Source organism: Maylandia zebra, linkage group LG19, assembly GCF_041146795.1.
Source record: "Maylandia zebra isolate NMK-2024a linkage group LG19, Mzebra_GT3a, whole genome shotgun sequence".
Classification (NCBI taxonomy): domain Eukaryota; kingdom Metazoa; phylum Chordata; class Actinopteri; order Cichliformes; family Cichlidae; genus Maylandia; species Maylandia zebra.
In genome coordinates this window covers 25,348,605-25,586,734 of record NC_135185.1, presented here as the reverse complement: position 1 = coordinate 25,586,734, position 238,130 = coordinate 25,348,605, and the positions used below count along the sequence as shown (strand labels likewise).

At 41.3% G+C, this 238,130-nt stretch overlaps 13 protein-coding genes, 1 long non-coding RNA gene and 1 pseudogene across 24 annotated transcripts; 11 read left to right on the top strand and 4 right to left on the bottom strand.

The window, feature by feature from the left end:
• Positions 1–289: 289 nt before the first annotated feature.
• On the bottom strand, positions 290–2,306 carry id3 (inhibitor of DNA binding 3). The gene is made up of 3 exons (XM_004540423.2): positions 1,902–2,306; positions 1,498–1,571; positions 290–1,064 (listed from the first exon to the last, which is right to left on the bottom strand). Exons 1-2 carry the CDS (start codon positions 2,199–2,201, stop codon positions 1,518–1,520), a joined length of 354 nt encoding a protein of 117 aa, XP_004540480.1. The 5' UTR covers positions 2,202–2,306; the 3' UTR covers positions 290–1,064; positions 1,498–1,517.
• Positions 2,307–23,092: 20,786 nt separating this feature from the next.
• Positions 23,093–71,403, bottom strand: msrab (methionine sulfoxide reductase Ab). Of its 2 annotated transcripts, XR_190918.2 has the most exons (7): positions 71,176–71,403; positions 63,606–63,674; positions 63,330–63,449; positions 57,336–57,440; positions 46,154–46,260; positions 33,582–33,726; positions 23,889–24,022 (listed from the first exon to the last, which is right to left on the bottom strand). XR_190918.2 is itself a non-coding variant. In XM_004540422.2 (6 exons), exons 1-6 carry the CDS (start codon positions 71,366–71,368, stop codon positions 23,849–23,851), a joined length of 768 nt encoding a protein of 255 aa, XP_004540479.2. In that variant the 5' UTR covers positions 71,369–71,399; the 3' UTR covers positions 23,093–23,848. The 2 variants fall into 2 exon arrangements, 1 of the variants encoding a protein (XP_004540479.2); XM_004540422.2 differs by lacking the exon at positions 33,582–33,726 and having other exon boundaries at positions 23,093–24,022; positions 71,176–71,399.
• Positions 28,518–31,131, top strand: LOC143413913 (uncharacterized). The gene is made up of 3 exons (XM_076877332.1): positions 28,518–29,105; positions 29,362–29,644; positions 29,826–31,131. The coding sequence occupies exons 1-3, from the start codon at positions 28,900–28,902 to the stop codon at positions 30,366–30,368; spliced, it is 1,032 nt and encodes a 343-aa protein (XP_076733447.1). The 5' UTR covers positions 28,518–28,899; the 3' UTR covers positions 30,369–31,131.
• Positions 71,404–89,968: 18,565 nt separating the features above from the next.
• ythdf2 (YTH N6-methyladenosine RNA binding protein F2) lies at positions 89,969–98,778 on the bottom strand. The gene is made up of 6 exons (XM_004540420.6): positions 98,562–98,778; positions 98,316–98,340; positions 97,025–97,104; positions 94,371–96,068; positions 91,771–91,836; positions 89,969–91,450 (listed from the first exon to the last, which is right to left on the bottom strand). The coding sequence occupies exons 1-6, from the start codon at positions 98,586–98,588 to the stop codon at positions 91,427–91,429; spliced, it is 1,920 nt and encodes a 639-aa protein (XP_004540477.1). The 5' UTR covers positions 98,589–98,778; the 3' UTR covers positions 89,969–91,426.
• Positions 98,779–106,487: 7,709 nt separating this feature from the next.
• Positions 106,488–111,564, top strand: vgll2b (vestigial-like family member 2b). Its single transcript, XM_004540419.5, has 4 exons — positions 106,488–106,894; positions 107,309–107,651; positions 109,566–110,012; positions 110,478–111,564. The coding sequence occupies exons 1-4, from the start codon at positions 106,808–106,810 to the stop codon at positions 110,519–110,521; spliced, it is 921 nt and encodes a 306-aa protein (XP_004540476.3). The 5' UTR covers positions 106,488–106,807; the 3' UTR covers positions 110,522–111,564.
• A 4,122-nt stretch (positions 111,565–115,686) lies between these two features.
• Positions 115,687–118,467, top strand: LOC106676860 (procathepsin L). Of its 2 annotated transcripts, none has more exons than XM_076877630.1 (9): positions 115,687–115,821; positions 116,067–116,200; positions 116,439–116,581; positions 116,717–116,914; positions 117,005–117,196; positions 117,517–117,682; positions 117,793–117,898; positions 118,024–118,127; positions 118,299–118,467. In XM_076877630.1, exons 2-8 carry the CDS (start codon positions 116,101–116,103, stop codon positions 118,121–118,123), a joined length of 1,005 nt encoding a protein of 334 aa, XP_076733745.1. In that variant the 5' UTR covers positions 115,687–115,821; positions 116,067–116,100; the 3' UTR covers positions 118,124–118,127; positions 118,299–118,467. The 2 variants fall into 2 exon arrangements, with proteins under 2 accessions (XP_076733745.1, XP_014269796.3); XM_014414310.3 differs by having other exon boundaries at positions 115,688–115,821; positions 116,096–116,200.
• Positions 118,468–121,079: 2,612 nt separating this feature from the next.
• On the top strand, positions 121,080–124,603 carry LOC112436562 (procathepsin L). Of its 3 annotated transcripts, none has more exons than XM_076877333.1 (9): positions 121,080–121,177; positions 121,452–121,556; positions 121,795–121,937; positions 122,073–122,270; positions 122,361–122,552; positions 122,887–123,052; positions 123,163–123,268; positions 123,444–123,547; positions 124,415–124,603. In XM_076877333.1, the coding sequence occupies exons 2-8, from the start codon at positions 121,457–121,459 to the stop codon at positions 123,541–123,543; spliced, it is 1,005 nt and encodes a 334-aa protein (XP_076733448.1). In that variant the 5' UTR covers positions 121,080–121,177; positions 121,452–121,456; the 3' UTR covers positions 123,544–123,547; positions 124,415–124,603. The 3 variants fall into 3 exon arrangements, with proteins under 3 accessions (XP_076733448.1, XP_024662005.2, XP_076733450.1); XM_024806237.2 differs by lacking the exon at positions 124,415–124,603 and adding an exon at positions 123,719–123,894; XM_076877335.1 differs by lacking the exon at positions 124,415–124,603 and adding an exon at positions 123,719–123,894 and having other exon boundaries at positions 121,090–121,177; positions 121,423–121,556.
• A 2,897-nt stretch (positions 124,604–127,500) lies between these two features.
• Positions 127,501–131,384, top strand: LOC101472000 (cathepsin L-like peptidase). The gene is made up of 8 exons (XM_004540415.3): positions 127,501–127,626; positions 127,864–127,968; positions 128,159–128,301; positions 128,450–128,647; positions 128,744–128,935; positions 130,332–130,497; positions 130,612–130,717; positions 130,893–131,384. Exons 2-8 carry the CDS (start codon positions 127,869–127,871, stop codon positions 130,990–130,992), a joined length of 1,005 nt encoding a protein of 334 aa, XP_004540472.2. The 5' UTR covers positions 127,501–127,626; positions 127,864–127,868; the 3' UTR covers positions 130,993–131,384.
• Positions 127,511–136,291, top strand: LOC101472279 (cathepsin L-like peptidase). 2 transcript variants are annotated; one of them, XM_076877336.1, is made up of 8 exons: positions 127,511–127,626; positions 134,048–134,152; positions 134,403–134,545; positions 134,665–134,862; positions 134,956–135,147; positions 135,420–135,582; positions 135,675–135,780; positions 136,008–136,291. In XM_076877336.1, the coding sequence occupies exons 2-8, from the start codon at positions 134,053–134,055 to the stop codon at positions 136,105–136,107; spliced, it is 1,002 nt and encodes a 333-aa protein (XP_076733451.1). In that variant the 5' UTR covers positions 127,511–127,626; positions 134,048–134,052; the 3' UTR covers positions 136,108–136,291. The 2 variants fall into 2 exon arrangements, with proteins under 2 accessions (XP_076733451.1, XP_004540473.2); XM_004540416.4 differs by lacking the exon at positions 127,511–127,626 and adding an exon at positions 133,639–133,772.
• A 6,498-nt stretch (positions 136,292–142,789) lies between these two features.
• LOC112436571 (cathepsin L-like peptidase) lies at positions 142,790–145,524 on the top strand. Its single transcript, XM_024806261.2, has 8 exons — positions 142,790–142,856; positions 143,166–143,270; positions 143,523–143,665; positions 143,818–144,015; positions 144,099–144,290; positions 144,655–144,820; positions 144,935–145,040; positions 145,247–145,524. Exons 2-8 carry the CDS (start codon positions 143,171–143,173, stop codon positions 145,344–145,346), a joined length of 1,005 nt encoding a protein of 334 aa, XP_024662029.2. The 5' UTR covers positions 142,790–142,856; positions 143,166–143,170; the 3' UTR covers positions 145,347–145,524.
• A 4,862-nt stretch (positions 145,525–150,386) lies between these two features.
• Positions 150,387–153,154, top strand: LOC101471712 (cathepsin L-like peptidase). Its single transcript, XM_004540414.2, has 8 exons — positions 150,387–150,682; positions 150,925–151,029; positions 151,237–151,379; positions 151,533–151,730; positions 151,818–152,009; positions 152,439–152,604; positions 152,719–152,824; positions 152,908–153,154. The coding sequence occupies exons 2-8, from the start codon at positions 150,930–150,932 to the stop codon at positions 153,005–153,007; spliced, it is 1,005 nt and encodes a 334-aa protein (XP_004540471.2). The 5' UTR covers positions 150,387–150,682; positions 150,925–150,929; the 3' UTR covers positions 153,008–153,154.
• Positions 153,155–155,741: 2,587 nt separating this feature from the next.
• On the top strand, positions 155,742–161,445 carry LOC101471220 (cathepsin L-like peptidase; annotated as a pseudogene). Its single transcript, XR_013094463.1, has 7 exons — positions 155,742–156,050; positions 156,301–156,443; positions 156,656–156,853; positions 156,973–157,158; positions 157,442–157,607; positions 157,728–157,833; positions 159,588–161,445. The product of XR_013094463.1 is annotated as a cathepsin L-like peptidase (transcript).
• Positions 161,446–170,084: 8,639 nt separating this feature from the next.
• On the bottom strand, positions 170,085–175,794 carry LOC143413904 (uncharacterized). The gene is made up of 3 exons (XR_013094464.1): positions 175,411–175,794; positions 170,617–170,736; positions 170,085–170,533 (listed from the first exon to the last, which is right to left on the bottom strand). It is a non-coding gene; the product is annotated as an uncharacterized LOC143413904 (long non-coding RNA).
• On the top strand, positions 171,361–182,764 carry LOC112429720 (cathepsin L-like peptidase). Of its 5 annotated transcripts, none has more exons than XM_024806239.2 (8): positions 171,362–171,613; positions 171,881–171,985; positions 172,183–172,325; positions 173,639–173,836; positions 173,933–174,124; positions 174,197–174,359; positions 175,871–175,976; positions 177,878–178,803. In XM_024806239.2, exons 2-8 carry the CDS (start codon positions 171,886–171,888, stop codon positions 177,975–177,977), a joined length of 1,002 nt encoding a protein of 333 aa, XP_024662007.1. In that variant the 5' UTR covers positions 171,362–171,613; positions 171,881–171,885; the 3' UTR covers positions 177,978–178,803. The 5 variants fall into 5 exon arrangements, with proteins under 5 accessions (XP_024662008.1, XP_024662007.1, XP_076733395.1 ...); XM_076877280.1 differs by lacking the exons at positions 173,639–173,836; positions 173,933–174,124; positions 174,197–174,359; positions 175,871–175,976; positions 177,878–178,803 and adding exons at positions 181,342–181,539; positions 181,633–181,824; positions 181,897–182,062; positions 182,172–182,277; positions 182,457–182,764 and having other exon boundaries at positions 171,456–171,613; XM_004540410.2 differs by lacking the exons at positions 171,362–171,613; positions 171,881–171,985; positions 172,183–172,325; ... (3 more) ...; positions 175,871–175,976; positions 177,878–178,803 and adding exons at positions 180,320–180,478; positions 180,748–180,852; positions 181,050–181,192; ... (3 more) ...; positions 182,172–182,277; positions 182,457–182,764.
• A 22,998-nt stretch (positions 182,765–205,762) lies between these two features.
• LOC143413930 (serine/threonine-protein kinase pim-1-like) lies at positions 205,763–207,335 on the top strand. The gene is made up of 7 exons (XM_076877384.1): positions 205,763–205,775; positions 205,976–206,070; positions 206,212–206,259; positions 206,363–206,581; positions 206,689–206,869; positions 206,956–207,126; positions 207,224–207,335. The coding sequence occupies exons 1-7, from the start codon at positions 205,763–205,765 to the stop codon at positions 207,313–207,315; spliced, it is 819 nt and encodes a 272-aa protein (XP_076733499.1). The 3' UTR covers positions 207,316–207,335.
• The last annotated feature ends 30,795 nt before the right edge of the window (positions 207,336–238,130 follow it).

The window sequence follows — 238,130 nt, the reverse complement described above, 5'->3', positions numbered from 1 at the left end:
TCAGATGCACAGTTTTACAATCACATAACATCCTCTCTCTTTTACACCATTTAGGAAATTCAATCGCTATGAACTGGTTTCTTTGGAAAAATAGAAACACTGAGAGGAAACTCCCTTTGTTTGATTTCCAACCACTCAACCTCAAGATTCATCTAAATACATCCTGTTGTATCAGCATTTCACTGTCATCCAAAGCCAGAAAGTCACGTCAGCATCCCCATCGTCTTCAGAAGAATACGACTAGTTCAAACTCATTCATTTTTCTAGACCAAACACACCACACCAGGAAAACGGTTTCACATTCTTTTTTTTTATTTCATTACATAAAAACATACATGTACATACAAAGCAAACTTTATAATAAAGAGTTTATGAAACTCACAGCACATTGTCTGTAGAAATAACACAATCCCTGCAAACATTTACAATTGACTCTAGTATAGAGTTCTGATTATACCTAAGACACGCGAACTCCCAATCCCCCCAAAAAAACAAAAGAAAAAGAAACATCCATATTGATTCACATTTCACACCCCCAGCAGATATGTACACCTTCTTAAGAAGTTTGATTAGTTCTCAAGATTATTAGAAAACATGTGTTTTGCTTTTGGGGAAGGGGGAAAGGGGGGGTGATAATTGTGTGAGGTGATATGAGACTTGGATACAAAGTTCAGGTTGTGTGTCCACAAAAACTTTTGTTTGGAATGCAATACAAAAAGAAAAGAAAAGAAAAGAAGAACAATTCCTCCGACTATCTATAAGGAATCCCAGGTTGTTTTTTTTAAGAGGAAGGCATACAAAGCTGGTAGCTTTCACTTTCCAATCCTGGCTTCTACTTTGGTGTGTTGATTTGTCTGTCCACGGGCCAAAGAATGAGTCTCTGTTTTCTTGCTCATGCAATACTGTTGATCCCCACTCATCTAGGAAACAGTCCACTTTTTCCTCTTTCTTTCTTCAAGCCCTCCTCCTCCTTCTTCTCCTTCTCTCCCAAATACCTATCCCACCCGTTCTGCCCCTCTTGTCCTCTTGCCCGGAGTGAAGTGGAGACATGTGTTTCCCTGCACCTGCGTGGAGAGAAAGGAAGAAAAGTGAAGTCAGATCTCTCACCCTCCCTCTCTCCCTCCCTGCAGAGGGGAGCAGACAGACTGGCGCCTAGCATGGAACTTTCATTAACCCCAGGCAGATAGCAATGAATCCACTACACAATCACTGGCCTGTCTAATTGGCGAGCATAATGAAAGTGGAGGAGTGAAGACTTTCACTTTTAAGCATATCAGTACTTACATTATTCTCTCTGGCATTTATAGATTTATTTGAACTTAAGTAAAAAGGAGTAATTCAAGATATGATGATTTGCTTCAGGGCACATTTGCCTCATATATATATATATATATATATATATATATATATATATATATATATATATATATATATATATATATATATATATATATATATATATATATATATATATATCAATTAGGAATATATACGTACCATAACATGCCATCTCCATCTTAATGGCACAACCGCCCTTCTTCTTTGGAGAAATTGCGACTAATGTCCGCAGTCTGAATGGAGAGGACAGAGAAGAGAAGCAAGTTTCAGAAGCTGGCAATAACAGAAGTATATAATAAATGCCTGAGCAGAGGTGTGACATCGCAGAGCACCATCTGCTGCTGTGTGACTGCGGTCTACAGCAGAACAGCAGCGCGATGCGCGCACGTACGCATGCGAACAAACTTTGGAAAATTCACAGCGCACGGCCTTGAACTTTAAATGACTCTGCAGTCCAGATTCATGCAGTGCAAATAACCAGCAGGCAAATTCCTGCCAGTGATCGTGACGAGTGACTGAGGATGTCGGAAAGCGACCCAGCATCAGCCCGCATCTCCCCTCACCTTTATTGACAAAACCATCTCCGGCGTGGCCGTGTCCTCTGCTTCCAGCGCGATCTGCAGGTCGAAGATGTAGTCAATAACGTGTTGCAGGATCTCCACCTGGCTGACCGACTTGTTCTGCGGGATGCTCGGAACCAGCTCCTTCAGCTTGGAGTAGCAGTCGTTCATGTCGCACAGGGCGCTCACCGGCTCATCCAGACAGGAGTGTTTATTCCGGCTGATGGCGAGGTTCTGCTCCGAAATGCAGCACACGGCCTTGTAGCAGCTCCTCACCGAGCGGACGGGACTGATGGCTTTCATGGTGAAAACGCAGGTGAAACTAGAGCGATTCACTCGGCTTGTAAGATTTCCTGCTGAGGTCTTTTCGATCAGTGTCCTGAACAGCTACAGTGCAGTGACAGCGGCGTACACTTTGGTTTTTATAAGGCACACGCTTGCAGACGCCCCCTTTCTCGTGATTGGCCAATGTAAAGAATAAACCTAATCCCATTGGCTGATACGGAATTGGGGAAGCGTTTGGAAGGTATGAGGAAATAAGGTAGGGATGCCTGAAGGGAATTGTCAATCGATTTTTTAAGCTATCGTTTTCTGATATTGCTCTTTATTTTAAACAGATGAAAGGTTTTAAAGTAGGTCACTTTGAAGAATACCGTGTAAATGAGGGCTTCTATTACCTATGGGGTTCTGCCTTGTGAATAATAGCAAGGAACGTGGTTTAGAGTTGGACTTTTACTTCTTTCATCACACTTTGTTATCCGTGATCACTGGCCCTTCAGGAAATGTGTCTATGTCCAGCCCCTGGAAACACCTCTCTCACAGGCTTCTGAATCGCTTCAGCACATCAGTACGGCCCTACAAAAAAGCTCTATATTAAATCTTATGAACTTCCACATTTTTAGATACACACTCCCTAACAAAGATACAAATATATTGGAAATTTATATCCGATTACAGGCAAAAGGTCAGAGGAAATTAGTTTCCAAGAATCACAGGCTCATCCACTTATTCCCCGGCTGTCCATTTAGGGTACAGTGATAGTTCACAGCCTACTGTTTAGTCTCACTGTGTTCCATGAATAACGAAAAATCACTCCTATTATTGAAGCCTTGTGTGCTTAAGATGTCCTTTAATGTAAAAATCGGGCTTCTTTTGGGCGAGACTCTTTATAAAAGTTATATTTTAACCATGTAGAATGTCGCTCCATTTTGGTTTACATCAAAGCACGCCCCGTTCTGCTCCTATTTGGGTCTTATTTTCCTCTTTTCTCACAATCCTGTTTTGTGGAGGAATGCAGGCCTGAGCCAGCTGTGTGTCCTATCCCGGCCCAGCTGTGTTGATCTAACGCGCCAGTCCCAGACATGCTGGCGCCAGCCTCCCGACGTCATCCATTCACCCCGACGCGCACTCCCCTCTTTGGCAGACGGCCCGCCCTCCCCCGTGAACCATGGGGAGGGAGGGAAGCAGAGGCGCTCGGAGATCGGATTGGCTGAGCGCTTCTATCACTCATTAACCGGACTCTGTGCGTCCACGCTTCTCTGCTTGGGTCTACAGATGGACTCGAGACAGAAGTCGAAGGGAAAGTATTTCTAAATATCCACAGCTTTTGCAATGCTGGATATACGCAACTGTAGCTAGAGATGAATCATGAAAAGTTACAGCACAGCACTGTAGATTCTCTATTTCTGTTCCTAATGAAGAAGTCCAAATGTAACATTTCAGTGTGAAGAGAAAAAAATGATTTGAACAATAGTGTTGCCCAGTGGTCTGTGGGTGCCACAAAAGTAGCCTGTATGCGATATTTTGCAACCACTCTGAAAGTCTCCACCACAGAGAACTAAAACTTATCATAGGCTCTTTTTAACTGTAGCGAAGGTGGCAACAATTTGAAAAAAAAACAAAACCCAAAAACATCGCTCCGCATGCTACAGGAGTAGCTGATTAAAATAGCTGGGTAATACAAAAACTTCATAATCTTATAAATCTGTGCACAAACATGCTCCCAGAGATGTCCCATCTGCCCAGAGGTTCAACAGATGTTCCACTCGCTGCTTTCCTTGTGGCACCCCCCTCCTCCTCACGGCAGTTGACCCTGTATTAGGAGTCATTCAGAGACCTCACTTTAGCGCAAACCACATTGAACCGTGAGACGGGACTTCGATCCAGACTATTTTAAAATCATATTGTGTGAGCAGCGCTGAGTATCTAAACAAGACTTTGACCTAAAGTATCTTTCTTAAATTTGCTGAAGGGAAGGACAAATATTGCTTTGAAATTCCCAGGCTTGGTGGGAAAATAATTGTTTGCGTTTGCTGACCGAGCCAGCTGTCATGACAGGGTCTGGGTAAAGATTTGGCGTTTGTTAATCTGACAGAAATGACTTTCTTAGTCATTTTAGAGAGCAAGAAGCCATTTCTGTCTTGTTAAAAATTGTTGTATAGCATTTTCCTGTGGTACTCATTGCCAGGGGCCTGTAGATTCCAGAGTTCCTAGTGCGTAAATCTGTGAAAACGCACACACACGCACTAGTGTGTCTGGGCAGGGATCAGGTGCTTGTCGGAAAGGCCCCGGACACAATCGGGTCTCTCTTTCAATGGATGGGAGAATTCCGAGCCCGGCGTCAGTGAGTCTGCCTCTCTCACCGCCCTCCCTCTCCCTGCTCCTCCATGCAGCTGGACGCAGACAATCAAGCCATCAACAATCGCCACGCATAATTAGCAGCACCCCCTTCTTCTCTCTTCTCTCTTTCTCTTCTCTCTGGTATTTGAATTCACTTAAAAAAAAAAAAATTCAATTACTATCAAGGAAGCAAAAATACAGTCTGATATTAACATCAGTTCTTCTTCTATGAAAAAAAAAACCCAGTTTTCACATGCAGGATCTCACTCCCACTCGTCTTTATCTCTCAAAGCACCTTGTGTTAACATAAACAAAGTGCCTCCTTTTGCACGAAAACAGGGTGTAGGGTAATGAGATGAAACAGAACAAGACTGCAAAGATAAACCTCTATACTGTCCCGTGGAGAGGTAGCTCTGTATACAGAAGGGTATCTTTTTCATCTGCAAGTGCAGACTCATCTTGAGAGGATAATTAAGTGGCAAGAAACTCAGTGAAACTTAATTCTTTATATCCCAAGTGTGTCTGTGTGTGTGTGTGCAAGTACACGCCATGCACTGTTGGTGTGTTTTCACTCTGTCCTTCATCAAAGACGCCTCAGTCTTCTCCATCAGCTTTGAGCAGCCTACAGATCCCAAGCTTTTCGCCTTAGTGACCCAGGCAGTGACATGACATTTTATGCACATTGTTGTTTTGTATTGGCCACTTGTTATCTATGTTAGAGTCTCTTGTTCAAGCTTGCGCATAATGATCCTGCTGGATTTGTAGATGAGAGGGTACATAATATGTCAGAAGATAAACTTACCCATACGTCATTCACTGAGTCACACACTCGCCCACTATGTGCCTTTTTCTGTTGTTTTGCTGAATATCCGAATGGAGTGTGTGAACAGGGGTTCTGGGTCTTTGTTGCTACTGAATAGAGAATTAATCTCCGTTGTCCAGCACTGAGGGCGCCAAATGATTAAGCAGCATGTGTCCCATTAAACATACATCAGAAGTACAGCATGTAGAGCTGCTGTTTATGTTTAAAAAAAAATCCAGAAGTCGGTAATGTAAGGAAATATTGTGCTGCTCGCTGCGGGAACAGGGTAGTTGTCATAACTATGTTGACAGGTGGCCCTGTTGATGTCCTTGGGTATGAATAATGCTCTCTAGATGCAAGAACCCATCCAGGCAGTGGAACTGTATAGAAGGTGGGAGACAAGCCACAGAAGGCCATTTAAATCCATGATCACCACACTGGTCCAAAACAAGCTGAGTATAATGTTGAGTGCGGCTTGGCGGGTGGAGACCAGGTGTTGGTCACACTACTGTTTTGTCATTTTCATCAACAGACTGGAACAGTTGGTTTATTCTCTAGCCATTCAATGAGGATAAACATCTGGCTTTCCGCGCACAACTCAGACCTGGTGATTGTGGCTAGGATCTACACCAACTCCACCTGGTGTCTGACTTGGTCTGATTAGTCACAACACCTTCCACTGGTCTTCAACTGTAAACAAAAAAGGGCTTGGACTTGAATTCTGTAGGTTTATTCTTTTTCTTTAATCAAGAAATTCATCAACAGTCACTCTTCCATCAGACACTGAGCTTACTGTACAGCTGGTTGGCCATTAATGGAAGGTCTTTGGGCCCAAATCTCTGCTTTCAATGTTGCAAAATATGCACTTCTGTAGACAGCACAAATTGGCTGTGTCTGCTAGTTGTCTCCACAATGCTAGGAAAGAATGAGTCTGATCCACAGTTTTCATTTGGTCTCACCATTGTGGAGCTACAATCTTAACATTTAACCAGAATCAATCCAGGCAACTATTTGCTGATTACTACCAGATGATGACTATATAATTATTTTTGATACAAATGCTCTCGTGTAATAGCTGTTCCTCTCGCAGTTTTTGCAAAGGGGGTATTTGTGGTGCACTATAAACTCACTTGAACTAGAGTTCTGACCTTGCATTTAAAGATTGTCTTGATCCACGCTTGTGACATACCCACACAGTGTGGCCAGTACCACGAGGAGAGTTTAAGAGTCGGGGTCCAAGTCTGTTATACTGATCTATCTTGCTGTAGTGCTAGCCGGCATGTTGCGGTTGCAAGCTACCATCGAGATGGAAATAAACTAATTCCAACATTTGTGACCAATTACATGATGTAATGGTATTGGTACGAAGTTTTAAGACAAAAGAGTTTGGTTGAAAATTCTGACATCTACTTGTATCTACTAGCTGAGGCGTTCAGGGTCAAATATGGCTGTCCAACTTCCTCACAGACCCCACGGAAGTTAATACATGTGGTTTTGTATGAAGAACACATGGACCGGGAAACATAATAGAGAAATACAAACAGGAAATTTTCTTGGGTGATGAGAAAGCAGTCCAATGAAGGGAGCGAGCTGAGAGGGGCAGAGAAAATTGGTGTGGAAAATGTCTGAGGAACACACTTGAGGGCGAGTGACAGAAAGGAGAAAGAGACACTCAGACTGTGAAAGAAAGAGAGGAATTGAGAGAAAGAAAGCTGTAGAGGGGTCTGACGCTGTGGCGGATGCTGCAGGGGTTCAGCTGGTCAGGCTTCACAGAGACACACATACAGAGGCCATTAGGTCCCTGGTGGGTATCTCTGCACCTGTGTGTCATGTGTTTCTAGGTCAAGTGGGTGCCTGATAATCTAAGATGAACCGCAGCAGTGACTTTCTCCTTCTGTCACTGACATTGTATTCTTCCTTTCTCTGCCCCCCCACCCACTCCACATGCATGCATATACAAATACACGCACACAATCCACCCCTCCTCATTTCTCTTGTCTGCTCCTTGTGATGCTAATGAATTGGAACGGTGCAGACTGAGACATGATGCACAGCTGATTCCCCCACTCTTACACACACACACACACACACACACACACACACACACACACACACACACACACACTTACCCTTTCCTAATCTGGGTCAGCGGTGCCCCTCTTGGTCACCCCTGGCGGAGCCCTCCAGACGGAGGGCGTAGAGTGGGAGCAGAGAGGCCTGGGCTCTCAGTGACCTGATTAAAGGCTCTTACACAAACTAGTGATCTCCACAAGCAAGCAAATGACACACGTCCTGGGCAAGCTACTGGACTTTTTCTAATACTTTCTGGTTGTTTTATACTTGTCCACTTATGTGTACAGTGATCAGAAATATTTCATAGGTTTTTGTGAATTTTCTGCTCAGATCTAATCAGTCCAAAAAGACATGTTTTTTATCCCGAGTGGTTTTAATTGGGGTGCTGTGATGTGAACGCCACCACGGGATGGACATAAAGACTTGGGGAAAATGGATACTGCACCAGCTGGTTATCATTGCATTGCCATGTTCAGGCACCATCGCTGAAAGGTCACCTCTCTCAGCTCATATAATGGTCCAGTGTGTTTTGTTATTCGTGTTCTGTCTGTGAATCATTTTAGGCCCCGTGAGTCCATCCTGGCTCTGTGACCCGTTGTTTTTTTACCGCTTACAAACAGCACCCCCCCCCCCCCCCCCGAGAAAAGCTTAGAAATCTGTACAAAGTATTACTTCTGAGTAAAAGGTGAAGTAATAGAAGCATGACTCACTCCAGAGGAGACATACACTACCAGGAAACTGCTATATCTGTTTAGCCGTGCCTGGTCTGTGTGTGTATTGTATTATGGACATTTCCTGCTGAGCATTCCCTGGTTACTCTGTAATTACTGAAAATATCCTCACACCACTAAGTTAAGAGTCTGGCCAAAAGTGGAGGGTCAACGCCACTGAAGATTTCTAAAAATGTTGCTTCCTCCAAACCCCTAGGATGGCCAAAAGAGGAATATGGCCTTTGCGAGAAAGTTCTCATAAACTTGAAGCACTTAAAAAAAGACTTTGAAATTCATAATAAAATTGACACATGTAATATATATGTGTTAATTTGAATACAATAAATATCAATGCATAATATGAGATACATAAAAGGATTATTTCACTCAACTCCTGTATGGGATTCAGCATTTGTGATCGGTGATGATTTATTTGCTCAGATTTTGAGATCTTTTTCTTTTTTAGTCAAATATTTGAAAAGACAGAAGTGAGAGATGTATATTAACTACATTGATAAAGACCACTGCCTAAGAAAGATGAGCTCAACACACATATGCTACTTTCACCACATTGGGCAGCTTGCTATGTCTAAATTGGCATATTTTCATACCAGAAGCCCTTCGTGACACAACCTCTGAACTGAACCAGGGATCTTTCACTTGTTAGATTACATTGCATGACTTGAAACACGTGATCTCACATAAATACGACACTTCAAATACTTTATAGGACACAAAGCAACATCTCAGTTTCAAGAAAGAAACAGTTTCTAAGAGGTTAGCGTTAAGTTTTGCAGCTCTGCATTGTTTTCATAAAATCCAAGGGGTGCAACATGTTCGGTTTCCTGTGGGTTATATTTTAAAGGTTAGCAGAGGATGGAGGTGTGGAGCTTATCTAATCGGTGTTACTACAGTCAGCAGTGGCATTTTGTAGCTGATTAGGCCAAAGTCTGACGTGACAGACAAGCTAAGACAAAGTTAGCTGATCAGAGTGTGTGAGTGTGCATATGTGTTCATTCACGTAACAACAACCTCATAATGAGTGTTTAACCACTCGAGCAGTGCTCACCTGTGTCAACGTGTTGAGGGACTGAGTTAATTATTGTCCTCCAGACGTCTGCAGGGCCTCAGAGGCCGAGAGATTACAAGCCGAGGATTAGATAAACAGGAGAAGCTACCTTTCTTTTCAAATCAATCCCGAGATTACTGATCCATTGTGCTGGTTAAATAATGAAGATAAACCAGAGCATCAGTGCAGTTATTCACGCTTGTTTAAGATAATGCTCATAAATTACTTTGCTTCACGCCAGATGTGCGCCCCTCTTGTTAAGGAGGCTGATGATTCCACCCTCCCGACCAACAACAACACTCCAGTGTTAGGCTAACCTCCTGGTGACTTAATCGCAGCATCTGGCAAACGTTAGGCTTCACCTGAACCCACCGTTTATGCTGTAATCTGAGCAGCGCTCTTACAGATGTGGCTTCAATAGGCAAAGCTGGCTGTGAGTGTGTGTGAGAGCGTGTGATCATATATGAACTCTCACATCTGCGCACTCTCTGGGCTCAGCTCTGCTCGCATGGTTTTAAAAGACAATCGCTCAGTTCAGGATGGGAATCCAAGAAGCCGGAGCAGGCACAGCAGGAATGCCCTTTTCACAGAGTGCACAATAACCACCCAGCCCCAGAGAACACAGTGCCTGGCTTGCCTAGTGAACGCACAACAGTGACAGTGTGCCGCGCACGTGGTCGAGATGAGTCTATGTGCCCTTTTGTTAGCAGTGACTGATGAACGAAAAAAAAAAGGGGGGGGGGGAAAAGAAAGCGAAAACAGACAAGACCTATAAGACAATAATACCACACTCCCTGCACAGCTGGCATATTTTCTGAGAAGCTATTTCCTGTAAAAATTCTGACACGGGAATAATGATGGCTTTGATTGGGCCCCATTTAACGGGAGGCACTTCCTGTTCCTTTGTATTGGTCTCATTGTGAGAAGATGGGGTGGGAGGGGGGTGGAGTGGGCGAGGCAGGGTTTGAGGGAAACAGCTGCTGGAGATGACACAGTCAAGAACATCCCTGTGACCTCCCACCCTTGCACACAACGCACACACATTCGCACATATCACCACCTCTCACATTGGTAGACCTGTAAATGTGGGTGCATGCAGATTTTTCTGCTGGTGACCCAGTTAAATCTCTTTTTAACTTCCACGCTGAATCGAGAGTTATTCAAAGCTGGAACACGACCATGGGACGCTTACTTTCAATTCTCAGGGCAAGCGCCACTCAAAGAGCAACTTTCAGGTCATTGTTAGTAGTTAAAGTTCAAAAGCATGACACTCAGATCAGTCACTGAGCAGTGCCATCTGAGGTCTTTAGTCCAGGGGAATATCTAGATTAGCAGATTACTGTGCCTCTATTCAAACAACTCAGGGATAATACCTTTAGCAACCTGTTTACAGGAAAACAGGGCCAAGTGTTTTCATAAAATTATCATATATAAATTGTCACCAATATACCTAAATGCCATTAGTAATCACAGTATAAGACAGATTAATGAGCAGAGAATGAAAAAGAGCACACTTTCAACAGATAAGAGTTTTTTAAAAACTCTTATCTAAAATTAGTTATTAAACTAAGCTGCAGCTTAAATGTCAAAAACAAGTCAGTATCTTTGAAATCTTTGTTGTTAAAAAAAGCTTTCGTTAAATGTTATTTAAAGGTTAGGGTTTGTGATCGCGTCTGTTTTGTTTGTACAAAGTGAGGGAAGTCTCACTTGTTATCTGTAAAGGAAGGTCTGTGGTTCTCAAGTTAATTGCTGCAAGCGCAGCTGTATGTTGCACTTCTTCTTCTTCTGGAGAGCCTGACATAACCTTTGGTTTGCTTAGTTTTGAGAATAATTGTGAAATTAGAAAACTTTGCAAGACGTTCTGTGCTCAGAGGTGGAATGCACACACGCGAACGCACACTTAGTCTTTATGGACACACGCTGACGTTTTCTGAGTGAGGTTTTCCATTAGCGTTTTTGCAGAGATCACAGGTTCTTCTGTTTCCTGCCACACTCAGTGTTTCGCCACACAAGCTAACCAGTGTTCATGCACTCTCTGCTGTGCATTGAACATGATCACTGGAAAATCATCAGCACACATACACTCACACACTCACACCTGCCACAAACACAGATGCAAGAGCACAAACAGAGTTATGGTTAAGCTTGATTATGCATCTGTGTTTCTCACACTCTCTCTCTCTCTCTCTCTCTCTCTCTCTCACACACACACACACACACACACACACACACACACACGCACGCACGCACGCACGCACACACACACACACACACACACATAGATAGATGGATAGATATACATATAATATTGTGTATATAATATGCAAAAGCAAAGCAGATTTAAAGAACTCCAGTGGTGAAGATAAGCTTGGCAACCCTTTGATAGAGTCATCTGCTCCATTCAGCTACAAACCATATATTTTTAACCAATCAGTTTCCAAGGCTGGATAAAGTGCCCTAATGTCTCGTTACATGAGGGCAGTGGAAGTTATCGCACTTAGCGATATAATAGAATTTCCATCATTATTCCTCTCAGCACATTTTACACACCGGTTGAGTTACTGTTAGTCATTACTGCTGCTCTTTGACACCATTCGTGTTTTGAATAGAAAAAAACACTTTGCGCCTCTTTTCAGGGATCTTCTCAGATTTGATATAGGTGATCTCTTGGCAGGCAGCATTGTCTGATTATGGGAACCCTTACAGTTGAATTTGTGCAAACTGCAAAGGGCGTCCAAGAAGACTCAGTACTGAGGTTTGTTCTTTTTACTTTTCATGTAAATGACACGTTCTTCAGTAACTGAGAGTAATAAACATAAACCTGATGATGAGATTATCTTGAACTGTCAACAATCTATGGGCCGACTTTTAAATCGCTTCAGTCCTTCTTTTCCAATTTAGAGGTTGTGCTCATTAATCATAAACTGATTGTTAATAAAGATAGAAATTAACTTCATCATTTTGACCAGCAATGATCATTTTGTAATCTCTATTAAAAATGCTTAAAATATTAAGAGTTGCAGGTATAAATAACATGTAATTTGGTTCAGTTACTCAATTAGTAAAAAATGATTTTAACAGAAAGAAAAATGTGTTTGTTACATTTACATTTTTGAGTTATTAACTGCTGCATAGTTTTACTTATATACCTTTTATTCATTTTTTTATGTACAATTTATTATTAAAATAATCTCTCTTACTTGTGATTCTTTATCCCTTTCTTCATTTTCTGTTGGTCTTTTATTCTGTTATAAAGTGAATGAGACCTAAATGTTAAAATGAATATTGGAGGGATGGCTATGATGTTTTGGCTTTTCTGGAAAATAATTTAATCATCTTATTTTTCCCCTTCAGTCTATATTTCTAATTTACATTATATTTCTTTTGTCACCATCATATCTTACTGTTCTTTTTCTTCTTTTCTTAAATCGCCTGCTCTTATCCATTTTTCCAGCTGTGCTGTACCAACAGTCCAGATGTTGAGAGACTGGCTCTCATAACCTCTTCTACTGTCATTCACCTCACTATAAGCCAGATCTTATTTGATATTTAAAATGTTAGCTTTTTTTTTTAGGGAGGACTTTTGTGTGTGTCTTTTGTCCTTTGTGTGCAATTTTATGATCATGAAGAAATTTGACTTCTGCACAGTTTTAATTCTCATTATAAAAACACTACAACAACAAAAAATTCCGTCTTTCAAAAAAACATTTGCATTAGCAATTTTCTTTGTCCTCATTTGCTGTTTTTTCTTCAGTTTTGTCTATTTTTATTTTACGTTTCATTGCTGCATTGATTTGCTAAAACAACATTTAACAGATTAAAAACTAGATATTTTTGACTAAAACTTCACAAAGTTGTACATAACAGTTTGCTGTAGTTCTGATACACCTTATAACCAAACAAAAGTACGCAATTTATTGTCTGACATTATTCATGACAGGTTTTATTTAGTACAACCTAATAAAGTATCAGTGCCCATTGACACATCTTTATAGTTTAGGACTACAGCTTGCTACATGTAGTATTTACAATAATTAAGTATAAGCAACATTTTTGGCCAGTAGGTGCAGAAATAAAAGATTTTTTTTCTTTTTAAAAGGCAAGTTTCATAGGATTATATGTGAAAAGTAAAAGAGCATTGTAAGGAAAAGACTGATGGAAGTTCAGTGCATTGGACGATGTTACAACCTAGCGTCCTTTACACCCCCCCCCCCCCCCCCCCCCCCACACACACACACACACACACAGACACACACACACACACACACACACACACCTCAGACACACAATCCCTCCCTCTCTCTTAGCTTTAAAACAAATGCTAAAACTGTTATCTTCACGTAACACTTTACTGGCTGGGTCAAAGGACACTTAGCCTCTAAAGTTACTATCTCTGCATGCGAATGGCCATTCATCAAAGTGGACCCAATGTCACCTTCCTCACCTCTTGTCCCATAATGCACCTCTCCTCCTCCTCCTCAACACTGTCATCCATGGTTCCTGCAACTGCTCACCCCTCCTTCGTTCCCCCGCTCCAGTGCTTCCTTCAAAGCGCACATTGATCATCAGTGGATAGACAGTTTAAGAGAGTCGTACTGGTTTCGCTGAGCGAGTGTGTCTGTGCATCGGCAGGGGTCACACTGTGAAATTAGGCTGCATGCCAAGGCTAATTGAACTCAGGGTCACTAACGCGCATCACTGACCGTGTTACTTAGCATATCTACTGATAAGATTGTGTGCATGTGTGTGTGTGTGTGTGCACGCGTGGTTGTGTGTATTGCAGGTAATTTAAAGTAAAACAGCAAACAGAACCCAAGGTAGCCATAATAAGGAATGACTACAGTTAAGTGGTTTAAGGTGTCACGGGAAATGACATTCACAGACCATCAAAGGCATTTTTCACACGCTGCTGTGATAATAACCACAATTGTTTCACTGCTGTTTATAGAACAAGAGGTTTTAAATTGGAAGTAGCTTGCAATTAAACAAACCATGCAAACACAAAGTATATACATTCATGCATGTAACTGGACAATAACAATCACAACCAGCGTTTGTTCCCATCTCAGGAAATTTTCCCCCCTGATGTTTTGGATGTTGTACGCATATAAGAGGCCACAAATGCTCTCTAATTTAATTTTGCATCCTTCTCAAAATAGATGGCCAGCATTAACCGCCCACATGAAGAAACGCCAAAAAGTAACTCACACATACATACAAAAGTCTAACTACTGAAAGGTCAAATTAGGTAGCAATTAGGCAAATTGAAATAGCTGCTAAATCCATTTTGCTCTAATTAGAACACTTAGTAGTACCACAATTTGTAATGCATTAGTCCAGTCACCTCTATGTAATTACGACATTTCATTTCACCTGCTGTGACCCGACATCTCCTGAATATCATTAAAAAGCAGCTTTTTCGAGGTTGTGTGAGAATGTAAAAAAAGGTCACAGTTAATAGTTTGCAAATACTTGCACACTAGTTAAAAGGAGACAGTTTAGGTTCTGCTCAACAGTAGTAACTATAGCTACAAGTAACATTAAGGGACATTAAGGAAAGAGTAAATGGTAAAACATGGTGTACCAGGGGCACAAGTGTAAGTCCTGCAGCAATGTTAAAATGGGTTAGATCAGATGTTGTGAGTAAGGTAGCATTTGGTTGTTTTTCTGCTGTTATAAGTGACAATATGTCTGGAAGTGAAGGAAAGCTGGTAGTTTTGAGTTAGAAAGAGCTCACCAGATATCTGCAACCTTCTTCTCATAAAGCCTAACATTTCCCCGTATGTTCCATATTTTATTGCACGAGTTTGACTGTAACAATCTAATCTCCAGAGAATGAAGTTAACTTTATTTGCATCTGTTCTGCTGAGATGCTGCTTTGATGTTGACCCATGTCATCCCGGTGGCTTCTAATCAAATGACCTAATGAAGGGGGTGGTGATGTGTGTGTGTGTGTGTGTGTGTGTGTCTGCCGTCAGAATGCAGACTGAGACTATCCGCTTTCTCTACCCATGTGGAGCAAAGGGTCAAGAGTTGCAACAGTTTTAATGATGGCTTGAGTGAATGTGTGCGAGAGGGTGTGAGTGTGTATTGTGCACTAGATTCCTTTGTGCTCATCTTTCCTGAGTTGCGGTTCTCTGTAGCGTGACCTCCGGCCTGGTCACTTGACCTTTCCAGTGTTGACCCGTCCTTGGTCATCCAGCTGTAAAACAGACTGTGCACATCTGCGCTTTGGTTACATCCTGAAGAAGTTCTGTGCTCTTTAAATGAAAAAGCCTCATAAACACATCTGTTTGTTTTCTCACAGTGTGGGTTCCTACGTGGTTTCCTCCTGCGATTGGCCTATTTGCTCACTCTAAATCTGCATGCTAGAATCTTTACTATTATCGTTGTTCTTCCATAGGTTTTTTCCCCCTAGATTCCTTGCCCCCTCTGCAGAGGACCAGAGGAACTGCATTTGCGCAGACTGACACAACTTACAGTAAGGCATTTGGGAGCAGGCAAACGAAAGAGGAGCTGCATTTACTTCCTAATATTGTTAAGTTTTACATGTTAACCAAATAGATGACACACTACCTAGTATTTAATATTTGCTTTTTCCTTTCCTTTCCTTTCCTTTCCTTTCCTCGTGGAGATATGCATAATGCCATTTGGACGGGTCTCACTTAAATGACTCTCAAATACACACAGGAACAATTTATTAGAAAAAGTGGGGTGTTTGGGATGATTGTCAAACCATTCCAGGAGAGAAGAAACAGAGCGTACAGATTTCCGTCGCAGTTGCATCTGGCTGATCACAGTTGCATCTGGCTGACGGAGAAACTTTGACACACAAATCTGTCTTCAACAGCCCGAAAACCTCAATCTAAGAGGGCAGTTTCACAAAGTTCGAAGCTTGTGGAATGAATACGGTGTAAGACCTGCGCGACAAGCCACGGCAACAGACTGAAAAAAAAAAACCTCCCCTTTTTCTACCCGCATCTTTCTTTCTTTCTATTTGAACTTGTTGGGTCCCCGATAAAGCACACAGGGCCCCCTTTTCGTCTCCTCCCATCCATCTCTCTTTCTCTCCTTCCTCTATATCTCTCTTTCTCTCTCTCCCCCCTGCTAGGATCCCCACAGCTGCGCGGACCAGGTGCGTTCCGCCCCGACACACACACACGCGCGCGCTGACACACACACACACACACACACACACACACCCTTACACCCGCCAACGGACGCAGCAGGAAATGCCTAATACCAGTTTTAGAATGATGCCACTATGCCAGCTTGACAGGGAGGCTGCAGGATCTGTCACAAGAGACGGCAACGGAGACCGAGAGAGAAAGCAAGCCCAACTGAGTGAGCAGTATCTCGCACAAAACGAGGAAACCGAAAGAATGAAATAATTGCTTTATTTCCAAATGGTACCTTCTAATATTAAGTCGAGACAGCCGAAAAGACTTTCCGCTGCTCTACCAAACAGTGTCACCTCACGGGGGTTCATTTCCAATACTTGCATCTCCACTGACAGAGCCAAACATACATCCAGTGACACCCCTCTCCAGGGATCCTAAAGTAAAAGGGACCTCTTTGTGACTGTGCTTATGCGTGGGACAGCGCACGCATGTGTGACTTTACGTGTGGGTGGATGCACATGTGTTTTTATAACAAAAAAAAGAAAAGAAAAAAGTACCAGTTATTTTGGTCTGTGGCTCACCACAGCTCACACTCTCCTCTGTCTTGTACTCATCTCACATGGCCCCAACAGAAGAAGGGGAAAAAGTGTGTGACAGACTGAGAAGCCAGTGAACAAGAGAAAGACAGATCAGAAAATACAGATAAGATAAAGAACGAGTTGATGAGGTGGAGGAAAATAAATTTGTCATCAAAAGGTTTGCACACTACAGGAGATTTTAGAAAATACCCGACAAATCAGTATGCACCGCTGGCCTAATTCGTATTTGATGGCCTCCATTTGTACTGGTGCTGGTGTGTTTCTTCTCAAAAGTACTGCACTTCTCATAAAATGTCTCACAGAACGAGGTCTTGGGAAGGGAGCCAATACATGTTGTTTCATACAACAGTGAAGAAGATTACTTCTTAAGCAAAAAAAGCATATATAGTCCCACCAGTCATGATTTCCTAAAACCTAAGCGTCTTCTAGGCTACCATATACGGGTGGCCTGGTGATACAGGGGTTAGTGCTATCGTCTCACAGCAAGAAGGTTCCTGAATTGAACCCCAGCTGGGGCCTTTCTGCGTGGAGCTTGCACTTTCTTCCTGTGCCAGTTAGGGCTTCCTCCTACAGTCCAAACACATGCACATCTATTGGCCACGGAGGTGAGGTAAGCAGACAAAGTCCTTTAGGTGTATAAAATGCATGGTTAAATGACTAAAGAAGCAGGTTTAGTCATAGTTTTTTATTTAAAACGTCAGTTTTATTCAACCGTAATTTAGTCATCTAAATTCTTTTTACTCTGCTTTAGTCGACTGCATATCGTGAGATTATATTAGACTAAATTTAGATCTAAACTTGAGTCATTTGAATAAAATATAAAGTGTAACAGTTTACACAGTTTAAAAAGCATTTTACCAGAATAAACAAAGCTCTACCCTTTCCCCGGGGCAGCTCAAATGTGCGCATCTAATCTTACTGCACACTTCCAAACTCGTCCCATGTTTCTACGCAATTAAGTAGTTCTGATTGGATCTCATCTCTGCAGAGATGTTTTTATTCATGCACAGTGAGCGTCAGTTCATTTCCTCACACTTTTTGTCCTCATGCATTAGTTTTTATTTCCTTATAGCCAATTTCGTAGACATTGGTTAAAACTAGTCTAAACTAAATGACAATTTTTTGTTGCCCCTGTAAGCATTTTTAGCCTTGGACTAGGCTAAGTCCACTTCTCGTATCTGAGGCTGCTACACAATGTTTTTGGAGCATGGTTACAGTCAGTCTTAGGGATCGAAAATAAAAACATATGTATGTTAAATTGTGGCATACATATTATGCTATTAATTGATTAAAATCTGATTCTCTTCAATAAGAACCACACACCAACTTGCAGTACTGTGTAATAGTCTACTATAGACTATTACACAGTACTCGGATCATCATGAACAATTAAGGAGATTTGCAAAAAAAAAAAGCAATAAAACAACAAAAATCAGTAGCACAAGTCTCTAATCATCCGACTGACCCAGTCCAATTTAATAGCACGTTATAGGACAATATTTGATCAGCTGACACAATAGGACATTATGGCTGCATCTAAAGTAACAGCCCTGATGGTGTCTCACTGATAAATACGCATTAAGTTGCATAAATTTAACCTTTTTTGCCTTTTCTTTTTTCGTCAGTCTTTGTGAAGCAGCTTTGCTACTTTTAATATTCAGTTAAATGAGAAAAATGCAAAGCCATTAATAGTCTAATATGTCATAGTTACTTATCATGTATATGCTGAACGTTCTGAGGTATTGATATTTTTTTTTCTCCCACAGAGGTCTATAAATAGGAAATGATGCACATGGTGCATGTTACTATGTATATGTCAGAGGTCAGTGTGATCAGAGACAAATGTGCAGTGTAAAGCACAAGTGCAATGTGGCTAACGAAAACTCTTTGCATTTTATTGTATTGGAAACTTAGAGAGACCGCCAAACTCATATATTGACACATACACAATTGCACACCCTGACACCTCAATGTGGCCACATTCTCACCTCAAACTTTTCCATTCACTGACTGACAGGCCAGCGTTTCCACCAGCGGATGTTTTTTGAGGCCAGTATTTCTTTGAAAAGACACAGAGGGCCTCAGCCGCACAGGAGAAAATTATGTCTTCAGTAGGATACCAAGAGTCTTCGTGCCTCGCTGCTGAACCCTTTCTCTTTCATACACCATGGAGGTTATAATTTTCTTTTTGCGTGCATCAACTGAAATGTTTCACAGAATGACATAATTCTGTGTTGGAACCTGTTGGAAGTAAATTTCTATACAAAGAAACTAAACATAGACGCACACACACACACACACATATGCACACACTCCAACAGGAAGAGTGTGGGTGTTTGGGAGCAGCTGCATGGAGTGGCATCAGACCCAGCTTCCTCCTGGTGCAGCGAGCACCATCTCTCCTCCCTTTTCTTTTTCTCTCCCACCATCTACTCATTTCCTACACATTTATTTCTAATCTTCCTTTGTTGTCGCCACTTCCTAGACAGAAACATATATTTAGTTGCAAATAGGCAACATCATCATGCCACCATCTTTATGATGAGTCTCATCAGGAAACTGAACCCAAGATTCAATCTGCACCGTTGACAGAAATTAGTTGGCTGTGGCAAGCACACGGAAAACAGTTTGCGCATGTTGCAATGCAAAGACTGTGTGTGTGTGTGTCCTGTTTCTGCCCTCTTTCCTTAGAATGGTTACACATCAGCACATTGCCACCTGAAAGCCCAAACGTTACTCAATACTTTCCTGCACTGAGCTCTAATTGAGAGCTTGCTAGCAATTTTAAGAGTTTACTTAACTTGCGCACCTGCGCGATGTGAAGCTGCAATGACTCAAGCAGTTGATGGACAGAGCAGATAAAGCTATAAAAAACACACACACACACACACACACACTACATAAAAGAGAGATGGTTTGGAAATGTATCTGTTATATGGGCGCCCCAGCTGCAAAATGTCAATCTTTTGATTGTTACACAATCATCTCTGTAGTGGCTTGATTATAAAAATGACATGATAAACAGGATGCATTGCATGTGTCAGAGAAATGTTCAGCAGTGTTTGAATCAAGGCCAGTGGAATCTTCTTCTAACACAAAGAGGCACAGGTGCAAGAGCCTAAGCATCTTGGTGTTTCAATTTTCTTTTCACTTTTCTCTCTTCTTGCTCCATACTGCTATTACTCAGTCCAATTCCAGCCATTACTCCTACATCTTTCTGCTTTCTTTTAAGAGCTCCTCTCAACCATTTTCTGTCAGCAGCACACTCCCAGTACGTGATAACTGTGCTGAAGACACTCAGCAGTTATTTCTGTGTTTCCTGTGTGTCATGTGGTGGTAGCTTGAGCTAGCTAGCATGGCTGACAACACACAGGCTCCCAGGTGCAGAGTGTCACGGAGTGGGCTGTCAGCCAGAAAGCCTGTGGGCCAGTTAGCAGCCAACAGGGCCCTGCAGCACGTGCTGGCCTCCACCCCCCCAGTGCTATTCCCAGTGGCAAAGAAGAACAAAGTTATAACATTCTGTCTTTTTTGGGAAAACACATGTGTATGTGAACATGTGTGAGCCTGCGTTTCTGCTGCACCAAAGTAACCTGTTTGAGAGTACATTTTTTAAACACAACATCACTGCTTTGTCAATGACTGGCATGCTGTAGCTGATCTGCCGTATTTGGTAATATGCTCGTGTTTCTCTCTCAGAGTTAAAGGGTCAGGCTGCACTAACAGAGCCGACCTCGAGTGAAACCGGCATGCAGGGGCACCAGGGTTTGCCCTCTTCCCCCAGCTCGCCCCCAGGCCACAGATGCATCGACCCAGACAAGGCTGCACTTCTCTGGGCAGCACAGAGAGACTGCTGTGCTCTGGTTCCTGGAGCCCTGATGCTCTGATTGAGACCCTGCGCCCATGCAGGAACCAGAGGGAGGGGAAGAGAGAGCAACAGAGGGGATGCAAACACATCTGGCATCTGCAAAACCCGCACACAACTTCTCATATCATCACGGAGTAATGTACAGGCCCTATAGAAAAGCAAAGCGCTCCCGTCCCTTCGCTATCACACGTGCGGAAGACGATACGCACCCCCACACAACCAAATAGTTGCCTCGCTCCAAATTCTCATAATTATGTGAGGAGCAGGACAAGAAGGCACAACAATCCTCCAGCTGGTAGGACAGCACCAGTATACACCGCTCTGTGCTATTGTTCTTTATATATAGCTCTCCAAGAAAAGCTGTGTTGGTGTCTAAAACAATAGATTATGTCACCACATGGTATCTAAAACAGGAAATGGTATAAAACAATGCTCTCTCCAATGGTGTATGCACATAGGGTATGGTATATAAATAAAGTTAGCTCGATTGAAGCTCTTAAAGGGAAGATACATGAAAAGCTATGAAAGGAGGACACCTTAGAGAGCATATCAGAGTGCAAGAATTTGTGTGGGTGCACGTCTCTGCAAGGTGTCTTTTTGGTGTGTTTGCTTCTTTTGCGTGGGCGCTGCCTTTTGCATTAGGCGGCAGTACAGGACGGAGTTCGAGGTAGCGGTTGGGACTTGTGTTTGTGAGGGTTGAGTGTACACGTGTGGGTAAGAGTGCAGAGTACCTCTCATAAACAACCAGCACCAGCTTCAGCCCACTGTTCCACAGTGCCACAGGTCTTTGCAAAAGCTTTCTTCAAATCATCTGGCAACGATTTTCATGAGCACAGTTGTTTAAAAACGGATGGGTAATACACAAAAAAGATTTCTTGTGACAGAAAAAAAGAATATATCAAATGCGTGATGCTGGTATGGATGCGAGCTGCCCCCTCTCTTGGAGTATAGGCCAGTGAGAGGCAAAGCAGCACGCTGGAGCGGTGAGCCCTTTGTGGCCAGCTGTGGGGCCATTAAAGGCCCATCTGCAGACAATAGGCTCTGTCTGAAGGGCGCACACAGCCTGGTTCCTGTCCTGTTCTGCCTCACTGTGTTTGTGTATGGATGCGTACATGAGAGTACCAAGCATTTCCAAGCCCCATTTTAATCTATTACAAAGGAATACAGAGAAAACACATTTACTCACGCAGCTACACTCTAAATGGCACTCGTTTTTACATGTCTGTGTTAAAGCCGGTAATTTTCCACACAAAAATCTCTCCCTACGTATTATCAACTCATAACCTGAGTTAGTGATAACGGCGTCTCTGCTTTGTGGGAGAATCATACCGTGGCTCACTCAGGCATCTCTTGTTTCAGTCAGAAATCATCACAAATGGCGGAAAACCTGATGTCACAGCGCGATTAAGGCTTTAATGCCACCCTCTTCGTCAAAGACGGGGGAAATGAAGCTCGCTTCATTAAAAGGTTATCTCCTCTCACACACTTGAGACGCAAAGCAGAATGCAAAAATATAAGCAGGCACTGGAAAACAGCAAGCTGGCCCAACCACACACCACTCAGCGCGGTTCGATCAAGCAAGCCACAGCTTCACATGCCTCGACACACACGCACACACATACAGAGCTGCTGCATGCAGACACATGCAAAAATATCTGTCCCAATACTAAAATAGGCCCACAGAGGTTGCACCTGCACCTGTGCCCTGGTCCACACCTACACACAGGTGTCAGGATGTGACACATACACACAGACAGAGAGAGATAGCAGAGAGGGAGGGGGAAGAACAAGAGCGGGGTGAATCACACTACTGCGGTCGACCAGAAAGCTTTTTCTAGATATCATCTCTGTATTTTGGAGTGTAACCATGTGTGTGATTTTCATTTTTAAACAGACTTTCATGTTGATGTGTTTAATTATAAAAAACACACAAGAAATTCTGCACACAAGGCAGAATCGGAAATTCAATTCTTTTAAGTATGTCAAATAATGAGCCTTTCATTCCTAATTATGGGCTACGTAGCGTAGAGTGAAAGTTTAAGCAAACCGTGTATCATATTGAATGCACGGGTATTCAAGTGTGTCATTGTGTGATTCAGAATGAATGGCCTTTGAATGTGCATCTGTTTATCACAGTGAGTCACCCATTTGTCCCCCCAGTGGTACGTCCCTTCTCAAATGGGGCTGAAAAGGGGACAAAATACTTTACGCAGTGGTTTTTCTTTATTTTATAAATATAGATATCTGTGTGTGTATATATACAGAGCTTTGTGGGCAGACATATGCATAAATTAACACATACTGATATATATACACAAACACCTGCACACTAAACATAAGGTAGGAGGAGAAACATTTTTATTTCCAGTGTAATAATAAGAAAGGCAACAAGTAATAAAAGTAATTAAATTGCAGTGTTTAGAAAAGTTAAAAACTAAAGAAAAACAGCATTAAAATCAAGCTAGTATTGGTGTCTTTGCTTGCTAAGAAGTATAAGAAACTGAGCTTTGTCACAGTGCTGTGGCAGTGTTGGAGGTGAGACGGATTACACGGATCAGGTTAGAAAACCGTTTCATCTTCCAGTTTACCAAGACAATGTTTATACACTCATCCCACATTATATGTATATTTATACATAACGTATGGATTTCTTTTGTGAAATCTCGCCACCCTCTGGAAGCTGTTAGTTACTGCAGTCAAAAAGAGCACTGCAATACAAAATTCAATCATGTTTCAAATTAATTTTTATGCAGCTTTTAAACATTTATTTTGTGTCATTGCTCTCCAAGTTTTTCAAGGTTTTTTTTTGTTTTGTTTTATTTAGAAAATCTCTCAAAAATGTTTTACACATGTTTGTGTTCTCCATAGCTGGAAGGCAGCCAGGAATTACTGAAGCTTATAACAGATATGAGGCTCAGTAATGATGTTGACTAATGTGTTATTATCTTACAAATACGGACAGATGCATTGTAGATACAGTCCATTTATAAGAAAAAGAAAATAAATTAGATGCATGGACTGCGAACAATGAAATTAGTGCCTTGAAGCATATTCTGCGAGCTGAGTATTTTCCCTCTCTCACCACACGTGGCTCACAGTTCATCCTTTCTGGCGCCGATGGGACAGGAAATCCCGGTGCCTTTGAGGCCACAGTAGCCTTTAGGTACCTTCTTCAGGTACTGCTGGTGATAGTCCTCAGCGTAGTAAAACTGCTGCCCAACCAGAATCTCAGTTGTAATGGGACCATATCCTTTTTTCTCCAGCTCCTAGAGACAAAACACAAACATTCACCACTTTAGTTAAAACTGAATGCAAACTGAGAAATAAAAAGAAAAGAAAAAAAAGCACCTGTTCATAGTGTACACTGTTTGTTATTCAGCTGATGCTCAGCACAGTGATGCCATTGACTGAGGTTAGTCATTGTCATTACGTTGTGGGTTTGTATCCTCCACACTGCTTTCATTACCACACTCATGAAATATATTCAGCATTGCTTTCTCCAACTCCCTTAGCTTCCTCAAATGAACACACCTCTTAAATGTTTTTTTTTTTCAAATTCTGTAGTGTATTGCGTGTGAACTTCCAATACATCTCCCTCATACAGTAAAGGGTTTCTGCTCCTCAACTAGAAAGCAGGGTGATTGAGTGACAGAAGAAAGGAACATCTTTTGTTTTGTAGTGCAGCGTGCTTCTGTGGCTCTCTCTGTGGGACAAAGCATCAAAGAGTATCCGCTCTCTTTGAGGCCTCTTTAAGACATTTTCACACTTAGCCTTTTCTAAACACCTTTAGAGAAGGCTTCAAACCCACTAAAGCAGCACGCTCGTTCACATAGACACTCATAACGCCTTGAAAAACACCTCTGACAGATATATCAAAGGTTTACCTGCTGTGCTGAGTGGTTTTCTCTATCTAATAATACAAGCACTCAGGCCTCTCTAGATCAGTGCTCCTGAGAGCTGACAAACAACAAGTCTGAGCTGCACTGGGACTGTCTGTGGGCAACAAGTAGCTTGTGTGTACAACAGATTGCTACACCTCAGAGAGAGCAGTTTGCAGCACTGAGGTGCTTTGCTTTGTGGGGGCGTCAGATGGGCTCAGAAAGTACAACAAAACAAGAGCTGAATGTGCTCAAGAAGGATGAGCATGTTCTTACCTTCTGCATGTAAGTCATTAAGTATGTTGTTTATATCCGATAAGAGTATTGTGTAGAAGGTTGTGATTGTACAAACCTCAAAGATCTATCCCTAAACTTTACACTCCTTCTGAGCAGGTTTTGGCTCATCACTTTGGTTTTATGAGAGCTCTTCTGCTTCATTTTTATTAACCAGCACCGCTGGTAATCAGGGTTGGGGTTAATTACAGTTTTTTCTGATTGCTTAAGCACATTTTTTGTAACTATTGGCTAATTTTGCAAAACTCTTCACACAAATAAGAAAACCTGTCACCCAATAATCAAAACATTGTAGTTCTCTTGCAAAAGCGAACACAGCTAGATTACAGTTTTTTCTGAATGCTTAAACCCTAACTGTGATTCCTGTAGCACAATCTCTAAAACTATTCAGACTTATAGCAAAACCACTCACTGAGTTTGCAAAACTAAAAGCACAAAAACTGCTTTGCACTCAGTTTGCAATTTTGTAACACACACTTTGCAAAACTGTAGGCACAATTCACTGCACAACACTCAATTACCAAATTTCCAACACACTCCTAGCAAAAGTATACACATGTATGGCTATCATTAACACTAACTTGCCAACTGTCTGGCACACTTTCACATGTGAAAACTTTTTTAGATAATTAGTTCACTTTGCAATCAGCCTAAGCACTATAATACAGGTAAGCTGTGTGTGCGGAGTACAATGGAGGGAGCAGAAAGAGTGAGAAGTAGAGGAGGCCGAGGAAGAGGACGTAGAGGTGAAGAAGTAGGATGAAGAGGACGACAAGGACAAGGAGGAGCAAGAGGAAGACGAGGAGGGGGGAGAGGAAGGGTAGGAAGAGTAAGAAATAGAATTGCTGATGACATCAGAGCTACAATAGTGGACCATGTAATCAACCGTGGAATGACCCTGAGGGAAGCTGGCCAACGGGTCCAGCCTAACTCGAGCCGCTACACTGTAGCAAGTATCATAAGGACATTTTGAGAATCGGTTAGTACAGTCACTTCGCACAAAGATTTGTAGCACTGCCGTATGCCAATGAGAAACACACCAATACCATTGATGTAAAAATACTGAAATTGTTACTTTACAGAATTGCTAGATGACCAGATGCTCGGGGCAGAGGAAGCATGTTCACTGCAGACCAAGTAACCCATATAGTCATTATGGCGATTGCAAATAATCCTATACTTGGAAATAAACACTTGTGTTTGTTTTGATGTGTTTGAATAAACACCAGTACTTGAAGTTTGGATCCCTCTATGCTTATGGATCTATGACAGAAGTATGAGCTCAAACTGACATAGCCTACCTTGTGCACAGAGAAAGCAAAAGCCAGATGTGTTTTGTATTCATACCATCAGTGTGCAGTTGGCGCATTGTGTGCTTAGTAGATGATGGCTTGTGTGTACTGTTTGATACGGAAACACCATTTTTACGAAGGTGTGAAGAGTTAATCTAGCTGTGTTTGCTTTTGCAAGAGAACTACAATGTTTTGATTATTGGGTGACAGGTTTTCTTATTTGTGTGAAGAGTTTTGCAAAATTAGCCAATAGTTACAAAAAATGTGCTTAAGCATTCAGAAAAAACTGTAATCCATATTTTGTTTGTTGAAAATTGATTAGTTACTGTTACAGTTTTTTCTGAATGCTTAAACCCTAACTGTGATTCCTGTAGCACAATCTCTAAAACTATTCAGACTTATAGCAAAACCACTCACTGAGTTTGCAAAACTAAAAGCACAAAAACTGCTTTGCACTCAGTTTGCAATTTTGTAACACACACTTTGCAAAACTGTAGGCACAATTCACTGCACAACACTCAATTACCAAATTTCCAACACACTCCTAGCAAAAGTATACACATGTATGGCTATCATTAACACTAATTTGCCAACTGTCTGGCACACTTTCACATGTGAAAACTTTTTTAGATAATTAGTTCACTTTGCAATCAGCCTAAGCACTATAATACAGGTAAGCTGTGTGTGCGGAGTACAATGGAGGGAGCAGAAAGAGTGAGAAGTAGAGGAGGCCGAGGAAGAGGACGTGGAGGTGAAGAAGTAGGATGAAGAGGACGACAAGGACAAGGAGGAGCAAGAGGAAGACGAGGAGGGGGGAGAGGAAGATGAGGAGGGGGGAGAGGAAGGGTAGGAAGAGTAAGAAATAGAATTGCTGATGACATCAGAGCTACAATAGTGGACCATGTAATCAACCGTGGAATGACCCTGAGGGTAGCTGGCCAACGGGTCCAGCCTAACTCGAGCCGCTACACTGTAGCAAGTATCATAAGGACATCTTGAAATGAGAATCGGTTAGTACAGTCACTTCGCACAAAGATTTGTAGCACTGCCATATGCCAATGAGAAACACACCAATACCATTGATGTAAAAATACTGAAATTGTTACTTTACAGAATTGCTAGATGACCAGATGCTCGGGGCAGAGGAAGCATGTTCACTGCAGACCAAGTAACCCATATAGTCATTATGGCGATTGCAAATAATCCTATACTTGGAAATAAACACTTGTGTTTGTTTTGATGTGTTTGAATAAACACCAGTACTTGAAGTTTGGATCCCTCTATGCTTATGGATCTATGACAGAAGTATGAGCTCAAACTGACATAGCCTACCTTGTGCGCAGAGAAAGCAAAAGCCAGATGTGTTTTGTATTCATACCATCAGTGTGCAGTTGGCGCATTGTGTGCTTAGTAGATGATGGCTTGTGTGTACTGTTTGATACGGAAACACCATTTTTACGAAGGTGTGAAGAGTTAATCTAGCTGTGTTTGCTTTTGCAAGAGAACTACAATGTTTTGATTATTGGGTGACAGGTTTTCTTATTTGTGTGAAGAGTTTTGCAAAATTAGCCAATAGTTACAAAAAATGTGCTTAAGCAATCAGAAAAAACTGTAAGTTGACATTTTTATACACTCGCCGGTCACTTTAGGGTTAGGGATAGGGTACATATTGCCAGCACTAGGCTGGATCCCTTTTTCCTTAATTCTTCACGCCAATGGAAACATAATCAGGGATTTTGCTCCATATTGACTGCAGTCATAAACGGATGTACATGGTTAGCAACCATGTACAAATGGTCCTAAGGGACCTAAAGTGTGCCACGAAACACCATTAAACATCCACCAGCGGTAAGGATTTGTGTTTTCAGGAATTTATGGCAAATTTTGATGTCTCAGCAGAAATCGAGACTCATCAGACCAGGTAGCATTTTCCAATTTTCTATGTTGTCAGATTTTGTGAACTGTAGCCTCACGTTACTGTTCTAAGCTGACAGAAGTGGCGCTGGGTGTGGTCTGCATACCTTGGTTGTGTCAAGTTGTTATAGTGTTACTGTTGCCCTCCTGTCAGCTCGAAGAAATCTGGCCATTCTCCTTTGACCTCTGGCATCAACAAGGCATTGTCATTCAGAGAACTGCTGCTAAACCCAAGGGACGGCTGTGCAGCTTAAACCACTTTTCTTCCCCATTCTGATATTCAGTTTTATCTTCAGCACATCATCTTGACCATGTCTATATGCCTAAATACATACAGTTGCTGTCATGTGATTGGCTGATTAGATATTTGTATTACAGTTTTTGCTCGTTGCTTGAACACTATAAACCCATGCTTAGACTAAAGTAACACAACTTGAAGCTTTTGTTACCATACCTCAAACACATGTACCCATACCTTAAACAAAAGTGCTGCTTTGCACTCTGGTTGCAATTATGCAACACACTTACTCCTTTATGCAACACACATGGTCCTGCATACTACACTCTATTTCATACATAAGACACTTCGTTCAAAAATGAAATTTCAGGGTGCCATTTGGAAAACACATGTATCCAAAATACAAAACACATCGGGTAATTGCAACCACTCAAATATACACCTGAAGGCACTTACTTGCAAAACTGAACACCAATTAGCCAACCACAAAAAGCCCTCAGTTTAGCCAATTCAAGAACTTTGCAAGCATGGATGGAGGGAGAGCAAGAGGAAGAGGAGGAGGAGGTCAAAGAGGCCATGCACGGACCCATATTTCTGATGATATAAGAGCAACTTTGGTGGACCATGTCATCAACCACGGCCTGACTATGAGGGAAGCTGGGCAGAGAGTCCACCCACATCTAAGCCGCTTCACAGTGGCATCTGTAATAAGAAAATTCCGACTAGAAAACAGGTCTGTCTTCATCTCACTGCCTTCTACTCTACTCAGATGGTTTTCATAGTACTGTTCTACAGTTACCATATCAAGTGTACAGGGTATTGCAGGGTGCTAATGCTCCTTTTGCAGCCAAAGTGGTAGTTTCTGTGAAACATACCATGATTACTTATATTGAAGTACAGTGTTGTACAGTGGATGATACAGTATATACACTGAAGTACTGTAAGAAAAATAAGCAAACCGATGACAATATGTGGTTGTATTTCTCTAGAATGACTCGAAGACCTTCTGGGGGAGGACGCCAACGCCTGTTCACACAACGGCAGGAACTTGCTGTTGTGGACCTAGTGAGGGCAGACAATGCCATCCGTCTCCACCAGCTACGACGGAAAATACTTGCAGACAGGCGAGTGTTCAGCAACATAGACCATGTGAGCATCACCACCATCAGACGCATCTTGGGTAAACACAGCATCACCATGAAGCAGCTCTACAGAGTCCCATTCGAGAGGAACAGTGACAGGGTCAAAGGACTTCGAGCTGAATATGTACGGGTACGTGTAACTGTCCCTTACATTTACAATAGAGTATTGGTGAAGTCCAGTAGCAGCTGAATATGTACCATATCAGTACCACATGGATCCATTCTGAGAGCTACACAGGTACCTGTGTGATGGGGTGAGGGTGCTGTATGTGTAGCACTGTAGTACAGTGATATGTTCCCCTTTTTTTCAGAGAATCTTGGCCATGGATGGAGCTGCACAGCCTCATGAATACATTTTCATTGATGAAGCTGGATTCGACCTGAGCAAAACAAGACGACGGGGTCGTAATGTAATTGGCCAAAGGGCAATTGTGCACGTCCCAGGGCAGCGCGGGGGAAACATCACATTATGTGCCGCCATATGCCTTCGAGGGCTTCTGCACCATCATGCAATACTAGGTCCATACAATAGCCAACACATACTCACATTTCTAGATGCTCTCCATGATATAGTTGTACAGAACAGACCAGATCAGCCCAGGTTTGTGGTGATATGGGATAATGTCAGTTTCCATCGGGCTGCTCTGGTCCAGGCCTGGTTCTCCAACCAAAGTCAACTTGAAGTGGTATGCTTGCCCCCTTACTCACCATTTTTAAACCCTATAGAGGAATTTTTTTCGGCTTGGAGATGGCGTGTATATGACCGCCAACTACATGCCTGCATGCCTCTTCTGCAGGCAATGGAACAGGCCTGCGGCGACATTCAGGTGACAGCAATCCATGGATGGTTTTGACATGGAAGAGGATATTTTCCCCGGTGCCCAGCGGGAGAAGACATTGCTTGCGATGTTGATGAGGTCCTGTGGCCAGACCCCAACAGACGGCGGGATCCATGAGCCCACGTATGCACAATTGTCATGATTTTTTGTTTACAGTATAGTGTTTTTTCTATTACTGTATTATGGGGTTTTTTTTGTTTTGGTTTTTTTTGCTTTATCTGAATTCATGGTACTGCAATGTACAATATTGAGTAGGTCTATTTGCTTTTTTGGTTGTTTGCAAATGTGTCTCCTGAAAATATGCCTTCTGAATGAACAATGGAAATCAAAGACTGCAGTGCTTTATATAAAGTAGACTAGTGTGTTCCTCCTGCTCTGTAAGTGTTTGCATATGATGCAAGTATGTGTCATTTTGTCAACAGAGTTACATTTTGACAAAGGAATGTTAGGTTTTGATAGCAGAGTTTAGGTTTTGAGAGTAGAGTTTCAATTTGGTGCAGATGTGAATGGTATATTTCCCAGTGTTGTGTCATGTTTACTTGTGTTTAGGGTTTTGGCACAATGAGCAAAGTTTTGCAAAATGTGTTCAGGCAACGGGCAAAAACTGTAACAAACACTTGAATAGCTCCAGCCAATGAAGTAGACAGTGACTATACTTAGTAAAAAACCCACATGACCAGATTTTGCTTGTTAAATCAGTCAGTCCATCATCAAAACTGTTACAATTTCTTTGATTAAATTACTAATTATAACTGAGCTGATGAGTCTGTTGGAAAAGAGAAACAATAAAAACTCACAATGAAGCAGCGGTATGCTGTTTTTCACTGCCTAGAGCTATTTAGCTGTGAGAGTTCAACAAGCTAACCTCATACCTTTGGTCATCAGTAATTGTGTGATGAGAGAGTGAGACAATATCAGAAAAAATATCATTTCTAACTGAGACTAATGTCAGTGAAAAGCAGCAGGGTAGTGTGTGATGTTGCCCACATGGAGGCAGTGTGGTACTAACCGTGTGTGCTCGGGTTTGCTGGAGGTGATGCAGTGGAGTCAGTAAATCAAAGCTCTGCACCCCACAGAGAGGCTGAGGCAGCAGCTGACCTCTAACTCCTCAGTGGTTGCCGCTACAATGTGAGGGCTCTAATCTCCCTGCAGGAAGGACCCAGTGTCCACAATCCAAACTACAACACAATGCAGTCCTTAACACAGAGCCCGAGCCTCACGAGCACAGACGTATTTACCTTTTAAAAAGGCAAACTGTGAGCAGTCTGCTAAAGAAGAACCAATTTTCCTGCTTGTATCCACCAGCACTGTGGTTAGCCAGCCGGCACAAGCAAAGAGCTTTGTACATCATGGCCTAATTAATCCGCCATCACCACCAAACCACAGTAGCAGAGAACCCTCCGGGGCAGAGGATGCTCCGTGTGAAGGGAGCGCCACGTCCAAGCAAAGGTCTGCTATTCTGAGTATACATACACCTCCACCCTGACACCCCCACACCACTCCCTCGCTCTCCATCCAGCCTTGTACAGCAGTCACAACACGGCGGCCATTTTAGATCTATAAATCAAAATGCATGGCGTCATGCCACTGTGTATAACCTTATGTGGCTTTGCTTTCTCTCTCTCTCACTGCAGCAGCGGCGGCAGCAGCAAAGGCATGGAAGGAAGAATATGGAGGGTAGGAAAGGATGTAAAGATGAGGGGGAGAAAATTCTAGATAGGAAAAAGTTGATGACGTTCAAATGATGGTTACCGAGAGACAGGCAGAAGCGTGTTTGCATGTGCAAATATGTATATGAGTGTGAGACGGCTGATGCAAAAGGTGTGTGTGCTGTTAGTCAATTTGTGGAGTCAGATATCTTGTCACAAATCCACATCATGGGGACCTGATCCCCAAAAAGCGAAGCCTTTTAGGGTTAATATGTTTTTATTTAGCAAAGATCATAGTTAGCATTGCGGCTAGTCATGGCTCGCAGTTAACGCTGGATTAAATTTGAAGCTAATGAACGCAAGTCAATGCAATGTCCTCTTAAGTGACAAAAACATGTTTGTGTGTGTGTCCAGGGCTGAGCTCACTCAGCCCAGTCAGCCCTTCCTTTCTTCACGCCTGTCGGAAAGACTCCCATGTCAAAGACATGGCTGAATGGGTGCATGTCTGTTTCTCTCTCTCTCTCTGCATCTCCCTCCATTGCCGATTCTCTCGCTCTTTCTCCCATGTGAGCACAGAGGACTTTGCTTCGTGCTACCAAGTCCTCCCCGTTCGCCATCCAAGCGAGAGAGCCCCTCGCACCATCGCCATCGCTAGAGAGGCGGCCCCGGGACACAAATAGGACGTGACACCCCGAGAGAGGGTTGAGGTGGAGGAGGAAAAATGTACTCTCTCCCTCTCTCTCTTCCTTACCCCACTGCCTTGTCTCTCTGTGTCGTCTTCCCTCGGAAGGCCTACGGCTGCAGAGTGGTGGGGAAGAGTCAGGCACTGACATAGAGTTTGTGACACTCAGTGACTCATGGTGAAGACATTTGAAAGAGGGATATGACCTCAATTCGGTGATTTATGTAATCATGACTTAGTCTGCTATACTTTCACCGGTGTGTCACTGCTGCTATTTGGGTCTCTCCATTTTTCTTTTGAGCTCTCACCTCCGTCTTGGTCGCTAATTCCAATTAGCTTTATTGCCATTATCATAATTAAGTACAGTGTTGCCATAAATTTCAGTATATTTACAATGTAAATCTGATAGTTTAACTGTGGATGAAAAAGTACTGAGACCTTAAGCAAAATTGCAGCCCTGCAGAAAACACTCTTCGTATGGGTTAATTATTCATCGTGCTTTGCCTGTCTGTGTTGATGACTTACTGTGTAATCAGACTTTAAAGTTGCGTAATTAGGCGAGTTTTGACTCTTTTACGAAGCGTTGGGTAGTATATATTCTATAATACTGAATTAATGTTTTATCGTGTAAATGTACTGAATGTAACAGCTAAAAGGCAAAAGAAGTGGAAATATAAAGAAGCATAAAATGTTAATACTCGAGCAAAGCAGTTGTTCGCATGTTTGCGCAAAGACAAAATAAGATTTGCGCGTTCCTACCCGCTATCCATCTCCTTTCGCTCAGATCTAAAAGCCAGCACGGCACTGACTGCAGCTGCAAACATGAACTCTGGAGCACAAAAAGCTCTTCAACATCTTAAAAATGTAAATACACTCTGAGTACTACGGACGGCAAACCTGCTCTGTGGCGAAATGCCGGGCTGCGGCTCTGCCTGCAAATACACGAAAAAGCCCGACGTGATATTCATGCTCCAGTCCACGGCACCATGCTTGCCCTCAGTGACCTCGGGGAGAGAGGCAGAGTGAGAGTGATGGAAGGACTCTAAGGGAAATACAAAAAGAGAAAAAAATGGAGCAAAAGAGCGACTTTTGAAGAAATGGAGTGAAGATCAGTGACCAGAGTGTGGTCATACACAATAACAGAAAAAAAGGATATTGTATTGTTCATGTGAGGTTTTGTGAAATGCAATGAGTGTAAAACTCATCATGCACATCGCTGCATCTGTATGTGTGCAACTGTGATTTTTCTTTTTCTTTTTTTTTGCCTGCTCTGCTCATCTCTCTTTCCCTCTGTCATCATGGGTCAGGCATCCATTTTAGCTGGGCTTCTTAAGCGAGGGCTCCTACATTTTGTGAGCAGAAAAAAACACTCCTACATTTCGAGCGGGAGAGAGAGGATGCACGCTCTTCAGTCTCGGAGCAAGGTGGTGCACGCTCCTGCATTTTTTTCTTTTTCCCAGGGCAGACAACAAGTAGCTCGCTATCAGAAGACCCCAAATGCAGAAGATCAGCTCGACGTTCCCGTGAAAAGCGATCGCCTTCGAACATCGCAGCTGCAAGGCGATCGGCAACATCTCACTCGCAGGCGGCGACTTAAAAAAAAGAAGTTGCCTGCGAACAATATTCCACTAAAATTTTTCTACTTATTAATTCATCTAAGCCGATAATGCTGTTTTAATATTGATCAGTTCGGCGTGCGGCTAAATTTAAACAATTTTTAAAAAAAAATGTGCAGCACAGACTGGGTTGAGAACGCTAGAGCCGGGGAATCACTGGAAGGGTAAATCTCACTTTCTGACGACTTTCCAAAATGTGGAACGTGAGCTTGTGCGACGAGAAGCGTGATTCTGAAACCTGCTGATGTTGTGCCCTGTTTTAACAGCCCCCGGGCTTCTCCTCAAGACTTCTAGCCTCAAATGATCTCCTCCTTTTTTTTTCCCAGCCATCATCCGAACCCCTGCGCACCACCCCTACACCCTCCACCCCCCACCCATTTCAAGCTCATTAAGTTAGGATGCTTTATCAGAGGGCACACTCACCCCTCCAAGGCCCTGCACACATGCATGTGCGCATACACACGCACACAGTATTCAAGCTGGCTTGATAAAACCTATTGTTCATACATGCACACACACACACACACACACACACACACACACACACGTGTATATATATATAGAACCCCCCGTTCATCCATTTTTCTCTCCCCTAACCCATCTCTAAGCCACCCCCACCCCCCGACTCTCCTAATCAACTCTTCCCATCCCTTCTCTCTCTCACCCTCCACTCACCCCCACGCCCCTCACCCTAGCTCAAGGGAGACACATTTTAGCAGAGAGGGAGGGATAGAAAGAAAAAGAGATGGGGGGGAAAAGAGGGATGGGGGAAGACAGAGGGAGAGAAAGTGATGCACTCCTCCTCTCTGCTCTGCTGCCACAGCAGCTTGGCTACAGAAGCCTTTGATGTTCTGCAAATTTCAAATTTCATTATAGAGAACCCCCTTCTCCTCCCCTCCCCTCCTCTCCCTCACCCACCCCCTCCCCCCTCCCTCTCTGCTCTCGCGCTTAAACAAGCTTTTCTGCCTCACTCTCCCAAGCCTCCATGCACCCCCCCCCCCCCCCCCCCCCCTCTCTCTCTCAATGCTGAAGTTAAGAAACTGAAAGCCCTGCAGAAGAGACTCTTCGTATGGGTTAATTATTCATTGGGCTGTGCCTGTATGTGCCAAATGTATGTCTGTGTGCGTCTGTATGTACACGCGAGTGTGGGTGAGTCATGTGCTGGCAGTGGGGTGGAATAGGGATTTTGTGATGCCTTATCTCTGGTTGTCTTAGATCGCCTCCACCCACTCTCTCTTGTCACTCTTCTTGAACATGCATTCACTTCTCCTGATGCTCTCCCAGACAGCATTGGGCTTTCAGGATAAAATACACACTCACATACAACCTCACAAGCGCATACACACACACAGCAAGCTCTTCCTCCGTAGAGATGCTGTTTTCAAGCCAGACGTTCTTGAGACTCAGCATCAATGTGGCGAGGCAACCATTTCAGGGCAGGAAGCTGCCATTTTGGTTCAGAGTGTGTCAGCTGCTTTGGGAAGACACGTATCCCAGTGGTCCCAGTGGCCCTCAGATGGAACTGGGGTGCCACTGAAGTGGCTGACAGATTGGTGGAGTCAGCAGCGTTCCAGAGAGTCGGGGAGATTGAGTGAATACTGTTTCTATTCTAGAAGTTTGCAAATGTGAGTGTGTGTGTTTTGAAGGGTCTTCTATGGACTGGTTATTTATTCTCAGCCCTTCTCAGGCAGGTGATGATATAATGCTCACTATAACTGTCAGGGTCCCTGTGCCTACCCGGTCGGCTCAGTACGGCTACATATGTTTTGTATTCCTTTTTTTATTTTTTTCCTGCTCTCTCCTTTCCCCTCTTTCCCTCCTCCCTCTGCCTGGGCGGAGCTCACCTGCGGGCTCCTGCCCTTGGCCCACGCACCTGTGGCTCATCACGAGTGATCCAGCTCCTTTATAAGACGGCAGCCCTGCGTTTCTCGTCGCTGGACCGTTGCCGACCCTCGTCAGTGTAACCCCAGCTCAATGACTTCAGAAGTGTTTCATAGCGATTTACCTAACTACCCATTCGTGTCTCTGTGTACAGATTCCCTGGACCTACCCCTGTGTTACCCGAGTGAGTGGAGTGTGAGGAGGAGTGGACGGAGAGTGTGCGAGTGTGAAGAGGAGTGGACGGAGAGTGTGCGTGTCTTTCCCGTTCGTGTGTGGACCCCCGGAGCCCGGCTTTCCCCTCACTTTTGTAAATAATCACCTGGTGCATCATAATAAAGACTCTTGTGCTTTCAAGACCTAGAGCCTGCGCGTGAGTCCGTTCAGTCCCGTTGTGACAGAACGGTCCAGCCACAATGGACTCAGCAGGCTCGGCGTCACCCGCCCCAGCTCCGGTCTCGTTGGATGAGCTGTTGCAGCGACACGAGCATATGTTGATGCGGCTCAGTGGAGACGTTGCCGCTTTGTCTCTGGCTCTCGCCCAGCGGACCCCGTTGACTGACTCTCCGCCCCCGCCAGCCTCTCCGGCAGACGAACCCATCCCGGGCACGAACCCCCCACACCTGTGGTCGTCGGGCATCAGCCTCCCTCTCCTGAACTGTTTCATGGTGAGTTGGATAAGTGTGCAGGATTTCTCACACAACTCACTTATTTTTTTCGTCAGCAAATTCACTGGTACCCTGGCGATGGAGATAAGATTTCCTTCTTTGTGCAACTGTTACATGATCGCGCTCTACAGTGGGCCCAGGCAGTGCTACGATCCCACCCCGACATCTCCTACCCCGAGTTTTTGTCTAAGTTTAAGAGCGTTTTTGACAAAGGATCCGAGGCTGCCGCCGCCGCTCAACGCCTGTTAAATCTTAAACAAGGTAGACGCAGGATGTCGGATTATTCTGTCAATTTCTGGGTTTTGGCTGAGCAAACGGGGTGGGGGCAGGAGGCGCTAAAGAGTGCCTTGCTTAATAACATCTGTGATGAATTAAAAGGCGAACTAATAATGCATGACCTGCCTGCCTCTCTTGACTCTCTAATGACTCTGTGCATTAAGTTAGATGATCGCCTTCAGGCTCGCAGAGACCTCCGGGGGCGGGCCTTTCAGGAGCCACGGGCGCTCTTGGGCCCACCAGCGGGGGAATGGAGGGCTAAACCCAGTGCTGCCCACAGTGGCGAGCTAAGCGAGGAAGGCGAGCAGCCCATGCAGCTGGGTCGCTCACGGCTAACACCCGCAGAACGTCAGCAACGCATGGTCTCTGGTGAGTGCCTGTACTGCGGCCGTAAGGGCCACTTCATTGCCACCTGTCCATCTCGACCAAAAGGGGGCGCCCGCCCGTAGTTAAGGTGGGCGACCTGTCTAGTAAAAGCTCCCTTCCGCGCTTAATGTTACCGGCCAAGTTAACAGTTCACACAAAAACCCATTCTGTGATGGCGTTAATTGACTCTGGCGCGGAACAGAGCTTTATCGATTCAGCCCTCGCGGAAAAATTAGGGGTTGGGTCTGACCCTCTACCTCATCGTTTACATGTCACCGCCTTATCTGGGCAGCGGCTGCCTGATATAACCCATGTCTCAGAGCCCGTGTCACTCACACTCTCCGGCAACCACACCGAGGTTCTAAGCCTATTCGTGTTTAAAGCTCCTCAAACACCGCTTGTCTTAGGTCACCCCTGGTTGCGACAGCATAACCCTCATATCGACTGGAAATCTGAATGCGTGGTGGGCTGGGGAGTGGATTGTCACATGAATTGCCTCCGGGCTGCAACTCCGCCCTCCGCGTCTCCTCCAAATAACCTGTCTGAGCCTCCGGATCTCACCTCTGTTCCACCTGTGTATCACGACTTGGCTGAAGTTTTTCGTAAAGATCATGCACAATCGTTACCACCTCATCGGCCGTATGACTGCGCCATTGATCTTCTCCCAGGCGCCACACTCCCCACCTGTCGCCTTTATAGTCTCTCCCAACCTGAGAGAGCGTCTATGGAGAAATACATCACGGACTCACTGGCAGCAGGCATAATCCGGCCGTCCTCTTCCCCTGTGGCAGCCGGCTTCTTCTTTGTAGAAAAGAAGGACAAGTCTCTCCGGCCTTGCATTGATTACCGCGGCCTTAATAACATTACGGTTAAGAACAAATACCCCCTACCGCTCCTTTCCTCGGCTTTTGAACTTCTGCACGAGACAACGATCTTCAGTAAATTAGACCTCCGCAATGCCTACCATCTAGTTCGGATCAGGGAAGGCGACGAATGGAAAACAGCTTTTAACACCCATCTGGGGCATTTTGAGTACCTGGTGATGCCCTTTGGGCTGACTAACGCCCCAGCAGTTTTCCAGGCCCTCGTGTATGACGTCCTCCGGGACTTTATCAATCGGTGCGCATTTGTCTACTTGGATGATATCCTTATCTTCTCTAAAACAGTGGCGGAGCACGAGACACACGTCAGACAGATTCTGCAGCGTTTGCTGGAAAACAGACTGTTTGTGAAAAGCGAAAAGTGTGACTTTCACGTGGACTCCGTGGCCTTTCTCGGATACATAATAGAGCGGGGTGATCTGAAACCCGACCCGGCGAAGGTCCAAACAGTGCTTACCTGGCCCGAACCCCCAAACCGTCGACAGCTCCAGCGCTTTTTAGGCTTTGCCAACTTCTACCGCCGCTTCATCCGAGATTTCAGTAAACTCGCTCTGCCTTTAACCAGACTCACTTCTCCTAAAGTGTCTTTTCAGTGGGACCAATCCGCGCAGGAGGCCTTCCTACGTCTCAAAGAACGGTTCGCTACGGCACCTATCCTCTGCCAACCCGACCTCCAGCAACAGTTCGTCGTTGAAGTGGACGCATCGGATTCCGGGGTCGGGGCGGTGTTGTCCCAACGGAGGGAGGGTAAGCTCCACCCATGTGCCTTTTTCTCTCACCGTCTCTCCCCAGCAGAGCGCAATTATGATGTTGGAGACCGGGAACTTCTGGCTATCAAGTTAGCACTGGAGGAATGGAGACATTGGCTAGAGGGAGCCACTCAACCATTCATTGTGTGGACAGACCACAGAAACCTTGAGTATCTCCGAGCCGCAAAGCGACTCAATCCCCGGCAAGCGAGGTGGGCTCTCTTTTTCATGAGATTCAACTTTTCAATTACGTACAGGCCCGGGAGCCGCAATGTGAAGCCAGACGCCCTCTCCCGACTGTATGACTCCTCTGAAGCGGAACCCGAGCCAGGTCCGATTCTTCCTGCCTCCTGCTCCATCGGCACGGTGACCTGGGAAATCGAATCTCAGATTAAAGAAGCTCAGAACACAGAACCAGATCCCGGGACCGGGCCCCCAGGTCAGTTGTTTGTGCCCTCCTCTGTTCGTTCTCAGGTACTGCAATGGGCACACGCCGCCCGGTTCACCTGTCACCCGGGAGTACACCGCACCATACGATTCCTCCAGCGTTACTTCTGGTGGCCCACTTTGGCTCGGGATGCACGGGAATACGTCGCCGCCTGCACGACCTGCGCCCGTAACAAGTCGTCCAACCAAACTCCCTCCGGTTTGCTACAACCGCTGCCCACTCCGGGACGGCCTTGGTCCCACATAGCCTTGGATTTCGTCACCGGATTACCGGCTTCAAAAGGTAACACAGTCATTCTAACCGTTGTGGACAGGTTTTCTAAAGCTGTCCATTTCGTTGCCTTGCCCAAGCTGCCTACGGCCCTGGAAACCGCTCACCTCCTCACCACGCATGTATTCCGCCTCCATGGAATTCCGGAGGACATTGTGTCAGACCGTGGCCCCCAGTTCACTTCACGGGTCTGGAGGGAGTTTTGCTCCGCCCTCGGCGCTAAGGTTAGTCTGTCCTCTGGCTTCCACCCTCAGACCAACGGGCAGGCTGAGCGGGCGAACCAAGAACTGGAGGCTGCTCTGCGGTGTGTGGTGTCCACAAATCAAACTACCTGGAGTGACCAGCTGCCATGGATTGAGTACGCCCACAATTGCCTGACTTCCTCAGCCACTGGAGTTTCACCTTTTGAGGCGTCATTAGGATTTCAGCCTCCGCTCTTTCCGGCCGTTGAGGGTGACCTCTCTGTGCCATCCGTCCAACACCACCTGCGTAGATGTCGCCGGGTGTGGAGAGCCACCCGAGCTGCCCTCCTCCGGACGACGGCACGTAACAAACAGCTCGCAGACCGCCATCGGACACCGGCTCCTGAGTATGCGGTCGGACAAAAGGTATGGCTGTCCACCCGCTATGTGCCCCTCCGGGCGGAGTCCAAGAAACTGTCTCCTACTTTTATTGGGCCATTCGAAATCGGTGCGCTTGTGAACCCTGTGTCTGTTCGGTTGAACCTTCCGCGCAACATGCGTGTCCACGACGTTTTCCATGTCTCCCAGATTAAGCCCGTGCTCTCCAGTCCTTTGTGCCCTCCTTCCGGGCCCCCGCCTCCCGCCCGGATCGTTGATGGGCTGCCGGCGTATGGGGTCTCCCGCATTATGGACTCTCGGCGCCGGGGCGGGGGGTCCAGTATTTGGTCGATTGGGAGGGCTACGGGCCGGAGGAGCGCTCCTGGGTGCCTCGCTCGGCTGTTTTGTGTCGGCGCCTGCTCCGTGACTTCCATCGCCGGCACCCTGGTAAGCCCGGTGGGTCGCCGGGTGGCTCCCGTTGAGGGGGGGGTACTGTCAGGGTCCCTGTGCCTACCCGGTCGGCTCAGTACGGCTACATATGTTTTGTATTCCTTTTTTTATTTTTTTCCTGCTCTCTCCTTTCCCCTCTTTCCCTCCTCCCTCTGCCTGGGCGGAGCTCACCTGCGGGCTCCTGCCCTTGGCCCACGCACCTGTGGCTCATCACGAGTGATCCAGCTCCTTTATAAGACGGCAGCCCTGCGTTTCTCGTCGCTGGACCGTTGCCGACCCTCGTCAGTGTAACCCCAGCTCAATGACTTCAGAAGTGTTTCATAGCGATTTACCTAACTACCCATTCGTGTCTCTGTGTACAGATTCCCTGGACCTACCCCTGTGTTACCCGAGTGAGTGGAGTGTGAGGAGGAGTGGACGGAGAGTGTGCGAGTGTGAAGAGGAGTGGACGGAGAGTGTGCGTGTCTTTCCCGTTCGTGTGTGGACCCCCGGAGCCCGGCTTTCCCCTCACTTTTGTAAATAATCACCTGGTGCATCATAATAAAGACTCTTGTGCTTTCAAGACCTAGAGCCTGCGCGTGAGTCCGTTCAGTCCCGTTGTGACAATAACAGCCTTTTCTGTGCTGTGATACAAACTCAGTTTGTTTGTTTAACATTCATCTACTTGTAAATAATTACATTTAATTTTTCTGGCTATTTTAATTATTAAAAAAAAGAAAAACATCTCATCTTGTCTTAAAAAATCTCAAATTCATAATAGAAAATCATTTAATAATATTACAATAACATATCATATCATGCAATGACATATTTAAGGGTGATATTGATATTCTTTGAATGAGTACAATGTACAAAACCTCTCTAGTCTAGAGCTGCCTGGAAAAGATGACCCTAATCTGCTGACCTGCTGGGGATCATACATCGATCAGGCATAACATTTTGACCACTGACAGGTGGTCATGGGGCCTGTTACTGTGTGGGATACATTAGGGAGCAAGTGAACATTTTGTCCTCAACGTTGTTTTAGAAGCAGGAAAAATAAGGATTTGAGTTGGACCAGAGCCAAATGGGGCCAAACTGTGATGGCTAGACCAATGGATCAATAGAAGCTATGGAAGAAGGTAGCCTGGTCTGGGGTATCACATAGATGATGGGGTAAGTGCGCGTCACTCATCTGGGAAACACCAGGATGCACTAGGGGAAGAAGGCAAGCCGGTGAAGGCAGTGTGATGCTTTGGGCAATGTTCTTCTAGGAAACTTTGACACGTACCACCTATCTAAGCATTGTTGTACACCATGTACACCCTTAATGGAGAGGATAATGCACCCTGCCACAAAGAAAAATAGGTTCAGGAATGGTTTGAGGAGAACAACAACAAGTTTGAGGTGTTGACTTGACTTCCAAATTCCCCAGATCTCAACTGATCAAGCATTTGTGGGATGTGCTGGACAAACAAACCCAACATCTCGCATCTTACAGGACTTAAAAGGATCTGCAAGATAAAATAGCACACCTTCTACCTTCATGTAGTCCACGCTTCGACAGGTCAGGGCTGTTTAGGCAACAGCACAATATTAGGCACGTGATCATAATGTTATGCCTTTTCGGTGTACAAAATAATGTTTAAAATGACTGAAAGTTCTACAGGAGATTCAGGATGGCTGAATTATTTCAAAGTGGAGGGGCAATAAATAGATGATATAATTTCCCTGCTCATAGTTGGTAACAAATGAATGAATGAATAATGTAATGACATGTGAAAAGTTTCAAATATACAGACATAACATGTCCTCTTAAGTAGCAAGTTACCATTTAAAACTAATGTTTTGTGTTGAGTAATGATAAGGAAACACAACAGCTGGACAATAACGCAAAGATTTAGCATGGCTGCTATCCTCGCTAATAAAAAAGAGATATTTAACAATGAACTTAAGGAGAAAAAAACGCCAAAGCAACCTTTTATATCTGCCTGATTTCGTTCATCTAAAGTCTTAGTCGTATGTGACCGAAGTTATTATGACTGTGTACCATCAATGTTTGAAATGATCACATCAAAGACGGGGACCAGATCTGAGACTACTCAGTCAGTTGCCATCTTCAAAGCAACTTTGGTGTGTCAAGAAGGCGATAAAACAGGGACAAAACGGCAATAAGAGGCAGTCGGCGTGCTGTTGATTTTTCCTTTGAATTGGGTCAAGTTGGCACTTACATGCAATGTGTTTGCAATAAAACAGAGATTAACTGTGATAAATCACAAATCTGTGGATGTTTGTTGCCGTCCATATCAGATGTTTAGTATAGAAAAGAGTCCCTGTATGAAGGAGCGTGAATGGGTGATTGAGCCATGTTGTGTAAAGCACTGTGAGTACTTACAGTAGACAAGCGCTATATAAGATCCACGTGTTAATGAGGATATTGTTACTGTACCAAATGTGTGCATTGGTCTGGGTTTTCTTCTTTCAGGTTCTCCCTTTAGCGGTTGCCTCCGTCTCACACTATCCCTTTCCTCCTCTCTGGCAGCTTCCGTATTTAACATGCCCAATATATCCACTATCCCTCCTCTGCACATGTCCAAACAATCTCAGCCTTGCTTCTCTAACTTTCTCTCCAAACTGGTCAACCTCAGCTAAGCTCTGATGGACTCATTTTTAATCTTGTCTGGTCAGTCCCAAAAAAATCTCTGCTGTCTTCAGCTCCTCCTCTGGTCTTTTTCTCAGTTCCACCATCTCCAAACAATACATCCTTTCCTTTCACTCATGCTGCTGTCCTTCTGTGACAAGTTACCCTGACACTCATCTCCTCCCACTTCACGCTGCCTACATCCTCTTCTTCACCTCTCTTGTGCCCTTTCCTTTGCTCTGGATGGTTGATCCCAGGTATTGAAACTAATATACCTTCACTACCTGCAGCTTCACTGTCATACCTGTCTCCCTCTCATTCACACGCATGTATTGTGCCTTGCTTCTACAGACTTTCACTCCTCTTGTCTCCAGAGCATGCCTCCACCTCTCTTTCACCTGCTTCTTACTCTCATGTACAGATCATCCTTCTCTCTCACTGAGTCCGAACACAACTTCCATATCTCTGCTTTCTTTGTCTTTAGCCAACAATAGATCAGTTTCCACCAGCACCTTGTTGGCAAACAGCACCGGAGGAGGTCATTTTTAACTCGGGGCCCCAACCGATCTGGTATGGAAATCTCATTCTTGATGTTTTTGTTTGATTTTATAAAGATTTTACACCATCATGATGCTACCTTTGACATATATTTGAGTTTGGGCTAGACGGGGAGCATTGATAAATGGGATAAAGGCAACAGAACCCTGGAAAAAAGCCATGGAGAGATGATTGAATTATGTCCTGACGTCTGTGTAGAAATGTCTGAAACACTGGAACCGGCTCTGCTCACTGTAAAAAGGAAAGCAAGATGTATCCTTGTATGTGCCTTGCATACAAGGATACTCCTCCTCCCCTCCCTCCATCGCTCCATTAAGTTCAGTTCAGTTCTGCTCTGCTTCAATAAAATCCCAGTATTACTGTGGAGCAGGAATATGTGGCTCGTCTCTAAACACTCAGAGCGGGGACTGAATAAAGAGCGACAGGACAGAGCCAAAGTTTTAGCACTGTGCTCACAGCTTTGAGCCATCCAGTCATGCCAATTACACACTCATTCTGATAACATCTCCCCCGTCTTTCCAAATAAATAAACACTCCTAGAGGCAATTATCACACACACATATCAGCCACAAAATAAGACATGCTTTTGGTGTAAAAAGCATAATTTACAGTTAATTGCCTGCCACAAACCTTAGTCACTCAGGTTTGTGTGTTTCATTATTTGAAGGAGCACATGCCAATCTGTCTGCCTTTATAAATTGAATAGCAATTAGTTGCAGGCCTTTCTCCAATCTGTTCGAGACTGACTCTTGCCAGTTAAGGTTGAAATGAGACAGGCTGTCTCCCACCAGGTGAACTGTGCAGTCCTTGCAACTGCAAGCATCCAGAGGTTGAGGGTGCCGCACGCTCAAATTCCAGGTGAAAATGGGTCATTGAAACTACTTGCTATTGGTCCCAGGTAACAAGAAAATTCAATGTAAGCACTTCGCAACTACTGATTATTCTGGGTCTCCTAAAAGTTTTCACTTTCACTTGCATTTGAGGCCCTACAGTGAACCGGGTGAACTCCAAAGAGCTGCCAAACAGATCACAGGTAAGATTGTTTGGTCGAATGCCGTTTCTAAGTTCAAAGATGAACTTTTAAACTCAAAATATACACATGTAATTTCCTCCTGTCTCTTACTATGCAGATGGTAATGCATGTGTGCCATCTGTGCATTTCTCTCCCTGTTTCTTTGTTGACTGTTACAGGCTTCATCCATTTGCCCCATGCTCTTTAGCTTTTTAAAAAATACTTCAAGGGTGTATCTTGGTGGTATGTGTGCTTGTGTGCGTGTGGGTGTGATGAGGTCGTGGTCAGTTGACAGCCAAAGGGCAGGGTCATCTTCAGTTGATAACCTGTCAGCGATGACTCTCTGATCTAACTGGCTCTCTCGTACTTTTCATGTTCTTCCTCCCCCACCTTTATGGTCCCAGCTGCCACTCCTCTCTAACCTCTGACCCAAGCCCAAGGCCAAGGTTGGGAGGTTGTTGCCACGGCAACAAAACAGGCCCGCAGCGCCTGGCTGCTGACCCCGGGAGCCCCAAGTAACCCTAACGATCATAATTTGCTCCCCTCTGCCCCCTGCCAGCTCATCCATGAATACCATTTGGAGGAGCGAAGAGGGTGATGCCGGGAACAACGGACGGATCGGCAGGCTGATGGGCAGAACAATAGAACGAACAAAAGAAGCACGCGTGCACCACTGAAAGGGAGAGCTTTAGAAATCAGTTAAGATGGCCTTTTGACCCCCTTCCTCTCTTTCGGTTTAAGAAAGACGGTTTAGATGCATATCACCTAAAAAGATGGTTTTGCTTGACTAAACTGCATAAGAGGTTGCTACTCCAGACACTAATTTTTAATTGCCATTCAAATAATAAAGAAAGCTCCAAACTACCACTTAGACTGCTGCAACACTCAAAAAGGTTCCTATATACTGATAAAACCTATATATGATGACTCAGTCATATTTATATACATGCATTACGTTAGTCTTTTAACTGGAAAGGTGTGTGAGACTTTCTTCACATTTTTCAAGAGTCGCTCCGTGGCTACTGCTTTACTTGGCTTATAGTTTGGTTATATGCAATCCCATACTTGAGTAAATATAATAATAAAACCTCCTGATGTGTGTGAGGGGGTATCATACCTGCTGGAAGGCCACTTTACTCTTCAGCGCAATCTCCTGCTGAGTGGGGTTGGATGTGTAAATGGCTGAACGATACTGAGTACCTTGGTCATTGTGCTGCTTCATACCTGCATAAAACACACATACACACACACACACACACACACACACACACACAAAGGAAAAATAAGACACCCCACAAAAATGCATGAAGCACCACAATCAGAGCAGACACAATGTGATTTGCATGCAAAAGGCTTTCATAATTATGTCATCATCCTGCGTCTTGAATTCATGAGGCCGAATGAATTCAAAGTTCACAGCAGATTCAGGCTTTCATTAGGAAGGCCTGAGTCGTGTAGGTGTATGGGCAAATGAAGGTGGACACATTTTCCTCTTCTTTGTCATCTATGTGACAGTGTCAAACATTTTCATCAGCTTTGCGTCAGAGTGTTTGGGAGGATATCCAGGTATACTGTAACTTGATTAGGGGGCCAAACAGCTGCCATCCTTTCTATGCTTTTCAAATGCTAAACTCCTGAGCAGCTCAGACATCCGTGGACACATCTCCCACTCTGCATTTGTTTCCTTTCTTTACTGAAGTGTGTCATTCTTGTCTTCTTCTATCTTTCTAAATCCTTGTCTTTTTCAGTCATTGGCGTTTTGTTATGGGCTTGAATCACTGATACATGTGTTCTTGTTTAGAGGCCTGTCAGATATGCCTTTCAGCCTGATTTTGATGGTGGATTAGTTCATGTGGACAACACGTTTACTGCTCCTTCCAGCCACTCTCATTTTACTGCACTTTTGGCTACTGGTCAGCGATTGGCAAGCAAAACAAATGGTTAATTCTTACATTTTAAAGCTTGTCATGTTTCTGTCACCATATTCAGAACATTTTGCTGTGTCTTTGTCATGTAGAGGTAATATGCTTTTGTGTCTCCTTCCCTTTCTCTTTTTCTTGTTTTAACACAGATTTTTCTGGGGCACCATATCCTACATGGCCAGAAAGCAGCAGCATGGGATCAAACTGGCGTGAACATTTTGGCAAACATCTGCCTCTTCAGACATCTGGCAAGAAGCAACTCTTGAAAAAAGTCACACAACATTTTGAAACAACAGTTTTGCTCATTTGTGTTGTATTTTGAAACTGTGCTGGGCCCTGTACCAAAGCAAGGCAATCCGACTCAGTAAGTCAACCCAGGACTTCCAAATCTAGCTACGAGTGTGTTCACATGAAAGGCATTGCAAATGTGGGCAGGTCTACTGACAGAAGAGCAACTGATCTTACAAAGAAAGATAATACAATGATATTAGAAAAATATTTAGAGAATAAACACATATAAAACCGACTGCCACAGACAATGTGTGCTAGTATGAGAGTGTGTGTGTGAGAGGAAAAGTGCTGAACAGTAGTTTAGTATTAAAAGCCCTGTATGAATGTGTGAGCACTTTAAGCACTTTTGTCAGTAAGACTGGAAAACACCTCCCACATTAATAAAGTCTAGCCTATTTGAAGCTGGGAAGAAAAGCCGGAAAAAATACAGACTGTGTGAGGTACGAGAATTATTGATATCACAGTTTTATAATGGAAGACGTGGGAGAAAACTTGATTTCAATATTCTGTTAAATTCCTTTAACATTTTTAATGTAAGTAAGTAAGTTTTAGGATTTTTTTTTCACATTCAAAAATTTAGTGTAAGATCCACAAGTACAAATAGCTGTCCTGTTTTAAATTTGTATATTAATGCTTTTAGAACAAAACAACTGTTGTAAAATAGTTTACAGCCAACAGGGAAAAAGCATAAAGGAATAAAAGTGCATTAAGAATCTATATTTATCACTAAGGCTCAGGAGGGAAAAGCAAAGACTTTGGACGCTCTTAAAAAATTCAGCTCCTCCTTCTATCTCTGGATCCATGAATGCAATGGTAAAGCTATTTTCCATAGATCTGCTTGATCTTTATGTGGTGATTTCATAGCTGCAGATCTCTAATGTTGAACATTACCTGTTCCAGAGGAGGTTAGGTCTGCAGCACAAGTTACCATGGTGATATACTCTCGCAAAAAGTAAACCACCTTCAAAATCTGATTTACCCCTAAAATCACAAGTTGTAAAAGCAACCAACAAAGGTGAGAATGGTCTTGCTTTTGAAGTTACGTTACAGACATCAACAATAACAAAATTCCCATATTGTACATTTGTGTTGTTTGTTCAAACCAAAACAATGAGCTGAAAGATGGTAAAGAGATGATAAGGGCTAGTTCGTCACTAAGAATGAAACGGCTCTCATTACAAGTGTTCCTCAAACCAATTGTTAACGTAAAAATAATGGTTACAGCCTTGTGAGTTTGAATAATGGTGGCTTCAGTTGTCTTTAGGTGTTTTTTTTTTTTTTTGGGGGGGGGGGGGGGGGGGGGGGGATTGGTTTGCTGAGCTGGTCAGTGCAGCGCTTCTTTTTAAAAGTGCATCAGACTTTCAATTTCCCCTCTCCTAAAGATTTCCTATCTCCCCGATAGGTTTAACTTTTCAGCCTAATGATGGCCTTCTTCACTTGCATCAATAGCTCTTTGGACCTGGAGCTGACAGCTCCAGTAAACAGATAGAAAATGTAAATTCCACATTTTAAAGCAACTCCAGATCTATTATCCGCTTAATTTATCATGGAAAAACAAAGGTACAGGTCTCACCTGGTCACAGAGCTTCTTGTAAGTCAACTGTCCAATTTCTTTTTCAGCCTATTATGTGGAACTATGTATGAAAATGGCAAAACGACAAAAAAACGTGTCATACTTCAAATATTTACGTCACTAAATGTAAGGTTTGTTGTACGTGTAAGGTAAAACAACACACTGTAAGCGATGTCTGTTGTTACATCTCAGATGTGGGTGTTCAATCTATACTGTGGCAGAATAACAATTTCCACTCACTGTACGGACAAGATATCTCCCTGACACAGTGATCTGCATATCGTGTTCTCTTTAGATTAAATGCTACCTTACATCATAGAGTGTCACAACCTATCTGTGACACAGTCTGTTCAGGCATAATGGCTATAAGTATTCATCTGGTCTTCATTCAAATCAGAGCAGACAAGCAGGCATTGACTGCTCTCCGACACACGTTGAATAAACTCACTGTTACTAATGTTGCTGCCTTGAGGAATTTGCTTCACTGAATATTTCTGGAACAATATCAAATGCTCGTACACTTAAAACATGATCTAAAAACAAAGAAGGCATACATATCATAAATGCAATACAAATAAATACATTTGAAATCGGCAATCCTAAGTAAAAGTGATATACAGGTAAATTTTACGACAGTGCATACTTGGAGTAACTTGGATAGTGAGTGAAATAAAATGAACACATAACTGCTCTGACCTTCAGTAAAAACCAACTAATAGTAATTAAGTTTCAAAATGTCACCCTGTTGCTTGGAATCAGTGTGTGTGTTCTCTATGATCCACCAGCTTGGAACTCAAATACAAATATTCTGCAATTTTGTAATATTTTCTAATTTTACCTTTTTATCTCGAAATTTACTCCGCTTTAATTTGATTAAAGCTTTTTTTTTTCTTATACAGCTGAACATAATTAATTTTCCACCTTACAGAAACAGTGGAAGCTTAATATCTCACATAAAAAAGTAAAGATGAAAAAGGCTTCTCATCACAAAGAAGTGGTAGACGATATGGAATATCAGAGAAAAGCCAAGAGACAAACACCCTGGAGTGGTAATTGCAGCTTCCAACACAATTAAGTTCTGAGATCCATCCACCATCAGAAGGAGTCACTCCCTAATCAAAATATTAACACCATCCAAAATATGAGCCTAGCCTTTGATTATACTAACTCCAAATCCATCCCCATAAGCATTCAGCCCTCAAAGAACTATGATGGCAAAAAAAAAAAAAAAAAAACAGGAGGGGGGGAAACACCCCAAAAACTCTTGATTCTCCCCTCCCGCCTCCATCGTCTCTCTCAGTCTCTCCATTTTTAACAGCCCCCTTCGTTATTTTCTCCATCCATCAAAGGCAGCAGTAATTATTAATGAGAGCCTCCCTGTTCACTCTGCATTATGCATGAGAGCCTTGCCTCTGAAAGCAGAGGGTAATGGGGGTGGACAGAAGAGGAGGGGCTACAGGTGACACATGTACACACACACAAACACACTCATCCACATATATATGTATATATAGATATATATCTATAGGGCAGCACGTTGGCACGGTGGTTAGCACTGTTGCCGCACAGCAAGAAGGTCCTGAGTTCAATTCCACCATCAGGCACCATCAGGCAGGGGTCTTTCTGTGTGGACTTTGCATGTTCTCCCTGTGTTTGTGTGGGTTCTCCCCAGGTACTCCTCCCACACTCCAAAAACCTGCAGTTAATCTAAATTGCCCATAGGTGTCAATGTGAGTGCGAATGGTTGTCTGTGTCTCTATGTGTTAGGGTGTACCCTGCCTCTTGCCCTATGAGAGCTGGGATAGAATCCAGCACCTCCCTCGACCCTGGAAAGGATAAACGGAAGTGAATGGATAGATATGAACACTGCCTCTCTGGGTTACTGATGTATACCTCCAACCCCCCTCCCTGACCAAATGAGAACCTTTAAAGTGTATCTTTTAACACAAATGGAAGCCACAGTGAGAAAAAGAGGGAGGGCGGAAGTCTCACAGGGAGTAGCTACTCTCTTCAAGAGACGCTTGCACACAAACCAGCGTATGCAGAAGCAAACTCTTCTGGGTCTTGTTGCGTTTAAACCTGCTGAGATTTCTTGCAACTCTATACAATTTCTTCCAATGTTTGTCCTTGCACACACACACACACACAAAAAGGCTCCACTCAGCTTGTCCCTTCTGGCTGTTGGGGATAAAAGCACGCCATTTCTCCCACTCCCAACTTCACTTTCCCTCCTTCCTTCAGCACTCTGGGCTTTTTCACTTTCTTTCTCTAGCTCTTGCCTCATTGCCCACTTACTAATTTGTTTCCAGATTTCTTTCCTTGCTTTCTTTGCCATATGCACGTATATGTTTTTTGTGCTGAAAGGATGCAGAGAGATTTTTTTTTTGGGGGGGGGGGGGGGGGGGGGGGGGCGTGTTCTGGCACCAGCGAGTAGCCAGACTTGTGAATTAAAAAAAAAATTATTTGCAGGCCAAGAAAAGAGATGAAATAGTAAGAAAGTAATCAGATTAAAATGAAGGCTGGTGTTGTGACAAACTGGTAGGGAGGGAGGAGACGAACAAGTGATGAAGGTAGAAATTACAAGCCAGGGAAGAGCGAGTGGCACACTTTAAACATGCTCCACTTTCCCGCCATCCTACGGAAGTGGGGGCTTATTTTTTTTATCCGTGATCCTTCATCTGGTAGCACTCCACCGCTTCACGTACCGTTCCCACCTCCCCTTCGGTCTTCATCGGCTGCTCTACCATCCCTGTATTTCAAACGCGCAGTTGACACTTAAATAGATGTAAAACAAGAAAATGAGGCACAAAAAAATCATTAGAAGAAAGAACAACAAACATTTCAGCAGTCAAGCTTCTGTAGGTGTCTGCAATTAAGAAACGCTTCTGCATAATTGGTGACTTTCTGCATGCTTCTGAACACGGCGGGAAAAACATGTGAAGTGAATTCAGAACTACTGCACTTGGCAGCACATACCAATTACACTGCAGCACAGTGAAAACTAATGAACTAATGTAGTTTCTTTTTTATTTTTCAACTCTTGATTCCTTACTCTCTACCTCCGTTTAGTGCGATGCATACACAACTCTGGTTACGGAGGAGGTTTAACACAGCCCTGTGCCCATGCTGAAAGATCATCGGGAATTATTCGGTGTTCGCGGAGTCCTCATTTCTACTATTCTGTCAGAAAAGTACACACACACACGCACGGAAACACAAAAAGATGTATAATGACTGATAACTGCAGTCTTCCCTGTGCATTTGTGTGTGTGTGATAGTACTCAGGGTTGTGCCGTGCCCCGCGGTCCTGTTACGACTGTGCGTGCCAGCAGAGCTCTCTCCTCCTCTCCACTCTCAGATGCTATTTTTGCCCTGTTCTTATGTAAGACGCTCCTGATGCGCTGGAGACAGAGGCAGAGTACCGAGATGGGATGAGGAGAGCATCCCCAGCGGACACACACTCTCTCCTGCACGTGCAAACGCATTCGCACACATACGGACAGATGTACTGTATGCATATATAACATAACCATTCAAAGGAAAAAAATAAGCCATTGCAAAGCTTGCTGTGAGGTAGTGACACAACACTGAAAGGAGGTAGTTTTAAATCAGAGCTGTGACTCTCAGGGATGTTACCGCGACTACATCTGTTTATGTGACAATGCATGAGGTAGATCGCTGCAGTTACCTCTTTTGAAAAGCTGCCTCATCTTACTGTTTTTAATTTCTCCATACAGGAGCAGTGCTCTCTAACATGATCACTTCATAGTTCTGGGCATGTTGTCAGACCACTGTGACTCTAACCCTGAGCTGTTTATTTTTAGCTGCTCCAACAGTGAAGCGAGCTCTACCATTGTACTCCAGTCAGTCCATACTGAGAGCATAAGTTGGATTCCTCGAGTTATATCCCTCTCTACTTTAGACAGAGTTCAGGTCAGCAGTTTCAGCAAACCCAAACCTCCTACTGGGATCAAATTTACATATTATATAATTATGTAAAAATGAAGTAAACAGAAATATAAAAAAAAAAACCCTGACTGCTCCAAATTAACAGTTACAATAATAACACTCTAACTTCTTTGAGTTTCTGTCCAGAATTAAGTACATGCAGTTTCTCTTCCCTGGAGGGAATATGTTTTTTTAAATATTGATTTTTCAAATGCTGCACATAAATTTGATCTCATTTTGTGTGCTGTCAAATTAAATGTACGACAGGCAGTCAAAAAACTTAAAATGTTTAGGACACTATCACTCTTTATTCTGAAAAACACTTTAGTTTAGACTTTAATTTTGAAAGAAGAAACCACACTTACCTTTGGAACCCCAAATCTCATGTCTAGCTCTAAATATATTTTTTCAGTCCAGTTGTCATCAGTGTTGGGTTATTACCACGAAATATGAATACGTTCACAAAAACCCACAGAAAGAAAGGTTGCAAATTTGTAAATTGAAAAAAATACATCGAAATATTGAAGTATGAAAATGTTAGAAAACTTTAACATATTCAAATGGACATGCAGAACTCAACCCCCACGCTGTGAACACACGTGCCTCAATCTCCATAAATTAAGGCCGTCAGCATGTGTGAGGGTGTAATAACCGACACCTGGTAATGAGCCCGCCAACCTCAGCCAACCACAGGAGAGAAACAGGGTTGGATTAGAAGTGTGGGGGGTTGCAGAGGTCATGGGTTATATGTCAAGGTCATCTCCTGTGGGATTTTGGCTTTGGATGTGCACGGGCACCCCTGAAATTGAGGGATGTGGTGACACGGGGGGGACACGGGGGTACCCCAACAGGGAATTGACGTGTGTCGCCGCCAGCTGGGGTGAAGATATTACATAAAGGAATATTCATGCTCATTGCAATTGTCAGAAAGTAACCGCTGCTAGGGTGACTCAAATAGATCATGTTTATGTGTGATAGGCAATAAGCCATTTAAATACAGCTTGTCATATAGAATGTAATGCAGCAACAATGCTGTGCAACTTACATTCATATTGTAAAATATAGATTTTAGAACAAAAAAAAAACCCCAAGCTCAAATGTAAAAAACCCCTCACAATCATTTTTTTCTTTTCTTCTTTTTAACTAAACTATTTAAAGTATCTAACCTACAAAGGTTAGCATGCATGTATGGTGCAGACGCTATCAAATGAGGACAGATGCGTCGGCCATTTTAGTTGTACACTTGTGTTTTTGTGTCTATCGGCGTACGCCTGTGATGTCTGTTCACTGACGCAGCATCAGCAGCCCACAACATAAATACTGCATGGCCTCAAAAAATAGAGAGGATGGAGGGAATGAGGGAAGAGGAAGCAAAGAAGGGGAAAAAGAGATGGGGAGGAAACAATGAGGAGGGGAAAAGCCTCGCTTGTTAAGATGAAGGGCGGCGGAGAGGGTGGGGGACAAGGGGAAGAGATGAGGAGAGCGGGGGGGAGGGGGGGGATGAGGAGCAGGGAGGAGAGAGTGACTAAGAGATAAAAGAGGAGTGAGTGAATGTGAGTGTGTTTGTGTGATGAGCGGATGGCCTCAGGGAGCGGTCGACTCACTGTGCTGCTCTGCGGCTGTACTGACGGGCTCCGGGCCGTTTGCTCTCTCACTTGCCCCTCCGCTCCACTCACTGCAATAGGGACAGGGGTAGGGGGTGCAGGTGAAATGGGTGGGGTGGGAAGGCGGAGGGGGTGATAGGATGAGACAGGAGGAGAGGGGGAAACTGGGACAGAATGTGCAAACACAGAGGAAAGAATTGGAGGAAAGAAGATAGAAAACAGAATAAGAAATCAGAGAAAAAAAAGGGGGGGGGGGGGGGTGCTTGTTTAAAAGGGTTAAGGATTAAAAAAAAAGGGTGGTAAGGCAAATATTGAAGTAACAGAGAGAAACAGTGGGGTTTGCGCTGAAAGGTTGGCAGGATAAAGAAATGACCAGATTAGGTGCTCCTATCTTCCACAGGGAGTGCGGAGATAGCAAAAACAGAGAGTGAAACCGGGCCTACAGGCCTCTGTAACAAGGACTCGTCCAGTGAATACACTGACAAGCAGCCTATGCTGCTGTGTACACTCTCTGCATGCACAGTATGCATGGGTGTGCTCTTAAGTGTATGTTCAAATGAAGCAAAGCTTAATTAAAGCTTAAAGTAGGCATAGTGGGCACTTGTGCATAAGGTAAAATTTTACTGCGCCGGAGTCCGCATTAAAGCGAAAGAAAAACTGGATGGGCTTGCAAGTCAGCGGTGATCATCCTCAACGAAATCACGTTTTCAGCTTTCAAGATGCAACAAAATGGCTGCTGCCCTCTGACATGCAATGTCACCCGACTGTTGAGAGTTTGTCATTCACTGGCGTGGAGGGGTGCTCCTGAAGAGTTGACTGAACGTAGACATGAGAAACTTATAATATGGAAGCATGTTGGAATGGGGGGGTGTGGGGGTGGCTTTATGCAACATCCCAAAGAAGCCAGCAGACTGAGACTAGTGTTGCTGAATATGGAAAGGGGGCACACAGCAAAGGCTGCTGGGAGTTTCTGATTGGCTGCTAATGTTGCTATCCAGGCTGGGATTGGTGGAGCTGACGCAGCCCGGCATCACGTTGTCGGGACTAAACCCTTTTGAACTGAGGCAAAGCAGAGAGGCACAGATATCAAAACACATACACGCGCGCACACACATATGTGCATGCACACACCCACATGAACGCATTAAAAGGGAAGCATTACATGCAACTGAATATGCACCTGTGCATTGCCCCCCCGACACACACACGCGCATATGTTTTTATAGATATATATCTATATCTATCAAACCTCTGCTGTTTTGATACGTGCCAGGAGAAAACAGAATTCGTAATGCTCCCGGGCTCGTCTTCATATACGATCTCTAGTGAATGTGTGCAGTTAAAAGGGAAAAGAGTGAACTTCCTTAATTTCTCCATTCTCTTTTAAGCCCAGCTCTAAGGTGGACAGAATAAATTGGAGCTTAAGCATGCGTGAAGGCACAGCCAGCGGGCCCTTTTCCACCACTCCATGCTACATTTGTCAAATCAGAGGAATTTCTGCTACACGTAAACCCAGGATCTGAGAAGAGAGAAACGGCCGGGATTCACATTTAAGTCACGCGCAAAGGAGCAACACTCAGGGAGACTGAGAAAAAAGTACATTTGAGTTTGTGGTTATTCCAAAATATGTCGTCTGATCTTACCTGTGACAAAAAAATAAAAATAAAAATACATAGACAATAAGCTGCACACTATTAATAAAACATGAGATGAGACAAGGCAGCGAGTCAAGGGAAATGCATGACTAGTCTTTTGGCCTCACTGCTTTTTCACCGTGGTGTGTCAGCTCGACTCTTTGCCCCCAGTAAGACGTGTCTCTGCTCTCAGCTGTGGTCAACAGGAGAAGAATCCCTTCTGATTAGGAGGATGGGGCTCTTGGATGATCTTCAGCGCTCAGTAGCTTCTTCTTCCCCTGCATCCTTCCAAAATCCTGCCTCATGTAGAACAGCCGAAGTGAAAAGCTTATGCTTGTATTTATCTGGGTATTTGCGGTAGACGCACAAACATGGCTGACATTCCAGTGTATGTAGGTCACACCAGGAGCGATCATGAGAGAGCAATCATGACAGATGCAAAAGGGATGACAAAACCGTCACGGGCAACGTTACTGTGAGTGTTGCGTGCGTGCACACAAGCCTGAAGGTTGGGCCTATGAATCTTTGATCCATCTCTTCCCAAGTTGTCATGCCCCTCCCTACATTCAATATAAGTGAGCACAGTACCTCTTTGCCTGTCCTTTCTGTCTCTCACACACACATAGATGCACGCACCCTCTACATATCCTCCCGGTGCATTAATGTTCTTACATCACCTCCTCCAGTGAGCACAGAAAACAAGAGAGCAACAGACTTGAAGAAAAGAAGAGATATGGCTTTTGGGGGATGTGGTCCTTGTCGATGCTGTGCAAGTGCGATGGAACAGCGATCACAAGTGAAGCATCTGAATTAGTTAAGCGAGCTGTTACGACGTCGCTCCAAAGTTTCTGAACAGTCACCAGCTTCCTGTCACTGACTACTTCAGATATGTCGTTAAGGGACTAAACCCACGGATGAAGCACAAGTGAGCACAATAACATAAAAATCCAAAGACGTTATTCAACCTAGAAATGAGCGAATTTAGTATCATCATTGCGTCACCCAGAATCCAATATGTGTAGTGAACGACAAAAGGCTGGTATACATATAATAAAGTAAGAAAGACGCACATGCTCAGTGAGGTTTTCGGGAGCTTGAACATGCACCGCACTGGTGGGTCTCTCCATGGATGGCTGGATCTCAGACACATTAACACTGTCTGGCGTTGACTTACACCCATGAGACCTCCCCCCACCACAACACACACACACACAGGCACACGTCTGGGCATCATCCTTCTGCTCTAATACACCCTGTGCCCCTTGGGAGAGGACTTATTTGAGGGCAACTTTGGGGTTTGTCTGTGAGTGTATGTGTGCGCTGCTACCTTGTGTTGGATCGTGCTTCTCCCAAAAGTGTTTAAGCAGTTCTTCAAGGCTGATGTCTTGGGGGGAGAACACCACTCTCACCACCTCGGTGTGACCTGTCAGACCTAGTGGAGAAGCACAAATTTGCATTAATCTAAGTAAAGTGACACGACATCCCCTCTTATGATGTCCACTCAATCCAGGTTCTCCTTATTTCACTCTGTTCTCCTACATTTCACCACAAACACTGGACATACTGTAACAGCTGATTAAATTTAAAACAATTGCCTACTGAAAACTGCAAAGGAGAGCTCATGAGTGGGATGCTTGTGCAGTGAGTTCAGGTGCCACAGGTAGAAGACAGTCAGCCATTGCTCATGGCACAATGGGGAGAGAGAAAGTGGCAGAAAGAGAGATTCAGATAGAAAGAGAGAGCAAAAGAGAAAGCAGTCAATGTTGGGGTTTATGGTGGAGGTTGCCAAAAGCACTCACTCCTGTCTGCAGCTGCCAGGACCCCGAAGCTTCAACAAGCTGCCTGCAGGCATTCACAAAGTAGGAGCTGCTTTAAGTCTCACATGTAGGTGCATCCGCAACGGGAAACACATTTAGAGCAGAAAAGGTAATCTCAAACGCCAAGCACCCCTTTGCAAACACATTTTTCTTCTAAACATAAAGACAGAGGTGTCAGCTTGGAACTGCTTCAGAAGAAACTGTAAGTACAGTATACAGCACACACACAAAAGATGCCCACACAGAAAGATTTATCAGGTGCATTGCAGATAATAGATGAATGTCTGCCAAATTCATGCATCTGGTTTGAAACCAACTTTCTCTTTTCTAAATGATGCTCAGAGGAACATGGTGTGCCAAATGAAAATGGAGGAGTTCGTTTATTTAAACTGTTGTTACCAAAGTCAAGGAGTGTGTATTAACTAATTTCTGAAAAAAAAGGTGATGCTAGAAACTTTAAGCATATTTTTAGATTTAGATTGTAATGTATAAGCATATTGTGCAGCAAAACTCCTCAAGTGTTTATATTTTGCAAGGAAAATTGGAAACAGGTGGAGCTATTTAATGAAATGTGCAAATACTCATAGAAGTACAGTATATAGGAGCTTGAAAGACAGTATTTCATATGACCACCTTTATTCTTCAACACAGTCTGAACTCTCTTAGTCAAGCTTTCTGTGTGTTTTTCTATCCAGGTATGCTTTAAATGCATTGGCAGTGTGTTTGGGATCATTATCATGCTGGAAAATGGAGCCACTGCTTTCAGATGCTTTCCAGATGGCACTGCATAGTGGATAAAAATCTGATGGCAGTTTTCTGCATTCATTATTCCATCAATTATGATACGATCCTCAACACCACTATGACAGATCCTCCACTGTGTTTTATAGATGGCTGAAGACACTAACTGTTGGATCTCAGTTACACGACAATTTAAACCAAAAATTGCAAATTTGCAATAATCGTTTCAAAAGACCTTTAAATACTTTAAAAAATGCTTTAAATACTCTCTGTTGCAGCAGGCTTCCCCTCCCTGAGCCTGGTTCTGCTGGAGGTTTCTTCCTGTTAAAAGGGAGTTTTTCCTTCCCACAGTCGCCAAAGTGCTTGCTCATTGGGCATCTTATCATTGTTGGGTTTTTCTCTGTATGTATTATTGTAGGGTCTACGTTACTATATAAAGTGCCTTGAGGTGACTGTTGTTGGGGTTTGGTGCTGTATAAATAAAACTGAATTGAATTGAACTGAATTCTTTTTTTTTTTTTTTTTTTTTTTTTTTTTTACAACTTTATTTATAGTTTTCCAACAAAACAGTCCAGAATTTCTTACAAAAGTTGCGAACCCTACCCCCCACCCCCATCCAGGTGGCATCCCCACAACCAGGAAGCACAATACACACAACACAAAAAAAAAAAAAAAAAAAAAAAAAAAAGGGGAGAAACACTCAAACCAATCTGTGACAGTCATTATAGCACCAACAGCCGGACCCCGGCACATGAGAGAAGAAACAAAGAAGAAAAAGGGAATAAAGAAATCCCAACAGTCAAAGTACGGGCATTGAGGAGACTATGGACAGCAGTCCGAGAAGAGAGCAAGAGCATAAATTACCAACAAGTAAAGAACAATAAATCAGGCAAAAGACAGACTCTTGACATGAGTTATGAACCGTGACCAGGTTTTGTCATATTTACTCTCCAAGCCGCGCACGGTATACCTAATTTTTTCCAGAGCTAATCCCAACATCACCTCTCTAATCCAATGGACGTAGGAAGGAGGGTTCGACGCCTTCCAGCTCAGCAGTATCAGACGGCGGGCATGCAACGAGGCAAAGGCTATTGCGTTTTTGTGGAGGGGAGAGAGTCTCAGCTCTTCCCGAGGTACACCGAAGATAGCTATCAAAGAGTCAGGCCGCAGTGTTTCACCCGATATAGCTGACAGTGATTGAAAAATCGATGTCCAGAAACCATACAGGGAGGGACATGACCAAAACATGTGCCCCAAAGAAACAGGAGAGTAATCACATCTAGGACAATTCGGTGCAACATCAGGGTACAGTTTAGACAGTCTGTCATTAGAATAGTGGAGCCTGTGGACGACCTTAAATTGAATCAGGCCATGTCTAATACAGAGAGAAGACGTATGTATACGCTGTATGGCTTTCTTCCAGATGTCTTCTGACATGAGTTCTCCAACCTCCCCTTCCCACGCCGCCTTAGGTTTGTCCCATGTATGAGGGCAGCTTTCAAGAATCAATGCATAAATCTTCGATATTGCTCTTTTAGTGGGCTGACTCACATTAAGAACTAGATACAGTAGGTCCTTAGAGGGCAGAGACGGGTACCCTGGGAGAAATTTAGAGGCAAAACTCCGAGCCTGAAGGTATCTGAAGTAGTGAGACTTTGGTAAGTTATGGTCTTCACACAAATATTTAAATGAGACAAAGCCATCCTCAGTGAAGAGATCTTGAAAGAAAACCAGACCGTTTCTGTGCCAGACTGCAAATGAATGATCTATTTGAGATGGTGTAAAAAGATGGTTGAACATTATCGGAGAAAAGCTACAAGTATTTGTCAAGTTAAAATGTTTCCTGAATTGACCCCAGATCTTAATTGAATTTTGAACCACCAAATTGGAGTTCAGCCCAGATGCTTTGACATTCAGTGGGAGAGGGGCAGTTAAGATCGAAATCGGAGAGATTGGGAGTGTAGCTCTCAGTTCCATATCTGCCCAGACTGGACCCTCCCCTTGAACTGAATTCTTAACAGCCACCCTCACCCTGAAATCATTTCTTATGACTTCAGTGAACAGCTGGTGGATCAGCTGATGGGCCAGATGCATCTCTTGGGTCCTGTGTTAGGTCAGGTCTGGATTATTTCTTAATGACATCACTTTCAGATGTCATTTATCTGGTGTAACACAGTTAGCTAAATATATTAGCAAAATATAAAGAAATGAGGGGTGGCTCGAGACTATGCATAATACTGGACTTGGCATATTTAATATGTATTACCTGTATAAAACCTCTAACTCTGTGGGATTGCAAACATTCTGCAAACACAGAACAGTGAGTGTGGTTGCAGACTGGCAGTCATGCTGTGAGCAACTCAACAAAAATGGTAGAAATTCAGCTGGAGCAAAAATAGCTGTTAAGATCTGAAATAATATGACTGTGGTATGACTCTTCAGGGTTGTCGCACATGAAAGGGGTGAAAGTGGAAAAGGCCAGCAACACTAAAGCTGTTAGAGATTCAATTTTTGGCTGAAGGACCCTTCAGCAAGGTGAACAGCCCTCTGGGTGAAAAATACCTCAAAGCCCAACATGGCATCCCGTTGGCCTTTTTAGTTTAATTGTTATCTGCTGTTATAAACAGCAATGAGTGAAAAAGCTTTGGAAATCCACAGAAATACTTGGAATTACCTTCAGTGAGCAAACAAGAGTCTTAAGTATAATTATTGTTATTTCACCCACAGTGGCTATATGAATGCACTCAGAAGCTACGCCTGTGCTGAAGAATGCATTCTTGAAAAATATAACTTCACATTGGGGCTACTGCCTTCTGACATTTGTCTTACAAGTTTCTTATGCCAGTAGCAATCATCCAGAGCCAAAACAGCATGAAGCAATAAAACACACACTCTCTATTGCAGTAATGGCCCTATAGCAAAGCCATATTTACTGCAAACTTTCTGCTCACTGCTCCAAGTCACAGTGAATGACACAACATAATCACAGTGGTTCCTTATAGAAAAGTCCTATATTTAATCACAAAACACAACTGACCTTCCAACCCAAATCAAAAGTGTATGAAAGACTATATAAACAGTCACAGTCTTTCTCCTTTCTTCCACTCCTATTTATTATAGTGGTTGTGATATTAATAGTTCAGATCCTGCACTGAAATAGAATTTACGGCCTATACCTTAGAGATCTACACATGGCCTCCATTAACTCTATCTGTAAGATATAAACTGAACTAAAGTGGAAAACATGGAAGTCGTGTAGTGGTGCTGTGTCGCTGTGAGGATATAAGCAAAACACTGGAGTCTGGAATTTATGGGTTTTTTTTGTTCTAATAACAATCACCAACCTTTTTTTGTAACCAATTTTACCACTTGTTAGTTTACTAAGGTTTGGCAGAAAATAACAAACTAATGAGAGATTTTTAAAAATCCATTGATATGATCAGCAGTCTATCTGACTGTTATGGTTGGAGGACTGGATTCATCTTCATGCAGCACGGTAGAACTGAAAGGTATCAGCATTAGCCTTTGATTCTGTATCGCAAACATCTCGTGCAATGGACTGTTTTACAAATTAGTTCAAATATGCTCATTGATAATAACATCATTTTCTCATCACTCCCAGCTGTCTGTCTGTGTCTGTCGAATCTGACTGCACCTCAACCTCTTCTATTTCTGTCTGTCAGAGCATCCAGCCTGTCCTTCTATCCCTCCCTGGCTCTTCTGACAGTTCCATCAACCCCTTCTTTCTGTCTGTCTGTCTGTCCTGCCTTGGCTGTGTTGACAGCTCCTCGGTCTCATGCCGTCGCAGTGTTCTGCTCCGTCATGGCCAATGGAGCGACGCCTGCACTCTCTCAGCCGATGGACAGGTAACCATTCTTTCTCACACTTTTTTTCCTCAAAAGTTTATTTTACCCATTTCCCCACTTGCTTCGTCACTCAGTCTCTCTTTTTCTGTCATCTGTCTCCATCTCCATCTTCCTCCATAGCTGACCATCGTGTTGCTGGGAAACTGACAGAAAGCAGGACTGGGAGGAGAACAGATAGAAACATAGAAATTCTATGAAGGGCTCTGCTCAGAAAATCTGCCAACTAAGCCCAGAGCATCTTTCCCTTCCTTTACACATGCTGTGCCTTCACCTAGACATTATGCCAGTATGGAGTGATGGAGAAGCCTCAAACTAACACTCATATCTCCTAAAACACAAGGGAGGGAAAAGGAGAGTAAAATCTAACATATTCTCTTGAATATATACATCAACTGCCTACATAAATCTTTTCGACTGTCATGATGAGGACCGCTGAGAGACTAATTTAGAGGGATTCAGACAGGTAGCCAAACATTTTCAAAGCCTCCGACTGCAAATACTCAGGATTTATGCCTTCATCTCCGGCACGTTCGCCAAATCAAACTCTCAGGGAAAGAAGCCCAATCTATGGCGCTTCATACACAGTAACCTCTGTTGGCAAAAACGCCGCAGTACAGCACAGTACAGAGCCCAATCCTTACAAGTAGGTCATGGGGGGGTGGGGACGGGTGGGTGCAGCCCATCTGGAGCGGTGCATTCTGAGTAGTTGACTGCAGATGAAGGGAAGGAGCAAGAGGAAGAGATAGCTTTACTTAAAGCAACCTTTCCAGCTGTTTATCTGTTTTATTTTGGCCATAGATGTAACAGTAAAATGTCCTGCTCAGGGGAAGGTAGCATGATCGGTTATTATAAATCAAAGTGCAGGTATAATTACACAAATGCGTAAAAGCGCAGTACCTGAGCAGACCTCTTCGTAAGTGGGGTTTGGTGTGAAGCCACTTGCATAGCCCACTTGTGTGGAGAAGACTCCCGGAAGTCGCCAGAAAAGTTTCTCGGCTCCCCAGAAACAGCCCATTCCTGGATGCGCACAAACAAATGCATGAATCGCCCCTGCTTCAGCGCTACAGTAAAACCAGCTTCTCGCCAAAATGTGTTACTAACCACAAACTGGTAAAAGAGGATGCCATATTGGTTTATTTCTGATTTTTCAAAAGTGTGATTGTGCAGTCTCACCAAACATGATGGTCTCCATCCCTTCTGGGAAAGGCTCCACAGTTGGATTCCCATTGACTGCATGCTTGTCTGTGAAGAGAAACAGTGTGCAAATATGGCTTCAGACCATAACACAGTGTTGCAACAGTACAAATTACAATACGAGAGCAAAGAGGCCTATTAGGCGCCTCGATTTGGCCTCACAAGTCTTTACAGGCTGCCCCGGGCCAGCAAATCAAAGCCAGAGGCTTCTGTGCAGGAAAAACATTTAAGGGATTACACAGCTTTGACTGCTATTCTATCCCTGCTGTCCTCTCCTCAATACACACAATTAAACACAAAGCAGCAGTTCTGTCTGATCTCTCTCCCTCTTACTTCACTTTATGTGGAATGAAAGCGTGTTTAGTGTGCAGCTCGACACCACTGGGCGTCCACAAAGCAAAAAAGATGACTACACTTCAAGGGCGTGAGCCTGTATAACCTCACATGTGGGGAAGAGCACTGCAAGTAGACTCAATGCCACCCTAATCTTCATCATGTTAAAAATACCCAATAAGTAAAACAAACTGGAGTGCTGAGAGGTAGCACTCTACTGCCAACTGTGCTGAGTGGAATTAGAGTGCTAAAAAGGAAGTGTGTGTGTGAGTGTGTAGCTCGCAGATGTGTGAGGGGGATTAGGGTTTAAGAAGACTGAGGTGACTTAGCGTGCAAATCTCCACTAAGCAAGGCTGGTTTGTACTGCAACCACTAATATTAGTCTACAGATAAACAGGCCATGGGGTACACTAAGAGCTTAGGCACATCCCAATAATGGACGCTTGCGCTGAGTTCAATGTGCGATTACTTTCTGGCTGCTCAGAAATGTTATGTGCAACACTGACCTGAATAAAAACAATCTCTAATCTGATACGGACATAATAGTTCATTTCCTAGATGGGATGATCTCCCTCTGCGACAAAAGGCCAAAGAACAGCAGCTACCTTCAGTTTAGGCTTCCAGAAATCGTTCCGAACCCAGACAGCAGAGCACAGAAAAGAAACAGTTTCTGAATGCTTGGGCCCTTAAGATTAAGTGTTTGGAAGACTACACAATAAAAGAGTACACTTGAGCTGATAATACTTTCTTGGCGTGCTAAGGCACTTCTGTTACTTGACAAAAAACTGTTTGTTTTTTACTGTGGAGTAGCACACTGCACAAGCACAAAGAAGTAAAATGTCACGGGGGCCTGGGTGCCCTAAGGCGGTCTCTTCTTGCCCTCCTGTTGTGCGACAGTGCTGTCTTTCAGCAGCAGGTTGTTTGGCAGTGCTAGGTCATGTTCACGAGCACAGTTAACTCCAGTCAAAGTATATGAGTGCCTGTACGGGCAAAATATTCTCATCCGATGGAGGTGACTTGAGGAGGTGTGAGAACATTAGATATCTTCCGTTTTTTCCCTGTGAATTTGCATTGTTTCTATCCTCCGCTCACTCTCACCCTCTTGTCCTTTGTTTCTGGCCACGACGATAAAAAGTACTGTAGCTGCCAAACGACTGAGAGAGAAAGAGAGCGCGAAACTGAGAGAGTGAGAGGGAGAAGAGTGTGCGATAGAGAAGGAGGAGAAGTGGGAGGAGGAGAGATCAAGCTTGCCAAAACAATAAAAGGCGTAAATAGCCAGTGAGAAGCAACAGATGAGGGTAGCAGAGAGGCAGTGAAGGATTCTTTTTGGCTTTCGGACCACCATGCCTTTGGGCGCTATATAAAAAGACCAAGCACTTCATCCAAGAGAACACGGAGAAAGCAAACACACAAACAAATAAACAAACAAAAAAGAGAGAGAGAGAGGTAAAAACAAAGTTAGCCAAGAATATGCCGACACAGCACTGTCCAAAGAAGGAAACTCAGAGCCAAATCTCCCCGCCCTCTCATCTCTGTCAGCTGCTCTCCATCTTCACTTCACACTCTCTTCCTCGCACCACCTTCCCATCATCCCTCACTCCCTTCTTGCTAAACATGTGCGCGGCTGCCTGCATGCACGCAACCAGCCACACAATCACCTGCACACCAACCTCTGCAGTGGGTGTTTCTCCCAGGGAGCATCTGGCAGAGGTCCAGACAGTGCCAGGCTGGCTCCTTTCACTGTGCCTGGTCCAGCACCCCCCGCCCTCCCCCTCCAGACCAGCGCCCACACCCCACTCTGCCAGAATTACCCCATCTAACACACGCAGGCACTGAGAAAGAACTGAATACCCTCACTACGCTCCCTCACTACGCCAGCAAAAGAAAGAACAGAGGACGACAAAAAAAAAAAAAAAAACAAGCAGGGAGGGTGACTGACTGGGCTTACAAAAGGAGAAAACAGGCTGAATATGGGGGAAGGATTCATGAAAAGGCTTTTTTTCCCAACTTGGATGAGATATGGGCGTAATTTTTTTGCGTGTCTTTGTTTTCTCGGATATCTGAAAAGCACTGCACCTTCTATACAGTGCAGCAGGACAGAAGCGGAATACGTTGGTCACCTTTTGTTGCTTTTAGGATGTCGGTTGTAGGCGGCTGGACCAGAACCAGAAAAATCAAACCCGGACACCCTGCCACTCTGCTTGAATCAAGCTTACCACCAGTCAAGGGGACAACAATCTGTCTGTTGTTTAGCGGACAATAAAGCCCAGTTTGACTTGTTTTAGTGGGTATTTAGTCTTTGTTAACCTCCGCTTCTACCCGTGATCCCGTGTTTCTCACCCGTAAAACTGAAGTCCAAGCGCTCCTGCCTCCTCACAGGGACCCGGGAGAGGTTCTATCCCTGGATGCCAAAACTGGCATTGGAAGGTTGATTTCCAGGCTGCTCTGTTTACTTCCTTCCAAAAAAAAAAATCCATTCTATCGCTTTCCTCTCTTTCGTCCCCTTCCCTCCCTCTTTCCTATTCCCCTTCCTAGCTTCACACAGGTTGGCAGGGACTCAGGCACGAGTCGTCGGAGCAGGCTGATGCTTTATGCCGCTGCCAACTACTCCTCTGCTGAATGGGAGGGTGGGTAGGGTCGAGAAAGAGTGGAACAAATTGGGGAGGGGGGGATAAAAAAAAAATACCATTAAAAGGTAAGTAATGAAAACTTTGCTGCTGTGGCCTGTAAACAACTAACCCAACTTGTTATTGTGATGCATACATACACCTCACACAGTCACTATTCTGGGTTGGAAAAAGATTGCGATTATTACATCAGCTCCACTATTCCCCTTCCTCAAAGATGGAGGAGCATCCTGTTTGGGCCTGCTCGTAAATCTAACACAAGCCGGTGTGATGGGAAAAAAATAAAACAGTCTCCAAGTGGCCCAAGAAAAATGCTCATTCTCCCCCTACACATATATGAGAGCAAATCCAATGATTTTCTATACAGCTAGTGTCACAGAGGGGTTTACTCCAGAGTGCACTGACCAAGATGCATGAAGAGTGTAAAGGTCTCCAATTCACTGACTGACTGTGGTATGGAAACCATACAAGAATCAAATGACAGATTTCAGGTTATGTTCTTGCGCTGACATTCTAGTAAAAATCAGTGAGCTGCAGGACCGCCCATAAGCAAATCTCTCATTTATTTATCTTCTGTTTGGATACTTAATTTATATGTTTACTCAACGCATGCATGCTTTCTCCCCCTCCAAGCTCTTTCCAAAACTAGGAACCCAAGGGCATCAAGAGACGGAAGAGAAGCAACAGAGGTATAACACCAGAAATATATCTTCTCTATGAAGCTGCTTTTAAGAGTTATAGTGAAACATGCAGAGATTGATTTTAGTCAGCTGACCTCCCCCATCCTGTTTAGAAGAAATATTGGCAGTCTATCCCGCACTGACTCAAAATAATAGCTACTGTGCCCCTACCATGTAGCAATCTGCCACTGGATCATTCTCGCCAAGGTCACTGAGTACATTATACAGACTGGAGCAAGGAAGGGAGAGAACACAGGACAACAGGACATCTGAACAAGAAACGGGGTGCTTCTTTATATGGAAGGCTAGAAGTAGCTTTCAAAATTAGCGATCTTCATTGTGGACAGGACGCGAGTGCGTGCACTCGGACACACACGAGGCTGGGACAGCACAGGGCATATGTGGAGACCGTTCTTGCAATCCTTAAATTACTCATGCTTAATGGCTCACACCGTCAAACACAGAAGCATGCTATTCCAACACACACATACACACACTTGAACGACCCCATCTAAACTGCTCCCCCATGGTGAAAGGGGAGGAACAGATTTCTGCCATGCGGTGTCTCCGAGCTGCTTCAACAGACGGAGAAGGAACTTACGACGGGGCGGAGCCTTCATGCGCATAATGCCCAGATGGACCTCTGGACGCTGCGGCACGGCTTCATCCTATGCGCTCACACCCAGGTCCCACAATGCACTTTGTGGATAGAGCTATCTATGTTCATATCACACCACGATTCTCCTTGGTGGTACACTGATACTGGCCTTGCGGTCCCGAATTAATAAGACGAAAAAGTGAATGAAACGACAAGACGAGCTGAGGTGAGGCAGGGATGTTTGACTCACAGAATGAATGATATTCCGAACAGTTCAGCAAAAAGTAGTAAAATGATTTCATTCAGTTGTTTAAATGTGACATTTTCTGTGCCAGGATGGCTATAACAGAGCTGAGGACTTGATCCAAACAGATTTGTGTTATCCTGACTTAATCAACAACTATTTGTACACAATCCCACCACATATCCCAACAGGCTTTTGCTGCCACTACAGATTTTGTTGTTGACTGAAAGATTTTATTACTGTCCACAGACTACATCACACACATTCACTAAACAGGCTAAACAGAGGAGTGAGGGGAAAAATACAGATACAGTACAGTGACACCAAATATCGACATTTTATTCATTAAATCAAACTACTATGGAAATACAACAAACGCGAGGGCTGATCTCATGCACCACCATCTTGAGATAATGTTACTCGACCAAACCGCTCAAACAAAGGGAAAGTTGCTGAGCACAAATGTAATAGTTAAATATTAGTTTCTGTCCATGTAGACAGCAACAGTTATGTGATTTTTCTATGACCTATCACAGTTAATTGCTGCAGAAACAGGTTGCATGTAATTGCTAACTTAACCCCATTCAATCGCAGACTGATAGCAGACTGGCTCCGTCTTCAGGACACATTTAAGGCAGGTGTTGGCATGCTTGATTATTATCATTTTTGTAGAAAAAAAAAAGACATTAAATAACTTTTATTTCCAACTCTACTAAATAGTATCACAGCAAATGTATCCTGAGGTACTTGGTTTGAAAAGTTAATGTCAGGGCAGGTAAAAAAGCTCCAAACCTCCATATTTATATCTCCACAGTTGTGAAAATGTCAGGCTAACACAAGAGTTCTGTGGATACAATTTACTTAGTCATCGTATCCATATCAGCAACCCATAGTGTGATGTCAAAAGTCCAGCAAATACTAACATTTTTATTTCCACCCAATAAAAACTGTAATTTAAAGAGTAAATAATTCTGACCTGCAGCTCAAACACATTTAATTCAACATAAATTAAGCAACAAATACTGCATCCATTCTAGTCATCATAAAATGGCCTCTTCACTTACTGTGCAATGCTTGGAAAACAAAACTAAAACTATATATGGCGGTACATAGTCTGCCTGGATGGAAGGGTTGTAGTATACTAGAGCTTCCATGGGAAAAACCCAAATGGAGAATGAATCAATGTGTTGGTGTTGTTCTTACGCCACCGTAATTAATGCTGCTCCAAAACCGTCACTGAAAAACTGACTGTTCAGGATGCTGTGCTGAGTTTTACAGCTCAGGTGGAGAAAAGACTGGAGCCAGAACGTCAATGACACTGTAACTCATCCGGCTCACAATCCATCGCAATTCATGTTATTGCCCGTAAAACGACAAGTATGACCTTCACCTTGAGCACAATTTAGGTGAGGACCCATTAGGTGATAAACGTGTGCAAGTTTGATTAAGTTCTGACCAATACTGTAGGAGGAGTAGCGATTCTTGAGGAATTGTAGATGGACGGACGAACTGTAAATGCCCCGCCATGGAATAAGTTCACAGGCAGGATGAGCTAAAAATATAGTTTCAGGAGAAGTACGCTTTCAGGGGTTTCTGAAGGCTTTTTAAGACGTGGTTAACATTGTGAAAGTGGTTTAATTCAAACCCCGAGCTTTTCCTGAACCTAAGTAATTTTCTTGACTACCAATCAACCCGAAATCTGATAATCTTCTCTTACTATAATGATCGTAGTGTATGTATGTCTGGTGCCTAACTCTTGCTATATAAACTGCCACCATTATCAACATCTATATAGCGTCTGTAAAATACTTTCTTAACACTCAAAACATTACAAATGATATATATATATATATGTGTGTGTGTGTGTGTGTGTGTGTGTGTGTGTGTGTGTGTGTGTGTGTGTGTGTGTGTGTGTGTGTGTGTGTGTATAGTAGGTTATCTTAAAGCAAATGACCATTGCGTGTATGTTACATTTACCATTGTTGTTTACCAGCACGGTTTGCTAAACTATGTTCAGTGTCACCTTGGGGTTATTGCAATGTGTTGGCATTCATTTCTGTAAGTAAGTGTTCATCAAACAGTAACTAATAGCTTCACAAAATTAATAAGTTGCATGCAAAGAAGAAGAAGAGTAAATATATATATATATATATATTTACTCTTCCTTTTGCCTGACTTTGAAAGCCTTTCTATTTTTCACTGTGCTGCAGAGTTTTGACAACACAACAGGTCTGGTCAGTTACAAAAGTGGAGGAAGATTTACTTGTTGAAAATCCACCAAGACAGACTTTCACGTGATTCTGGATCTGATCATATTTTCAATTTCTGTCATAAGACAGCCATAATGTCCGGGATAAACAGTCACAAGCCCTTACCATCAGTTGCACACACTGCAGTGCGCAGGGATATAACTTCAGTTAACACAAACCAGTGTGTCTGTTGTGATATGTCTCAACCTTTAATATGGCTGGATTGATCCCTGAACAAAACGTCCAACACCTACGTTGTGCCAAGATGAAGTCAAGGACTTACAAGTGAAAAAAGAAATAAAAATTAAATAACGAAACCTAACACCCACTTGAAACCTGGGTTTTCCTTGATAACTATAATCTGAAAAATACTGTTTTCATTTGTGCTGCCCCTATTTTTCTGCAGAATGGAACGAGTTCAAACCTGTGGTCATGCAGGGCATCAGCACCTCCTACCAAGAGTGGAAAATAACAGCAGAACAAGTTTCTCAGCTGGTAGGTATTCTGCAGATGGAGCAGAGGCTTCGACTGTTTGGAAGCTGTCACCTTAATCCTTGTATACTTCAGCTACTTACTTGTGTACTTCAACTATCTATACACTTAATAATTAGTTTATAAAGCAGTACCAACTGCACATCTTACTTTGCTTGCTCTGAACTTAAAATTTCTTAACAACGACGCTGTTTTCTGTCACTATTTTTCACACGAGCTGTTCTGATGTCACTCGTGTGCGTGTGCCACAGGTAACCTGGAGCACCAGGTGTCACCCCCGTGCCAACTGTTATCTTGGTACAAACTCACCACCGTGCGATATTTACCTGCCACGACCATTTTCTCCTTCCTTCCTTTCAGCGCGGCCTCTCTGCTCGGCATCTGAGTTTTATCAAATGTTTTATCGCTCATTGTTTCAGCGACAGCGAAGCACACGTAAACTACGAGGAGCCACACGATCTGTGTTTGTGTTTGAGGGCGTAAATGTGAGGTTGCCCGAGTCTTCCGGCATGCCTCCATAGCGCCACGTAGTTCCGTTACATAGCGGGATAAAGGGGAGGGAGAAAGGGATGGAGAGACGTCGTCGAAAACGCCATCAATATGAATATTCATCGCGCGTGGGCAACGCCGTGCACTGCATATTAACTAGTCAAGGGGTTAATATGACTTTGGCACAAAAGCCTGCACAGCACCGTGTGCGGGAAAGAAATTAAATTTAAATAAATATCCACGGCGTCCAGCATGTAAATGAGCACTCGCCAGTAATCAGCGCTCATTCTGTAGGAGGTGCTACTGGTGGAGCGGGTTGGAATATAGATGTATGGAAGGTTATTTCCCCTTTGTGGTATTTTATATAAAGTAATGCTCGTTTGTGGTTAACGTTGATGAGAAACAGCATTAAGAGCTCGCAGTTAATATCTAACAAAATGGCTCTAAGCCCTGCAGGATAAATGAAATGCAAACGAAGATGGGCCACGTTTTCGTGGACACAACTCTGACCACATAAACGATCCTAAAATATCGAAAAAGTCATGCCCTTTAAACCCTTGTGTTGTCCTCGGGGCAAAAATGACCCCTAGGTGAATGGCAAACAAGTATATGGGAATCCCGAGGACAACACAGGTCTTCTTGGTTATTTCCGCCTTATAAACCTGACACCTATATTTTTCTTTAGAAAAATCATATGGAAGAATATGTAGAATGAAGAATGTGTACTTACAAATGCTTGGATGAGGGAATGTAAAATCCCAACTAGTGCACGTATATTATGTCTGGAGACATCATTCATGATGATTCGATGACTAAAAAGGCGCAAATTCCAGTCTGAAGTCTTCAAGAAAGGCATACTTATCAATCATCTGACATCTCATTAGCAATGAAAGCTGATGCCTTGGATTGAAAGCTGAACATAATTTCAGTTTTGTGAAACAGACAAAAGAGACAGAGACTAAGAGGTAAAGAAAAGTTTAAAGTATTGGTCAGCTGATGGATAACTAAGGACAACTAATTAATTGTGCCAGAATTTCTACTCTAGAATCTGTTGGTTTTGTCTGTTAAACAAAAAGTCCTAAATCTTTAGTTTAGGACTGTTGGGCAGATAAAACTCCTACTTTGGGAGAAAGTTCACCCAGGAGTCAACAACAATCATTGTGTCCTTCACTGTCTTTAACTGGCACTAATATGATGTGTGATTTGCAATTATAACCCACAGAAAAAGGCAAAGGCACAAAACTATTTAAACTATTAGTCTAAAAAAAGTCACTCAGAGTTACAAGTCTGCAACAGTCAAAAAGCAGAGTTTTACTGCAAATACAGCCAGACCAGGTGATGCGATAGTAATGACTGTGATTATTTATGTGCGGAAACTTAAAAAAAATTTTTTGTGTGCGCTCTGAACCAGACAATGAGAATAACAAAGAATTTGGGGCATTGTTCCTATATCCTGCAATCCAGAATAACATCACACCCTGCCGCAATCCTCTTTTCCTCTCCCTCTTCCTCTTTCTCTCTCTTATCTGCTGGGGAAATGAAGCTCAATCACCTGCGGAGGAGCTGAGGGCGGCATTGGGGACTTTGCAATGCAAATGCCAGGTAATTACCCGAAAGCTAGGAGAGTGGAAGCACACGGATGAAAATAGAGGAGGCAGCGGAGAGAGGGAGTGAGGGAGAAAGAGAGCGATAGAAGGAGATGAACCAAGCACAAGGTTCACATGCCTGTTGATGCAGGATGATTGGGGTGTTTTCAGGGTGTTGTAGGGAATGTAGGAAGTGGAAAGGGGAGAAGGGGTGGAAGATGAGAACCACAGGAATGGATTGGATCTAAAAGGACTCTGTGTTGTGGGTTAATTTCCTCCTGCGTGTCAGTCTGAGTCTGTAAAAGTATATATGTTCATTCTGCCAACACATTAATTTCTAATAATATGCATAGTGTTTTTTTTTCCATGAGTGCAGTACTCAGTTGTGCCTGCACTTGGATTTGCTTGTGCCTGAGTGCTTACATCCACGTAAACATGTATGAGGGCCTGTGCGCATGAGTGTGTTCGTGCTCCGTAATGGGCACTAGTGCAGGTCGTGCTCATATATGCATGCGGAGAGCGACTGCATATGTCTGGCGTGTGACTCGTGTGTAGTAGCAGAGGATTTAGTGAGCATGCCAGCTTGCAGCTGCTTGATTGTCAGTGAGTGAGAGCAAAGAGATGTGCAGATGTGAGTGAGTATCAAAGAAATTATGAAATGACCTGGAATTAAACACTGCAGTACTCGGTATCATTGCATGTTAAGCCTTCTGTTAGATGGCGACATGGTTGGGAAGCAGGCTTGCATACCTGGTTTACACAATTTTATTTAATAAGACAAAAAGCCTATTTGCAATTTAGTAAAGGACTCCAAACATCTGATTGTTTGTGTGTTTGTTGAAGATATTACCAAGCAATAGTGTGACTCACAAGCAGTTTGCACCTCAACTCAATAGCTGCCTCTGATTAACATCTAAACAGAACAGGAGCCAGCCAACCAGAAAACTGTTTTGGCGATTTAGTGTAATTGTGGCTTTGCAAAAGTCTCACTTCACCTAATTAGAATAATAAATCATGCCGCCTCGTTCTTTTCAAAGGGCCCTCTATCGTATCGTCGAAGCAGGTGGGATTGTGGGATGGTGTGAAAAAACAAAGGGTTTGATTGCTCTGCTGAACCTACAGTCAGTTAAAAGCAACATGGCGCTCTCCGGGGATTCATATTAAAAAGTAAGGCTGTATCAATTCATACAGCAGAGTGGGAAAAAACGAACTTGACAAATTTTGATTCATATGCTGGCCCATGCTTGACTTCACTTGACATAAACCACTTGGCTCATTGGAAAATAGGGAGAAGAGATGGGGGCCTGTTTGAATGACATGAAAGGCTGAGCCATGGCAGTACCTTTCTTCACTTGTTTCAACAGGAAAGTAAATATACACTATAATGGACAGCTACTATGGATGATAATATAACATTTGTCCATGTTATATTAGATTTAATAGTACAGTTTTGGTAAAAAGAAAGCAAGGTTTTGTGCATCAGGATATAATAATACTACTACTACTAATAATAATGTAGTCTTTAACAGGCCTTAAAATAAGGCAAATACAATCTCAAATAAACTACAAACTATTGCACAGTGTCACTATTTATTTAGTAAAAATAAGCCAAAATACAGAAACTATGTGAAAAGTACACCCATGATTTGCAAGCTTAATAAGAATTTTCTTTACAATATTATAAGTTCAGTGAAACTTAAGTCCTGCCACAGCACGTGAGACAAGTTGAGGTCTGGACTTTCCCTGCACTATCGAAACACCTTGATTCTCTTATTTTCAGCCATTACATTGTAGAGTTACTGATGTGCTTGGGATCCTTGCCTTGTTCCATGACCCGATTTCAGCCAAGCTTTAGCTGTTCGACAGATGGCCTCACATGTTTTTCATGTATTCAAAAGTCACATGGACTCGTCAAACTCACTGACTGCAAAGCGATCTTCTCCTGTGGGTACCAAATAAACCCAAATGATAACCCCTCCACCACTGTGCTTGACAGTTGGGATGAGGCATTTGTGCTGATATGCTGTGTTGGAAAAAGAGAGAGGAGGTGTTTTCCTTTTATTTTTGGCATTTCACAGCGTGACCTTGGGTTAAATTTGCTAGGAAGATTGGAATGATGGACTTTAAATTGTTTGGAAATGACGTTCCCAGATTGATGGGCAACAATGATTACTTAAGATCACTGCACATGTTTTTCCTCCTTGGCATTGTTTTAACACATAGAAATGGCTCAGGGAGCAAACTGCCAAAACGTCTGCTCTTAGCGAGGTGCTCACGCTTGCTGTTGATCAGTTATTTAAGTGCATTTAATTTAGACCAAGTTATTTTTCATGCCTGATATGTAAAATAATAGAATAAAAAGGGGGTGACGTTTCCTTTTACCATGACTGTATAAACTCATTGCTCTCTTCTTTTCTTTGATTTCAATGAACTTCACTGACACAAGGGCAAAGGCAGTAACCTAAATTATAAAAATAGCTCAAAAAGTTGTTTCTGTTTATCTGGACGTTGTGTTTGCAGAATGCTTCGTCATTCATCAAAAAGTGCATGGATTATAAAAAGTCTGTTATTAATGTTGACTGTGCAGGTAATAATTGCAACCATCACTTAATTTTATTCCTCATTAATTTTTAAACTATTGCAAATTTTGTTAAAATGTCTTAAGAAAGTGACAAATGTTCATCACTGTGATGCTGTCAAGTATCTGATTTTGTGCAAGCAAAAAACACAAAAACAAACAAAAAGCTCCAAGATACTCGGATTACTTCTGTGTACAGAAGACCAAAAAAGAAAAATATTCATAGTCTTTGAAGCTTGAACGATTGAATAGTTCAGCCCCACCAATTACCTGAATTTTGCTTAAAAACTCACTCACACAACATCCAAGTACCAAAAATACTTTTATTTTGATTTTATAATAATTTCAGTGTTTCAGAGCAACAGAAAATGCAGAAGCCAAGAGGTATTGCCAATGAATAATAAAATATTGCTTTCTTATTCATAAATGTTCTCAGTCTTGACAGATAAAAGGGAATTTCTGTGGAGTGTGTTCTGTCAGCTCAGAAAACAACGAGAACAATGAGAACTTTCCACAGTGAAGGAGAAAGTGCATCTCTGTCTAAACTGTCCCTGTTCAACAGTGATTACAAACTGTATGCACTCGTTTTTTTGTTGCATTTTTCTCTCCCTCTCATTTGACAGTCACTATACTGTAAACTCGGTCAGGATGTGGCCGTGCTTCTGCAGATATAGTCGGCCAATTTGTACTCTCTCTTTAGAGTCATCTAGCATATCATTTTATTGAGAGTTTTGCATTTGTTTTGTCAGTGGTTCAAATAATTAGATTTATTTTGCCCACTGATTTTTACTTCACTATAAAACATTTGTAGTCTAAGACATACTTATGTTGTAAATCTGGAGCACTACTGCAACTAAATACGTTATGGAGTATTAAAGGGGTTGTTAAGGCCTAGATTTTATATTTAATAGATCCTTCTCAAGTGATGGTAAGTGGGAGCACTTATTTTTTTTGCACCTGCACCCATCAGATTTTTCTATATTTATACCTTTATTTTTTTTTCTCCCCTCAGTAAAATGTAATGTATTTATTAAGGGCTTTTCCACTGTTGTGGTTGGGGGCAGAAGGGCTACAACACGGGCTCACACATATTCATACTTAAGTCCCTTTTTTTTGCAGAACCTTTTTTAGAAACATTTTTATAGAGCAATTTTCCTCCCAAATAGACAATTTAACATTACAATATTGTAATAGGAATTGTAACATTTTATAAGATTTACAAAAAAGATCATTTGAGTAACTATTCCATTGTTTCTTTGTTTTGTTTTTAATAATTAGGGGTTAAATGGAAATGTGTTGTGATGTACTCATACTTGCCTAAGCAAATGAGTGAATGACACCCCCCCCCCCCCCCCCAAAAAAAAAAAAAAAAAAAAATTAGAAAGATTTTCTCCTTAAATTGATGTCATGAAAAAGTTGATCAGCCAACTCTGTGTAGAAATATAAGGATAAAGTGGGAAGGGGGGGAGATAAGCACAGAGAAAGCCAGGGGTGATTTGAGTGTAGCTATGTAACACCAGCCCACTTCCTCTCCCTCTCACACCGGTGCTTCACCCATGCTAAGAGTGGCTGGGCTAAGCTACTCTTGCCCTACATACAGCCTAAACAGCAGATTACTGGCTGTCCCTCTAATCCCATGCACTAGGGCATGTGCCACTGTCACCATGCACCAACCACCCAATCACCCTGCAGCCACCACCACAGTCCCTGCTGTTCTGTTAGCTCTGTAACCCCCACTTCAATCCATAACATCTTCTCAGTTTCTGTTTACGGTCAGTCATTTTGGACTTTTGGTTTTAGTTTTATCGGTTAAAAAAAGAAAAAGAAAAAAAAAGCCCAGGATAAGCAGATATCAAAATACCTACATTTCAGTCGCTTCCCCCTCACTCTCTTTTCTCCCCGCCTTCCCTAGCAACACCCAGTCCCATCCTCATACTCCCAGTGCCCCCCACCCTCTCCCAGTTTTAACCTCCTCATGACCACCTGGCATGGGATAGCTTCCTTCAGTCGCTCAGCCTCACCTAAAGCACCAGGCCTGAGATTAGGGTTAATCTGGACCTGGTGTCATCCTGTCTCTATCCACCACCCCCATAGCCCCATTCTTTCCTCCCTCCCTTCCTCCCTCCTCTTTACCAAAGAGGCTTTGGTTTAAAATCCTTTATTGTGAACCCCCGCTCCCTTTGCAGTGTCTTTCTGCCTGCTGCCAACTGCAACTTTTCCTCCCGCACCACATCCTGAGCCAATCCTTAAACAGATACTGGTAGAACCTGTCCCCGAGCTATGCTGGTTAAGAGATGCAAGAAAAGGATTTTTTTTTTCATTGTCTCTCCCTTCAGAATAAATTTTGAATTAGGCAAGAAGTGTCAAGTTTTGCACACGCACTATGCTAAAACGAAACGCTTGCTTGGGTATGTGTATATGAGCATGCGGTAATACATGACTATACATAGGAAGCAGCCTTATTTTAAAAAGACTTGCTATGTGTTTGCACGTGAGTGCTTGTCAATATAGGGTAAGGAAATAAATGAGACAGTAGAGAATTCATCTTCTGCTGTACTGTCCCAATCACGCACACATTTAGCCAGCCACGCTCTTCTGTTCCTCTCACCCCAAGGACAAAGTGAAGGCATGGAGGCCTGAGTTGGATGAAGAGGCACCACAATGGTGCTGAGAGCAAAGATGCGTAGAAAAAGAAGACAAAAAGGGGAAAAGATACAAAGCACTAAAGCCCCTTTCCTTTTTTTTTTGTCTCCAAAAATAAATGGCAAATTCTCCCTCAAGCAAAGTCTCCTGTCTTGAGTTGAAAGGCCAGCAAAAAGCATTTGGAAGACAGATACTGGTAGAAAAGACGAGTAAGAGGTAGGGTAGCAGCGACAGATGTAGGACAGCAATAAAGAGACTTAATGTAAGGGGAAGAGAGGAACACCCTTGAGCATATAAACTGCACAACTTGGATGCTTTAACGATAAAACAGCATGAAGGATGCACTCAAATGAACATAAGGTGCTGAGCTTATAATGTTAATGTTAAATTCCTTGTTTAATCATAATCAGACAATTTACTGAGCACTGTTTAATTCCTTCTGATTACACAATGTGTGTTCATTTATTAAAAAGAGTGAGTATATGTAACATAATGATTATTTACAGGGATTATTTATACAATTAAACAGGAGATTCCTCAGCTCTTCGGGAGGCAGTAACACACTCCCTCCCTCCCTATCTCCCTCATACACACTATATTAGCACAAACTCACAGACAAATACTATGAACTTGATGGCATTATCGTTTATGTAGAGACCTAGGTCAAAAGTGATGCTAAAGGTCTGCTAAATGGATTAGGAATATGAAATCCCGGTACACTAAGAGGGAAATGTGGGAGCTACCGGTAGCGTGAGAGTGACTGATTAAAGCGGAGAGAACATGCTGAGATGGGAGAAAGTCTTAGAGCAAGTGGAAGAAGCGAAAAAATGTTCAAACCGATTGTGCGAGAGTGCCAAACGTCCACAGAGAGCACGAAAGAAAGAGCGAGCGAGCGATGTGGTTAATGGATGTAAATTAATTGCTGTCATGTGGATTCTGATCCCAATAAATCAGGGTCAGTGTGGTCTCCGGTGCCATCTCTTCATGGCTGGGCAAAGGCACAAGGGAGCCTTGATCTGATACACTGAGATGCAGGAAAAGGTACACATATACAAATATACACACATGGAAAGTCACAATAATGGACACACACACTCTCACGAAGACAGCTATTTAAATGTAAGGCTCAAAACGATGAACAAGAAATATAAGATATATGAATAAATGAGTTAATGAGTACAATTTATAAAGAAGATTTAATTGAAACAAATTATGAAAGGCTATTTTTGAAGTATTATATATTAAAATTGAATTAAAGCAAAATAACGAAACACAATAAGTCAGTAAAGCTCAGCTGCTGTTTAACCTGCCTATCTGTAATTTTCTGGATTTTCAACCCTTTGCTACAAAAGCCCGTTTATCGTGAAGTGATTTGATAAATCCACCTCAACTCCAAAGAAAACACTGGATGCCAACTATTGCAGACATAACTGGTTTATAAATGCAATGAGGTCCAATGAATTAGCCATGGTTATTACTGGAAATTGCCACTGTGCTTTCTGCTTGACTAGGCTGCAAAATTGATTTACCTTATTTCTTTAGTCTATGACAACCACAAAGACATCCTGCTATTATGAGGGCTATGAGTATTATTGTATGTGTTAATCGGGAAATATGTGAACCATGTATTTTAATTACAAATCATACTAGAGCAATTTTAATAACAAAAGCCTTAAAAAAAAAAGCTTGCCTATACATTAAAAGAACGTGCAACACTGCAACAACACCAAACTGCAATTCATGAAAAAAAAAAAAATCAATGGTGATGTTAACTTTTTCATATTTTTTAAAATATATATTCATTACAGTTTACAGTATGGATTGTCCCATAAGATTTACTGTACACTGCGATTTCTTTGAAACTGTATGCCCCAAAGCAAATCACTCGCATTCAAACAATAATATCTCAACATGAGAGAAATGGTGCAAAATGGGAAGTAGGTCACATAGCAATTTATTTGACAAAAAGGGATGGGGGTGGGGAACTGGGGCATGCTGTATGCAGAGGCAGCAGCAAAAGGGAAGGTTTTTGGGAACACGCAGATCAGATAGTGTGAGTTTGCACGTGCATGCGTGTGTGTTTGTTTGATAGTGGCTGAACGCGCGTATGATCGACCTGGAAGTGAAGTAGCGAAGTGGTCACAAGCTAAATGAGGAGTCTGCACAGAGAGGAATTTTCCTTTTTTCTTTCTTTTTAAAAAAAGGCTAGCTAATATTACCCAAACACACACACTCATCAGCAGCTGTATTGCCTACTCTAGTGAAACTGAAACTGATATTGTAGTCACTCGACCATATCAGCGCAACTGACACAGAGAGCGTCAGCAGCATTGATCAGCTGTCAATGAACAGCCCAGCTGCCCCGACCCCTGACACAACAAAACACATACACATACAACTGAGCTGTGTGTGTCACCACCGATATTTAGAGAGCAAATACCCCAAATCCATATAACCTACTGTAAATACATGTATTCCCTTGCAAAGACACCCACACACTCATAAGCTCTCTGGCTCCTTCCTGAGCCTGTTTAAATCCCATCATCACTGAACGTCACATCTATATGATTTGCAAGTGCAAGAAGGCCATATAGCACCATTTTCCCCACTGACCTACATGGTGCTAAATGCTACAGCTTACCTAGCAGTACACTTAAGGACAGTGAAGATGCATTTTCTCAGTGACTTTTTACTAACGCCTCAGTGTAGTTAAAAAATAAAGTTTTCAATTAAAAAAAAAAGAAACTATGTTGTGGTACTTTAACATAAATACAGTCTAATTACAGGTGATAAATTTCAAAATATATAGATTATAAAAAAACTAAAGATTTCCAATTTTGAAATTTGATTTATATTGTTTTCTTGTACCAACACAACCATGCTTTAAAACACATTTAAAGCATTGCACGAGCTACCTTTACAACCTTTACAAAATAGATACAAATAAAAAGAAAACGTGTGTAATTCTGACTATGAGCCATTCTTAAAAGATAATTAAAATATTCTGAATAATTAGAACATCACTCATAAAGACTATTATAATCCCGGTGGGATGTAAATAATACATACATACATACAGAAACTGGTGCGTGAGATTTATGAATTTGCATATTGAAGGACTATCTACTATATATACTCTCAATACAAGACAATCTGCACAGACTGCCGGGAGGACCTGTAAAGCCACATTAACACATGAGAGAGGCTCTGGAGCATCAGTCTTTTCTAATGACTCGATAATCCGACCCAAATGCTGCCTGCTTGCTAATCTCTCCATCAGATTACCAAAGTAGGGACGAGCACTGTCTATTTGCCTGTCTCTCTGTCTTCCTGCCTGTCTGTCTCTGACAGCTTGTCTCTTTGTATAATCGCTCGTCTATTTCTCCTTTTATTTTTTCTGTATGATAAGACAAAAAAAAGTCTTTGCTAGCCTCTCTATGATCCTCCGAGCTGTGCGCTTGTAAGGTTGCATGCCTGTTCACCCGCTCTCATCCTCACGTGTACAAGCCTTTAAAATGGAGGACGGGGTTGTAAGGACATTAAAATGCAGTTGCAAATCTTTTTTTTTTCCCAATGCCATGCGAAAGTGCACAATCCTCAACACACCTGATACAAACAAATAAAATTTGCAACATGCATGAAAAGTATGGCATGTAATTGATGAGCATAAATATTAAGTTCAAGCTTTTGTCAGTTCATAGACAAAAAAGTATATATATCTTTGACAAAAGTGTATTCCACAAAAACATAAAACAATTTTTTTCTAAATGCCTCTGAGGTAAACCTTAACTTATGTTACCTCATAAAATCCATCTCCCCATGCCTCATAAACAGAAGGCCAAGCTGTCCTCCATTTGTGGCCAAGCTATTGAGCTCTGCTGCGGTGTTATTGTCAACCAAGTCTAATTCTATATATTTATTATAAAACAGTGGCACAGTTCTTTCTTTTCTTTTTTGCCTGTAAGGCCTCACACAATGTCTCTTTGATTTTTCATAAATCATACTGTGTGTGTGAGTGTGTACCTCTGCGTAGTGTTTGTACCCGTCTGTGTAAGAGTGTGTTTGGATTGATGTGTGTCTCTGTCTAACAAACTGTAGCTCAAACTGCTGTTGACAGTCTGAATAACTTTTGACTTTTAGCTTTTCACAAAATAACACTCGACGCAGCTAACGCTAACTGAAAATATCCCCGAATTATCCCCGTATATGTGGCAGTTTGGGCAGATTTAGTGACGGGCTCGAGACAGATCATATTTTCTGTGCAAAAATAATATATCAAATTCTACACCATTTCACTCCATCAAGGTATGTAATTCTGTGCGATATTTAAAGCAGATATTTGACGCTTTTGCAGAAATGAAGATCAAAGGGGTGTGAAGTAAATGTGTGTCAAATTGCTACTGTGGAGACTTGCGGGTAGTTTAGCCTGCGTGATTTTGGTAATGCCTGACAAAAATCACACTGACAGCAGTGGCCAAACCATATGATTCATGCTTCCAGGATTATTTTAAACTGCATCATTATAGATAGCTGAACATACAGGAGGTAAAAGATTAGAATCTGATGCTGCTTATATGATTTCTAATCGTTTGAGCCGCACATGTAATTTACACTACGTGCTGTTCAGTGTTTATTACTGTAAAACAGTTACCACACTTTCCAAAAAAAGATTGATTTATAAAAGCAAAAATTGTTTCATCCTACAAATATAAAATTTAACTACAGTATGTGTCACTGTGTTGTGACATAGCTGAAAATAAGTCTAAAAATGGTTGAATTAGGATTTTTTTTTAAGTATAACACAGGGACAAATCAAAACATGAACGTATGAGAAAAATATTCTCATGCAGGCTGAATCTCTTCCTGCAGAGATGTGAAAGTTGTAGATGTCGACACATTTCAAAATAATCAGAAAGGTTAGGAGCGGGGATATTGGATTGAGCTAAGTGGTGAAGTGAGGCATGAGACGGCAAAGAGAAATGGAGGGAGGGATGGAGGGAGCGAGAGATGGAAAAGGAGTGGTAATAAAAAAAAAGAGAGAGGTGAGATGGGTCTGGGTGGATTTAGTGTTGTTAGCAGACGAGCGCCCCGTGTGCATGTGTTCATGTGTTTGCGAGGCCGATAGCGGAGGGAGAGGGGGGGGGGGGGGGGGGGTATTACTGTGGCTGTCCATTTCTCTGGATCAGCTGATGGCTACGGATGAAGGAGCGGAGAAGGGTCAAGGGTCAAAGCCTTGCATTGTCAGCCTGGCCCCACTCTCCCGTGGGGTTCCCTCCCTCTCTCTGCCCCCCTCTGCCATCCGTTCCCCGGAGCCTCCTGCACATTTACATACATTTATCAACACTGTGTGTTGCCCTGTTTTGTCGGGAAAGAGGCTGCGCTGCACGGCTTACTCGCTGCGTTACCCCTGCAGTTACTGCAGCTCATGCATTCCTTCAAATCATATTTGCAAGCTTTTTATGTTGTGTCCAGGCACTGGTGCATGCCGTGGATGCGCATCTGCATGAAACATCTATGCGCCGACTATCTGGTCAAGTTTGTGTGTCTCCCTGCACATCTGTGTGTGTGTGGTTGTGTGTACGCCTGTGTGTTACCAGGACAAGACAAGGCCTCCCATCCCCCCTCCCCCAGTAGGCATACCCTCCTCGCCCTTCATGCCCCCTCCCATTCCCATCACCCCCCACCCCCCCTTAACGCACACACACACACACACACCTCCCCCACTTTGCCTGTGTAATCCCTGCCAGCTGGCCCTGTTGGCTAATCCCTCTGCACTGATCAGCTGGGCCACGCATCCAGTACGGGACAGGACAGGGACAGGGGCAGATAGGGGCGGGACACTCTATGTGCGTGTGTGCGCGTGTATCTGTCTGCATGTGTGTTTGCGTGCGTGTGTGTTAGGTGGGGGGTGGTGTCGACCAGAAAGCATAAATTGAAGCCCGTGCCTTCGCCTCGGCGCAGTGTGTCTGTGTGTGAGCCAGTTGCCTGTTCCTCCTCGTCCGTCCATCCATTATCTCTCTCCTTCTCCTCCTTCTCCCTTGGATCCTTATACATATATACCTGCCTGGCTTATATATGTATATTTTACATCTTGGGCTTTTTTGTCTTCCTTTTTGGTTTTGTCTTGAGCAGATCCGAATGGATTTTTCTATTTTGTGGTGACTGGGTAGAATTTAGTTTTGTTTTTTTTGTTTTTCCTGCTACCCTCTCCTCTTTCCCCTGACTGCATGCGTGACACCTGCCTGCCTGCCTCCCGTCCCTTCAGCCCCTTGTCCGCCATCCCACCATCCCCCTGTGTGACTGCTCCCCTGCTCTTCCCAACCCACAAGGACCTTCACAGGATGGAGCTGCGCAGGCACAGCTACAACTACAGCGACAACAATCACAGAATCAGGACCAAGGACCCGAAGGAGGAAATACACTGCACCTTCTTTGCAATTTTTTTTTTTTGCTACGTCTTTAGTGAGGAAGGATATATTTGATCTGAAAAACAAAAAAACAAAAACTGTATTAAAAATAGAAAGGACCTGAGGGCAGTGATCAAGAGTTGTAAAAAGAGCGATTTTAGCTGTAACGCTATCAGTTTTTCAGGAGAGTCTTGCGTAATGGCAAACAAGCTTAATTTTTCCTCTTGCGCTTTTGCTTTGGGCCAAACATTAATATTCACTTTTTTTAGTTACTTATTTACTTATACATACATAGTTTTTAATTACAGGATGGAGAGTGTTGTTATTTAGATCCTGTTTTCCAGTCTGTACATAGCTATAGTTGCATGCGCAGAGCAGCACAGAGAGAGAGAGAGAGAGAACAGTAGAGAAGAGATGGAGAGTGGGAGGGAGGGAGGGTAAGGGGGAGATAACGACACAGCTTTACCAACTGTAATGAAGAACTGCTTGATCTGGTTAAACCGTACCAAGCTCTTAACCAGGAACAGTGGAGGCAGTGCTATGGCGAGGATAAGGCGTAGCTGTGCATCGTAACGTGTTCTCATAAATATCTAGTCGTCGTCCTTTGTTTTGCTCTGAGGGGAAGATGGTCTGCAGGAATGGTAGCAATCAGGTAGCTGGGCTGCTGCTCTCTTTATGGTGCAACAAAGGTAGCTTTGCTCGCCTGCTCTATCTCCCTCCCTGTTTCTCTGTGCTTTCCTCTCTCTGTGGTGTTTTTATGATATGCTTTAGTATGTGTATACAAAATGTGTACACATGTCTTAATGGTGTGAATTCTATTTTGATGATCACAAAATGTATTTTTTTTTCATCTTTTTTCTGCTGGAAACCCTCTCTTTTGCACAGCTAGAACTGCATGCATGCATTTACATACTGTGAGCTGTTCCATTAGAAGAATCACAATGTCACTGGCTTGTATTGTGTATGCTTTTTTCTGTATTGTTTATATTGAAAATGTGTTTTCGTTGCAAAGGGAGAGTGCATGTTAGTGTGGGATTAGCATGCAATGTACTTTGTCGTGTAGAAGGACCGCATAGCAGCCCCTGAGGCTTCAGGGACAAGGAATCACAGGTGAGGAGAGAGGAATGACAAAGTCAAACAGGGACGGAGTGGCGAAATCCAAAACAAAACGCCCATTGAAGACTGAGAAAGTGACAGCGTTTAGCAAAGAATGCGCATGTTAAAAATTGCTGTAGTGCAAGCATGGTAAGTGAAGCGATTAGAGGCATCGAAGTAGCTGGGAACATTTTGGAAGTTTCGGTTTGGGCTCTTTGTGTTCACAGTGGACCTTGATTTAATTTCAATACAATTAAGGCACGCGGTGAATGCCAAGAGAGAAGCCACAGTCTTCGCTCACCTGAGAAAACAGTGTAAAGCCCATCCAACACAGGAAAGTGGCACTGGTAACTGCACAGATGGGTGTTTGTTACCATCCTATGGGATTAGGAAGAGAATCAGGAAAGTAGGCATTAGGCAGAGCTACTAAACAGTGGCCTAAGACAGGTGTACAGATGAGTTAATGCAAACCACAGAACATATATTCTTTAGACATTGAGGGAAAATAGGCGAAATAAGGACACCACAATCACTGGGTGCCAGGCTAAGCCTATACTAATAAACTGGTTTTCCATAACGTCAGGACAGACAGAGCCATAGGCAGCCTACCAGTGTTGGTCCTTTGGCCAAATGGACAGAGGGATCACACTAGGGGGATTTGCCATGTGGTGACAGAGAGCCACTTCAAAGGTCTGTGTATTTCCGCATGAGCGTACACTTGCCCTATCTGACAGAAAGATGAAAAACAGGATGAAAATGCTACAAGGGGATAATGTGCTACTACACAATTATTGTTTTTAGGCCTATCATAAAACACAACAACCACCTCCACCATTCTCATGCATGCCGATTTATTCTTTTTCCACTGAACCGATTTCTGTTGCTATTCATAGTCTGAAAATACGGCTTTTTAAAATTTGATTTCACTTGACTTTATATGACTTTTGCTCATTTAGAATGATATTTGTTTTGTTTGTCAGTTTCTGTGTCACACCTTTGTGTTTTTGTTCTGCAAAAAGTCTCAATAAAGACATCGTTTCATGGACAACATTTCTATTTGTAGTATCTAGTATTTCTTTTCAAAGCAAAAAAAAAAAGAGAAAAATTCAGAAGAAGTAAATAAAAAAACATAACGAATAAAGTAATTTAAAAGACGAGCTTCGGTTTTACTCCTATAATCACAGAGATGTGTCAGATGATTCAAGCTGTACATCGCTGTAGGCAATAAAGATGTGAGCTGACCTACATCTCGGATGATGGAAGCAGAACAGGCAAAAAAAAAATTATATATATATATTTTTATAAATTGATTTTGTTTAATTTTACTTATTTATATATCTATACTATTCGATTATTAAAGTTTATATTCAAAATTTGATTCAGTGTGTTCAGTATAGGAAAACTGGATAAAAACATCCCCAAAAGACAACATTTTGAAGAGACTTGAAGATTAAAAACACAAAAGACTTTTTTTGTTTTCTTTCCCGAGAATAATCTGCATCTGTTGTAGGCCTAAATGCGTTATGCTGACATGCTGGTGAAGAACAATTCATTATTGACTGTCATCTGCACATAATTAGAGCGTGCACAGGGCAAGTGTGCCACATATGTTAAGACAGAGGTCATCAACTGTTTTCAGGCCCCTATGGCTGTCTACACATTATGCATTTTTTGTAAAACTCTCAATACGATTGGAAGACTATGGGCAAAATGAGGGGGTACCACTAAATATATTAACGGTGTGGAACCCCTGGCAATGGAGAGCAGGTGACTGAGTGTAAACCCCCCCATCATGTGGTAAAAAACATGAATTGACTGTTCTTTATATATCTCTCTCTCTCTCTCTCTCTATATATATATATAGATATATATCTATATATAGATATCTATATCTATATATATAGGTATACATAGTGAAAAATTCCTGATTAAAAAAATCCACTTTGAAAATTAGATGCAAAATATAATAAAGTGACTGAAATTGCAGCCAGTGAGGTCCAAGAACACAGAGTGTATGCATATATTATTCTTTTCTATTAGAAAAATATCAGTCCATATACATATTAGTTATATTAAGTGCCTTATTCTTTCAGGACTGCTTCTATTTTTTACTTTTAGCTATGGGCAGGCTTTCTGAAACAAAATGCACGAAATCTAATTTAGTCATGTAAATAGAGGTCGGTTTGGCGACATGGTGAAGCGTCACTAATGGAAGAAAGAGATGGATGCCTTATGATAATGAGGGGAAAATAAAGCAGATCCATGACCTTGTAGCGCAATATGAACCCACCGACACAACACATTCAAGTAGCTCTCTCTAAACAATACTTCCCAACAGAAAATATTTAATAATCTTTTTTCCCCTGTGTGAAAAATTTGCAGGGACTAATGTTTGAAATATGAAATAAATAACCCGCCACGGGCCTACATCAGACCATTTCTTTAATCAGCTGACAGATCCACTGGATTGTTTGTGGTGCTGCTGTATTAACAGCTAAATTTTTTTCCGAATCACAGAAGTCAGGAAAGGGACTTTAACTGATAATAATTCAAGTGCCTCTTGTGAATTCAGTCAATATGCCGAATTCTACACATGGAAAAACACAAGAAGTCCTCCACCAACACACGCAGCCATTGGGTTTAAACATTGGGTTTAAAAAAAATATATATATATAATATATATATATATTCGCCTCCACCTCCTTCATGCATTTAGGTTCATGCGCGCGCTGAGATGTGAGTGGTGACCCCCCTCTATACCACCTCCTCCTCCTCCATTGGTCCCATTTCCCTTTCTTCTCCTCCACCACCGTCTCTGTAGCAGTATCTGCCTCTGTTTTATGGCCGCTCATTTGCATCCCAGGAGGGGCTAAAAGGCGTCCCCAGACACGCGCAGATAAGGGTCACGGGAGATCCCCTCGAGGCAGCATGTTTGCCACGCACCCTCCACGCAGACACGACACGTGCCGTCGACCTCCCTCTCGACACTCACACACGCAAACACACACAGATCCTCGCAGGCTACTTCTATCTTTGTACACACAGTTCTTTTACACAGACCCCGCACTTTCATCCCAAAGAGCAAAAGGATGCTCGCCCGTGTCGCCTCATATTTTCCTCTCAGGCCTCTCTCTGTTACATTGTGTACTTTAATAATATATATATTATTTTTAAGCCCATCACTGAGCACATTGTAGTTATGTTGTCCAACACCAGCAGGTCCTTACAGCTTTCCAGGCAGTGTGCAAGAAAGAGGACTTGAACTGAAGCAACGACCCCTTCCTTTAAATAAAAGCGTTATGAGGTATATTCTTTTGACAGACTATGGAATCTATGTTAAGTCAGTTATGAATGTAACGTGTATGGCTGCAAATAAAGAAGTAGTAATAGTGTTTCGCAATTACAGCATACCACATTTTCAGTGTTTGCAAGACTGATGTAAAGCCGCATAAGCTCTAAAAATATTGAACGGCTCTTTGGACGCGTTTTGCATTAAAAACCGACGACTTTCTTTTGTAGTGTTTACATTATCTGTGCAGAAATAGGCTAAATTGTTTAATTTTGTCTACCAGCTTTTCAATTTTAAAGATACATTAGAAATTTTGTAGACTACATATCTTTATCCAGCTGTTGGCAGCGTTTAAGGTCTCACAAAAACAAAATATGAGGGTTAAAGAGCACGTGCCATTTCTATTATCAGTAACTTTTGGAGGAATTTAAAAAAAAAAAAAAAAAAAAAATGCCAGGAAGAATAAAACCAACGAATCTCAGAGCAAATAAAGTCGCAGCAGGCCCTTGATGCTGAGGCCAGTTTCGGAACGCCATCGAGCCCAGGCTGAAAATCCTCGTCCTTGATCATGTTGAAGCGTCAGTAAAGAGTCCTGTGTCGCCCTCTTGTGTCTGCTATGTTCAGTGCAAGCAGCAAAGGTGAGAAAATGGCGGACTGTACGTTAAACAGCTGTACATCACATTTCCTCACTCTACTTCCGCCATATCAAAAGGTAAGAGGAACCAGTTTTTCCGGTTCTTTGCTCCCTTTGAGTGCGTAGAATCGGAAACTAAAGACGATCAGGCTCATTTTACAATGAGCTGCAAATCATGTGTTGCGCACTGTACACCTGCAGTCTTTTATGCCAGTAGACCATACAAGTGGTGTCTGGCCCAGCGACAGATGAAACAAAACACTAAAAACAATCTTACTGTGCATCCCAAATGGCATTCCTGCCTGCTATCAGCACAAAGACAATGCACACAGACAAGTCTGTATAAACAACCTAGGTACTAAAGGGGGGGGAAGCAAAGCCCAATGAGAAACCACACATGACTTCGTGGAGCATCTTTATTATGCCACAAATAAAAGCCAGTAGTTCTGAAAGAGGACCTTGCGCTTTTTACTCACCAACAATGACATTCTGAAAATGGTCGAAGCTGATTGTGATATAGTATGTATGGTTGGCTGAGCAGAAACGGGAATCCGGGAGTGTGTAGCACAAAGGCGGGTTTGGAAAGTAGAGGTAAGAAATGCAGGGCAGCACAGAGGGGGGGGGGGGGGGGGGGGGGGTGTTGGAGGATGAAGAATGGCAGGAAGAAACATTCAGATACCCATATGAGAGGGGAGGGGAAAATAATCAACAAAACAAAACAAAAAAAAAAAAAAAAAAAAAAGAAAACCCACACAGACATGCTGCATGACAAAACTGCTTTCCAAACAAGGGGAATGCACACCGTTCTGCTTAATATACCACATTTATTACTTTTGAACTGATTAATAGAAAGAGTGGGTCAAGACCACTCGCATCACTGTCTTTAGAAAACGGAGGAAGGAGAGAAACAAAAAGCAGCCCATAGCAACAACGAATCAACTTGTCCAATAGAAAGAAGGGAAAAAAAAAAAAAAAAGGGGGGGGGGGGGGGGGTAAATTAGGTCCAAAGACTGTCAGAGGGCCCCTTTTTTTAAGACCTTAAAAATTATACAGTGGGCAAGGTTTTATCAACTTAACATTTCTTTTACTTTCGAACTCTTAAACCTCTTCCATCCCCTTCTAGATCCTCCCTACCCTACCACCCCACACACTCCATCCAACACACTGGGAAAACAAAATGAAGGGCCTTCTGAACATTTGCAGTCCTCTCAAACAAAAACATGGTAAGCGTGTAGAGAGATTCTGGAGTGAGTGTAGCTGGCATACGCCTACGATGAAAATCCACCAAGGAGGAAACTCTGCTGGGTCCCGGTTGAACATTTGAGCATCCTCAAAAGACAGATTGGGGTGGGGTGGTGGTGGGGTTACAAAGAAAATGAGACAAACAGCCCATTTTTCCACTTTGGGACACTATTATTAGTCAACACTACAATTTCTATTTGATTTGTGTGTTTGTGTGAGAATTACAGACCTGCTCTTGGACCATTTAAAAAAAAGAAAAAGAAAAAAAAGAAAAAAAAAACAACAAGCTGATCCATTCATTTCAAAAAGGAAAAAAAGCAGCATACAAGGGGAGAAAGCATATGTAGTGGAATGGGGGAGGGCAAAAAAAAAAAAATCACCTAAGGATGCTATGCATTTAGTTGTAGTCCTATGAATAATTGTTTCCTTTTCTTTTTACTACAAGTTCAAAGTAAGTCTTTAAAGTCAAAAGAAATCAAAGTCTTCATTTAGTTTCTGTCCTTTGTTAATTCTTCACCCCTATTAGAATTTCTTTAAGAGATCTGGATGTAATGACGTAATGGGGTAGAGGGCTTTAAGGGGGCCATTGCAGTCTTTGACCAAAGCACCAACTGTTACTTGACTCGTCCTTGGCGCTCCTAGAACATGAAAGGACAGCGTGTTACACACAAAGCAGAAATTACATCATACAAAATATAGGCACATTGCAATAGATCCTTCCAGTTTCTCTTGTTAAATGTGGGCATCCACTTAATACACATTTTAATAGTTTCATAAAACCACGGCTCTTGTTTGCAAACGACAACCTAAACAGCTGTGGGTTTTAAGGAGGAAAAGCTCGATAACTTAGCAGCGTTACAGGTACCAAAATATCAACTACGTAATGTATGTGAAAAATATCCAAGTGGCACAGACTCAAAGTATGAAAACAGGCTAAATTTATTCAGAATACAGTTACCTGAAGCCTGTAATGACTTCTGTTGTTTGGGTTGCTGGGATATGGCTCACTGCCTTGGACCTCCACCTGTCACAAAAGAAGCAAAAACTGAGCACAACTGAAGCACTTCAGATTGAAAGAGCCAGGTCTTTGTAGTAAGATCATTCAGTAATTTGGCCCAAAGGATTACTTAGAAACAGAGCAGATTCTGAGTGGCCTAGCTCAACAGCTAAATATCAATAACTCTATATACAGATAACAGATATTAAAATAGATAAAACCAAATGTTGTCCATCTCAAACTGACATATATAAGACAATGTACCCTAGATGAATCTTCTTCAAGTGTCCATTTATCATTTTTTATTTTTCAGTAAGCAATTAATTCAGGTTTACTGTCCTCAATTAAGTGGCTCAGTTTCAAGTCTGGGTGTAAACATAACTCAAAATGAACAAATCACCACAGGTTAAAATGCTGTTTTTAAGACTTCGAACACCTGGGATAAAATTTAAAAGGTTTTCCCTTTCTTACAGAGACCACAAAAGAGCAGTTATGCTCTCAATTCATTTTTGAACAGATGTCTTGCCATCAAGCGAGGAAGGAGAAAGCCAAAATACCCAATAAAATTTAATTTAAACTACATACTGCAAATTCACCTCCACCAATAGTCGAGCTTACGTATTTGAGCATAAACATTGTGTAGACAAAGATATTCATGAAAAATATAAGTTTTTGCTTTTTTCCCCCTCTTGTTATTTTAGTTATATTTAAATCTATCCAAGCTCATAGATACTAAGTGGTAACCTCCAGGCAGCGCATTTGGGTTTTTAGCAAGCTACATGTGTTTTTCCAATCACAGCAGTTCTGAAAAATAAAATGCAAAATCATGTCAATAGATGCATCTATATAATGCAAGTGCACACCATTAAAAAATAATTAAGAGGCTAATTTAAATTAGGTTCCAGCTCAACACTGCTACGTGGGTGCTTTGTGGCCCAACAATGATGACAGATGTTAAGCATTGTGGATCTTTGTTACCAGTATCCGCTTGCCTTTTCGCCATTCATTATTCTTCTGATATGCTCTGTCTGAATAATCCACTCACCAGCCAACTGATGGAGAATCCCAAAAGCAACAATCCCCACCCTTGTGTCACACACACTTGGGGTTCAGTATAGTTCATTGAAGGCAAACTTAAAGATGACACTGAATAAAACAACTGTCCCTAGATTTGCCCAACAAATAGAAAATCAACAAGCATTTGGAGACGGGTGGGTGTAATTTCCAATACAGAGTATGCTTATGTAAATTTAAATACTGTCTCCACCTTGATACGCCCATATTTTGGATGTAATCCATTTGCCAAAGAGGAAACGCACAATTAAGATGAAATAAGGGCTGGCAGTATGGAGTCATTTCTTGCTTACTACACCAACAAGTTTTGTGTGCTTGCACCAGTCTGTGGCTTAGCTGTGATCCAGCTGACACTGGTCAAATGAGTTGACAATAGGAAAGTGGCATGAGTTGTACCCAAAGTGAGTAACATTTTCCTTCACCCGTTTTCTCAACTCCATGTGTGAGGATGGGCTCACGGGAAGAGAAACTAACAGGGGAGGCAAAATAATTACGATTAAAAATGACAAAACACATGTCTCATCTGACGGACATGAAAGCATACAAATACTTTAAGCACTCACTTCCCTCCTCCCCACCTTTTTATTTGACCCCCTTTTGAGTTTTAGTGGGAGAGGGCAGAGGTCCCATTGACATTTATCCTTCTAATAACGGACAACTAAGTAAATTTTAATCGATACATTTTACTTTTCATTTCAGTTAGCTAGAAAAGCAATGTTATGTCATATCTGGTGCTCTTCGTAACAGAGCTTATTAAAGTAACGCAGGTATTGGATTTAGTAACTGACTAAAGACAAGGTCTCTATTTTGGCATCAAGACTAACTGATCAATGTATCTGTAGTCAAAAAAGAAAAAAGAAAAAGAGTAAAACACGAAAAAACAAAAAAAACAAAACACACCGCTTGCTTGAAAAAGAAAGAAACCCTAGAAAAAAAACAAAAACCATTGAACGATCCCAGTATAAACTTAACAAATTTCCCTTTTCGGTTTGACATTTTTCCATTTTTGCTCCGCTACCTTCATGCTCAAATAAGCTAAAGAGATTATCAATATCATAAAGCAGTAAAGGGGACCACATCTCTCATAGTTTTAGCAGCACAGCAGCTTCAGCTGTGAACAAGATAACACTGATAAAGTTGCTATAATTACACAACTAAACACCATGCATGTTATCCATTTTATCTTTGTAAATGTTTTCTCTTGCTGTCCACTCTTAAAGTAGAACATTACATGTGACTGTTAACAGGTAGAACATAAAAGCTAAAGGAAAAAAAGATGACAAATTGTTCTAATCCATATAAGCACATGAAAATCAGCTCTCAGCCCATCTGTAAAGGGTTGTATTGTACCGTTTCTTTGTAATGCATAACATCAATGTTGTACAAACACATACACAGGCTTCAAACACTCCACCTTTTTTGAAGATCACACTTGTTTTTCATTCATTTGTTATGTCATTCACTTTATTCAACAGTGACTTTGTTACCTTTTTCACACACTCTTCTTCTTCCTGACGCTTCTCGTAGTGAGAAAAGTCATCGAAGATGGAAGTGGTGTGTTTATATCCAGCGATGATCTTTAGCACCTGCCTGGCCTTGTCCAGTGGCACCTCCTGTGTGTCCCGAGAGTTGGTCACTGGCTTATTTTCGTTGTTCTCCAGTCGAATGTGCCTCAGTTGACTGTTGGGAACGTCCTTAACAAAGATCCAGCGCACATCAAAACGACCCTTCCACTTGTCCTGCGACCACACGCCAGCAGACGTGTTGTAGTCCACGGGTGAGCGCATTTCTGCTACACCACAGAAGTGACCGCTCCCATTGACACTGAACAGAAGATAAAGTGGTCCTTTACCACCCAGTGAACGGTAAGCTGCATCAAGCCTCTTGTTGCCATGCTCCGTGCTGCACCAGATGTTATACTTGATGGAGCGGTGGATGTCATCCTCGGAGTAGCTCTTGATGATAAACACCCTGCCCTGCTTGGGATTCCAGTCAAAGTCCTTCGGGTTATAGTTGTTGACCATACGCAACTTCTCTAAAACTGGGTGAGGCTCCGAAGGGACCCCTGGAACCACACCCACTCCTGAAGAAGAGGGAGGTGACTGGCCTGTACCACTCCCACTCGTATCCCCAAATCCATTGGCCCTATTCCGTGGTGGGACCCAGCGGGTAGGTTGAGATTGTTGTTGCTGTTGGCTTGGTGGAGGAGGACCACCCTGGGAGAGAGGAGGCTGGGGCATCTGACCCATACCTGGCTGCCCAGTGGGTGGAAGCTGATGCTGACCCATCTGGGAAACAGGTGGAACCAGTTGTCCATTGCTCAGGGGCATTTGTGGATTCCCCACAGCAGTACTTCCAGGCTGCGGGGAAGCCTGATTGGGCGGCTGCCCGTTGCTGGGAATAGGGGGCACCTGCTGAGGAGTGGTGGCTTTAGGCATTGTGCCCTTGTTGTCCCAAGTGCCAATGTCCATGTTGTGTTTAATGGGCGGAGGAGGCAAATTAGCACCAGCCATGCCACCCTTAGTTTTAAGCTTGGGCTGGGGTTTGGCTGGTTTGCTGGCAATATCAGCCCAAGAGGCAGGCTTGGCAGGGGCAATTGAGACAGGAGGCATGCTGGGAGGTCCAACAGATGATACAGGGCCTAGTGGACCCCCACCGGGTAATCCAGAGCCAACTACTTTAGGCGCCAAGTCCCCGGTACCACCAGGAGCAGCACCACCTATCTTAAGTCCCGCCATGCCCTGGTCCAGGCTGTTCATACCAGGTGCCTTGTTAAGGGGCTCGTTGGCAGCAGGTGCAAATGGGGACTGTCCATCAATCATGGCACCTCCAAGTGAGCTGGGAGCATAGGCGTAGCTGCTGCTGTAGCCAGAGCTCTGCGGTGTCCCCGACTGTCCCTGAGAGCTGTTGTTACCCCATGCTGAGAAGTCGATGCCACTGGGGAAAAAGTTGAAGCCATGCTGACCTAGAAATGGGTTGCTCCCCAGGGGGCCTGGTTGGCCAAACATAGCGTCCGGGAGGTAGTGGGGTTCCCCATTGCTCAGCTGTCCATAGGAGGCCAGGTAAGGCATAGGAGGATCCCCACCTGTGGACCATGCTGCCTCATTCAGGGAGTAGGAAAATCCTATGGAGGGGCTGTAGTAGCTGGGCATGTACGAGTCCGACATGGCCGTATAGGCATTGCTCTAAATGGAATAGAAAAATGTGATTTAGTGACAACATGGGGAAAAATAAATAAATAAAAATAAATAAATAAAAAAATTTGTGGAAAAGCACCCTAGCATTTAATTATTAAAGCAACATATTTTGTAACATTAACAGCTGAACACTCCTCTTAACATGAGCGCAACTTGTTCTTCATCCAGGGAGTGAAACCACAGTAAAAATAAGTAAAGTAATTGAACTGTCACTGCTCACCACCGATTGTGACAACAATGTAAACAATCCTCTCACTATTCCTCCTTTAAACTCATCTATAAATAAACAGAACTAAACAATGAACTGTTCCCCCACCACCATTTAGAGTGTCTTGGAAGAAGATAAGGACAGCTATTCTTCTGAGTGGACCAAAAGACAGGCTCTATTATTTTCCTCTACAGCCCACTTCACAGTGCATGTGTACGTGTGTTAGTTACTGCACAGGGAACAACCACATTTAACAAAAATTAAAGCAATAAAAAAGGTGAATAAAGAGATGCACATTAATATTCTTCGTAATCAAAACACAAAAATGTGCAAAGTAAACCTTTTTTTATAGTTTCACTTACAATTAATAATATGGCTGAAATTGGGTTTAACAGATGTGCTAAGATTACAGTAACTAGGATATATTTATTCATATATGCACGGTCATGAAACTTGTCGTGGATGCAAGCTAGAGAATATCAGCTGATCTCTACATCACCATTTTAACTTCCTTAAACCAGAATTTCAGTTAACCCTTATCAGATTTATCTGAATTTTAGTGCAATAAAACAAAAAAGATTCGTGTTCAACTAAGAACATTTAAGGATAAGCCAGTAACAGACTACTTTAAAAAAAAAAAAAAAAAAAAAAAAGGGAAAGATTCAGATTTAAAAAAAAAAAAACCAAACAAAAAACCCAACAAAACAAAAACCTCACACACTGGGAAAACATTTACCTGTCTGGCCTGAGTATTCAGGTAAGGCTCAAATTCATCGTCATTCAAAGTATCCTTTTGGGTCACAGCTCCGTTTTGCACTGTAAATGAAACAACACTTGTGTTAACAGGCCTGTGCAACCCCAGAGGTGCAATGGGTTAGACATTATCAGGCAATTAACATCAGCACCAACGCCACTCGTTACATAACAAAACCACTCCCTGAAATTAGAACAAGGGGGAAAAAAGCAATAATTGCTCAGTATGCTTCAGATTACATAGTATGCTCAATTATTTGAATCAGGCCCAGGAAAAATTAAATGGACTTGGAAGTAGTCAAATACTGGCATAAAAGAGCACTAAAGAAATTTAGATTCCCACAGCAATAGACACATTAAAATAATAGATAAAACCAATACTGACATCACTTCGAGAGAAAAAAAAAAATGCATGTTAAAATGCAGGTAGATGAGTAGTGCGTGTGAGCGAGCCCCCCCCGCCCCCGCGAGTTAAAGAGCGCTCTCTGTTACAGGTGATGTTCATGTGCTGGAAAACACGAGATTGTCAGAGCTTTTCGGAGAAAGGGACAGAGAATTAAAATAAAAATTATTTGTTCAATGTGTTTATTCAACATTATAGACTGACAGCATAATGATGGGAAAGCGCGAGGGCCTTTCTGACACAGGAAAAGCATGTCGGAAGACGTGTCATTTTGGTTAACCTAGCAACCAGCTAACATTAGCACGCTAGCGTCTCCATGTTAACGAGCGCCAAGAGTCCTTTCAACTTGACGGAGTTGGCTAACATTAGCCAGGTCGCCAGCGTGCTATAGGGTGGCACCTGTAGCCCTAATATTGCAAAAGAAATTTCATAATGTCTGATAATTAAAGACACTGAGCAGTAAGGTGTTTTCCACGCAACTATGGGTGATAAAAGGCATTAAAAGTAGAACCAGGAAAAGGATGCTCATGTGTATCATGCTGCCATTTAAAGTTAGCCACTCTGGAGACAGCTAGCCTGAAGCTACCTGTGGGAACCTGTGCGATTTCTGGGATGTAAAGGACACTTAAAATTGCTTTGTTTAAAGCCTGAAAAATCCCAACCTGAAACACAGTATCATTAGGCGTTTCACTCAAGTGATAAATTATATGAAAACCTTTAAATCGTGTACACAGAGGCCCATTCTACCCGAGCAGCTAGGAAGCCAGCTATCGCGTTCGCGCACGCAAGATTTTCTAAAGCGAAAGGTACATAAAAAGATTCGCACTCTCTCAAACCCAAGTCGACAATGTTAGATAATATTTGGTCTTACCTTTATTAGCTTGGCCTTTCGGTCTCTGGATTGGGTCCAGGTGATTCATGAAGGTTTGATTTATGAGAAGAGAGGAAGGGGAAAAAATAGATGAAGAGATATATTTTCAGCAGTCAGTTCCTTTAGCAGGTGGTCAGGCCTACTGCACTACGGAGCCGCTGCCTCTGAGCTAAGCTATCCTCGCTAGCCCGTCGCGATGCTGAGAAATTTGGCCCCCGTAAATGTTCAGAAAATACCTCTCTTTACCTGTTCAAGAAGACTGCTGGCTGACATGTCTTTCCCCCCCCGGAGCCTGTGTAACTGTATTTACTCCTAAATAAAAGCGGCAGGGTAAAATAATTATCAAGCTATTGAAGCGTTTCAGCCAAGCACCCTTATCTCTCTACAGAGCCTGGTTCTACACAATGGCGGGCTGCAGTTTGCTTGACAGACTCCTCAACATGGCTGGGCGGCCCTCGTCAACCCACGATGGTATTTATTTACAAAAAACGTGCGCCCCCCATTGGTGTGGAGGAGCCAGGGTGATGTTAGAGGCTATTATTTTCATTATAAAACATCAACATCTGAAAGATATTTGAGATATAAATTTCTTATAAAACCACTGTAGGATGTAGAATACAACATAACAATATACAATATAACATAAATATGTTATTTATGTTTCATATATATGTGCTTGATGGTTGCTGAATGTGTGGTGCTATGACAACAATTTTCCTCTGGGATTGATCAAGTCTCTCTGATTCTGATTCTGATAAACAAAACCACATCAGGAAATCAGGATTTCTAATCTAAAAATCCTAAAAACTAATCTGTTATATAACTGTTACTTACCCAGGAATTTATTTTCAAAATTCACTGCTGAAACAGTTGCACCTTTAAATCATTTTCATGCTGTTTTTGCACTGCTTTCCAAATCAGTAGAGCAGAAGGTTGCCCCAGAGTGAATGTTGTAGGTTGCAAAATTACGTGTTTCTTCAGAGAAGCCCCCAGCCTGCCCCAGGGGAGCTGCTGTGTGAGCTACAAGCTTGTGAAGTCTGTGATTGTACAGGTTGGAGGTATGAATGAATGCAGTGCCGATTCTAGAGTCTATAGTGGCCTTAGGCAAAAATTCACAGGTGGCCCCTTCAACCACCATTCATTAAAATTATGGTTTAAAAAAATCTGACATCATTAAAAGAAATTTCGCACTCACTGTCACAGCCACCACAGCTGGACACCCTTGGCTGCTCTGCTAGCTTAGCTAAATAATATTAAATGTCAAAGAGACTAAAATAAATACTGTGACGTTAGTGGGTAGCAAGTATTTCTCACCCAAAAGTTAAGGCTAATCTGGCAGCAGTTTAGTTATTTAATATTGTACAGTACCAATCAAAAATTTAAGACCACTTAAAAAATGGCAAAAAATCACATTTTACTTGATTGGATCTTATAAAAAGGTTCCAAGTAGAGCTTCAACTTGCAACAAGAAGAAATGGGAGTGAAAAAAGAGAGAAAAAACATGTTTTTTTTAGCATGCAGTTTATTGAAAACAGCGCTTAAACTGAAACAGGCTGTTTTACAGCTGATCAAAAGTTTAAGACCACATGCCTTTAAAGGCTAAATCTGTGCAAAAAATGTGGATTCATTGTCATTTTCTGTCAGATAGTCACCCTGTCATGGCTTTCTGATGGCAAAGGCAAAAAAAACCTCTCCCTTTTTGGTTGGGTTGTTGAACTGCATAAACAGGATCTCTCGCCGTGCGCCATTGCTGCTGAGGTGGGATGCAGTAAGACATTTGGAATTTCTTAAATGATCCTGAGAGTTAGGGAACAAAAACGTCAAGTGGAAGACCCACAAAAATTTCACCAACACTCAGCTGGAGGATCCAGTTGCCTGTCTGTCAAGACACTGGATGATTCTCAACCCAAATCAAGGCTGTTACTGGTGCCGACTGCAGCTCCATAACCATCAGACATCAGAGACTGAAGAGCTTCAAAAACAAAAAAATGTCTTCAAAGGGCTCATCTCCTTGAAAGCCACAAAACTGACTGTTTGGACTTTGCAAGAGAACACCAAACATGTGACATTGAAAGTGGAAGAAAGTTTTATTCTCTGATGAGAAAAATTTAACCTTGATGGTTTCCAACGTTGCAGATCCCACCTGAGATGTTTTCTACGCGGCACAGTGGAGAGGGTGCCATAATGGTCTGGGGTGCTTTTTCCTTCAGTGGAACAATGGCGCTTCAGGAGGTGCAGGGGTGTCAAACGGCTGCTGGCTATGTCCAGATGTTGCAGAGAGCATCCCTCATGACTGAGGACCCTTGTCTGTGTGGTAACGACTGGGTTTTTCAACTGAACAACGCTACAGTACACAATGCCATTTTGCCATTTTTCATGTGATCTTAAACTTTGGATCGGGACTGTATGTAATTGTTGCTATCTGCTGCACTCACTGCTGTTTTTCTTTCGTCGCTACAAAACTACACTGCTGTTTTATTGATTTGTGGTAATCTGAATCACACAGGCTACTTGGAACAGCGTGAGTGGAGTCAAGTGTGGCTCCACTATTGTCATTGCAAACTTTGCATACTGCTACTACTGTATTTTAAAGTTTGTCTGTCGTTGGGGACGCACAGACCCCTGGGCACTTAGCGATTGCCTAGTTTGCCTGGTTGTAAGCTGAGCCTCTGAATGAATGAATGTACTTTGTGAGTACTGAGTACTGTGTGAATGTATCTTTTGGGGCATGCAAAGACAGCTGAAACTCTTTGGAACTTCCCTAAATAAACCAAAACTTTGATTTCCTCTGACAAAAACCAAATCATCCAGTTGTCCATCATTTGCAGACACTATTTAGTTTTCTAGGTCTTTATCACCCACTAGTGTTGTTTCAGAGGATAATACTCCAACACTAGTACTTGCTATTTCATGCTCTTTCCACAAGATGGACACCTAGACACAATCCTGAATTTTCAATTTAACTTTTAAAATCAAGTTGTTGTTTTTTTCTTGTGTGTGGCAAGGCCAAGAAATCCAATTATCACAAATGATCCTCCACTTATTTTCCCATGAGTTCCATTATAAAGGAACTCTGCTCACTTACACGAGTATAAAAAGCATTTCACAAGAAGATCCTTTTCTTGAAGTTAACTTTTTCTTTATGTGTTTATCATGTGTTTGATTTTGACCATGCAAGACTCAGTGACACTAATTACAAATGTGTCTATATTGATATTGCCTCAGCTTGTAAGTCATCCTTTATAAACTTATTAAGAATACACCCACTCATTCAAAGACCCAGAGTCATTTTCATCTCAAGACCAACTTTTAATATATTTTAACAAACTGTAATCTTCCAAAACATGTGGTATTATATACAGTCATTTATGTCACCAGCTTCTAGCCTCTGTAATATTTAGTTTGTAATAGTTAACATCATGCAGGGCACTTGAGTGAAATGGTGACCCCCTCCACCCCAATCTACTGTACGTGGCATGTGACTAAATTGCACCTAAGAAGGCACGATACAGGGCCAGGAATAACCCCATCTTTGCAGCTCAGACAATGTCAGCGATGGTCCAAGAGCAGCGTAAAAGCCATTACTCCAGAGATGAAGTAACGCAGATAAGTGTTGAAGAATGGAAAATATAGCAGACTTAACGAAGAACAAATGCAAATAGGGATGACAAACCAGTAGCAGTGACAAGACATTTGACTTGTGAAACATGCCTAGGACAGTAGAATGGCATGCATGTCTCATATTCCACCTTTCATCTCTCAATCATTTTTGGGTGCTTGACTTTTTTTCCCCTGGGGCTTGTTGACTGCTGTGGATTGGACAGGTGGCATAGCATGGCAAAGAGCTGGCTGCTTACCAGCCAATAAAAATAGCTGTGGTCTCCATGATGTCACCGGTGAGTAAATCATAGCTTCTGAGAGTAGGAAGAGAGAGACATAAAATGATTAAATAACTGCTAATCTCTGTTTTGCATGTTTGCACGAGATTTTTTTTTTCAAGAATTTCTCTTGAAAGTTTGTCTTGTTGTTTTTCGACCTAATTTGTCTAAGTTTGTGTCAGTCTCTGCATGTACTCTTTATGAATTTGGCACGTCTGCATTTTCAGATTCACGTGTAAACACTGAGAACGATGTTAAACCGAGCACAAGGAAAGACTGTTGCATTACTCATGCCTACCATCCGCAACACTGCCATCTTGAGCCAGTCACACTGGCTGCAGTTGCCAGAAAGGGTGTACAAACTAAAGCCGGAGTCTGATCTCACTCCCATACCTGTCATTCTAAAGCCACAACACTATGCTGCTGATGAGGAACCTGATCTGTCGTAAATCTTCCCTGTTTGACCATGTGACACGACAAATTTCTGATTCTGCCCTCTGTCCACCCTCGCATCTCTTTCCCCCCCACCCCCTTGCCACCAGCATTGCCCTTCTAACTGCAGGCCTTGCTGGCACCCTGAAGCAGGAATGTCAGGCAGTAAGGTGACAATCCCACATGCTCAGATGAGAGATCCTGTGTGCATCTTTCTTGTGTCTGTATGTTTTCTTTTGGCCTTACTGTATATCTGTGTGTGCTTTTCAACGAGTTTGTAATTTTGTATTTTTGTGTGCCTCATTCCGATGACCAATGCAGTTATGTGGCGGCAAAATTGTCTCAGCAATAGGATGTTAGCAATGTAGCACTTGTCAGGCTCTCTGAGGATGCTGTTAATTCACATTCTACCCATTTAATAAGGTTAGCCTCCAATACAGTGGGAATTGAGTATATTTAGCTAGGGAGCACATTGCTTGTTGTATGATTGACTCCCCAGCAATAGTGAAATTTTATTTTCTGTCAGTGTATTACAGATTTGTTTAATAAATATATTCTAAAAAAGCCTTTTAAATCTGTCTGTGTACTTCTAAATAACCAGCGATTTTGCATATTTAAGAGCATTGATTCTAAAAATAAACCAAGACATTATTGCTGATTTCTTTGCAAATCAAACCTTGGTTTTAAATTTGTGAAAGCGTTTTTCCCAGCCCTCAACAGTACTGGTGTTATTGCATGGTTGCTTGCTCAAGAAGGTAATTCTTGTAAATTAGTGCTGGAAGGAGCAACAGCTCCCTGATTGTGTTATTACCTGAAAATGGATATCATTTTGGGGCGTGGCAGTTGTGTAATATGATGATGATTATCTATTGTACCTTCTAAATTATTTCTTAAATATTTCAAGAAATACAGAAAAATTTGCTGTAAACATTGAATTGTAATGTACAACTTAAGACCAAAAAATTGTTGACAGACTGAGATGCATTTAGGCGACAGAATTGATTTTTTTTTTAACTTGTAGGCTCCTGAAACCATAGACTTCCTCAAATAAAATACATTCTATATTCACTGTAAACACTGCTGTGGAAAATGGCGATTAATGCCAAATGCATGTGATTTCTACTGAAACGGTAAATTTGTGCATGTTTCTTAACTTTCTTTAACTAACTTCTAGATTCAAACTCTGGAAACTTGGGCCTCGGTGGTCTGCGGAGACAAAGCGGAGGTTGTTTGACGAAGAAAATAGCTGCACACATGCACATTCTATCACAGAGGATTTATCACCAACATTTGTGTAGAAGGTTGAATGAGCCAGACCTGTCCATATGTGGCCCTTTGTATGTATGCATGTGTGAGTGTGTGTGTGTGCCTGGGTGTCTGTGTTTCTGATGACACTTGGTGATGATTTTGAACAGCTGAGATGAGTTTGTGAACTGGACAACGGGGCAGCTGTACATCTCTGTCTTGGACATATACACACACACGTACGCGCACACACAGGCACACATACTCACTGAAGCATATAAACAACAGTGGAATCCTGAGGGGCCGACCCCCTCGGGACCAAGCCACTCTGAGACCTTAATAAAGGACTTGTTGTTTCAGGAGGTAGGTTATATGGTTTCAGGTTCATATTGCAAGCCCCACTTTACAGACCATCACCATATGCTTACTGATCACATTTTCCTCAGTGGCATTTACATCTTAATAAACTTTATATTCCTTTTGACAGTTTAACTTCAGTGATCTTTAAAAAGACAGTGGTACACGGAGCATTCACAATTATTTCTTTAATGTTCTCAGGTATTTCTAGCACAGAGTATAAACTATTAATGGTGGTGTTGCAATTTGAATAGTGGTCTAAATAAAACCTGGTTGCCATTACTACCTCAGCCGGCCCGCAAATCTCAGCCAATGAAAGACTTTGCCTGGTCAGACCTCTTTTAAGAGAGGCGGGGCTTAAATGTGCTGAGGGGTCACAAGGAATGATGTAACCTGTGTTTATTTTCAGCCTATACACGTAAATGTAGACACCACCAAACACATTTCCCCTCAGAAACACACGCAAGATAAATTAAAGATGTGTGCACACTGTTCTTCCCATGCATAGAGTTTGGCATACACTATTAAATATCACTGACAAAAACAAATGAAGCAGCTGACTAAATTTTGGACTTTGGGACCAATGCCATGTTCTTGCAGGCTGACTGTCTCTCTCGCTGTCTTCCTAGTTTGGTCACTTGATGACAAATGTGGCCACATGTATGTGTGCACACACACACTCAGCAGCACTCTCTTATACACGCAATCGCAAATGTGCACAGGGGTTGGCTATGGCTGGGGAAGACAGGGTGATTAAATAGAGATAAGGTGTGTGTATCACTAGGGAAGACAAGTGGAGGGGTGGGGGGAGCAGAGACAGAAAGAGTTACAGAGACAGAGAAATTTAGTCATGGCCATTAATACTAATAGTGGCCTCCCTTCCCTTCCGTCAGCTGCAGCTGTTGATCACGCTGGTGTAACAGTGAGCTTTCTAGCATTGCATCACTCTCTTTCTCCTTGACTCCTGTGGCGTCCTGCATTACATTACCCTGCATGCACATGGATCTGGTAGCCCTTATTCCACAACTTACTGCAAGGGCAATGCACTGGAAGCAGGGCTAATGCCCAAATAAGGTTATTAAAATACTTACGTGGCTTAGAAAGTGAGATTCTGTTGCTGTCTTGGGATTATATACAATGCTGTGCCGCGCATTATAGAGAATTATATCACACAGCTTTGAAATAATAATGATTAAAAGCTGATAGAAAAAGAGAAAACTTACATATTTAAGCATATCCACTGCTATTTGAGAGCATACTTGATTAACTAGCATGCCAATAACCTGCTACCAGTTATTCACAGTATGTATGATGTATGCATAGCAAGATGTTGGTCATGTTCTGCATCTAGAGAACGCAGCAAAGGAACGATGTAACTTCCAGAGGAGCTCGTCCACTAGCATACATCAGAGACATTCCACCTCATCTGACACTCGTCCATGGAATTCTGCGAACTTTCCACACTATTCTCCCAGGCATTCTGAAGTGCCTGTCAAAAAGACTGGCATGCCTAAACATCAGGCACCCGTAAACACTTAAAACAAGCAAAAGAGGCTGCACTATTGGAAAAAGTGTTCTTCACATTGAATGGTTGTTGTTTTGAAATCCGTGTTTCTGTGGTGCTTGTGATTGTCACTGTTTGTGTTAGTGTGTGTGAAAATATCTTTTTATTTGCACTTCTGATAGGTGATAATTTGTCATAGATTTGTGCAGAGTCCCTTTCTCCTTTATGCTGGTATGACCAGTGTATGCAACCTATAGTTGACACCTATGTGTCATTCTCGGAACCCACTAAATACTTCAGATGACTTGAGGGTTTACTTGGCAACCGATAGCTGTTTTAAGACCATGGATACACTTTCGACCTGGACTGAACACAAAGTTTTTAAGTATCCAAAGTACATGGAGACGAATAAAAAGTCGCTGAACCACGTGTATCATGTGCTCATTGTTGTGTGGCCAGTTATAAAGCTCAGTGACTTCATCCAAATCTATTTGTGTAACTAGATGACATTCTATTTAACCCTTTTTTTTCTACACCAGGATTACGATGGTCTGGAGTCATAATGATTTACTGTGTGCTTACAGCTTTTCTAGAATACACTCTTGCCCACTCTTTCAATTTTATATTCACAAATATTGACATAATTTACGCCTATATGTTTTAAATGAGCTTTTACACGATTACACCCATCAGGCAGTTAATTTCAGTAGTGTGTCAAATTTGCTCGAAAGCGATCTGTTATAGATGTTATGCCAGTGGGAGTCTTAATGTCGGTGATGTGGGGTGTTGAGAGCTGGTAAAGGTGGGAGGGGTTGACACAAAGATGTACAGGACAGGACACCCTCATGCTTGCTCCATAAACCTCACCACATTTTGGTACCGCAGCTGTGTGGCGCACGCAATGAAAGCGGAGAGGTGCGCTCCTCCTGGAGTGACTATGCCGAGCCTGGAACGGGCTTTTGTGCACTGATCGGCGACTAAGAAGCTCATTTCTCTCCGACATAAACGGAATGTTGACGCTCTCTCTCTCACTAAGGTCGGTTTCAACAGAGCATTGAAGACATCGCTCATTTACCATGAGCTGTTTGGATGTTATGTACCCAGCCTATGGACATTACGCATCGTACGCACCGACTGCTCCCGCTTTTATCAGTAACTTCCAGGTAAGAAATGAGCACATGTGGAAACGTTCTTGTGATAACTCTCATCTCAAGTATTGGAGCCTGTTGTGCTAGTTAACAGATATGCTAATTTATGCAGCTTGTGCGTAAAAGCAAACAACCCGATTCAAAAAGTTATTTATTTGTTTAAGTTTGTGATTTAAGAATTAGTTTGATTTATTGAGATTTTTTCTTTATATCTGTACATGTCACACCAAGCACAGAAGTCACTCTGCACCCACTAATTAGCGCACAGCAGCTCGCACGCACACACAGATTACACATACCAGTGCTGCCTCATACAAAGAAGAGCATCGTGTCAAAATGTCTCATAGTCAGCTCCAGAACTGTCTTCTGCAACACCTGTTTCAACTCTCTCCCTGTTCTTCCTCTCCCTGCCCTCTAACACCGCGCCAGGCTGCCACAGGTCTAAATTGCACTTCATCTCATTGCCGGGATTTTATGGACACTCCCAACGGCCCCGAGGGGATGTCTGGGGGCCCAGGCACTGGAGGATCAACTTCCTCCTCTGCTTCATCCAGCTCTTCTTCCTCCTATACTCCTGCGGCTTCAAGACCAGAAGAAGGCCCCAAAGAGAAGCAGGAAGCTCCCGAGGCAGAATACCTGACTTCTCGCTGTGTCCTCTTCACCTACTACCAGGGAGACATCAGCAGCGTTGTGGATGAGCACTTCTCCAGAGCCCTCAGCTCCTATATGGATGGTGAGGGCAAACGTCGAGCACCAGAACATCGGGGAACAGGTAAATTTCATTGCGCATGCAGAAAGATTATTTGACTCAAATAAAGGTCCTTGTACCAGCAATACAAAGTCATAGTGAATGTTTGGTGTTCTTAAAGAAACTGAAAACAAAAAACAAAAGATTTCAAGATGTATTTATAAAAATCAAATTTGTGCAGTATATGCACAAAAATAAAGCAACACCAATCAATTTGATCAAATCTTTAATAGACTAATTTATTCTAGGCGTGTTTACATGACGATTGTTGGGTTTCTCCTAACTAAATCCTTCTCCTCCCATGTATTTAGGGAAGCACAGGTGGCATATTTGTCACAGTTGAGATATATTGCATGAGATTTTGAGGCCACACATGCTGAACTGACAGGGAGCGCAGCAGAGTGTCACACAGGTAATTTGGTCAGTTGAAGGGCTCATTTGTTCAAAAAGTTGTCCCTGGAAAGGTCGGGGCATCGGGTCAGGAAGGTTAGGAGCAGTTGGAAGTCAAATGGGTCTACTTTGATTCTTCCAGGCTAAAAGGTTTAAAAAAGACACAAGAGAGTCAGCGTGCATTGTTGGTTTTGTCTGTGAAAATCCCCAAATCAGACCTAGCTATAGTCAGATTTCTAATATCTGCCTCCCGGGTCTAAATATGACTCTGTGATTGCAGTATGTTTTGGCAACTTTATCTCCACGAAACGCTATGGATTTATGAGTTTATTGTGGCTTATGTTAATACCAAGTACAGATAATCCATAACTATCATCCAGAGAATCCTATAAAAGCTCAAATTAGTGTTAAGTAAAGATGTTCCTTTCCTCTTTTTACAATTTTAAATCTGATTGCACCAGGATGTAAAGTAAACAAAAATGTCGAAATGAATATTTTAAAGATGCCAGTGTTCTTTTTTGCTGCCAGCTTGACGATATCCCTTGGATATCCATGTAGGGCCTAAAGCGTCTACTCACTCTGTTGCTCTGTCGGTTTTAGTCTCTTTCCTTGTTGAGTCGGACGTCTTCATTTCAGCACCAGTGCACGCTCCCTGCCTCACAACAGATGCTATGTTTATACATGACCGTAAGCGCACAGCCTCGCTGCGGTATCCCCTTCAAACGTCTCCATGGCTGCCATTCTGTCTCTTGCTCCAGCTCTTGCCCCACAATGGTTGCTCAGTCAGTTGCCCACCTGCCAGTCAGATTTATATAAGTTGCGGTCATTGTGATATGGGCAGTGGGAAACGCTGCCTCTTGGGGGGATGCATAGGGCATTTTTTTTCATATAACTATCCCATGGGAAAATTATACTGCTAAAAACATATAATGGCTTGCTGACATTCTGTCAAGGGCGAGGAGGGTGGGGGAGCAGAGAAAACAACAGGTGGGGGTGCAGGAGACAGAAGAGAGGGTTGGCGGGTGCTAGAACGGGGCTAGAATTGCTTTTTGAGTGTGTGTGTGTGTCTGTGTCGGCTTGAGTGTGTTGTGAGACTTTCAAAAGTAGTGAGCTGACAGGAGAGTGAGAGATGTCACCACAGCAAGTGATTTAAGACCCTGTGAGTCTTGGGCTCGTTCCAGGTCAGAGCGCCTGCCTTATATAGAATTCCAGGGTATAGGGACATCGCGCTTTCTACGTTTCTCTTTAGCGCTCACTCCCCTCTGTCTGCTCGAACGTGGTTGTGTTTATTTCTGTGTCTTGTTGGGGCTAGGACGGTGTGACAGTATGATCCAATGGGGAAGATATCTGGGCCAGAGGGTGTAGCAGTCATGTGAGTGACATCTATGTTTTAGTATGTGTTGCTCCTCCTGCACAGCTCCAGCCTTTCCATTTGCTTCTATAAATCAATTCAATTCACTACGCAGTTGTGCAACAGTTCATGACTTGGCCGAAGTTTGACTGTTGTGCCTCCTCCTACCTCTTCTCTCCCACCTCTTCCCTTATTAGATACCCCGTCGCCTAGCAGTAGACGAAGCTTCCCCCCATCCTTCTGGGACAGTAACTACTCCTCGCCTCAGAGTCGCTCCCACTGTGAGACCGGTGCACCTTCCTATTCCATGGACCCGTACGCATCAGGGCTACACCCCAGCCTGCAGCACCCACACGCTCATCCTCATCCACACGCTCATCCACACTCCCACCCTCACCCACCAGAAAGCTGGGGATATCCTCAGGCCCAAGCCTACGGCCCCCCACGGCCTCTCCATGAACTTTATTCACCTTCGGCTTTGGAGCCCCACTATGGGCCCCTACTCATGCCTACCGTGAGGCCACCACATCTTCCCACCTTGCCAAGCCACTATGAAGTGAGCAAGCTGGAGCCCGCTACCTCATGGCCCAGTTTGCTCCCCCCAGGAGATGTCAGCCAGACCCTGGCCCTCAACATGGATGCAGGTAACCACTCAACCATGTGAGGCTTTTGGATGGTACAGTGCAGTTTTAGTGCAAGATTGAACTTTCATCCCTTTAAATTTAGCAACACAACACACCAAGCAATCCTGACTTTAAAATATCAAAGATTCATGAATAATATACAGTCAAATAACCATTTACACAAACACCCACACTCTGTTGCACACTGCTATACCAGCTTTCAGCCCCTGTAATGCTCTATATATGAAAACAAATGATCAGATGCAAACATATATACGCTCAGGAAGTTAAATAACTCAGTCACCATTATAGACACTCCCACGCATGCAGACACACTCACAAATGCACACAACACATCATAATCATCACAGGAGCCCCGCCACCCCACAAAAACAGGATGTTTGGCACAAGTAGACTCCATGACAACCTGTGTTCTGTGTTCACCATTGTCCTCCTCATTGTATCCTTTTCTTTTTTTCCCCTCAGGTCTCCAGCAGCACAAGAAAGGCAAGGAGCTCTACTGGTTCTAACGAGCCCTTCAGTCACAGTGACCAGCCATTACCAGATCCAATTAGTCCCTGGACCTACTTTGCTATTGTCGCAGCAGGTCCCTTTATCCCCCGCCCCCCTCCACCATACACACTTTGCATCCCCATCTACCCACCCCCTTCACCCTGTTTCTAGCCTCCCCTGCCAGTATACAGCCTTGCTCCAGGTCGACATGTGTGCACCATGGAGATAAAGCAAAGCGAAAGAGGGAGCGAGAGAGGGAGAGTGTCCGAACTGTCTGTAATCTGTGCTGTTGCTCTCTTTTTCTCAGCTCTTTTGGTCTCCCTCTGCTGTCACTGCACAGACCTTGGCAAGGTGGGAGCCACAGTGACCTGTTTGGACTGAGAAAGACAGGATCACAACAGACTTCTTTTTTTTTTTTTTGCAGAGGACAGAGAGATGGAAGGATGAATGGAGGGACAGAGGGATGAATAGCAGAGAGTAGGGATTTCCTCCAATGTCCCTGGTTATCTCTGTCTCATGCTCTGTGTTGGTACAGTGGTTTTCATTATCCACTTATCTGCATTTCACAAATGCAACATTCAGTGATAAACAAGAGCAGCAATTATGGCAGTTTAAGCTCTGTGACTGTTATCATGAGGCCTTTTGTGTTTGTTATTATATAATACTGCTCTCTGAAATAAAGTGTTTATATTTATTGGTGTTTATGTGCATTTCTAAAATATTAGGTTGGCCAGTGTTCTGAATTTTTTTGTGTCAAGCTGATTGTGCTTTATATATATATATATATATATATTTTAAAAGAGGTGATAAAGCTGACCATACCAGATCTATCATCTATCTTATGTGGAGAATATCTCTCGCATCTACCACGATTTGTTTGCTCAGAACTATCAGGTAAAACTGAACTTTCAATTTGATGCTGTTCCATTTTAGTCCTTTTGTTCTCTGTCATTCGTGGAAATTTTGAATTTTGGCTTTCTTAATATTTGTGGGATTATTTTTTCGGTGTGCTCATTTTTTCGTGTCCAAGAATGTGATGTCAATAAATATTTTTATGGTTCATTGTCACATCTCATAAATGTTTACCTTGAACGATGTTAGCAACATGAATATAAGAGAGTAATATTTCTAGATAATAAATACTAATATTAGCCTGAAGAAATTTGGCTCCATGGGAAGACTCCAGGTGTCAGGTAACATATCTGTGATGAGGGCTTTTCGGTCTGTTTCTAATTTTGCACACTTGTTGGGTGCCCTGACATTTTCATAGCTGTCTGATTCCCAGATACAGTAGCAGAGCCAGATGTGATCAAGGTTACGCTGTGCACCTCGTCTTATTTAAAAGGCCTTCCATTTGAATTCCTGCTTGCATTCACACTTTGTCACCTATAAAGTGGGAATGAGTGGCAAATGCCAGCCACGTGTAACCAGAGAAGAAGCAAGCCATCCCAGCTATGCACCAAATGTTGCTGTGTTATTGATCTGATAATCAGATTATGCCCTAAGGTATGCCAGTCTTGGCCACCGTCACAATTTAGTGGCTGTTATGTGTGACCCCTCGCCCCCTTAAGAGAGCAGCCAACTATGTGATTGGCTTTAATCTGAGGAAACATGTAGAGTAATAAAATTAAAAGAGTTTACCAGGGATAGCTTTCCTGTCAGCTTCCCATTCCAACCACCTTACAGCCTTTTCATGCTAGTATTGTTGCTGGCACTAGCCTCTTTTTTTTTACCCTCCAGGATCTAATCCATAGTAAGTGTGCAGCCACAGATATTGTCACATTGCAGTACATGGCTGTCAATAAATCCCACATAAGGTGAAGCAGCACATTCAAGTGTAGTTTGTATGAGGAAGGCATAAATTGACTCACTATGGATAACACCAAGATTAAAATTAAAATTGATTTAACCTAAAGTTGTAGCTTAATTTGATTAATTACTGATTCGTTAGTTTTATTACTAACAGAAAGTGGATTTGGTTTGGTGGTTTCCATGTTTGTTAGTAAACTGAAATATTCCAAATGAAATAGTGACATCTCCTGGTGTGTTTATAGCACTGCAAAGCCAACAACAAATAAAGGTTTTACAGGGCACACTTACAACAGGTTGAGCTGCTGTAATGCAGCCAAGACACAGTTTATGGCGCTTTTACAGCAACACTAACTAAAACTAGCTATGAAAACACAAAATTAAGAATTAAAAAATAGCATGAGCTTCTTCTTTGAGCGAATAAATTGCTTTGCATATTTATCCGTGACTACTGGAGAGCACCTGTCAGATCAACTGTCAAAACCAAGAACTACTTTAGCTCATTTTTTATAACTATTTGACCAGTATTATCTCTTAGTACAGAGGTCACTGTTGATTACTTGGTTGATTATATATAGCTTTATCAATAGCTACTAACGAGCCCAATGCAAAAAAAACCCCCTTGCATTTGCTCCAGCTATATAATCATTACACTGAAAAGACATTTTCATAAATGTGCACAGACTGTCTGTTAATAAAAAATAATACATAATCATGTGTAAAAAACATGGCACAGAAATTTGAGAACAACATGTTCAGGACAACATCTCAACATATGGGAGCAAAGGTTAGTGGCCGACATTACTGAGCACTTTCTGAGAACCACTGATTGCCTCACTTGCACTATGCATTGGTTTCAGTAAGAGTTTATAATAAGACAAACCCTATGCTGACCCAGATTCAAAACAATAGTCACATGATGGCTCATTGGTGGTAGTCACATGATACAGGTTCTAGAGTCAAATGGCACATTATATACAAATACAGATTTACTACATGTTTGTGATCCAAATCTTCAACTTTTATTTTAATAATCATATGATTCACTCAGTGATCAACTGTCATCCTCCCTGCTTTAAATAAACTGGAATCTTTTAACCTGATTACTGAGTGTAAAACACAGTAAACTTGAGTTTTGTGCTTTACTCATCTGAATTTCTTAAACATGTGACTTTCCTGCTGTTTTAACTTTTAATATCTAACTGATACAATCATCATGTGCAAGCTAAAGGAGACAAATAAAAATGAAGCAAGAAACACATGTGATGTAGTATAAACAAGTGGTAGCAGAAATCACAAAACACACACAAAACTTTTTTTCTTCACTTTTAATTTTTCCAGATAAGTCCCTAGACCCATTTACCATAACATGTTCACATGCTTTACTTCCACATTTTTCCCGAAACAAGCAGACAAAAATGTGCAAACTTTGATTTGTGAACTTCCATCCTCGTAATTGCTGTTGTGCTGACTCACGGTGAACCTGTTACTTGTTATGCATCCACGCTATGCTGCACCTGACCACTTCTGCTGGACTTCACAATAAAAACAAATCATTTTAATACTATGTGAGATTAATTTATCTAGCTGGGAGACATGCCACCCCCCAGGAAAAAAATAATGACATTTATTTATTATAATAAAATAATTAAACACATAAAATCAATAAAATCAACCTTCCTAATAATAAAAAATAATAATAAAAAGATAACTTTATTATCTATTACAATCTTCATGTTTGTCTACGATCGTCTATTGTGAATAGTTTTCATGACTCTACACATTTGTCTGGTTCCCATACTAACAGCTGTAGTTGTTTTTTTTCACACATTATAGGTTTTTTCACTTTAGAGGATTTTGACTTTCAGGCTTTAATTTTAAATATATTTTACAGAGTAGTATTACTTTCACTTAAGTGAAAAAACAAACAAAAACGAAACAAAAACTGTGTTCTTCTACCACTAATGAACTGTCCTCTCATGCCTTACATTAGCCACTGCTGAAAATATATAAAGCATTATAATACTACTGCAAAGCTACACTGTAGCAATAGTTATGCATTTCTATCATAGAAAGAAAACAGCATATTGTTTTTTTTTTTTATTGATCCAGAGGTATTAGAATTCAAACTATTTGCACTTTTCTGACAGAAATAACCCCAATCTTGTGTACAAAATACTGATATCTGTGCTTTCAGTTGGGATGTCAGATGCATGACATAAACTAAAATAAGAGTTCCTTGAAATCTGTAAACTTTTTGCTTAGTTCTTAGTTTCCCACCCACTCCACATCTTCTTTATGGCTATCGTAACACTGAAAGCCTTGTGACCACTAGTCAGCCAGACAGACAGACATCAGTTACAGAAGATAAATTGCCAGTAAAAAAAAAGGCTGATATCTTACTTACAGGGAAGAATTTAAAGACAAAATGCACATTTTTGTATTTGCACTGATAAAGATGGGTGGGATTTGCCCAGAAAATCAGGCCTTACAGTCAAGCTTAAAAACAGGATGTGTTTGTGGAAACAGAAAGGAAGTGTTGAATAACTGTCAGTGGAAACCCGCATGAATCATAAATCAAACAATATCAAACTCAGAATAGAGTTTATCGGAAGTTGTGTGTGGCTGTGTGCTTGTTTGCACCGTAGCTCAAAACCTTAAGAAAACTTTCAGACAAAAGGGGACAAAAATTCCATATTTGTGGGAAAATTTAGAGACTTTAATCAGTCTACGAGAGGTTATATGCGTACATATGAAGACAATACATCATTTCAGTTTCTTAAAGAAGAAAAAAGATGGGGTAACACTTCAAATACATCCTGATCATTCATGTAACTCATTAAACAACATTCACTGAGTGGGTGTTAGCTGAGGTGCCACCTACAATTTCAAGAAATAAAAGCACCTCTATGAGGACTTTGCATATTTTCCAGAATGATGTAATCTGTTTCTTCTTAAGGTTTCAGCTCGCAGGTAGATGACACATTAGCACACACGCTGTGTTGTTTCTGTATGTCTGCTTTGTTTTTGTTTGTTTGTTTTTTCTGCTGTTGTTCGTTTTGGAGACTTCCCATCTCTTTGTGGTGGGAAACAGATTACAGGGGAAAACACATAACAATAACACATACAGACATATGGTGTTTGTTGAACGTGAATCCATATGACTAAACCAAAACTGATCATGCCCTCAAAAAAACCTAAAAACCAAAGAAAAAAGCAGTAAACAGGATTCATGACAGTAACATTCGGTGTTTTTGCTGAGGTTGACTAAAATATTTCCTCAAAACAGTGTCATCGTGCGATCCTCCTCTTAATGTATAACTCCACCTTTGTCTGTTTCAGTGATTGACTTTCATGTGCCATATTTTTTGTGACCTGCTGACAGCCACCTGACTGGAATACTGTAGTCATAACTGTAGCTGGCTATATAAGAACTCCTCAGACAGCTCTACAACACCCACAGGTGCTTCTACCTCAGTCTTCAGCACGTACACTGACATCGAGCCAGGTGAGTAGCTACAGCACAGACTACTGCACACACAGACTACACTTTTTAGTGACAGAATGATGAAAGAGTCATTCATTTGAGAAAGAATAGAAAGGAGAGATGAAACAGAAAGTTAAAGAAACCAGGACGTAGAGCGGATACTGTGGTAGTGTGGAAGTGACATCCAACATCACGATAGAGAGTATTTTAAAGCTGATGTGACAGGCATCAGAAACAAGCTGTCTGGTTTTCTGCACACCACACAGGATCTGTGTCTTTTTCTGCTTGTGTCCAGTCAAGATGAAGTTGCTGCTTGTTGTTGCTGCTGTTCTGGCTGTGGCCAGCTGTGCCAGCATCTCTCTGGAAGATCTGGAGTTTCATGCCTGGAAACTCAAGTTTGGTGAGACAGCAGACTCTTCCTCTCCTATTTGTTTGAGCTTTTTGTCAAATGATATTCATCATGTTTCGTGGTCTTAAAGGAACCCTTAAATTTGGCCTTGCTCACGCTCACATGCTTGTAAAACATTATAAGACTAGAATAAAGGAAAATCTCTTACTGGAAATTAGATTGTTAATATTTAAGGATTCATCCTGGTTCCTTCATTCTCTTTCTGACAATTGTTTTTTCAAAATGGCAGAAAGATCCTACCACTCTCCATCAGAGGAGGCTCACCGGAGGCAGATCTGGCTCAACAACCGCAAATTTGTGCTTGTACACAACATCTTGGCAGACCAGGGTTTGAAGTCCTACCGCCTCGGCATGACCTACTTTGCTGACATGGTATGTTTGTATGTCTGTTTAGGTTTTTATGTGTAGGTCATCAGCATTTTTCACTGCAATTAGCAGAGAACGACACAGAGAATAGCATTTTGGATAACAACCCAATAAGCCCAGAATTATGTTCTTCTTCATCAGGAAAATGAAGAGTACAAGCGAGTGATTTCCCAGGGCTGCCTTCACTCCTTCAATGCTTCTCTGCCTCGCCGTGGCTCTACCTTCTTCACACTACCTGAAGGTACTGATCTGCCCGACACTGTTGACTGGAGAGATAAGGGATACGTCACTGATGTCAAGGATCAGAAGCAGTGTGGCTCCTGCTGGGCCTTCAGTGCAGTGAGTACATATAACGTAGTCTTCTCTATTATTGTAAAGCAGGAAACTTTGCTCGACTGTTGGCTTCAAACTGACTGACGCTTGTTGCAGACTGGCTCACTGGAGGGTCAGCACTTCAGGAAGACAGGAAAGCTGGTGTCTCTGAGCGAGCAGCAGCTGGTCGACTGCTCGGGAGACTATGGCAATGAGGGCTGCGGTGGAGGCTGGATGGACTCCGCCTTCCAGTACATCCAAGCAAATGGAGGGATTGACACTGAGGAGTCCTACCCTTATGAGGCCGAGGTAATAAAAGAGTGGAGAATAATGTGCTTATTATAATGTTATAATGTTATTGTTCATCACTTGACTGTCATTATCTTGACAAATGACAGAGTTGGAGATGAAAAGACAATTATTCATGATAGACTTGCAAACAACTGGTGTACTTTACTGCCACCTTGTGGAAAAAATATATCTAGTGACGCAAATCTGATCAAGGTCAATTTATTGACTACTTTTATATTTATCTTTAAAATTATAGCGCTTGGTAAATGCTCTCATCTCTTATATTTTTACAATAGCGACTTGCAAAATGTGTCAGTAGATAATTTTCTCTCGACTAGGATGGAAAATGCCGTTATAATCCTGATAATATTGGAGCCACATCCACCGGCTATACTGATGTGACTAAAGGCGATGAAGACGCCCTGAAAGAGGCTGTGGCCACCATCGGACCCGTTTCTGTAGCCATTGATGCTTCTCAGATGTCATTCCAATTCTACGAATCAGGTAAAACACTGTGTTGAAAGAGCCAAATAAAAATCTTATATAGAGAAAGAAATGTGAAGATTTATTTATTTATTTTTAAACCTCTCAGTCTAAATGATATGTATTTCTAGGAGTGTACAATGAGCCCCAGTGCAGCAGCTTACAGTTGGACCATGGTGTGCTGGCTGTGGGTTATGGTACTGAGGACGGAAATGACTACTGGCTGGTCAAGAACAGGTAAATAACTTGATTGATGCTCGTTCTAATAGTTACTGAGAGGTAATACATGTAGATTATTACGTCGCTACATTTGGTTACATATTATATCTGCTAAATGTTTATTAATTTGTTTCTTTCTGCAGCTGGGGTCTTGAATGGGGAGACAAGGGATACATTAAGATGAGCAGGAACAAATCCAACCAGTGTGGGATTGCTACTGCAGCAAGCTACCCTCTGGTCTGAAGAGGTCAGAAGAAACTTAAACTACTTTTTCTTTCTAGCTCTACTAAGATTTTTTTTTTTAACAATTTCATTAACAATTCCTTTTAAACATATCAAACCTATGATCATGTGCACAGATTAATATAAAAATATTTGTGCATCCCACAGTTTATTGACTGATTGATTACATTTGCAGGTTTCCTCAGTGAGGCGGAGATCAGTGGCATGTAATCAACATTAATTTTATTTTTATTATTTCATTTTTTTTTTCAGGGTAAAGAGTCACCCTTTGCCCTGGTTTATGTTTAATAGAAAGGTATATAAAATTGTAAATAAATATAAATAAATAAAATATTTCACAGTGATTTAAACATTTGTTTGTGCGTTTCTCTTTGTTGGGGGTGTTTGGCTTTGTAACCATTCAGTGGTTTATCCAGACAGAGATATTCAACCTCAGTGGGATTTTTTTTTGTCCCACCACACAATTTTAAATCATACAGTTCAGATGCGACTGAAGTGCAGACCTTCAACTTTAGTTCAGCAGGTTTAACAAACATTTTACTTTATTATAGTCATTTTTATAGTTCTTCATTAGAGCCTCAAAAGTAATTAGAGAAGTCAGTGACAAACAGTTTTGTTTTGTGGCAAGTGCGGCCTTGTTTTTTTTAAACCTTTCATTGTAATTTCAAGATGGGACCTAAAGAGATGTTGGTGCAAATGATGGAACAAACAAAGTCAGACAGATCGTCTGATCTTTAGGCTGCATTTATGACTTAGTTTATTCCTAAACAGAATGAATGCTTGTAAATAAGGTCTATGTATAAATATAGCTAATACTTTCAGCCAGTTTGATGCAGCTAATTCATAAACACGTAATTAAAATTTAATTAACAGGTGCTTACGTTAATTAAAATCTTTGCCAAACCACCGAATTAAAGCTGAAATATGGCTGATTTAAAAGTTATTGCGGTGATGTGCAGCAGCAAATCTATAGAAATTGTGTCTTTGTCCAACAGTTTATAGACAGAAGTTTAGTTTGGTAGACTTTATGAATTTCTATAAAAAACAAACAAATAAGCATGTAGTATACCAGTTAAAAAACAAACAAACAAGCAAACAACAACTTATCTGGATGAAGTTATGTACCTGACAGAAAGAATACTTGATCATTATCTCAAATTATGTATTTGTATTTTTTCTAAAGATTACAGAAAAGTAGCGTCTGTTTGCTTCACCTCACTCAGAACTTATGTGTTTTACAATCAATTATGATTTTCTCAAAATATGTGAAAGGGGCGTTTAATGTTATACTGATTCTTGCTTAATTTTATTCATGGTTCTTTGGCCACATTAGCTGAGCTTCAGCTGACATAAATTACTTTAAGCTGGGCTAATTAATTCAAAACGAACTAGAAAAGTCTGAAATGTGGAATGAGATGCACCCTCACATACTGGCTGCTTCTTTGACATTTGGCTCGCAAACCTAAGGTGAAAAATAACAGCTGTGGGCAAGAAGTTTCAGAAGTGGGAACTTCATTTTGTAGAGAAATGTCTCCGTTGTGGTTTCCTCTGTGTTTGAACTTATTTTTTTAAAGTAACATTTCTTGCTTAATGTTTCCATTTACAGTTTTACTGTTTTTATTTTTAGTATTTTGTGCCTTTTGAAAGGTTGTGAGTCTGAATCATTCATCAAAAGCACTAAAAAATAAAGATGCAAAAGTGAAAGATGATTTGACTGGCAAATGTAAACGTATAGGAACTCAGTAATGAAGTGTAAGCAAGCAAGGAAGAATTTTTAGGTAGTGTGTGAAGTCTGGTAGCCTTAATCTAGCAAACAGCTCAGCTAACCAACTGATCACATGCCATCCAACATCAGCTCATGGACACCACAGCACCAGCTCCTCCTCAGAAACAGTGTGGCTCCTGGTGGGCCTTCAGTGCACTCACACTGTTCTGTAACATACTGTTCAAGTTAATTCAGATATATTTATGTACTTCCAAATAACCAAAAAAGTTTATCTCATCCATCCATCCATAGAGAAATATCCCCAATCACAATCTTTGACTTTACAGGTCTTTGTAACAACTGACTATTGTTATTTCCCTAAATAGCAAAGTTGGAAATGCAAATAAACTCTTTCAGCTGTGTGCCAGCAGTTGCCTGGATGCCTACCTGTTATCAGGAAGAAATCTTCAACAGAACTACACTCAGTCAGTGATGTCAGACTGCCTCTACTGGTATGGGGTGATGAGGAAAAAATCATGAGTTAAAAAGGGGACAGAAAATCCATATTTGTGGGAAAATTTAGAGACTTTAATCAGTCTACGAGAGGTTATATGCGTACATATGAAGACAATACATCATTTCAGTTTCTTAAAGAAGAAAAAAGATGGGGTAACACTTCAAATAAATCCTGATCATTCATGTAACTCATTAAACAACATTCACTGAGTGGGTGTTAGCTGAGGTGCCACCTACAATTTCAAGAAATAAAAGCACCTCTATGAGGACTTTGCATATTTTCCAGAATGATGTAATCTGTTTCTTCTTAAGGTTTCAGCTCGCAGGTGGATGACACATTAGCACACACGCTGTGTTGTTTCTGTACGTCTGCTTTGTTTTTGTTCTGCTGTTGTTCGTTTTGGAGACTTCCCATCTCTTTGTGGTGGGAAACAGATTACAATAACACATACAGACATATGGTGTTTGTTGAACGTGAATCCATATGACTAAACCAAAACTGATCATGCCCTCAAAAACACCCATAAAACCAAAGAAAAAAGCAGTAAACAGGATTCATGACAGTAACATTCGGTGTTTTTGCTGAGGTTGACTAAAATATTTCCTCAAAACAGTGTCATCGTGCGATCCTCCTCTTAATGTATAACTCCACCTTTGTCTGTTTCAATGATTGACTTTCATGTGCCATATTTTTTGTGACCTGCTGACAGCCACCTGACTGGAATACTGTAGTCATAACTGTAGCTGGCTATATAATAACTCCTCAGACAGCTCTACAACACCCACAGGTGCTTCTACCTCAGTCTTCAGCACGTACACTGACATCGAGCCAGGTGAGTAGCTACAGCACAGACTACTGCACACACAGACTACACTTTTTAGTGACAGAATGATGAAAGAGTCATTCATTTGAGAAAGAATAGAAAGGAGAGATGAAACAGAAAGTTAAAGAAACCAGGACGTAGAGCGGATACTGTGGTAGTGTGGAAGTGACATCCAACATCACGATAGAGAGTATTTTAAAGCTGATGTGACAGGCATCAGAAACAAGCTGTCTGGTTTTCTGCACACCACACAGGATCTGTGTCTTTTTCTGCTTGTGTCCAGTCAAGATGAAGTTGCTGCTTGTTGTTGCTGCTGTTCTGGCTGTGGCCAGCTGTGCCAGCATCTCTCTGGAAGATCTGGAGTTTCATGCCTGGAAACTCAAGTTTGGTGAGACAGCAGACTCTTCCTCTCCTATTTGTTTGAGCTTTTTGTCAAATGATATTCATCATGTTTCGTGGTCTTAAAGGAACCCTTAAATTTGGCCTTGCTCACGCTCACATGCTTGTAAAACATTATAAGACTAGAATAAAGGAAAATCTCTTACTGGAAATTAGATTGTTAATATTTAAGGATTCATCCTGGTTCCTTCATTCTCTTTCTGACAATTGTTTTTTCAAAATGGCAGAAAGATCCTACCACTCTCCATCAGAGGAGGCTCACCGGAGGCAGATCTGGCTCAACAACCGCAAATTTGTGCTTGTACACAACATCTTGGCAGACCAGGGTTTGAAGTCCTACCGCCTCGGCATGACCTACTTTGCTGACATGGTATGTTTGTATGTCTGTTTAGGTTTTTATGTGTAGGTCATCAGCATTTTTCACTGCAATTAGCAGAGAACGACACAGAGAATAGCATTTTGGATAACAACCCAATAAGCCCAGAATTATGTTCTTCTTCATCAGGAAAATGAAGAGTACAAGCGAGTGATTTCCCAGGGCTGCCTTCACTCCTTCAATGCTTCTCTGCCTCGCCGTGGCTCTACCTTCTTCACACTACCTGAAGGTACTGATCTGCCCGACACTGTTGACTGGAGAGATAAGGGATATGTCACTGATGTCAAGGATCAGAAGCAGTGTGGTTCCTGCTGGGCCTTCAGTGCAGTGAGTACATATAACGTAGTCTTCTCTATTATTGTAAAGCAGGAAACTTTGCTCGACTGTTGGCTTCAAACTGACTGACGCTTGTTGCAGACTGGCTCACTGGAGGGTCAGCACTTCAGGAAGACAGGAAAGCTGGTGTCTCTGAGCGAGCAGCAGCTGGTCGACTGCTCGGGAGACTATGGCAACATGGGCTGCATGGGAGGGCTGATGGACTACGCCTTCCAGTACATCCAAGCAAATGGAGGGATTGACACTGAGGAGTCCTACCCTTATGAGGCCGAGGTAATAAAAGAGTGGAGAATAATGTGCTTATTATAATGTTATAATGTTATTGTTCATCACTTGACTGTCATTATCTTGACAAATGACAGAGTTGGAGATGAAAAGACAATTATTCATGATAGACTTGCAAACAACTGGTGTACTTTACTGCCACCTTGTGGAAAAACACTATATATCTAGTGGCTCAGCAAATCTGTTCAAGTCCAGTTTATTGACTAGTTTTAAATCTATATTTAAAACTATAGTACTTGGTAAATGCTCTGATCTCTTATATCTTTGCAATATACTTGGAAAATGTGTGAGTGAATAATTTGCATATTTTTTTCTCGACTAGAATGGAAAATGCCGTTATAATCCTGATAATATTGGAGCCACATCCACCGGCTATACTGATGTGAGTCAAGGCGATGAAGACGCCCTGAAAGAGGCTGTGGCCACCATCGGACCCGTTTCTGTGGGCATTGATGCTTCTCAGATGTCATTTCAGCTCTACGAATCAGGTAAAACACTGTTTTGAAAGAGCCAAATAAAAATCTTATATAGAGAAAGAAATGTGAAGATTTGCTTATTGATTTTTAAACCTCTCAGTCTAAATTATATGTATTTCTAGGAGTGTACAATGAGCCCCAGTGCAGCAGCTCAGAGTTGGACCATGGTGTGCTGGCTGTGGGTTATGGTACTGAGGACGGAAATGACTACTGGCTGGTCAAGAACAGGTAAATGATTTCATGTGATGCTCATATTTTAATTCATGTTCTTGACTTCTTCTAATAGTTACTGAGGGCTGATACACAACTGAATAAAGGCATCTTATACATGTAGATTAATATGTCTCTTCATTCAGTTACATATTAATCTGCTAAATGTTTATTAATTTGTTTCTTTCTGCAGCTGGGGTCTTGAATGGGGAGACAAGGGATACATTAAGATGAGCAGGAACAAATCCAACCAGTGTGGGATTGCTACTGCAGCAAGCTACCCTCTGGTCTGAAGAGGTCAGTAGAAACTTAAACTACTTTTTCTTTCTAGCTCTACTAAGATTTTTTTTTTTAACAATTTCATTAACAATTCCTTTTAAACATATCAAACCTATGATCATGTGCACAGATTAATATAAAAATATTTGTGCATCCCACAGTTTATTGACTGATTGATTACATTTGCAGGTTTCCTCAGTGAGGCGGAGATCAGTGGCATGTAATCAACATTAATTTTATTTTTATTATTTCATTTTTTTTTTCAGGGTAAAGAGTCACCCTTTGCCCTGGTTTATGTTTAATAGAAACTTATATAAAAATTGTAAATAAATATAAATAAATAAAATATTTCACAGTGATTTAAACATTTGTTTGTGCGTTTCTCTTTGTTGGGGGTGTTTGGCTTTGTAACCATTCAGTGGTTTATCCAGACAGAGATATTCAACCTCAGTGGGATTTTTTTTGTCCCGCCACACAATTTTAAATCATACAGAAAGTGTGTGAAGTCTGGTAGCCTTAATCTAGCATACAGCTCAGCTAACCAACTGATCACATGCCATCCAGCATCAGCTCATGGACACCACAGCACCAGCTCCTCCTCAGAAACAGTGTGGCTCCTGGTGGGCCTTCATTGCACTCACACTGTTCTGTAACATACTGTTCAAGTTAATTCAGATATATTTATATACTTCCAAATAGCCAAATCAGTAAACATCCCGTGGACTTAGAGAGAAAACCATAACAATCAGATCATCCCCTTTATACAGGCTGCATCCATAGTGTTTAGAAGCAAAAAATTACATTCTCCTCTCTGGTTTCTCCTGTCTTTGATCTTGTTTTGATCTTTTTTTATTTTAAATAACATTTCTTGCTTTATCTTTTCAGAAACAGCTTTACTTTCTTGGGCATTCTGTAGTTGGTGAAAATTTATCTCCATCCATCCAGCCGTCTTCTTCCGCTTATCCGGGGCCGGGTCGCAGGGGCAGCAGGGGAAAGGGAGCCCAGACCTCCCTTTCCCCTTCCACCTCCTCCAGCTTGTCTGGGTGCTTTTAAATAAAATGTATTCTTCTTCTTCTTCTTCTTCTTCTTATTATTATTATCATCATCATCATCATCATCATGTGTATGTGTAAGCATGCTGCAAAAAAAACCCCTCTGCACTCTACGTCATCCGGCAATATATCAATCCAGACAGTAACGCTTGAACGAAGCTCTTTACCCTCAAAATACGGAGCGCCAACTCGATTATGAACACATTTTCATTGTGTGTGTAAAAAAAAACTTCTGCAGACTCTAAGCTACTTGGCTGACCACAAGTGGTGCTCTCACTCCTTTATGCATTCCAAGGAAGAGGGAGGAAGTTACAAACCGATCATACCACACACATCACGAGCCTCGCTATGAAACCTAATGGAACAATAGGTATGCTGTTTTGTGCCCTTGGCGTTATTAGTGCCTGTAAAGGGAGTTGTCTTCTCCAGCTGCTGTGGCTGAAATAAGTTCATTTAGTTTTAGAAACTTTCACTGAACAGTCAGCTACAATGTCACAACTAAGCATATGCATAAGCACTTTAATACTTTAAATGTAAATAATAAAATTTTCTATTACACTCCCTTTTCCCGTCACTCGTGAACAAGACCCCAATATACTTAAACTCCTCCACTTGGAGCAGGAACTCGTCCCTGACCCAGAGTGGGCACTCCACCCTTTTCTGGCTGAGGACCATGGCCTCAGACATGGAGGTGCTGATTCTCATTCCCACCTCTTCACACTCTGTGAACTGTCCCAGTGCGAGCTGGAGGCCATCGCCTGTTGAAGCCAACAGATCCACATCATCTGCAAAAAGCAGAGATGAGATTCTGAGACCACCCAAGTGAAAGCCTTCCGCCACTTGGCTAGGCCTAGAAAGTCCATAAAAATTACAAACAGGATCGGTGACAAAGGGAAGCCCTGGCAGACTCCCTCACCCACCGGAAAAGAGTCTGACTTATTGTCAGCTATGTGGACCAAGCTCCTGCAATGGTTGTACAAGAATCGAATGGCCCGTAGCAATGGGCAAGACACCCCATACTCCTGAAGCACCTCCCACAGGACACTCCGAGGGACATGGTCGAATGCCTTCGAGTCCAAAAAGCACATGTAGACTTGGTTGGGCAAACTCCCATGCACCTGCAAGTATCCTTAAGAGGATAAAGAGCTGGTCCGGTGTTCCATGACCAGGACGAGAACTGTATTGTTCCTCCTGTAGCAGAGGTTCGACTAACGGACTGGACTCTTTCTTAGTCTGGAGTTTATCTCAGATTCATTAATTAAATGAAGTTAAGGACAGAGAAAAGAATGTACAAGTTAAATAAACCTTGATATAGAGCTAAAGTTTTATAAGCATTATAACAACTCAAATTTATTAATTTAGTGAACTTGACCTTGCTGCTCGAGTCCAGAGTGGTGTGACGCGTCTAGTATCTGCGTGCTAGTGAACTGCAAAATCTCCAGTGGTCAATTGGAAAATAAATAAAAATGCTAGTAATTTTTCAGTGTTAGAAAATCAACACTGCTAACGTTAGTCACTGTTAATCTTTAACACTGACTAAGTTACTGTTAAAATATAACACTGTCAGTGTTAATTTAACACTCAAAAGAGTGGACACATAAAAACACTTTTCTAGTGTCAATTGAACACTGGAGATTTTGCAGTGGGGTAGTGTATTTGCATTTGTCACCTTTCGCTTTCAGCCACACCATGACACTGCCACATCGCTGCTGAGTACTGATGATTGCAGTTCTGCAAAAAGGAGAACTGACTGAGGGAATGTTTTTGGCCAGCATATAGCCTTTTCCTATACATCTAGGGTAGTCTACAGTGTGGTGCGATACATACATGTTAAAAAGGTTTAGCCACCCGCTACATGAAGGTGCGTAGACTTTTTGAAACAGTTCAGATCTCACAGGAAAAATGAAACACCAGGGAGTGCCGAGCTCCAGCTCTCTGCTTCTTCACTACAGATCTTTGGACCAGCTCAAGGAGTGCTTGGTTTTGAAGTGTGGTTACTCATTGAATTGACATTTCAACAGCATGTAACACAAAAAATAAAAGTGCCATCAAAACAACAACAGTTGCCTGTAATATTTGAAAACCTCACATATTTCTCTCATAAGAAATGCTGACTGATATCAATATTCCTCCACCAGATCACCCTTCCTCAATTCTGACAATTCATTTCAAGAGATCAATACTACCAACACCTGGATAACTGAGAATCTACACAGACACTTAAAAGTATAGTTACACATTTATCTGCTTCAGTTCTTTAGATTTTTCTCTATGAGCTCCAGTCAACCACCTGGCCTTATCTGGTTTGTTAAATAAACAACTTTATTATTAAGATTGCAGATTAATTGTGTTCCATGTTGTAGATTCTGTTTACATACCCTTGTGTTTAACTATAAATTTGTGAGAGGGGATTTGCTTGCATTGTTTTACTTTATCTTATTCATTGATTTTCAGACACTCGAAGATGGCTGAGAATATTGCTCAATGACAAGCTAACACATTTCATCCTGGACTACTTTCAGCTGCCTTAAATACTTCAAAATCATTTTTGTTGTTAAAGAAGTCTGAAATGTGGACTCAGATATTGGCTGCTTATATGGCTTTTTAGCAACTGAGTGAAAATATTGTTTGTACATAGACCAGCAGGAGAGAGAAACAGCAAAATTTAGGTCTGGGACTGTTTTTTTCCATAATTCCAAACACAGCTAAGAGATTTGCAAAAACTATTGAAGACCAAAGAAGACTAAATGCTGACTTTCATGAATGTTACTCAACCAGTGAACCTCCAGTGAACAACTGTGGGGGCGGGTAAAAAAGTCACACTTCCTCTTTGGAACACTGCCAAACAAATTGTGTTGACTCTTAATGCTAAGCTCCACCTTTTTATGTTTCAGTGCATTACATTCTTTTGCTTTGTTTGCACATTTCTGTCCTGACTTGACTGGAATACAGCAGTTATAACTGTAGTCAGCTATAGAGGAACTCGTCTCTGACACAGACGTACATCAGTCACAAGTGGTTCGTCTATAGCGGACACTGAGACAGGTAAGCAGCTACAGCACTGATAGACACATAGATGAGTGTAAATACACTTTTCAGTAACATGCTGATGGAAAAAAACCTGAGAATCATTCATTTGAGGAAGAATTGGAAGGTGAAATACAAAACTCAAAGAAAATGGGCAGAGTAGATACTGTGATTCTATGAAAGTGACAGAAGATATTATGATAGAAAACATTTTAAAACTGAAAAACATCTGTGTCTTTTTCTGCTTGTGTTCAGTCAAGATGAAGTTGCTGCTTGTTGTTGCTGCGGTTCTGGCTGTATCCAGCTGTGCCAGCATCTCTCTGGAAGATCTGGAGTTTCACGCCTGGAAACTCAAGTTTGGTGAGACAGCAGACTCTTTTAGTCTTTTTGTTTCTGTTGATCCTTGGGAAGACTTGGAAAGAAATGTGAGCTCACCCTAATATGTTAAAATTGTGTAAAAAGGGAAATTTCTTAGCAGATTATTTCTTACATTCATTACCAATGTATTTTCTTTTGTTCTGTTTTCACTATTTCCTTTTCCAACTGGTAGATAAGTCATATGACTCTGAATCAGATGAGGCTCAAAGGAAGCAGATCTGGCTCAACAACCGCAAACATGTGCTAGTGCACAACATCTTGGCAGACCAGGGTTTGAAGTCCTACCGCCTTGGGATGACCCAATTTGCTGATATGGTATGTGCAAAAAAAGACGTGTCATTCAGATTTTACTCCTCACCATTTACAATTTCACAAATACTTGTTTTTTGTAATGCATGTATGCATGTAAGAATGCATAGAAACTTTTAAATAAAAACCCCATGAACTCTGTTCCTCTTCTCAGGAAAATGAAGAGTACAAACGACTGGTTTCCCGGGGCTGCCTTCACTCTTTCAATTCTTCTCTACCTCGCCGCGGCTCTACCTTCTTCCGACAACGTGAAGGTACTGATCTACCCGACACTGTTGACTGGAGAGATAAGGGATATGTCACCGATGTCAAGAATCAAATGCAATGTGGCTCCTGCTGGGCCTTCAGTGCAGTAAGTAGAAATAACTTTCTGTTCTTTATTTTTGTAACATGGCAAACTTTGCTCGGCTGTGGTCTGGTTTCAAACTCACTCTTTTTGTTTTTTCAGACTGGCTCACTGGAGGGTCAGCACTTCAGGAAAACAGGAAAGCTGGTGTCTCTGAGTAAGCAGCAGTTGGTCGACTGCTCTCAGAGCTTTGGCACCCATGGCTGCAATGGAGGCTGGATGGACTATGCCTTCAAGTACATCCAAGAAAATGGAGGGATTGACACTGAGGAGTCCTACCCTTATGAGGCTGAGGTAAATAGACTGTAATATGTCAAAAACATGTCACACTTGATTCCTTTTAAATCATGATCTTTGAATTTATACAAGCCTCAGCACTTTGCCATCTCACTATCATCAGCTTGATAGCTTTAGTGAAAATTACTGATGATATTCTAATACATTCAGATAAATGTCCTGCTCAACAGCTTTTGATACTGTTGAACATGCTACCCTTATTAGCAGGCTACAAAACTGCGTTGTCATCTCTGGTACTGCTCTCAAATGGTTTTCATCATACTTATCAAACAGATACTTCAGGATTCATATAAATCAATGCATGTCCTCATCTGCACCTGCCCCAGTCCTTCTTTATATATGTTACCCCTGGGCCAAACTGAGGTTCTAGTGCTCAGCCCACTAAGGACGTTAGTCAGGACATTAGCCCCCATGCCAATCATTTCAAATCATCTGCGAAAAACTTTGGTGTCACTTTTGATCACCACTTTAATTTCAAAACTCATATCTCAAAGGTTACCCAGTTTTGTTTCCTTCATCTGAAAAATATTGTGAAAATCAAACCTTTACCTTTCAATCATCTTGAAATTTTAGTATGCACTTTAATTTACAACTTTAACACTTGATTATTGCAATTCACTTTTCACATGCATTTCTCAGTCCTCCATAACTAGTCTCCAATTAGTTAAGAACACAGCTGCAAGGCTGCCAACTAAAACTAGGTGTCAGTCACATATTGCACCTATCCTTGCATCCCTTCACTGGCTTCGAATAAAATTCAGAATCCACTTTAAAATTCTGTTATTAACATAAAAGGCTCTACGTGGACAGGCTCCTGTGTATTTAGCTGAGCTTCTGACACCTTATCAATGCAGCCAGCCTCTCTGATTGTCTAACCTCCCTCTCTCTGGAGAGGTGATTGTGCTTTTGAGGCTTTAGTGCCCAAATCGTGGAATTGCTTTCCTCAATCAGTTAGGTTGGTTATTTGTTTTAAGCGAATGCTGAAAACTCATTTCTATTGGTTAGTGTTTCCTTAATCCATTCCCCTTCAATTTTGGCCATAGTTTGAAACGATACAAGTATGTATATGTGTATGTGAGAATGAAGATCTGTCGGTATGACTGACCATGTGACTGTTTATGTGTCTGTATGTTTTAACACGCACACTTGTCTTCAACGTGCACCTTTTATTTGAACTGTGAAGCCCTTTGTAACTCTGTGTTTTGAAAACTGAATAAATAAATAAAGTTATTATTATTATTTCAATAAGGAGAGATTATTAGACGGAACTGAACATCATTTATTGATATACAGAATTCAGTTATTTGGCTGTTAGACTCTGATCAACATCACATTTTTTATATGCTGTGTTGCGATCAACGCGAGAAATTATAACATATTTCCTCTGTATTAGGATGGAGATTGCCGTTACAACCCTAAATCTACAGGTGCTACATGCACTGGCTATGTTGATGTGCAACCAGCTAATGAAGAAACCCTGAAAGAAGCTGTGGCTACCATCGGACCAATATCAGTGGCCATTGATGCTTCTCGTCCGTCTTTTCTGCTCTATGAATCAGGTGCAGTCATTGAAACATAATTGAAAGTACCAAGAAAATTGTCTTAAAATTGAAAAAGAAATGGGAATAGTTTTGTTCTTTACATCTATCAGTTTAATTGACATGTGTTTGCAGGACTTTATGATGAGCCCGACTGCAGCAGCACAATGTTGACCCATGGTGTGCTGGTTGTGGGTTATGGTACTGAAAATGGACATGACTACTGGCTGGTCAAGAACAGGTAAATACCCACATGCGATGGTTATATTTAAATTTATATTTGATACACAGATACATAAAAACTTTTTTTATGGATTAACAATTGGATCATCATGTCTCTACATGTTATTGAACTGCTAGTGTGAACACAGCCCACTTTTAGCTGTTAAATGTTGTTAATTTCTTTCTTCCTGTAGCTTTGGTGTTGGATGGGGGGAGAAAGGATACATTAAGATGAGCAGGAACAAATCCAACCAGTGTGGGATTGCTAGTGCAGCAAGCTACCCTCTGGTCTGAAGAGGTGGGAAGAAACATTAGAGTTTAATGAAATGACATCATAAAGACTGCAAATACATGAAATATAAATAAATAAATAAACAAATTGTTTCACATTGACATTTAATAAAAGTAATTGTGTTTATTTCACTGTGTTGGTAGTGTATGGCTTAATAACCAAGAAGTATTTTTTAGCATTTAAACTTTGGTCTGTTGATCAGTCCACTATGCTCAGCACCAGTGGGATTTCTATTTTTTTTTTATACTTCTGTGTTCCCCAAAGAAAAAAGTTGACTGGTGATCCGTCCCTGGCTTTTCCTGTACAGCCACCATGAGAAATATAATGTATTTGTTTTATTTTGTATTTGTGCCCTGTAATAAAGCAGTAGCTTGCAAAAAGGCTGAGTAATGCACCTTCATCCATTCCTTTTTGTAACAAAAGTTAGCACAAGTCAGAGATCAATCCTGATAGGATTTGCAATCATGGTTTTTAGTTAGATAGACTATTGTGAGAGGAATGACGGACCCGACCACATACTTGCACTTTCCAGCACGCTTCTTTATTCAGTTGTCGTTTCTTCAACTCATGTCTTTTTCACAGCTTTTCAGCTGCGTCCTACACACAACAACAACCTCAGGTCCCGACATGTTTAATATAGGGGAGGCGTGATGAGCTGATTGACCTCAGGTATGTCAGCCTCCCCCGCAGCCATGTCACGGACCATGCCCCACCACAACTGCCAATGCTGTTTTCACCATTTGGCAGAAGTACGGATACTTCTGTTAAAAAATACTGGTAAAAGCTGAAGTACTGATTTAACTTCTTTACAGGTTCTGAAACTTATTCAAAATAAGAAAGCAAAAAGTATATCTTTTGAGTATTTTTTTATGTAATAAAAGAGAATTGTGCTGCTGCAGTTGGTTCAATTGATGCAGTAAAATGATACTAGTGCAAGGAAATATAAATGTTATTTCATTCCATATTTTGATTCTAATGAATGTACTCAGGTTATATCAATTATGTAGAATACAAACACAGAAAAAGAGGGGGAATTAAAAACAAAAAACAGCTCTATCTGTTGCCTACATTACAGAGGCTAATTTTGCACACATAAACAAGAAAATTTGTACAGTTAGGGGTTAATGTGAGGTTGTAGAGAGATGGAAAGTAATCAGAATTGACGAGATCCACTGCCAGAAGGCAAAAATCCAGACACTGAGAATAGCTAGAAATTCCTGGAACGGGAACGGGAACCACAAAGAAGTTGCTATTATTAGTCAGTCAACTGAATGGGTAGAACAAGATCTGGGTGATCAAAACCTACGCCCTGCCAGTTGTCAGATACCCTCTACAGTAATCACCTGGCCAAAGGAGGAGATAGAAGCCACAGATGTGAGGACAAGGAAGCTCCTAAACAGAAGAAAGGTGGCTGAGGATTGGTGAGTGTCAGATACACTGTCCAGGATGAAACAACAAAGATCCATGAGATGTACACTGACTGTGTGCTTAGTAAACACCTCAGGCATCAGAAACCTGAGAAAGAAGAAGACTAAGAACAGATTCTCTACACAGATGAAGCAAACTCTATGTCAGAGTAATGTCACATACACGTAATTTGTTGGACAGACGCACAATTCATCTGGTTTTGTCCATCCATATCATTTTAAATCAAACACTCAAAATGCGACTGAAGTGCAGACTTTTACCTTTAATTCAATGAGTTTAAGAAACATTTGATATTTGACAAGTCATTGACAAAGAGTTATGTCGCCAGATGACGTAGGTCATTTGATATGTGCAGAAAAATCCCAGATCATAATCTTTGACTCTACAGGTCTTCATAACAAATGACTATTGTTATCTTGCCTAATAGCAGTTGGAGATGAAAATCAAATCATTCAGCTAGTGTTGCTGTATACCAACAGTTGCCTAACAGAAAGAAATCAGCAGAAGTAACCTCTGGGACTGATGTCAGACTGCCTCAACCGGTTTGTGATGATGGGAAATAATCACGAGTCATACACCTGAGGAAGGAATTTCTGCTCACAAAAACAAATCTAAGGTCAAAGTCAGGTTGCGACTTGTTAATTAAACAACTTGATTTACAACTGTGCTTCATGTAGTAGATTCAGTATCTGTCCACTTGCTTGTTTGAGTTGCTTTATTTTATTTGTAGTTTTTCAGACAAATCAATTAAAAATATTTCTCAAAGACAAGCTGAGTTTTTATACCTATTATGTATAAGAACTCAGTGTCTTTATATATACCACAAGACATAATACAGTTGGCTTAAACAATTCAAAATGAACATTTTATGTTGTTCAAAAAGTTTGAAATGTGGACACATACTGACTGCTTCTGTGGCTTTTAGCAAGTAACAGGATGGTTTTTGTAAGTAGACCTGCAGGAGAGGGAAACACAGTACGACATATTTAAGTTTGAGTGTTTTTTCAGTGATCCCAAACACACCTCAGAAATTTGCAAAAGCTACTTGAGAGAAAAAACCCCAAAGAATTCTGACTGTCATGAAGGTTCATCCACATGACTGTGTAACTTCCAGTTAACACTGTGGGGGAAAGCCAAACACTCTGTGACTTCCTCTTTGGAAAATTATTTTCACTCTCAATGTTTAGCTCCACCCTTTTGTACTTCAGTGCTTGACACTTTTTCTTTCCGTGCTGTCCTGACCTGACTGGAGTACTGCAGTCATATTATAGTCGGCTAAATAAACAAGCTCCCTCTGGCACAGTCGTTTATCAGCCACAGGTGGTTATCAGTCAGACTGAGTCAGGCGGTGCAGGTAAGTAGCTACAGTAGAGTTAACTAGACATGTAGACAATTATGAATACACTTTTCAGCAATGTGTTAATGAAAAAAAGCAGAGAATCATTAATTTGGGAAAGAACTCGTGGGAAATGTGAAACAAATAGTCGAAGAAAAATGTGACGTTATGAAAGTGACAGACAACATTACGAAAGAGTGCGTTTTAAAGCTGTCATTAAAACAAAATCGAAACTGCCTGTGTGGTTTCCTGTAAGTCACAAAGGATTTCTGTCTTTTTCTGCTTGTGTTCAGTCAAGATGAAGTTGCTGCTTGTTGTTGCTGCTGTTCTGGCTGTATCCAGCTGTGCCAGCATCTCTCTGGAAGATCTGGAGTTTCATGCCTGGAAACTCAAGTTTGGTGAGACAGCAGACTCTTTTAGTCTTTTTATTGCTGTTGATCCCTTTCTGTGCTTTTTAAATACTGTACAAGCCTCTCCTCTTTGATGTAAACCGTTTGTTTTTTAATTGTGTTCTGCTGACATTAAGATACTGTACAAGCCTCAAACTTGGAAAACTGTGGAAACAAAGGGAAATACACATTTTCCCTAAAATTCATTAATGGATTTTCTATTATTCTGTTTCTCATAATTTCCTCTCCCAATATGCAGAAAAGTCATATGACTCTGAGTCAGAGGAGGCTCACCGGAAACAAATCTGGCTCAACAACCGCAAACATGTTCTAGTGCACAACATTTTGGCAGACCAGGGTTTGAAGTCCTACCGACTTGGGATGACCCACTTTGCTGACATGGTATATGCAGAAAAACATGTGTCATGAATACTTTTAGTTGTAATTGTAAGGTTAAAAAAACAGAAACAAAAAACAAACTTTTGAACTAAAAACTGATAAATTTGGTCCCTCTTGACCAGGAAAATGAAGAGTACAGACGACTGGTTTCCCGGGGCTGCTTTGGCTCCTTCAATACTTCTCTGCATCACCGCGGCTCTACCTTCCTTCGGCTACCTGAAGGTACTGATCTACCTGACACTGTTGACTGGAGGGATAAGGGATATGTCACTGATGTCCAGAATCAGATGCAGTGTGGCTCCTGCTGGGCCTTCAGTGCAGTGAGTACATAAGCCCCAGTGTTCTTTAATCCTGTAAAATAGGAAGTTTGTTCAACTATTGTCTGGGTTCAAATAGACTCATCCTTATTGCAGATTGGTGCACTGGAGGGTCAGAACTTCAGGAAGACAGGAAAGCTGGTGTCTCTGAGTAAGCAGCAGTTGGTCGACTGCTCTCAGAGCTTTGGCAACCATGGCTGCAATGGAGGCTGGATGGACTATGCCTTCAAGTACATCCAAGCAACTGGAGGAATTGACACTGAGGAGTCCTACCCTTATGAGGCTGAGGTAAGCATTATGAAAAAATAATTACCATTACCTGACAATCATAATAATAATATAAGAAGTAGAAGTGTAAATCAGCTCATTCAGACAGTGTTATTAATCATGAAAGTGTATGAAGTTGTGTACTTCCAAGCCACATGAAGCCCACAGCATTAGCTACTTTACTGACTTCTTTCAAAACACATCTTTAAGATCACGGTGTTTTCTAAATGCTCTTTTTGTGAATATAATTATGACTAACACAATAAATTATAGCATCTTTTTTTCTGTATTAGGAAGGAAATTGCCATTACAACCCTGAAACTGTTGGTGCCACGTGTACCGGCTATGTTGATGTAAGTCCGAATGAAGATGCTCTGAAGGAGGCTGTGGCCACCATTGGACCGATATCTATTGCCGTGGATGCTTCTCATGAGTCGTTTCAGTTCTACCAATCAGGTGCACACACTGAAAAAAATGTCATGAAACCTTTAAATCGAATACGATCAAATGTGAAGTGCTTCATTTGTCTAACTGACATATATTTCTAGGAGTGTATGACGAGCCTTCATGTATAACCTCACGGTACAGCCATGCTATGCTGGCTGTGGGTTATGGTACAGAAAATGGACATGACTACTGGCTGGTCAAGAACAGGTAAATACCCACATGTGATGCTCATATTTGAATTCATGCAGTTCACTCTTTCTAAGAGTGAGTGCTGATACACACACACACACACACACACACACACACACACACACACACACACACACACACACACACACATGTAAAATGCATATTGTTTAAGCAGGTCCTTATGTCTAGTGTGGACGCTATTCATTTTTTGTTGCTAAATGTTGCTCATTTGTTCTTTCCTGTAGCTTCGGCCTTGGATGGGGAGAGAAAGGATACATAAAGATGAGCAGGAACAAATCCAACCAGTGTGGGATTGCTTCTAAAGCAAGCTATCCTCTGGTCTGAAGAGGTGGGAAGAAACCCATCCTCAGTTTTTCCTTCTGATTTGACAGAAATTTATTTCAGTGTTTTTAACTGGGTTATGTAAATTTTATTTGTGGTGTTAAGAAGCTCTCTTTTCCTGCAATTGTGCTAATAAATGTATAAATACTGTAAATACATGCAAAAATAAATCAACTGTGAAACTGTGGTCTGTTGATCAATCCATCATCCAGGCAGAAATGTTCAGCACCTGTGGGTAAATTTTTAGCTTTCTGGAGACATTTTGGACACTTTCAGACTATAGACTGTCAGCACAGATTGATAGATTGTATTTTTTTTTTACATTTTTTAAAATAATTACCAAATCAGAAAACGGGTTCCAGAAAAAAAAAATCAGCTAGCAATGGGTCTTTCAAGTGAATAATAATATTCTGAAACAGTTGTGATTTGTATCTGGAGTGGAACACAAATTTTGTCATGCTGTGTGGTGTGGCCGCCAGGTTGTAGGACCCAAACCCAGGACTAGGAGATGGAATAATTTAAAGCAACAGGTTTATTACCGGGAAAACTTTACATAAAATAAACTCACAAAAAAACAAACCAAAACCTCAAACATAAAAACTAGGACTAAAGTGAACTCAAACTAAAAACTAAGAAACATGAACCAGGACAACCAGGAACTATGCACTAGAAATAAGACAGGAACACGAAGGGAGAAAACTCAGCACAGTGAGGGCACAACGCGACCAGAGACAGAGACAAACACAGGGCATAAAATGCAAGCAGGACAATGAGAGGGAGGGGAACAGGTTAAAACACAGTTACACTATCAAAATAAAACAGGAAGCACATGACAGGCACAGCAGCAAGGACTACACAGTGAACAGAGGGAACACAGAGCACAGGGACAAGAGTAAGAAACTGCTAACCTACACTAAACATGACGGGCACAGGAACCAAAACCTAAGAACTAGCAATCACAAGACAAAAAGGAACTAGAAAGCGAGAAGTAGAGAACAGAAACCAAAACACTAGCAGTCAACCATGATGACATCGAAGCTCAATAAGGTTCAAGGTTCAAGGTTCTTTATTTGTCAATGTAGCCTGACACGCTCCTCGACATGTGCAAAAATTGGGGGGGGGGGGGGGGTAGAGGAAGAACATTATATATATATATATATATATAGTATATACATTGGGTGAATGTGCAGTAATAGCAGCAAGCAGGTGAATTCTGGGGGGGGGGGGGGGGGGGGTAGAGGAAGAACATTATATATATATATATAGTATATACATTGGGTGAATGTGCAGTAATAGCAGCAAGCAGGTGAATTCTGGGGGGGGTAGAGGAAGAGCATTATATATATATATATAGTATATACATTGGGTGGATGTGCAGTAGTAGCAGCAAGCAGGTGAATTCTGTACATTAATATGAATAGACATCTGACTATTTTACAGGATAGACAATATAAACATATTTAAAATTAAAGGAATTTGGAATGTACATTGTGCCTTGGTTTAGTGTCTGGAAGAGAGTCCTGTCTCAGTCAATTATAGATGATGTGAGAGGGCGGGTGTGTGTGTTTAGGGCCCGGATGGCTTGGGGATAGAAGCTCCTCTTGAGTCTCTCTGTCCTTGCCCGGAAGATGCGGAACCTTCTACCAGATTGCAGAAGTTGGAACAGTTTGTTGCCAGGATGGGACGGGTCCTTCAGTATCTGCGCTGCTCTAGTCCGGCATCTCCTGGTGTAGGTGTCCTGAAGCGGGGGGAGAGCAATCCTGCAGCAGCGTTGTAGGATAAGAGTACAAAACACTGGGTCACCCTGACAAATTTAAAAGTTGATTCAATTCAATTTAGTTTTATTTTCTGTAATCTGAAAGAATAAATCAGGAGTTGACATCTCAGATTTTATTTTACTTGATCAGATTCTAAAACACTTCTAAAATATTTCTCCAGATTCCAGATCTTTTGATGATGAGTCTTTACAATTTTCTGTAATTTTCCACAAATTGTACATTTTTGCATATTGATCAACCTTTCATCATCATCATCATCATTTATTTATTTATATAGCACTTTAAAAACACACCTGGTAGACCAAAGTGCTGTACAATACTAATATGCACATAGTAATAAAACCAGACATAGCAATAAAATTAAAAAAATTATAAAAAATATCAGTTACCTACAGAGTTAAAAGCCAGGGAATAAAAATAGGTTTTTAATAAAGACTTAAAAACTGGCACTGATGTAGCCTGTCTAATATGGAGAGGAAGGTTATTCCAAAGCATCGGCGCGGCAACAGAGAACGCTCGGTCTCCTCTAAGTTTCAGCCGTGACTTTGGGACCGAAAGCAGCAACTGCTCAGCTGACTGAAGGGAACGAGTGGGGACGTGGGGTTTCAACAAGTCAGACAAATAAACAGGTGCCAGACCATTTACAGATTTTGTCTATTGTTACCTCTGAGAAACTCTGTCTTTCTAAAATGCTCTTTTTATACCCAATAATCTTATGACTGGTTGCAGAATTTATGTTTTTCAAATTGTAAAAAGCCTTTTAAATAAAGTGAAGTGGAACAATTTTGTGTTTTTCAAAATTTTGATGAAAATCCTGGACAGGTCAGTGTTGGTTAGTAGGGCTGTCATGGAACCCCCCCCCCCCCCCCAAAGAAAAAAAAAAACAACAACCCAAAAACAAAAACAAAAAGCAAAAAAGCACAAACTGCAGTTTGTGGTCTGCACACCATGTAGTTCAGCTGCACACACAATTCAGTTTTACACAGTGGAATAGTTTGTCGTAAAGCAGATGGACTTCTCCTGTTGAACAATCCTGCTTCCACTTGAAATGTCATATAAAACTCTGAAGGTAAAGAGATTTATCTACATGTTTAAAAGTGATTAAATTCAAATATTCGCCAGAGAATAAGTCAGGGAGAGAAAATGCATCAAAGTCAGAGAGAGAACACTGAATTATCCCAGAAAAAAATGGAAAAGAGAGAAGACACATGCAGTTGTAAGCAGCATGAAGATTTGGCTTGGCTCAGTTATAGCTGAATAATGTGAACTTGCCACTGTGGTGAAATAGCCTTAGAAACAAATAACAAAATGGTCACATTCTGCAGTTTATAGTGCAATCTTAATGGCAATACAAGGGCGCGTCACAAGAGGGCGCTAGAGGTTGTTCATCAAACGTGTTGCTTTATTTTTCAAAGCGCAAAAAGAAATGTGATGGAGATTTGATGAGTTTTTTTTTTTTTAAATAATCTAATCTTATAACTGATAAGTGACATTTCATAAAATGGAAATGGAAAGCTTTCTTGTAATTCCTTAATTTACTTTATAGGTAAAATTATTATTATATATTATACTAGATTATAATTATTATAATATATATTATATATTATCAACATATTGAGAACAAAATCATAAATAAAATAAAATAAAAATGTAAAAATCAAAACAAAACGCAACACAAGAGAAGACACATATCCCCACCTAACTGTAGCGAGATAAGGAAAAAAGATATAAATAACACATGAACAATTTGAAGTGCAATGGTTGTTGGTGTGCAAAAACCTGTGTACTGATATAGATCTTTATTGCACACAACAAGGGTTTGTTACCAGGAAATTGTTATTGCACATAGTGAGTCCCTGGTATGTCTGTATTTGTTCGAGGAAAAGTTTGGCAGAGTTTAAGTCTGACAGTTTCAGAGAAGAAGCTGTTTCTCACATTTGTTATCAGTGGTTGTAGTGGGGGAAGTGGAAGTCACCACCTAAGAGGGGCCCTGGCAACTGTGAAATGAAAGTTTTTTTTGTTTGCATCATTCAGAAAAAAAGCCGGAGAGAGCGAAACAGCAGCAACACTCTCCCTAAATTATGTGACAGAAGCTCATATTATTGTCAACTAAGAGTTATTCCACTTTCAGTTCAAAGCTTAACAACTCTCACTAACTAACTCTATCTGTTATTGTTGGACCAGGTGAGGTTAGTTATGCATTTTGAGAAATGTTATTCTGCCTGAGGAAATAGCATTATAAAATACCATAATGACACTCCTACTTAATTAAAACAAGCCATTAAAGGTAGGCCCTTCTATGGTTATGGATCAGCCTACCTGATGTAAACCCGAATAGCAGTCTGTTTATTAGATTTCAGTGCCTATGACAGTTTTCCATAACAAACACCACATTCAGATGCCCACAAGTGACACCAAGACAACCACAGGTTGATCAGCTTTGTAATTGTATTATCAGATACGCCTTATGTTCTGGACACTCAGGAGAAGAGAGGTGGTGTGCTGCCAACTAATCGTTACTTGGTTATGAGCTGGATCAGATGGCGTGGGAGGATGCTGGACCTTTTGGGTGCCCTGGGAGTGTCTGGAAGAAGCCCTGGTCTGATAGATCTTCAACTCCCACCCCCAGCAAATCTTCAACAGCATTCTGAGGGAGAATGGATAAACTGAGTCTGAATGGAGGCAGCTGCCAAGTGGAACGTGACTCGAGCGATAGTCTCAAAGTGACTCTGGAAAATTGTTAAGCGAATGAGTAGGGGAAAGAATTGCTAAAGACTCAGGATGTTGTAGAGTTGGCTTGGCATGCTTCTAAGTGGGAAGCAGTGGTGCCTGAGGATGTGCTACATCTATCTTTCCATCACTCTCCTCAGCCTCCATGGGAAGGTTAATGTTGGGAGATTTCACCAAACTCCACTATCTCTAAGGGAGTAGCCAGCCACCCTTCGGAGGAAGCCCATTTCTGCCGCTTGTATCCATGATTTCATTCTTTCGGTCACTACCCACAGCTTGTGACCATAGGTGAGGTAAGGGACGTAATTCGACTGGTAAAAAAAGTTTGCTTTTACACTCGGCTGTCTCTTCACCACAACAGACTGGTACAGCATCCGCATCACTGCAGCCACAGCACCAATATGTCTGTCAATCTCCCGCTCCCTTCTCCTGTCACTCATGAACAAGACCCCAAAATACCTGTTGAACCCAACAGATCCACATCATCTGCAAAAAGCAGAGATGAGATTTGGAGACCACCCATGTGAAAGCCTTCCGCCACTTGGCTACGCATAGAAATTATATCCATAAAAATTACAAACAGGATCGGTGACAAAGGGCACCTATTGGAAACAAGTCTGACTTATTGCTGGCTATGCAGACCAAGCTCCTGCAACGGTTTTATAAGGATCGAATGGCCCATACTCCTGAAGCACCTCCCACAGGACACTCTGAGAAACATGGTCGAATGCCTTCTCCAAGTCCACAAAGCACATGTAGACTGGTTGGGCAAACTCCCATGCACCCTCAAGTATCCTCGAGAGGATAAAGAACTGGTCTGGTGTTCCATGACCAGGATGAAAACTGTATTGTTTTGCTAACAGACAGATTCTCATTTTCAGCACACTGGCATAGACTTTCCCAGGGAGGCTGAGGAGCGTGATCCCCCTATAGTTGGAACACACCCTCCGGTCCCTTTTCTTAAAGATGGGAACCACCAGGGGCAGAGGTACTGCCCCTAATCTCCACGCAGCATTGTTGAAGCGTGTCAATCAAGACAGCCCTACAACATCCAGAGCGGTCAGGAACTCAGGCCAAACCTCATCCACCCCAGGGGCTCTGCCAACAAGGAATTGTTTAACTACCTCAGTGACCTCACCCCCAGAGATAGATGAGTCGTCTCCCTCGTCCCCTGACTCTGCTTCCTCCACGGAAGACGTGCCAGTGGGATTAAGGAGGTCATAGAAGTATTCGAGGTTTCAGATTAATTGTGTTTAATGAACTAGATTAACTTCCCATCCCGTTGTGTTTGACAATAAATTGTAATCTCCTCAAAATATGTGAAAGGTGTTGTAATGTTATGAATAACTTGCTTTATTTTACTCGTAGTTTTTCAGACACATCAAGTTGGCTGAGAATATGGTTTAAAGACAAGCTGAGCTTTTATAGATAACATGAGACCTGTGGCAATATGTCACATATAATTTATATTTTGTCTGACATAAAATACTTCCAGCTGGCTAAATAATTCAAAACAAATTGTTCTTGACACGGGGTCTCAGATAATAATTGTTTCTATGGCTTCTGGCTTGTAAATGTCAAATAAACTTAGTTGATCTTTCTCTCAAATACGAATTAATACTTTAGAGTCTGGGACTGAGATTTGCAAAAACTACTTGAGAGCAAAGAAGAATAATGAATGCTGACTGTCATGAAGGCTCCTCCACCTTATCATCTAACTTCCATTCAACAATGGTGAGAGGTGGAAAAGCCAAAAATTCTTTGACAACCTCTTTTGAAACTTGTCAATATCTGTAACAAATTACAGAAGAGATCATTCATGACTGTTGCGCTCCTTGTTATTGCTGAGTGAGCATAAATAAAATGTTTCCTTAAGTGAGTGATGTCATGTGATCTTCTGTAAACTCTTGAAATGAAGGCAATTGCATTTCTTTTTGCTTTATGTTTGGTTCTTTTGTTTGGTTTTGTTAGCCAAAAAGTTGTTGCCTTCATTTTAAACTACAGTGTCCTGGATGCCCGAGTTAATGTAGACTGAGACTGTAACAGACTGTTAATGTACAGCTCCACCTTTTTCTGTTCCACCGCTTCATGTTGTTTCACTTTCTTTACAAATACCTGTGCTGACCTGGAATACTGCAGTCATGCTAGTAGCCCACTATATAAGAACTCCTCTCTGACGCAGACCTATATCAACCACAGGTGATTATAGTACACTCTGCACAACAGATACGGACACTGAGACAGGTAAGTAACTACAACACAGATAACTAAACATGTAGTTTAGTTGTAAAAGTGTAAATACACTTTTCAGTTATTATGATGAAAAAAAAATATTAATTTCAGAAAAACATTTCTGGAGGAGGTAACATAGAAACTCCCAAATAAAATGGGACAAAGTGGATATTGTCAAATGAAAGTGGCATGTAATATTATGACGAAAGCATTTTAAAACATGTATTACCAAGAAAGAATAAAAAAAAAAATCCGTTTTCATCAGAAACATAAGTTTCCTGTAAGTCACAAAGGATTTCTTTCTTTTCTGTTTGTATTCAGTCAAGATGAAGTTGCTGCTTGTTGTTTCTGCTGTTCTGGCTGTATCCAGCTGTGCCAGCATCTCTCTGGAAGATCTGGAGTTTCACGCTTGGAAACTGAAATTTGGTGAGACAGCAGACTCTTTCTCTCCTCTTTCATTTTTTCTTTTTGTCAGAAGCTTCTGATCAAGTTTTATGTTTTTTAAGATACTGTACAAACCTCAAATTTAGAAAGAAAGATGAGCTCACCTGTGTTTTTACTTGTGCTAAAGATTATAAAACTGGAAATAAAGGAAATATGTTAGCGGGTTTAAAATACAAAATGATTAACTTTCTTTTGTTTTTTTCCCCCCCCATGATTTCCTTTTCCAATTGGTAGAAAAGTCATATGACTCTGAGTTAGATGAGGCTCAAAGGAAGCAGGTCTGGCTCAACAACCGCAAATTTGTGCTAATGCACAACATCTTGGCAGACCAGGGTTTGAAATCCTACCGTCTTGGGATGACACACTTTGCCGATATGGTATGTGCAGAAAAACGACATATCATTTAGATTTGATCAATTAACCATTTAAGTTGTCATCAATATTTTTCAATATAATTAGTATGTGAGGATGCAAAAAAAACAACCCATATTTTTGCATAAAAACCATGAACTTTGCTGCTTTTTACCAGGACCATGAAGAGTACAAACAGCTGGTTTCCCAGGGTTGCCTTCACACCTTCAATGCTTCTCTGCCTCAGCGTGGCTCTACCTTTCTTGGCCTGCCTGAAGGTACTGATCTGCCCGACACTGTTGACTGGAGGGATAAGGGATATGTCACTGAAGTCAAGGATCAGAAGCAGTGTGGCTCCTGCTGGGCCTTCAGTACAGTGAGTACATAAAATTTTGATTTTGTGTTCTTTGGGAAACAAAAACTGTTGTCTGGTTTGAAGCTGAATCATCCTTACTGCAGACTGGTGTACTGGAGGGTCAGCACTTCAGGAAGACAGGAAAGCTGGTGTCTCTGAGCGAGCAGCAGTTAATGGACTGCTCTCACAGCTTTGGCAACAATGGCTGCAAAGGAGGATCAGTGAAGCAGGCCCTTCAGTACATCCAAGCCAATGGAGGAATTGACACTGAGACAGCCTACCCTTATAAGGCTAAGGTAAATAGATAGCAACATATCAAACACACACATACACGCACCTGTTTCTTCTGTGATTTAAATCACAAACCTTGAATATATGCAGTCAGGTCTTTATCACCTTTATCATCATAAATATCAGAATTATCAATGCAAATCAGCTCATTCAGACAGTGGTGTTAATAATGGCCATGCATGAAAGGCTGTACAGTACTGCCAAAACATATGGTAGCTCCAAGCCCTGTAAAACTCACAGCATGAGCTACTTTATTAACTTCTTTCAAAATCTATTTTTAACATCACAGTATTTAGGCAAACTGTCTGTTTGCTATATAAATGTGTCACAACAGTAAAAACTTATAATAGCATATGTTCTCTGTATTAGGGTCAACGATGCCGTTACAAGCCTGATGGTATTGGTGCCAAATGCACTGGCTATGTTCATGTCAAACCCAGTAATGAAGAAACCCTGAAGAAAGCTGTGGCCACTATCGGACCGATATCTGTTGGCATTGATGCTTCTCGTCATTCATTCCAATTCTACCAATCAGGTGCAGACATTGAAAAAATATTTGCAAAGTGCAGAGAAACATTTTTAAATTGGAAAAGAAATGTGAAATGCTTCATTTGTTCTTTTGTTCAGTCTGATTGACATGTATTTGCAGGAGTGTACAATGACCCCGACTGCAGCAAGACAGTGTTGGACCATGGTGTGCTGGCTGTGGGTTATGGTACAGAAAATGGACATGACTACTGGCTGATCAAGAACAGGTATTTACTCCCATGTGATGCTCATATTTTAATTCATGCACTTCACTACTTCTAACATTCACTGAGTGCTGATACAAAAATATGTAAAGGCATCTTATTTATGCAGATCATTATTTCTCCACATGCTTTTGGACTGTTAGTGTGAACACTATTAATTTTTAGCTGCTAAATGTTGTTAAACTGTGTAATTTCTTTTTTTTCTACAGCTGGGGTCACAGATGGGGAGACAAGGGATACATTAAGATGAGCAGGAACAAATCCAACCAGTGTGGGATTGCTTCTCAAGCAAGCTACCCTCTGGTCTGAAGATCGGAAGAAACCCATCCTCAGTTTTTCCTTCTGATTTTACAGAAAATCTGGTTTGCCCAGAATTTATTTCAGTGTTTTTAAGCAAGTTGTTTTTAACTAAACATAATTTTATTTGTGGTGTTAAGAAGCTCTCTTTGCCTGCAAAGGTGTTTGATGGAATAAATGTATAACTACAGCAAATACATGTAAAAATAAATAAATAAATAAGCTATGAAACTGTGCTCTGTCGATCAATCCATCATCCAGGCAGAAACGTTCAGCACCCATGGGATGCGTTTCTAGTTTTCTGGAGACTTTTGTGTTCTCCAATGAATAAAGCCAATGTTTCCCAGGTTCAGTTTGTTGAGACGTTTGATATCGCATTACTTACAGAATTTGTATGGTTATTATTGAGACATACATACTGATCTCCACTCCATTATTAAAATAACAATTATTTTAAGGTAAGAATATCTCTCAGCATTTAGCTAGCTTAAAATTTGTGTGACAAACATCACATTTTTCCAGTTTCTTCAGCTGATGGAGACAAACAGAATAAATTCTTTGGTGACCTAAAAACTTCATAGATAGTGTAACCAAACACTTTTTTAAGCTAATCAAAACCCAAAATAAAGCAAATGATAGTTAGAACAGGTTTATAACACAATGATTATGACCTTTCTTGAAAAATAACAAACGTCACAGGAGGTCTTCTATACTTATGAAATTCACCGTGTGTATTAATTATGATGGAATTTGTTTATTAAAAATCATAGTTACGGATAATAAGCTACCTTTAATTTTGACATTTCTGGTATTTTTGTAATAACAGAAAATATTATTTATATACATGCAATCTGTATATATAATTTTCAACACTGAATATTTTCAAACAGGCCAAACTCTACCGCTGAAGCTTGCGCAGACTTCCTGTGACTTTATTCATGAGGAGATCAATCTGGCGCTTTTAGCCAAGGTGGAAAACTGCATCCATGTTTGGATTCTGATTAACTCTGTTTAACTAGCGATACAGTACCCAGAGTTGTGTGTCTAATATTGTCCTTTCTCAGTCATCACTGTGCCACAGTGAGGAAAAGCATGGCTCAACACCTGCACCAGCTGGCTGACAAACTTGGAGCAGCTGTCATCCTGAAAGCAGGAAGCTTCACTGAACGCTTTCTAACTGCTGATTCTAGAATGGCAGAGGATGCCCCACCTGAAGCAAGATGGGTACTTTTAAAAGGGTTTGAAAGTGCATTAATGTGCCAATCTTGTTTTATTTTCTGAGCATTTGCACAATTAATGAGAATTAACGAGAACTATAATCCTCAACAGGTACCATGGTCATTAAAAGTCATTCAAATCAATTCAGTCCAATTCAATTGGAAACAGTTGCCTCAATGTTCTTTATATTGTAAGGCAGACCCTACAATAATAGATACAGAGAAAAAACCCACCAATCATATGACCCCTATGAGCAAGCACTTTGGCGACAGTGGGAAGGAAAAACTCCCTTTTAACAGGAAGAAACCTCCGGCAGAGCCAGGCTCAGGGAGGGGCGGGGCCATCTGCTGCCACCAGTTGGGGTGAGAGAAGGAAGACAGGATAAAAGACATGCTGTGGAAGAGAGACAGAGATTAATAACAAGCACAATTCAATGCAGAGAGGTCTATCAACACATAGTGAGTGAGAAAGGTGACTGAAAAGGAAAAACTCAATGCATCATGGGAGTCCCCCAGCAGCCTATGCCTATTGCAGCATAACTAAGGGAGGATTCAGGGTCACCTGATCGAGCCATAACTATATGGTTTCTCAAAAATGAATGTTTAAGCCTAATCTTAAAAGTAGAGCGTGTGTCTGTCTCCTGACAGGAGCATCAACACATCCTCAGGGGTTTCAACCAGCCTGGAGGTCTTAGGGACAGATGGCTGCTATAGCTGGAGCAGTACCCCCAGCCTCTCTGCAGACCTGCAGGCCTGGTAGTGAAATATGTCTCCATGTGTAAATGTATCCAGTGTTGTCCCAGACATAATGCAGATTTGATTTTAAATACTAAATAAATATGCTGCTTAGATTAAACTAAACTGAAGATAAGGATTTTATGGAACTGAGATTTGCAAAAATTACTTGAAACCAAAGAAAATTATCTGTCTGACTGACTGTCATGAACTTTTCTGCACCTGACCATCTAGCCCCCCGTGGGAGGTGGAAAAGCCAAACATTCTGTGACTACCTCTTTTGAATATTGTCAAATCCTGCCATGAAAGTGTAGAGAAGCTGGCTATGCCTCTGTCTTTTTCTGCTTCTTCTCAGTCAATATGAAGTTGCTGCTTGTTTTTTCTGCTGTTCTGCTGTAACCTGCTGTGCCAGCATCTCTCTGAAAGATCTGGAGCTTCACGCTTGGAAACTCAAGTTTGGTGAGACAGCAGACTCTCTTTCTTCTCTTTTATTTTCGATTTTTGTCAGAAGCTTCTGATCATGTTTTATGTTCTTAAAGATGCTGTCCAAGCCTCAAACTCAAACAAAGAAATGCTCACCCATGTGTTTACTTGTGTAAAAGTTTCTAAGACTAAAATAAAAGGAAACATGTTAGCAGATAAAAAAAAAAGATTAATTTCTTTTTTCTGTTTTTCTCATAATCTCCTTTTCCAATTGGTAGAAAAGTCATATGACTATGATCTAGGTCAGAGGAGGTTCACTAGAAACAGGTCTGGCTCAACAACCGCAAGTTTGCACTAGAGCAAAACATCTTGGCAGACCAGGGTCCAACTTTTGGATAAAATCCCCATAATTTTTCCCTGTTTACCAGGAACATGAAGAGTGCAAACAGCTGGTTTCCCTGGGTTGCGCGTCTCCTTCAATGCTTCTCTGCCTCGCTGAGGCTCGACCTATCTTTGCCTACCTGAAGGTACTGATCTAACCAACAGTATTGACTGAAGGAATAGTGCTAACTGACACTGAGACACAGAGAATGTGAACTTTTCCAGAAATGCAAAAAAAGAAAAAAAAAAGTTCAGTCTTAGTCTTACAAAAAAGAAATCCAGAAACTTGTGAACAGAGATGAAAAAATATAATTTGTGTGGTGTAAAAGTTTCTTAGTTTCTGAGATACGTCCTGGAGTAAGAACATATTTTCCAGAGTGTCTCACTTATCAAACCAAGTCTGTAGTTGGGGCCTTGAATGGGGAGAGAAAGGAAACATTAAGATAAGCAGGAACAACCAACCAGTGTGGAATTGCTAATTCCAAAGTAATTCCAATATCTTTGGTCTGAAGATTTCAGAAGAAACTCATCTTCATTGCTTCCTTCTGCTTTGACCAAAATGTATATGAATGTTTTTAACCAAGTTATGTAACCAAACATCATTTGATTTATGGTGTCAAGAAGCACTCTTTTCCTGCATTGGTGCTTAACGGAATAACGTCATAAAGACATCAAATGCATGTTAAATAAATAAAAAGAATGCTTTATACTAAGATGTAAAAATTGTAATTGTGTTTGTTACGTTGTGTTGGTAGTGTGTAGCTTATTACCCATGAAGTGGTTTTTAGCATTAGAAACTATGGTCAGTATCATCCAGTATCAACAGAGAAATGTTAAGCGTGTGTGGGATACATTTATAGTTTTCTGCAGACTTTTGTGTTCCCAAAAGAATAAAGCTGAAGGGTCCCCATTTTCCCTGTAGACCTGTCATGGATGACATTTTTGTTTCAATCATAAATTTGCATTTATGTGTTTTTTTTGTTGGACAGACTGCCAATCCAGTTTCCACCATCAAGTCAAATATGTGTAATCTGTATTTTTGCATATTATTTAATAAAAAACAATAAACCATTTGAGACTACAATACTACATTTAAAAAAATAATAAAATTATGACCAAATCAGCAAATAGATACCAGTTTTAAAAAAAGGAAAACTGGTCTCTACACACAGAATTCAGGTTTACACAGTGGACTAGCTTGTTTAAAGAGCTTGGCCTGTACGTTGCAGGAAAATTCAAGAGGGTAAAAAACAAAGCCCATTCGCCGTTTCAAGGTATGCAAAGGTTTCAGATCCAGATCTAACGTCATAATTTTGCTCCGCAGGGAATAGACGACAAGAGAAAAAGATGGCTCCCACTCCAGAATCTAATGCATCCACATCCACTGTTGTGAGAGGTTTGGTTGAGAAAGGATGGGAGCAGAAGTGAAGTGTTGTTTGAGAAAGTCGAAGGACGACTGAGCTGCTGGGGTTCACTGGAACTGTGATTTGGCAAGTTGGGTTAGAGGCATGGCAACTTTACTGAAGTCCCAGTAAAGTTAGCAAAACCAAGGAAACGTTGCAACATCTGCAGTTCTCAGGCAATGGCCAGTCCATGACTGCTTGCACCTTTGCTGGGCCTGGTTTGAGATGTCCCTTTGGTAGCCCAACAATGTATCTTTCCTGTAGCCCAGCAAAGATACACTGTCAACATAAAATTTGCCTTTTAGAAACAACTTCTTGTGCAGCTGCTGCAGGACAAACCTTAAGTGATTTTATGTTCTGAGAGAGATCGTGAGAAAAATAAGATGTTATCCAGGTAGACAAACATGAAACAATTTATGAAATGCCAGACAACGTCATTAACTAGGGCCTGAAAAACAGCAGGTGTGTTAGTTAGTCCAAAGGGCATTACCAAGTGTTTGAAGTGTCTGTGATGGGTATTGAAGGCCATCTTCCACTAACCCCCTGCCTAATTCTCATCAAGTGACAGACAGATGTGGAGGAAGAGACAGAGTGAGATCCTTTCTGAAAACTTCAGCCAAATCATGATAAACAGTTTGGAACCCTGAACCAAACCCACCTGCGTTTTCAGGTGGGTTTGGTTCAGGGGCTGTAGAATCTGAAGGGAGAGTGGATTTTAAACAGTTCTTATGGAAAGACAGCCTCCATCCAGACTCATTTTGTTTCTCAGTTGATGTGCGGATTGTTGGGTCGTAACCAAGGGTGACCATGGACCAACAGGGTGATGGGGGCTTCAAATCATAGAAACTGATAGCTTTGGTGGGGTTATCCAACAGAGTGAGTGAGGTGGGTTTTGTTTTGTAAGTGATATCCTGGATTTAGTTTCCAAACACAGAGACACACAAACGAACACAGACAGAGGAAAAAATGGGAAAAGACAGACAGAAGACCCAATCATAGGGGAGAAGCCAAGGAGGACTGAGGGACCCTGACACCTCCACCTTTTTCTATTTCAGTACTTAACATTCTTTCGCTTTCTTTACTTTACTCCTGTCCTGACCTGACTGGAATACTGCAGTCATACTAGTGGTCTGCTATATAAGACGTTCTCTCTGACGCAGACCTATATCAACCACGGACACTGAGACAGGTAAGTAGCTACAGCACGTAATTAGACACATAGGCGAGTGTGTAAATGCACTTTTCAGTAATATAATGATGAAAAAAAACAAAGAAAAACAAAGAATTATTAATTTGCAAAAGGTTTGGAGAGAGAGATGTTACTGTCGTACTTTGGAAGTGACATCCAACATCCATTTAAAGTGACAGAAAGCATTTTAAAACTGATGTGGTTTCCTACAAGTCACAAAGGATCCGTTTCTTTGTGTTCAGTCAAGATGAAGTTGCTGCTTGTTGTTTCTGCTGTTCTGGCTGTAGCCAGCTGTGCCAGCATCTCTCTGGAAGATCTGGAGTTTCGCGCCTGGAAACTCAAGTTTGGTGAGACAGCAGACACTTTCTCTCCTCTTTTGTTTTTGTGTTTTTTCAGAAGCTTCTGATCATGTTTTGTGTTCTTTAAGACACTGTCCAAACCTCAAACTTGCCTCATCCAGTTATGTAAAAGTTTATAAGATTCAAATCAAAGGAAATATGTTAGCGAATCAAAAAATTGTTCTGTTTCTCATAATTTCCTTTTCCAACTTGCAGAAAAGTCATATGACTCTGAGTCAGAGGAGGCTCACCGGAAGCAGATCTGGCTCAACAACCGCAAACATGTGCTAGTGCACAACATCTTGGCAGACCAGGGTTTGAAATCCTACCACCTTGGGATGACCCACTTTGCTGACATGGTATGTGTACAAAAAAGAGATCATTCAGATTTTACCCTTCACCAATTCAGTTGTTATCTGTCTTTTTTGATGCAATTAGCATGTGAGGATACAAAAAACCAAACAACAACTTTGTTTGATAAAACCCCCATGAATGTCTTCCCTCTTTATCAGGAACATGAAGAGTACAAACAGCTGATTTCCCAAAGCTACCTTGGCTCCTTTAATGCTTCTCTGCCTCAGCGTGGCTCTAGCTTCTTTCGCCTGCCTGAAGGTACTGATCTGCCCGACACTGTTGACTGGAGGGATAAGGGATATGTCACTGAAGTCAAGGATCAGAAGATATGTGGCTCCTGCTGGGCCTTCAGTACAGTGAGTACATAAAATTTTGTGTTGTTTGGGCAACTTTGGGAAACAAAAACTGTTGCCTGGTTTGAAATCGACTCGTCCTTACTGAAGACTGGTGTACTGGAGAGTCAGCACTTCAGGAAGACAGGAAAGCTGGTGTCTCTGAGTGAGCAGCAGTTAATGGACTGCTCTCACAGCTTTGGCAACAATGGCTGCAAAGGAGGATCAGTGAAGCGGGCCCTTCAGTACATCCAAGCCAATGGAGGAATTGACACTGAGACATCCTACCCTTATGAGGCTAAGGTAAATAAATAGCAATATATCAAACACACACACACACACACACACACACACACACACACACACACACACACACACACACACACACACACACACACACACACGCACCTGTTTCTTCTGTGATTTAAATCACAAACCTTGAATATATGCAGTCAGGTCTTTATCACCTGAATATCATCACATTGTAAATATCAGAATTATAAATGCAAATCAGCTCATTCAGACAGTGGTGTTAATAATGGCCATGCATGAAAGGCTGTACAGTACTGCCAAAACATATGGTAGCTCCAAGCCCTGTAAAACTCACAGCATGAGCTACTTTATTAACTTCTTTCAAAATCTATTTTTAACAGCTTTTGGAAAGCCTCTGTTTGCTAATATAAATATGTGACAGCAGTAGAAACTTATGATTGCATATGTTCTCTGTATTAGGGTCAACAATGCCATTACAAGCCTGATGGTATTGGTGCCAAATGCACTGGCTATGTTGAAGTGGAACCCAGTAACGAAGACGCCCTGAAGGAGGCTGTGGCCACTATTGGACCAATATCTGTTGGCATCGATGCTTCTCATAACTCATTCAGATTCTACCAATCAGGTGCAGACATTGAAAAAATATTTGTAAAGTGCAGAGAAACATTTTTAAATTGGAAAAGAAATGTGAAATGCTTCATTTGTTCTTTTGTTCAGTCTGATTGACATGTATTTGCAGGAGTGTATGATGAGCCCGACTGCAGCAAGACAGTGTTGAACCACGATGTGCTGGCTGTGGGTTATGGTACAGAAGATGGACATGACTACTGGTTGATCAAGAACAGGTATTTACTCCCATGTGACGCTCATATTTTAATGTTTTAGCAGCTAAATGTTGTTAAACTGTGCAATTTGTTTCTTTCTGCAGCTGGGGTCTCAGATGGGGAGACAAGGGATACATTAAGATGAGCAGGAACAAATCCAACCAGTGTGGGATTTCTTCTGATGCAACGTACCCTCTGGTCTGAAGAGGTCGGAAGAAACCTATCCTCAGTTGTTCCCTCTGATTTGACCAAAATTTAGTTTAAAGTTTTTAACCGTGTTATGTAACTAAACATAATTTTATTTGTCGGGTCAAGAACCTCTCTTTTCCTGCATCAGTGTTTAATGGAATAAATTCATAAATAAGACAAATACAAGTTAAAATAAATACATAAATTGTCAAACTGTGTTCTGTTCATCAATCCATCATCTAGACATAAATGTTTAGCACCTGTGGAATGCAGCTGCAGACTTTTGTGTTCCCCAGTTATTTTTGTGTTTTGTGACTCTTCGTATTATGACGGTTTAAGTTCAAGTTTTTAAAGTTTAGCACCGAGTTTAGTTCTTTCTATGTTTTTAAGTTTTCTTGTGTGTCTGTGAGGTTTCTCTTGTGTCTTTGTCTCACCTCTGTGTCACTTGTGAGAGACTGTTTTGTCCCTAGTGCTCTGTGTGTCTTAGTCATGTCGCTGTGCTTCATCTTCCTTCCCCTTTTCCCTTTTTCCTCTCCTCGTGTTTTATCTTTTGCTTTTCCCCATTTCTGTGTCGTGTACTTCCTGTTTTATTTTGACAGTCTTTCATCCCGTGTGCAGTGTATTTGATTTTGCTTCCCAGTCTCGTTAGGTCTAATTCATCCTAGCTATGTTCCCATGTGCCTCATCTTCCCTAAAAGCTCAAAGAAAATGGAGCAGAGTGGATACTTTGATACTACTTGTTCATATTGTAACATAAGAAACTTTGCTCAACTCCTGTCTGGCTTAAAATGACTCATCCTTATTGCAGACTTACACATTGGAGGTTCAGAACTTCAGGAAGATTAGAGAGCTGGTGGCTTTAAGTAAGAAGCAGTTGGTTGATTCGTTAGCAACCATGGAAACAGTGGTGGCAATGACGGTTTGATGGACTGGGCCATTCAGTAGTGGTGTGAAATATTGATGCCTCTGACACAAGATATTTATGTTCTAGAATCAATTCTCATATTAAAATATTGATATTTTAGTCATTTGTGATAAATTTGTAATTTTTCATGAACTGAAAAACAGTGGAAAAGTAACTTTATTACTGGGATTCTGTAAATGATTGGTAGGAACTACTTCTTTTCCCACCTGTCATAGTGATACGCAAAATATCCTGTATAAATGCATCACAGCTCACTTAGTTGACAATAATGGGTGATTATAAGCAGAGCCATGTGTGGAGCTATTTCAGCTAAAACTAAAATAGTGCACATTTAACAATTGAGAAAACTGTAAAGGAAAAATAGAGACACATAAATGACCATTATATGGAAGGCTTGAGAAGACAGGATGGAGGCGTGAGGAAGGAATTACAGTAAACTCTATAGCTAGTAGAAAAACAGAACAAACCTTAATACGCTAAGAATACATAAAAGAAATATACACAATAAACAAACCAGGAATCAAACACAGAATATATAGGTAAACCAAATGAATAAACAAATTCAAAAATGCTGGGTAGCTGAGCCTCCACTGAGAAAAACGATTTATTATTATTCATCCATCCATCCATTCGCTTCTGCTTATCCTTTTCAGGGTCGCGGGGGGCGCTGGAGCCTATCCCAGCTGTCATAGGGCGAGAGGCAGGGTACACCCTGGACAGGTCGCCAGTCTGTCGCAGGGCCAACACACAGGGACAGACAACCATTCGCACTCACATTCACTCGCACATTCACACAATGGCAATTTGGATTTTCCAATTAACCTATCCCCTCAAGCTGCATGTCTTTGGACGGTGGGAGGAAGCCTGAGTACCCAGAGGGAACCCACGCAAACACGGGGAGAACATGCAAACTCCACACAGAAAGACCCCGGCCTGATGTTGGAATTGAACTCAGGACCTTCTTGCTGTGCGGCAACAGTGCTAACCACCGTGCCACCGTGCTGCCCTTTATTATTATTATTATTATTATTATTATTATTATTATTATTATTATTATTATTATTATTATTATTATTGTTGTTGTTGTTGTTGTTGTTGTTGTTGTTGTTGTTGTTGTTGTTGTTATGCGAGAGTAAAATGCTACTGAAATATATAAAATCAAAGGTTTATTTATTTTTAAAGTAAAGACAACCGAAACAACCCTCCATTTGTGCTAATGTTTGTCCACCAGAGGGCAGTCTGAAAGTCTAAGCAGAGGCATGTAAGGCGTAAATGAGCAATCAATGTGTTTACTTTAAAATTATTTTTCAGGCTCTTGATGCTCTCCACTGTACACTTGTAAAAGGCCAGAGCCTCCTCTGTAGGGAGGCATGTAAGGGTGGTAAGTAAGCATATACTTTAGCCTTTGCACACAATGTGCTTCAGCATTTTGCACATTTTTTGTTAAAGAAATAATGACATGGTGTAACATGTTATGTTTTGTAGCTCATATGAGGTTGTGGTTACCTCATTTTAAGAACACTGTAAAACCTTAAAATTTGAAAGGGGTTTTACCTGATCTTGACCACTCAGTATTCATGTCCATTCTCAGTGCTACATGTCGATGGGGTGGAAGGGCATTTATTCCTCCAGGACCTGAAGCTCAGTAAAGCACCCCACCAACAGCCAAACCCACCTGTTCTCTGATTGGATTGTTAAATTTGTGATTGTCATGACATAACTAATACCTAATCAGCTGAAAGGAAGAAAACTTTTGTTAAAAGAGTGACATCATGTAAACATCATGTGATCCTTCTCCAAATGTATAGCTCCACCTTTTACTGCACCTGAAATTCTTTCACTATGTTTTTGAACTGTTGTGAGTCACCAAACTGGAATACAACTATTATAGTTAGCCATATAGGAACTCTGTTTCTCTGATACAGAACTACAGTACCCAAGCCCGAACTGGCTTAACCTCAATCTTTGCAACATTTTGTGTGGTTTTCTGCAAGACAAAAGGATCTGTATTTTTCTGCTTGTCTTCAATCAAGATGAAGTTGCTTCTAGTTGTTACTGCTTTTTTGGCTGTGACCAGCTGTGCCAGCATCTCTCTTGGAGATCTGGAGTTTCATGCATGGAAGCTCAAGTTTGGTGAGACAGTAGACCCTTTTCTCCTCTTTTAGTTTAGCCTTGGGTGAAATGCTGTTGTTCATGTTTTGTGGTCTTTAAAATATGCTTAGTAAACCTCAAATTCTGAGAAAAAATGTGAACTAACCCTTACGTTTGCTTATAGAAAAGTTTAAAAGGAATAAAAGGGTATCTCTTACCAGAAATTCAATTTTTATTCTTTATTCATAATTCCTTTGTTCTCTTTATGATTTTTTCATTTTCCAACTGGCAGAAAAGTCCTATGACTCTCCATCAGAGGAGGCTCATCGGAAGCAGATCTGGCTCAACAACCGTGAATTTGTGCTAATTCACAACATATTAGCAGACCAGGGTTTCAAGTCATACCGCCTCGGTATGACCTACTTTGCTGACATGGTATGTACGGAAAAACATGTGCCAGTTATGTTTAATCCTTTTTTAAAAACATTTAAATTTTGATTGCAAAAATGATATTTGAAAAGAAAAAAAAATGTCCTTCTTCATTATGTTATGTTATTATGTTGCTTTTATTATTCTACCATGTACAGTGTCCATGAGTGTTCTGAAAGGCGCTTTCAAATAAAATGTATTATTATTATTATTATTAGGAAAATGAGGAATACAAGCACCTGATTTCCCAGGGCTGCCTTGGTTCCCTCAATGTTTCCTTGCCTCACAATGGTTCTGCGTTTCTCCGGCTACCTGAAGATATTGATCTGCCCGACACTGTTGACTGGAGAGAAAAGGGATATGTCACTGATGTCAAGGATCAGAAGAAGTGTGGCTCCTGCTGGGCCTTCAGTGCAGTCAGTACATATAACTTAGTGTTCTCTACTTGTTGTAATTTGGCAAACGTTGCTCAACTTAATTATATTGTATAATCAGCTATATATTCTGGATTAAGATGAACTCATGTTTATTGCAGACTGGTGCACTGGAGGGTCAGCACTTCAGGAAGACAGGAAAATTGGTGTCTCTGAGTGAACAGCAGTTGGTGGACTGCTCTCGCAGCTTTGGGAACCACGGCTGCCAAGGAGGCTTGTCATACCAGGCTTTTCACTACATTATATACAATGGAGGAATTGACACTGAGGCGTAATTAGACAGCAATGTCTCAAAAACCTGCTGTCACACCAGATCTCCTAAAACAAAATCTTTGAACGTACATTTTCAGGTGTTCATTACCTGACTATGATCATCTTGCTAAATATCAAAGTTGAAACCGCCATGTGCTCATTCAGACGGTGGTAGTCATGATGGTTTCTGGCTAAAATATATAGTAGTTCCAAGACTTGTAAAGTAGTACTACTTACTACTTACTGTACTTCTTTCAAATACAATTCAATCTAGTATAGTAAATTATAGTAAATTATAACATATTTTCTCTCAATTAGGATGGACTATGCCGTTACAACCCCAATGCTATTGGTGCCAAATGCACTAGCTATGTTCATGTGAGTAACTCTGATGAAGCTGCACTGAAGTCTGCTGTGGCTACCTTTGGACCGATATCTGTGTCCATTGATGCTTCTCATCGATCGTTTCAACTCTACCATTCAGGTGCAGACATTGACACACTTTGGGGAAAATACCAAGAAAAATATCTTCAAATAGAAAAAGAAATTGAAGGTGCTTAATTTATTCTTTATACCTGTAAGTCTGATTGACATGTATTTACAGGATTGTATGATGAGCCGGCCTGCAGCAGCACACGTTTGGGCCATGCTGTGCTGCTTGTAGGTTATGGTACTTTGACTGGACACGACTACTGGCTGGTCAAGAACAGGTAAATACCCACATGTGATGCTCATATTTTAATTCGTTCATTTCATTCTTTACAATATTCACTGAGAGGTGATACACAGATACGTATACATGAACATGAAGTGTGAGCTTTACAGTGGGGCAAAAAAGTATTTAGTCAGCCACCGATTGTGCAAGTTCCCCCACCTAAAATGATGACAGAGGTCAGTAATTTGCACCAGAGGTACACTTCAACTGTGAGAGACAGAATGTGAAAAAAAAATCCATGAATCCACATGGTAGGATTTGTAAAGAATTTATTCGTAAATCAGGGTGGAAAATAAGTATTTGGTCAATAACAAAAATACAACTCAATACTTTGTAACATAACCTTTGTTGGCAATAACAGAGGTCAAACGTTTACTATAGGTCTTTACCAGGTTTGCACACACAGTAGCTGGTATTTTGGCCCATTCCTCCATGCAGATCTTCTCGAGAGCAGTGATGTTTTGGGGCTGTCGCCGAGCAACACAGACTTTCAACTCCCGCCACAGATTTTCTATGGGGTTGAGGTCTGGAGACTGGCTAGGCCACTCCAGAACTTTCAAATGCTTCTTACGGAGCCACTCCTTTGTTGCCCGGGTGGTGTGTTTTGGATCATTGTCATGTTGGAAGACCCAGCCTCGTTTCATCTTCAAAGTTCTCACTGATGGAAGGAGGTTTTGGCTCAAAATCTCACGATACATGGCCCCATTCATTCTGTCCTTAACACGGATCAGTCGTCCTGTCCCCTTGGCAGAAAAACAGCCCCATAGCATGATGTTTCCACCCCCATGCTTCACAGTAGGTATGGTGTTCTTGGGATGCAACTCAGTATTCTTCGTCCTCCAAACACGACGAGTTGAGTTTATACCAAAAAGTTCTACTTTGGTTTCATCTGACCACATGACATTCTCCCAATCCTCTGCTGTATCATCCATGTGCTCTCTGGCAAACTTCAGACGGGCCTGGACATGCACTGGCTTCAGCAGCGGAACACGTCTGGCACTGCGGGATTTGATTCCCTGCCGTTGTAGTGTGTTACTGATGGTGACCTTTGTTACTTTGGTCCCAGCTCTCTGCAGGTCATTCACCAGGTCCCCCCGTGTGGTTCTGGGATCTTTGCTCACCGTTCTCATGATCATTTTGACCCCACGGGATGAGATCTTGCGTGGAGCCCCAGATCGAGGGAGATTATCAGTGGTCTTGTATGTCTTCCATTTTCTGATGATTGCTCCCACAGTTGATTTTTTTCACACCAAGCTGCTTGCCTATTGTAGATTCACTCTTCCCAGTCTGGTGCAGGTCTACAATACTTTTCCTGGTGTCCTTCGAAAGCTCTTTGGTCTTGGCCATGGCGGCGTTTGGAGTCTGACTGTTTGAGGCTGTGGACAGGTGTCTTTTATACAGATGATGAGTTCAAACAGGTGCCATTCATACAGGTAACGAGTGGGGGACAGAAAAGCTTCTTACAGAAGATGTTACAGGTCTGTGAGAGCCAGAGATTTTCCTTGTTTGAGGTGACCAAATACTTATTTTCCACCCTAATTTACGAATAAATTCTTTACAAATCCTACCATGTGAATTCATGGATTTTTTTTTCACATTCTTTCTCTCACAGTTGAAGTGTACCTCTGGTGCAAATTACTGACCTCTGTCATCATTTTAAGTGGGGGAACTTGCACAATCGGTGGCTGACTAAATACTTTTTTGCCCCACTGTAGCTGCTAAATGTTGTTAATTTGTTTCTTTCTGTAGCTGGGGACTTGGATGGGGAGAGATGGGATACATTAAGATGAGCAGGAACAAGTACAACCAGTGTGGGATTGCCACTCGAGGAATCTGCCCTCTGGTCTAATGAGGTGGGAGTAAACGCATCCTCATTTTGTCCTTATTTGACAAACAATTACTTAAAATACCATTTAAGCATATGTAACTTCTGATAATCAAACGGTATGTTTTTACAGTACACTACAGCTTACTATAGGATCGTGGTTATGGGTATTAGTTTTTTAGTTTTATCTAAATTAACTGAGTTATAAGACAGTATCTTTTTTATGGTGTCAACCAGTCTCTCTTTTCCCAAAACTGCAATTCACATTGAGATATAAACATTTACATTTGCGTTTTTACTGTAGTGGTGGGTATGACTTAATAACCATCTTGTGATGTTACCATTAGAACTATTAATCCGTTGATCAATCAGCTTTATTCAGAAAGAGAACCTCAGCCCTTGTGGGATGCATTTCTATCCAGTTTTCTGCAGATTTTTGTGTTTAATCCAGAATAAAGCAGATTTACTGACTATCTGCTGGCTTTTTCTGTAGAGTTGTCAGTGACAGTTTTGTTTCATTTAGAAATGTTTAAATACTTATTAATACCAATGAAATGATATTGCTGATTAATGCACCTTTTGCTGTTCCTTCCTTATCAGGTGTGTGAGTGGGTGGATTTACTATGTTAACAATATTAAATCATTGGTAAAATGTATCAGTCAAATCAAATTATGTACTGCTGATACATTTCTCTAAAATCCATGTGGGTTTTCAACATTTATTTGGTATTTCATGGATTCCAATTGAGTTCCCATTGGCTCAACTTTGAGAGTCACCAATATGTATAAATAGCATATCATTACACTTAAGCAAATTAATTACATGCTATTTGTTGTGGAAAATAAAACCAAACTGATTTTCTGGGATTTATTGAAAGAATCCATCACTCCAGCACAAACAAGGCTCATACCATGATTTTAAGTTGTTTTAAGTTGTAAATCAGTCAGATTTGACCCAAACACGACAGGAAGGTTAAAGCTTCTGTTAAAATGTTCAGCAATGCTTGATTTAATCTTGCTTGATGTTGAGAAATGTGTGATATATCATGCCATTAACCATTGAAAATGTTTATTAAAAAACTCCTTACCTTCACCTGTCCCTCCCTCAGAATATCCTCAAGCGCTGATGCAATAGCTGATCCTGTCTGTTTTCGGAGGGAGAAACATTTTGTCGCTCATCCAAGTGACTTCTTGGAAAAGTCACTATAACAAGTATGATTCAATGCAGAGAGGTCTATTAACACATAGTGAGTGAAAAAGGTGACTGAAAAGCAATGCATCATGGGAGTCCCCCAGCAGCCTACCCCTATTGCAGCATTACTAAGGAAGGATTCAGGGTCACCTGATCCATCCTTAGCTTTATGATTTAGCAAAAAGGAAAGTTTTAAGCCCAATCTTTAAAGTAGAGACAGTGTCTGTGTCCCGAGTCCAAACTGGAAGCTCGTTCCACAGAAGAGTGGCCTAGGAATATTCAGACCTCAGTCAGGCGCAAGAAATGTTTCTCCTTTATAAAGTTTTATTACACAAAATTAAACGGTTATAATTTTAGCACCATGGAGAGTGCACATAAATTTCACTGTATTTACTGTGCTCTAATGCAAGACTGTTTTTAGTGGTGGACACAAATTCAACTGCATGCACTTTCACACTGCATGAGATAAAGATTACAGACAGACACATGTACACACGCGATTTTTCTTGATTTAGTAAATCTGGGTCTTAATGGTGTAACCACTTATTTCAGTTGAGACCTGCTGAATAAAACTTTCATTTTGCAAACTATTGTGCTTGGCTTCTTCTGGTTGTAATATTCTTACCTCAACTGTTAGCCTTTGTTTGGGAGCTAATCTAATATCTGCCCACATACCATTCAACATTAACTCTAAATGCACCTCAGAGTTCTGCATAAATGACTTAATACCAAAGAAGACCTTCCACCTGACCTCCACTTTTCTAGAGATGCAGTCCACTTGTTCAGAACATGGCATCATTTGTATTAAACCATTATGTACTAATTTGAAAAAAAAATGTTTGTTAGATTGTTAAATGTTTGTTTAAACAAAACAATCAGTATGTGATTGCATTTATTGAAACCTAGTTGAAAGGCTTTGTTACATTCCCCAAACCTTGTTCATGAAGCTCAGCAACTTAAGAAGTTCACCTTCTTTGGTGGGAAAATGGGTTTGACTGTGCATGTTTATTATGTCCTCAATCCCTTAATAACTCATATACAGTTCGTCTGGTCAGTTAATGTGTTAGAGTCCAACTTAAACACTGTGCAGTTTCCAGTTATTCGCTACATATGACCATGTCTACATGCCATAGTGTTTTTATTATCATTTATTTTCAAAAACCGAACAGACAGAATAGGGCAGGACAGGTTGGTTTCAACCTGAAGTTCACTGAACATGTAATTCTGGAAATTGAGGACAAAAATGTGTGGATGACAGTAACGGCAATAACAGTCTTTACACTGAAACATGTTTGACAGGTTGCACTGGTTTATTCAGAAGTTAAAGTTCAGTTTACGAACTTTGCATAGTTCAGCCGCTTCTTTTCTTCCTCTGCTCATCACTCAGTTATACAGGCATAATAAATGATATGAGTAATCAAAGTGATCAAGGTTCAGCCTTTTTTATATTGGTTTGCATATCGTTCTCAGCTGCTAATGTTTTCTTTAGTGTCTAAAACCTTTAATTTGATTATCTTTAAAAATCAATCTGACATTTGCTCGTCATCACTACAGGTACACATAAAATAAAGGGATATAGTTTGTTGTCGTTTGTATTCTTTTTTTTTTTTAATAGATGAAGAATAGAAATTAAGACAAAAACTTCTTCTCTTTAACCTTTGTCACACATTCTTAATGAGATTTTCCAAGCTAAGGTGACAAGTTAGTTTAAATTACAAACAGGACCTGTGGATTCAAAAATATGTGATTACTGCCTGGGGCTACAGTTGTAGCCACAGGTGCCCTGGGGCAGACTGACAGAAGCGAGGCTGCTATATCGCGCCATCGGCCCCTCTGGCCAACACTAGTAGGCAAGTAGGGAAAAGTGTCTTGTCCAAGGACACAACGACCAGGACAGAGAGCCCAGGGATCGAACCGGCGACCTTCCGGTTACAGATGCGATTCCCAACCCCCTGAGCCACGGTTGCCCTTTGGTTGTTCGTCCTGTAATTGGAAGGTTGCCGGTTGGAGCCCCGACTCGGACAGTCTCGGTCGTTGTGTCCTTGGGAAAGACACTTCACCTACCGCCTACTGGTGTTGGCCAGAGGGGCCGATGGCGCAATATGGCAGCCTCGCCTCTGTCAGCCTGCCCCAGGGCAGCTGTGGCTACAACTGCAGCTTGCCTTCACCAGTGTATGAATGTGAGAGTCAATGAATAGTGGAATTAGACTGTGACTGAGCAGTCATAGCTTAACAGAATGTACAGCAGTGGGTTCAAGTACATTTAATTCTCAGCACCTTGCAGAGAAATACACCCTAAAGACTTCTTTTGGAAGGAAGCATTAGCTGTTTCAAAACCCTGATTCTGCATTGTGGCTGAATTTTTGAGAATTAAATAATGGCTTGGTGTAATATGTCACGCTTTGTAGTTTATGCAAAGGTTTAATTTACCTAATTTTAAGCCCTTTTTAAAACCTTAGAATTTAAAGTGGGTATTCTTCCTGTTTTAATATGACTGTAAAGAACGAGTTTATGTTTGACATAATGTGAAATGCCTTCAACAACAAGGTGAAGTTCAATGATTTTGTGTTGTTCAAAGTTTACATGAAAATCCCAGGCAGTTAATTGCAGTGGCCCATGATCACTTGGTCACTTTTCAATCCACTGGCATGAGTGATGCTGGTGTTGCTCTTGTCAGAAATGATCACAGTCTGTAGAAACAATCTGACAAGAAATACAAGGGGACATCACAAGAGGGCGCCAGAGGTGGCTCAACAGACATAACCAGTATTCAGTATTTTTGGAGGAGTGAAAAAAATGTGAATGTGTGACACTCAAGAGATCAAGAGAAGTGTATAAAAGAGAGGAGAGGAGAGATTGTGGTAAGGCTTGCTTGATAAACTGGAAATTTTATGTTTTCTCCGTATGCACTAGTTCAATATAACTGATATTAGATGCATTGTGTGACTGGTGATCAATTAATCAAGATTCAAGAGGTTAAATTTTTTTCTAAGACATGATGTAACATCCATCCATCCATTCGCTTCCGCTTATCCTTTTCAGGGTCACGGGGGGCGCTGGAGCCTATCCCAGCTGTCATAGGGCGAGAGGTGGGGTACACCCTGGACAGGTCACCAGTCTGTCGCAGGGCTAACACATAGAGACACAGACAACCAGTCGCACTCACATTCACACCTATGGGGAATTTGGATTAATCAATTAACCTATCCCCACAAACTGCATGTGGGAGGAAGCCGGAGTACCCGGAGGGAACCCACGCAAACACGAAGAACATGCAAACTCCACACAGAAAGACCCCTGCCTGATGGTGGAATTGAACTCAGGACCTTCCTGCTGTGCAGCAACAGTGCTAACTACCGTGCCGCCGTGCTGCCCCATGATGTAACATGAGAAGGAAAAATTAAATAAGTCCACAGTGACACAGCACTACAACAACCTAAACAACTGACAACTAAATCACAAAAAAATGTGTATAATGGAATTCAAAATTTAGAAATAATGAACAAAAAGCTACCAGTGATATGAATAAGATAAGAGCCCATGCAGATATATGTAGATGTAGACATTCGAGGTTACTGCACATAGTGAGTCCCTGGTGTTTGTGTATTTGTATGAGAAAGGTCTTTAGTGTGTGGCAGAGTTTGCTTCTGGGAAGACACTTAGACTTGTTGTCAGGAGTTGTGGGGGGTGTTAAAATCTCCCAATTCTTTTAATCTTTGGGCTGAAGGAAGGACAATACTCGGTGTATAAATGCTCAATCAACAATCATTTATTTCCATACAATGAGCATAAACCATCCGGATGGGGAGACATGCATGCAGAGGGTCACAGCAAATCTCAAAATGGTGACGGGTTACTCAGCTTCTTATAGCCTCTATATAGCCTAAACATTCACATTCTTTCTCTGTTATGGCGCCTATGTTATGACCTCGGCTCCCTGTCTTTCTGCTCTCCGCAAAGGTGGGGGTATGGAATGTGGTCTGCCTCCTCCACCATCGGCACAGGGTCCCTTGCACACAACACTCTCTCCATGATTCAGCAGCATGAAATGCCAAGAAACAGTGCAACACATTCACAGCAGATCAAGGGTACAGGGTAATGCACACCTGTCTAACAAATCCAAAAATGGTCACATTCCTTTAACCCAAAAATATAATGGAAACTAAGCTACATACACAGCACACAATCTAGACTAAAGGACACTATATGACCCACAGCAGTCAACACAATTCAACCACTTTAACCACAGACACAAGACAACATGATAACAGAATAATCTCACAGGGGAAATGGAACTGCCAACCACAGTCCTCCGTGTCCCTGGCAAGCCTGAAAGGGAAAAAAAACACTTTTGTTTGTATTTTTATGTATTTCTAATTAATAAAAAAATAACTACATTACCTGAATAAATTGGCAGAGGACCTTGGATGCTGGTTTCGCCACTTACAAGTAATGGGAAAAATGTTTGTCCACCTCTTAGTTGGACTCCTCTTTACAGCACAACTAATTTGTTCAGTGAAGGTGGTTGGTAATGTGAAGTTTGACCTATATATTTCTTTATCTATCATTATGATTCAGGAATGAATGGCATCAAATGTATTTAGGTAAAAGGTAGTTAGATTCTCAAAATCTCACATCTCAAAAGAGGAAAAGACATTTTCACTGTAAAATTCTAATTTTAGAGTAGTGATATTAAGAGAGTGTTTGTAAGTAGACCAACAGGAGAAATATACCACTGCCTTTCAATATGTTGGTCACAATATATTTAAGTCTAGGACTGTGTGTGTCACTTAGCCCAGAAACACCTGCAAAAACTACTTCAGACAAAAGAAGACCAGGAAATGCTGACTGTCATGAAGGTTCCTCCACCTAATCACTTCAGTGAACAACTGTGAGAGGTGTAAAAAGCCAGACGTTCTGTGAAATCTTAACATTTTCAAATCCTGCAACAAACTGCTGAGAAGCTGAGCATGCCCTCGTGATGATTCATGACACTTAAGTTCCTCATTCTTGCTGAGGCTGCATAAAACACTTCCTTAAATAAGCGGCGTCGTGCGATCATCCTCTTGATGTATAGCTCCACCTTTTTCTATTTCAGTGCCTGGAATTCCTTATCTTCCTTCAAGAGCTGCCCCCCCCCCCCCCCACCCACCCCCACCCCCCCAGCTCTGCTGACTGACTTGTATGTAGCAATCATAACAGGTAGTCATAGGTAACATGAAGAAGCCCTGAAGGAGGCTGTGGTCATCATTAGACCGGTTTCTGTGGCCATTGGTGCTTCTCATGAGTCCTTCCAATTCTACCAATCAGGTACAATCATTAAAACACTTTTGAAAGTATCTTCAAATAAAACAAGAAATATTTTTTTTCTTGTTATTTTAAACCCATCAGTCACCATCACTCACCCCTAACTAACATGTATTTTAAGGTATGTACGATGAAGCAGCACCGATTTGGACCGTGGTGTGCTCACTGTGGGTTACGGTTCTTACAAAGGACATGACTCCCGGCTGATCAAGAACAGCTAAATACCGACATGTTTTAATTCATGCACTTCATTCCTGCTAACATTCGCCAAGTGCTGATACACAGCTACAAAAGGCATCTTTTGTTAATCAGATTGTTATGTCTTCACATGAGGTTAATGTGAACACAGCTGAGTTTTAGCTGCTGAATGCTGTTCATTTGTTTCTTTCTGGGGCAGTGGGGTCTTGGATGGGGAGAGATGGGCTACATTAGGATGAGCAGGAACAATTTCAATTGTTCTGGGCTTATTTCCAAGTTACCCTTTGATCTGAACAGATGGAAATAAGGGGCAGGGGGCATATAATTTACTTAAAAATCAAATGATCTTTTTTAAGTTTTATTTCTGGTTCGGTTTCTGGTGTTTTGTTTGTGTTTAATGGACTAACCTTATAATGACTGCAAACACATGCAAATAAATAAATGTTTGACACTAAGATGTAAACATTTACTTTTGTGTGTTTTACTTTGTTGGTGGTGCGTGGCTTAATAACCATGCAGTGGAATTTAGATTTAGAATCTGTTGTCTGTTGGTCAATCCAAAGATTTTTACAAATCAGATTAGCTGATTAGCCCCAAGCTTTTAGTGTAGAGTCAGCATGGATTACATTTTAGTTTCATTGAAGAGCAAATTTGGTGGACTCTGTGTCTATCACTCTCTATTTTTTTTAAATGACTAAAGATGCAAAAGCATGCCTGTTAAAAAAAGCTGGAAAAGCTGCTAATAATAACAAACACTCCAATCTGTGGTTAAAGTAGAAATGCGGAGTACAAGTCATGCGCAAAGCAAACATCTTGACATTATTTTGGGTTCATAAGCTAGTTTGAGTCAACATAAATAATTCTAAATAAACCATTTATGTTGTCCAAAAGTCTGATGTTTCAGAAGCAGTCTCAAATACTTCCTGCTTCTATGGCCTTTGGTTTGCAAACATTAGATGAAAGATATAAACTGAAAACTTTTGTAGATGAATGTCTCCTCTCTGGATTCTCCTGTCTGAATTTAACGTTTTGTGCTTCCTCAGTTACAGTTTTACTTCCTTCAGCATGTTGTGATTTGAATTTTTTTTTTTTTTTTTTACATTCATTGATCACATGCAGGAAAGGACAGAGACATAAAACTGAAAGGCGATGTGGACATATAACACCGTAATGGAGGCTAAGTCTGGCTGACTGTTATGTAAAAAAGACAATAGAAATTTAAAGCAGCCAACTGTCAAGTGTGCAAAGTTAAATAGTCATAATCAAGCATAATTTGACGAGCCTGAGCTTGTCGAGCACAGCTAATACGCTTTTTTCCCTTTTACTTACTTCCGAAAAGAAAACCTAATTTCTGCTGTTCAATGGGCTCCTGAACAAATTTAAACTTTTTAAAATTATGCAAAATGCAAAACGCTTAGCCGTGTCTCTAATAAAACTGCTGTAACTTCAGAGGTAATGTTCATATGTTAATTGATGGTTTTCTTTCATTTTTGATGTACTGCAGAATATTTTTATAAAATCCCAAGCCAGGAAAATCATCTTCATGTTTTTCTGTGTTTTATCCTCAGCTACTTTGACACAAAGGCATCTGCTGTGATGCTCACACCTTTGATAAAGTCTTGCGTGTGTCAGCTTCCTTTTTATAGATACAAAAATATGTAAATGTACTGATCTGAATTATAATATTTCTGACTGTCTGAGGCAAAATTTCCCATATTCAAATCGAATTGAATCAAATCGAATCGAACTGAATTGAATTGTGGATCGAATCGATTCAGGACCTTCAACACACCTGAATCAAATGATTACTTCATTACCAGGCCTCTGGAGAACTTCAAGACATGTTGAGGAGGTAATTTAGCCATTTGAATCAGCTGTGATGGATCAAGGACACATCTAAATCTGCAGGACACCGGCCCTCGAGGCCTGGAGTTGGACACCACTGGTCTAGGTTACGCATTCTTGTGTCAGGTTCCTTTTGTGTCTCCTGTGAGAGTCTGTGTATGTTCTTTAAGTTTTGTCCGTGTCTCCCTTTTCTGTTCCCATGTTTCATTCCATGTCTCCCTTGTCTGAGTTGTGCATGTTCTCCCCAGCCCGTCATCTCCCTCTCCCTCTGTGTCCCTCACTCCGCGTCCCAGTCATGTCATTGTTTTCCTCTCCCAGTTCCATTTCCACGTCTGTTCCTTGGTCCCAGTGTCAAGACTATGTGTCTTAATCTGCATGTTTCCTGTTTTATTTTGACAGTCTCTCATCTTGTGTTCAGTGTGTTCTGTTTTAATTCCTTTGTCTCGTTACGCCTTAACTCGTTCCAGCTGTGTTCCCTGTGTGTTTCCACTTCCCTCATCACCTTCATGTGCATTTATTGTGTGAGTTTCCCTTTGTTCATTGTCAAGATCGTCGGTTAACCTTCCCTGTGTTTCTATGGTCCATGTGTTCGGGGATTTCATGTTTCATGCACTTATTTTCCCAGTTCAAGTTTTATGTTAGGAAAAAGGAAGGAAGAAACTTTCTTTTGGTTTATGTTTTCGTTTTCAGCGACAAGAAGTGCTCGCTTTTCGTTAAAGTTTAATTCTGCCTCACTCATCTGCATCTGGTTACACACACCACAACCTCCACACAATCTGCGGCCTGGATTGTGACACTATTAGAGTGTTTTTTATTAACATTTATTTTCAAAAAGTGGAACAGGACAGAGACATTTATTTTCTTTCTTCATACATGTTGGTTGATTAGAAATTCAATAACAGTGTAATTCTGAGAACTGAGAAGGGAAAGAAATGGATGACAGTAATGGCAAAAACAGTCAAAACATGTTTGACAAGCTGCACTGGTTTAATCACAAGTTAAATTTTCCGTCAAAGTTCTTCCTCTGCTCGTGCTTTATGTTTAAAAATCACTCAGTTATACGGACATAATAAATGTTATGAGTAATCAGAGTGATCACAGTTCAGCCTTTTTTATATTGGTGTGCATATCATTTTCAGCTGCTTATGTTTTCTTTAGTGTCTAAAACCTTTAATTTGATTCTCTTTACAAATAAGTCTGACCTTTGCTCATCATCACTACAGGTACACATACAATTCAAGTGATATAGTTTGTCTTTTTTCAAATTTCTTTTTTCAAAAACAGTTGAAGAAAAAACTTCCCCTACTACAACAACTTCTTCTCTTTAACTTTGTCAGACATTCTTGATGAGATTTTCCAAGATATGGTAAATGGCCTGCATCTGTATAGCGCTTTTCTAGTCCCTAAGGACCCCAAAGCGCTTCACACTACATTCGGTCATTCACCCATTCACACACAGGCGATGGCAAGCTACATTGTAGCCACAGCTGCCCTGGGGCGAGGCAGAGGACTTCCGGACACTGACGCCACCGGGCCCTCTGACCACCACCAGTAGGCAAACATGGGGTTAGTATCTTGCCCAAGGATATTTGACATGCAGCCAGGAGGCAGCCTGGGATCAAACCACGGACCTTCTGATTAGTGGCTGAGCTGCTCTGCCACCTGAGCTACAGCCACCCCACAAGACAAACAGGAACTGTGGATTCAAAATTTGTGATGAGTAACAATTTACTCATCACATATTGACTTCATTTACTTCATCAAAATCTATAGTCTGTAATGTTTTATGATTTTTAAATCAAATAAAATGTGAATTTTGACCTTTGACTTGTGCTAACTTTTTTTATATCACTGCATTATTTTGTGACAAATTTGAACTTGTCATGATTTTTAAAATCTAATAAGACATTTCTCAGTGAAAAAGTCATCCACGGAGGCTCTACAGAGCAGGTTAATCAGCTTTATTTTCTTGGAAGCACAAAAGTCTGCAGAAAACTGAATAGAAAGAAAAATCACTCAAGTGCTGAATATCTCTGTGTGGATAAAAGTAGATTAATTAACACAGTTTCTAATGATAGAAACCACTGCATGGTTATTAAGTCACACAACAAAGTGTAACACACACAATCTCATGAACCGAAAGTTCACCAAGGAGTGGACCCAAATGCAGACACCAAGACGCAGAGGAAACTATTTACAAGAGTTATTATTTGACAGCAGAGTTTGTGAGCCAGATTAGAAATGGCTATGGGGAGTGGTGAGTGGAGCTGAGAAGGGAGCTGGATCACAGAGGGGGTCACGGCGAGAGACAGAGAGGCAAAAGGGATCCTGTAACAGACAGAGACAGAGTTATTGTATGGATAATGAGCAGTCAACTCAGAGTCTTTTGCTGGTGAGTTTATTCTGCTTACTTCCAGGTCCAGGCTTTGAAGGCCCTGAGGAAGGGAGGTCCGTGGGAATTTCCAGTGTATTCGTGGTATAATGGCAAGTTATGCCGCTACGCTAGTTACCGCCATGGAGAGCATAATGAACTGCCGAGTAAAAGCAGGTTGCACAGGTTTAAGTAGCTCTCCCACTGATTGCTTGCACATGAGCACTAGATGAGACACATGAAGCTTCACCCCAGTGGGATGGACAGCAGCTGAACACTGATGACAAAGTATATCCTTATTATCAAGGAACACATTACATTATAACAGGATTGGGCCAAAACAGGTGAAACTGAATATGCCAATGGAAGATCAAGCAGAGGTATCTATGCCACATTTCAAAAGGGAAAAAGACATTTTCAATGAATAAAATCAAATTTCAGAGTAGTGGCATTTAGAGAATAGTGTTTTTAAGTAGACCAATGGGAGAAATATACCACAGCCTTTTTTGTCCGTTTGAATAGTCACAATATATATCAGTCTAGGACTGTTTTGTCACTGAGCCCAGAAACACCTGCAAAAACTTTGTGAGACCAAAGAAGACCAAGAAATGCTGATTATCATGAAGGGTCCTCCACCTAATCACTTCAGTGAACAACTGTGAGAGGTGTAAAAAGCCAGACGTTCTGTGAAATCTTAACATTGTCAAATCCTGCAACAAGCTACTGAAACGCTGATCATGTCCTCCTGATGATTCATGACACTTAAGTTCCTTGTTTTTGCTGAGGCTGAATAAAACGTTTTCTTAAATTTGTGGCACTGTGCGATCCTCCTCTTAATGTATAGCTCCACCTTTTTCTATTTCAGTGCCTAACATTCCTTCTCTTCTTTGAAGAGCTGCTGAAAAACACCTGACTGACTGGTATGAAGTAATCATAACAGGTAGTCAGGTAAATAAAAACACCTCTCTGACACAGAGCTGTATCTCACACAGGTGGTTATTCTTCAGTCTTCACAACAGACAAAGACAACGAGACAGGTAAGTAGCTGCAGCACAGATGATAACACATAGACAGGTCCAAATACACTTTCAGTAATGCAAAGATTCATTATTTCGAGAAAGAATTACAGGAAGAGATTAAAAAGAAACTGGAACTGAGACAGAGCACATAGTATGGTAGTATGAAAATGACATCCAGCATTTTGACAGAAAATATTTTAATGCTGATGTGAAAAAGATCAGAAAATGCCTGTGTGATTTCCTGTAAGTCACAAAGGATTTCTGTCTTTTTCCGTTTGTGTTCAGTCAAGATGAAGTTGCTGCTTGTTGTTTCTGCTGTTCTGGCTGTATCCAGCTGTGCCAGCATCTCTCTGGAAGATCTGGAGTTTCACGCCTGGAAGCTCAAGTTTGGTGAGACAGCAGACTCTTTCTCTACTCTTATATTGAAGGTTTTTGTCAGAAGCTCTGATCATGCTTTGTGGTTTTTACAATAATGTCTCAAATGAAAGAAAACCTTTTAGCTTAAATTAAAATTTTATTCATTAATGATCGATTACACATGATTTTCTTTTATTCTGTTTCTGATATTTCACTTTTCCGACTGGCAGGAAAATCCTATGATTCTCCATCAGAGGAGAGTCACCGTAAGCAGATCTGGCTCACCAACCGCAAACTTGTGCTAATGCACAACATCTTAGCTGATCAGGGCTTCAAATCCTACCGGCTTGGTATGACCTACTTTGCTGACATGGTATGTGTAGAAACAGAAGCCAGTCAGGTTTCAAAATGACACATCAAAGTTCATTATTTGAATAGTCAAATTCAAATTCAAATTTTATTTGTCACGTACACAGTCATACACAGTACGATATGTAGTGAAATGCTTGGACAACTGCTCGTGACCTAAAGAAAACAAAAAAGGAAAAGGCTATGCATAAGATAGGAAATAAATATGAAAAATTAAAAAGGGTAAATTTAACTAGGAAGGAATAAGATAAAATATATAAATTAAAGTTGAAAATAAAATAACTGTACAACAAAATACACAATATACACAATATAGAACTATATAAGAATGTATGAAGAAATATAAATAAATATATACACAATAACAGCAGCTGTAAAAATATTAACTGGAAATGAAGAATATAGTGACCAGTGTTGTGCAATCCACATTATGTCTTGTACAGTGCAAATATGCTTAAAGTGATTTAAGTGATGAAGTGAAACCAAAGTCCAGAAAGTCCAGTGTGTGTGTAAGAACTGTATGTGTGGGTCAGTACTGTGTGGTGGTGTGATTGAGAGACCGTATCGCCTGCGGGAAGAAGCTCCTCCTCAGTCTCTCTGTGTTGGTCTTCAGGGAGCGGAATCGCTTTCCTGACCTCAACAGAGAGAACAGTCTGTTGTTGGGATGGCTGAGGTCCTTCACGATCTTCCTGGCCTTGGTCCAGCACCGCCTGCTGTAGATTGAGTGCAGGTCAGGGAGCTCGGAGCGGATGGTGCGCTCAGCTGACCGCACAACCCTCTGTAGAGCTCGTCTGTCCTGCATGGTGCTGTTCCCGAACCAGGTTAAGATGTTTCCCGTCAGGATGCTCTCTATGGTGCACGAGTAAAAGTTCCTGAGCACCTTGGAGGGCAGTTGGAAGTCTCTCAAGCGTCTGAGGTGGTAGAGACGCTGTCGGGCCTTTTTCACCACGGTGTTGATGTGACAGGACCATGACAGGTCCTGCCTGCGTGATGTGAACTCCGAGGTATTTGAAGCTGTCCACTCTCTCCACTGGGCACTCGTTGATGACGGGGGTCTGGTAGTTCCTCTCCTGCTTAGTGCTGAAGTCCACTATCAGCTCCTTTGTCTTACTGACGTTTAGAAGGAGGTTGTTCCTCTGGCACCAGTTCACCAGATTCCTAATCTCCTTCAGGTAGGCCGTCTCGTTGTTATCAGAGATCAGGCCCACTACGACGGTGTCATCAGTCATCAGTAGTCTTGATTACATTAGCATATAAGGACAAAAACAAATACATTTTGAATTTTAAAAAAACATGAATTTTGTTCTTCTTCATCAGGAAAATGAAGAGTACATAAAGCTGGTTTCCCGGGGCTGCCTCGGCTCCTTCAATGCTTCTCTGCCACGCCGTGGTTCTACCTTCCTCCGGCTGCCTGAAGGTACTGATCTGCCCGACACTGTTGACTGGAGGGATAAGGGATATGTCACTGAAGTCAAGGATCAGAAGATGTGTGGCTCCTGCTGGGCCTTCAGCACAGTAAGTCTATACAGGAATCAGTCTTCCTCGTTTTTGTAAAGCGGGAAACTTTGCTCAACTGTTGTCTGGTTTCAAATTGACTCATTCTTGTTGCAGACTGGTGCACTGGAGGGTCAGCACTTCAGGAAGACAGGAAAACTGGTGTCTCTGAGTGAGCAGCAGCTGGTCGACTGCTCTCAGAGCTTTGGCACCCACGGTTGTAATGGAGGCTGGATGTACTATGCCTTCCAGTACATCAAAGCCAATGGAGGAATTGACACTGAGCAGTCCTACCCTTATGAGGCTAAGGTAAATGGGCAGCAATATGTCAAAAACATATCACGTCAGCTCTCTTGTTGATGTAAATCACTTCTCAACTAGGATGGATCATGCCGTTACAACCCTACAAGTGTTGGAGCCACATGCACTGGCTATGCTTATGTGGAAAAATATGATGAAGAAGCCCTGAAGGAGGCTGTGGCCACCATCGGACCGGTTTCTGTGGCCATTAATGTTCAAGATTCCTTCCGGTTCTATACATCAGGTGCAGACATTAAAACATTGTTTTGAAAGTGCCAAGAAAAATATCTTCAAATTAGAGCTGGGCGATATGAGATTTCTTCATATCACGATATGTTTTTTTTCATTTCAGGCGATAAAGATATCTATCACGATATAAGCCAAATAACTATATTTGTAAGATTTAAATGTGCCGTTGCTCACAAGTAAAATGTGAAATAATCAGCAGCTTGTTTTTAAATATTTATTTCCCATAATAAGTTCAACAGGGTAGATGTACTTAAGGAACATGAGACTTTTTCAGATAAATAAAGGCAAATATTGCAAACTACACAAAAGGCAGCCGCTAAAGCGTTTAAGTTTCAAAATAGAACAAATGAAACAGACTAAATTGTCAATTCCACTTAGAAACAAAGTATTAATTCTAAAAATAAATCTCAGTTTGTTTTACAGAAGAACAGACAAAACTGACTAACTTTTGTCAGTATCAAATAAACTGAGAACTAAAAGGAAATTCTCAATCTCTCCTTGTTGTATAGCTTAGCTTTTCAAACAGTTTTAACAGTTACTTTAGTCTGACAAAAGCTGAATGACGAATTAGCGCTTCCAGCCAGAGACTGAGGCTACGTCCACACATACACGGGTATTTTTGAAAACGGAGATTTTCCGTTTTCGTTTAAAAAAAAAATCCCGTCCACACATAAAGGCAGAAATGAAGGAAAACGCTGCTATGAACATGCCAAAGCAGCAGGTGGCGCTAGATTCCTAACCGTGCAGAAATGTTGGCCAATCAGAAGTCTAGAAGCCTCGGTGGGAAAAAGTAAACAAAGCTGGGGCATAGAAGCAGAACCGAGTCGTATGTGTGGAGGGACAGTAACTGTGTATATGTAAGCATTTAAACACTGCAGAGAGTAGAATTAACAGTAACAGTATTGTAGAAGTTCATTTCACCGAAACAATAACGTGACGCACAGTGTGACGCATGTACCAGTTTATTGTATTTCCAGACTTGCTTTCGGCACAATTTACAGTGCACGCTACTCTGTTTTTTGTCAGACTTGAAATAGCCGAAATACCTTCAAACTACGGAACTTCTATGGCTCTTCCGTTCGACAATCTCTCCGGCATTGGAACCATCATCTGTTTTCTCTTCGGTCACGCTCGGTTGATTTTTCTAGTCGGCACACTCATTTCCTCCATTATGCGCTGGCTCCATTACCCGCTGGCTGCTTCCCAAACAAACACAGGTGCGGCTTGGCACTTGTGCTGTACGTAACAAGTCACGCGACGTGACGCTGCGGCTGTGATTGGTTCGGCTCTGCGCTACTGAATTTGGATCGGCTGACCTTTTTTTTTTTAAGAGGACAAGAGCGGCGAGGTCTATCGCGATAGCTTAATTTCTCTATCGAGTAAAAGTTATATCGCGATACATATCGTTATCGTTCTATCGCCCAGCTTTACTTCAAATAGTACAAGAACTGAGAAGTGTTTTATTTGTTCTTTACACCTGTCAGTCTAATTCACCTGTATTTAAAGGAGTGTATGATGAACCTGGGTGCAGCAGCACAATATTGAACCATGCTGTGCTGGTTGTGGGTTATGGTACTGAGAATGGACATGACTACTGGCTGGTCAAGAACAGGTAAATACCAGAGGTGGGACCAAGTCATTGTTTTGCAAGTCTCAAGTAAGTCTCAAGTCTTTATCCTCAAGTCTCAAGTCAAGTCTCAAGTAATATCAGGCAAGTCAGAGTCGAGTCTCAAGTCACTGGTGTAAAAGTCCGAGTCAAGTCACAAGTCTGAAACTTTGAATTTCAAGTCCTTTCGAGTCTTTAAAAAAAAAAAAAATGAAAAAATAATGTTGCAGTTATATGCTAAATGTAAATATTAGACCATGTAATTTTAAAATCTGTGTTTTTCTCAACACATGACAAAATAGTGAACTTAGAAAATATACACAAATTGTGAAATTGCACCTCTTTAAAATGCAGCTCAATTAAACCTAGCTCCAATAATAATTTTCACCGACAGTTCTGAGATAAGCTGCATGTTATTCTTGGATGCGGTTGTAGGACCAGCTTTAAAATCGCATGACAAAAATATCATACACATTAAAAAAAACTGTATCACCAACGTAGCCTGGACAACATTTGCTAGTTAGATGAAGTCAGCTATCTCATCTTAGCATATTTATATGCATATTTATAATTATACGGTTCTTGGAGTGAGTGCATACACTCATGAAGTTTAGTAACTTCAGGTCACTGCAACAAGCCCAGGTACAGTTTACCGACGGATGGGTACAGGACCTTGAAATGCACCGTGTAGAACGAAAGACCATCGTACGTATCATAAGTTTACCAGTCTCACAAATTGTCGTCATAAATACACATTCCTTAACCGTTTATTAATAGGACCTTTGAGCTCAACGGTAATTAATTAGTAGTGGAAATAATTTCTGGTACCCATCACAGAAATGTAGCAGTGACAATAATACTGTATGCTGTAATCGTACTGGGCAATTAGTGATACAAAAAACCTGTTTTATCCTGTGAATAAAAGTATATGTTTTTATCAGTGTACCATAATAACAGAAGCGAAACACAATATTGTGTCAGGATAATTTACTATTTATGCACAATAAATAAAGGAGCATAGCGCGACAATTTCTGTTCAGCGCCAGACTTGCTTGTAACCTATATCACCAATTATGTTATGAAAAATGACGTATTAACTACTAAAAAACACTGACCTTCGTGTAAATGCTTGGAGCAGACTAACCTGTGAGCTGGAGTGTTCTGGGACGTTATATTTGGTCTTTGAATGGCTGCAATCCAGTCGCGTCTTTGTTACTTTGGAAACATGGCTCGAACAATTTCTCTTCAACGACGTAATCCGATAACAACCGATCTCTTTACCCGTCGGCTTCTCGTGGCTGTCATGCGACCGGCTATTGCAGTTAATAATACAACGGTTTCTTGACATTTTTGTGTTTCTTTTTATCGCTGTATAACTGATTTTAATTGAAAGCCTGCGTGCGCTAGTACCGCTTGCCACGAGTTCCCAGAATCCTTTGCGGTTCTACCCGTGAATGACGTCACATTTTCAATCTCTATATAATATGCATGTTAAATTTTATATTTGGGGTAAAATATCAAGTCTTTTCAAGTAAACCGGTTCAAGTCCAATTCAAGTCCCAAGTCATTGGTGTAAAAGTCCAAGTCAAGTCACAAGTCTTAGAACATTTTTTCAAGTCAAGTCTAAAGTCATAAAATTAATGACTCGAGTCTGACTCGAGTCCAAGTCATGTGACTCGAGTCCACACCTCTGGTAAATACCCACAGGTGACGGTCATATTTGAATTCATGCACTTCATTCCTGCTAACATTCACTGAGTGCTGATGCACAGCTGCATATAAAGGCATCTTATTTGTGGTTTCACAGCGTAATACAGATCATTATGTCGCTGCATGCTGTTCAACTATTAGTGTGAACATAACTGAGTCTTACCTGCTAAATGTTGTTATTTTCTGTCTTTCTGTAGCTGGGGTCGTGGATGGGGACAGATGGGATACATTAAGATGAGCAGGAACAAACTCAACCAGTGTGGGATTGCTAGTGTAGCACTCTACCCTCTGGTCTGAAGTAGTGGAAACAAACTCAGCTACATTTGTTATTCCAGTTGAACAAAATGTACTCATGTTAATTTTAAACATCTGCTTACTTAAACATTTAAGATGAATCTAAATATATGTGAACATTTAAGATTAATTCAATCCAGGTTAGTGCTAGTCTAGGATTTTCCTCAATGTGGTCAAAATGTATAATTGTATGTCTAAAAAGAAAAAAAAAGTTTTGTATGGAAATATACTTTCTTCTGGTGTTTTATGGAATAACCTTTTAATGACTACAAATACATGTAAAGAAATGAAATATTTCAGACTGAGATGTAAACATTTACTTTTGTGTGTTTCACTTTGTTTCTAGTGTGTAGCTTAATAAGTAAATCAGTCCACTGTGAGGACAGATTTTATGTTTCCAAGAGAATAAAGATGACTGACTGGGCACATGTCAAAGGTCAGTCATGACAGGATTTCTATTTTTCTTTGTCATTTGGAGAGATGATTATGACAGTGTTCACTATTGGGTCACATTATATATATCCAATAATTTACTTTAATTAAAATAAACATTATATATACTTATTAATACGTTTTTGTCACTTTATTACATGTGCTAAGACTATGGCTTATAGGCAGGCTAAGGAATTATAGATTATTTCTGTTAGCACATCATAGCATAGTTCGGCAAGCCTTGTTAAGCAACACTGTTTATCCACATGCCATCTAACAAACTTTCTCTGGTTCCTCCAAACCACCTCAGAGCTCTACAAAAATGATTTGATAGCAAAGAAGACCTTCCACCTGACCTCACTTGTTCACAACATGGCATCATTTGTATGAAACATTGTGTACAAATTTGAAAATAAATGTATATTTTAATTGTTGTCTCAGATACTTGACAACACTTATTAACAAAAGAGTTTTGAGAATGCAGTTTGCACTAGGTTAGGTCCATAATTTGCTGCAAAACACAGTTTTTGTCATTTTTCTTCTCTACACCCCACAGTGGATTTAAAGAGAAAAAGTCAGTATGTGATTGTATTTAATGAAACGTGGTTGAAAAGCTTTGTTAAATTCCCCAAACTTGTTCATGAATCTCCGCCATGTGACAAGTTCACCTTCTTTATGCCCACAATGTCCAAAAGTCCTTATTAACTCATATGCAGTTAGTTCTGGTCAGTTGATGTGTTAGAAGCCAATTTAAACACTGTGCAGTTTCCAATTATTCCCTGCATATGCATGTGTCTACATGCCATAGTGTTTTTTATTATCATTTATTTTCAAAAACAGAACAGGACAGAAAAGGGCATGAAAGGTTTAACCTGAAATTCTCTGAAAGTGTAATTCTGGGAACTGCTGCGGGAAACATGGATGACAGTAACGGCACAAAAACTCTTTACGTTAAAACATGTTTCACAGGTTGCACTGGTTTATAGTTCAGTTTATGGACTTCACATAGTTCAGCCGCTTCTTTTCTTCCTCTGCTCATGTTTCATGTTTAAAATCACTCAGTTATACAGACATAATAAATGATATGAGTATTCAGAGTGATCACGGTTCAGCCTTTTATGTTGTGCATATCGTTTTCAGCTGCTTATGTTTTCTTATACCACAGCCTTTTTTGCTCATATGAATAGATGATGGTGACAATATATATAAGTCTAGAACTGTTTTGTCACTGAGCTCAGAAACACATGCAAAACAAAGAAGACCAGGAAATGCTGATTATCATGAAGGTTCCTCCACCTAATCACCTCATCAATACTTCAGTGAACAACTGTGAGAGGTGTAAAAAAACATTACATTATAACAGGATTGGACCAAAAGAGGCGAAACTGAATATGCCAATGGAAGATCAAGCAGAGGTATCTATGCCACATTTCAATAGGGGAAAAGACATTTTCAATGAATAAAATCAAATTTCAGAGTAGTGGCATTTAGAGAATAGTGTTTTTAAGTAGACCAACGGGAGAAATATACCACAGCCTTTTTTGTCCGTTTGAATAGTCACAATATATATCAGTCTAGGACTGTTTTGTCACTGAGCCCAGAAACACCTGCAAAAACTTTGTGAGACCAAAGAAGACCAAGAAATGCTGATTATCATGAAGGGTCCTCCACCTAATCACTTCAGTGAACAACTATGAGAGGTGTAAAAAGCCAGACGTTCTGTGAAATCTTAACATTGTCAAATCCTGCAACAAGCTACTGAAACGCTGATCATGTCCTCCTGATGATTCATGACACTTAAGTTCCTTGTTTTTGCTGAGGCTGAATAAAACGTTTTCTTAAATTTGTGGCACTGTGCGATCCTCCTCTTAATGTATAGCTCCACCTTTTTCTATTTCAGTGCCTAACATTCCTTCTCTTCTTTGAAGAGCTGCTGAAAAACACCTGACTGACTGGTATGAAGTAATCATAACAGGTAGTCAGGTAAATAAAAACACCTCTCTGACACAGAGCTGTATCTCACACAGGTGGTTATTCTTCAGTCTTCACAACAGACAAAGACAACGAGACAGGTAAGTAGCTGCAGCACAGATGATAACACATAGACAGGTCCAAATACACTTTCAGTAATGCAAAGATTCATTATTTCGAGAAAGAATTACAGGAAGAGATTAAAAAGAAACTGGAACTGAGACATAGAGCACATAGTATGGTAGTATGAAAATGACATCCAGCATCTTGACAGAAAATATTTTAATGCTGATGTGAAAAAGATCAGAAAATGCCTGTGTGGTTTCCTGTAAGTCACAAAGGATTTCTGTCTTTTTCTGTTTGTGTTCAGTCAAGATGAAGTTGCTGCTTGTTGTTTCTGCTGTTCTGGCTGTATCCAGCTGTGCCAGCATCTCTCTGGAAGATCTGGAGTTTCACGCCTGGAAGCTCAAGTTTGGTGAGACAACAGACTCTTTCTCTACTCTTATATTGAAGGTTTTTGTCAGAAGCTCTGATCATGCTTTGTGGTTTTTACAATAATGTCTCAAATGAAAGAAAACCTTTTAGCTTAAATTAAAATTTTATTCATTAATGATCGATTACACGTGATTTTCTTTTATTCTGTTTCTGATATTTCACTTTTCCGACTGGCAGGAAAATCCTACGATTCTCCATCAGAGGAGAGTCACCGTAAGCAGATCTGGCTCACCAACCGCAAACTTGTGCTAATGCACAACATCTTGGCTGATCAGGGCTTCAAATCCTACCAGCTTGGTATGACCTACTTTGCTGACATGGTATGTGTAGAAACAGAAGCCAGTCAGGTTTCAGAATGACACATCAAAGTTCATTATTAGAATAGCCATGAGTAATTTTGGTTACAATTTGCATACAGCAGCTTTAAAAATTACAGTTAAACCCCAATAATTTTGTTCTTCTTTATCAGGAAAATGAAGAGTATAAACAGCTGGTTTCCCGGGGCTGCCTTGGATCTTTCAATGCTTCTCTGCCTCGCCGTGGCTCTACCTTCCTTCGCTTGCCTGAAGGTATTGATCTGCCCGACACTGTTGACTGGAGGGATAAGGGATACGTCACTGGTGTCAAGGATCAGAAGCAGTGTGGCTCCTGCTGGGCCTTCAGTGCAGTGAGTATATTGGAATCAGTCTTCCTACTGTTATAAAGCGGGAAACTTTGCTCGACTGTTGCCTTTTTAAAAACTGACTCATTCTTGTTGCAGACTGGTGCACTGGAGGGTCAGCACTTCAGGAAGACAGGAACGCTGGTGTCTCTGAGTGAGCAGCAGTTGGTCGACTGCTCTGGCTCATATGGAAACATGGGCTGCAATGGAGGCTGGATGGACTCTGCTTTCCGGTACATCAAAGCCAATGGAGGAATTGACACTGAGGCATCCTACCCTTATGAGGCTGAGGTAAATCGACAGCAGTATGTCAAAACCATATCACACCAAATCTCTTGTTGATGTAAATAATTTCTCAATTAGGACTGGATCTGTCGCTATAACCCTGCAAGTGTTGGTGCCACATGCAGCGGCTATGTTGATGTGAGTAAATTTAATGAAGAAGCCCTGAAGGAGGCTGTGGCCACCATCGGACCGGTTTCTGTGGCAATTGATGCTTCTCAGATGTCATTCCAGTTCTATACATCAGGTGCAGACATTGAAACACTGTTTTGGAAGATTTCTTCAAATAGTACAAGAACTGAGAAGTGTTTTATTTGTTCTTTACACCTGTCAGTCTAATTCACCTGTATTTAAAGGAGTGTATGATGAACCTGGGTGCAGCAGCCTAGAATTGGACCATGGTGTGCTGGCTGTGGGTTATGGTACTGAGAATGGACATGACTACTGGCTGGTCAAGAACAGGTAAATACCCACAGGTGACGGTCATATTTGAATTCATGCACTTCATTCCTGCTAACATTCACTGAGTGCTGATGCACAGCGTAATACAGATCATTATGTCGCTGCATGCTGTTCAACTATTAGTGTGAACATAACTGAGTTTTACCTGCTAAATGTTGTTATTTTCTGTCTTTCTGTAGCTGGGGTCTTGGATGGGGACAGATGGGATACATTAAGATGAGCAGGAACAAACTCAACCAGTGTGGGATTGCTAGTGCAGCAAGCTACCCTCTGGTCTGAAGTGGTGGAAACAAACTCAGCTACATTTGTTTTTCCATTTGAACAAAATGTACTCATGTTAATCTTAAACATTTGTTTAGATAAACCGAAATATATGTGAACATTTAAGATTTATTCAATCCAGGTTAGTGTTAGTCTAGGATTTTCTTCAATGTGGTCGAAATATATAATTTTACGTACAAAAAGTAAATAAACTGAGATGCAAACATTTACTTTTGTCTGTTTCACTTTGTTGCTCGTGTGTAGCTTAATAAGTGGATCAGTCCACTGTGAGGACAGATTTTATGTTTCCAAGAGAACAAAGATGACTGAGTAACCCCCAGTTTCTCCTCTAGATGGATGATATTTTTGTTTAATTGAGACACATATTGACAATAGTTATTGCATAATTGACATTAAATGATACAATAGTATGCAAAACATTAAGTGATGCACATTTGGCTGTTCCTTTTCAGAACCAAAGTTAGTACATGTTAAAGGTCGGTCATGACAGGCCATTAAGAGATTTAAAAACAAATAAAAGAACTTAAAAAACGATCCTAAAACATACAGGTTGCCAGTGGAGTGAAATTAAAATGGTGGTGATGTGCTCAGACTTTTCTGCTCCAGTTAAAAAACGCTCTGCAGCATTTTGCACAACCTGCAGACTTCTAATGGATGCATCACATAATTGCCATTAAATGATACAAAACATTAAAATGATTAAATGATGCAAAACATTCGTAATGCACATTTGGCTCTTCCTTTTTGGAATAAAAGTTAGCACATGTCAAAGGTCAGTCATGACAGGATTTCTATTTTTCTTTGTCATTTGGAGAGATGATTATGACAGTGTTCACTATTGGGTCACATTATATATATCCAATAATTTACTTTAATTAAAATAAACATTATATATACTTATTAATACGTTTTTGTCACTTTATTACATGTGCTAATACTATGGCTTATAGGCAGGCTAAGGTATTATAGATTATTTCTGTTAGCACATCATAGCATAGTTTGACAAGCCTTGTTAAGCAACACTGTTTATCCACATGCCATCTAACAAACTTTCTCTGGTTCCTCCAAAACACCTCAGAGCTCTACAAAAATGATTTGATAGCAAAGAAGACCTTCCACCTGACCTCACTTGTTCACAACATGGCATCATTTGTATGAAACATTGTGTACAAATTTGAAAATAAATGTATATTTTAATTGTTGTCTCAGATACTTGACAACACTTATTAACAAAAGAGTTTTGAGAATGCAGTTTGCACTAGGTTAGGTCCATAATTTGCTGCAAAACACAGTTTTTGTCATTTTTCTTCTCTACACCCCACAGTGGATTTAAAGAGAAAAAGTCAGTATGTGATTGTATTTAATGAAACGTGGTTGAAAGCTTTGTTAAATTCCCCAAACTTGTTCATGAATCTCCGCCACGTGACAAGTTCACCTTCTTTATGCCCACAATGTCCAAAAGTCCTTATTAACTCATATGCAGTTATTTCTGGTCAGTTGATGTGTTAGAAGCCAATTTAAACACTGTGCAGTTTCCAGTTATTTGCTACATATGCATGTCTAGTATGGGGCAGGACAGGATGGTTTCAACATGAAAACTGAACGTGTATGAATGGGAACTGAGGAAGGAAACATATGGATGACAGTAACAGCAAAAATACTTTTTACATTAAAACATGTTTGACAGGCTCCACTGGTTTAATAACAAGCTAAAGTTTCAGTTTATGACCTTTACACAGTTCATCTGCTTCTTTTCTTCCTCTGCTCATGCTTCATATTTAAAATCACTCAGTTATGTGGACATAATTAACCTTTAATTTGATTCTTTTTACAAATCTGTCTGACCTTTGCTCATCATCACTACAGGTACACATAAAATTGTATCTTATAGATTGTTTTCTTTTTTAAAAGAAATGAAGAATGAATAATAGAGCGTGAGACATTAAGACACAAATTTAGACAAAAAAAACTTCTCTTTAACCTTTGTCGCACATTCTTGATGAGATTTTCCAAGATAAGGTGATGAGTTAGTTTTAAGAACAAGCAGGGCCTGTGGATTTCTGGTGGTAGTGATTGATGACTGACAGCTTCTTTCTGTTGTGCTCTGTTTACACTGAGGACGTCTGAGCAGAAATGAAGATTGAAGAGCCTAAAACCAACTGACACACATAGGTGGTTCAACACTCACGCAGACACTTTGTGTGGTGCTCACTAAAATCTCAATAATTCATTGTTATTTGGCATTTGCACAAAAGAAAACGTTACAGTTCTTGGCTTAAAATTTTGAAAGCAAGTTTTTGAAATCACAATCATCAATGTCAAGAAGCATCACTGCATGTGACTACAGGCTTACGTCACAGCAACATTGAATGTGAAAAATGATTCTGATTATATTGTACCTAGTTAATTGTGTTATTTTATTTCTAATCTACAGTATTTCTTCACCTACAAGGGTTACTGTTCTCCTGAAGGGAGGGAGTGTATTCGTTTCTGTTTGTTTGTTAGCAAGCGACCCTTTATGGTGTTCAAGCTATCATTTTAGAATATTGTGTGATGGTAGATACAATTAACAGCTCGAGCTGATTTAATTGAGGTAAAAACTGGATCATGGTTAGATCGGATGTGAAAATCAGGAAATATTTTATGTTACCCACAATTTTTGTGGATTTCTGGTAGACTTCACAACAGAATGCTGACGTCAGCATGCTGCAACAAAAACATCGACATTTTATTATATTGTTATCATTTTAGTGTTTTGGTTTATTTAAAAAATAGGATTTCAAAAAACAAGACAATAGGATTTTTACCAGTGTTGCTTAACACAGCAAAGTGCTGCACATCAACAGAAAGAAAGAAACATTTAAGCTCATGTCAGCATGCATCAGAGAGATGACACAATGTGCCTTCAGTGTCACTGCCAAACATACCTGACTGCTTAGAATTCACTGAATCTATATTCCCGTCACCTGTAGCAGGAAGAATGTTGACAACAAAAACTGTCTTTACGGGATCACATGTTTGACAGGCAACACCGGTTGAAGTTAGAGGTTCACTTTTGTTTTTTTTTACCTTGTTAGATTTGTATTGTTGATTGTCATTTATGCTTAGAAATATTTACTTCTATATGCTTAGAGTTTTGTAATTAGTTGTAGATTGGTAGAGGTTTTGATCCTTGATAGTCTGCAAACTTTGTGTGTATTAGACAGCACTTTGGGAGCATGAGAGGTCATACCGTGTCTTATTGTTTTATGATTAACGTAGTTGCGTCTGTTCTAGTCTAAGTGCTCTTTGTTTAGATGAACTGCAGGACTTCCTCACCGTGTTATCTAGGATGAACCATCTAGGGTGAGGGGGAGGCTACCCTCTTCCTGACCAAGGATGTTTGACCCTTTGATCAGCAGTCCACACACACACACACACACACACAGGCAAGGTACTCTTTGTGTGTATGTAGACGTCATATGTTAATGAACTTATGCATATTCATGTAACCTCAATAAAAGAACAGTGGTACGGGAGAACGGACGAGAGCAACTGGGGTCAAGCGAAGGAACGGTGCCTGTCCGGTTCTCTCCCGTGCACGAGAAACATGAAGAAGCTTGCCTACTTGTGTCTTGCTTTGCAGTGTAATTATATTGCCTTCAACGTTCCAGCGGATGGGTTCAAGCTACAAACCTATCATACCTCTCTTATTTGAGGTGCATAATCACTCACTTTCACTGATAAATACATAATCTGAACAATGATTAATTAAGGTGACACAGTTAAGACTTGCTTATGTTGGTGTGCAGATCATCTTCGTTGTTAATAAAACTTAATTTCACTTTGCAGATCAGTCTGACCTTTGCTCCTCATCACTACAGGCACATATAAAATAATGTTACACAGTTTGTTTGTTTTTTTCCTTTTTTGTTTTTAACCTTTACTTGCAAAACCAGAACAAAAGTAGAACAAAACCCAATAAGATCAGATGTGTTTTGTTTAGATGGATGGATTTTTCACTTTTTCAACATTTGGAGATGGTGGCACTGGTGCAGTGACAGTATGACGATGCAGAGGTTTGGAGTGGGAGACAAAGTTGGAGAGGCAAGGGTGAGATAGCTTGGACATGAGCAGAAGAGGGATAATTAATACACTGGTCAAAGGGTTTTGAAAATGGAGCTGCCAGGCAGGAGAAAAAGAAGAACATCACAGAGAAAATTAATGGATGTAGTGAAGGAGTCCATGCAGAGGACTGGGTTGACAAAGATGCTTGGGATAGGGTGAGATTGAGGGAGATAACCTGCTGTGGTCACCAGCAGAAATAATAACAAGAAGAAGAAGAAGACAAATTCTTCATCATTCCCTTAGTTGCACATCCTGGATCCCAGATTGAATCAAGTTAAGCACATTCACACAACAATCCCTCATATATAGTACATGCCTCACACAGGCTGTCTGTGTAGGCTCCCAGGCATTACGGTCATGGTAATCTAAAGAGTGACTACACTTCTTTAAGTTTCTGGAAGACGTTCACTTATAAAAGAAGCCTTTTCAGCTATAAAACCAAATGGTAGAGAGTCCCAGATTCTTAACCCTAGTGGGAGTTGTCCCTTAAGAGGGTCCTTGACCAACTACTGATCATATGACTGATCACATAAGCCAAGGTATGAAAAAGAGTATGGGTCATTATCAGCAGAGGTCTTGGGTAAAACCATTGTGAGACCCTGCCTCACCCTGAGATCAACTTCTGAAACCATCTAGAGAGAAACAGAGTAACAAATGGAACAACATGAGATCAGGCGATGGGAAGTGAAACGTCTTTAAGAAACTTACAGAACTCCACTCAATTAGAAAAACTCTTACAGTCCTTTCTAAACATCCATAAATGGTCTGTTCTGTTACATATTATAAAACATGAGCTCTATCAAATGTCCCCTTTTCTTGAATAAGAAAATGTTTTTGAAGTTTTGTCTTGTGTCAAAATATGGAAAATCTTTACTTAGTGTATATGCACACAGGTCAGCACAAAGTATGCTAAAGAAAATCATGTTCACTGAAATAAAAACGTGGGAAAATTCACGTCCAGAAACACAAATCAATAAAACTCTGATTTTATGGTCCACAAGTCTGTCTCAGCATCTTGCATTTGGGTCTTAACTTCTTTACATCTCGACACATAGAATTTCTCCTGGGGGCCTCAATCCCTGCACCAACAGACCCTATTTCAGATGATCAAATAGGGATTTGATGGCACAACTGCATGATAATGACACAATCAGTTAAATCAAATGTATTAGCAGGGAAAAAACTAAAACAAGCAGTCCCCCAGGGTTGAACCACTATTTTGCATTATTGGATTTGAAAAAAAAAGAGAGAGAGAAACTGCGTACTGCTTTGTCCTGAGGCAACGAATTTTAATTAAATGAAAAATCTGTCAAAATCTGTTGTTAAACAATCGGACATAACTTTTAGATATTCACCTACATGGACATTTTATTAATAAAGTTATTTCATTTTAAACTAAACATGATACTTATCTCACCAGATGCTGTTGCTGCTACATGTGACTTTGGTTTCTGCAACGACTGGAGCACAACCATGTTAAAGAGAAAACGCTCTTCTCCTCATCAATATATATGATGGTGACATGTTTTGGGTCAATATTTTTATTAAAAAACAAAATAAAATGTAAAAGGACAATGTAATTATCAAAAATGTGGTTTCTTGCCTGAGGGCAACAACATGCTATGAAGGGCTAAATCAACACCGTGGTGTCTGCCAACAGGAAGAAACAGTGCTTGTCAGCATATGTCAGCGAAGACACAATGCACGCTGTGTGCACAAGTTCTATACATCAAAAGAGTCACAAGCAGTTGTTGCTTAGACTATCGCTCAACTTTGTGAAGTGTAGAGAGAAGAAACATGTTTAACAGGCAGCACTGGTTTAATCACAAGAAAAAGTTTCAGTTTGTGCTATGAGCTAGTCTGTGCAAAGTTCAAAAGCTTCCTGGGTTTTTTGCTCATTTTATTTGTATAAACACACACTCTCTGTGTGTGATGTAAGATAAGATAAGATAAGATAAGATAAGATAAGATAAGATAAGATAAGATAAGATAAGATAAGATAAGATAACCTTTATTAGTCCCACACGTGGGAAAATTTGTTTTGTCACCGCAGGAAGTGGACAGTGCAAAAGTTATGTAGCAAAAATTAGAATATAATAAGAAGGAATACAATACACAACTGTAGAGAACAGAATAAAATAAAAATACTATATACAGTAGAATAAAATAGAATACAATATACAATAGGATAATGTGATGTGACAATAAAAGTGATTTGATTTGATTTGATTTGATTTGATTTAAAAATAGAATACAAATTCTACATACAACTGAGTAAAAATACAACGATGCCAGAAAAGAGTATTGCACTTATTGCAAGTGTTATTGCACATGTGTGGATGTGTGTGTTTGATCAGTTGGAGTCTTTATTGTGGAGTCTGACAGCAGTGGGGAGGAAAGACCTGCGAAATCTCTCCGTCCCACACCGTGGGTGCCGCAGCCTGCCACTGAAGGAGCTGCTCAGTGCTGTCACAGTCTGCTGCATGGGGTGGGAGATGTTGTCCAACAGTGATGACAGCTTAGCCGCCATTCTCCTGTCACTCACCACCTCCACTGGGTCCAGAGGGCATCCTAGAACAGAGCTGGCCCTTCGGATCAGCCTGTTCAGTCTCTTCCTGTCCCCGGCAGAGATGCTGCCGCCCCAGCAGACCACACCGTAAAAGATAGCTGAGGCCACCACAGAGTCATAGAAGGTCTTCAGGAGTGGACCCTCCACTCCAAACGACCTGAGTCTCCGCAGCAAGTACAGCCTGCTCTGCCCTTTCCTGTAGAGGGCATCTGAGTTATGAGTCCAGTCCAGTCTGTTGTTCAGATGAACACCAAGGTACCTGTAGCTGTCCACAGCCTCGATGTCCATACCTTGGATATTCAGTGGTTGCAGTGGAGGATGTTTGTGCCTGCGGAAGTCTACCACCAGCTCCTTGGTTTTACTGGCGTTGATCTGGAGGTAGTTCAGCTGGCACCAGTCCACAAAGTCTTGGGTCAGTCCTCTGTACTCCTTGTCGTCCCCATCAGTGATGAGGCCGACTATTGCAGAGTCATCAGAGAACTTCTGCAGGAAGCTCTGGGTGGAGTTGTGGGAAAAGTCTGCAGTGTAGATGGTGAAGAGGAACGGAGCCAGAACCGTTCCCTTTGGGGCCTCCGTACTGCAGACGACCCTGTCCGACACACAGCCCTGAGTTCTCACATACTGTGGTCGGTCGGTGAGGTAGTCCAAAATCCAGGTAGTGAGGTGATGGTCCACTCCAGAGTTCTCCAGCTTGTCCTTCAGAACCGAGGGAAGAATAGCGTTGAAGGCACTGGAGAAATCAAAGAACATGATTCTCACAGTGCTCCCAGCGGTCTCCAGGTGAGAGAGATATGTGGAGCATATTATTTTCCTTTCTTGATGTATAAAAACTTTTACTGCGTTCTGAACTTTGCTTCTCATCGAGGCCCTAAAACTACAGGCTTAGGATAATATCAGTACATAAAAGCTTACATGTGTGTTTTTAAAGTTACCTGCATAAATTCCATGAAGCTAGTTCTAAAACATGTAGACCTTCTTTTCATCCTTAGATTTAAGGCCACAGAGCACTCAAGAAATGTTGATGCTATTTTTCACAGTGATCATTGGGAAGCGGATTTGTTGTGTTATTTCCTTATCTCAAACATAACAGTAACTCCAGGAAAAGGTTAGCTCTGCAGCATAGGCTACGGCCGTGCAACCCAGTGAGGGGTGAACCTTCTTCATAACGATGCAAAATTAAACCTGAAGTTAACTCTCTAAGCCCCAAATCCTGCTTTGGTGCAGGTCTCAGAAAATAAGTCAAGTTGCATAGACTTTAAATGGCAGCATGGACGTGCATTTACAGGGAACTGCTTGGTTCTCGCCTGTATACATGCTTGTTATTACTGCCATCTTGTGGCTGCAGTTGGCTATTGATGCTGACTGTTATATGCTCAAGGGTTTTAATTCAGCTGCGTTTTTCCCATTTATATATTTTAGCATACTTTTTAAATCAAAATGAATCCCCGTTTTTCTGAGCTTGATAAAAGTGATAAGTGGATCTCACTAGAGAACCAAACTACAAACACACAACTTTAAACTGACAGTTTTTGAAAAAACAACATCTGGAGACTGATCCGGGAACATTTTTCTGTAGAAAAAATGTTTTTACCTTTGATACTTTATGTACTATTTACCAATGACACACAGTTGTGTATACAATATTACTGTATGGTATATCCTTTAAAAAGGATAAATCGGCAAGGTTAGAAGACATTTTGTCCACACTCACGTGTGGGGTATTTTCTGTAAGGTGCATGCACTTGTAAGGGAAAGGCATCTTCACCCCTGTGGAGGCATTTTCGACAACCGTCTGGAAATAACAAGACAAAATTTATATCAACAAGTCAAGAGTAAAGCACTGATCCAACAGCTATGATTCAGACCACTCACTCTATTTTGGCTAGTTACATCTACAAGGGTCACCAGCCTGCCAGCATGGGGTCCAGAAGAGTTGTAAGCAGCATGGCTTATCTCAACAAAGCACTTGAACACTTGGAGGAAAAAAAACAAAGAACAGCACATCAGAAGTGATACAAGCCTGAAAAAGTCTGAGCTTTTATATCTGGGATAACCAAGAAGGAGCCTTGACTACCCGGTTTGTAGCATTGCAATGTATGCAATGTATAGCACCAGTTCATTAATGTCAACTAGCCTGTGTTTCTGTGATCAGTGTTATGCACTGAACACAATAGGGGGTGCATCTAATAGTGCCCTTAAAAGTAACACAACACTGAAAGCGTGTGACTGTTATATAAATAAAGCTTATGATCAGTGTGTGCTTTCACTCTCAGGCCCTCGCTGCCTGATAGACCGTGTTGTGGTGTGGGTGACAGACATCATCTATAAAATGTTACATTTAAAATGTGACTTTGTGACGCATGACTTTACAAACACTTCACAGATTGTGAATGAGGGCTTTAACAATACATGTGGCCCAGTATAGAACAATAACACATTTTCAAGGAAAGAATTATTTCAACATGCTAACACTCTCATGGCAAACTTCCGCCTGGCGCACATACAGCTTCCAGTTCTTCAGCTCACATGCACAGTCTGTCTTGCTAATTGTGCCAGCCATCTGTCACACATTCACTTGAAATCGAATTTACTAATTTTGCTTTGTCGAGTGCATGTCTTGGAGTGTCCTGATGGGAGTGGTTTGAGGAGATGGGGTATTGGGAGAGTTATTCTGGACTCTAATACGAGTGTGAAGGGTTTGTTGGTCTGCTGGCAAAGTCATGATTGATCCCAGAGGGTGATGGCCTTTGCCAGGGGTGCACTTTGTCACTCATTGATAGATTCAGCTAAGAGGTTGGTTTTAGTAGCTTCTGGATATCTTCTCTGTTTTTTGCAGATGATGTGGTTTTGTTGACTTCATCGAGCAATGACCTCTGGCTGGCACTGTAGTGGTTTTCAGCCAACTGTGAAGCAACTACAATGAAGGTAAGTATCTCCAGTTCTGAGGCCATGATTCTCAGCTGGAAAAGGGATGAGTTTTTCCCCAAATATCTCAGAATTATGCTCACAAGTGAAAGAACAGAAGAGCACAGCAGGAGATTGATGGATTTTACATCCATAACCTCAGCTGTGCCTGCGAGTTGTGGGTAGTAAGCAAAAGAATGAGATAACAGCAGGAGAAATGAGCTTTTGTCCAGACATCATAGGGTATGGGCTCTCCCTCAGCGACAGGGTGAGGAGCTTGGTCATTCTTGAGGGGCTAAGAGGAGTGCTGCTACCACTCCAGCGCAGGTGGTTTGGAGATTTGACTAGGATACTTACATGACTGTACAACTGGAAGGAGGCCCCAGACTCCATGTTGGGAAGATTATGTCTCTCAGCTTGATTGGGAATGCCTCAATGTCCTCCCAAAAGAGCTGGAGGAGGTGGCTGAAGAGAAGGAGGCAATTCTGCTTAGAATTTCTTTTCTGTTCAGCTGCTCTGTTTAGAAGAAATCTTTACTCTTCCCTCTTTTTTTCACCATGCATTGTAATTACAGTAAAATACAGCTATACATACATATATATATATACATGCAGTGTTCTTGTTACCTTTTGATATACTAATCCTGGTTGCGATGGATTTGCAATAACCACATCATATGTGTGAAATAATCCCATAATGGAATGCAGCCTTCTTTCTACAGTAATTTGTAATGCTTAAGGGTTTTGCATGTAATCCAACTAAATAGCAGTACTTAAGTCATTATTCTTACATCTCTGCTGAACCTTGGGCAGTGGAAGGTTGCTTTAGCCCTCTACAAAATATGAAGTCAGCTATAAATACATTTATAATGCTTGAAATTATTTTGTTAATTTGTCATGGGCTATTCAGCTTAACTGCATTTAAATTTTCTGCATCCAGTGAAGCTAAAAATAAGAGTTCTTTCAGAGGGAAAATAGATTTTTCTTAGTTGAACACAAAATCTGATGTGGTTTGAGACATTTTATAATTTCCTGACCAGAACATTTAAAAAATAATCTAAAAATGACTTTGATAATAATTATTACTAGTGAGAAATTTTGTTCTCCCTTTTCCCTTGAGGTGCCTGACATCTGTTTTAATCATACACAATAGTTACCCCATTGTAATTAATGATATCATATTAAGTGCCTGTAATTTGCCCATTTTAAATGTCACATTGGGTCAGGCTGTGATAATATCTGATGGGAGAACGAGAAAAACTGAGGCAGCGATACAGTTAAAGGGAGAATTTATTAGGGATTTAATCAGCTTGTGTGACAAAATTTGACCTTGACGTCTTACTTTTTCCACCATCACCTGAAGCAGCAACAGCAGTAACGCACAAGCAAGGTAATTCAAAGAGACTTAAATTTTCTTTTGTCGGGCGAGTCTTTTAACGGCAGACAGTAGAAAAATATCTCTGCCTTTTTATTGGAACCCAGTGTGACAGTATTCATCCAATTAGGCATGAATGATTGTTATCCAGTGACATTATCGTCATCATATTTTTTGGGAGTATGAAAAAGGGCATTAAAAAGTGGAAAACGCAAACGATGAAAAAGCTCCCAGGCTGAGACAAACGGAGACAGAAGGAGGGCACATAAGAGGTGAGGCAAATTAATTGGTTTTGCTAAATCCTCCTCAAACAGCAGAAGCCAATGTGGTTCCACAAAAGGCCATTACCGGTAATCAATTTAAATCTGTTTTACCCTTCCCAAGGAAACCAATTAGGCAATTTAATTTAGCTTTTTTGATTCACAGCATAACCACTGCACAGGACAGGACATCCAATTCACTTCCTGCAGAGGGGGACAAGTGAAAACACTGGGAGGTGTAACTGGAACAAACAAAGCTATTGATCTGAGTAGGCTAAGAGATTCAGGGAGGAGTGAGAAGGAGACACAGGAAGCATAGCAGCATGAATAAATCTGGATTTTGTTAAGAAGAAGGAGAAAACATCCTGCTGCGTCAATTCAAAACTGCCTCATCAATTAAAGTTTATTGCAAGTTTAGCTCAATTTTCTTGTGCCTAGACTATCATTTTTCATTTAAAGCTGCATTTTTGTGTCACTAGATGGCAGCACTTGACTACTGATGATTATCTCAGCAGTTGTGGGTGTTGTGGCCGGGCTTGACTTATGCAAAGCTTTGGTTCAAAGTCAGGTGTATTCCTTTTATAATTATGGTCTCATTTCCTTGTGATGCACGAGTAGCATGAACACAACCAATGCAAACACGCATGCATACACACCTACACACTGCACCGCTGAACTCACTGTAATAACGCACACACCGCACACTGCTTAATCAACAGTGTAGCTGCACAATTTCATCACACTGGCTGTTGGGTTGGTATAGAGGGAAGTGTCAGTCAGCCGTGTCACCCATCATAGCGAACAAACAGACCCTCCACAGGGGCCGTGTTTCTGCACCGATGTGTTATCAATCTCCCATCATGCATTTCTGTGCAAATGCTAGTGCGCTACCTCTTCCATGGGTGGTACATTTATGTGTGTATGTCAACTGGTTTATTGTGGTAATGGGGAACATGTGTGATTGTGACAGACAGGAGTTCTGCATGACCGCACACAATGCTGTATGTGTGCCTGCTGAAGCAGACACACGCAGATAGGCACACAAACCCATATATTTGTGTGGCTGTCTCTGTGGGGACATTCATTTTTATAGTGCATTCCCTGGCACTCATATCCTACCCTAATTTGTCTCTTAAACCTTTAGCCCTTTCAAAAAAGCCCTTTAAAAAAGTTAAAAAGGTTGTGTGAGAACCAAGGTGTTGACAGACATGAGTTTATTAGACATAAATGCAGAGCTAATATGGCCAATAACAATACCAGTACTTAAACTTATAAACACAGCTTATGTAGGAGAAAGGAGCGTGTGATGATTTATGAGATGAATTATCATAAATTTGCAAATTCTGAACATATTGTAATGACCACTAAATCACTGTGATTTTTTACTACCCACAATAATTAGTTAACACAACAAAGCACACCTTTCAGCTTTTCATCTGTTTTGAAATCGTGGTTTGTTTGTTTTTTTGGGGGATCTGGAATTTAAATGTGCCTGTCTCTACAGCACTTCAACTTCATTTGTTCAGATGTGCTTTGGGCTAAAAAATAAAAAATAAAATCGATGTCACAGTCAACACTTTTCATAGTGCTTGTTAGAAGTATATTTGTTCATTTCCCCCCAAAAACAAACTCTTTAACAAATTTCACTGGGCTACATGCTGAACTGGGATAGAAACAAAGTATTGATCCTATTGCACTAGTAACAACCTGATACCAATATAGTTGGTATCGAATGCTACCAATATTTGGATCCATCTATTCATTTCTGTTGGACATCCAACATACACACATACAAACTGGAAAAAGGAGAACCATGTGAAAAATGTTAAGGGTTTACACAGATAAGACCAACAGACCATTAAACTCTTCTGGTTTATCCTTATTCAAATCTTTCCTTCTGTATGTTTCTTTTTCTTTATTGTTTCCTCTCTTCCTCCTCCTTTTGCCAGCTGCATTTCTTGGACGAGGCTCTTGGCCAGTGGTCTGAGAGAGGCAACTGCAGCTAACCATTTGAGGAAAAACAGCCCTGGCAAGGCCAATTACACGCAGACAAAACACTTTGCATGTTATTGTGTTAGGGATTCATGCTTGATTGACTGAATGGGTTCTAATGAGGCTGGGGAACAACGCGCAGGAATGGAAGAAACACTCTTCCATTTCCCTGATGGATTGATTCATCCGCGCCCTCATATACACAAACCAGGAACACACACACACTTGCTGGTAATACCCACAGAGCAAAGATGGACAATCTCATTGGCATGCACATGGAGGAACACATACAGTAGAGACAAAACAACAAAACAGCTAAAGTGTGCCTGTGAGTGTGTGTAGTGGGAGGTAGATTAAGAGGAGATATTATAATGGAAAGGTACCTTGCCGTATTGCCTCTGCAGATGCTTCTATGCAAAAGCTTCACTCCCACTGGCGTCCTTTTATAGTATCACTTGACTAGGCAGAGTTGGATATAGCAACAGATGGATTGGTAAAGCCTTCAGCAGTGATAAAAAAAAATGTCAGCTTGGCCTGTGTAACAGATGTTGGTTTTATTTCTGTGTTGTGTTGCGCGCTGGGCCTCAACTCCACTAAGTTTCACATCTTTGAAGTTTTTTTTTGTTCTCCGTCTCGCTGGAATGAAATTTGAAATGGATAATACTAGCCACGGGGTAGAGAAAATAACAAATGGCAGCTATGATGTTTGCAAGATCACTGTCAACAACTTACAAATTGAAAATGAAATTAGCTAGCACCCCAGGTTCAGGCTATGAATTTTAAAAGGCAGGTATGAGCCACGTGTATGCAAGATGCAGGGTAAGAGACATGGAGGTACACAAGTACACAAACGACAAATGCTAAACTTGCAAATGTGCATGGCTTACATGCAAACAAGTGAGACACTGAAGTAGTTAATTTATCACAATGTAGAGTATGCTTTTCATTTGAAGTCTTGAGAGTCCTCAGAAGAATATTTGATCCTTTCTGCAATTCCTCCTCCAGCTGCCGATTTCTTTCTCCTCAGCTTCCACTCATTCATCATTTCTTACTGCCCCTCCTTTTCCTCTCAGCTCTCTCCTCTACCTCGTCCATCTCCCCTGCCATACTGAGGTCAGGGTGAAGGGTCAATTGCCTGGGTGCGCCACAGAGCCTGTTCTTGAAGGAGCAGTCATGTTTCCGAGCTGCGTCTTATCTTTGTCTTTTATTTCACCTGACAAAACTTTCCCACCGGAGACCGCCTCATTTTTGCTTGCAGTAACCAACTCTTTGCACAGCTATGTGCACACAAACGTTTTCTGTGTGCTTTATGCGGTCTGACTGTATATTAGTGAGTCGGTATGTGTGGGTTGATGCTTCTCTCTGTGCTCCAATCCTCTCCCTGCCCCTTTTGCCCACCCTTGTTTATTTACCCTGCTAAGTTTCCTCCTCTCCAGCTGTCTTCCATTCGTGACCTTTTTCTCTCACTGCCTTCCCTCCTCCATCGATAGCCCGAGCTAATAAGGCAATTAAAGCCTAATTAAAGGAGTCTTCAGAGAGAAGCAAGGTCTCAGGCAACTTCATAAGTGTAAGGGAGCAGTGTGCTTATTCAAGCCTCTCGTGAGCTCCCTGTCACTCCCTCCTGTCCACCACAACAAAGCAAAGAAAATGAAAGGCCAGAGAAACTGTATACACAATCCCATTCCTTTTTTTTATTAGTCTTCAGTTTTGATATTTTTAGGTGTATCCAGAAATGGTTAATGCCAGGTAACTAGCTAATTTGTTCAGCTGTAGTGTATTTATCCAGCGTCAGCCCACTCATTGTTGTCAAATTTGCCAGCGCAGATCAAAGAGTCCTGTGCAGTGTGTCAGCCAGGTTGCCTCTACTTGGCACTCTGAATCTAAAGTCAGGGATTAAGAGGGGAACCAGGAAAGAGGTGGTTCAAGGTTCATTTTAGCTTGTGAGTTTCTTGTCACAACAATCTGCAATGCTGTGTATGTTATTGGGTTTTTTTCCACATTAATACCAAAGCTTCCCTCACATGCCGATGCATACGATCATTGGGTGCACTTGTAGTCTGAAACAAAATCTTTACCCCTGATTTAGAAGGCACTTACAATGCATTAGCCTTGTGGTAATTACTAGAAACTCAATTAGAAGAAACCGCTGAAGACCAAGACCAAACTTGAGGGCTTAAGCTGCAACCCTGGTAAATGGATTTGGAGTTAATTTAGTGAGTCAGAGGGTGAAACAGCCATCAGTGATGTTTTAAGCTGCAGCAAGCATCCTGAGCACTCAAAGCTCTCTACCTTAGGCTGCGCTCTTCTGTAGTTTGCTCTCAGTTAGCAATCAGCTTTACTTTAGCTCAAATCTTGCAATTAAAATGCAGTGGGAATTTATTTTTCCTGTCTGTGCACATAAGCCTTGCATGCTCGTGCTTGTGGCGCCCTGCATTCAACTTGTTTTTTTGCTCCCCTCACCCCATACATTATTTCTCTGTAATGTTTACATGTGTACATGTTACCGGGCTATGTCCCAGATTCTGTTCAGAGTGAGGTGGTATATTTTATTTATGTCTCTGTCAATGTTCTCTAACATGCCTCGGGGCTTTTTTCTGACCTTAAGTACTGCCTGTCTGTCTTCAGTAAAGGTCTGTATTTACACGGTCCTTATATAATTCTCTGTATTATAAAGAAAAACATGTAAACATTAACATTTTTTATTAAAAAATAAATCATTTTTTATGAGGAACACTTTAATTTTCTTGCAACAACTGAATAATTGGAATATTTGTGGAATAAAAATTAGCCTTCCAGTGCTCCCTTGTGGACAGTTATTTTAATGGCAAATTGTTTCTAAAATAATTCAAGCAAATCTTTTCTGTATTGCTAATATCAACATAATATGCAACCGGATGATTCTATCAGCCATTATGATGTATTAGTCAGGCTCTAGCGGTTAATACCTACCTCAGACACCTGGGCCTGGTGGGGGTGTAATATACACCAAGCTGGTAAGTTGTATCACATATTGGACTCTGCCATCTAAATCTATGGAGAGAGCAGATGGACTGCACCTCGGAAAAACTGTGGGTGGAAAAGCCTGCCTGTCTCTGTGTGCGTGTGAATGCTCCTATTGGTGCCAGCATGTGTGTTGGCGTGTGTGTGTTCAAGTAGGTGCTGCAGTAAGATCTTGGCTTTGGCCTTGGAGTAAAGTTTGTGTGTGTGTGTGTGTGTGTGTGTGTGTGTGTGTGTGTGTGTGTGTGTGTGTGTGTGTGGGCTTGTGAGTGGGCGTATATCGTGCGACCACTGCTGTGCCTCCTTCTTCTGGGGACCAGATGGTGACGAAGCCGGTTGCTCCACTTGACTGTTTCTAACATCATCGCACACAAACAAAAGGGGGAAATGGAGGCAGAATTAGACAGAACCTTTGAAAGGAATGTCTGGTATGATTGCTTTTTAAATTAAGCTGACCAATCAATTTTGTCTAAAAATTTCATTTAATAGCGGGTTTTTTTTAAGGTGAAAACTAGATGATGACTATTTAAAAACTAATGATGAAACGAATGAAATATTAGAGGAGTTTGGAAGCGATCCAATCAGAAATAAGCTACATTTGATCTGCCCCCGGGTGAGAGTTCAGCTAGCTCCCATGAAAGTGTGACAAAATGTTAGGATTAGAAGAGTAGACGAGGAAATAAGATGCTTTGTAAACCAAGGTGAACAACTCTCACTGTTAAAAACACAACAAACGTTTACACTTTATACCTTTAATCAGTGCAATCAACTTCAGATTTACTCTACGATAATCTTATGATATTGAGTCAACTGAATATGGACTAAAACGAAAAAATTAAGACTAATACCAAATTATATTTTAGTCAAAAGACTATTAGTAAAACAAAATTTAAATTTTCTGTCTGGAGTCCACTTTCCTAAACTTTGATCGGTCATCTCAGCTGTGAAATAAGCTACATGCCTGCGTTTGTGCAAGATTAGCAGTTCCACATTGTAAAAAATATTTACAACCTGAAGTTAAGTTATAAGTTATAGTGAATACAAATACAAACGATATTCAGTCCAGACAAGTAAACACAAACATACAAATTATATGCAATAACAGATCATTATGAGAGTGACATTAAAAGTAGTCACACTGAGTAAAAGAGCTATTCTTTTGCTACTTTTAATGAACTTGAACTCCCCCACCAGTTCTTACAATTTCAGCTCCTTCTGTAAATTATTCCAGGAAATGGGGGCAGTTTAATTAAAAGCCTTTTTTTCCTAATTAGAGACAAACATTTGTATAATATTGTGAGAGCGTAGGCTGTACTGGTTGTAGTTTTTACACATATACGCACACAGTTAAGGAGGAATGAGCAGAAACAGAGATTTATACATAAAAAATGTATAAATCGTGGCTCAAAGAGTTGGCAGTTCGTCTTGTAACCGGAAGGTTGCCGGTTCAAGCCCTGGCTCGGACAGTCTCGGTCGCTGTGTCCTTGGGCAAGACACTTCACCTACCACCTACTGGTGATGGCCAGAGGGGCCGATGGCGCGATATGGCAGCCTCGCTTCTGTCAGTCTGCCCCAGGGCAGCTGTGGCTACAACTGTAGCTTGCCTCCACCAGTGTGTGAATGTGAGAGTGAATGAATAGTGGAATTGTAAAGCACTTTGAGGGTCTCGAAAAGCGCTATATAAATGCAATCCATTATTATTATTATTATTATTATTATTATTAAAAAAAACAATAAATGGGAAAGTCTGCTGGTGTACAGAGATGGCCACTTAGTAGCAGCGTACGGAGGACAGTAATGTACATGATTTCCACAGCTAGTAACAAATGTAAAGCACAAACACAGACAGTGTCCTATTCATAAAGAGAAGCAGTAAAGGCTAAAAAAAAGGTTGCAGAAAATTTCAATTTCAACTGATCTTAGGAAGCAAAGACAACAACAACTATAAATCAACAATTTTTCAAAAGTTACCAGTAAAATAGACCCAAACATGATAGGCTTGATTATCTATAATGAGCATTTTTTTTGTTTAATGTATCACAGTGAGGTGCTCTTTCAATGTAAGATGTAAAAATTTTGAAGATATAATTTGCAATGCTGTTGAATTATATCAGCCTAAATTCATTCATTAAACCTTCACACTTGAGAGATCACTAAAAAGTAACACTGAGTCAGTTTAATAGTATAGGAAAGGGCTCAGAGGTCTCCTAACATTTGGTCTACCCTAATTGATAAAAATGAGTGGAACCCGAGTAAGTGTGAAAAAGGAAATTAGCTTAGACTTTATTTCTTGACAATATTTCTAGACATAAAGAAGAGGAGGTGAAACACATGCGGCTGTTTGTATTCATTTAAGGGCTGAAAATCTAATAACTCTTGCTGACCCGATCCATCACATATACTAGCAGAAACAAGCTCCAACCAATTATGTTAAATTAGGAATTATAACTCAATATTAAGCATTAACGATTAATTATAGATTACAGCAAATGCTTCTCTTTATTCTCGATGCAGTTATAGCTGTTTCATCTCACAAGATTTCCCTTTTATTTATTTTTGGGGGTAAAAACCTTTCAAGAAAGTTACGATGCTAGGATGATTTCAGTGGACAAGTGTGTGGTCTGTGACGTGATAAGGACTGGTGTGCACATTGTGCATGGACAGCTAATCACCAACCACGCTCAGCTGACAGGCTGATGCCGCCTTATGACGCTCTGCCTCCACTTTTTCTCTCAAGAGACTGTCTAATTACGCGTGATAGTGCGAAGGAAATATGCTGAATGACAACACATTATGGACCATGAATTACAGAATGTGTAAGCCCACTCAGGCTTATTTTACATCTGACACCATGGTGATTACATGTGATTAATTTGTTAAATGGAATAAAACAGCCACTTCTTCTTTGGCGGCAGAAAATGAAGCACATCAGGAGACTGCCGGCAGCATTTATGCTGCACCTCTGTGTTTTTATTTGTTCTTTTAAAGGTGTAAAATACACATACTGAGGCTTCTTGTTAATATTTAAGTCTGCAAATGTAGCTCTTGGTGTAGTAACAGAAGGCATTAGAAATACTAAAGTAGTTTCAGTCTCCTATAGTATTCCCAGAATCCCTTAGGTCCAAAATTAAAACCGCCCCTCAGTGGATTGAGGCTTGGCTCATATACATATAAAGGTCATGCGTGACTATTAATGAATATCTTTGTTCCTGTCTTTGTCTCTGGAGCTTGCTAATTGAACCAGCCTCTCTTTCCCTACATCCCTTGGATGTACTACATGACGACACAGGAAGAGGCATTTGACAAAAATGTGTCTTTTTTTCATCCAGTGCTGCTAACTGTGATGGTGCAGCTAAATGAGGCCTGTGATGAACGCCATGCCAGACAGAGGCGTCCAAGCCCACTACTTCCCCTTCTCTCACTGCCTGGTGCGCAGTGCAACGGCCAATCAACTGCTCACACAAAGGAGGAATTAGCATATTCCCTGGCACAAAATCGCTCCCTTAATTGCAGCTGCATTGAGTCCATGTTCTCCACACATCCTCTTCTTTCTCTCTCTCTCTCTCTCTCTCTCTCTCTCTCTGGTTATATATATTCTTTCCACTGGCCTCGTCACCAGCTTCTCAAAAAGTGTTTTGCCTTTTATTTGTGCGTAATTCTTTCACGTTTCACTTCGTTCCTCCTCCAATCATTCAGTCTTCATCAGACGGCTATTGTGTGAGCTCGGGGGGAGAACACAGAAGGAGAAGGATGGGGGCTGGGAATGTGTTTGGCATGCTGTACTATAGCAACAAGGTTGTCAGTCTCAAATGATGCTCTCATAATCAGCACATTGGAGCTGGGCTGCTGCATAGAATGACAATATCACCCTGATGCTATGTACATTGCTGTGGTCTCCCTTTTGGCTTGTCAATCTTTCTTTATCTCTCTCTGTTTGCGCTGCTCCTCACTGCTTTCCTTTCTGCACCAGCATTTTTGTCTGCTTCTTTTACACTCTCATCCTTGCACTGTTTTCTGAGATTTTTTTTTCGTGCAGCTTTCTTTTGTTTCTTGCTTTGTCTCCAGTGTAACATTTATTGTTGCTGTTTGCATTCCACCCTTGCTTGCCATCTCCTCTGTTTATCCATTTCCTCATCTACCTTTTGTTTAGATTTTCCTTTTGCAGATGTTTAATTTCAAAAACATCAAAAGGTTTCTTTTTTTTTTTTTTTTTTTTTTTTTTTTAAATGACATCAGAAACAGCAGTATGCGACATTACGTGATGGCAGAGCTTCAGTTCATCCTTTGTCATTTTTTTTTTTTTTTTTTTTTTAATAAATAGGACAGGGGGAATGAATGAGAGAAAGAGGGGGAGAGAAAGAAAGAAAACCAAAGGGGAGAAGAGACGGTGAGAAGGGGGGGGAAGAGAGAGAAAAAAAAAAGAACTCCTGGGTCACCTGTATGGAGAAAAAAAAAAAAACAAACAAAAAAAACAAACAGAGGAGACAGCAAACAACAAAGAGTAACATAATAATAGAGAAAACAAAGCACCATCACAATAAACTAGCTAGTCATAGATATCAATATTTACTAAATAATAAACAATATTGTGCAGCACGCAAGATAGACAGCGCACAGTGTGCTTTGAGGCAGCAGCCAAGAAAGCTTTAGTCCGCGTCTGTGAATACCCATGTGTGCATACCTGTGTGGATCAGCATGCTTGCATTCCAAAGGTTTCTCCATGTAATGATCTGCTAGGGAGTGTGGGGGGGCCACAGCCCCGTCCTCCAGGGTGTGAAGCGGGTATGGAGGAGATCAAAACTCCAGACATCCAGAGGCCCCCAGAACACAAGAGACCATGGAAGACCAACAGAGGGGCAGCCGCGCCACTGTTCCAGTAAGAGCTGAGGAGAGTCCCAGATGAGGGCTCGCCCAGCAGCCGCGGAGCAGAAGTCAGGGGGAGTTGCAGTGACGCGCCCGTGAGCTCCGCCGGCCCCCAGCTGTGCCTGAGTGACCGAGCCCCAGGCCGAGAGGCCGGGGGCACCCCACCTCCAAAGGGGCCCGAGCGAGCCCCAGGCCCCAGGCCCCGACAAGCGGCCGCCAAGGAGTGAGCCGGTGTGTACCTGGACGCCCACCCCCAGACACAAAGAACCACCAACACACCGACACCTGAGGGAGTCCGCCACCGGCAGGGGAAATGGTGGTGGGTGAAGATAGGCCTCCAAACCTTGGAGGGCCTGAGGTGTCCCCAGAGAGGTGGCGTCTGATACCCAACCTGACATATAGACACAGACATACAGGCACACACAGACACAAACATCCATTCCCACCCTCATGCTCTCATATGCACTCACTCCACACTCAACCAACGTGGAGACAGACATAAAGAGACGCTGTACACACAATCACACTCCCCAAGCGTACTCTACAAACCGGGTCTAGGTACCCTTGCCCCTGGAGGGGGGAATTGCACCCAGACCCAGGTGGTGTTACCCTTTTCCCTGCGGTGGGGAGAGGCAGACCACCCCGACTCCGCAGCAGCAGGGAGGCCCCACACCCCAGACCGCAGTCGGACGGCCAACTCCTCCTACTAGCCCTCCCGCTCCAGCAGGCCGCAGAGAATGGGGGTGGGAGAAGACTCCAAACCTCCCTCCACCCGCTCATTGTAGTGTTGATGCATATGTGTTCTAAGGTGCAATTAAAACCCAGGAGGGCATGGAGCTACCTGCCAGAGAGCAGCAGGTAAACGCATCAAAAGGTTTCTTAATGCTAGTTATTTTTCTAAGGCGGGTCCTGCTAAAGCAGCATTTGACCACAAGTCATTATTGAGTAAGGTGAAGTTGTAAAACTTTAAAACCTCTCCAACTGGACAGATTAAAGTTGCATTAGGATGGTTAAGTTAGTATACACTATATATGGTAATTATTCTTAGGTGTGATGACTATGCAGTTTAGTACCCCAAGGAAGTTTTCTACAGTCACTTTTCAACTTCCATCCATCAATTTTCTTCTGCTTATCTAATTTAGGGTTGCAGGGGAGCTGGAGCCCATCCCTGCTGCAATATGGCAGGAGGCAAGGAAATCCTGTAGAGGTCAGCAATCTGATTTAGTGTTGGGACTAACGCGTTATTAAGTAACGCGTTACAGTAACTACCTTATTATTGTGGTAACGAGAAGGGTAACTAGTTATTATGCCAAAACCAGGAACGCGTTACTCGTTACTGGGATTTAAATAGGCTCGTTATCCGTTACTTCGTGTGGTGGCTATCACGGAGCTTCCACAGATTCAATAACATTAGCAAGTGGTGGAGGCCAGCAGGTGGATGAAGGAAAAGGGAGGCAAGAGGAGAGACCCGAAGCGGCCGCTGGTCAGGTGAACTGAACTTCAGGTAAGAAGTTATGACCTGCAGTCCATCTGGGTCAGATATAAACCAAGTTTAGGTGGAGTTTATTTTCGTTATGCTGACTTTTTCGTACTGCGTGCTAGCTAGCATGACGGAGTTTCTATACAGCTGGGTGGGTGCTATGTTACTGATGTTGAACTTTATTTTGTTCATACGGTTAATTATTAGAGTTGCCAACCCTCCCGTAAAAAACAGAATCGTCTCGTATTTGGAGAAAATTCTCAATTCTTATTGAGGTGAAAAGAAACACAGTTTGTCCCGGACTTCAGCTACAATGGAAAAGACACAAAGCTGGATTTATTCTGTGTTTACGCTGCACAGCTGCCTCTTCTCCTCTCATTCTCTCCCTCCCTCTCCTGTTTCTACTTCAATCATGAAACTGATCAATGATCAGCTGATCGGCTTTTCTCTCTTGTTTATTTATCGCCCACTTTGCGCCAGAAAGAGGAAACCAGTGGATGTCGCGCTAAACAACAGCAGCATGTTTAAGCTTGATCAGCTGTTGTTAGAATTTATTTAATATTACTTTCTACTATCAGCTGATCTAATACGCTGATGTGCTTTTGGTGTTTTCCACATCTACAGACTGTAGTCAAAACACAAAGGGGTGCACAAAAAATGGCAGAAGCAAGTCTGCGGGAGAAAGCAAAGAGTCACCCAAAAAAAAGAAAAAGGACAAAACCAAAAACGTTGTCCAAAATTCAGCAGCCGACCAGCAACGTAAGTAGCAAACAGCTTGGCTTTTATACTCAGGTGAAGAGCAACATTTAGGGTACAGCAGAGAGTAATTTGTGTCACAGCTGTAGTAAAACAACATTTGTGTCTTTTCAGGGGAATACCAAGCCAGATATGTGCAGGAGCACCATCTAGGAAATGGCGGCTTTGGAGCAGTGTTTGCTGGCTACAGGATAACAGATCATTTCCCAGTAAGTGTTCAGATGGTGGGAGTAAGACAGGCAGCAACGCAGATAACGGACAATATTATCAGCTGAGCATTAAAGGTGCTGTTTTACACCTTTAATGAAGTCATACTGAGGAAATGCTCACCAATGCTCTGTGTCTTTTAGGTAGCTATCAAACACATTCCCAAGGACAAAATCCCCATCCAAGTGACGGTAAGTGTGCAACACTTGAACTGTTTTTACATTCCTGGACTGAGTGCAGCGTTCACCTGTGAAACGTCTGTTCCTCATCATCCACTTTGTTGTAATATATCAGGATGAAAACGGGAAGGAAGTCTCAGTGGAACTGGCCATTTTGCTGAAGCTTGCAGCTGAAGCAGATGGATCAGTGGGAACGTCGGCTCCTGTGTCTCTGTTGGACTGGTTTGACTTTGGCACAGAGCTGATCCTGGTGCAGGAGAGACCTGTCCCCGCTGTGGACCTGTTTGAATACATAAGAGAAAATGGAGGATGTTTACCAGAAGAAAAGGCCAAGGTAAGTTGACTGGAAGAGCCTTAGACTGTACAGCATTCAATCAAAACACAGAGTATCAGAGAAGCATCAACCTGTTGACTCATTACTGTCTTTTTCATCTTTTCCAGGTCATTCTGAAGCAACTGGTTGATGCAGCAAAGGACCTGGAGGAGAAACACATCTTTCACCGGGACATCAAGAGTGACAACATTCTGATTGAGACCAGCTCAGACGTGCCTCGAGTTCGTATCATTGACTTTGGACTGAGCTGCTTTGCTACGGAGAGATCGCGGTTCCGCTTCTTCTATGGTAACATATTCAGCTCCTGCTCTTCACAGATGTAGCAATTTGTGCCTTTTGTTTTAGAAGAAATTGTAATTGTGTCTGTTTATTAGGTACACCTATCCACAGCCCTCCTGAATGTTACTGGGGCAAAAAATACAGGCCTGGACCCACCACGGTGTGGCAAATGGGAGTGGTGCTGTACGAAGCGCTTCATGTGGGGGACTTTAATATCATGATGTTCATCGAAAACGAACTGAAATTCAACGAGCATCTGTCCCCACGTAAGAAAACATCACACTTCAAGATTCACTGATGGCGTGGATCACTGGAACTATCATCTTCATCTTTTCTCTCCTTTCTTTCTTTCTTTCTTTCCAGACTGCCGGAATTTCTTGGACGCGTGTTTAACCGATGTCCCGGAGAAGCGCCCAACGCTGGGGGACCTCCAGCGTCACCCCTGGCTCAGATAAGCCCATCTCTCATACACACACACACACACACACACACACACACACACACACACACACACATTTCATATCTTATCATATGAGTGTGATAAATGACCTAACTTTCTTTTTTGTCTTTATTTCATTTTTTTTTTTTTGTTTTTTTTAACAGGAAAAGGTTTTTTGGGTTTTTTTGGCCGATTCTAAATTTTGCTATCCTGAAATTCCTGTAACCCCCCCCCCCCCCAGCCATCCCAGGAAAGGGGATCTCTCTTTGAATTGGCTTTCCCGAGGTTTCTTCCCATCATTCTGGCCCCCCGGGGAGTTTTTCCTTGTCTTCATAGAGAGCTTGGGCTGGGTCAGGAGCTTCATCAAAATTGGCCTTATTTGATTTGGTTAATGTAATAAAATATGTTGATGTAATCAAAATTAGTAAAAATCAAAAGATTTAACTTAAACTTCCATTAAAACTTGTTTAACTCAACTTTGCTGAGAATACTCTTTCATTACTAGGGCTAGGCCATATTATACCATCCATCCGCTTCCGCTTATCCTTTTCAGGGTCGCTGGAGCCTATCCCAGCTGTCATAGGGCAAAAGGCGGGGTACACCCTGGACAGGTTGCCAGTCTGTCGCAGGGCTAACACATAGGGACAGACAACCATTCACATTCACACCTAGTGGCAATTTGGATTATCCAATTAACCTATCCCCACAAGCTGCATATCTTTGGACGGTGGGAGGAAGCCGGAGTACCCGGAGAGAACCCACGCAAACACGGGGAGAACATGCGACTCCACAGAGAAAGACCCCGGCCTGATGGTGGAATTGAACTCAGGACCTTCTTGCTGTGCGGCAACAGTGCTAACCACCGTGCCACCATGCTGCCATATTATACCGTTCACGGTAATACCGGTATAATGTTAGGCAACGATAGGAAAATGAAATATCGCGATAGAATATGAGTAAAACGCGCATGTGCAGTGCCTTTGTTTTCATACGCACATGGCTGATTGTTGAGTGAAACAGATGAACCATTAGTTTGTAAAAATGGTGCAACTTCAGTGATGTGGAACTGGTTTGGTGTTTGTCCGTCAGATACACGACAAAGCACATTTTTTTGCAGAACATGCAAGCAGCCGTCGTTATTGTCGTATTTGTCGGACTAAAATGCTCTTAAATCTGGGAGTAATCTGGGTCCTAAACTCCGTAAACTTCAGGTCAAATGAACACTGCAGCATCACTGAGAGTTAAAAACTGTCTAAATTCTTTCGTCTTTAATAAAACGATCAGCATTGCTGCTTTACCAGGTGTAACTATGAAGTTTAACTTCCAGGCATCCATGAAAACAACATTTATTACACTTAACGGAGTTAGAAGTTAGCAGGAAGCTAGCGGAAGTTAGCTCGCTAGTTTCGCTAGTTACCTAAGCATGATATTGCATGTTCTGACTGAGAGATTTCTGAAAAAATTCAAACGTACAGCTCTGCTATCACTTCCAACATAAATGAAGACAGGAAACTAAACAGCAGTGACGTTTGTAGGCTTACTGAAGTTAGGCTAGCTGGTATATAATGATGTGCTACATGATCGCTAGCGGCACAGCTACGTTAGCATAACATAAACAGTGAAGGTGGAGGACGGTGTGTTCACACCGAATGCGATGGACGCGAACAAAAACGCCCCAAACGCCCCTAATTTGATGCGTGCACATTCGCGCCTCAACGCGTGTCCAAGAAAAATCCATCGCGTGTGAAATATCATATTTTGACGTGCGTGAACCAGAAATGTGGGAGGAAGTTGTGCCAGACGGTATCTTTGCAAGATGGCAGCTGTCGAGCTAGCGCTTGAAGAGAGAGTCTCCCTCTGCTCTGGAGAGCAGAGCAGCGGCGTAAAAGACGTCCTCGCTGTACCTGGGTCCATCAGGTCCTCCAGAGGCGTGAGCAGTTTGGTGAGTTTCACCATTTGCTCCAGGAGCTGCGCCTGGATGACGGCCGATTCCAGCGATATCACTGTCTTTCACTCGGCCAGTTTGAGGACCTGCTTTCCCGCGTCGGTCCCAGAATCGCCCGCCTAGACACCAATTGCAGGCGCTCAATCCCACCTGCAGAGCGCCTGTCCGTCTGCCTGAGGTTAGTAAAAGTATTTAATACGGTAGTCCTTTATTGATACCTGTGCTAATATATGCTAAACCATCCATTCATATACTGCTAACATGGATGTGCTATGCTAACAGTGAATGCTCTCGGTGTTTACTGATAGCAAACTGTGGTTTGCTATCAGTAATATTTCTAGTCATACTCAAGGTCTCATCAAGTCCCGATTTAATTCGATTTATGCTGTTATCAGTGTTTGCAATGATATGGCTTTGGTGTCATATCAGTGTATGCGCTCGGTGTTTGCTGATATCAAACTGTAGCATTAGGACCAATGAGTTAACCTTTGTAGTGATACTCATTCCTTTTTATTTAGAACTGGTTTAATTCTGGGATAGTTGAATATTTGTATATAATCACCGCAGACTGTTTTAGATTATATCTAATATATATCATGTAATTATCCTTATAATTGCAAAATATTTTATGTAAGATTTATGTTTTGTAATTTGTAATTTTGTAATTTTAATAATGTATTTTGTAACTGCAGTACACATAATACTCATTTAAATTGGTGTGTCCACGGTGAGCCAGATCATCCCCCAGGTAGCGACAGTCATCTGGGACTGTCTAGTGGACGATTTCCTGGCTGTGCCTTCACCTGGAGACTGGCGGTCCATCACAGAGGGATTCCAGGAGCGCTGGAACTTCCCTCTGTGCTGTGGAGCTGTGGATGGGAAGCACGCCCAAAGGAACCCCATATATCATATAGGAGACACACACATTGATATACACTAAATATTTATTCCATTTCTTTTTTTGTGGTACCCAAATTTATACACCTGCTTGATTTTGTTTAAACAATTATTGCACACTTTCTGTAAATCCAGTGAACTTCTTTTCACTTCTCAAATAGCACTGTGTGTGTCTCCTGTATGATATTTAACTGACATTTTTTATTGTAACAACGATTTATACAGGAAAATGATGGCTATTAACAATGTTGCCCAAACTTTTGCATCCCACTGTATTAGTATATTTTGTCATTAGTATAATATGAAATAAATTCTACATGTGTAAGTCGTGTGCCAACATTTGCTGTGTAGTAGAACTGAGACATTAGTCATTGAAAAAATTTATTTGAAATAATATTAAAATTCTCAAACAGAAAAACATTAAACATAAATATATAAAATATAAGAATTTACAGAGAGACAGGAATAAAAAGGACCCAGCTGCTCTCCAGAGCAGGAACAAGGCTGAGGAGGAAATGCTCTATTGGAGACTGGTGTGGCCTCTTCAGGGACTCCAGGATGGCCAGCTCCACCACCGATGGACCGTCCTGGGACCCGTCCCTCATCTGCCTCGGAGCTGTCCTCCTCTGTGGGCCTGTAAAACAGCACAAAACACAAAGAAATGAGAAGACTGCTACTAGATTTTAATTTCAACATCGAAAAAAACAAACAGGATATAATCAGATTGGTTGTAGACATTTAGTAAAGGTGATCACAAGGCAATCCCACAGAGTAAAAAGCTATCAGTGCTTGCTGTATATCTGATGCTACAATTACATACCTGTGGTGCAGGAGCTCAGGGACTGGGGAGCCAGGAGAAGCAACAGGGGATGCTCTGCTGCAGAATCAGTTGGTTCTATCAATACAGTATTAAATGTTAACAGGTTGAATATAATAATCATAGAGTATGTACAGTGGTCCCTCTTTTATTGCAGCAGGGGTTCTCAGAATAACTAGCCCCTCGCCACGCACTTTATACACTTTTTTCCCCACAGACATGAACATTGGTCACAGTTCTCACAATTGATTCTCAAAGTGCAAACCTTTGTAGATTGCAAAACGTAAAAGTATTATTATGCCGCGGTTTGTCTTCATCTGCCCGCCACTTTCGTGCGCCTTTTTCCCTCGCGGTGCAGGTGTGTATTTCCGAATGAGGGTCATAGTTATGGGTGTTTTTGTGCTGTTTTTCTATTGGACATGATGGTTATCAAAACCAAACGTGATAAATTTGGCAAGTGCAGGAGACACGACACGGAGCAGATTTGTCAATCAGGCTGCAGAATGCAATGCTGTACTGTGCAATAAAAAATCAGCGAAAAAGCGAAGCAGTGACGGATGAACAGCGGGACCACTGTGTGCTGTTTATTAATAAACAATAAAATATATTCATAAATGACAACATGCATAAAAGCAGAACGGTATTTGTACGTCAGTGGGAAAATAGCGGTGGCTTGCTAGCTTTTGTGCGGTTTCCCCGGGTCAGTAAAAACTTTCAAAAGAGAAATGAATGAACTTACCAGGTTGCCCGATCTCTTCACATATCTTCCTCCAAGCTCGGTCCTTTTTATTCCTGTCTCGGTACAGAAAGCAGCTGGTGTCGTACAGCTCCAGGTTGTTTGCTATGGCATTGATTAGCCTTCCCTCCATTGAAGAATGAAGGGCTTTGGCTGGATCTGCCCCTTTGACCTAGGTCACAGCCACGTCACCAGGCTCCTGATTGGTTGTCGCGGCGCAATTTGACGCTGGAGTTCAGATTTTTCCAACTCGAGCGGTAGACACGAAACGTGCACAAAATGCAACACAAAAACTCACGCGCGTGGTTTTATTCGCGAGTCAAATGCTCCAAACGCGCTAGACTGACGCGCGTTTCGGCGACGCAAATCCGCTTCCGAATTTTCACGGGAGCCGCAATCGCATGTCATCGCGCTTTTCCATTGACTTTACATGTAAACCTGACGCTCTATTCGCGTCCATCGCGTTCGGTGTGAGCACACCGTAACACCTTTCCACTTATAAAAGTTAACGTTAAGGTTCCTGATAGTTAGAGACAAATGCAATCGCATGGCAGGATGCTGTAAACGGACCAAACTTCAGTCAGGAGAACAACTGAGATAATCCATCCACAATACAAGGTTAGTCATTAATATACTGCAACAACATGGGAATAGAGCAGCTGCCAGAGAATTCAACATTAATGAATCAATGGTACAGAAGTGGAGGAAGCAAGAAGAATGAGTTTAATAAAGTTTGATTTATCTGACTGCTTTGTTTCGCTTAATGTGCCTTATAATCCCGTGCACCTTATGGGCCGAAAAATACGTACTGCACACTGCAGTTTAATGTTGCAAAGCACCTCTTTTTAACTTCAGTGGATATTATACATGGTTATGCTCAGGATATGTCAGCCCATTTCTACTGGAAATGCCTTTTGGTTAAACTTTCAGCAAGGAATTTGCATTTGCACTGTTACATTTTTATAAAGCTTTAATGTACATAAAAACCAGCTTCTTATTTAAGTGAAAATAAATGGAAGGTTGTCTTTTTTCGCTAGTAATGTTGTGGAGTTGTATTTTGTCTCGTATCAATTATATCGTCAGTTATATCGTTATCGCAAATTTTCAAATATATATCGTGATAAATATTTTTGGCTATATCGCCCTGCTCCTTCCTCACACTCTAGGTAAGGAACGAGTTGCTGACCCAAGTTGAGGAGTTTAATCTTTTCAGCATCTTGAATGGACAGTGGAGCAGGAGATTGGCGTGTGGACTGTTGTGGTGACAAGAGAGCAGTTCCTATCCTCACCTATGGCCACGAGCTTTGGGTAGTGACCAAAAGAATGAGATCATCAATACGAGAGGCGTGGAAGAGTTTCCTCTGAAGGGAATCTAGGTCTTGCTTGGAAATGGGGTGAGGAGCTGGTAAGGAGAAGTTCTGGAAATGTCTTACTGGAATGTCGCCTGATGACAGAACAAGACAGACAGAAGAGATCCTGGCTAGCTTAGGAATGCCTTGGTGTCCATCTAGATGCACTCTGCTTAGACTACTGCCCATGCTCCACAGACCCAGATTAGAAGCAAACGATGGATGGATGGATGGATGGATGGATGAAAGTTTGAAGTACTGACATGGTTGTAGAGCACTACGTGATCCATTTTTTTGTTTAGAAATTTTCTATGTAGATATAGCACATGTATTAGACTTTCTTTGATTTGTGTCTAGGCTGTGGTTAAGTTATGTATTAGCTGCTCCTGTGAGAATGAATGTGATGAATGTGTATTGCTTTACTGATGTAATTGCTGGTAATCGAGTATTGTTAAAATATTAATTGATACACTGCTAACGGTGGCTACTGTTACGATACGGTAGCTAATGGGGATCTAAATAAACAAAACAACAGAGCTCTTTGGGCTCTAAACACCATTTAAATATTGTCATTGTGTGCCTCTGCAGATCATTACTCCATCCTCCTTCACCATTATAATGCTGGGAACAGTACCACAGTATACAAACCCTATTATGATTATAGTCCCAGTAAGCCTTTCAGTCACAGTGTCACTGCCTCCACCAACTATCATCTTTCAAAATCTCTCTGGCCAGTTCTTCTCCCATACTGTCATATTCATCTGAATTTTCTCTTATATTATTACACTTGTATATCTGCCTCCTAACTTTGTTATCATTCCTGGGCTCGCACACCAATGTCTGCTTACACTGTCACAGTTTTATCTTTCCTTCCGTATACTGTCACAGTTGTGGTGTGTCTGTCTACCTCTGTTGTTACTTGTAGTTTGTCTCCCAGCATGGCTGTTGTGGTAACAGTGTTTATTCTGCCAGTCAAAGATGAGGCAGAGGCAGCATCGCTCATCCAAGTGCTGTGGAGAGAAGCTGTGGTGAGGAGAGAGAGAGAGGGGGAGAGTGAGAAAGTGGGGGAGAGAGACAGCAATCAAATTTTAGACTGTAAAAAGTCCCAGGCGGTTTATACACTTGTATGTCTGAGATAAGCTCAGGTCTTGACTGCTGTTATGCAGAATTTCCATACAGTTGGTATACCTGTGTCGTGATGCAGGCAAAGCTCGAGTGGTTTCTCATCCAACAAAAATGGCACAAAGCACATGGCTCGAGCAGACAACAACCTCTTCACAGAGCCTCTTCACCTGCACGTTTTTCCTCTTTGCAATTACTTCTATAGAATATTTGAAAAACTGTATATTTGGACACTAAAGCTCAGATTTTCTTTTTCTTACACTGGGGTGCAGTAGAAGGGCTGATATGTTCTAGAGGAAAAGGCTATTTTATATCAACAGAGCAGTGCAATGTAAATTTCTTGAGAAGCTGTTTAAAATAAAGATGTGATTTTGGCAAATGCAGAAAATTAAATATGTGAGAAATTACTTCTATCATTGATCCAGAAAAGCATAAGAATGCAGTGGTGCAATAAAGCAGTCCTGTTCACTGATTTGCCATATTGCTCACAAGGACCCAGTACAGACAGATATATTGAAGAGATACAGCAAGCAGCAAACATGATATAAATGCTACATTTTTGTATGTGTAGAAATGTACACCTTTAGAATGCATGATAGGACTACCTGAAATTACACAGCTTTCAACTGTTGTGCTAAATCTAGACAATTTTAACATCCAAAGTTGTAAGTAAACAGTTGACTCTGCGAATGACTCATGACCTTAAATGGGTGACTAAGTGGAGCAGGAAGTTTAAGCATTGCTGTAGTGAAAGCTACCTCATAGCTTCCAGATACTTTATGGCTGCAGAGACCATGGACACTCTGTACTGTAGCACTCGTCTGGTACTTTTCTGTATGCTTCATGCTATTTATGTTAGCTTAGCAATCAAAAGACTTTTTTAAACATACATTTAACATACAGTAGATTCCCCCTCTTTACCTGCAAAAGTAGCAAGACTTACATGTATTTTTAATTTGGATGGGTCGTAGTAGGCCTACTGCCATTTGGGAGATGAAGGACAAGACGTTTATCACTGTAAATGAAAAACTTAGCTAGTGCTAATAAGCTAATACTAGGCCTCAGTCACACAGGTCTAGTATTAGGCCTGTGTTTATTTAGGTTTATTTAGAAATAATACACAGCTCCTAACATGTTGGCAATCACTTCCTGCCATTCACTTCATTCTTACTTTGTAGTGGCAGCCCTAAACCTGAGTCATTCAACCCATCACATCAAACTGAATTGTCGTTACTGAAAAAGATGTCACTCGTTTAAGAATGCAGCAAAACAACACATAATCAGGGTAGCACAGTGGTAGCATTAGCATTGTCACGTCACAGCAACGAAGTCCGAGGTTTGAATCCACCTGCCGGCTGCAGTATTTCTGTGTGGAGTTTACAACTTGTCTCTGTGTACTCTGCACTGTATGCACTGATGATTCTGCAGTTGTCTGTTTGTATATGTTAGCCATACAATAGACTGGCGACCTGTCCAGGATGTACCTCGCCTCTTACCCTGCGACAACTAGGATAGGCTTCAGCCACACAAGGTCCCTGAATTGAATAAGTGGGAAAAAAATGAATGGATAGATGGATGGATAGAGTGAATGATCACTCGCTGCAATTATGATGTGATTTTTGTTTCTGTAGAAGAATTTGGGATGGATTACTTGCCAAAGCATTTCAAATACTCTGCATTGAACTTCAACCCGGATCTTAATAGTTTCCTCTTGAATTCAGGAATTGAGATAATTAGGAATTATGAATGCGAATAGGAAGTCGTTTTGTGTCTGAAACTAAGCACAGTTTAGCATAGTAATGTCACATCATAAAACTGTGATTTTAACAGCCTATTTTTGTCATGTCACCTGCTACAGGCACACCTGTTGTGTCAGTGTAGATATGAGGTATTGAAGAAATGTCTTTGTTCATTGGAAGCTGATTTGTTACTGCTATAGTTGGAAATGATACAGCTGCGGTTATCATTGTGAGAGGTTCTTGTGTTTGCCACGTGTTCATTTGTCTTTGTGCGAAGCTGTTAATCTCTAAGTTCATCATAAGAATTATTTTCAGCTCGTCAAATTCTCTGCTGACGTTAAAACTTTTAATAACCAATTCCATACATGGTGAAACTTTTCACTTGAGCACCTGCATTATTCTTAAGATATAATCCCTTAATTAATTAAGACTTTGCCAAGTTACAATGTTGCTGTCATTTCATTGTGGATTTTCAGTTAATCTGTTTTCAGATTGACGTATTAAATTCCTTCTTGCCCTGTTTGTCATCTCTTGAGGTTGCTAGTATGCAATATTCATCATTTAGACATGAGATGATGAGATGAATTCATGAATTCAAAGTTGAGTTACTGACACTTTCACAGGACTGACAAGAACTAGTCCTGTGGTGTCGGTGGTGGTAATACTGGAGTAATGGTATTTTAAATCATTTTCAAAGCTTCCCTTCCGGCACACTGAGGGCAGCCTCTATGTCTGTATTCATCCACTGTCTCTTTGATCAATTCGGGGCTCAGAGAAATCCACCACCAATTACTGTAAAACTAACCTGTCACAAATTGCTTCTGTTATTAGCATATCAAGACCGTTATGATTACAGTGCAAGACTACAGCACAGAGAATTGAATCCTAAATATATTCTCATCTTCCCCACGTAAAGAAGTAATTCCACGTGTCTTTGCTTTTCCTTCTTTCTACTGACAGTTTAATAGTGTGATACAATGGTTTGGGAAAATGTGGGTAATCTGATAGTAATTGGGGAAAAAAAAATAGGTTGGGGGCGTATTTTGAACACATTCTTCTGCTTATTAGAATGTGACAATCTTTGCCTTGAAAACCTAAAAAGATACAGAAACAAAATAAAAAAGAGGTTGCATTCATGTTTTTTTCAAAAAGTGACTTTATCCTTTTTATTTTTCACCTTCCTGTAATCTGATTTTACAATGCAACCTTGTTTATTATCCTTGCAGATAAATCTTAATAAGCATGGTTCTGTGGTATCAACACTGTTTAAAGTCAAAGGCCTGCACAAATAACCTCTTTATTAATAATGCTTGACAGCGTAGTCGGAAGCTAAAGGCTCATTACACCGCACTAACTAGTCCCTAGTAGCAGAGACGCATGGCTGCTGCTGGTCTCTAATAAAGAAGAGACTAATTGGCTAATTACATTCAAAGACAAAGCTCGTGAGTACCTCGCTCGTGGACCTCATTTCAAAGGGCCGGTATTTAAACTGCGTGGTGTAAAACTGAGGTCACTCTTTAGGAAACTAGCTGTATAATGAACACCCGACCACACATTGCAATGCACTTGTAACGTATGCACATATTCATAGACTTGCACAGACTCTCACACGCAAATATACACCAAGTGTTGGCGGGAAAATAGGGAGCAGTGACTTAACATCGTGCAGCTCATTAAGGAAACTGACTTCATTAACATGCTTTGTATTTAACCTCATTGTAGGCTGAATATAGAAATGGAGAACTGCTTTGAAAATGTTGCTCTGTGTGATGTGAGAGAACACAGAAGTGGCATAACATGTCTCTTTGTTCTGCAGCTTCTTGGAAGTTATCAGGTTGACAACCCATACCTGGGAAATTTTACACTTTGCTCCAACTTTTGAAAGGGGTCCCAGCAGTGAGCTAAATAAAGGAGAAATGGGAAAGCTGCTGGATGAAGATGAAGAGCTGGATACAAAGAAAGGGGTAGAGAGCGGGGAAAGAGTATAGCTGACCTGACAGGAAGTCTTTGACAGGGACCCACATGGCAGGTAGCAGAGGTGCAGGACTCTGACACTGAAACTAAGCGCAGAGTCATCCATCACTGTGGCAACTCTGCCTGTCAGTACAGCAAGCTGGGGGATGCGGAGGCTGTGCCGGGGCAGATGGAAAGGGAGAATGAGGCCTGGAGTCCTCCACCAGAGGCAGGACAGCAGCCAGGATGTACATTAACCCACACACACACACACACACACACACACACACACACACACACACACACACACACACACACACACACACACACAGCCTGGACAAGCACACACAATTTAAGATAGGGGCTAAAGCGTACTTTGACCAACGGCCTTCCCTGTCCCTTTGTCCACTCTGCAGACCAGCTGTCTGGAGGAAGTAGATACAAGCCATCCATCATCACACTCCTCCTGTCTCTGAGACCTCTAGCCAGGCTGCCGGAACAGTGCAAATGTGTGTGTTTAAGCATGTGTGTGTGTGCATTTCGTGATAGCTATGTGTTATTTTTTGCAGCTATGCGCTCTACATGTTTTCCATGATCAGCTGCTGCTATGTGGTGACAAAAAAGAAGGTCGAGAACAAGAATCCATTTAACCTTATCTACTTGTTTTGTTAGCAGGTGCTAACAAGTATTGGAGTGCATGAGAACATTTATATAAGCACTGTTTACTTCTCAAGTGTTCACGGGGAGGGGAATGATTAGCATTTCCTCTGACATGATTGAGTTTCATGTAGCTGTATGTGTGCTTTTGTTTTGTGTATCACCGTGCTGCAAAAATCTCTCACAACACAATCAAGCAATGCTTCAAGCCAATCAATGACAATCAGAGTTATTCAGATGTGGCCTGAGCTGTGAGCTCTTCTGGTCTTAATTTTAAAATCACACCAAATTCACAATTACAGCTGATTACCATCATCACCGGCTTGTTATCAGAGGATTACAGGAACGCAAACAAACTGTTAGTGGTCAGATTAACAAGTATGAGCAAACAAGCGGGCTGCCATTATGATATTATACTCAATTTAAAAATGGTTTGTCTGTGATAAAAAGCTGCTCTGGACAAGTTCAGTCCCTCGGGAACAGCTACAGTAGGGTTGAATTATGAGATTGTCTACCGTCGTTTGATGTTGCACAACCAGACTGTTTCCGGGCTATACGGGCTACAGCCAGCTTGATATCACTGCGCATAGAGCACATTGTATCGATAATTACATTTCTTTTATGTGCTAGAACGACAACAACACAGCACACAAAACACAATTTTAATTTCCCCACAATTATTCCTCTGCCAGATCTGTTTTACTGTGTCATTTTTGTGGGAGCAGACCACTTCATTTCATTTAGATACTGTAAGTCATGGTGCTTAGATTCAGTGGAAGATTAAAATGTAACTCAGTTAAGAGTCTCTAAGGGAAAAGGCAATCGTCAGAGTATCTTGTATCTAGTTAAATTCCACGAGAGGCAGATGTAGTACAAACTACGATATTGATATTGCTTTATATTAGACCAACAGTCACATAATCCTCCGCAATAATGACTGATACTCAAGGCGCTGCAGTCGAGGAGCTCTTCTGCGGTGAAGTCTCTATAGACACTGAGACCAGATTAAACCCCAACTCATAACAACAGAGGCGAAATCACGTCAGTGGACACAAGACACAAAAGAACATGGCACAGTGTGAAAAGAGATGATTTACTTCTGTGATTTGCTTTTCAACACATAATTTAGTTCTTTTTTGTACTGATTTGATTGCTGTATGTGAAGTGGGAGCGCTATAGACTAAAGGTCAGGTCTTTTGAAAAGTAAAGGTTAAATCTTTCCAATGACAAAAAAATGTCCCTTAAAGCACTCTGAATAAAGTCTGGACAGTCAGAATCCGTTGCTCAGCAGACTATCATCTGAAAGTGGAGGGAATCTTTAACTGCAGGCATTTATTGCTTGTATCAGAATACTGGGAGATGGATAGATTATTCAGGACCTTCAGTCAAAAAGAACGGGAAGGGTGGCGCTTGTCTGATCGATCCACCTCATCAATATTGAATTTGCTGCACAAGTAGACTACACAAGGCAGGGGCTGGAGGGGAAAGGAAAGCTGAAAAAGTACATGAGGGGAAAAGGGAAAAAAAGACTACATTTCCAGAAGTGGAATGTACTGAAGAGGTGGATTGTGAAGTTTAACAAGACACAAAGGGATCTGAGTTACTAATGCAACCCTGGGGAGAGCTACGGAGTATTATCTATAACAGAGATCGACTAAAGGTAAACTAAATCACTAGCTATGGCTTCTTTATAAAAATGCACTTAAACTGTCTCCAGCTCCAGCAGTAATGTGATTGTAGCCTTCAGACAACATAATAATGGTGCCTTTAAAACACTCTAAAATGTTTGTGTGTAACACAAGTAGTAATCAACACTTGAGGCTCCCCTGTATGTAAGTGTTCATAGTGGTCACTAGAGCCTGTACTACTCCCTGTAGCTGGAACCGGAGTGCTTAGACATGTGCAACGAGACTCACCACCCTCATTTGCATGTTTAAAAATGCAAAACTTCACATTTCTATAGGTTACAACACTTAGGAGATTTATCTAATTGGCCCAGATCGCGCATGTGTGTGTGTGTGTGAGAGAGAGAGAGAGCATGTGAGTACTTCTACAAAATAGAGCAGCAGAGACCACTCACATCTGTGGTTGCCAGTCCATTAAAGCTCTTAAAAAATCAACTCAACAGGCATCACCGTGGCCGGCTCCATTGCTGGAGTACAACGAGAATACAGATAGATCACAGTAATCGCCTCCTGTTGCTCTTCAGTAGTTTGAGTGATGGTCCCTTGAGGTTACTGTACGTGCAAGTGTGTGTAGTGGATGAGGTGTATTAGATGGCAAAGTATGAGAATGCATGCAAAGTGTGTGCAGGTACTTTTTGCGTTCTCTGCCAATCATAAAAACACAAATCGCTACGACTGTCACAAGTGTAGTCAGTCAAGTTGGTAGTGTATTTAAATGCATCAGAAGAAAATTGGTGTATGCAAAGCTGTATGATGCAACAGCCAAGCCAAACATTAAATAAAATACTAAGCAGGTGTCACACGAAGAAGAGCACGAGAAACACTGTTAAAGTGAAAGCTTATAGGGAGCAAAATATGGTAGGTAACAGGGAAGAGAAATAATGGAGAGAACAAAAGAAGAAAAGCTAATTAATGTGTTGTTACTAATTTATGCTCTCTGCAGGTAGCTCAGCTTAATGCATTATATTTCTATTTATATAACTTCTTGCATTTGGTGGTAGATATATATTCTTATATAGCTTTTAGAATTATAAGTAGCTTAAATTAGGATATTTTTCTAATTGGAGGAAAGTGTTACAGTGCCAACCTTTAATTTAACATACTATCTGCTTTTGAGGAATCATGTCTTACCTAGAAGACAATTGTGATTCAATACAGTATCAACTTAAACTCCTGAGATAACAGCCAATAAAGAAGAGACTTCTATCTAGCAAGTGAGGCCTTCAAAGTAAAAGCGGTGCTACTAAAAACATGTTTTAAAAGACACCGCTTTTACTTTGAAAATGAATCCCCACTTCCAATTTGTGCCTCATTTTTCAGTTACACCAGCACTCTACAAGTAGTTAGCATGCGTTTGCATGTGGGTTCATGTTGGTTTTTGACACAGCATGGTACACCTCTGTAATGAGATGTATTCAGCAATCTCCAGCAACCAGTCGCCAACCAGAAACCTGTCAACCACAGGGGGTCATCAGCCAGACTCTAGGTCTGTGAGAGTGCTGCCTTAAGCAGAATGCATGGTTCAGCAGGGGGAGGCTGTTCACAGTTCGCAGGAGGTCCATGATAACCTCTGTACCTGCAGAGAGCAGTGTTGTAGATGGAGAAGGTTTACAAAGTACTGTATGTGGTGCTACCGGTGTGTGGGCCACTCTTTATTGTTCTGCTGTTGGTCTGTCAGCTCTCTGCAGAAAAGACCGTTATTACATATAGAGCTGTCATGGCGCCAAGTGTTAAAAACAATGAAATGTGTCCACTTCAGCCACTGTCTGTGCTTTTCATGCTTTATTTTTTGAAGTTTTCTGGTGAACTGATTTTGTAGGACTTTATGGGAGCACATTTACTGCAGATGAAAACCCCTCACAGCTCACTGTCAGACCAGAAACATGTATTGCGTTGACATATTTGCAGGACCATAAATTACGCTTAAGTTAATGATGATGCAGATGAAAGTTTTCTGCCAGTGTTGTCACATAACTGATGACCAAGGAGATCTTGATGCAGATTGCAAACAAGTAGTTTACTGCCTAAACCAACAGATAAAATCAGAAAAAAGCCTTGCCTTCGCATTCAGGTTTGTGTGATTGAGTCATTCACCATCCAATCTGAATCCTAACAGCAAATTTTTATCAATTTTTGTCATTTGTGTGTTGAAAAGTCACGCTATGATGGGCCCCACTAGGATAAGATATGGCATAAAAAGGTTCCACACCAGGCATCAGGATGTAACAAGTCAGGAATGAGAATATGTTCTTCTTATTTCAGAAGCAAACAGATTTTCAGATTTGTGTTTTCTCATATGAGCTTGCTGTGCACATTTGTGTGTAAAACAAGTGTTGAATTACCGTCAGCTACAGTACCTATTGTTCTCCTTAACAAGGACTTGTATTTTGTCATTTCTATACAAAATTAAAGCCATCCTCGGGAAACAGCATAGTTATCATCCCCATGACGAATAATCTCATTTATATGTCCTATATGGAATTTAATAGGAAGCCATCTGTGAGCAGGCATTTTCATAGCTATGCAATAACTTAAATAAGCACTGACACTAAATGAGGAACACGGCAATAAATGCTGAATGCAATGCAGAGAAAGGAGGAGGGCTACTCGACAAAGAAGCTAATGAGATTGATTGATTGGATGCTCTTGTTCCTAATTGCCTTAATGAAGAATTAATATCATCACTGAATATTTGTGAGAGTGATTACATTATGTTAACATTTCATGATTGCACCGAAGGAAATATGAATGCACTGTTGTCAGCCGTACCTGCTGTAGATGGAATAGCTGCAAACAAAATATCCTCTATTAGTATGGAAGTCACACTTTTGGATACACAGCTAATTAGTCCCAACCTCAGTATGGGCACGGCTTCAATTATTAGTCAGTGTGCCCTTTTCGGTGCACAACAGTCATTCTCATGGCTGCTGTGTGAGTGTTGCCTTGTCTGAGTGGCAATGACAGGGCAGCCAGAGGTGGACCATCAGCTGAGAGGTGATGGATGGTTTGTGCTGGGTTAAGCTGGAGCAGCTCCAGTCTGTCTCTAGCTCTGGTGAAGTTTCAGACACTGAGATTTACACAGTTTGCTTTGCACAGAACCGTACATAATGGTGTTGGCCAGAGGGGCCGATGGCGCGATATGGCAGCCTCGCTTCTGTCAGTCTGCCCCAGGGCAGGGCAGCTGTGGCTACAACTGTAGCTTGCCTCCACCAGTGTGTGAATGTGAGAGTGAATGAATAGTGGTATTGTAAAGCGCTTTGGGTGCCTAGAAAAGCGCTATATAAATCCAATCCATTATTATTATTATAATGAAAACACTTTGAATACATTTAATTATAATTACTAATCATGCATAGCAAACTTAACCCTTCATATAGGGTTAGGTTTGCTTTTTCCAAGATCCAGCTGGACCCCCTTTTTCACTCAGAATTGCCTTCTTCGCCCTACTGGGCAATCGTGGCTCAAGAGTTGGGAGTTTGCCTTGTAATTTGCCTTGTAAGGTTGCCGGTTCGAGCCCCGGCTTGGACAGTCTCGGTCATTGTGTCCTTGGGCAAGACACTTCACCCATTGCCTACTGGTGGTAGTCAGAGGGCCCGGTGGCACCAGTGTTTGGCAGCCTCGCCTCTGTCAGTGCGCCCCAGGACAGCTGTGGCAACATATAGCTTGCCATCACCAGTGTGTGAATGGGTGGATGGCTGAATGTGTAAAGCGCTTTCGGGTCCTTAGGGACTAGTGAAGCGCTGTAGAAATACAGGCCATTTTTTATTTACCATAGATTCAAAAAAGTGCTGAAAATTTTCCCAGAGATTTTGGTTCACATTGACATGACAATATCACTGCAGATTTTTCAGCTGCACATTCATGATGTCAGTCACCCATTTAATTACATCCCAAAGGTGCTCTACAGTAAACTCATGTTCAAAAAACCAGTTGGAGATGGTTTGAACTTTGTGATATGGAGCATTATCCTGCAGGAAGGAGCCATCAGGCAGCATTTTTTCAATCTTCCATTGTTCAATTTTAGTGAGCCTGGATAAATTGTATCCTCAGTTTTCAGTTCTTAGCTCACAGGAGTGGCACCAGGTGTGGTCTTCTGCTGCTGTACAACACGTGCATACCTTGGTTGCAATGAATAGTTATCCGAGTTACTTCCTTCAAGTTTTCTTTCCATAAGCGTGACGCATTCTCCTCTGACCTCTGACATCCCAGCAAATCAGTAGTTTCTAAATTATTCAAACTAGTCTGCCTGGCACCCACAAACATATAATCTCATGCTAAAAGTCGGTTAGATCACCTTTTTTCCCAATTCTGATGTTCAGTTTAAACTTCAAGTCATTGTGGTCATTTTGGCCATGTAGCTCAGGAAGTAGCACAGGTCATCTGTAATTTATTAATCAGAAGGTTGGTGGGTCAATACCCCGGTGGCCCAGTCTGCATGCCAAATATCCTTGGACAAGTTACTAACCCTAAGTTGCTCTCCGATGCATCCATCGAAGTATGGAAATCTATGAATGCTAGATAGAAAGCACTTAGGCATAAAAAAGTGCATGTGTGAATGGGCGAATGAGGTAAGTTCTATAAAGTGCTTTGAATGCTCAGGTAAACTAGAAAACTATTTACCATTTTACCATGTCTACATGCCTAAAAGCACTGAGTTGCTGACATGTGATTGAAGTATATTGTGTACACTGTGGGAGCATTTTTTTTTCCAGTTACATGGGATTCATCTGAATAATTTTTGTCACTTAAGACCACTTAAAATGTTCCTTCTAAAGTGACATCCCTGCTGACATGAGAGTAATGAGTGTCTTCTCAAGTGTATAGCAACGACAGCGGTACTACTTGCCAGTAGGAGTGCGGATGTATAGTTATACAAAGCCTCACAAAGCACATCGCGACAGATGTGAGTGCCTATAACACTTGAGGATGTAGCTCTTATACTAACAGCTGAAAACATTTTCTTTCAAGAGTGACCAATTTTTTGGGCCTTCAGGTGAAAAATAAAGCAGATGAATATTGCACGAGTTATTTCTGGAGCTCTAAAAAATTGTATTTTGGAAGAAAGTGAGAAGCCTAAAGACTAAAGCACTTAGAGTTGTACAGAAATTGGACACTCTAACTGTGATCTGTACTTAACCTTAATTAAATGAATTTTAGCTTCTGAAACATAAAGAAAAAAGAAAAAATGACCAGGGCTGTATTTTCTCAGACATGCACGAACAGACAAAAAGCAGCCAAAAGCATTAATAAACACACTGACCCCCCATCCTGCATCACGTGTGACACAAACCACTGAGATTTAAAAGCCAAAGGTTTGTTTTTGCCTCTTTTCTCTTCTCTTTTCCTTCGTATGTCAACTCATTCATCATGAGCTGTGCTGAAACGTCAGAGCAGGGTACGGCTCAATCGATCAGGAAGTCTAACTGCCCTTTGTATGTGTGTGTTTTCTTCATGCCTATGTGTACATGCAAGAAGTCTGACTGGAGTACTTTATTAGTGGCCACAGAGAAAAGTTCCTGTGACCTTTGCCTCTCGCATCATTTTCTGACCTTTTACCCTTTCCTTCCTATAGCACCTATATCTCTTTCTATATCCTCTTTCCTCTACTCATTTTGTCCTGCTTGCTTTCACTCATCCAATCTCCTAATTCTACACAATCCCCCCACCTGTTCATCGTCCTTCCAGTGCTCTTCACTTTTACTGACCTCTACAGCTAATCCACGCCATCTTTCTTTCTTCCAATCCTTCTCCTCTCTTGCCACAAGTGAAACAGTTGACAGCTTTATGGCTTTATCTACTGTCCGTTTACCTTTCATTTTCTGTACTGACACATAATTAGCCACTTGTCATGAGAGAAGGCTGGTTGATAGAAGGAAGCCCAGCGTGGCGGGATTATTTTACTGATAACAGGGACTAGTTGTTGGGGATGCAACGAAAAGGCCGAGGCAGAGTGAGGGATATGACGACTGGAGCAGGAGAGAAGTGAAGTAAGAATAACAGGGATTAAGGTGTGGAAGGGGTGGGCGGGGAGAAATGGAGGCAGGGTGATTTGAAGAAGCTGAAATGGGACTGGAAGACGGATGAGAGGGAATGAGAAGGAACAAAGAAGTTCAGGATCCACAATGTCACAGTTGAGTTCTCAGGTGAGATTCTTGACGGTCCCTGAGCAGGAGCTAATAAAATATGTCATCACCTCAGTGTCAGAGAGGCAGCCTCAAATAGATTCCTGCACATCCCCCTCCCTTCCTCACGCACACAGGCTTAGCACGCTATACTATGTGATCTGTGAGGAAGCGTGGGAATAACAAATACAGATGAGTGATATTGGCACAAGATCACTTAGAATATGTAAAATACGCAACAAAAAAAAATCACGATCGTGTTTCTGAGTGTCATTTCTCTGGAGTGTGCATGCAATATTAATGTTTATATGTGTGTGCGTGCATGCACTGCTATATTTGCATGCATATGAGAATACAGCCACCTGGTAGCAGCTGCTTCCCACAACTTCTCATTGATAAAGGATGAATGACAGTAATTAGGCAAGCGGAGGTAGCTAATAGCTAGTGTGGGCAGAGGACATACTGAACATGAATTGGATTCTCCATCTGAAAGTGATTGAAGACATTTGAGTTGAAGTGTCAGCTACATAAATACACTAATTAGAAAGTGGTTGTGTCAGCTTTACTTTCTTCCTCGTGTTGATTGGACGTTTCAGTATTAATGGTGCATGCCTGGTCTCTAAGTGAAAAACATTTTTAAATAGCTTGCCACGTCCAGTACCCCAAATAGGTATATATATTTTTTATCCAGATATGAAAAGAGAGGAACAAACTGTCACACTCGAGAAGCTGAATCCAAAATAAGTAAAGTTGATTTTCAGTGTTTCCTTATTTGCCTCTTAGAATTTAGTGCACTGATCATAACCTTAAAAAAAATGTCACTATATGCTGTAAGTTGATGTTTTGCAGGTAGATCATAATTTTGCCTATGTGCATAAATCTGATCATATATGTTCTAGAACAGTGGTCCCCAACCCCCGGGCCATGGACCGGAACTGGTCCGTGAGCTGTTTGGTACCCGGCCGCGAGAGTTGAGGCTCTGGTGTGAAATTTATGGTTTTCAGGGTTTTTATCGTTATTTTTTTATCGTTTTTATCATAAACTCGGTTTCCCTGGGTCTTTTCCCATTCTTATGAATAACTCTTCTTTTTTTGGGTACCGGTACTGGTTTTATTTTGTTGTTTTTATCCATGACACCTTAAAAGCCGGTCGGTGAAAATATTGTCGGACATAAACTGGTCGATGGCGCAAAAAAGGTTGGGGACCACCGTTCTAGAAGAGTTTTACTTATTTATTGATCGCCTTAAGTTCGTAATACATCTGCTTACCATATAATATATGTAGCTGCACTTTCTTGTAAGCTTTTGCATTACTTGGATATTGCCCATTAAGACTGATGTAGTGTGTTTTTATTGTAATGCATTTGTCCTCTGTGATTTTTTAAAAGGGTAATTATAAAAAGCACAAGAATAGTAACTAATTAAGGATGAGTCATCACCTCAGCTGCCATTCCAGTCATAAATTCAGTCTAAAGTGTTTCCAAACCACCCCCTGGACTTTTGATGTAGATCAAGACTCAGCAAGGGAAGGCAATATTATTTTTTTAAAAGCAGCGTTTCATTTTATTTTTTGCCCACATGTGTGAAAAATGTTTCCACAAATCTCTCTCCATCCGCAGAAAGACTCTGTAAGTTTGCTGTCCAGGGCTAGATAGAGGACGCGTGGTCTCCATCAAGTGTCAAGTGGATCATCAGCAATGTCTGCTTTAAAACCCTTAAGAAAATGCTTTGAACATGGAAACACATTATACATAACATGAAGTGTCCCACAGGGACTGCATGGCTATGAGACAGAGAGAAAGAAAGAGGCTGTGTGTTTGAATCGTTCTCTAGGCAGTCATTAATCTTGTGAAATTTATGCCTACAATCAAATGGGCTGAGTGAGGTGTACCTAATATTTCCCCCCCATGTTTCTCTGTGTTTAAGACATACAAGTTAATAATCAAGCTTTTCTGAGGAGCCACTTTTGGGGTTTTGATGACCAAATGCAGAACAGATGCATTTCGTGCCAGGGCAACACTGGAATGCAGCACAGTGGTAATAAAAAATAAACAAGTACAAAAAAGAACAAGGAAAACCTAAAGAGCTTTGCTCGAATGCATAACGCAATGAATAGCAAGACAGTCTAGCTGGGATTAAAGGTGGGGCCGTATGCTGGTTTGTGCTTTGGCACTATATAAATAAAACCAAATTAACTTGAATTAGTTCTTCCTTGGAATATGATCAAACAATCTGTTGTTCTGTCATATTGATGAAAGTCAAATTTACAACAAATGCAATATAAATGTATCACTTCAGGACTACCTGAAAAGCATAAATGGGCTAAACTAAGAGTTAAGCCTTGACTATAAAACTTCTTGACCACCACACAGCCCTGAAGAAAATAACCTGTGTTAACGCTAATCATTTTCAATATCTAGATTCTCAATGTCTAAAATGCAGTTTAGTTCTCACAAAAACATACAGCTCATGGAACTAATTGTTTTCTCCCCTCCTGTTTTAAACGGCTATCTTGTTCCTGAAAAAGAAAAATAATCCGTTCTTTAGAGATCAGTGAAATGTGAAACAGTCCATCTGAGAAATGGACAAAAGTCTGAGGCTCCTCCACTGGTGATTAATTGACCTTTTTCTTCATGCATTCTGTGCATATTTGTTTGAGCTGTTACATCCGTTTGAATTTAATTGCAGCGCTAATGGTTATGAACTGGAAAATGTTCTCTTATCCCTGTTAAATCACCCTGCGTATTGTTGCTGAGTCTACAAAGTTGAAACCATGTGCGGTGCAAATGATATGTTTAAAAGATTGATATTAAGAGCAGAGTCGTTGGTTGTCTTGCTTGTAGCTTCTAGTTTGCACTCTGATTCATGTTTGCAAACGTAGGATGGTAGAAAAAGATATCTTCATGACAAATATAGACATAACCGAGTGTTCCTTATATCTTTCCTTTGAACTTGCAGTGAAAATCGCCTTCCTTGTGCCCCTTTCTTCCCTTCTCCTCTTCCCTCTGCCATCGCTCTAGGTTGTTATGAATATGGATGGAGGCTGCTGTAGAGGGGAGAGGAATAGGCCAGTGATCCACAACCTCACTCACAGATGCTAAGCAATTTTTTTCTCTTTCTTTGTGCATGTGTCTGCGCCTCTTAATGCCCATTTCCCTCTGCTTGGCTTCATGTGGCAATCATGAAGCCAACCGTCATCCTGCCAGGATGATGAATGAATCATCCTGGCAGGACTATTGAATATGTTGTGTGTATTTGTGTCCATGGAATATTGATTTGATACTGTACACATTTTGCACTTAAACTATCCCGTTTTATCCGTTTTATTTTAGGTTTCCTTTTGCATATTGCCAAGGTTCAAAATCAGATTTCATAGGTTATTAATTCAATAAAAACAATAATTTTGTTTACAAGTGAAGCTATTGTGTGACAGCAATATATGGAAAGGGCGAGACCGAAAGCTTGTGTTACATTTGGCCGACACTATGGTGCCGGCTGTTTTTCTACTTCAATATATTGTAGGTTGTTATGCACAACTCAAATCCAGGTAACTCTAACCGGAAAATTACCCCAAAGTGCCAGTCTTTTTTTAACAACAGTGAAAAACATGCCACTGAATTTTTTGTAATAATAATCCACTGTAAATGTAAAATGGATCAAATGCTGTGTTTGATTGATGCTGTAGAGACCTATAATGCACTGAAAAAGTGTTTGCCACCTTCACTGATTTTGTAGTTTTTGGTAGATTTGTCACACTTAGATGTTTTAGATCATCAAACAAGTTTTACTATTAGATAAAGATGGGGGATACCAAAATTACTCCAAGAGCGCATCAGCGACTCATCCAGGAGGTCACAAAAGAACCCAGAACAACATCTAAAGAACTGCAGGCCTCACATCTTGATGATCCCCAAGACTTTTGGGCAAAAATAGTGTGGATCCCTTTACATCTGGCATAAAACTAACAGAGCATTTCATTTAAAAGAAAGCATTTTATCAATAGTCAGACATGATGGTGGTAGTGTGATGGAGGCCGCTTTGCTCCTTCAGGACCTGGACAACTATGAGTTCTGCTCTCTACCAGAAAATCATGAAGACATCAGTTCATGAAGCTCAAGCATATTTATTTGTGCAGCGCAACAATGATCCGAAACACACCAGCAATTCCATCTCTGAATGGTTAAAGAAATTAACTACAGATAAATGTTTGGAGTGGCCAAGTCAAAGTCAATGAGATGCTTTGGCATGACCTTAAACAGGTTGTTTATCTTCAAAAACCTTCAAAGGTGCCGGAATAAAAGGAATTCTGTAAAAATTCTGCTAAATTCCTCCACAGCGATGTGAAAGACTCATTGCCAGTTATCACAAATGCTTAACTGCAGTTCTTGCTGCCAAGGTGGCACAACCAGTTCTTAGGTTATATTATTTTTTCATACAGGGCCATGTGGGTTTGGATAACCTTTTTCCCTTAATAAATGTAATCATCACTTGTTTCACATTTACTCTGGCTATCTTTATGTAATATTAAATTTTTCTTGAACTGAAACCCGCGGCAATAACACTTTACCTGCCTGTCAAACCAAAAATGTTTACCCCTTAATAATTACAGAAGATGGGTTATGGTAGGAGTTGATGATGACTAGAAGGAATGTAAATCACTTTATTGCAGTGTTGTTTGTTATAATCTGAATAGCTCATTGAGCTAGTAGAATATTTGTGATCTGTGAAGGAAATTGGGGGAGAAAATGGAGCAGTCATTTTTTGTGCAGAGCCAGATACAGAATTTGGTTGGTTGGTTAGGTTCTCCATTTACATTGCCATGTGCTCTTAAGACACTACACTTTATCTTGGCTAAGGTGTGTTCCTCTGTGTTTTTCGTAGTTTAGAAATGTGCCCGGAGCAGAGGTAGTAGATAGCTCTGGCCCATCAAATCAGTCTGAGAGTAAGTGAAATCACTGCGTCTCTGTCCCACTGCGCAAATCACAACTGCAAATTATACCAGCCTGCCATGTGAGTATTTCACAGAAACTGGAACGGCAAGAGAGAGAGAGAGTCAAGTGAAAGAAAAAAAAGAAATATAGAAAACTGTTTTTATCGTTGAGTCTGTAAATTACTGATTCTGTAGACAGCTTGTTAGTTTCACCGCCTCTCCGTCTTTCTTTTTTGGAGCAATTAAACCAGACAATTGCTCCCCTGGAATTGCCTGTCTGAAAGAGGCTTGATGCCAGCTACTCAGGAGCCAATATCCCTCTTGCTTTTTACTGCCTCAGGCTAGCCGCGCTTCTCAAATGTGATAACATGAGTGGCCAAACAATGGAGCCAAGTTTCTGCCAATCACAGTCACAGTCAATCAAACACAATTGGCTTTCTACCACGATGACTGCAATAAGCACACAGCAGTTATAAACTTTTAAGGGAACATGATTTTGACATCTGTTATTGTTGGGGGGAGACAGCGGCTTTCAGCGCTGAGCACAAAGGCGGCAACATGAGAGAAACTGAGGCATTGTTGAAGAGTGCTACTCCAACTCTTGGTGCGCTTTATAATTTTTCCTCGACAACTCTGCATGTATATCAGACGAAGGAGAAAACAATTTGAAAGATCATGCCATGAAGTTTAACCTTTCTGAGCTCCAGAATTCTGCTGAGTCTCTTGGGCAGAAGCATTTCCAGTGCTGTTGCTCTTCTACTCTACCTTCTGTTTATTCACTCCTTGTTAGTGTGACTGAGACTGGGAAATAATAGAATTAAAAAAAACAGAAACAATGCTTTTTGACAGGAACCCACAACAGCTGTCAGAGGGATTCAGCAGTAAAAACAAAATGCAGAGTTGTTTCAAATACGGAGGGAGAGAAAACGCCTTTTGTTTTGGTACCTGACTCGGGTAGGGATGAGATAAGAAGCAGAAGCTGTGACAGAACTGGGGTGATTGAAGGCTTGGGAAAATAACATTTCCTGGGAAGTCCTGAAAGATTCCAATAACAACTGGTTTGAACTCAACATTAAACACACTGTGAAGAGGATTTTTACGAAGCCTGTTGTTTTGATGCGCTTATCCACATAAAAGTTGGCAACTCACTCCACTCTCACAATTAGTAAAAGGCTGCAGCAATGGCAACGCTCTTGTATTTTTCTTTGGGTGCATGTGTTTAGTTAATTAGCATAATTTAAATGATTAAATGTGTATTTTGTATACTTTCTCCACTAGTTTGAAAGTATGTTCATGTTCAAAACCTTAAAACTGGCCAGTGCATGAAAATAAAACATGTTTTTGCATCTAGTGATAGGCCTTAATTCAGATAAAGATTTAAAATTATTCCCTTTTGTCTGACTGTAACATAATCCAACAAGCTGTGGTTTAAATCACTGTCCCTAGATTACAGAATGATTTCATTATCCCATCTGACACACAAAGGAAAAGCTTTTTGTCCATCGTCCATTGCGTTAAAGTAATGTCATCTCATCGGTTATTAAAAGATTAAAGCACTCAAAGGTCAAACAAGCTCCAAGATGAAGCTGACTGAACCTTCAGGCCACATGCGAGGCTGAAAATTCAAATGCTGCCACCAGGTTTGCTGTTTTCACTCACTCCAGTCCCGATAGCTGATTTGCAGGAGCTGAGCTGCTGATCATATGTGGCAGGTTTTGCAGAAAATATCAGTAATTTCAAGCAAAGATTTTGCATGCTTTAAAAATACATAATCTATAATCCTTTCTTAAAGCAAGAACAGAAAAATATATTCACACCTGAACTGGCAGTGTCTATTGGACTGTATTCTCAGTTGTTCAGCTGCTCATTAATACAAATATCTAATCAGCCAATTCCATTAGCAGCTCAGAGTATTTAGCCATATAGATATGATCAAGTTGACCAGCTGAAGTTCAAAGAGAGCCCGGGAATGGAGATGAAAGGTGATTTCACAGACTGAACGTGGCATGATTGTTTGTGCCAGACAGCCTGGTCTGAGTATTTCTGATGGATTTGCTAATCTGCTGGGATTTTCCCACATGACCATCTGTTTACAAAGACTGGTATGAAAAAGAAAAATTATCCAGTGAGTTGCATTTCTCTGGACCAAAATGCCTCACTGAGCTTAGTAATGCATATGTGTAAGTTCAATAAGGAAGCTCTATGGTCTCACATCTGTCTGCTCCCAGGTGTTGCCAGCTAAATCTAAGCTTCACATAACTTCTACTTTCCCACTCTGTCAAGCTGCTTGTGACATCACTGGTTTGGTCCAATCATATTTCTCCCGGCCTTCTTCAGGCCAATCAGCATTCATGCAGCATACTTTAAACTCACTGTGCATTGTATTATTCTCCTTTGCAGATACCTTCGTGCAACCCACCTCCTCCCCATCACCGCCTGTCATCACCCAGGCTCCATTCAATCCTCCATCTTCATTGCCACCACCAGCGGCCCTGCTCTAATCTCCATCACCACTTGGATTCCTTTCCACTGAGACGGGCCATCTGAGCCTAACAGCCAAATACTAAATTCTATAAATCAATAAGTCATGTTCATTTCTTTCTAATGATATTTCCTTATTGAAATGGCAACCGTAACTCAAATAATAATAATAATAATAATGGACTGGATTTATATAGCGCTTTTCTAGGCACCCAAAGCGCTTTACAATACCACTATTCAGTCACTCTCACATTCACACACTGGTGGAGGCAAGCTACAGTTGTAGCCACAGCTGCCCTGGGGCAGACTGACACTGAAATAACCACTTGTTACAACCAAAGTATGTAGAAGAGCATCTCTGAATGTATAGCACAATAAATCTTAAGGCAGATGGTGTAACAAACCTTTTGGGTTATAGCACCACTAGGGGGGGAGTCTCCTAGGGGGTGTGTGAGTATAGCGTGGCAGCCATTACATGCTGCTCGTGTTCTGTTCTCAGGATAGACCTCACCATTGTAACGGCCTGGCACCGGCGACTACCGATCCCCGCACATGTATGTACGGACAGTGTAGAGCCGTGGAGACCTGGCTTGTATGGTCTTATGTTGCTGACAAGGAATAAAGGTCTGTTGTTTAATTTAACTGACTGGCTCCGTGTTATCCGGCTAACCTCCACACCACATGCCCGCTGGACCGGCTAGCCGCTCCTTCCTCGCCAGACTGCTGTTACAATGGGTTATAACAGCAGAAGACCACACCAGGTGCAACTCCTGCCAGCTATACAACAGGAAACAAAGGCTATAAATCACAACTTCTCACCAAATTTGGGCAAGAGAAAACTAGAAAAATATTTGAGACTTGATGTTTCCTTGCCAAACTCTGCTCTCCTTTGTACCCGCTAAGTATTGTTTAAACACCAAACTCAAATAACTGTTCATTACAACCAAAACATCCAGAATGCACAACACGCTGAACACTGAAGCATATCGGCTACAGCAGCAAAAGACCACAGCAGGTGCAACTCTAGTCAGGTAAGAAAAGGAAATGGATGCTTCAATTTGCACAGCCTCAAGAAAACTGAAAATCAGAAGGCTGGAAAAGTGTTGTTTGTGTCTGATGGGTGTTAATTTCTGCTGAAACATTCACACATCAGATTTTGGGGTAAACAACAAAAGCATGAAACCATCCCGCCTTTTATGAGTGGTTCAGGCTGCTAATGGTGATGTAATGGTGTGTGGAATATTTTCTTGGCACACTTTGGGCCTCTTAGTACCAACTGAGCATGACTTCAATGACACAGCCTATTTGAGTATCATTGCTCACCATGTCCACCCCTTTATGACTGCAGTGTACCCATCTTCTGATGGCTGCTTCCAACAGGGTAACACAAAGATGTTACAAAGCTCAGATCATCTCAAACTGTTTTTATGAACATTAGAATGAGTTCACTGTAATCAAATGACCTCCACAGTCACCAGATCTCAATGCAATCAAGTACTTTTGGGATGTGGTAGAACTGGACATTTGATTTATGGATGTGCAGCTGAAAAATCTGCTGCAACTGTGAGATGTCATGTCAATATATACACCAAAACCTCAGAGGAATGTCTCCAGCACCTTTTTAAATATATGCCAATTCAATTCAATTCAGTTTTATTTATATAGCGCCAAATTGCAACAACAGTCGCCTCAAGGCAATTGCCACAAAGCACTAATTCAATTCTGAAGGCAAAAGGAGGTCTAACCCAGTACTAGCAGATGTAACTAAGTGTCCTTAGAGTGTTCATGTGCCCTAACTATATTGTTGACCATTTTATTTTAGATAGTGACCTCAAATATTACACAGTGCTAACGATGCCAAAGTGAAACATGAATTTCAATTACAAGGTAGTTGCCAAAGGAAGTGAAATGTTAGAGTTTTCTCACTATTAGCCTCCTAAGACCCGAACTCTTTCATGTGACACATTTTTAATTTCTCTTTGCTATTTGGGCTGATTGGGACCTGATGAATGTAAAAACAAATAATTACCAATTTATTTATTTTTTTACCTGATTTTTGTTTCTGAGAAAAATGAGATCCACATATGAGGACATTTGTTTTAAATTTTGATAGAGCAGTGGCAGTATAACGTCCTCGTAAGTGGATATCAGGCCCTTGTAGAGCAAAATTTTGTATTTTGGTCTAGACAACCCAAAATGTGATGTCCACATATGTGGATGCCAGGTCCTAGGAGGTTAAATGAACTTTTTATTTTACATTATACCGCATGTTAAATAGAGAATCGGTGAGCAAGAGGCACCTGTCAAATTTTTCATCAACATTTTCAGTACATGCAGGCATATAGGCGCATCAAGAATGTGACTTTAATTGCACATTCATTTCATTGTCATTGTAGATGAACCACGGTATGGCCAAATTCGGTGACATAATCTCTGGGAGCTACGGGAGGCACAGAGATTTAGCAGACCTCCCAGCAGGTCAAGCAGGTGACTGACAGATGGAGCTGGGCTCGCCGGCCTGCTGACCAGCTGGTTCTCCACTGCAGGGCGGCTGTTCTCTCCCCCTACTGGGCCACTAATCCTCTTCTGCCACGTCCAGTAACAGCGCTGACCTCGTGATCCCACACTGGTGCCATAGTGACTTGCTTGTGACGACAGCACGAATCCACACAGAGAAATGTTTCAGTTGCGTTGTGAGAAGGTAAAAAAAACTCAGGGTGAGTAAAGGCTGAGTAACAGAAGGCTGGCAGATCAATCTCAGCTGAGAGATGGCAGGATGATTTGTGACAGCATGATATTCCCTGACATGATTTTCCCCTCACCAGCCTCCTGCTGTGTCTACACTAAGCTCCCGCAGTTTCAATGCGATGTCTTGATCTTTTGAGCCCCACCTTTCCTGTGTCCTCCTTCCTGCTCATTTCTTCATGCATCACTTCTTTCGTCCTCCTTTGTTTCTGTTGCTGTATCTCAGTACATAGGAAATTCACTTCATTCCACTCCTATGTTTGCACATCGGAAAATTACCTAACAGAGTTTGCCATCTGTGATATATGCTTGTCAGAACGTAACTCTAGCCTATAGTTGCATGTACTTTTTGTGCTAATAAAGGTGTGAATATACTTCATCTTTTTTAATGGCTGTGCAGCGTCAGCACAGGTTTGTTCGTTTGACTAAAACTTCAAGTATAAATTGCAGTTTCCACAGGGATCAAAACTCAACCGATAGATGCAGCCGTTGCAACAAAGGAAGAGAGATTACATATAAAGTCAAAAGTGTGAGGAGATGGAAAGGCTCAGTAAATGATCTATATATTAGCAAAAGTATTCTGCTCAAGACTTTTGGCTCTTACTCCTCAAGAAAAGGAAGAAAATATAAAACACTTCGGAAAATGGCATCTGCACTCAGAGCTTAGGAGAGAGTGTTAATCTTTCCACAAAATATATACCTAGGTCATGACAGGCTAATATCTCTAGTGACAAATCAATGCAGCTTACGAGGGGTGTTGCAGGAAAAATGTGAAATGCTTGCAAAACAAATGTACCCAAAGCAAAAACCACATTTTGTGGCAGATACATGGGGGCTCTAAAATCATCTGGCCATCAAGAATGCTGACTCCAGCAAACGACACATCTCAGAAAACAACTCACCGCAGCTGACGTCCCAGCTTCAAATCTCCAAGAATAAAATTTATATTCTGCACTTTTTCCTCCAAACTGCCTCACCAAAATTATGCAGCAGAATGAGAGAGAATTATTTTTCAACTCCTTTTTTGCATTTCAAATGCCCCCGCTGATTACTTCTGGAGAATCACGGTCACCCTCATTTCTCTCCTATTTAAAGCATTTGAAAAGCATTCCACTGATCTGATTAAGAATGATTGTCTGATCGCACCTTAGCAACGATAACTAAATAACTAAAACCTGCCTTGTCAGTCCTTGATTCCAGTGTATGTTCAAAAGCCTTGGACAGGGCTGTAAGACAGCATTAGTATTTTTTAAAGGAAAAGTACATGTAGAGCAAAGGTGTAATGAATGAATAAAATTGAGTAATTTGTCTTTTCAACTAAGCTGAGCACTTCTTCCTAACTCGTTACCAAGAATTCTAAATTTGCAATTTACCCTTCGATTCATTCTCCTTCTATGTTATGTGTGTGAAACTAATGTAGACATGCATTCTTTCTAATGGCCAGCAGTGGGTGGCTGCTATGGTTGCAAAAATAAGTTTGATTAGATAGAAGTTATTGAGAAAATGATTCCCTGCCATTTGATTTATTACCTCAGTAAACACTTTATTGTCTCTGTTACTAGTTTTAAGACTTCCTCGCTGTAGCTTGGTGGTCAATTTAGTAAACTGAGTACCATTTTGAGTAAAACAGCGAGGAAAGCAGGGTGTGCTTTGG

Coding starts and splice junctions, on each gene's coding strand:
- id3 (XM_004540423.2), bottom strand. CDS start 2,201: ATGAAAGCCATCAGTCCCGTCCGCTCGGTGAGGAGCTGCTACAAGGCC. Junction 1,572..1,901: donor AGATGGTTTTGTCAATAAAG/GTGAGGGGAGAT, acceptor CTCTCCATTCAG/ACTGCGGACATTAGTCGCAA.
- LOC143413913 (XM_076877332.1), top strand. CDS start 28,900: ATGGATGGAGGGAGAGCAAGAGGAAGAGGAGGAGGAGGTCAAAGAGGC. Junction 29,106..29,361: donor AAATTCCGACTAGAAAACAG/GTCTGTCTTCAT, acceptor GTATTTCTCTAG/AATGACTCGAAGACCTTCTG. Junction 29,645..29,825: donor TTCGAGCTGAATATGTACGG/GTACGTGTAACT, acceptor CCTTTTTTTCAG/AGAATCTTGGCCATGGATGG.
- msrab (XM_004540422.2), bottom strand. CDS start 71,368: ATGGAGGCATGCCGGAAGACTCGGGCAACCTCACATTTACGCCCTCAA. Junction 63,450..63,605: donor GATGGAGACCATCATGTTTG/GTGAGACTGCAC, acceptor GTGCGCATCCAG/GAATGGGCTGTTTCTGGGGA. Junction 57,441..63,329: donor TTACGAAGAGGTCTGCTCAG/GTACTGCGCTTT, acceptor CTTCTCCACTAG/GTCTGACAGGTCACACCGAG.
- ythdf2 (XM_004540420.6), bottom strand. CDS start 98,588: ATGTCAGCCAGCAGTCTTCTTGAACAG. Junction 97,105..98,315: donor GAAAGGCCAAGCTAATAAAG/GTAAGACCAAAT, acceptor TTTCATTTACAG/TGCAAAACGGAGCTGTGACC. Junction 91,837..94,370: donor AAGAAGAGTGTGTGAAAAAG/GTAACAAAGTCA, acceptor CTTTTGTGACAG/GTGGAGGTCCAAGGCAGTGA.
- vgll2b (XM_004540419.5), top strand. CDS start 106,808: ATGAGCTGTTTGGATGTTATGTACCCAGCCTATGGACATTACGCATCG. Junction 106,895..107,308: donor CTTTTATCAGTAACTTCCAG/GTAAGAAATGAG, acceptor ACACCGCGCCAG/GCTGCCACAGGTCTAAATTG. Junction 110,013..110,477: donor GGCCCTCAACATGGATGCAG/GTAACCACTCAA, acceptor TTTTCCCCTCAG/GTCTCCAGCAGCACAAGAAA.
- LOC106676860 (XM_076877630.1), top strand. CDS start 116,101: ATGAAGTTGCTGCTTGTTGTTGCTGCTGTTCTGGCTGTGGCCAGCTGT. Junction 116,915..117,004: donor CCTGCTGGGCCTTCAGTGCA/GTGAGTACATAT, acceptor CGCTTGTTGCAG/ACTGGCTCACTGGAGGGTCA. Junction 117,899..118,023: donor TACTGGCTGGTCAAGAACAG/GTAAATAACTTG, acceptor TTCTTTCTGCAG/CTGGGGTCTTGAATGGGGAG.
- LOC112436562 (XM_076877333.1), top strand. CDS start 121,457: ATGAAGTTGCTGCTTGTTGTTGCTGCTGTTCTGGCTGTGGCCAGCTGT. Junction 123,053..123,162: donor ATTTCAGCTCTACGAATCAG/GTAAAACACTGT, acceptor ATGTATTTCTAG/GAGTGTACAATGAGCCCCAG. Junction 123,269..123,443: donor TACTGGCTGGTCAAGAACAG/GTAAATGATTTC, acceptor TTCTTTCTGCAG/CTGGGGTCTTGAATGGGGAG.
- LOC101472000 (XM_004540415.3), top strand. CDS start 127,869: ATGAAGTTGCTGCTTGTTGTTGCTGCGGTTCTGGCTGTATCCAGCTGT. Junction 127,969..128,158: donor CGCCTGGAAACTCAAGTTTG/GTGAGACAGCAG, acceptor TCCAACTGGTAG/ATAAGTCATATGACTCTGAA. Junction 130,718..130,892: donor TACTGGCTGGTCAAGAACAG/GTAAATACCCAC, acceptor TTCTTCCTGTAG/CTTTGGTGTTGGATGGGGGG.
- LOC101472279 (XM_076877336.1), top strand. CDS start 134,053: ATGAAGTTGCTGCTTGTTGTTGCTGCTGTTCTGGCTGTATCCAGCTGT. Junction 134,153..134,402: donor TGCCTGGAAACTCAAGTTTG/GTGAGACAGCAG, acceptor CCCAATATGCAG/AAAAGTCATATGACTCTGAG. Junction 135,583..135,674: donor GTTTCAGTTCTACCAATCAG/GTGCACACACTG, acceptor ATATATTTCTAG/GAGTGTATGACGAGCCTTCA.
- LOC112436571 (XM_024806261.2), top strand. CDS start 143,171: ATGAAGTTGCTGCTTGTTGTTTCTGCTGTTCTGGCTGTATCCAGCTGT. Junction 144,291..144,654: donor CCTACCCTTATAAGGCTAAG/GTAAATAGATAG, acceptor TCTCTGTATTAG/GGTCAACGATGCCGTTACAA. Junction 145,041..145,246: donor TACTGGCTGATCAAGAACAG/GTATTTACTCCC, acceptor TTTTTTCTACAG/CTGGGGTCACAGATGGGGAG.
- LOC101471712 (XM_004540414.2), top strand. CDS start 150,930: ATGAAGTTGCTGCTTGTTGTTTCTGCTGTTCTGGCTGTAGCCAGCTGT. Junction 151,030..151,236: donor CGCCTGGAAACTCAAGTTTG/GTGAGACAGCAG, acceptor TCCAACTTGCAG/AAAAGTCATATGACTCTGAG. Junction 152,010..152,438: donor CCTACCCTTATGAGGCTAAG/GTAAATAAATAG, acceptor TCTCTGTATTAG/GGTCAACAATGCCATTACAA.
- LOC112429720 (XM_076877280.1), top strand. CDS start 171,886: ATGAAGTTGCTGCTTGTTGTTTCTGCTGTTCTGGCTGTATCCAGCTGT. Junction 181,825..181,896: donor CCTACCCTTATGAGGCTGAG/GTAAATCGACAG, acceptor TTTCTCAATTAG/GACTGGATCTGTCGCTATAA. Junction 182,278..182,456: donor TACTGGCTGGTCAAGAACAG/GTAAATACCCAC, acceptor GTCTTTCTGTAG/CTGGGGTCTTGGATGGGGAC.
- LOC143413930 (XM_076877384.1), top strand. Junction 206,071..206,211: donor GGATAACAGATCATTTCCCA/GTAAGTGTTCAG, acceptor TGTGTCTTTTAG/GTAGCTATCAAACACATTCC. Junction 206,260..206,362: donor AAATCCCCATCCAAGTGACG/GTAAGTGTGCAA, acceptor GTAATATATCAG/GATGAAAACGGGAAGGAAGT.